Below are 237,013 nucleotides of genomic sequence, written 5' to 3'. Positions count from 1 at the left end.
ATAAAAATAAATAAATAAATAAAACAAAGGTATTGTGTCCATCTACAACAAGAAAGATATATGAAAGTCTTTATAATAAAGGTCAAGTTTCCCTGGAAACTCAGAGCTGAAGTCTTCTATTCTTATTATAGCAAGGATGTTAACCTTAGAATTAGCATATATGCTTTCTTTGTGTTTAGAATCCTAATTTGTCCTCTTTTGGTGGTATTTTACTAAATTATTATTTGTATCTTTTGTTGTAAGCTGCTTTTTGGAAATAGGAAACCTATAAATAAATTTAATAAATTTAATAATTAATTAAAATGTATATTTGAAATTTTGATCTTGTTTGTATTGAAAATGTGCACATTGTTTTAACAGATGAAAGATAAAAACTATTTCACGTCTTCTAGCACATGAGGTTGGAAATCATTGGAAAAATTCATGCAATGAGTGTGAATTCAGCTCTATCTTCAGATATCTCAGTTAACAAATCTGTTCCCTAGCTTTCAAAAGAAGGTAACTTCAGTTTGTACTATTTTTTTTCAGAATTTTGTAAAGAAAGAACTGACTTCTTTTTAAAAAAATAAATAAATAAACTTTAAAACCAGTTTAGTTTCACCGCAAAATTCGAGTGAAAAGTACACAGAGGTCCCATCCACCCTTGTACCTACTCATACACAACCTCCCACTATCAGCATGCTGCACTACTGTGGTACACTTGTTAAAATCAGTGAATCTACACTGACACATTATTATCACCTAAGGTCCATGGTTCACATTAGGGTTCACTCTTGATGTTGTAAATTCCATATTTTAAAACCAATGTATGATGACATGTATCCATTATTATAATGTCACACAAAATAGTTTCATGGCCCTAAAACTCCTCTTCTCCTACTCATTCCTCCCTTCCCTCTAATCCCTGGCAACCACTAATATTTTACTGTTTCCAAAAACTGACCTTTTAGATATAATAACATTACTGTGTTTATGTGTTGATTCTGCTTCTCTTGCCTCTAAAAGTTTTCTCCTACATAGCAATTGCATCAGAAAAGACAGATGAAGCAACATAGATTCGACGACACATATTTTATTTTTCACAGTGATCATAACAAGATTACCTGGAAGTGCTGTCATATGTGCTACCAGAGAAAACAGAATCGTTCTACCAGTCCTTATTATTTGTAATCCAAGACCATCTTATGAGTATATCGTTTGTCCATTGTATAAATACCTCCAAGACATCTCTGTTCTTTCTCTTTCTCAAACCAACTTAGGCTACCTGTTGTTCCACTCCTCTTTACTATTTACTTCATTTACTTGTGTTTTCCTTTTTATAATGCCACCAGTAATGGAAAGAGGAGCTCCATAGTTAGGATAGTCAGAAGGGATACAGACACCTTAATGGTTACCCACTTCATTCCATTTAGTCAAATCATGACAGAAGCAAGACAAGCTTTATATGTGCCCTGGAGAGGCTTTGTTTATCAACAAGATTTAAGATAGGTATGATAAGGAAAAAATACAGAGTGCATGAAGAAAGGATATAGAGTGAGAAGAGTTCCTAGAAGAAAACTCTAGGAAAACTAATATTTAGAAGACAAGCAGAAGGGGAGGCAACAAAAGTACAGTTTTGTGGCTGAACATGTAGCTCAGTGGTGGAAGGCTTGCCTAGCATATGCAAGATCCTGGGTTCACTACCCAGCACTACTAAAAAATAAAATAGATAACTTTTCCCATCAATTTCCCTTGAGGGCATGAGATACCTTTAGAAATTCCTAAGTAAACTTGGATATAATTTATTAGGAAAGGATTAATATTTCTACTTATTGACCTTTTTTCTGAGCTAAGCAGTGTGTTACGCATTTTATATTTATCTATAATCTTGCAGTAGACGTGTAAAGTGACGGGTGAAACCCCAATTTTAGGTGAGGAAACCAAGAATCAGAAAGATCACATTTAACAAAAAAGAAAGAACACAGAAGGGAATGAAAACTGGCACCTTACTGTGCTTTATTAAACATTTTTGTTATACTTCCACATAATGTAAAGCGTTCAAATAGCCTGGCAAGTTTCATTCCAAAAATAAATAAATAAATAATAGCAGTTCTTCACCCTTGATCTCTTACCCATTCCCTCCTCCTCAGAGGCAGCCAATTAAAACTTATCTCTAAATAATATACTTATATTGCTACTTCATGAATTTTCAGTTTTAGGCATATATGTTAATTTTCTACAAAGGAAAATAGGAATTTGGGTCTTTTTTCTTCCTTTCCTCTCTCTCAGAAACACTCTTCACCGCCCCCCCCATCTTCCTGATATAATTAGAAAATCACTTTGGAAAAATAAACTCTGTTCACATTATTTTAGCCATAGAGCAAGAAAGCTGTGATTCCTTCCTTTTCTTTTACAACATTTTATGTATATAACTTTATTTATTTATTTATTTATTTATTTATTTATTTATTTATTTATTTATTTTTATGTGGGTTCTAAGGATTGAACCCAGGGCCTTGTACGCGCGAGGCAAGCACTCTATCACTGAGCCGCAGCCCCAACCTCAACATTTTGTTTTTCTTAGAACAAATAATTTTTTGTTTTCTGTTTTGCTTAGTTGTTTTATATTCACATATATTTTCAGCTCCAAATGCCCACATTTAAAACACCAATTGGAATATTCGGGTATGTGACATATTTTGTCAATTTCATCTTCTTGGGGTAAATTCTCTTTCCACTGGATTTCTGATGTTTCATTTTGTACTGGTCACCTGCTATGTTTGATGCACAGTTTCTCTCTTCAGAGCAAACACAACCTTTGCCTCTCTCTCTTGGATCTCTTACTTCCTGTCTTCTGTGTCTTTCTATTGTTTACTCCTCGTTTTGGTGGCATACATTCTCTAGCAGTTTCACAAAAAAAAAAAAAAAGGACATACAGAAGATAATTTTTTATCTGTATTTCTGAAAATTTCTTTATTCCAGTCTCTTATTTGATTGACAGTTGGAATTCTAGGTTGGAAATGATTTCCACAGAATTTTTAGGACATTTTCCCATTATCTTCTTGCTTCTTGGGTTGGTGTTAATAAGTCTAAAGCCATTCTGGTTAGGGATTTAAAAAATTTTTTTTGGTTGTATATGGACACAATACTTTTATATTACTTATTTATTTTTATGTGGTGCTGAGGATCAAACCCAGTCCCTCAGACATGATAGGCAAGCGCCCTACCACTGAGCCACAACTACAGCCCCTGATTAGTGATTTTTAAATGTGATCTTTTCCCCACCTCCACTCCTGAAGCTCAAAGGGTCTCTTCCCCATCCCAAGCTTCCTGAAATTCAAAAGTAATGTGTTCTAAGGTAAATATGTTTTCATCCACTGGACTGTTTCAATCTAGAAATTTCCTTGGATTATGTTTGATGATTTTCTCCATTTCCTCCAATTATGCCTTCTCTATTTTAATTCTAATCTCCTATTTAGATATTGGATCTTCTTAACTAGTTCTCCAGTTCTTGTAATTTTTTTTCTGATTGTCCACCATCTTTTATATTTTTGTTTGGTTTTATTTATTAGAAAATAGCTTCAAATTTATCCTCCAACCTTCCCATTGATATCTAAAAGCACACTTAAATTCTCAGTATTTCCTTTATCATGGCATTCTGTTCTCATTTTATAGTTGCCTGTTTTGGTTATCTCTATATCCCTGCCATCTAGAACAATGCCTAACCCAAAATAGGTCTCAATAAATATTTGTTGAATGAATGTTCAGTGTTCTTATAATTGAATTCATTTTCTACTTTCAGGCAATTTCATATCTATTTGTACTAATTGATGACTTAGTAAGATGTTGCTTCACTCTTTTCATATGTGGTAACCTTGCCTCCTTACTTAGGGTGTAGCTATGTAATGCCCACTATTTGCTATGTATCTTTTCTTTGCACCTGGTTCAGTGCCCTGCCCAAAGGTGGTTACTGCCCAGCTGATTAGAGGCTACTCATGATCTCAAGTATGTACTAAAAAATGTTAATTTACCTTATAGTTGACCAGTAATTGAGAAGTAGCAAGCCAGATGCCCTTAGGATCTAGGCAGATCAGAGAACCAATAATTAATTATCAGATATGTAGGAAAATACTGTATTTTTTCTTGAAAAAAAAATGGCCCTTTCAAGCTATTTTTCCTTTTCCTACTTAAGACAGATAAGCACTGGGAAATAGCTTATTACCTATAACTGGAAAATACTATGAAACTAGCAGCTAATACAGTTTCAGTGCTTAGGATACAATAGAGAATGGTGGGGCTTGTAGTGAAGTGGAAATAAATGCCAGTCAAAATGGAGTGGCCTTGGGCTGAGGATGTGGCTCAAGCGGTAGCACGCTCGTCTGGCATGCGTGCGGCCTGGGTTCGATCCTCAGCACCACATACAAACAAAAGATGTTGTGTCCGCTGAAAACTAAAAAATAAATATTAAAATTTAAAAAAAAATGGGGTGGCCTTAATCTGTACCACATGCTTTTGGTTGCCATTAATTCAGGCTCAATACTATGAGATTTTATGATTTAGAAAAAAGACACTTAAAACTAGAATCTCACATGAAATCTCCCATTTCAATACAAGTTAATTTTTTTCAAAGTACTTTTATATCCAAAAAAAATCATGACTATGGGCCAAATAGTCCATAGGGCACTGACATGGGAGCTCTTCGAGAGATTTTCTATAGTTATTGCTTTTATAATTTTGTTTAATTGAAAGGTAAAACATTAATTATGATCTGGTAGCTAGGGTGATGAAAAATTTAATTAACAATAGGAATGACCAGAAACCCAAGTTAAGATTAACCTAATACTGCATTTTGTTGTTGTTGTTGTTTTAACTGAGGATAGAATCCAGTGGCACTGTACCACTGAACTACATCCCCAGACCTTTAAAAAAAATATATAATATATTTTATTTTGAGAAAGGGTCTTGTTTTGCTGAGGATCTTGCTAAATTTCTAGGGCTGGTTTCAAACTTGTGATCCTTCTGCCTCAGTCTCTAAATTGCTGGGATTATAGGCATGTGTCACCAATCAATCAGCTTTTGCTGAAGCTGACTTTGAACTCTCAATCCTCCTGCCTCAGCCTCTGAGCCACTGGGATTACAGGCATGTGCCACTGTGCCTGGCTCTACCTTTGGTTTTGGGGGATTGGTTTATTTCACTTAGTATGATAGTTTCCTGTTCCATCCATTTACGGGCAAATGCCATCATTTCATTCTTCTTTATGGCTGAGTAAATATTCCATTGTGTATATATACCACAATTTCTTTATCCATTCATCTGGTGAAAGGCACCTAGGTTGGCTCCATAGTTTAGCTATTTCGAATTGAGCCTCTATAAACATCGATGTGGCCATGTCATTACAGTATGCTGATTTTAAGTCCTTTGGGTATATGCCAAGGAATGGGATAAGGGGGTCAAATGGTGGTTCCATTCCAAATTTTTTGAAGAAGAAACAGGATTTATTTAGGTGCCTTTGCAGGAAATTTTCAGCAGTCCATCTGCCTTCTAGGCATAAAGGGCAGGTTATCTATAGGAGAAAAGTAATCACTGTCAGTAGTTTCTTCACCTGCAATGCTTGGATCTAAAAGATAACGAATCACACATATTAGGCAAGAGACACCATTCTTTAATACAAAGAAGAGAAGGGAGGAAGGGAGGAAGGAAGGATATTTAAGGATTGTCAGGAATTCATATAGGTCTGGGGATGTATGTCGAGATAAGAGTGCTTGCTTAGAATGCACAAGGAACCCTAGCACCCACAAGAAAAAACATAGTTTATCACTCAAGAACCCTATCCTAAGAAAATGTTTGAGAAAATACTTTAATTAGACTACAAAGAAATAACAAGAACCCCAATATAGGAAAATAAACATTAGTAGGCAACACACCTTGATCTTTGCTCTCGCCTATGTTTTCCCTTATCTCCCATTTTGTATGCACACCTGCACACACACACACACACACACACACACACACACACACACACATCTCAAGTGGATGTGGTAATAATGTGTGGGAATGAGTAAAAGTTAAGAAGTATCCATTCATCTATTGAAGGGCATCTAGGTTGGTTCCACAGTCTAGCTATTGTGAATTGTGTCGCTATAATCATTGATGCAGCCGTATCCCTATAGTGCGCTCTTTTAAGGTCCTCAGGGAATAGTCCGAGAAGGGCGATAGCTGGGTCAAATGGTGGATCCATTCCCAGCTTTCCCAGGAATCTCCATACTGCTTTCCAAATTGGCCTCACCATTTTGCAGTCCCACCAGCAGTGTACAAGTGTACCCTTTTCCCCACATCCCCGCCAACACTTATTGTTGTTTGACTTCATAGTGGCTGCCAATCTTACTGGAGTGAGATGGTATCTTAGGGTGGTTTTGATTTGCATTTCTCTGATTGCTAGAGATGGTGAGCAGTTTTTCATGTACTTGTTGATTGATTGTATGTCCTCCTCTGAGAAGTGTCTGTTCAGGTCCTTGGCCCATTTGTTGATTGGGTTATTTGCTATCTTATTGTTTAATATTTTGAGTTCTTTGTACATTCTGGATATTAGGGCTCTATCTGAGGTGTGAGGGGTAAAAATTTGTTCCCAGGATGTAGGCTCTCTATTTACCTCTTTTATTGTTTCCCTTGCTGAGAAAAAACTTTTTAGTTTAAGTAAGTCCCATTTGTTTATTCTTGTTATTAACTCTTGGGCTATGGGCGTCCTATTAAGGAATTTGGAGCCCGACCCCACTGTATGTAGATCGGAGCCAACTTTTTCTTCTATCAGACGCAGCGTCTCTGATTTGATATCTAGCTCCTTGATCCATTTTGAGTTAACTTTTTTGGGGGGTAAATTGTAATTTTTTTTATTGGAAAACAAATATACAACTTGGAATGGATTTGAGGCAAATTGTGCCATAAGCAGATTTTCTTTAAGTGGCTAAACAAAGTTTAAAAAGCAAGTAACAATAAAAGAAAATGTTTCTGGTACAAGACCAGCAGTACAAAAAAATAGTGTACGAGTACCTGGATAATACACCCGTTTTGCAATAGTGCAACTTTTAAGTACATATTGTTGACTGTCCATAGTCCACGCAGAGTTACAACTCCACACTTCAACAACAACATGCTGACAAGTCCTAAAGAAAACTCCTTTTAAAAAAGGCATAACCCAGATGTTCCCTCATTTGACCAACTCCATATAAAGTTTGGATGTGCAGAAGGGCTTAGATATATCCAGAGTAAGCCACATGCAACATGTTACTTGATCAATTTTCTAAAATAAGGTATCAGGACAATGACAGTAAGATAAGGGAAGAAAACATGGAGGAATGAAGTCCTAATTACTATACATGCATATTTTTTTGACAGTAGGGGGAAACCTTTTACAGATAAGTTACAAACAAAGAAAAGGCAAATAAACAATTTTGTACAAGAAATTTAACACATTCTGTACAATGTCTTCACTTTGCTGTCATCATTTGTACAAACTCTTCATAGTTTACTTGACCATCACCATCAATATCTGCTTCCCTGATCATTTCATCAACCTCTTCATCTGTTAACTTCTCTCCAAGGTTTGTCATCACATGGCGAAGTTCTGCTGCACTAATATAGCCATTGCCATCCTTATCAAACACACGGAATGCTTCTCTAATTTCTTCTTCGCTGTCTGTGTCTTTCATTTTTCTTGCCATCATTGTCAGAAATTCAGGGAAGTCAATTGTGCCATTACCATCAGCATCTACTTCATTAATCATGTCCTGTAACTCTGCTTCTGTGGGATTCTGCCCAAGACACCTCATTACAGTTCCCAATTCCTTTGTTGTTATAGTTCCATCACCATCCTTGTCAAATAGTGAAAAAGCTTCTTTGAATTCTGCAATCTGCTCTTCAGTCAGTTGGTCAGCCATGCTGCAAGCGCTACCGGTTTCCGAGACACGACCACACAACCACTCGGCTCACTCGCTCCACTCGGACTAATCTTGAGTTAACTTTTGTGGATGGCGAGAGAAAGGGATTCAATTTCATTTTGTTGCATATGGATTTCCAATTTTCCCAGCACCATTTGTTGAAGATGCTATCCTTCCTCCATTGCATGTTTTTAGCTCCTTTATCAAATATAAGATAGTTGTAACTTTGTGGATTAGTCTCTGTGTCTTCTATTCTGTACCATTGGTCCACCTGCCTGTTTTGGTACCAGTACCATGCTGTTTTTGTTGCTATTGCTTTGTAGTACAGTTTGAACTCTGGTATCGCTATACCTCCAGATTCACATTTCCTTCTTAGAATTGTTTTTGCTATTCTGGGTCTTTTGTTTTTCCATATGAATTTCATGATTGCTTTATCTATTTCTACAAGAAATGCCATTGGGATTTTGATTGGCATCGCATTAAACCTGTAGAGAACTTTGGGTAATATCGCCATTTTGATGATGTTAGTTCTGCCTATCCATGAACAGGGTACATTTTTCCATCTTCTGAGATCTTCTTCTATCTCTCTCTTTAGGGTTCTGTAGTTTTCATTGTATAAATCTTTCACCTCTTTTGTTAGGTTGATTCCCAAGTATCTTATTTTCTTTGAGGATATTGTGAATGGAGTGGTTTTCCTTATTTCCATTTCAGAGGTTTTGTTGCTGATATACAGGAATGCCTTTGATTTATGCGTGTTGATTTTATAACCTGCCACTTTGCTGAATTCATTTATTAACTCTAGCAGCTTCTTTGTAGACCCTTTTGGGTCTGTTAAGTATATTATCATGTCATCCGCAAATAGCGATAATTTAATTTCTTCTTTTCCTATTTTTATGCCTTTAATTTCTTTTGTCTGTCTAATTGCTCTGGCTAGTACTTCAAGAACTAAATTGAATAGAAGTGGTGATAGAGGGCATCCCTGTCTTGTTCCAGATTTTAGAGGGAATGCCTTCAGTTTTTCTCCGTTTAGGATGATGCTAGCCTGAGGTTTAGCATATATAGCTTTTACAATGTTGAGGTAAGTTCCTGTTATCCCTAGTTTTTCTAGTGTTTTGAACATAAAGGGATGCTGTACTTTGTCAAATGCTTTTTCTGCATCTATCGAGATGATCATATGGTTCTTGTCAAATGTGGCATCTATACACAATGGAGTATTATGCAGCACTAAGAAATGACAAAATCATAGAATTTGCAGGGAAATGGATGGCATTAGAGCAGATTATGCTAAGTGAAGCCAGCCAAGCCCTAAAAAACAAATGCCAAATGTCTTCTTTGATATAAAGAGAGCAACTAAGAACAGAACAGGAAGGAAGAGCATGAGGAAAAGACTAACAGTAAACAAAGACGAATGGGGGGAGAGAAAGGGAGAGAGAAGGGAAAGCATATGGAAATGGTAGGAGACCTTCAATGATACACAAAATTATAAGAGGTTATGAGGGGTAAGGGGAGGGGGGGAAAAAAGGGGAGAGAATTGAACAACAGCAGAGGAGGTAGAGAGGGAAGATGGAGGGGAGGGGAGGGGAGGGGGGATAGTAGGGGATAGGAAAGGTAGCAGAATACAACAGTCACTAATATGCCATTATGTAATAATGTGATTATGTAACAGTTGTGATTCTGCAATCTGTATTTGGGGTAAAAATGGGAGTTCAAAACCCAATTGAGTCTAATGTATGAAAGATGATATATCATGAGCTCTGTAATGTTTTGAACAATCAATAAAAAAAAGAATAAATTTGCATCCATCAAAAAAAAGGTAAAATTGCATTTTTATGAACCGTAATGAAAATTGGAACTCTCCATAAACTATCTGAACTTCTTTAAAATGCTTTCATATTAATTTTTAAACATACATGTGCAAACAGATGTAATAACCATAGTTATATATGGTAGTCACAGTAGCACGTCAAACATAAAAGCATAGCTTCTTTCCTACCTGGTGGTGCTGAGATAGGAGGAGGCCACTGTCATTTGAGGAACCCCATTGCATAATCAATCTGTGTTAGCTTTCCATTGCTGTAGCAAAATATCTTACATAACTTATAAGGAGGAAAGGTTTACTTTGGCTCACAGCTTCAGAAATGTCACCATGATTGCTTGGCCCTTTGGCCTTTGGGCTTGTGGCAGCACAGTACATCATGGCAGGAGTGCATGGTGGGAGGAACTACTCACTTTGCGATAGCTGGGAACCAAAGAAAAAGACAGGAAGGTGGGGGTCTAGGTCCAAATATATACTTCAAGGGCATGTCCCCAGTGACCTAACTCCCTTCCACTAGGCCCCACCACCACCCAATGGTCCTTTAACACATGGCCCTTTGGGGGGGCACTCCACATCCAAACTATAGCATCATCTCTTAAAAATCAAATTAATTACAGAACTCCTAAATTAAGTAAACATGACCTTACATTAAGGCAATTTTCCAGATTACCAAATGGCATATAACCAGTTAAATAATGAACTGTTGAACCCTAATGTCATGGATGATCTTTTTGCACAGATAAAAATAAAGATTATTTACTTAGCAATGACTCACTGAAGAGTGATAATGAGTTAATATCTATTGAATATCATGTGCCTCATTGAACAGTATTGAGTTTGATATGCATTATTTCCTTTAATCTTCAAAATAAAATGTTTTTGTTTTACAAATGAAAAAAAATGTAGAAATGTTCTTCAATTTACCTAATATCACACAGTTGAGAAAGCTGCAAAATCTGTATTTAAATTCACATTGACTAACTCTAAAACCTGTTTTTAACTTCTACATATTACTTTTTATTTTATTTATTCACCATAATCCCTTATGGTGAAAATCCAGGCTCCATATGATTCACACCAATCCTATATTTACACAACTTGAATTAAACATATTTAAAGATTGAAAACTAGATAATGTTTGAGGAAATAATTGTAAAGAGTGTGAAGAATCTGCAGATTTTAACACATGCCAGCTTGGTGGTACAGAGTAAAAATGAGGTCTTTGTTTTGTGTATAACTAATGTAGTCCATTTCAGGGTCAATAAATAAAGCTTTATTGGAATACAAAAAAAAGTTAAGAAGTAAAAAAGAAGGGGCCAGGTATGGTGGCACTCGCCTCTAATCACAGCAGCTAGGGAAGCTAAGCAGGAGGACCACAAGTTCAAAGCCAGCCTCTGCAACTTAACAAGGCCCTATCTCTAAATAAAATATTTTAAAAAGGGTTGGGGATGTGGCTCAGTGGTTAAGTGCCTCTGAGTTTAATCCCCAGTACCAAACATAAAATAAAATAAAATAAAAAGGGTGATATACCGTTAAGGGAAATTATAGTAAATAGCAACCTGTCTCCGCAATAGGAGGGCAGATTTGGGAGAGCAGCAGATGTGAAGGGGGGATTAAAGGCCTTCCAAAGGAGTGTCTGAGGGATGTGTGTTGGGAGGAGTAATAGGATCCTAAATTTCTTATCTTATTGGGGTAGGAAGATAATAAAGGGAAAACAATGTGTTGTAGAATAAACAGTGCATCCGGTTTGGGGAAATATTTGTTACATGTTGAGAATCCCTAATTGAAAATCTGCAGTGTTCCAAACTCTGAAACTTTGGAGACTTGAGCTTGACAACATGCTAATAATCTATGCAAATATCCCCAAATCTGAAAAACTCCCCCAATCTGAAGTATTCTGATTCCAAACACTTTCAATAAAGGATATTCAACCTATGTCTTAGTTTCAAATAATAATAAAACAATATGTATCTCATTATTGGACAGGAAACGGAAAGGGAACCACTAATGGAATGGAACAGATGAACTCTTAACAAAATTGGAAATAATAAAAAGATGGCCAAAATATTTTTTTTTTAACTTCTAGAATATAAAGGTACACAAAGTGTGATGGTATTTGGTGAGGAAAAGATCCATTCCCACACACAAATACACATTCAGTCCTTCGTTTCTACAGCAAAATTTATTGAAAGAATTCTCTCAAAAAAATTTACTTCTTTGGGTTTAAAAATAAACTAGATTTTATTGTGTTTTATCAAACACTGCTTTAGTTAAATGCAAACGTTAACCATCAATTTATTGTGTTTTGCATTTTCCCTTTACAATTATTAACTGACTTAATGCAACAGTTGTATGTTTGGAATATTTCCCTGACCAGTTCATATTTACAGTTAGGCAGCAGTTAATTCAAAGCAGAATGATGAGCCAAGATTGACTATTCCGAAAGAGATACTCTTTACTGGCATAGTTAAATATTATAATCAAGAGAGAGAGATTGCCTATTAATTTGATGAATATGTTGATATACATTTAGGAATTTTTCAACTTTTAGGTAAGAGAGGATGCTTTAACTGTAATTCTGCATAACAAAACATTTAAAAATATATAATCTGAAATAGAAAATGTGTATTATATGATAATTACATTTTAATGATTTTTCTTTTATGGTATCAAGGTACTTCCTGGAGTCTTTTTCTTTTCATTTCATTTTTATTGCCTGCCTTGTAACTGTACTAGCAAAAGCAACTAACATAGTGTAGGACATATCTAAGATACAATATCACAGAGATGTTATAAGAAACATGTATTTTTATTTAGGTAGTATATGAATTAAAGAACCGAAGTACCTAGAGATACTAATTTCTGATGTATGTATTTGGTGACCCTGTAGCAAAATAAAAGTTAAATGACATTATGTGACTTTTTAGCTATGTGTGTAGCCATATAATTTCATGTTGCATACACAATACTCTTTGATAATGCTAGGAGTGATTACACTGCATATTATATAATTTCCTGTGCATTTGAAATGTTTTATAATATAAAAATCTTTAAGTGAAAAAAATGTAAATCAGGGCTGGAGTTGTGGTTCAGTGGTAGAGCGCTTGCCTAGCACGCGTGAGGAGGCACTGGGTTCGTTCCCCAGCATCACATTAAAAAAACCTAAATAAACAAAATAAAGCTATTTAAAAAATGTGAATCAGGGACTGGAGTTGTAGCTCAGCGGTAGAGTGCTTGTCTTGTACACGTGAGGCACTGCGTTCAATTCCCAGCACCACATATAAATAAGCAAAATGAAATAAAGGAACATCAATCAACAACTAAGAAAATGTTTTTTTAAAAATGTGAATCAAATGTAGCACCATAGCATTTTTTTTTAATACTTGGGTTTGAACCCAGGGGCACTTTACCATTGAGCTACATCCCCAGCACTTTTTATTTTTAATTTTGAGACAGGATCTCACTAAATTTCTTTGGGTCTCACTAAATTTCTAAGGCTGGCCTTCAACTTGAGATCCTCGGGCCTCAAGCCTCCTAAATCACTAGCACCATAGCATTTTAATCTAGTATTAAGTACTCTGCTCTCCAATTTTTCTCCCATATTTTGTTGTCTTGTAACACACATAACAGAAAATGAGAAAAGAACAGAAGCAATACAATTCTAACATTGTTGTTGCCCAACATTCGAGAAGAATTACAATGGCTACCTACTTTATGGCTATTGCATCAGAATCTGATGCCTACAAGTTGTAAAAAAAAAAAAAAAAAGATGACAAAAGTTGCAATAACAGTTGTGGCTCAGTGGTAGAGCTCTTGCCTTGCATGTGTGAGGCACTGGGTTCAATCCTCAGCACCACATAAATAAATAAAGATATTGTTTTATGCACAACTAAAAAAAATTTTTTTAAATAAGCAATTTACTGAGTACTTATAATGTGCAAAATCTGAAGGAATACTGTCTCCCCACACTTGCTAAGAAGAAGGAAACTAACTTAAAACAGTTTCAGTATTTGCAAGTATAATGATTAATTTATTCAACCCATTTCTTGTGTGTTACTATATGCTCTTCTATATGCTGTTACTATACACTGTTCTAAGTGCTTAAAATATATCAGCAAACAAAACACAAAGATCCAAGACCTTGGGGAGCTTATATCTAAGAGGAGAAAGACAAACTAAGTTATATACAAATAAATCATCAAGTCATATAGTTTGGTAGAAGGTGAAAATACCATAGGAAATAAAGAGCAGGTTAAAGGGGTTTACGGAGAGGATAGGACAGGGATGGGCAGGTGTTTTCAGTATTAAACCTGATGGCCAAGTTTGGACTCACTTAGAGAAAGAAATCTGAGCAAAAACTGGAAGGGTAAAGAGAGCCAACCATGTGGTTGTGTTAGACCACGATGCAAGAAAAGACCACTGACTCCAATTAAAATCAAATTAAAGCAAGTTTATTATTTCGACCGGCCGGGCTGCCTTGTCCATCAAAATCGTGGGAGCCAAGGACAGCCCCGAGGCTTCTTTTTGGCCCAGTTTTATAGCCCAAAAAGTTACACAAAGGGGGGGTTACAGATAACAACACTCTGAGGAGCATAACACAAGTTTTGCTGGCCCTGGCATCAGAATTTATGGAGATCTTAGAGACTCAGAGAGGGTCGTTATCTGGCCAGGGAAGGCCAGAATTTATGAGGCGTCACTAAGGTTTAGGAAAGGGTTGTTATATGGTCAGGGAAAACCGGACATGGGTGAGTTCAGGGCACGGGCAGGCATTCCAATCAGCTTTACAACATCAACTAATGGCCAGGCCATACAGACATCCTGATATTTTTACAGAAAACAGAAATGAATCCTTCATAACTTGTGACAAGCTGGCTTCTGATCTAATGAGTTAACTAGGCTAGGTATATCAGTTGGGGAGAGAAGGAGTGTGTTTGGGCTGGGAGAATGGCTTCCAGAGGAGGGGCCATGGTGTCATGCACACCTTGGTGTTCAGAACAGCAACGAAATGGTGAATAGAGGGGAGAGATATAAGATGAGATGAGAGATGTGGTGATGGGTACACAGATCACAGTAAGGCCCTCACAGGCTAATGGAGGCTGGTTCTCTTTGGAATAAGACAGAAGATTATTGGAGAGTTTGAGCAAAGCAGTGGTAAGATTTTACTAACATTTATAAAGATAACTCTGGCTTTTGTGTTGAGAATAGATTATAGAGGAGCAAGGGCAAAAGTAAGAACACCTTTTAGGAGACTGAAATAATATGAGCAAGAGATGTGATGACTTTAAAAAGAGGGCATCAGTAGAGCCAGTAAAATATGGTTAGATTCTTTTTAAAAAATATTTATTTTTTAGTTGTAGTTGGACAGAACACCTTTATTTCACTTGTTTTTTATTTTATTTTATTTTTTTATGAGGTGCTGAGGATCGAACCCAGGGTCTTGCGAGGCGAGCGCTCTACCGCTGAGCCACAACCCCAGCCCCGGTTAGATTCTTAATATACTTTAAAACATTCTAGAAAAAAAATTTGCTTTTAGCCTCACTACTATTTTCAGTACCAGACAGTACTTTCAGTGGTGTTATTTCTCCTTAACATCTATAAAGAATTTCGGGATTTAGAGGGAGGGAGAAAGGAATAGCATGGGGAAGTACTTAGGAATTAAATCTACCAAATTATGCCATGTCCAGGTTCAAATATACTGCAATGAACCCTGTTTCTATGTAGAATTGCTCCTTCCATTTTTTTTTTTGCTTAAAAATTATAAAGAAATATACTCATTCAAATTATGTAGCAGTTCTGTCAAACAATAAATGAAGCTTTCATTACTTAAGTGAAAAAGGTAATCCTAAGTATGTAATAGAGTCTCCCATTAACCAAAATTTTCATATATAATTTACTTGCAGAGTGGGTCCCAGATTCCAATTAGGAATTTAGAAAGAACATTTCCTCTCCTTCTTCTTCTTTACCACTCTTATCCTTCTCTAAATGAATTTCCTTCTTTCCTTCATATGTAACAGAAGTTATAAAGCATTTTTTTCATTTTCCCACCTCCCACTCATGTTACAAGTAGTAATGTCATAAAAAACATATTAGTTAAAATTTTGTAGCAGACCACAAAGGGAGAAAAGGAACTTAACTTGGGCTGGAGGAGGAGGGGGTGTAGGATCCAGGAAGCAGGGAAAAGGGCTCTGATGACTGGTTTCCAGAGATAAGAGGCTGAGGTATTTCAGGGAGGCTGAATTAAGAGTATTTATATAGAGGTTCTCAAGCATGCTAAGCTTGTTTCTGTTATAGGGCTTTATCTGGGCTGTCTAGTGTCTGGAACATTGGTCTTCCAAATCTTCCTGGGCTTATTTCTTCACAGCTGTTCTGATCTCTGCTCAAAATATTACCCCTCAGAAAGATGGAAGCCCTATGGGCTGGGGTTGTGGCTCAGTGGTAGAGCACTTGCCCCTCATGCTTGAGGCATCAGGTTTGATCCTCAGCACCACATAAAAGTAAATAAAGATATTGTGTCCATCTACAACTAAAAAATGTACTAAAAAATGGAAGCCCTAATTATCTAAAAAAGTGGTCTGCCTCCTTTGCTTAGCCACATCTGGCCCAATATATTTTTTAAATTGTCATTCTGTCCATTGAGACTATAACTTTAAGAATTTGATCTACTTACTTGTCACCTGAAATAGCACCTAGCTCATAGCAATCACTCAGTTTTTTTTTTTTTTTTTTTGAGTGACATGATGAAATAATGGGGACAGCTTCATGACTAGAAAGTGGCCATTCAAGTAGCCACCTGGGAGCTATGATGAAGGGCTGTCTGTATATGAGCTTCAACCCTGGAAGAGATGGGGTATGCCCTCTGTAACAATATTAGCTGAGGGATTATTTTGCTAGATATGTGTTGTAGTCTGGGATTACCTTTGAGGAAACCAAAATTGGAAAAGAAGAATTAACTATTTTAAGAAAATGTTTAAATGTTCAGAGCCACTGTATATATATGGACCATGTAATTACAATGTAAGGTTATTTAGACAAGTGCTATTATGGAAGTACAAATCATTTTTATTATAGGCGAACAGTTCACTAATGATGATAACATTTCACTAAGCTAGTTTCAAATATAGCAAATACATGAACACAGTAAATTATATTTTAAGAATGCTAAAAAAATGTTCAAGTATTCATACCCTTTATAATTCAGAGGCCTTCTATCACCACCCCCTCTTCCCATCTGTAGTTTCCTCTTACTCTACCATTGGTTGAAAATAAAGATTTTTTTTTTCTATGTTGAATTCTTAGCTAGGGAAAAAATCACATTAAGTATTTGGGAATCCCCGTTTTTATGTAGACACCAGTTATTTCATTGGATCTGGTTGATAAGAAACTTCAGAAGCTTCCGCATGGAGAAGATTCAGATGCCATATCCAGGTATTGATTCAGACTTTTTCCTTCTTTATTATTAAGTATCTGTTGTTGGTAAGTATGTTGAAAAAGATGCCAAAAATGAATATGCAATAAATATATAATGTTATAAAAGTGGTGATATTAAGGTTATTTTTTAATATCCCCAGGGCAAGTTTTTCTCTAAGTAGTTGTTTTTGGAAGCCCTTTGATTACCTTTCTTGTAAGAAGGTGAAAACTTTATCATTGCTGCTCCTGATTCTTATCTCCCCTTCAGTTATCCTCCCATGCCTGCTTCTTTCTCCTGAACTGTTGTCTCTTTTTCCAACTCTGTGATTCTTTTTCTTTTTCTTTTTCTTTTTTTATTCTCTCAGCCCTGCCCCCTTCCTTTGTAGGGAAAGGATCAAATTTTATAGTGAAGGAGCCTAACCACCCCAGACCCAGTTAAGTAGACTCCATGATTCTTTTCAAAACACAAAGTCTTATGGGGAAACCAAAATTGGAAAAGAAGTATTAACTATTTTAAGAAAATGCTCTAATGTTTATAGCTACTGTATACATATGGACCACGTAATTACAATGTAAGGTTATTCTACTGATCTGGATCCTTAACTTAGAATTTTTAAAACTTTTCTCTCTCTCTCTCTCTCTCTCTCTCTCTCTCTCTCTCTCTATATATATATATATATATATATATATATATATATATATATATATATATATTCGTTTTATTTTTATGTGGATTTGAGGATTGAACCCAGTGCCTCACACATGCCAGGCAAGCACTCTATCACTGAGCCACAGCTCCAGCCCCCCAGATTTTTTTTTAATACCAATAAAACTTCAAAATATTTTTCAATACAAATTTCCCAAGATTTTCATGTGGGAGTCTAATAGCATAATAGATATATTGTGGACACTAAAGCCAAAGGGTCCAAACAAGCTATTTTAATAACCCCTTTGTGTCTGTTTTCTTACTTAAAAAATGGGAACAATACTATACTACTTTATATATACTGCATATATAAAAATACATATGTATATGTACTATTTCATAGTATAGTTGTTAAGTATTTAATATTTATATCATTAATACATTAAAACCAAGTAACATTTTTCCTAAAAATATAAGATTCAAAGGCATTATTAATTTTTAGAAAAAAAAACATTCTCACAGAGGAGGTCACAAATTCATTTGCTTTTATTACTTAGAATTTCTCAGCCAATGCCATTTTTTATCATTTCCTCCTTTGAACACAAGGCATATGGCAACAGGAATGTTGTCACATATATCCTATTTGATGCAATTAAACAGTGATGTTCAGGAAGTATTATGAAACTAACATCTGGAATGTTTTGGGGTTAATTTGATTTTTTTATTTGACTAATTTCCTAATAAATTTAAATTGCCATTCCTTCATCCAATTTTTACATTCATTTTTTCTTTTGAGGAAAATGGAAGAACTATAAGTATTTTAATATTTATTTCCATTCAATGGTATGCTTTTTAAAAGATGATAATGAATGTAAGTGCTTTGTGTAACAAGCACTGAGGAAGTGGAGAGTCGGCTGATTATATATTTCCCCTAAATAGCTTAACTGTTTCTCTCTCTCTCTCTCTCTCTCTCTCTCTCTCTCTCTCTCCCCCCCACCCCCGCCCCCAGGGATTGAACCCAGGAGCAATAACACTGAGCCACATCCAGCCCCTTTTTATTTTTTTATTTTTGATTTTGAGATAGGGTCTCACTGAGTTGCTGAGGCTGGCCTCCATCTTGCTATCCTTCCACTTCAGTCTCTGAGATTACAGGCATGTGTCACCATGCTGGCTGTTTTATCACTTTTTGATGTTTATCTCTTATTCAGTAAATCACATTATATCATTATAAAATGTTGTTGACTCTTTAAAATTTTAAATGATCTCTGTGCTGTATGTTGTATGCTCTTTTCCCCCATACTGAAACTTATTACTTAAAATGCTTGTGTTGATTCACAATGTTTCTGTTATCTAGGATTTACCCATTCATTCATTCATTCATTCATTCACTAAGCATTTTTAATATCTATATTTGTCAAACACCAAATATTTTTTAAAAAGGTAGGTCCTGCTTCCAATTTACTCACATTCTAATGTTCAGAGTGATTGCCACATAGATGTTCAATTAATGTTTGTCCAATAAATTCCGTGAAAAAATAAATGAGAGACAGCCATATAAAACAATCATAAAATACAATAGGAATAGGGTTGGGGATATAGCTCAACGGTAAAGCACTTGCCTAGCATGCTTAATACCCTGGGTTTGATCCCAGCACTGAAAAAATATGTATAGTGTATATGCTTTAGGGATATATTCAAGTCAGAGGAGGTTATGGAAGCCTGGAAGAGAATTATCTGATCTAATTTGAGGGATTTAGACTCTGGTTGTGGAAGAGATAATGCCTTAAAGAATTAGGAAGAGTTAGCTAAGCCAAAGAAGTGAAGAAGAGCATGTGCCAGACAGAAGGAATAATGTGAACAAAACTAGGTAAGCAGAAGGAACTACAGCTAAGGGCTGGCAGGAAGTGAAACTAGAAAGAGAGAGCTCATGAATGGGTCTCATTTGGCAACCAAGGAACCCATTAGGCAGTCAAAGAGGTATTGAAAGTTATTTTTAAGAAAGCGATATGACCAGATTATATTTAGATAGAGCATGCTAGCAGCCATGTGGAGAATGGGTTGACAGTGGGAGTGGAGGAAGTCTTAGGAGATCTCCTACTGCCAGTGAGAAGTGATGTGGGCCTGTTACTGTGGCAGAGGCAAGAGATGAAGAGGAGGGGACAGGTTTGAGAACTATTCAGGAGGTAAAATGGGGAGTACTTGATTCCATCTGGGGGTTAGGAGGAAAGCTGACTCACAAATTTTTGACTCTCAAAGGGCAAGGTCCATAGTTTTAGTACTTGAGAGGCTGAGGTGGGAGGATACTTGAGACTAGCCAGGGAAACAAAGCAAGGACTTTGTTTCAATAAACAAACAAACACTTAGGTTTTTAAGTCAGGTGACAATTCAGGGAGAAAAATAGAGAAAGAGAACATGTTTAGGGAGATGATTAAATGTGTTTGGGGCTTTTGATTTATATGTGTGGGACATTCTGGTTAAGATTTTCAGAAGAGCAACTAGATGTACAATTTTGAAGTTCAAGGGAGAGATATACGCTAAAAATAAATAACTGGAAGTCATGTACCTGTGGGTGGAAATTGAGGTCATCTATTGTCCATTAAGTAAAATAAGAGGTCCAAGGATAAAATTTTAAGGGACACCAATAGTCAAAGTGCGAGCAAAGAGAAACCTACGAATGCTAAGAGAATGAGAAGTTATGCCCATAAAGTCAAGGAAATGAAACATTTTAGGATGGAGGGTCCTATGTAGCTGGTGATCAGAACTGCCACTGACTATCTGGAGCCAATTAGTAAAAGCTGTTTTAGGAGCTGGAGAGGCAAAAGTCAGGTTGCAGTGAGGAATGAATGGACCATGAAGAGTAGGTATACGAGAAAGAGAAGAGAGGAACTGGGCAATAACTGAGGCAATGCTAGGGCAAGGGAGAGATTTTAAAATATTGTTCTGCTGGAGGAAGGAATCAGAAGAAAGGGGACATTGAAGGAAAAAAGAGATGGCTGATGGAGCCAGGTCCTGGAAGAGGCAGAAGGAAGTGAGTTCAAGGGCATGAGATCAAGTGTTTTCCTAGAACAGGAGGAGCGATATTGGAATAAAGGTGGTAGTGTATGTAGATGTAAATGAATAAGTATGTCCAGGGATAGGAAGTTGAGAGAGATCATTAAGTGCTGACTCCATCTTCTTTGAAGAAGTAGGAGGATACTATGTTGCCATATTCTATACAACATAGTCGCGATATAGTCTCCTGAGAGGATTGGAGGAAAGCATTGAATGATGACATGAGAAGGGGATGGTTAGAGGAAGGATTACATGGTTAGAGGAAGGATTGCATGGTTAGAGGAAGGATTGGAATAGATAGGAAAGGAATTGAGAAAAGACTAATACATGGATTGATGAGTAATTCTGAGTATCCGGATTAAGTAGGAGATTACAAATTTATTGGTGCCAATCAGACAGAAGATTTTTCTCTTTTTTTTTACATGACCAATTTTCAACTGTAAGTGTATATTTTGTAATTTAGATAAAAATGCAGCAATCTGAAAGTAAAAAAAAAAAAAAGATTTTTCTCAGCAGCAATTATTTACTTGAAAATGGAACCAGAATAGGTGGCTTAGCATATTGATCAGGAGATTCCGTTTTGCTTTGTCAGGTGTTGTTACAGAAGGATAAGAATACAAGAGAATTGAAGACACGTTAATGAGACAGTGTTTCAGACGTTGAGATATGTCTGAATTGAATGAGAAAGAAGAGATACAAAGAAAAGTGGCACATCAAGGTTTTATGTTCTGAGATTATAAGGCATTGACAGAACTAAAGACAGTAAAGCATCATATTAAAGACCGCAAGTCCTGCAAGGTGACAAACCTGGTTTCAGATCCCAGTTCAACAACTTGCTAGTCATGTGGTCTAAACTTTTCTTTACTGTAAGGTATAGATGATAACATCTACATATTTACATCTTAGAGTAATGAATATGTAATGAAAAAATTGATGAAATCTTGGCACATGATAAGCATTCACTGTCAGCTATTATTATTTTAAGGTGGTAGATTTTGAATAGAGTTGATTACAGGGGTTTAACTTTTCAGAGTATCGTCATTCCAAGGTATTACAATAGGTGTGTTTAGGTAAAGGCTGTTATGGTGAAAATAAATATGGTAAACAAAACAAAACAAAAAACTGGTATTAACAGGCTTTAGGATGCCTAGTTGAGAATTGCTTTGGTGTGTGAGGAGGCTGAGTTTTCTTTATCAGCATAGGGAGAGTGACTGTTGACCATGGGTCAACACAGCTCAGAAAGCAGTGCAAAAGAATTCGGATTCTTTGTGGTTTGAACATGCCTCTAGTTTATTAACCATGTCACTTTAATTCTTTATGTGTACCTCTTTCAATTAGAACTGTAGATTCTTCTCCCCTACTTGGGAGTTATTTTCAAGATGAAATTTTTAAAAAGTATATAAAGTAAGAAAGAGTATGTTTTGCTTAAGTATAGACCGTTTTGTAAAGAAACAGTACTATCATTCTGGAGCAAAGAAAGTATGAGCATAGGTATTATTACTACACTTTGAAAAAAAATTAAGTGCAGTCTAAGGCCAATTTGGATAAGTACATTTTAGTTGTCATTTTTTAAACCCGCTTCTCCAACTTTAACTTTTTTCTTAAGGTTTCACATTTCGTCAGCCCATGACAAACAAGGAGTTTGAAAAACTAAAGATAAGATCAATTCAATAGCTTCACCAGATGGCTCTTGAAGTTAATAGTAACTCCAGCATCTCTTTGAAACAAACAAACAAATTAATTAAAAACACCATCCAGGGCTGGGGTTGTAGCTCAGTGATAGACTGCTTGCCTCACAAGCATGAGGTACTGGGTTCAATCCTCAGCACCACATAAAATAAATAAATAAAATAAAGATATTTAAAAAAAAATACAAATAGCCAGCACGGTGGCTCACACCTGTAATCTTAGCAGCTCAGGAGGCTGGGACAAAAGGATCACAAGTTCAAAGCCAGCCTTGCAACTTAGGCCCTAAGCACCTTACCAAGACCCTGACTCAAAAATAAAAAAAATAAAAAGGGCTGGGGATGGGGCTGAAGTTATAGCTCAGTGGTAGAGCACTTGCCTAGCATGTGTGAGGCACTGGGTTTGACTCTCAGCACCACATGAAAATAAATAAATAAGATAAAATTATTGTGTCCATCTATAATGTGTATGTGTGTGTGTGTGTGTGTGTGTGTGTGTGTGTGTGTGTGTGTGTATGTTATAGGCTGGGGATGTGGCTCAATGGTAAAGTGCCTCTGGATTCAATCCCCAGTACCCACTCCCTGCAAAAAAAAAAAACACCATCCAGAAGCTTTAAATTAACATTTCTGGTTCAACAAAATACAAGTAATTTGTAAATATCAACAGTTCTCTGTTGGTTTTTTCAAATTGCCATACTTACATTGCAGACAAAGAATAGCTGTAAGTATTTAAACATGATTACATGTTTAAAATGTCAATAATTTTAACATTATAAAACATGTTATTAATGTTAATTTTTAACTTTTAAAAGGAATACAAGTTAGTCTTCATGTATGCTCTTTCACTTAATTATTATGTTGCTAAAATTGCTTGCTAAAGGTACTATCAGCAGTGTGCTGTGGCGCACACCTGTAATCTCAGTGATTCAGGAGGCTAAGGCAGGAGGACTGCAAGTTCAAGGCCAGTCTTGGTAACTTAGGGAGACCCTGTCTCTAAATAAAAGATAAAAAGGGAAGGTGAGGGCTGGGGTTGTGGCTCAGTGGTAGAACACTTTCCTAGCATACGTGAAGCACTGGGTTCAATCCTCAGCACCATATAAAAAAATAAACAAATAAAATAAAGGTATTGTGTCCATCTATAACTAAAAATATATATATTTTTTTTTTAAAAAAAAGGACTGGTAATGTGATGTAGCTCAGTGGTAGAGTGGCTCTGGATTTAATCCCAGTTTTTTTTAAGTACTATATCAGGGATTTAGTATAGTTAATTTCCTTAGAAATTTTTTCTCACAGGAGAACATTTCATACATGAGCCTTCTAAAGAAAACCTGCACTCGGGGGCTGGGGATGTGGCTCAAGCGGTAGCGCGCTCACCTGGCATGCGTGCGGCCCGGGTTCGATCCTCAGCACCACATACCAACAAAGATGTTGTGTCCGCCGAGAACTAAAAAATAAATATTAAAAATTCTCTCTCTCTCTTTAAAAAAAAACCCCTGCACTCTTAACTTTCATTAAGATATTATTTTTAAGCTACTGTGTTAGGCTGCTATATAACTCAAGTCACTTGAAGTCCAATAGAAATAGGGAAAAAATGTATAAAGAAGATTAAAGAGACTACAAATTTAAAACCCCAAAATACTTAAAATAGGTGGGTGTGTAGTTCAGTAGTAGAGCACTTGCTTAGTACCCAGTCTTTTCATTGTTAATTTTGAGACAGTGTTTTGCTAAGTTGCTTAGGGCCTTGCTAAATTACTGAGGCTGGCCTCAAATATTTGAGATCCTCCTGCCTCAGCTTCTGGAATCACTGGGATTAAAGATATAAGCCACCATGCCCAGCAATTTTCCAAACCTTATGGATAAACAATTAAGACATAATATTCAGATTTTTTTTTACACTGAGCTACACCCCCAACTTTTTATTTTGTATTTTGAGACAGGGTCTTACTAATTTGCTGAGGCTGGCTTTGAACTTGCAATCCTCCTGCCTCAGCCTCCTGTGCTACCGGGATTACAGGTGTATGCCACCCTGCCCAGCTTAAATATTTACATTTTAAAATAAGAGCATTAAGCCAGATTACTTCTGTTTCTTCCCATTTAAAAAAGAAATTTAAAAAAGCAGAACAATTCTATGACACTAGAAAAGAATTGCCCTTATCTGTGTAAGGTTATTTCTGGAGTTGGGGAGGATATTCATATATTTCCAGTGGAAGAACTGAGTGATTCAAGAGACAAGGAAAACACTGGAAACATGACTATCTTCAATAGAACAGTGAGAAGTCTCCTTATTAGGATAGTTGCCATCACCTTAATGTGCAGCATGAATCAAATGGGGAATTGTTAGGGAATCACTATGAACGATGGCCACGCTGACAAAAGCTTTAAGGATATTAACATGTCCTTGGATCTGCTGCTCAAAAGATTAAAATCTTAGGCAAATATCTATCCTTTGAGTCTGTTTTTTTAATTTCTAAAATAAAAATATACATGCATAGATTTGTATTTATAAGATTAGACCAGACAATATCAAAGAGGTCTTCCAATACCCTGTTGCATATTAGTCTATCTGTGAATGGTAGGCTAACTGAGGAAAGTATATGATGTTGTGATGAGAGTAACTGTTATAGACCTGGATCTACTAATTATTTGGGTTTAAAGGGAAATCATTATCAGGTGAGTGCTATAAATTATGGTAAAATAAAATCTAAAAACAGTATAATTACTACAAGTTTTTCAGCATGTGTTAATATTTTATTATTAAGTTGAATGACAATTCCTGCAACCCTCACTAATGGAGCTTATTTTGAAATAGATGTGTCTATATCTATAGATACATATAAAGATATGCTATTAAACTTGTTTACAAAGGATAATTGACTTTTATTTTTGAATACATATTTGCTTAAAATCAGTGAATTTCTAGGCCAGGTTCTGGTAACTAGAGGAAGTATATTGTCTAGATCCAAGGTATGTTGCAAACATAGTCTGAAATGGGAAATAACATCTTTCTGAAGAAAGGCTTAGAAATCCTAATCCAGTAAGTTTAGATGTTTTCCTTTCGGTGGTAGCTGGGCTGATTGATACCTGGCTGCTAGGTCACCACTGCTTACAGGCATAGCCATAAAAACAGAGTACAGACTTCTAAAAAAAAATGGAATCCACTCCATGTCATGCTACAGGTTTCACAATTCAAATCACTCAAAGGTGAACTTTCAAAATATTTGGAAGATGCATTCACTGTCAAAAATGGGAACACTGCCATTGATAAGCCAACAGCTATTTGGGCCTGTGTCATATGCAAGACGCCCCAAAAGACTGTTTTGGTATTAGGCCACAAAGAATAATGTGTGGATCCATGTTCAAGTAGATTCCTTTCTGCTTCTGGTTGTTGTTCATTTTTTTCTGGCTATGATATAAAAAAACTGAGTTTTCCTTGATAGTATAAGGCGGTTTGTGATTTTCCATCTTGACCCTGTTGCTCTCTTCCCAACAGCCAGTGCCCCTCTAGTTCTTCCTCTAACCCACCAGGGCTTAAGGTACAACCTTTACTCCGCTCATCCCACGCAGCCATCATTGGCTGACACATGACTCCGCTATAGAAAGGATAATTAACTTCTATTAAATGTTTTTGAAGATTCTCAGGCATTAATTTCTAAGGAGAAATTCCTAACCCAGCAACTACTTGCCACCTAGTGACAGCTCCATAAATTACAGTTATTAGACATAAAAAGAATTCAATTCCTAAGGATACTGGCCATTCAATTTTAGGTTAAACATTTTGGGGGGAACTTATACACAAAGCATTTTTTTCCCTTTCCAGTACAATTACTTGAACAGTTTACCTTTTATAGAACATTCAGTACATTTCCATGACAAGTCTGATTCATAATGCTTGAAACTTAAACATCTTTGATGCTTCAAAAGTTCAGGTATGACAGATTCTTTGCTTGACCAAACTTAAGTCAGGCTCCTAAACTTCTTCAGCCCACCTATGTACTTTCTTGTAAAATAGTTTTAACAAAGAATGCTAAGTCAGTTTAACAGGAGAATTTCTCACCCTCTGCATCTGATCAGGTTTCTCATCCTCCATCACCCCCCCCCCCCCCCGTAATGTCTCATCACCCTGGCTTGTCTTCAGCAAAAATCCTGTTAGTCTGTTAGCAGACTCTTTTACTTCTGAAGTTTCTTCACAGTAACTTTCCATCCACTGACCCTGTCTTAGTCTATTTTGTGCTATAACAGAATGCCTGAGACTGGGTAATTTATAAAGAATGGATTTATTTATTAGAGTTCTGGAGGCTAAGAGATTCAAGGTTGAGGGGCCCAAATCTGGTCAGGGCCTTCATGTTGCATCAACCAATGGCAGCAGGCAGACGGGCAAGAGAACCTGCATGTAGGGGCAAATTCCATTTTTTAATTTTTTTTAGTACTGGTAATTGAACCAGAGGCACTTTACCACTGAACTATATTCCTTTTTACTTTTTATTTTGAGACAGTCTCACTAAGTTTCTGAGGGCTTTGCTAAGTTTCTAAGGCTGGCTCTGAACTTGCAATCCTGTCTTAGCCTCCTAAGTCACTGGGCTAGAATTGATAATTTTAAAAGGTATTTGGGGGCTAACGTGTAGCTCAGTGGTACAGCACTTGACTAACATGCCCAAGGTCCTGAATTTGATCCCTGTTGCTTTAAAAAAAAAAAAAAAAGCTATTTTGATAAGGTTATTCCATATTCTCAGCAGAGTATAACAGGAGATGTTGGGCTGAGGTATATTTGGAGAATGTGACTTGAAGAATAACCCAGTTCTTCACAGGAAAAACATCTAAATTGGTAATGATAGTTTCTGCCTGTTCAGGATGAGATTGTGGGAAATCAAGAGAACTACTTTCAATGGGGGCTTACCTTTTTTTATCTCCAATCATATCACCTAGAAATTCTAGCAGTTATATTATTTGGTTGAAGAAAGTATTATGCTGCCAGCATCTTCTTGTTACATTATCTATAAATTATATGCTAATAACCAGCATCACACAAACATAATCACTTTGCAACTCTGTAATGATAACCAGACTCGGTCTAGGAATTACTGGGACCAGACCCTAACCCAATAGAATCCAAAATATGACTGGAGTAGACAGCTCTTTCACCCTACCCAACATCCATGTTTTCACCTCAATGATATTTCGGGAAAGAACTGTTTTTAAACATCTGAGTAGGGCTCTCCATCAAAGCCCCTCAAACCATAGGACTGACATATAATCCCAGGTAAGGGTAAACAGACTGCTAGGCATTTGACTCATGAGCACAATGGCATAATATTAAAAAAATAAAAGAGCTGAGATATTTTGATGGTAGGACTCTAGAAGGTCTGACTCTCAGCTTCTATAACCTAGATTCCTAAAGTTACCCTAGTTTTATCCTTCCTAAGGCTGTTGGCCCAGCTTTTGCTTAGATTTTACAAACTATCTTCTGTCCTGATAACTTTTGTCTTGCTGAAGTTAACCCAAGGAAGTTTCTTCTGCTTGTAGTCCAAAAAGCCTGTGTGATCCATTCACTACTGAGTCAGCTGTTTCCTTAAACTGGAAAGCTGTACTTTTACTCTGGTGGTGGTGAGCTCAAATGCAGGGCCTTAGGCATGCTGGGCAAGTGGTCTACTACTGAGCTACACTCCCAGTCCTAGAAAAGCTATAGCCTTAACATGTTAATGTTTACTGTGGATGATACTAAAGAAATTTTTAAAACAAAACACATTTCTTCCAGAATAATAGTGACCAAAAAACCTTCAGTAACTGGCTTTAGTCTCCACTTTTTCAAACATACTTTAAATAAAAAATGATTATACATACATATATTAGTCCTCTTTATTCTGTATAAATAAGATTACAACTTTTAAATAAAATGCTTAGTTCTAAGAAATAGAGAACTAAAATATGTAAACATTTTGGCTAATGCCAAGTCAAAGTCACACAAAACTACCTTCTATTGAAAACCGAGTGGGGAGACAGTTATGACTGTGTTTTCACCTATGAAGAACTCAACTGCATTCACTCTTTCATCTCCTAAGGATATTTTCAGAAACAGCATAAACATTGTTATGGCAGTCTAGCTCCGAAGTGAAAACATGGGCTGAGTTACAGCTTACTACAATGACCCACCTAAGACTCTTTGAAAATTAGCCACAGATTGAAATATTTACATAAGTTCAAGACTTTGTTCAACAATGAAACATTAACACAGGTCCTTAAGCGCCTTTAAAAATAACAAACTTTTCAGTTTCAACCAATCAAAGCTTTCATTCAGAAATGTTTCTTAAATATCAAATTTCTCTTCACAGACACTGTGTCCGTTTTCTTCATAATCTTCTCTTGTAACCACCATATCTTCAAAATCGTCATTTTCTGATATCAATTTTCCACCTTCCCAGGCATAAGTAATAGGGCTGAAAATAAAGGTTAAAAAAAAAGAACCCAGATGATTTTATAGAAATTAACTGATGATTTACGGACATGAACAACTGAAAGCTTCAGACACTAATTACCAACTAAAATATTTCAAGTTCTAGCCAAATGAACTTAAAAGGAAAATCACTCAAGGCGTAGAAATAAGCAAAAGTTTCACATCAGTTAATTCAAAAGGCAAGGAATCTTGGTTACAAACCACTGTAAAATAGTGAGGTTTCTGCCCCTCAGTGCTGTGGTACATGCCTGTAATCTCAGAAACCCAGGCAGCAGAGGCAAGAAGATCTCAAGTTCAAAAAACAAAACTAAAAATAAAATAAAAATTTAAAAGGGCTGGGAATGTGGCTCAGTAGTAAAGCGCCCCATGGTTCAATCCCCAGTAACACTACACACCCAGGGGGGATGGGCTGAGGTTATGGGTCAGTGGTAGAGCACTTGCTTTAGCCTGTGTAGGCACTGGGTTTGATTCTCAGCACCACATATGAATAAATTAATAAATAAAATAAAGTTCCATTGACAATTTAAAAAATATTTTTAAAAAAATGGGAGGGGGAGTTCTCCAATTCCCCTGATTTATCAACTCTCTACTTTGATAAAAATATAAGCTAAAAGATAACTAAAAGGAAAAATAATGTCATAATTGAGTCTAAGTTCTGCTTGTGACAAAGATATGTCACCTAATTAATTCTCATAGCAACTCATGAAAGCTATTATAACTCCACTTTATTTAAAAAGGTTAAATCTGGAATTAGGATTTAGCCTGGATCTAGGATTTAACTCAGAATTTTCACAGTCTGTTCTTTTGCTGCCATATTTTGTTGCAGCAATAATAAACACATTTTAAAACACTGCACGATAAACAATTACATGCTAGGACATACATAATAGGTCAAAATTAGAGCAGATATTTAGGTTTGACTTTGCTATCTGCAACAAAAGTTATACTCTGTGTTATGACTCAATACTATTTCTACTTTTCTTCTCTCCCAATTTAAGGAGTTTCAAATCTGAAAATGGTAAAGAAAAAAGCTAAGCAAAAAATGTTCTCTGTATTCTATTTATTATATTTCCTAACCTTTTATAAAAACAGATTTACATATATCTCTCTTTTATTTATATTTTTATGAAAGATATATATGTGTATACATATATAATAGATGCACAATCAAGATTTATTGAATGAAAGAATAAAAACCGGGGCTGGGGTTGTGGCTCTGTGGTAGAGCGCTCACCTAGTATGTATGAGGTGCTAGGTTCGAGCTTCAGCATAACATAAGTAAATAAAATAAAGGCATTGTGTCCAAATACAACTAAAAAAATATTTTAAAAAAAGAATAAAAGCTATTTCTGTGGATCCCCTGGCCTGTTATATGTTTATGTAGGATGAAAAAATAATATTCTATGGGGCATGGTGGCACATGCTTATAATATCAGCAATTTGGGAGGCTGAGCAGAACCAACCTTAGTAACTTAGTACGACTCTGTCTCAAAATACAAAAATGACTGGGGATGTAGCTCAGTGGTAAGTACCCCTGGGTTTAATCCCCAGTACCCCCCACCCACACACACAAATGCAATATGGTTCACATTCTAAAGAGTATACAAACATTATTATTGAAAAAAATCATTCCAGTATTTAACAACTGTTTATTCCTTTATTTATTATCTATAAAAGAAAATGATCTAATGACGGTCTTCTGTTAACTGCCATCAACTTTGAAAAGTTTTTCTTCAGATTTAAAACAAAATTCTAAAATCAACTAGAGTTAGGTATGTGGGGTTTTGTTTGCAACTCTGCTACTAACACTAACGGTGGATTTTTTAGACATATCTTTGGTAAGTAACTCCTAGTTACTGCTATTGTTGAATAAAAAGCCTTTGTTTATTTATAATATAAGAACAGTGAACAAGATAGCCTGTAAACCCACGCTATGGCTCTAAAATTCTACCTTAATTTTTTTTACTGCTAAAGTATCTCTCTTTCTCATAAACAGAGTAGGAGGTAATATAAAACAATTTTAAATTAAAAAAAGACTAATTCAAATATAAAAGTTCATTGAAAACATTTAGAATTTTTTAAAATTCTAAAATTTTTAAAAATTCCATATAACTTAATGGTTCAATTCTTATAATTTCTTTTTTGGGGGCAGTATACTGGAGATTGAACTCAGGGGCACTGAACCACTGAGCTACATCCTCAGCCCTTTTTTCTACTTTATTTAGAGACACGGTCTCACTGAGTTGCTTAGCACCTCGCCATTGCTGACGTTGGCTTTGAAACCATAATCCCCCTGCCTCAGCCTTCTGAGCCACTGGGATTACAGGCAAGTGCCACTGACAATTTCTATTCTTGATAGAAACTGTCAAGAAATGACATCTCGGGCTGGGGTTGTGGCTCAGTGGTAGAGTGGTCACCTGGCACAGACAAGGCCCTGGGTTCAATCCTCAGCACCACATAAAAATAAATAACTACAACTAAAAAATAAATTTAAAATTAATTAATTAATTAATTAATGATATTGTATCCAACTACAACTAAAAAATAAATATTTTTTTTAAAAAAAGGAAAAAAAAGAAATGACATCTCAGGTAATCCAATAAATGATAATTCAATTTCTTTGCCTATAAAAATCTCTTAGGAATAAGGACTGATTTACCATATGAATTGGTCTAATGTTAGTTATGTACAAACATGATGGCTGATATTTTATACTTCATTTCATTTTTTCATATTTACTTTTTAGTTGCAGTCGGACACAATAACTTTTATTTATCTATTTTATATGTGGTGCTGAGGCGAACGCTTTACTGCTGAGCCACAACCCCAGCCCTTCATTTCATTTAATTCACTAAAATGGTTTATCATTTTAATTTTTGAGATAAGAAAATGAAGATCCAACAAGTGAAATGCCAAGGTGGTAAAACCAGATTTTAAACTCAAGTCTCCTATATACCACCTTACCTACCAGATGACATCCGTGCTTTATTTCTATATAAACCAACACTTACTTTTCAGGCAGCACAACAGAAACATCATAATCTGTGGGAGTGAGACATCGAACTTCTGAATAAACTCGATCCCTAAATCCTGGGAAGAGGGAATTTCCTCCTGTCAAGACAATGTTCTTAAAAAAATGTGGCTGCATTTCTTTAAAGGAAAAAAGAAAGAAGGAAAAAATGCATTAGAAAATCTGTTCACTTAACTTTCTGGAAAGACATGGATGAGGGTTTAGGTAAGATGTGATTAAGGTTTAGAGTTATTAATTGAGAACTATACAATTTTTCAGTTTATACAAACAGTATAAACTCACAGATTTATAAAAGAAAAGGCTAAAGTTAGGAGGGTAACTACTGGCTACTAATTCACATGCAAGTTATACAAATGAGTATCATCCTACCACAGACATTTGATAATTATAATCCTTCCTCCACTGTAGAATGAAAAGGTCTTTCATGAAATTTTATTTATTTATTTTTTTTGGGGGGGTATCCCAGGGATTGAATTCGGGGGCACTCAACCACTGAGCCACATCCCCAGCCCTTTTCATGAAATTTTAAACTTGAAGCCCAAATTTCCAAAGTAAGATATATTTATTCTTCAACACTTTACTTTTGGAAAAAAAAAAAAAAACCATAATCTATGACAACATTTAAAGAAAGGATCTAAGTGTGAGTGCTCATTAGTTGTACCATGGCAAACATTAATTGCCATAAGGTTAGTCAGTATTAAAAGTCTACAAAAGCATCACTGGGAAATCCCATCCAATGTTTCTATTCACCAAAAAAAGGAGTTTCCTTATATTAACAAACAGAATTTCATGACATAACATTAAAGCAGTATAGAACAAAATGTTGTATATGGCATGATAGTATTTTTATACAAAATGTGAAATTAATAAAAAAAAACATGAAATAAATGCAAAGGTGATAGCTTTATGACCTTTCTTTCTTTTTAATGCAATGAAAGCGTACTACATGTGCTAAATTTTCTGTAATGCCTAGGTGGTTCCTTATGAAATAGAAAGATAAGATAGAAAAGTACTCAAACTCTGGAATATTATTTACTTAAATCATGCTTTAGGAGAACCCACAAATCACAGCAAAGTACAATAATCCATTCTCATTAAAATCAATCTTACATGTTAGTCCAAATATAACAGAATAAGTCAGTTCCATCAATAGCTGAAAACCACTAAATTGTGAAAATATAAATTTCTATTCTGTGTTGATTAGGGCTAAATTAAATAGACCATGACTTTACCAAAAAAAAAAATTTATAATCCAAAACAAATCAGTTAAGAATTATTTAAGCACATTATGGGATCTGGAAGTCTATATAAATAAAACAGATGCCATTTACTTAAAATTATTTAGAAAAAACAGTGATCATATAGCTTATTGTTTTGAAAACTATCATTATTCTTCAATATTTTATTGTAATTATTGATGTACCTTCAGGTAAGTTTTGAATTGAATAGACAATCGCTTCTGGAATTCCCATTTCTTGGATGCCTATATCAGAAGGATTAAAGAGTATTTCTGGAACAGCAAATCTCTCATTGGCCAGACGAAGAATTTGTTCTCCAGATTTATATTTTCCACTCAACACCATCTCTTCCCTTGGCTTAAAGAAAAGTAAGATAAAAAGTTTAAGTTATATTACCTAGTTCACATGACTAAAAATAATAATAGGTATATAAATATATTAACTGTGTTCTTGGAAGTTTCAGAATTCTCAAAAACTATAAAAATCTAGCCTTACGTCCTGTGGCCAAAACTATATAAATAAAACATTACTGACTCTAATATGCCTATTCCCCCAATGATAATCTAGCAGTTTTATTCCCTACATTCTAAAAAAGAAAGAAGAGCATAGAAGAAACTTCATAATCTACCTACACTGATCCAAATTTCTAGAGAAGAAGGAACATAAAGACTTTACTATGTCTTGTGTTCCTATTACCATCTACTTTTTTTTAAAATATATTTTTGTTTTAGTTGTAGATGGACACAATGCCTTTATTTTTTGTTTATTTTTATGTGGTGCCAGGGATCAAACCCAGTGCCTCACACTTGCTAGGCAAGCATTCTACCACTGAGCCACAACCCCATCCCACCATCTACTTTCATTACCCTACTTTAGATTTGATGTTTATTAGACATGTGGTTCCATTCTATTAGGATTTCTTCTTTTCCTTACACACACACACACACACACACACACACACACACACACAAAGACACCACCCTAAATCTTTACATTTTTTTACTATTTATTTGCTCTATCAAAAATCAGTTTCCAGGGCTGGGGTTGTGGCTCAGTGGTAGGGTGCTTGCCTGGTGCAGGTGAGGCATTGGGTTCGATCCTCAGTACCACATAAAAATAAATAAATAAAAATAAAGGCATTGTATCTACCTACAACTAAATAATTTTTTTAAAAAAATCAGTTTCCAACTGATTTAAGTAAATATAGTTTTTATCCTTGAAATTATAATGCCAACATTATATAAGGCCAGTTTTCCTTGCTGATTTCTGACTTGTATTTCGCCTCAATAATCTGGCCAAAAAATAAACACACACACACACACACACACACACACACACACACACACATATATACACAAAAGTTTCAGGTATGCTAAGTACTAATAATTACATAAAATCTAAGTATCTATCAACCAACCCAATGATAATAAGTTAATACTTTCCTTTTTTGAATTTTATCATTCACATACATAATCTTTTACTTCTTATTTATGTGTACCTAAACAACATAAATTATTATTCTGTATTGGCTAAGTACATACTGCTTTCTAAAACTTGTTTTCTATTAAACATCATGTTTCTGAGATTTGTCCATGCTGATCATGTAGCTCTACTTCATTTTCACTAATGCTTATTATTTTATAAAATATATAAAAAATTTATTCTCCTGTTAATAGATATTTAGGCTGATCCCAATTTTTCACTAAAATATGTTACATGCATATCATTATAAATGTCTCCTTTTTTTTCTTTTTAATTTTTTTTCCAGTACTGGGAATTAAAATCAAGGTCTCATGTATACTAAGTGAGCACTCAACCACTAAGCTAAAAAAATACGCAGACATTTCTCTTTCTTTCTTTTTTTTTTTTTTGCTGTTATCAGTTCCCATTTCTTTCCTAAGGATTTTTAACTTTCCAACAGTCCTTATCAAGCAAGCAACTAGAAGGGCAAACTTCACATTTAAATGAATACAGATCTGACATTACCTAAGTTGATCAAAGGTAAGGAAAAATTACTTCATTTTGACAGCTAAGGCAAACTGCTTCTCAAAACTTTGAAAGTGCATTGTATTTTGCCCTTTTCAATCTGATCCTATTGGATAAACATTAATAAAATTCAGCACTAGGTAAACTATGTCAATAATTTTTACAATAGGGGTTGAGGATGTGGCTCAGTGGTAGAGGGCTTGTCTAGCATGCACAAGGCCCAATATTCAATCCCCAGCATTACCAAATTAATTAATTAATTAATTAACTTTACAACATGAAAATTACCAGTTTCTAAGTAATTTAATTATTTTTAGAGGGTGTTGGTCTTTATTGGGGATTGAACCCTATGGCCTTACACATGCTAGGCAAGCACTCCTCCACTAAGACATATTCCCAGAGCCCACTTTTTTAAAATTGTTTTTATTTCAAAATAGGGTCTTGCTAAGTTGTCCAGGCTAGCCTCAAACTTGGAATCCTTCTTCTTTAGTCCCTGAGTAGCTGGGAATATAGGCATGTACCATAAATTAACTCTTCTTAAACAGAGAAAGATTAACCATAATATAGATAATGATCTACAGATTTGTCCCATATGCTATCATTTGGCTGATAGTTTTTTTTTTAATATTTATTTTTTAGTTGTAGTTGTACACAATACCATTATTTTATTTATTTATTTTTATGTGGTGCTGAGGATTGAACCCAGGGCCTCACGCATGCTAGGCGAGCATGCTACCGCTAAGCCACAACCCCAACCCCAGTTCTTTTTCTTATTTAGTGAGAAATTTACTAATCCAATCTTTATACTCATGCCTGGAGAAATGGCAACCAGAAAAGCTGTCATCAACAACTGTGTCAAGCTCTGTCAATCCCAGCTAGATGTGAAAGGCTTTTTAAACCTGACTGAAGTGGGTCACTTGAAGAAACAACACTGATAATTTTTTGGGGGTGGGGGGCAGTTTCTGGGGATTGACCTCAGGGTGCTTTACCACTGAGCTATATCCCCAACCCTTTTTAAGACAGGGCCTCGCTAAGTTGCTGAGGCTAGCCTAGAACTTGCAATCCTCCTGCCTCAGCTTCATGAGCTGCTGAGTTTACAGGTGTGTGCCACATGCCTGGCACAATTTTTTAAATTACCTTACAAAAGCCCTTCTTAATTGTACTGAAGTCAGGCAAAACATAGTCTATCATTACTGTATTTTCTTCTCCTTTCAACCTGTAAAAAGAAACAATTTGTGAAATATTTTAATTATATGTAACAACATCCAAAAACCAATTTTTCAATTCTTAGATTACTAGTATACATACTTTGGATGTATACATACTTTGCAATATCCATGTCTCTGTAAAAGTCCTGAGACACATAGCATACATCTTCTTTCACTTGATTAATCACGTGTGTTTCATCCATAACGTGTAGCTGCCTAACAGAAATATATTGTAAAATTTGAAATGGAGAAAATTTGAATATAACTTACAATTATCATTTAAAACTTTTTCCTGAAATTAAATTTGGGATCACTGATTTTTTTAAATATTAAACTCTTTAATGTGTAAAATATTTTAAATTTTATGGAATACTCTCATTTCCATATCCCATTTAATCTCTATATTATTCCTCTATGGACAGGTTTTTAATCCAGTTTGTAGATAAACAGCGGTGTTTAGTATTAAGGATTTCCCAACTAAAGAGCAAACTTTTCTCCCAACAATTCTGAATACAATATTGCCATTATGCCTTAACATTTTGCTTTTTTTTCCAATTGTAGAAGTTTTACCCACTAGCACACAGAATCTAGCATATAAAAGATGCTTAATATTTGATATGTGAACCTAAGAAGATATAAATTTAGTGTAGTAAATAAAAAACAATAAAAAGTGGAATGATAACCTTTGAATATTTTTCTGTGCACACAGATTTCATTATATAGTTTATTTTTTGTTATCAAAATCAGATGAATCTGTAATATGTACTTATCCCTAATATTGGAAGTTTAGATCAGAGAAGAAGATATTTATGTTCATTAACATGGATTTTGGAGTCAGAGACCTAGGTTTGAAATACAGCTGTAGCAGCCAAGTTACTTTACTTTTTTGGGATTAAATCCCATAAATGCTAAAAACTACTAAACAGAATTATAAGAAGTAAATGATTATGATAATACATATGAAGTGTTTAACATAGTCTGTGTACTTAATGAAAAATTTTCTTTTTGATTTTGTATATTAAACATCTTTCTATTCCACATTTCACCTTCTCTCATGTACCAATGAGAAGAAAAACTGCCAATTAAACTGTGTCAATTCTGAGGTATCGACTATTGGAAAATTCATCACTTCGAAGATTAAAATGTGGGGGGAAAACACAACTCAGAATCCATGAAATATAGGCATTTTTATCTATATATCTAATTACCTCATTACTTAGTCATATACTAGGACACAGAATATCAAATAATTTTAGTCTCTTAGCATATTTCAAAATTGTTTACCAGAAAGGTTATTTCAAGTTGTATTCTTATCAGTAATCAATAAATGTCCATATAAAAAGTCTGCAACATCATTTGAAAAAAAATTATGTTGTAAAAACAGCATTTTGTTATTTTTCTCTACTTTCTCTACTGAGAAGAGGAATTCTATTATTTGTTTTATCTAAGTATCCCAAGATCCTAAGTAATAATATTTGCTGAATTGCATCTGTGATATTATTATAGGAAATGTAACTTTTTTTTTAAATGGTACTGGGGATTGATTCATGTCAATTTACTTCTTAGACTTATGTTTACCTTAGTTTTGATTACAAAGGCTTTTTGACCATTTATAAGATTTAAAATTGTGATATAAGTTAAAACACAAAAGCTGTCAAAACCTATCCTGATAGTATGGTTCCCAGAGCCTGGGAAGGATAAGTGGGAGGTAGAGGAGAAGATAGAATGGTTCACAGGTACAGGGGTACAGCTGAAAAAGAGGAAAATTTCTATGTTCTATAGTAAAGTAAGACAATGATGGTTGACAACAGCTATTTAAATATTTCAAAATAGCTAGCAGAGGGGATTTTGAACATTCCCAATATAAACAAATAATAAATGTCTGAAGTGATACGTATGCCTCCTATACTGATCTGATATTACACACTGGTATATATGAGTACTGAAATCACACCATATACACTATAAGTATGTACAAGTACTATGTGTGAATTAAAACTAATATAAATATGTGTATGTTTGTGTGTGAGTATGTATGTATATTTGTACACACATAAATCTTATCCTGTTAGGAGCTGGTGGTTTTCCAGACCTGAGGAGGACACAGGGGAGTTTGGATGCAGTCATCTTCTGCTTGAATTGTGCTGTGGTTTTATGGGTATGTTCACTTTTTGAAAATTCAGTTGTAGACTCATGGTGTGCATCCTCTTCTGTACACATGACTTATTTCAATAAATTTTCAATAAAGTTGCATGGAAGAAAATATATCAGGTACTATTTCTTCCACTGTTTTTATGCTTACCACTCAGTTAATATTTTCTTGCTGTGCTTTTTGTTTATCTTTGCAGTGCTAGGGATTGAACTCAGAACTTTGCACATATTAGGCAAGAACTCCACCACTGAGCTACTTCTCCTGCCCTCTTTGTGTGTGTGTGCGTGTTTGTATATGTCTAAAAATCCTGATCTGCCTCAACATTGTCTCCCTTTCCAGCTTGTTGCCTCTAATGTGACTGGGGTGGGGAATTAAATATCCAAACTTACTGAAACTGAGCCCAATTATTTTTTGGTTTTGTATTGAATAACACTGACATAAACAACATGTAAATGTTATTCATGAGTTTTCTATTTTTTAGAATATTTAAATAAGGCAAGACAGAATGAACTATAAAAAGTAGCATATAAGGGCTGGCGTTGTGGCTCAGAGGCAGAGTGCTCATCTAGCATGTGTGAGGCCCTGGGTTGGATCCTCAGCACCACATAAAAATAAATAAATAAAATAAAGATATTGTGTCCAACTAAAATAAACAAATATTTTTTTAAAAGTAGCATATAACTGTTATAAACTCAATAATTAAGAAGGCCCAGCTACTCAGTAGACTGAGGTAGAATTAGAACTTTGAGGCCAGCTTGGGCAACTTAGTGAGACTCTATTTCAAAACAAAATATAAAGGGCTGGGAATATAGCTCAGTGTTAGAGCATGTGAGGCACTGGGTTCTATCCCCAGTATGGAGGTGGGGAGAACAGGAAATGGTATAGCATTATGCTTAATGAAAAGAATCAATCTCTAAAGGTTATTATATGATTCTGTAACATTCTTAAAATAATAAAAACATAGAGATGGAAAAGAGATGGGAATAGAGTGAGTGTTATGGTTTTTATATGAGGTGACACGCCCCTCTCCCGCCAAAGCTCATGTGTGAGACAATACAGTAAAGTTTCGAGGTGAAATAACTGGTTTGAGGGGCTTAACCTAATCAGTACATTGATCCACTTGAATGGAAACTGAGTAGTGACTGCTAACAGGTAGGGTATGGCTAGAGGAGGTAGGTCACTGAGGGCATGTCTTTGGGGTTTATATTTTGTCCCTGGCAAGTGGAGCTGTTTTCCTTTTCCATATCTTTCTACCATGATGTTCTGCCTCACCTTAGGCCCAGAGATATGGAGTTGGTGTCTATGGAATGAGATCATAGAAACTATAAGCCCCAACTAAACTTTCCCTGCTCTATGTTGTTCTTGTTAGATCTTTTGGTCCCAGCAATGCAAAAGTTAACTAAAACACTAGTGGAAAAAATATAAAGCGGTAATACAGGGCTGGGGTTGTGGCTCAATGACAGACTGCTGACCTAGCATGTGCGAGGCACCAGGTTTGATGCTCAGCATCGCATGAAAATAAATAAAATAAAGGTATTGTGTTTGACTGCAACTAAAAAAATATTTTTTTTAAAAAAGGAGGCAATACAAAAAGTTCCTTTGTGGTGATTATACAGCTTTACACATGGAATAACTGTGCATGCATTTATACAAATTAATGCATGTAAAAACTGGTAAAACCTGAATATGGTCTGTGGTCTAGTTAATAACATTGTATCAATGTCGATTTCATTGGGTTGATACTGTATTATAGTTTATTAAAGTAACACCAGTCTATCATTTTTACAACTTTCCAAGTGTGTGATTATTTCAAAATAAAAAGGAAAAAGTTTTAATGGACTAAGGTTAGGTGGGTGCAGTGACACATTCCTATAATTCCACTGACTCAGGAGGCTTAAGGCAGGAGGGTCACTAGTTCAAGGCCAGCCTCAGCAATTTAGTGAGACTCTGTCTCAAAATTAAAAGTTAAAAGAAAGAAAGAAACAGAAATATCAATAGTAATGCCTACAGAGATTAAAAACATAAAGACACAATTCAAATGTTATACTTTTGTGTGAAAGTGGGTCTGACCTGAGAGGCAAAGAGGGGAGATCTGGTTTCCTTTTTAGTTCCCTTTCCTTTGTATGCACTTGAAATTTGTTTTACCATGTTCACATACATTATAATTTTTAATACATAATCAATATGTTAAATTCCCTAGAATTCAGAAATGTATTTTTGGTAGGCACTATCATTATATATTCTCAAAAGCTTTCCAATTCAAACATCATTAGTATATATTTTTAAGCATGATTTGAATTGCTGCCTGAAACTACAACTAAAAGTAAGAAATAATTTTAGGGCTGGGGATGTGGCTCAAGCGGTAGCGCTCGCCTGGCATGCGTGCGGCCCGGGTTCAATCCTCAGCACCACATACCAACAAAGATGTTGTGTCCGCCGAGAACTAAAAAATAAATATTAAAAATTCTCTCTCTCTCTCACTCTCTCTCTCTCTCACTCTCTCTTTAAAAATAATAATAATAATAATAAACAAACAAAATAAAGTTAAAAAAAAAAGAAATAATTTTAAATTATTCTAGAAAGTTCATTCCCAGTACCTCATATCCTCTGAAAGAATCAAATCTAAGTATTACCTGTAAGATATGATTTCCTTTAGATGGTTGGTTAAAAGTTTTCCTCCCACATTTATCCTAAAAGAGAAGAATTCAACTTTGGTTCAGTTATCACATATTCCATCCTAAGAAATAATATGCAAATAAGATGAAATAACATGAAAACTAAATGCAACTCACCGAATAATTGCTTCTTTTTTCTTTTTACTTCTACAATAAGGAACTATATGTGTAAAGGAATATCCACTATCAACAATGATACAGCATAATTCAGAAGGATTATCTCGGAAATACCTATGTGCACTGAGAGCCCCAGCTATAAAGAAAAAAATGAATGTGTTAAATAAAAGTATACCATTAGTTTAAAGCAATAAAGAAAGATAGCAGACTAAAGCAAGCACAAAGATGAAAATTTCCCTTTAACTATAAGAAAAATGTTAATTTATAATAATATTCAAAACTTTCACAAGACGTTTGTAATGTTTAATTTTTTTAAAAAAAATCATACAAGGTAAATATAAAAAGAAATTTGTGATCAGTTTTCAAAAGTAAAGTTCACAGTTTATTAGCTGCAACAGCAGCCAATTTTTACTGAGGATTTATATGCCAGACTTTATTCTAAACTCATTATATAATGAGTGTGGGTTTTAATATACAAAAGAATCCCAACTTACAGATGAGGAACCTGAAATACAGGGATTTAAATAATTTTTCCTAGGGTATACAATTAGAAAGTAGCAGAACCAGCACTCAAACCTAGGTGATGTGCTTTACAGGATCTCTCAACCTCAGAACCACTGACATTCTGAGTCAGATAAGTCCTTCGTTGGGGACTTTCCTGTGCATCACAGGATGCACAGCAGCATTTGTGACATATACCCACTAGATGCCATGAGCATCCTCCTAGTTGCAACAACTAAAAGTGTCTCTGAATACTGCCAAATATTCCCTGGGAGACAAAAATCACCCATTGGTTGAGACTATTTCTAGAGATTATGCTCTTAACCATTAGAGCATACTGTTGCTCACACAGACTTAAAAGTTTAAATGCTTTCATGTACACAATTAGATGATATTACCATAACCTTTGATAAACTTGCTTTTAGGTCATTTTTCTTCATATTAAGTAACAGTGTAAGCTATATAATTTCAATAATATAAACAGCAAATATCAATGACAGAAAATGAACCCAATAATCTTTTGGAGACTAGAATATGTGGCTAATAATTTCATTAGGGAGAAATATCATATTAGCACAAATGTACTGAGAGGTGCAATTATATAAACTAAAGGTTCTAAAGAATGCCACCCAGTATTTTTAGAGTTTCTTTACCCTATTTCTATTTACTTTTTTTTTTTTTTGGTGGCATAGGGGATTGAACTCAGGGGAGCTCTCCTACGGAGCCACATGTACAGTCCTTTTTTAATTTTTGTTTTGAGACAGGGTCTTGCTAAATTGCCAAGGCTAGCTTCAAACTTGTGATCCTCCTGCCTCACCCTCCAGAGTAAGTAGGATTACAGGTGTGCACTATTGCACCAGGCTCACATAGTTCAATTTTAATGAAAACTCTTTAACTTACCATTTACTCTTAATACTGCTTGGAACTGATATTCTTCAAATAGAATTTCATTCATTGATTCTTGAATTGAAGTGAAGTTAAAATATGGTTCTGTGATAATAATATTAGTATCTAAAAAATCAACCTATGGGAGGAAAAAAAATCCCCAAAAGTTTTATAATTTGTAGTGACTATCATCAACATTTGTTTTAAATATGAAAACAAAATGATTTAATCACCACAATAAACCTAACTCATTATTTTTCCCACTTAATAGATGAGAAAACTGAAACAGTAAAGTTGAATAAGTTACCAAGCTTCATATAGCTACTTAGAGACAAAGCTAGGATTTAACCTCAGGGAGTCTGATTAGAGAATCTATGCACTTAACTATTGTACAATCCTACTTTTCTTAATGGTAGCATTAATAAAATGTTATCAAACTGTTAAAAATAATTATGAAATAATAATGAATGATAAAACTACAAGTAGCAGGGCCACTGCTATGTTGTTTTTAAAAGGAAAAAAGCAAGAAGCTTCAAGATGGGGCAGGGGTTGTGGCTCGGTGGTAGGGTGCTTGCCTAGGATGTGTGAGGCACTGAGTTCCATCCTCAGTACCACATAAAAATAAAGGTACTGTGTTGACCTACAACTAAAAAAAATTAGAAAAGAAGTTTCAAGGTATGAATTTAAAGATTACATAAATCTCCCTACAAGTTTGTTGTTGTTGTTTTTTGCAGAATTTTTATGTACAGAAAAATCAGGGAATCCCCATCTAAAAACACAGTGTATGTTTAACCCAATTTATAGTGGTCATTTCTTTAACTTTTTTCTTTTCCAACTGGACAATTCAAGCCACAGATTTTGGACCCAGAACACTGCCTCTCCAGTGATGGTGGATCTCATTATATCTGTCTTTGGTCTTGACAGCTTCAACTAGCTTATCTAGACCCCCTTTGTCTTCTGAGTTAACCTGTGTGAAGGTGAGGATGGTGCAGGTCTTCCTGTGAGCAAGATGTCCTAGTCTGATCTCCTTTCCCCTTTCTAATATAATGCAGCAGGGAATCCCCATCTAAAGACACAGATGGGCAGGAAGACATTCAGCTTGATCATATCTTGTGCAATCACCACCAGCTGAGCATTCTTGTTTTCTACCAAGGTGGTAACAATATTAACCCCTGCTCAAAAGATAGGTATTCTCTTAGTGGGAACATCCCCTATGCTGACAGCTTTCTTCTCAGCTCAGGCCAGTAGTCCTTCTTTTGTCTCTTGCTTTGCTTCTCGTGTGCACTTGTGCATCAGCTTAAACAGTCTAATATGTGTGTGGCAGTCCACAGCCTGTATGAACTGGTCAATCACAGGATGCACTTTCAGCCATCTATAGCTGGAAGGCCCTTTGCAGCTGCAGACAGATATAGTGAGGCCATTTAACAAGTGGAGGAAAGGCAGTATGTTTTATCCAATACCAAAATTATTAGGCCCTTTCTCATACAGGGGATCTACCATCTTGATCTCTTGCTTCTTCTTGACAGCAGGGCCAGGGCCACTTGCTTTCCCCTTGGTCTTCTTTCCTTTGGCATCTTGGGTGGCTGAAGGAAAGTGCTCTCCCGCCCATTCTTCAGAAGTAATAACATTTTATACATTGTTTCAATATATCTCTACTCAGACTACATTCTACTCATTTGCATTTTTTAAATACTTAGAAAATCAAAGCTAGACAAAGCTATCTTTAAAAGATTGAAATATATAACTGAAACATTCATAAATCTGTAAATCTTAAAGTGTAAGATTGAATTTTTCATTAGAATAAGACATGGAAATAGAATTTGAATACATACTCTTAATTTGTTACCTGATACATTTCTTTTCCAAAAAGGTAATCCCAAACTTGTCTTTGAACATCCCAATTCACCAAGTAGCCCTAAAAAATTTTTTAAAACATTTAATTAGCAAAAATATTTGAGCAATTTTTAAAAATCAGATTAATATATTCTAAATCATTGAGTTCTATCTCTTTATGGTTACCTTTTCAGTCTAATGCTGTATGAGTATCAAGCCAATTATATTGATATGTTGTGTTCTTTTTTAATTTTTAAAAAATATCTTTATTTATTTTTATGTGGTGCTGAGGATCAAACCCAGTGCCTTACATGTGCGAGGCAAGTGCTCTGCCACTGAGCCACAATCATCCCAGACCCCATTTTTCTCTTTTTTTAAAACAAAACAAAACAACTGCAGGCATGGTGGCACATGCTTGTAATCTCACCAACTTAAAAAGCTGAGGCAGAAGGATTGCCAGTTCGAGGCCAGCCTTGGAAATTTAATGAGACTCCAACTTGAAATAAAATATTAAAAAAAAGGGTTGGGGATGTCACTCAGTGGTAGATTGGTCTTAGGTTCAATCCCCGGTACCATGTACACACACGCAAAGTTTAAAAATTTGTAAATTAATGAAACCATAATGTCAAGGGTTCAGAGGACACACCAATATATAGGATGCTTTTCTATACTTTTTTCTTAAATTCATGTGTGCACATGAATTGAGATTTAATTTAAGTAAAATTCAGTATTCACAACCAATAACTAAATCATGGTCACTTATTTTAACTAAGACAATTTCAATTTTGGGTTTTAATTAAATGTCAGTTAAAATTTAGGTTAACTTTTCTCAGAGATGTAAAAATATTTTTAATTTTGTCCCTAGCATAGCACCACAAAAAAAAAAGTAAAACAACAAAATTTTGTATACATATGCACAACATAATATATACACCTTGGGTCAATATCACTAGAAACAATAATTAGACTACTTTTTAAAAAATATTTTATTTTCTAGTTATAGGTGGACATAATACCTTTCATTTTATTTTTATGTGGTGCTGAGGATCGAACCTGGTACCTCACACATGGTAGCGCTCTACCTCTGAGCCACAACCCCAGCCCCTAGATTACTTTTTTTTTTAATATTTATTTTTTAGTAGTAGTTGAACACAATACCTTTATTTTATTTATTTATTTTTATATGTGCTGAGGATCGAACCCAGGGCCTGGCACAAGCTAGGTGAGTGCTCTACCAATAAGCCACAAACCCAGCCCTGGATTACCTTTTGAAAAGGAAGGATATAGAAGAGTCCAGAAGGGTCTTTTATTTCATCTATCTGGTTAGCAGTAAAAGTTTTAAGACGTGCTGTTTTTGACCTGAACTGACAATTAGGAATAACCCTAGAAACAAAGAAACAAATGATATAATTATCCCCTAAATATTTAGTTCTTATTCCTACATATGTAATTTTTAAAATGCCTTTATTTAACCATCATCCTGAGGGTCAAAATACCCAAAGCAAGTGTTATTCATTCTGTCTTTAAATAATTTGAAAATGCTTTAAAAAAAAAATGATTGTAGTATGTACCACATTCTATACTGGACCCTTTATCTTTCTCAAATTATCTTCTAGAAACCATTATGGGTGGATATTAGTTCTGCCACTGCACGATAACAATCAGGGCTTTAGTAAAGGTCCTAGTCTTTCTGTCTTTAATGTGGAAACTCTTTAATACAATTCTGGTAAAAGATACAGAAGTTCAAAATTCTGGCCATAAAATTGTGTTTTCCTGAAACCAAAGATTTTTTAAAATTTATTTATTTATTTTAATTAGGTATATATGACAACAATTTGATTCATTGTACCCAACTGCAGCACAACTTTGTTTCTCTGTTTGTACAGGATGTAGCATCACACTGTAAGTGCAGTCAACGAAACCAAAGATTCTATTTTTAATCAATAAGATGCTATACGGTATAAGTAGGAACTACATTTAAATTGGTTGCTGCTCACCATAAGTTTACAATGTGGGTAGGAAAGCAAACAAGAGCCATTGTCAAACACATTTGTATGCATACACACACAGGCACAATGATGTTAGGATAATGCTGCAGTACCAGCTTATTTCAATTTCTGTACTGTCAGCACTTTCTCTACATGTTTAAATATGCTTGGAGGACATAATTTTAGCAGATTCGTTGTTCTTGATTTTTTTTTTTTTTTTGGTACCAGGGATGGAACCCAGAGTGCTTAACCACTGAGCCACATTTTAATTTTTTTCTTTTGAGACAGGGTCATATTAAGATATTAAGTCCCTTAGGGCCTTGCTAAGTTGTAGTGGCACCCCCTCCTCCACAAAAAAGTCTTAACTGGGCTTCTCCAGAAATCTTCACCATGGCTGATTTTAGGACTGTCAGCAAAAGAGTCTCTGCAAAAGAGTTCAATGTAGATAAACTACCTATTTTCATGCTTCCCTATTTTCTTGGCCACTAGCCTGGAAGAAATCGGAACTCCAGCTGCTGGACATCCCCTTACTAGTTTTTCACACACACTTATCCAGTATAGTAGTTTGTAGACATGTAAACAAGGCCGCTGGCCTTGAGCTGGAGCTTCACAGAGATGTCTACATTTCTAAGATAAGAGAAGTTACCAATTCGGCTCCATGGTAACAGCTGGCAGGGGGAGGAAGAAAGGGGAGAAGAAGCTCTCCCCTTCTCAGATGTTGTCCTTGAAGGGTTAACTTGTCCATAACAGTGAAAGAAAAAGCTGCTTTTCTGTAAACTTCTGCAGACTGAACTTCTGAGCCCCTCCCCTTACACCCTGGGTATAAAATTCTGAAACTACCTGAACTCGGGGTTCAGGGGATTAATTGTTTACAGCAAAAGCTGTGCCCTCTGAACCTGGCTGCAACCAAATAAAACTGTTTCCCTCTATCTTCGGTGCCTTGTCTCATCTGTCCCTACAACAAAGTCACTAAGTCACTGAGGCTGACTTTGAACTTTAGGATCCTGCTGCCTTAGCCTTTCAGGATTACAGGCATGCACCACTGTGCAAGGACTGTTCTTGATTATTTAGCATGCTTTGCTTTTTTCTTTTGTTTTCTAACTGTGCACAGTGTCTATAAATAACTTTAAAATTTTTCTGTAATTATGGAGAACCTCTAGTTAATTCTCTAAGTGATAATAGAATTGAGATCAAGGATATGAACAGTAAGCACACTGCCAAAATGTTTTCCAGAAAGAATGTAATAATGTACATTTCTACTCAGTCTGATTTCCCTCTTTATAAAGAAATAAGTCAGGCATGGTGGCAGGCATCTGTAGTCCCAGCTACTTGAGAGGCTAATGCAGGAGGATCACTCAAGTACAAGAGCTTCAGGCCAGGCTGAGGAACAAAGTGAGAACCTGTCTCAAAAGAAAAAACAAGCCAGACATGGCTGTGCACACCTGTGATCTCAGCAAATTAGGAGGCTGAGAAAGGAGGATTGCAAGTTTGAGGACAGCCTCAGCAAATTAGCAAGGCCTGCCTCAAAATAAAAAATAAATAAAAGGGGCTGGGGAAAAACTTTTTAAAAATAAAAAGGCAGCTCGGTAACAAAGTGCCCCTGGGTTCAATTCTCTCTACAAAAACAAAAACATAACAAAAAGGCAGGGGAAAAAAGACAATTAAAAGAAGTTAAAGTGCCAGGCACAGGGCACACCTGCAATCCTAGTGGCTCTGGAGGCTGAGGCAGGAGGATCATGATTTCAAAGCCAGCCTCAGCAAAAGCAAGGTGCTAAGCAACTCAGACCTTGTCTCTAAATAAAATACAAAATAGGACTGAGGACGTGGCTCAGTGGTTGAGTACCCCTAAGTTCAATCCCCAGTACCTTCTTTCTCTCCCGCCACACACACATAAAAGTTAAGTACAACACCGGGGATAGAATTCAGTGGTAGAGCGCTTGCCTCAAATGTGCATTTGCTGATTTCTGGATTTCTGGAGAAAGATTTCTGGAGAAGCCTAGTTAAGATTTTTTTTGTGGAGGAGGGGGTGCCACTACAACTTAGCAAGGCCCTAAGGGACTTAGTATGACCCTGTCTCAAAAGAAAAAAATTAAAATGTGGCTCAGTGGTTAAGCACCCCTGGGTTCCATCCCTGGTACCAAAAAAAAAAAATTAAGAACAGCAAATCAGCAGATTCAATAGATTCAATCCCCAGCACCAGTACAAAAAGAGAGGGAAAAATGATAAGAAAAAGAATCCTTCGTGAATTTGATCAGGTCTTTACATGTCGGCTTCAACACAAACACATTTTATGAATACACATCTTCTGAATGTCATTGTAGTATTACTGTATAAGTGACCGACCAGGTTAGCCAGTGGACTTCAAAGTCTTCAATATCTCTAGATCCTAGACGGTGATATTTTAACTTTTGGGGGGGTCATAAAACCCTTTGGGGATCTGATGAAACCTATAATCACATTTTCAGAAAATGCGGCTATACCAAAAACGTTGCCCACAATTTTTGAAGGTTCATGAATTTTGTAGACCTACCCCTCAGTCAGTAACTCATGTCTTGAAGCCTGTTAGGAAACGAAACAAACATCCCACTTCCGGAGCTGCGCATCCCAAAACTAAAACCAAAATCAATTCCAGTTCAAAGCATGACAACCTCCAACCCAGCTCCAACCAGCGCATCCCCAGTCTCAGGTTAGAGCCGCGCGAGGGCGTTTCACTGACGTTAGGCATTGAAGCTTAGCATGCGAAACTACTGAGCATAGTCTTGTCCCTCGGAGAAAGCCAATACTTACGAGACATTTTCATGGCTGTAACCGATTTTGGCATTGTAGGCTCCATTATCCAACACTAAAGTCGTCATTTTAGCAACTCTCTTCTTTCCTTTCTGACCCTTCTGCTCAGGCTTCTTCCGGCTCTCTATGGTTTGGTGGGCGGAGCGATAGACCTCACTTCCGGCTACCTTAGCAACGGAGGATGCCGGAAGTGAGCGAGACCGCTTGTTAGCATGCATCCATCGTTTCCAAGCCTAACCTGTTTAGGTGGTGGCGAGATTCTACAAGAGTAGAAAAATGCAAACTCCATTGAGTTGCGCCTGCAAGTGTCTTCTAACCCCTGTAGCGAACCGGGATTTCTTTAGTGTGTACCCGTCTTTGAACAGAATTGTTCAAACAATGACATTTCTTGGAGAACAAAGTGCAAAATCATATGTAGCATAGAATTGGATATGAGGTCTCTTCAGCCTCATTCCCACCCGATTGTAGGATCCAACCACGAATTACATATGCTTTGTTCAGTCAATCTACATTTTTTTTTTTTTTTTTTTTTTTGTACCGGGGATTGAATCCAGGGCGCTCTACCACTGAACTACATCCCCAGCCCTTTTTTAAAGTGTTTATTATGAGACAGGGTCTCACTCATTTGCTGAAGACCTCGCTAAATTGCTGATATTGACCTCGAATTTGCGATCCTCCTGCCTAAATCTCCTGAGTCGTTGGGAGAGGCACGATGGCGCCTGTCAACCGTCTTTCTTTTTAACTCACATACACAGCCCTCTCTTCTGCCTACTTGTTCCCTAGGACTTAGCTTATTGTGTCTTGTCTAAAAAACGCTTCCTGCGGGGTGCGGTGGCGCACCCCGCTAATTCCAGCGACTCCAGAGGCTGAGGCAGGATACCGAGTTCAAAGCCAGCCTTAGCAATTTACCGAGGCCCTAAGATACTCAGTGAAACCCTGTCTCTAAATAAAATACAAAAATGGGCTGGGGATGTGGCTCACTGGTTAAGCGCCTCTGGGTTCAATCCGCGGTACCAAACAAACAAAAAGCATTCCTGTCACACTCAGTTCTCATTCCTGGAATTAGGTTTCCCTCCTATGTGTTCCTGTAATACCCCAGGCCTATATTTCATAATCGTTAAGAGAATTTATTTTGGATTAGAATCCAGATTCTGCCACAAACTGACTCTGTAGCCTTGGGTGATGAAGATAATAAAGATCAAAACTTACACAACACTTACCGAGTGTATGCTGTTTCAACATCTTTTACCCCAGCCCTTTTATTTTTTACTTTAAAGTAGGGTCTCCCTAAGTTGCTTGGGGCCTGAATAAATTGATGAGGCTGGCTTTGAACTTTCAATCCTCCTGCCTCAGCCTCCTGAACTGCTGGGATTACAGACCTGTCCCACTGGGCAGTTTTTCCCAAATCTTTACATATGTTAAGTAATCTTTACAATTTTATGTTTAGGTATTATTATTATTATTATTATTATTATTATTATTATTATTACTATATTGAAACAAAAGAGCAGAAGGGGTTGAGAACACAGCCTCTAAATTTAAGCTGCTGAATCAAATCCTGGATCTGCCACTAGATGACCTAGACAAGTTACTAACCTCGCTATGTCTCAGTTACCTCATATAAAATGAAATAATATTAACATTCCCTTGAAGAATTGTTTCAGGAAGAGAACATTATAAAAGTCAAGTACCTAGAAATAGTTATTACTATTATCACTGCCTTTGACCATTGATCATCCTCTATTAACTTGCCTAAGTGGTAAATTCCTTGAAGTTGGGCACTCTATTCTATTGTTATCTATATGCCTTTATATTAAAAAGTTCATTGAAGGCTGGGGCTGTAACTCAGTTGCAGAGTCCTTGCCTAGCACGTGTGAGACACTGGGTTCGATTTTTAGCACCACATAAAATAAAAAAAACAAATAAAATAAAAACATTTTGTTAAAAAAGAGTTCATTGAATGCTCAATTACATTCAAATTTAGTTATTCTGTTTTCTCCAACTAAATATTAATGTAATAAGATCTCTTCAAACAAATGTACTTTATAAATCTTATAGAGCAGTCATTTCATTTGTTTTTTTTTCATCTCTTAAAATATACTCTTTCAATTCTGTCTCTCCTTTTCATCAGCACTTTTTTTTTTTTTTTTGGCTTTTCTCACCACTTACCTGCTTTTTAATCAAGATTATTCCTGTTTTTGGCTTTAGCTATTATCAAATACTACATGAAACTTAAAACAGAATTTCTACTCTTAAATATAACCTTATAAAGTTTCCACCCACAAATCCTGAGGAATCCTTAGAGACAACAAATTTGCACCACGTTTTCTCCAAAACTGCTTGTTCCACATATACCACTTATCTCAATTATTGGTGTTCCCCAAGATCCACTCATTGCTCCAAGCTAGAACCCTCAATTGCCTTGATTGCTTATCCTTAACTGGATCTCTGGAATCTGTCATTGACCTTCCTCCATCTCTACTTATACTGCCTTATTTCTCATATGAAATAATGCCACCACCTACTCAATGAACTTCCAATCTCTACTTCATCCTCTGTACTGAAAGAATAATTATCAGTAAATATTTTGCTAAATAAGAAATACAATTGTTTTCCCCAACTCACCCTCCCAGAAGTCTTCATGGCTTGCTACTGCCTATGAAATAATGTTCAGCTATCACATTTATGAAATCTCATCTCCCTCCAACCCATATTATATCGGTGTACTAGTAAAGTTTAACAACTAGATCTCTAGGAGAAAATAAGCCCTGGAATATAGTGTTCATTTGTTTCTATGCCATGAATACTATCATCATGATTGATTTCAAACTACTGTGAAGTCACCAAACACTGAACTCAGAGTACATAAGTGATGCACATGATTGGTTTTTATGAGCCAGTTGAACTAGCTCTGGCACAAACCATTCAGTAAAAGTTCTGACTCTCTTCACACCATGCACTCTCGCCTTGCAGATTTTGGCACAAAGAATCTCAAGCATGTAGATTCCACTCTTCAAATATATGTATATTTTGACAGTGTGTAATTTTAAGAGCATTAAAAAATGTAATTTCATATACATAATAATGAATATTGTTAACTGATTTACATGTATTAAGTCATCTTAATGCTTGGATCAGACTTATACCTTATCTTGTTGGCTCCTGCATTAATGGATTATTATATGTGTGTGTGTGTGTGTGTATTTTTTTTTTTTTTTGTACCAGGGATTGAACCCAGTGGCGCTTATACACTGAGCCATATCCTCAGCCCCTTTTTATATTTTATTTAGAGACAGGGTCTCACTGAATTGCTTAGGTCTAGCTAAATTACTGAGGCTGGCTCTGAACTTGTGATCCTCCTGCCTCAGCCTCCCTAGCTGCTGGGATTACGGGCATGCACCATGTACCCAGCCTGGTTAATAAATATTAATGTATAATCATTGCATAGTTTTATGATAGTTATTCTTTTATTTTTTCAAAATTATACTTTGATAATTGAGTAGGAATTAATAAATGTGTAAATTAATTTAGAAACATTGCTAATTTCATGCTGGTTTTTTGGTATTGTTTATTCTATCAATCCAGAGAGAATAAAAGTGAAATTATTACCATTTTTCACAATGAAAAGGCATTATGATTATTAACTTGTGAGATTCTTTGAAATTATTTTGAAAAGGAATCTGTATGTTGTTCTAATGACCTACCATGTATAGCGTTGAACTTTCACACTGTTGTCCTTTTTCATAATTGTATTCCATTTGCCAAAATACTCTCTTCTTCCTAATGAATGGATAACAATAGCTATCATTCTATTGTGGTATGCACTCTTCTAAGAAGTTTTGCTTTATTATCTTGGTTAATCCTCACAATCTCATGAAAGCATATTACATTACAGGGCTCAAAGAGGTTCCACACACTTCCTGTAATCACATAACTAAAAAAAATAGGCAGATGGAGTTTCAAATTCAGATCTTTTGGGGGCTGGAGTTGTGACTCAGTGGTAGCGTGCTTGTCTAGCACACATGGGGCACTGGGTTCTATCCTCAACACCAAATAAAAATAAAATAGACATGGTATCCACCTAAAACTAAAAAATAAATTTAAAAATATTTTTAAAAATTCAGCTCTTTGATTTCAGGGTAAATTATTTTTAACAAATTAAAGTCACTCATTCTTATCTTTGAAATACTACCTCCATTGTACATCTGTCTCTAAATGGTCATGCCCTTGCTTCTGATTTTAGTAATGATAATGAATAGTAATCTAGCATTTAATAAGTTTACTATATATGAGGCACTTTGTTAAATGATTGGATACTATTAATATTATCTCCACTAGATGAAATAACTGAGGTAGACAAAGAGTAAAGCACTTTTCTGGCACATGTGAGGCACTGAGTTTGATCCTTAGCACCACATAAAAATAAACAAATGATATAAAGGCATACTGTCCATCTACATCTACTAAAAGATAAATAAATAACTTTTAAAATAAATAAATAAATAAATTTTAAAAAAGAGAAGATTAGTTCCACCAATCTCTCTTCTTTATCTTTTAAAATATACAAGTGTTCACTGTGTGTGTGTAAACTAAAACACTTCTAATGTATACAGAGAGCTGCTATGGACCAGGTTATTGTGACAACTAAGAGCCTGGGGGCAGAGAGTGGTTTACAGGCAAGCAGAAAGCTCCTGTCCTGTGTTGATTGTCCATAAAACTGTAGGTAGACCAGTCTATCCAGTTATCACCTGGACCCTCAGGTCATTTTTACTTTATTGTGTTCTATTTTGTTTCACCATTTTGTAGGACAAAGTGAGAGGTTCGGCTAGTCTGAAAATGCTTACTGTACCCCATAAACTGAATCAAAAATATTTTGTTTATTCTTCTACAGATACAAGTGATCTCCATTAAAATTATTTTCAAGCTAAGAAACAGGAAGTTGACTGAAGCAACAGGTGAGGTCTGGGGCTAAAAAACAGCATCCGCACCTGAGCATAGGAACTGAGTTCCATGTGGCCTGGCCTGATATTCCCTAGGGCATGGCCAGCTTTAATGAGTCTTCTCTAGGAAGACTCCAACACCTGTGACATGGCTGCTATACAAGCTGAAAGGGGTTGTTCCCCATAATAGGGATTTTCAGCAATGAGTTGTTTTTGTGGATCAGAGCTTCCAAGTAGTTCAATTTTATTTTTGCAGTTTTTAAAGATTACTTTTTTTTTTTTTCAAAACCCAAATCTCTGGGATTGCTTTCATTCAAAAACAGTATATAATTGAAAGTGGCAAACTCTTTGGTAAACCACTGGTAAGATTTATGGGAAGGTTGTATATTTCATGCAACTCTGTTCTCATTAGTGGGGAAGGGGGGTTCCCCATCATACATGTAAGAGGCTACATTGTAACTGTTTTGCTAGGTTGCAAATTTTCTGAAAACTGCCTGCACAATAGGTGACCAGCAAAAGTTACCTAGATGCATGAACAGCACAATCCCCCCAGCTCCGCCATCTTTCAGTGAGGACACTAACCTATTTTTTTAAATCTCTTTATTTATTTTTTCAGCTCTATTATTATTATTATTGCATTACAATTCTTTTTTTTTTTAAAGAGAGAGTGAGAGAGGAGAGAGAGAGAGAGAGAGAGAGAGAGAGAGAGAGAGAGAGAGAGAGAGAGAATTTTTAATATTTATTTTTTAGTTCTCGGCGGACACAACATCTTTGTTGGTATGTGGTGCTGAGGATAGAACCCGGGCCGCATGCATGCCAGGCGAGCGCGCTACCGCTTGAGCCACATCCCCAGCCCTGCATTACAATTCTTAATGCATCTTTATACCACAATTTATCATATCTCTGACATGATTAAAGTGAGGACAAAACTAATTTTCTCCAGGTTAACACTAGTAGAAAATTCCAAAGTTGGGACTTGAATTTGGGGTTTCTCACCTCTGAGTCTATGTTGAAAACTTTTACTTCTCTTAGGACTGGCATATCCAGGGCAAATAATAAATTGCAGTATTTAGCTAAGGAAAGATCTTAGCAAAAGAGAAAAAAACAAAACAAAACAAAACAAAAACCACAGGAGGCATATGAACAAAGCCCAGTAGCTCAAAAGAAAAAAGCAAGTAGAGCAATTTGTGGGTCAATTTCTGAGGAGATGAAAACAGAAGTAGTATGTGGAAGGGTAACTCATTGATGGAGACAGGAACAGAGACCAGAGAGAGCAGAGGAAGGAGTAAAGTCTAAGTAGGTTATGGGATTGGAGTCTGAAGACCCTGTAAGATAAGGTTAGCCCAGAGTCCGCCGGCAGGTCCAGGTGGTGGGGCGTGGCCTGGGGCTTTCCCCTCCCACCATACGTCGCATTGGCCCCGCCCCGCGCCCGCCTAGCCCGCGCCTGCCGCGCCACCCCCACCCTCCCCCGGTCTCTTAGGTGATGCTGCAGCCAAGATGGCGCCGGCGGCGGCCGTGGGGGCCTGAGCGTCATGCTCGGGGTTCTCGGTGGCGGCAGCGGCGGCGGCTGTTGGCGTCAGCCGGGGCCTCGAATCTCCTGGGGTGAGCGCTCAAGCGCCTCTCCTCCGGCCGGGTTAGCCCGGGCAGAGAGGAGACGGCCACGGCGTGAGGGGGCTGTGAGGACCAGCGAGAGCGCGGCGCCTCCTGCCTGGGCACCATGGCTGGGATCATCAAGAAACAGATCTTGAAGCACCTCTCCAGGTCAGTGAGCGCCGCGGGCGTGGGCCAGTCTGCCTGCGCCCCATCCTGCACTCGAGGCAACCTTCTGCTTTGGGGGCCGTAGGGGCTCGCAGCTTGCGGGAGACGACCCTGGGGCTGTCCCGCTCCAGTCCGGGCAGAGGTCGCCGCGCCGGATTTCCAGTCGCCTGCGGAGCCCGGGACTGGCTTCGGAGTCCGCCATGGGTGGGTTCTTTCCCCTGCGAGCTCGTAGAGAAGCGCCGAGGGCGGCGGGGAGCGGCATCCTGCTGGGGTTGGGGGACGCCTGCGCCCTGGGTGGATTTGACCTAAGCGTCACCAGGTACCGAGTTGATGTGGTAGGTTCCAACTAGGGTTCGGTGCTTGCCCGTCTTGAGCAGAGCGGTTCCGTTAACCGAGGGCGTCTGGTGCTGTGTGGACTCTTGGGGCTGAGGCTGTCTTCCCAGTGAAACGTTAACCTTGTGATTGATTGTTCTCCATTCCCATTACCTGGCGTACCCGTTCTGGTGCATTACAGGGTGTGCCTGTTTGCACAGTTAGGATTTGTGTTAGGTCTGAACGCAGAGTTCCCAGATTTGGCAAGTTCTTTCCAAAGTCATTTTAGTCCCACTTCATTCTTACCTAAAGAGCGTTTTTGCTTTCTTTTGCATTTGAGACCCTTAAATTTAGGGCGTTAACAACTGTGATTAAACCCTAGACATGTCATTCTTTCCATTTCATAACACAGTTTTAGTCAGAAACATGACTCAGTAAACTGGCAGTTTGTTACTGCTCTGGTCTTCTCCATATTTGTCTCAAGACAAGCTAAATGTAGGATCTTGTTCCAAGTTGGTAACAAGGAAGTCACAGCACTTGGTTAGGATCCCTCTGTAATTTGTTAGCTAATGATTACTTGAAACTGATTTTAGGAGGAGACTCCGGTGTAACCATAGCTTTTTACAGTAAACATAATTCTTGATTTTCCAGATTATTTTATACCACAGGTGATATGTTGGGAAACAAAAACAGTACTTCTGTGATTCAGCAAATATTTTCCTGTCTTGTAACATTAAATATGATATAGTTGTTTTAATGTAGCAAATTAACAATGTTTTTGAATATGTATTTCTTAATATTTTCACTAACTGGAAAGTTTCTTTTAAAATTGCACATATATAGTAAAGTGTTGATCTCTCTTATTTTGGAAGAAGGTTTTCTTTTCTTTCATTATTTAGATACTTTTATCAGATGCCCCACCCCCCTTCTCCTACCTAGTTCCATAAGAAAATTCAGACCTGAGAAAATGATTTGAATGCCGTCTTGTTTTTCCACGGGTGATGGTATATAGCTAGTACCACTCTAGATGCCTAGACAAAAATTTATATCAATTAATAAGTGTCTTAGAGCATTAGCGTTTAATTCTCCTGTAGTCCATTTGAGAAGGACTCCTGAACCGAAGAGTAATGGCTTACTTCATAAAATACCTATGTATTTAGAATTAAGTCCTTACTTTATTATTATTATTTTTTAATTTGTTTTAATTAGTTACACATGAAAGTCCTTGCTTTATAACTTGTATAGCTTTGTGGTAGATAGTAAAGATGATTTTTTTTCCAGAAATGAGTTTTTTGAATACTTGCATTTTCAGTTATTTTATTTTATACTTCAGAACAGCCTTAGATGACTGAAGAATGTTGCATTCATACTTTTGGTTAACATTGTATTTAGTGGTATTGTAAACTTTCTAAGAAAAAAATAGTTATTGATTAATCTAAAGGCTATTTATAATAGACAAAAATATTGTGATAAATTATATTTATTCTAATAGGAATGAACTTTTGAAATTGTCTGCATCAAGTTTAATTGTATAGATTATCCATTGTCATGAAGATGTCACTATATTGATCGGTGATCTGGAATACAGTTTAACAGGAAATACTCAAAACAAATAACTTTCTAATAATAGACATCTAGTGTGGCCTGTGGGCACAACCCATGGCACTCTGTCAAAGGAGTCTTTTCCTGACCACACAGTTGAAAATTGTGGGCCCCATGCTTTATCTATCTGTTTTGCCTACTTTTATTTTTTCCTGTAGCACTCATCCTTATCCATCCTAATACATATTTATTTGCTATTTGGCACTACTTAAATGAATGTAAACTGCATGAAGGAAGAGATTTTTCTCTTGAGGTTAGCATAAACTAGACACTCAGTAACCATTTATGTTGAATGAATAGTGTGGTTGAGCTGACTTTCCCTCACATTGAGGCAAGACTATATGCTACCCATATTATCACAGATTTGAAGATGACCAGTTTTCTTGTTTTTTAAGAAGGAATGGGCAATTAAATCATTAATGAGTTTTGAGTCCTGGAAAATAAATTTAAAAATGACCTGGTTCTGTAGGATCTTATGTAGGGATTATTCATCCAGTAAGGAAGAACATTATTTAGAAAACAACAGGAGAGAAGAGAATGCTCACTCTGAGCCTTGATATTGAGGTATAGTAAAATTATGAGATTAAAACTAACATTGTTGATCAGATGTAGGGATTTGAGAAGCTGATTTATTGGAAAAATACGAAAGATAGTTGTACTTGAGAGATTGACAAATGCGCTGAGTAAATGCTGAACTAGTTGAGAAGTATAAATTTATATAATGCTGTTCCTTGCCTAATTGTTCTTTAGTATGTATTCCTAGCATCTTTTACATGAATCAAAAGTTTATGTGCTTGAATAATCTCATTGGAGGACAGGGAGTGTGTTTGAGGGAGAAGAAGGTTAGATAAGTTACATTTAAAAAATATTTTTAGTTATAGATGGACACAGTACCTTTATTGATTTATTTTTATGTGGGGCTGAAAGTTGAACCCAGTGCCTCACCTGTGCTAGGCAAGTGCTCTACCACTGAGTTACAACCCCAGCCTGAGAAATTACATTTTTAAGAGAAGTGGAACAGGAAAATACTTTGAAGGAGAAATTACCCAGATCCTTTATACTAGATCAGCAGAGGGTATGTGTTTGAGGTTTTCTTTATTTAAAAAAAAATTTTTTTTAGTTGTCAGTGGACCTTTATATTTTATTTATTTATTTATCTATTTATCTATCTATTTATTTATTTATTGCGCAGTTCTAAGAATCAAACCCAATGCCTCAACATGCTAGACAGGGGCTCTACTACTGAACTACAACCCCAGCCCTGTTGGAGGCTTTTCTAAGAGAATTTTTTTTTTTCCACAAAGGAGTAGAAAGTTTAAAAAAAAATAAAATAAAAAAGTTGGGGGGCTGGGGATGTGGCTCAAGCGGTAGCGCGCTCGCCTGACATGCGTGTGGCCCGGGTTCGATCCTCAGCACCACATACCAACAAAGATGTTGTGTCCGCCGAGAACTAAAAAATAAATATTAAAAATTCTCTCTCTCTCTCTCTCTCTCTCTCTCTCTCTCTCTCTCTCCCCTCCTCTCTCACTCTCTCTTTAAAAAAATAAATAAATAAAAAATAAACATTATCTTTAAAAAAAAAAAAAAGTTGGGGCTGGGGATGTGGCTCAAGTGGTAGCGCGCTCGCCTGGCATGCGTTCGGCCCGGGTTCGATCCTCAGCACCACATACAAACAAAGATGTTGTGTCTGCCAAAAACTGAAAAATAAGTATTAAAAAAAAATTCTCTCTCTCTCTCTCTCTCAAAAAGAAAAGTTATAGCAAATGTAAGAAAGGAAATAGGAGTGGGAGCGACATTTCAGGTCAAGATCTTCATATCTGTTACTTGGTGTGTGTTTATACATGTGTGTATAGGTATGTTTTCAGGTCATATGTTAAGCTGGAACGTGAAAGAGGTAGGGAAGATTCAGATACAAATCTTTTTCTCATTCCCTTGGCCTCAGGGCATTCTGTGCTATCTATACATAAGGTTTTCTGGGGACTGGGGATTGGCTGCTAGGACATAAATTCAAGTGCATGGATGGAATCTGTATAGTTTAAAGCAGTGATTGTCAACCATAGGCAGTTTTGCCCCTCAGGGGACATTTGTCAATGGTTTGGGGGGAGGTAATGGACCACTGAGCCACATTCCCAGCCCTATTTTATATTTTATTTAGAGACAGGGTCTCACTGAGTTGCTTTAGCATATTGCTTTTGCTGAGGCTGGCTTTGAACTTGTGTTCCTCCTGCCTCAGCTTCCTGAGCCATTGTGATTATAGACATGTGCCACCAGGCCCAGCTTGGAGACTTTTTTTGTTGTCATGACTTAGAGGGGTGGTACTATTGGCATCTACTATTAGTAGAGGCCAGTGATGCTGCTAAATATCCTATAATGCATAGCACAGTTCCCTACAATAACAAATTTTTGGCTCAAATGTCAGTATAATTTAGATGGTTGAAAAACTGGTTTAAAGTATACAGATGTGTATCAAATGATTGAGCTAGGACATTTTTCTAGTTAAGCTTATATTGTCTGCAAACAACAGAAACCTGAAATATTTAAAAAGTTATTGTGGTAGGTCACAGAATCAAAGGAAGATCTCATTGGCAAATCAAGAGAAGGGCAGGAACCATCCAACTCTTAAAAACTCATTGAAAGAATTCCTGAACCTTCCTCTTGGAGCAGGGTTTCTGAATCTCAGTATTATTGACATTTGGTCTAGATAATTCTTTGTTGTGGAGGGCTGTTCTGTCTCTTATAGGATGTTTAATGCTTCTAGACATTGCCAAACATCCACTAGAGGACAAAATTGCTCCTGATTGAGAACCACAATTGAGAGATGCTGACCCATCTCTCAAAATTCCTAGTCTCTGATCTCTCCTGTCAAATATATCAGATTCCTGGGACAGGAATTCTATGTGACCCAGTTCTGTCTATTCCTAGATCAATTAACAATGGCAAAGGGATGTACAACAAAGGTATGGTTATGGTCAGAATTATTTTGAGTCAAGGTTGCTGCTTTGCTTGTATCTGTAATAGTGAAGTAAATTAGATTTCCAGGATCCTCATTTGCTATGTTAAGGAAATTGAACTTACTCCCTGAATTGGAGAGTGACTGCTAATTAAAAGAATTCCAGATAAAAGAGTGATATGATCAGTATAGAAGTCTGGTTTTTGGAATATAGGGTTCAGGAGCAACAGCAGGTGAAAATATAGAGCCTTCAAGTAACTCAAGTAGAAAACTAATGTATTGGTAGATATTGATGTCTTTCAGAATTCATAGGAAAGTCGGAGAATGAGAGTTGGAAAGGATTGGATCCAGACCTGTTCCAAAGATGGTCTCCATATGACTTGTTCTGTAAACTAGGATGAAGGAACAAATAGAAAGAGCAGGTGGCTAAGAAGACCACTGAATGTTCAGAATATTCTTGTGGAGATAAGGAAGGGTTGTAGGATTTTGTGACTGAATGGCAGTGTGATAGAGTACCTCACAAGTATAGAGTACCTCACAAGGTGTTGGTAGGATGGGCCTCTAAAGGAAAGAGGAGAGAAGATACCATCTGGAGAAAAAAGGAAAGAACCTCAAAGAATTGCAAATGCTATCCAGGTAGAAGAGCAGTAGCGAAAAGAAATGAGAGTTTGCAGGGATTGGAGTTTTTGTCTAAAAGTGTCATCTTGAAGCTTTAAGATTTTAGAGGCCAAAATAAGCCTAGTTTGCTCAGACATGGCCATGGAAGTAAGTTGCTAAAGAGAAGTTTGGGTGCATGTAATCGGAAATGAATATTGCGAGGTCTATAAATATCGTTGTGACATAGAGTGGTCTGTTGCTTATACTGTCAAATAATAATTTCATGTCATTATTTAAAGGCTGATTATTCACATGCTTCACTTTTATGGTAAAACTTAATAAATAAATAATTTTTGAGAATGTATCTATTTCAGGTTTTTAAGCACTTGCATGTGCCAAATATTGGGAATTAGGGATACAAGGATGGGTAAGACCTGGTCTCAGCTCTTGGGAAATTTCAGTGATTCTATTTTGATTCTATTTGAGAGGCATGAGTAGGATCACTAACTATAGCTATTTCTAAACTGTCCTGCCATGTGAAATTTGTGAGATGGGTTTACTTAGAGTAGGCAACTGGGAAAAAAAATGAGTTAAGTATTGCTTTTTGGATTATAAGTAAATTGGTCATGGTTGTTTTGTTTTTTGGTTCCAAGAATTTAACCCAGAAGTTCTTAACCACTTAGCCACATCCCCAGCCCTTTTTTAAATTGTTTTTTATTGAGACAGGGTCTCTTTAGGTTGCTAAGTTGCTGAGGCTAGCTTTGAATTTGGGATCCTCCTGCCTCAGCCTCACTAGCTGCTATGATTACAGGTGAGTCCTACCATGTTGGGCAGTTTTGGGTTTCTTTAAATCGACAGTATTCATTTTCCAGAATTTCTAATAACATGAATTTTACACTAGATATATTAGTTGTTTAACACATAATTTACTCAGTTCCTGCTTTATGCAATACTGCTCCAGAGTGCTATGGATATAGCAGTTAACAAAATAGTCAAAAATCTCTACTCTAATAAGTGTTTACATTTTAATTAGAGGAGGAAGACAGTAAGTCAATAAATGAAATACATAATATATCAATTTGTGTTAAGTACTTTTGGAAAAAATAACAAAGGGAAAGGGGATAGGAAGTTCAGGAAGGTAGAAATGGAGTTTGTGGTGTTTTTTACATTTTTTATTGGTGCATTATAGTTTGTACATAATGGTGGGATTTGTTCTTATATAGAGTTTGCGGTTTTAAATTTGGTGATTGGGAATGCTGAATTGAGAAGGTATTATTTGGGAAGAGAACTGAAAGAGGTGGTGGGACAAATGCAAAGGGTCTTGAGGTGGGAGAGCCTATCATTTTTTAAGTATACCAAGCCTCTACTATAGGTGGAGTGAAGAGGGATAAAGAAGAGATCAAAGAGAATACGGAGGCCAGATAATGTGGGAATTCATAATGACTTTGACTTTGACTCTGAGTGAAATTGGAAGCTACTGGAAGCCTGTCAGCCTAAGATCACTGTGGCAGCAGTGTGGGAAATAGGACAAGGGCAAAAACAGTAGGCCAAAGATGAGATTATTAACTAATCAAGTTACTGGTACCAAGGTAGATGATACCAGTAACATGTTGAAATAGTTTTTAGAGGGGCTGGGGATGTGGCTCAAGCGGTAGCGCGGTTGACTGGCATGTGTGCGGCCCGGGTTCGATCTTCAGCACCACATACCAACAAAGATGTTGTGTCCGCCGAGAACTAAAAAATAAATATTAAAAAAAAAATTCTCTCTCTCTCTCTCTCTCTCTCTCTCCCTCCCTCCCTCCCTCCCTCCCTCCTCTCTCACTCTCTAAAAAAAAAAAAAAGAAATAGTTTTTAGATACACTTTGAAGATGGAGCCAGGATTGACCTACAGAGGTGAATTGAGAGAACAATAGTGAATGACTTAAAAGATTTTCACGTTAAGCAACTGACAAGATGAAATTGCAATTTACTAAACTAGAGAAGACTACAGAAGGACCAGGCTTATGGGAAAACTCGAGTTCAATTTTGGATACATTAATTTGGGTGAATATTAGGTTATCTAATATTCCTGTTTTATTTGTGATGTGATTTAGAATAAAGGTTTTAGTTTGACAACAACAATGGCAGTGTTTTTGTGTGGTCATCCCTGGCATTGTACAGTAAGTAATTACTACAGTGAATTGTGAGTTGAGGGATGCTCTGAAGAATAGTATATACAAATATCTGAAATAGAACAGGACTCTGTTTCTTTCACATTAATTTCCAACTAGAACCAGATTTTGATTCTTATAAAAGTTATTTTCATATTGATTTGAAAACTTCAAGCGAAATGAGAATTGAATACTTGCTCTAGTACATGTTGTAATATTACCTCTTAGAATCAGAAGGGATCTATTTCTCTATCAGTGAAGGAGATTATTAAAATGTTAAGATTTGTCTTTTACCTGAGGTCTGACAGATAATGCTGGGTGGTAAAGCTACCAGTCCACTATCATTTTAATTGATTTTTCTCTGCGCCGGTTTAGGTTATTGTATCCACCTAACAGTTTACTTTTCTTTTCTTTTTGGTACCGGGGATTGAACTCAGGGGCACTGAATCACTGAGCCATATCCCCAGCCCTATTTTGTATTTTGTTTAGAGACACAGTCTCACTGAGATGCTTAGTGCCTCACCATCGCTGAGGCAGGCTTTGAACTCATGATCCTCTTAAGCATCTGGGATTACTGGCGTGCGCCGCTGCACCCGGCTCAGTTTGCTTTTCTTGTACTGAATTTTCAGCACTGTCCTATTACTCCTGTATGGTGTTTTACCATCCTCCGCTGCATATCCTTTACAAGATGATTATAGTCCTTAAGCTCTGTAACCCTTTGAAGTTAGAGGACCATAATATTTTGACTCAGCAATTCCTTGAAGTTCAGAAACATAATTTCTTCATTTCTTTTTATTTAGATAATTTTATTTTTTGCAGTATTACACTTTGCCTTAGTACTGCAGTTTCCAGTCTAAGCTCTTATTTAATAAGTTAATCTTTTATCAATTATATAAGCTTACAGTTATGCATATTACATAGATTTAATATTATGCATTGGTATTTAGTAGTGGGTACTGGTAATTGAAGTTCAGTTTGCTGTAAATACAAGTAGAAGACTTTGTTTCTGTGAGTGAAAAATAAGGAGTTATATTGACACCAAGCTTTTGTTTTTCATTTTTTATTGGTGCATTTTACTTGTTCATAATGGTGGAATTTGTTACATATTCGTATATGCACACAATATAATAGTGTATTTTGGTCAGTATCATTTCCAAGTATTTTTCCTTTCCCTCCTCTCTTCCCTCCCTATGGTCCCTTTCTTGTACTCTACTGATGTCCTTTTGATTTTCATGAGATTCTCCTAACCTTTCTTTCCCTTTTTCTTCTCCAGCTTCCCAAAACATAATCCTTGACCTGCTGATTTTGGCTTAACATAATGCAATTTAATTTCATTGTTATTGTAACAAGAATAGTTATATATTAACACTGAAGATTTTGATAGAGGTTGACTTATTTTTCAAAAAAGAAAGAAAGGATCTCTGGCTTTTTCTTTTTTTTTTTTTTAGCATAGCCTTGGGTGTTGTTTTCCTCCACTCTTGTCTATTTGTAAACCCATTTTTTTTTGTTATTAAGAATTAATATTTAGGAGTAACTTAGTGATACCAGAAAATTTGGTGATTTTAAAATTTGATAAAACAATATGTTTAGATATTGAGTTTCTTTCTCAAACATTTACTTCTGCTGTGAAACAACTTTATATATAACTGAGATATACTATAAAAAGGGACAACCAAAAAATATGAGCTTTATCTTATCTTATTATCTCCATTGATAGGTTGTTCATTTATTTTTTTTTTCCTACCAGTACTTATGGAAGGTTCTATAGGATTACAAGAAAATTAAGGTATATGAATGCTTTATGGAAACATTTTGGTAGATGGGTCAATAAATAGAATTAAAGATAGAATATAAGTCTTATGAGAGGGTTAATTGTTTTATACCTTTATTTACTTATTTTATGTGGTGCTGAGGATCAAACCTAGTGCCACAAGCGTGCTAGGCAAGCATTCTACCGCTGAGTCAACCCCAGCCCACAATATTCAACTTTTAACAGGAGAGATCATGAGACAAAGGTGGTCTGTTAGATTAGCTTGTAAAGAAATAATGAAATAAAATCACATAAATGACTTGAGGATAGAAATAGTCATTAAATTTGTTTGACTAGGGCATGCATACAAAATAATTATGTAAGGCAAATATATAGAGAAGTTAAGGGAATTTTTTTTAAGTTTATTCAGTTTTCTAGAGATTTTATTTTCCAATACTGTACTTTTTTTCCCTTTTCCCCCCACCTGTATTTTATTGTCTTACTTTCTGTAGCCAGATTATCTGCATTCCTTCACGAAAGGCCATTGTGTCTCAGACTTCATTTTAGAAGTGCATTTTTCATGGGCAATTTTAATTAAGTTAGTCTTTGCTAATATCCTTCATTTTAAAACTCATTTAGGTTTTAAAATATATCTTTTTTTTTTTTAAATCAAAACAGATGCTTCATTTTTGTTAGTTCTGTTGATTGTCATCTCTTTAAGGGCAGAATCACCTTCATAAGCTTTAAATTACAAGGGCAGTGTCTGTGCTTCTTTGTTCACCACAGTTTCTTTAGCATCCATGTTATGTAGAAGTTGTTCAAAAACATTTGAACCGGCTGGAGAAATAAATTTGTTCTACTGCTTTGACTTCCATGGAATTCATAGGACATATATTGGTTGCCCTACATACATTTTTGGCACGTTTAAAAAGTTGACTTATATCCAAAAAATTTAATTTAAATGTTTTTTTTCCTAGAAAATACTATAGTTTTTAAATACATTTTTAAGTATATATAATATTTTATTGTATCTTTCTTTGGCTTATGGATTATTTTTCATAGGTAATTTTGTACCTCAGTTTTCTCAGAAATGAGAATTATAGTTTTAATTGAGGCTCTTGGCAGTTAAATTGATGTGCTAATTTGTATTTGTAGGTTGCTTGTTTTGAAGAGTGCCAATCTTAATTGATTTCATTTAGTGTTAAATTAGATACTTCATCCTTTACACAATTTGTATACAAAATAGCTATTTCATTTTCATTGATTAAAATTTTAATAAAAAATTCTTTTAAAAATATGAATGTAATACAGTAATAGTAATACCAGTGGTAGACAGAAAATCCTAAATGGTTAATTCATCTTAGCTATGTATGCAGTGTTTGCCTTTGGTTAATCCAGTATGAAATACAACTGTATTTTTTTAAAGTGCATCACAGCTAAATATTTTTATCATATCATTCCTTTCCTCTCCCTTCCCTTAAACTTGCTCCCTTCTGTGCCCCCTGTGTACCCACCCATTCCCTGCAGCGTTCCCTGCTGGCTGTGGTGGAGATTGATGTGCTGTGAATTGCATAATCACCTAAATGAGTACCAGAAGAGTCTAAGAAACCCTGGCAACTGACTACTTGCTTTCATCAGGAATAGGGACCTTTTGTCTGAATTTCCTGCCCTCAGGTAATACTTCTATTCCCCATTCTTCTTTTTTCTTTCTGTAAATGCAAGCACTTACAATGGGCGCCCCCCATCATAATGATACTTTTTTTTTAATATTTATTTTTTAGTTTTCCGCGGACCAACATCTTTGTTTGTATGTGGTGCTGAGTATCGAACCTACGCATGCCGCGCTACTGCTTGAGCCATATCCCCAGCCCCCCAGAATGATAGTTTGAAAATTATTCTGATTTCACTTTCTTTTTTTTTTTTTTTAAAGAGAGAGTGAGAGAGGAGAGAGGGAGAGAGAATTTTTTTTTTTAAATTTTTTTGGTAGTTGCAGATGGACAGAATGCATGTTTTTTTTAATTTTTAATTTAATTTTTTTTTTTAAAGAGAGAGTGAGAGAGGGGAGAGAGAGAGAATTTTTAATATTTATTTTTCAGTTCTCGGCGGACACAACATCTTTGTTGGTATGTGGTGCTGAGGATCGAACCCGGGTCGCACGCATGCCAGGCGAGCGCGCTACCGCTTGAGCCACATCCCCAGCCCTGAGAGAGAGAATTTATAATATTTATTTTTTAGTTCTCAGCGGACACAACATCTTTGTTGGTATGTGGTGCTGAGGATCGAACCCAGGCCGCACGCATGCGAGGCGAGTGCGCTACCGCTTGAGCCACATCCCCAGCCCCTGATTTCACTTTCTTTACTAGGTAGCTCTAAGCTCATGTAATCTTTTAGAAAAATGACTTCTCTAGGTTTGGTGAGCACTTAAAGTTGTAACCAGTTCTTTCTGATGTTGCAAGGGAGAATTTTATAATTTACAGCCAGTTATTTGGAAATAGTAATTAGTATTTGATCTACTATAATAGGTAAGGTTTCATGGTCTAATATAATTAGTGAGATCTGAAGGCTTTTTTGGTAATGAGGATGTTTTAAGCAATTCTCTCATTCATCATTGAAGGACTCAAGAGTTTATTTTGTGTGTTTAATATTAATTATAATCTTTATCATAGAGGTTGAAATAAGACAACAGTAGTGCAAATGGGATTCATTTTTGTGGAATGTAAGGATTTCCCATCCTTTTTTTCTTCTGCCCTTCCCTGACCCCTTTAAAAATTCATTTCCAGGGAAAGCAATTTTTATGTTATAAAACCAAACTCAGGAAAATAGTGCTGAATTTCTTTTAACATGGGATTCAAAGAAAAACTCAACTCATATCATTGAACACTTATACTCCTTAGGAAATTAATCTACATAAATACTTTGAACCTTTCTGAAAGTCTTGTAAAATAAATTGTTAATTAAAAACTAACTGTGGTGTAGCTCAGAGGCAGAGCACTTGTATAGCATATATGAGGCCCTAAGTTTGACCCCCAGCACTGTAAAATAAAAGTAATCATGAGTGAAATAATGCAACTCATTACATACTTATCCTAGGGGTAATGGAATGGTTGATAAACTTGTTGCCATATGCTAACTAGAAGTAGTACAATGACTTAAACATTGTTTTCCATTCTTGTGTGCCTTAATTCCATGCTATCATTTGGGAATCAGGATCTCAACCAAAATTGCCAAAGGAAAGATGCCAGGCAGATTCATTTTTCATTGATAATTAAAGTCTTGTTGCTTATAATGACACTGAGAGATAGTTCTTGTTTTGTATATATCTCCAGCAAATCCTCTAGGACAGTTGTTCATGAAGTATAGTAACAACTGTAATTCTTGGCTTTTTCTAGATAACACCTCCTTAACATATCTTTTTTGGCCATATTAGTACTGCATTTATTGAAAATGAGTTATGATTGTATTCCAAATTTAAGCTCTCACTGCAAGAGGGTCCCAAGAAGTTCTTGGAGAAGGGGGAACTCAACTCAGGACAAGTGGGGTCCTTAACATATGTGACAGAAAAGAATTTCAGTATGCATGAGTCATACACACAAATTTACGTAAGTAAAGAGATATAGATTAAAAGTAGAATGTGGACTGGGCACAGTGGCACATGCCTGTAATCCCAGTGGCTTGGGAGGCTGAGAAAGGAGGATTGCAAGTTCAAAGCCAGCCTCAGCAATTTAGCAAGGTCCTAAGCAATTTGGTGAGACCCTATCTCAGAACAAAAAATGAAAAGGACTGGGGAATGTGGCTCAGTAGTTAAGTGCCCCTGGATTCAATCCCTGGTACCAAAAATAAATAAATAAATAAAAGGAGAATGTGGGAATGATGATTTGAGGGTTCTCAGGCTTTTTAAAAGGAAACTTGATGAGTGGTATGGGAAAATATGTGAGGATGACTGTGGGAAGCCATTCTAACACGTGATTGGGTGACTCCTGTTAAGGGCCTGAGGCGCTTTGGCTCTGTCGAAGCTTTCCCAACCCTTTCCTGATGAGAGAGCCCATCCGTGTGGGGGTGTGCCTGACCACTGACCCGGGGACCCAATCACTGACCCTGACCTTGGAGTGCAGCCCCCCCTCAACCTTCATTGGGTGGAATTCTCCCCTGAATCTCTTGTTCCCCAATAAAGGGCTACTCCCAGGCGTGTTCGCTCTCTCTCTCTCCTGCTAGCCCTGAGTAATCCTTGCTGGCCTGCTGGGCGGTTAGAGGAGGGAACCAGAGAGGGGAGCCGTCTCGGACCTAGCAATATAAATAAGGTAACTGAGTTTGTGTGTTTTATTTCGATCTCTTCTAACTAACTTTATGCCTAGAACCTCATTAATGAAACCATTGCGCAGGCCGCGTGGTAGAGATGACATCAGTCTGATCTTTCTTAGGATTCTCAGACTGACGTGGTCTCCATTATTTTATTCAGTAGATCACATTGGAAAATCCCCTGAATTATAGATTTTTCAAATCTTGTATCTTTCTTAATCTACTTATTGGGGGGCGAATAGTGTACAAAGTAATTTTTAAAAACGGGAGTATTTATGGTAACTTTAAGATTTACAGATTTTCCAGAAATTTGAGAGTTCAGGCCTGGGAGAAAGACTGGCTTGGGAATGACAGACCTAGAAAAGTATGCAGAAACTCAGAGTAAAATTATATTTTCTTGTCTTTCTTTTATGTCTCCTTCCTACCTATTTTTTATTTCTTCTGTCCTACCCCAGAACCACAGCTATCTAGGTGTTTTTTCAAGTTGCCTACTAAATTTAACTTCTTTTTCTTTAGTTATGGTTTTAATTAGTCATGATTCTTTTTTATTTAAATAACTCCTTAATTTATGCTCTTATCTTGGATCTACTGTACCAGACTACTTGGCACATATTTGAATCTCACTTGTCACTACCCAGATTTAATTTATTATTTCTTTATCAGTTGTTGCAATTAAATGTTCTCATTTCCTTTTGGTCTCATACTTCCCTGTTCATATTTGTCACTCTTATCAGATAAATGTTCAAAAATGTGAATCTTATTTAATTTCTTGCTAAAAATCTTTTAATGACTCCTGTTTCAGCTTATCTTTAATTTTATTTGTAAAAGAATTTTTTTGTAGTTGTTGTTCCAGAGAATTCTAAAGATTGAACTTGAGTACATAAAATTTACAAAAATAGAGTTTTAGGGGCTGAGGTTGTGGCTCAGTGGTAGAGTGCTCGCCTAGCACGTGCCAGACCCTGGGTTTGATCCTCAGCACCACATAAAAATAAATAAATAAAATAAACGTGTTGTGTCCAACTACAACTAAAAAATAAATATTAAAAAAAATAGACTTCTAGTTGAACCAGTGTCAGGGGAGGTTATCTGGCTTATCCTTTCCTTTTTTATTTCTTTTCCCACCTGGGATGAACCATGAATCTCCTTAGGGGCATTGTGAGAGCAACATTGATACATAGGATTAAACCCGTATTCTTTGTTATGAAAAACAAGAGTCTTTCTTGTTCATTTCTCAAGGCATGTAGTTTCTTTCCAAACTATCCAGTTCCTTATATTATATCTGGGACCACTGTATGTTACTGTATAACCTTGAACATAGCTATTGCTTCTGTCTGAAATGCTCTTTTCTCTGCCTTATTCTTAAAAACAGCTCAAATGCTGCCTCCTCTATAAAGCCTTCGAAAAGCAGTCTTCTTTACTATTAACAGAATTGATCACCCATTCCTTGTGCCTCCATTTTGTCCTGTTCTCATTTTTATTGTAACATCAATCATATGGTTCCTGGCACAGAGTAAGATTGTAATAAACTGGGGCTGGGGATGTGGCTCAAGCGGTAGCGCGCTCGCCTGGCATGTGTGCGGCCCGGGTTCGATCCTCAGCACCACATACCAACAAAGATGTTGTGTCTGCCAAGAACTAAAAAAATAAATAAATATTAAAAAAAATTCTCTCTCTCTCTCTCTCTCTCCTCTCTCACTCTCTCTTTAAAAAAAAAAAAAAGATTGTAATAAACTGCAATGATTTGTTTATATACTTGTTTTTAAAAATAAACTGTGTGATCTTTGAAAAGCAGAAACTCTGTCTTAATGTTCTAAGTTTCTGAAGAGCGTAATGCTTTTTTTTTTGTCATGAAGGATATATGTTTAGTTTTGTCAGGTCTTCTAACATTTCAACAAAATCTATGTATCCATATTTTAATGTAGGTTTTACTCATTTATTTTTAGTGTTAGTAACAAATTAAGATGTTTTTTAAAACATACAGGCCAGGGGCTGGGGATGTGGCTCAAGTGGTAGCACGCTTGCCTAGCATGCGTCAGGCACTGAGTTCAATTCTCAGCACCACATAAATGTAAAATAAAGATATTGTGTCCACCTTAAAAAAAAAAAAACAACTAAAAAAATAAATATTAAAAAAAAAGAGGATGGGTTTGACTTAGACTTGACCTGTATCCATATCTGAGGCTGCTACTTTTTTAAAAAAACAAAAAAACAAAAACATGCAGGTCAGACAAAAATATATCTGCAGGCAGAACATAGCTCATAGTCTGCCAGTTTAAAGAACTTTTCTGTTCTTTAAATGTTTATGTTGAAAAACTGGTTATACAGTTGATTGATTTTCCTTACACGCTTTCACAAAAACAACTAAGCCGAACTCCATGTAAATTGAGAACACTAAAAAAAAAAAAACAATAAAAATAGGTAAATTTTAAGTTATTGTGATCCTTTATTCCATTAACATTGTAGGTTTTATTTATTTTTAATATAAAGCCATCTTGTATGTAATAAGATTCACATTCACATTGAGAACTCCTTGAGGGTAAGAATTTCCATATATTCCTACAATGCCTTTCTATATTTGTAGAACATTTCTACAAATGCTTTCACTAAATGTTGAATTGAAAATTTATCAATGTAATAATAGAGTGGTAATTGATTCTAAGATACCTTTTAAATTGAAATTATAGGTTTGGTTATAGTCTTGGATGTGCCTTTGGGTGACCTTGAGCAGTTCACTTAATCTCACTAGCCTTCACATTCTCTACAATAAAATGAGACAGTTGGATCAAAAGAATATTTCAAGTTCTAAAATTCTAAAATCATATGATATTCTTTGCTAATATGAAGGTTGCTTATGGTCCTATTCATTTTTTTTACTTAATTTATAATTGTTTTTAATGTATTTATTAGGTGGCAAAATCAGTGCAATATTTTCAAAAAGCCATAGTTCAGATACCTTACTTATTCCCTGGTATCTTATTAAAGTCCTTTCATTTATATTAAGAATGTATGTGTGTGTGTATATATATATATATATACACACACGTATATGTAATATATATCTGATTTAAATCGCTTTATTGAAATTTAACTTATATGTAATAAATTGCAGATGCCTAAAGTATACAATTTGATGAAAATTCAACATGTATGGATTTGTGACACCATCACCACATTAAGAAAATGAACATATTCACTCATCACCTGAAAAATTTCTTCGTGCCCCTTTGTAGTTCTCTTCCTTTGCTTTTGCCTTATCTCTGGCAACTCCTAGTCTATTATTCACTTATATCAGTTTGAATTTTGTAGTGTTAATTTGCATTTTAGGTAAAAGATTCATGTAGTGTATATTTTTTCTCTCAGCTTAATTATTTTGCAATGAACTTGTTTTGTTATGCGTACCTTCTTATTGCTGAGTAGTATTCAATTGTGTATATTCTATGTGTTTATCCATTTACCTATTAATTAGTACTTAGACTGTTTACCCATTTATCTGTTAATGAGTGTATAGATTGTTTCTAGTTGTTGCCTATTATGAATAAAACTGCTGTGAACATTCATAAATAAGTGTTTGTGAAGACATAGGCTTTCACTTCTTTTAAGTAGCTAGTGTATAAAAGTTCCACCTGTCCTTATCTTTGCCAGTACTCAATATGGTTAGACTTTAACATTTTGGCTCTTTTAGTAAGAAATGGTAACTTGTGTATTTTAATTTGCAGTTCCCTAAGATTGATTACATTGTTCATCTTTTCAAATACTTATCTGCCATCTGTGTATCTTTTAAAATTTGAGGGTCTGTTTAAACTTTTTGCCTGTTTTTATTAATAGGTATGTTTTTTTTAGTTGTAAGAGTTTTTTACATATTATATACACAAGTCTTTGGCTTATCTTTTAGTAACAGTGTATTTTGAAGGCCAGAGCTTTAAATGTTTTAAATATGGCTATACAATTGTTCCAATACCATTTGTTGAAAGTTTTTTTGGCCTGGGATCATAGTTCAGTGGTAGAGGGCTTGCCTAGTACATGTGAGGCCCTGGGTTTGATCCTCAGGATCATATAAAAATAAAGATATTGTGTCCATTTACAACTAAAAATATTTTAAAAAGAAAATATTATATTTTTCACATTGAATTGTTTTTGTTGTTTTGTTGGATATCACCTTTCTCTGTATGGCTCTATTTCTAGACTCATCATTTTTCTCCATTGATCATTTCTGTACTTACAAATAAAACTATCTTGATCATTGTAGCTTTGATAAATATTGAAATCGGTAGTCTTTTTCCAACTTATTTTTGGTCTTTTGCATTTCCATATAAGTTTTAGAATTGCATATAATTTCTACTAGAAAGCCTGCTGGAATTTTGCTTGGGATTGCCCTGAATCTGTAACTCTATTTGGGCAGAATTGGTTTCTCAAAAATATTAAGTCTTCAAATCTACTAATATGTTTTATTTCTTCATTTATTTAGGTCTTTAATTTTAGTAACATCTTGTCATTTTATTTTTTATACATGTTATATACCTTTTTTTTAAAGATTTATCCTTAAAAGTTTTTTTTGCATGAACAACACTTTAAAATTTTTAGCATCTGCTTGTGTTGCTAGCATATAGAAACTCAGTTGATAGTTTTATTACAATAACTTTATTGAATGAAATGTACATGATATAACTGGATAAAACTTCCATAAATAGCTCTGGGGACTCAGGTTGTAGCTCAGGTAGTAGAACCCTTGGCTCACATGTATAAGGCACTGGGTTTGATCCTCAGCATAATACAAAAATAAATTTTTTTAGATATGCATGACATTAACATATTGTACATACATGGATCCTCTAATTAGGATCCTAGTCTTCTTGTTGTACATGATGTAGAGTTTCACTGGTGGTGTATTCATGTATGAATATAAGAAAGCTTTGCCCAATTCGTTCTACTGTCTTTCCTAATTACATCCCCCTAACCTTCCCTTCATTCCCCTTTGTCTAATCCAGTGAACTTCTAGTCTTCTCTCCCCTCCCTCCTTTATTATGTGTTAATATCCACATATCAGAGAGAACATTTGACCTTTGGTTTTGGGGGATTGACTTATTTCACTTAGCATGATAAGTCTCCAGTTCCATTCATTTACTGACAAATGCCATCATTTCATTCTTCTTTATGGCTGAGTAACATTCCATTGTGTATAGGTACCACATTTTTCTTTATCCATTCAACTGTTGAAGGGCACCTAGGTTGGTTCCATAGCTTAGCTATTGTGATTTGAGCTCTTATGAATATTTATGTGGCTGCATTATTATAGTATGCTCATTTTAAGTCCTTTGGGTATACAACTGTGGAGTGGGATAATGAGGTCAAATGGTGGTTCCATTTCAAATTTTCTGAGAAATCTTCATACTTTTTACCAGAGTGGTTGCACCACTTTGCAGTCCCATCAGCAATGTATGAGTGTACCTTTTCCCCCACAACCTTGACAACATTTATTATTACTTGTATTCTTTTTTTTTTTTTAAAGAGAGAGGAGAGGGGGAGGGAGAGAGAGAGAGAGAGAGAGAATTTATTTATTATTTATTTTAGTTCTCGGCGGACACAACATCCTTGTTTGTATGTGGTGCTGAGGATCGAACCCGGGCCGAACGCATGCCAGGCAAGCGCGCTACTGCTTGAGCCACATCCCCAGCCCCTACTTGTATTCTTAATAATTGCTATTCTGACTGGAGTGAGATGAAATTTCAGTGTAGTTTTAATTTGTATTTCTCTAACTGCTAGACATGTTGAACACTTTTTCATAATATTGTCATCATATGAAGGGTACCTATTGCAACATGTCTTTTTTTTCATTGTTGATGTTGACCTTGATCATTTGGCTGATCATTTGTTAGGTCTGTATTATGAACTTACTCTTTTTCCCCACTTTCATAGAGTGTACTTTAAAAGGAAGTTCAATATGTAGCCCACAATACAGGAGTAAGATTTGGAACTTTTCAGCAATAGAAGATTTGTCTATTCCCTCCCAGTTATTTATTTATTTATTCAGTTATGTATTTCTATCATCATTAACCGATACATAACTTATTTTATAGTTTGGGTTATTATTAGTACTGTTGTATTTATTTTGTTCCTCAAATTATTCCATGTTTGGGAGCTCTTTCTTTTTTTAAAATATTTTTAAAGTTTTAGGTGGACACAATATCTTTATTTTACATTTATATGGTGCTGAGGATCGAACCCAGTGCCTCGTGCATGCTGTCGAGCGCTCTACCACTGAGCCACAACCCCAGACCTGTGAGCTCTTTTGTTTGACTCCTTTATACCTTCCACTTAATTTTCAACATATTGTCCTTAGATCCTGCAACCTTGCTAAAGTCATTTATTGGTTCTCATAATGTTTCTAAAAATTCTTTAGGATTTTCTATATAAATGATCATGTTGTCTGGGGAAAAAAGAGAGGTTTTACTTCTTTTCCAAACTGGATGCCTTTTACTTATTTTTCTTGCCTTATTTTGTTGACCAGAACATCCAATAAAAGTGATAAGAGCTTGCTTTGACCCTATCTTGCAGAAAAGTAATTTAGTCTCTTATTATTTAAGTATGATTTTAGCTGTAGGTATTTTTTATAGTTTAGGGTAAGTTTTCTTCTGTTTCTAGTTTATTTAGAGTTATTTTTCTATTTGACTTTTATCAATTGAAATAGAACATATCAGACTGTATTACACTATTATTTAGTGAAATTTTTGTTTTGCTTATGTGTATATTTATTAAATCTCATGACTCTTGCCCTAGGTTGTGTCAGTCTTTAATCTTAAAATCTTTTAACTAATTCACTTTTGAGTCTGTAGATAATGGGGCACTAACCCTGAGGGGGGAGTGCCAGATGAAAATATGTATAACTGGGATGAAAAGATGGTTTTGGGTAAAGGAGAAAATGAGGAAATGGTGGTTCGTGTAAAAAAGCCTTATCTGGTTTTAAGTTCTGATTGGTGGGATCTTTATGGCTGCATGATAAAGCCTGGATTGTGAAAAGATGTGATTAATTGCAGCTTAATAACTTAATGTTCCTAGCCAGAGAATTTGGCAGTCTATCCGAGTCTGAGAAGTCTTTCCAGAAACATTCTCTCTTGTACAATTTTTAAATGTTTTAAGGTTTTTTTCTCCTCCTACAAATATTTTTTGAACATAGTCAAGCAGAAGATATTAAAGTAATTTTGCTTACGTAAAGATATTGGTTCTTTTTTTTAAAACTTCTATATGTACTTATTTATTTTTATGTGGTGCTGAGGATCGAACCCAGGACCTTGCATGTGCTAGGCGAACGTTCTACCACTGAGCCACAATCCCAGCCTAAAGATATTGGTTCTTATAATATCTCTTAAAAAGTAATGAGAATTAATACTTGTTAGGGGCACAGAATCTTGAGATACTAGCCATTTTTCAATTATACCAGTTCACCGTAAGGGTTTGATTGGGTGTAGTTGTGAGAGAATGGAAAATGATACAGAAGAATCTTTTTGATACTTTTTTCAGTTTCTTCATTACCTTCTTTCTCAGTCATACTCCATTATTAATTTGTCCATTAGCTTCAAATTTGTTATTAGATTCACAAATCTCTTTCCCACCCTTTGTTAGGTAGCCAACTTCATTGTCTACTGGTTTATTTTTCATTTTCTTTTATAATGATAAGTAGATACTAAGTTTGTGAGGCTAACCTGGAACTTTCGAGCCTCCTGGCTCAGTATTACAGCTGTGTGCCAGTAGGCCTGACTATTTATCTACTTTTATTCGGTGCAAAAAAATTAAAAATTAATGTAAAACTTTCTGAAAAGGTATTTTTATACTAGAAATAAAGCAGCCTAGTCAGTTTTTTTTTTTTTTTTTTTTTGGTGGGGGGTGGGTTGGGGGGGGATATATGGTCTTGCTTTGTTGCCCAGGCCACCCTGTAACTCCTAGGCTCAAATATTCCTCCTGTTTTTCAGCTTCCTGATTAGCTGGGACTACAAGTGTGCACCACTGCTCACAGTTTAGTAAGGCAAATACAGCTGACGAAATAAAGCACATTTAAGTGTCAGAAAGCCCAAATGTCATTGATACATTTAATTTTTAGAGATTCATTTTTTTCTATTCTTTGTTCCTTCTCCTTTTTCCTTTCCTTTTTTTTTTTTAAAGAAATGTACAAATAAACAGGTTGGTAATTAACTGTAACACTGAAATAAATTTTTTGTTTCTAGTGCTGGGAATGAAACCCAGGGCCTCAAGCTTTCTAGGCATGTGCTCTACCACTGAGTTACATTCTGAGCCAATATAAATATAAAACAAACAAAAACTTTGAATATTGCCATGTAGGCATTAAATATTTTTTAAATTTAATTCTCTGTGACTATATTTACAGATCATATGGATGTTTCTAGTGATAAATTAGAAAAAGTTGTAGTTTTCTGAGAATAAGTGAATTATGGATAGTTTTTAACTAAAATTTAAATTCTTTAAATTTTATTTTAGTTCTTTGAAAATTTATGGTCCATGTGCCCTTCTTGGTCATCTTCAAGGAGTTAATTATAAAGACTGATTTTTGGATATAAATTCTAAACTGGATCTTACCAGTGAAGGATAGAAGGATGTAGTAAGGTGAATAGCTTCTAATAGAGGCATATTTGAAAAATTAAAGGGACTTCTTAAATCAAAGAGCACATTCGCCTGATTGACAAAAGAAGTGGTTAGAGTTGAAATATATCTAAATATGTATGCAAATCCATAGAAGTCCCCATATAGGAAATTTCTTTTAGTTCTCGGTATACTGTGGAGGTTGGTGATTATGAACTTGGAGACCTAAGTATATCTGAAATTAAACAATTAAGTTTCTGAGTTACAGATTGAGAATTTACTGTGTTCTAGAACTCTGCAAGATATTGTAGTACAAATGATAGAAAGTAGTAAAATATTTATTTCTTGGAAATACTTGCACTTGTACTCAGGGTATAAGGTGAAACATTTTGTTACCCAAAGTGACAAAACTGCTTCAAGTGGAAATGTTTCTCCCTTTCTGTTCTCTCTTCCTATTTCTAAAATGGAGAAACTCAAGAGACTTCCTATTAGCAGCTGCACTTAAAGAACTGACATTTCTTGGATTTAGCTTTCTAAACACAACCAGGAAAACTAATCTATAAAGACTTTATGCCCAGCCTTTGGACTCTTGGACTTGGAGATGGGGGACATTGTGTTCTACATAGACAGCCCTCATTCTTTATGGAGCACTTATGAGTTCTAAGCATGCTCTAGGTCTTTATTGTGTTACGTAATGAGCAAATGAACTATACAGACACATCTCAAAAAAAAAAAAAAATACAAACAGCAACAAATGTATGAAAAAATGTTCAACATTGACAATTAGGGAAATGTAAATGAAAAGTACACTGAAATTAGATTAGTCAGATTAGCATTCATCAAGAAATTCTGGAGAGTGTGTAGAGAAAAAAGGAACACTTTTACACTGTTGGTGGGATTATACATTAGTACAAGTGCTATGGAAATCAGTATGGAGGCTCCTCAAAAGAGTAGGCATGGAACCACCATATGACCCAAATATACCACTTCTTTGTATTTACCCTGAAGAATTAAGTATCTTATTATATATGCATACCCATTTTTTAATTTTTATTTTATTTATTTATGTACGGTGCTGAGAATTGAACCCAGTGCCTCAACATGCTAGGCAAGCACTCTACCAGTGAACCACCATCCTAGCCCCGTGTACCCATGTTTATAGCAACACAATTCACAATAAACTATGGAACCTGGGTGTCCATCAATGGATGAATGGATAAAGAAAATATGGTATATATATATACCATGATTGTGTTTTATTCAGCCATTAAAGAAGAATGAAATTATGTCATTTGCAGGAAAATGGATGAAACTAGAGACCATCATGTTAAGCAAAATAAGTCAAACTCAGAAGGTTAAGGGTTCTATATTTTCTCTCATATGCAGATGCTAGAGAGGAAAAGGAAAACAAAGTTGGGCTTGGATCTCCTAAAAATCAAGGGGAGTGCTGGGGTTGTGGCCCAGTGGTATGAAGCACTGGGTTCAATTCTCAGCGCCACATATAAATAAATAAAGCCATAGACAACTAAAAAAAAAAAAAAAGAAAAAAAATCAAGGGGAGATCAAGAAAAGGGACCCCCAAGGAATGGAAGGGAGTGAGGGGGGAGGGAATGCTGGAGAGTGTTATATCATGTGTATGTACAAATATGTAATAACAAATCCCATCAATATGTACAACTATAATGCACCAGTAAAAATATGGAAAAAAGTTTAATGGTATTGAGTCAGACATGATTAATGATTAATGGGAGGTAAAATACAATTTAGGATTATAATACAACCTTGTGTCATTGGTCAAATATTGGTTAAAAAATGAATTTTGTACTTCTCAGTTCACATTCTGTGAGAAAATATAAATCCAGATAGATGCTGCCTCAAGAAATTCTGGTTTGTTGTCAGTGGAAAAGCATGTGTGTATTGATTGATTGGTATTCTTGTTGACATATAAAGCTTGTAAATGGTATTCTTGTTGACATATAAAGCTTGTAAATGACTCAGGACATGTAGTTGCTTTAATATTTAACTTCAAAAAAATAATTAATTTTGTCATTGGTTTTACTTTCACAAAAGTAATTGCTGGGTAAAGTTAGCAATTTTTCACTTTTTTAGGGTTGTTTTGAAGATTAAGTAATGTATATCAAAATATCTCAAAATACCTTTGATGTTTATTATAAATAGTTGTGACAGTAGGCAAATAGATTCAAGTTTCTTGTTTTGGTTGTTCATTCAAAAGTGGAGATAAAATTAATATTGACCGGAGCTGGAGTTGTGGCTCAGTGGTAGAGCACTTGCCTTGCCCGCATGAGGCACTGGGTTCAATCCTCAGCACCACATAAAAATAAATAAATAAAGATGTTGTGTCCATCTACAACTAAAAAAAATTCTTTTAAAAAAATTAGAATATTGACCCTAAGGAGTTAGCATAGGAATTAAGTGCAATAGTCATGCATGCAGAGAATAAACCCATGGCACACAGTAAACCCTTAGAACATGTTCATTGTTATGTTAACTGTTATTGTTTCCCTTTTTTTTTTTTAAGCTAAAATATTTTTACTGGGCTAGAACATAGCTCAGTGATGGGATGCTTGCCTACTTTGCATGAGGCCCTGGGTTTGATCTCTGGCACTGGCATTGAAAAAAAAAAAATCAAGGCCTCCTTTGATATTTGCCACTTTTCCTTAGGCATTTTATCGTTCAGTTATCTTAACTCCTATAAAACGGATAATTGATGTTTGTACAGCTAATTCAAGATTTTAAATAATTTATATTATTTAAATAATTGGTATTTTAAAGTATCACACAGAAAACACCAAAATTGGTTTCTAAATAGAGTTGCATAATCTTCTTCTTCAGAGACTTTTAAAAACAATTTGTATGTTCCAGAATTTATTCTGAAATGATTAAGATCAGTTTCTAATACTAGGAATCACCAGATAATTCTAAAAGGAGTACTGTTGTCCTTTGACCATTATTCTTGTGATAATGAATGATATCTGTTGCTGCTGGCTGCTGCAACTGCTTCTTCTGCTAAAAGTTTCCCTCATTCCCTTACCTTCTTTGTAGCTTGGTTAGTAGACTAGGACTTTCTCTTTTTGTGATGTAGTCTGTAGTGAAATGTCATCCCCACTGTTTGCATAGTGCATGGAAAATAGTGATAGTTACTCACTAAATACTGAACAAATTTGAAGGAAAGTAAGAATTAGAGCTTGATTGTTTATGAGAATATGACATTCAAATGGGTGCCACCCAAACTGTAGGCTTTGTATAAAAGAGCTACAAATATGAGAAATCAAAACAACAACAAAACACATTGAACATGGATTAAGCAGAGCCTATTTCTGTGGTTGTGTGGTTCTTTAATGCTCCGTATATTTGCAAGAATGATGCTGGCATACAGTAATTGACACTGAAATAAATGTAACATATATTCTCTTTCAGATTTACCAAAAATTTATCTCCTGACAAGATAAATCTAAGTACTCTTAAAGGAGAAGGTGAACTGAAGAATTTGGAGTTGGATGAAGAAGTGCTCCAGAATATGTTGGATTTGCCCACATGGCTTGCTATCAACAAAGTTTTTTGTAACAAAGCATCCATTAGGGTAAGACTTTAATATCTGTGGAGGACATATTATATTATCATTTTTAAATTATCTCTGTCTTTTAAAATAAGTATTTTGTTTTAAATCATTATATAAAGAAGTCCTTTACTAAAAGAAAAACTCTTTGCAAGAAATATTTATGATATGTACTTAAAAATATAATTAAAGTCATATTAATATTAATATTCATAGATTTTAATTTTGTTTAAATATGATTTTATAAATATTTTAAGTAAAATCATTAATTTGTTAGTAATAAAATGATTGCTTCAGTTTGACCCATATTCAAAGACAGTTTTTTTTTTCATAATATTACCAAATGAAATTTTTTTTTTCTCTTCTTTCTTTTTGTGGTGCTAGGGATCAAACTTGGGACCTCATGCATGCTAAGCAAGCTTTCTACCATTGCGCTATATCCCCAGCCCTAAATGAGACTATTTAAATTTGTAGCAAGTAATATTAACTGAAACTGAAAACATGAGAACTGTTATTTCTTATTGTACATATTATGCTTTTATTTGGAATTTTGCCTGTTTGTCATTTGTTTCTTCTTCATTTTGAAAATTTTAAAGGTTTCTATTTACTGTTTTTACCATATTCCCTACTTACTCTTAAGTTGTTATTATCTTTGTTGATTTGTATCATTTCTTGCTCTTAATGATCAGTCTTAGTTTGAGAGTCTGCTTACTTGAAATACACTGCATGCTAATTTTTTTCACAAAATTAAAATTTGGGTTTCTAAGAAAAGATTGAAGAAATTTCCTATATCCTTTTATTGGTAATCTTTAATTTTGGTTCCATCCTCCATAAACCCAAATACCTATACAGACTTGACATTTTTAGTGCAGGGTATAGTTGAGCCTTAATTTTTTGTATTGTCTGCATTTTACATTAATGGCCTTAACTTTTTTTATTTGTTTGAATATCTATAAAAATATTGATCAGGATTCTGTTAAATGAACAGCAGTGTTTATGCTTTGCTGGGAACTCTTAATTTAAATCATGAAATTAAAATATGTTTTTAAAGACTGGGAAAAACATAAAAGAACTTGAAATTTTTATTTAGTCAACTAAGAAAATACAGTTAGTTGTATTTTCTTATAGGTACATCTGATTTTAAAAGTATGAATAAGCTGTGTAGTTCATTATTTTTCAATTTAAGAAAAAAATCATCCAATAGAATTTGGTGTCTGTCAGTATATAAAAATAGTAACTGTGTTGATTACTGTTTTATGTTATTTTTTTTGTACTTCATTTTAAAGAAAATTTTTTTTTTTTTCTGTAGATCCCCTGGACAAAACTGAAAACACATCCTATCTCTTTGGTGAGTTTTGATAATTGACTCTGTTAGTATTTTGGTTTGTGGGATTTTCCACCCACTAGCTTTCCTTTTATTTGATTTGACTTTTTTGAATCTTTATATGAGAAATTTGAATTTTAAAAGGAGAGCATAAATTTTTTCAGATCTAAAATATTATTGGTTTATTTAAAAAAATTTTAAGTGCTTTATGGTTATACATAATATTGGGGTTCATTTTTACTAAATTATATAAGCATGAAATATTATTTGCTCCAATTCAGTTCCTAGTACCTATCCTTTCCCTTCTTTTCTCCCTCCCCTGTTTTCTTTTTCCTACTTTATTGGGAATTTATCTCTATTTATTTATAGTTAAAAAATACATTATAGATATACATAAAGGTGAAATCCATTGTGGTATATTCACATGTATGTAGAGTCTACTGTGAACAGAGAGCATCTTTGATTTACATAGGATAGTTTGGATAGTTTCATTGGACTCTTCCTCCCTTTTCCCATCTTTCCTTTCTTCCTTAATCCCTTTCCTCTACTCCATTGATGTCCTATTTTCATGTGATTTCCCCACACTCCTACTTTTTAAATTTTTTTAAACTTATTTTGGTCTAGTGTATATGAGAGAAACTATTTGATCCTTGACTTTCTGGGTCTGGTTTATTTCACTTGGCACAATATTCTCCAGTTCCATTCATTTACTAGCCAGTCCCATAATTTCATTCTTCTTTATGGCTAAATCAAACTCCATTTGGAATATATGTCACATTTTCTTTATCCATTCATCTATCTATGGACATTTGGGCTGGTTCCATATGAGTTGGTATATTTTATAGCATCATTTAACTCTTTATTGACATACTGTGAAATTCTTTTAATAACATGTAATCCAGATCTTTATGTGTGTTTAGTTTTACTGATCTAGTAAATTAAGTAATTCATTCTTTAATATGTTTGTTTTTTGGAGAAAATTTTTTTATCACATATTAATTCATTCTGTAATTTTTTTCCAATGGTAGAGATTGAATCCAGAACCTTGAGCCTGCTAAGCTTGTACTACCAGTTAGTTATACCCACAGTTCCATAAATATTTTTGTTTGTTCTTATTAGTTATACATGACCGTTGAATGTATTTTGGCATATTATACATATATGTAGTATAACTTGTCATTCTTCTGGTTATACATCATGTAGAATTACATTGGTTGTATAATCATATCTGCACATAGGACAGTGATATCCAATTCATTCTACTGTCTTTCCCATTCTCATCCACCTTCTCTTCACTCCATTTCCCCCCTGTTCAATATGGTGACCCCACCACCACCACCACCCCTGCATTGTTAGTAAGCATCCGCATATCAGAGAGAACATTCAGCCTTTGGTTTTTTGGGATTGGCTTATTTCACTTACAATGATACTCTAGTTTCATTCATTTACTGGCAAATGCCATCATTTCATTCTTCTTTATGGCTGAGTAACATTCCATTGTGATTAGACACCACATTTTCTTTATCTATTCAACTGTTGAAGGGCACATAGGTTGGTTCCATAACTTAGCTATTATAAATTGAACTGCTGTGAACATTGATGTGGCTATGTCATTGTAATATGCTCATTTTAAGTCCTTTGGGTATACAACTGTGGAGTGGGATAACGGGGTCAAATGGTGGTTCCATTTCAGGTTTTCTGAGGAATCTTCATACTGTTTTCCAGAGTGGTTGCACCACTTCGCAATGTATAAGTGTACCTTTTTCAACATCCTCACTAATATTTATTGTTACTTTTATATTTTATATTTTATTTTTTTAAAGAGAGAGAGAGAATTAAAAAAAAAAAATTATTTATTTATTTTTTTAGTTTTCGGTGGACACAACATCTTTTGTTTGTATGTGGTGCTGAGGATTGAACCCGGGCCGCATGCATGCCAGGCGAGCGCGCTACCTCTTGAGCCACATCCCCAGCCCTCTTTTCACATTCTTGATTGCTTCCTTTGCTGTGAAGAAGATATTTAGTTTGATTCCATCCCATTTGTTGATTCTTGATTTTACTTCTTGTGCTTTCAGAGTAAAGTTTTTGTTTAGGAAGTCACTTCCTAAGTTGACATGATGTAGATTTGGGCCTGCGTTTTCTTTAATTAGATTCAGGGTTTCTAGTCTAATGCCTAGGTCTTTGATCCACTGTGAGTGTGCAGGGTGAGAGACACGGGTTTAATTTCATTTTGCTACATATGGATTTCCAGTTTTCCCAGCACTATTTGTTGAAGAGGCTATCTTTTCTCTATTGTATTTTTATGATGCCTTTCTTTAGTATGAGGTAATTGTATTTATATGGGTTTGTCTCTGTGTTTTCTATTCTGTACCATTGGTCTACATGTCTGTTTTGGTGTCAAAACCATGCATTTTTGTTCTTATAGCTCTGTAGTATAATTTAAGGTTTGGTATTGTGATGCCTCCTGTTTCACTTTTTTTTTGCTAAGGATTGCTTTGGTTATCATAAATATTTATTAAGCATCTGTTTTGTGCCCTGAGGGAACTTATATTTTAATAGAGGTGACCAACTGAATCAGTACACAATAAAATAAGATTTAAGTTCAGATAATGATAAATGTTGTATATAAAATAGAGAATGAAGAATGACCAAAGTGGTTAATGATGACTACTAACGATGTTTGCTCTTTATTCAAGGGGGTAGAAGAAAAAAACTCTGGGAAAGAACTTTTTTTATATGGGATTATTTATTTTTTCATATTTTTGACTTACTTCATACTTTGATTAGTTATGTCTCAGATTGGTATAAGCCCTTTATGGGTGGTTCAGTTCTAATCATTACTATGTAATTAATTTATCAACTAATAATATACCTGTGTTTTAAATATTATTAGTTGTAGATGAACACAATATCTTTATTTTGTTTATTTAGTTTTTTTATGTGGTGCTGGGGATCAAACCCATTGCCTCATGCATGCTAGGCAAGTGCTCTACCACTGAGCCACAACTCTAGCACATACATCTGGGTTTAGAGATTATGTGTTCATAAATTCTGATGTCTTCATCAGCTACTTCTGATTGTTTTTCTCCTGTACTCATAGAATATTCACAACTTTTCCACCAGATAAATGCACTGAGATAGGACTGAATACCTTGTTTTTCCTTTCTGATATTTGTTTTTTAGAATTTTAGAGATACTTAAGACTTTCTTCATTTACTGTTTAATTTGCTCTCAAAGAAATGAAAGAGAAAATAGTAAAATAATACTTTCATAAAACAAAGAAAATATCTAATATTTTGTTTACATTTTTAACATTTTTACCAAGTCTCTAGATAAAGTGATAATGGAAATGAGTACATGTGAAGAACCAAGAGCCCCTAATGGCCCATCACCAATAGCAACTGCTTCAGGACAAAGGTGAGCTATTTCCATTAATATTTGTGACTATCTAAGTGAGTTCTTTTCATTAGTTGGTTCTGTTATCTCTAGTATCAGAAGCTAAAATAAAATCTCTTAATCTCAAAAGCCCTACTGTAGTCACTTCTCCCATCAAATATCTTACAGATTTAGTTGTATACATTGCAAAAGTAGCAGCTGATTTTTAGCTTTTTCGACTCATCTTGATTTCCTTACTATTAAGTACTAGTGATTATCCAAGGCAGAACATCAGCAGAAAATGGAAGCAGAAGAGCTTAGGCATTCTTTTTTTTTTTTTTTTTTTTTAATATTTATTTATTTTTTTGTTTTCGGCGGACACAACATCTTTGTTTGTATGTGGTGCTGAGGATCGAACCTGGGCCGCACGCATGCCAGGCGAGCGCGCTACGGCTTGAGCCACATCCCCAGTCCCGAGCTTAGGCATTCTATAAATGACATAATTTCTTATTTTCTGAATACAGCAATTCTCTGTGGCTTTAGTTACCCATGGTTAACTATAGCCTGAAAATATTAAATGGAAATTTACAGAAACAAATAATTCATAAGTTTTAAATTCTACACCATTATGAGTAGCATGAAATCTTGATGCCTCCAATGGAAATGTGAGTTATTCTTTTGTCCAGTGTATCCCTGCTGCCCACCCATTTGTTACTTGGTAGCTGTCTTGAGTTATTAGATCCATGGTCAAGGTATCACAGTGCTGTGTTCAAATGAAGCAGGAGGATTGTAAGTTTGGGGGTAGCCTTAACAATTTAGTGAGGCCCTAAGCAACTGAGTGAGTCCTTGTCTGAAAATTTTTAAAAAATGTAGCTGAGTTGTTAAGCAACCCTGTATTCAATCCCCAATATCAAAAAAGAAAAAAGAAAAAAAGAAAAAGATGCGGGTTAAGAGGTTAAGTCACAATGCCCAAGTCATTCGCCTTATCTTATCTCATGCATTATATCATCTCACATTATCACAAAAAGGTAAGTACAATACAGTAAGGCATTTTGAGAGACATTTTTTTCTGTTTTGTTATTAGATATTTTATTATTATTATTAGATATTTTGTTATTTTGTTATTAGATATTTTGTTTTTTGTTATTAGATATTGTTGCTTAACTTAGAAATGAAACTTTATCTTAGGTATGGATGTATTGGAAAGACATAGTGTATAGGTTCAGTACTATTCATGATTTCAGGCATTCATTGTGGGGGAGTCCTGGAATATATTTCTTTCAGATAATGGGGTACTATAATTTCTCTGCATTATCATTTCTTATCAATGAAACTTTAAAAGATTAGTGGTATCTGAATAAATTACAGACCTTTTATATTTAATTCATTAAATATAAAATGTTCACACTTTCCACAGGTTGGATTTCGAAAGATGAAAGTTAGGTGCTAATGGCGTGGGAGTATGAGGACTGATTTGTAAAAAACCTTTTTGAAAAATTAAAATTGTTCTTCAAAAAATTACTTGTTTGTTTTTTTCCACTGAACACTTGGATCAGGCTGGGGATGTAACTCAGTAGTATAGTGCTTGTTTGGCATATACAAGGCTCTGGATTTGATCCTCAGCACTGGAAAATAAAAAATTAAAATAAATTTGGAACTTGTGCTTTACATCATTTCCAGGCAGGATTTCTGCATTATTTTTGGATTCACATGAAATGCCCACATGTATTTTAATGTAATCTGTTTCCTGAAGTTGTGTGACATGGCAACCCTGAACATCTAGTATTCTCAGTACTGTGTAAAGCTATTGATAAAATTCTTTAAATGAATGTGGTGCACGTAGACACCCTCACTCATTTCTATTTCATAAAGGTTGAACCACCTTTATATTAGTGCATTCTTTGAGAATATCTACAGTCCGATCAATATTTTTTCATATGGGAATCTAATGATGATTCTTCTGCTGCTAAGAGTTGACCGAAGGCCATACGGTATTTATCAAATGTATGGTTTTATGTTTGGACTACAGGTGACAGAGAAAAGAACTTTCACATTAACTTGTTTTTAATTTGTGCTTCATCCAGCAACTTGAGATTTTAAAGATTATATTATGATTTCAAGTTTAATAGAGTAATTGGTCTTCAGATTGGCTTGTCAGAATTGGAGAAAAAGTAGAAATGATTTAGTCACTGAAAGAAGAAAATTGAAAATTTATATTAAAGACTTATTTATTTTATTTTATTTATTTATTTTTTTAAAGAGAGAGTGAGAGAGGAGGGAGAGACAGAGAGAGAATTTTTAATATTTATTTTTTAGTTCTCGGCAGACACAACATCTTTGTTGGTATGTGGTGCTGAGGATCGAACCCGGGCTGCACGCATGCCAGGCGAGCGTGCTACCGCTTGAGCCACATCCCCAGCCCAAAGACTTATTTTAATTAAACATGGCAGAAGTGAATCATTTTGTTCTTGTGCACTTAGTGTAGTCCTTCCTAATTTATGGATTTATAATATCAATAAATTATTATTTTGGCTTTTTAATCATATGGTAATTATCCTTACATATATATTTTTTAATTAGTTGTTGATGGACCTTTGTTTTATTTATTTGTATGTGGTGCTGAGAATCGAACCCAGTGCCTCACTCATGCTAGGCAAGCGCACTACCACTGAGCCACAACCCCAACCCTATCCTTATATTTTGATATTAATACGAAGTCTGGCAGTATGGTTAATCTATTTTGGTGTCTTCCAGACTTGCCTGATTGTAACAACTGGTTGGGTGCATATTAAGTCTTTAGAGTCTTTAAAGCTCCTTCTCTTGAAATTTTGATCCATTAGGTCTGGAATGACTATCAAAAATGTTTGTTTGTTTGTTTGTTTTTTAAAACCCAGTGCGGTGTCACTGCCAGTAGTCTCAGCCATTCAAGATGTTGAGGCAGAAGGATTGCAAGTTCAAGGCTATTCTGGGCAACTTAGTGACACCTTGTGTCAAAATAAAAAAAAAAAAGGATCAGAGATATAACTCAGTGGTAGAATACCCTTGTGTTCCATCTACCATACCACCAAAAAATATAAATATTGAATATGTATTTTCAACAGTCCCTGTAGGCATGTAATGTAGGGCAACATTGATCCTTTTCTTTCTAGCTAAGAGATTAAAAAAAGAGAAACAGACTGGCCCTTCCCTATGTAGACTGATAATGTTACACAGAGTAATTTCTACAAAGTTTAATAAAAGTCTAGTAAATTTTTTAAAATAATTTTTTAAATATTTATTTTTTAGAAGTAGTTGGACACAATATCTTTATTTTGTTTATTTATTCTTATGTGGTGCTGAGGATCGAACCCAGGGCCTCGCACGTGATAGACAAGCGCTCTACCGCTGAGCCACATCCCAAGCCCCCCCAAAGTCTAGTAAACTTTTTAAGGTGAGAAATATTCAGACTGTGAAGAAACCTATTTGTAAGCTAGAATTCCATCTTTCAAATTTTATTGAATTTTAGCATAACCTAAAAAGTATAGACTTTAGTTGAGCACTGTGGCACACTATGTTAATTGGGAGGTTCAGGCAGGAGGATAGAAAGTTCAAGACTAGCTTCAGCAACTTAGTGAGGCCCTAAACAATTTAATGAGACCTTATCTCAAAATAAAAAAAGGTCTGGGGATTTGGCTCCTATAAGTGCCCCTGGGTTCAATCCCCTGTGTCTACTAAAATAAACTTTAGTCATTGATTCAGTCCTTTTGACAGTGGATTCTACAATATGGATTGTAACTTATTTATTTACTTATTTTTGGTGCTAGGGATTAAATCCAGGCGTTCATGCTTGCTAGGCATGTACTCTTCCACTGAGTTATATCACCATCCCCATGTGTTCTAATTCTGTGTACATTTAAAAATGTTATAGTTCAGGGCTGGGATTGTGGCTCATTTTGTAGAGCGCTCTTCTAGCATGGGCGGGACCCGAGTTCGATCCTCAGCACCACATAAAAATAAAGACATATTGTTGTGTCTATCTACACCTAAAAAAAAAAAAAAAAAAAAAAAAAGTCAGACTGGGATTATAGCTGGGTTGCAGAATACATGCCTTAATACCCTGGGTTCAATACCAGCATTAAAATATATATAGAACAGGTAAGGTTGGATTATTCCAAAAGGGTATTCCCACATAATTATTACAAAAATTTTTTTTTCTAACTCTTAAGAATATTTCTATCTTAAGTAACCAATATTTGTCCTTAGGATAAAAGCAGTTCTTAGATGCTGATGAGTTCTCATTGTTTATTTCTCAATTTTCTAAACTCAGTAGATGACCACTTTGTTTTATAACAAAATTACCTCAGACAAGCCAATGAGTGTGTAAATTACCATATTTGCATCATTTCACCTAAGGTAATAGCAATTTTTTGAGCAGGTATTGTTTTTATTTTACAGATGAAGAAATTGAGGCTCAGAGCCTCAATATTTATTAATGATAACCTACTACTATTATCAGTAATTCTGTGATAGTTCTATTTAAATTTTTTTTTTAGTTGTAGATAGACACACATCTTTATTTTTATTTATTTATTTTTATGTGGTGCTGAGGATTAAACCCAGTGCCTCACGCACGCTAGGCAAGTGCTCTGCTGCTGAGCTACACCCCCAGCCCCAAAAGTGTTACGTTATTTAAAAGATGTGTTATCTAACTGGGTATGGTGGTGTATGCCTGTAGTTCTAGCTACTTGGGAGACTGAGACAGGAGAATCACCTGTGTCCGAAAGTTTGAGACTAGGCTGGGCAACATAGCAAACACCTGTTTCAAAAATAAAAAGGAAAAGGAAAAAAAGTCCCCTGAGGCTTGAAAAGTAATCTACTTATTCATTAAGATAGCAAGTCAAGAAGAAGAGCAGTAGCAGATATGGGGAGGGTTTTGGATGATTGGCCCTCTTTTAGATATGTTGTGTTTGTAATGTGTGTGAGACAGCCAGGTGGAGAAGTTTGATGGACAATTTGAATTTTACTGAAGTCATAGTAAGAGATCTGGATAGAGATATAAAATTATAAATGATGGGCATATTGATGAAATAAGCTGCTAATTGGGCAAATTTCTACCACCCCTTCTGCCAAAATGCATTCATAGTCTGGGTCGCAGTTATGCTGTACTAATTACGTTCTTGAAATCTGAGCTTTACTGCCTTACTTCTCTGTGTCTTTGCTCATGCTTTTCTCTATTCTAAGATTTCCCTTCTGTCGCATTTCTTCCTATGGAAAAATGGTTCTTCTCCCTAGTTATGTAAGTAATCTCTCTCCCAACAAGTATTCTGATGATTACTTTTTAAAAACTCTTGATTGCAGACTATCAGAAACTAGTATATATGTTTTCTCCTCTCTATTAACTTGTGATCCCTGTAATGCTACAGCTGAATTTTGGTTTTCTTTATGTCTCAGGATCATTTACATGAGACAAATAAATATTTGTTGAATTGAACTAGAAAATACAAATTTTTTTTCTGATCATATTTCTGTTAAACTTAGTAGCCTTCATGTTAAGAATTTAGCTCTTACTTATAGATGCTAATTGACCAAAACTTTTTGAGATTAAATAGGTATGAATATTGATTATTAATAAAGTAATTTCGAGTACCTTTCAATTTTTAAAATATTTGACATTTTGAGAACATTTTTATAGCTTAACTGTAGCTAGTCTAGATTATTATTTTAACAAGTCAAATTTGTTTTTTTAAACAAAAAATGAATGATAGAATAATGTAAGTCATTTTTTTAAACTTTCTTTTTTATTTTTTAATATTTATTTTGTAGTTTTAGGTGGACATAGTATCTTTATTATATTTTTTTGTGGTGCTGAGGATTGAACCCAGTGCCTCATACATGCCAGGCGAGCACACTACCACTAGAGCCACATCCCCAGCCCCTTAAACTTTCTTTTTTATATTCATTTATTCATTTATTTTGGTAATGTGTGGGATTGAACCCAGGGCTTCAAGCATGCTAGACAAGCATCCTTCCACTGAGTTGTAATCCCCAACCCTCAGAAGTCTAGAATATTCCTTTCTAGGAAGACTGGCTTGTGGGAGGAAGGAAACCAGGAGGAAATGACTAAAGGGACAGAAAGAAAGGAAGAAAGAAAAATTGTGAATTTGCGTCACCCTAGTGACACAGTCTAACAAAATAAAAAAATAACACTTCTCTGCTCTGTGAGTCTTACCATGCACACATTATTGAGTATGCGCCAAAAGGCACGAGACATTCATAAAATATTCATTTGAAAAACAAAACAAAGAGCAAAATAAAACCAATACTGTAAGGACAGTTTAAGAAACAAGAGAATACATTTAAACATGTCTTGTGCTCTGCAGCCTCTAAGATACTTACCAGTGATTCCTTTTCCCAAGAGGGAACTGTCATGACCACGTGTAAATCTTTTCCCTTGAAAAACTTGCAATGACAAAGGAGAGTAGGAAATATTGAGGATATGACACTTTTGGGGGTAAGTTACTATCATAATGCTATTGAACTTTCTCAGTGCTCAATATATAAGCTTTTATGAAGCAACTCAGCCTCTATGGCAAGGAATTGAAGGGATTAATCTTTGACAACCACCAGTCATGGAGACTGGATGCCTATGAATCATAAATATTATTATCAATTAATATATGCTTAAAGAAACATGATAACTATTGAGGAATTGAACATCTTACTCCAGATTTATGACCACTATCAATGACAAGTGTGTTTATATTTCTCATCTCAAAAAAAATGCCTTTTCTTTTTGGAACATTGGACATTATGAAAGACTGTGGGTGCTAAAATGAAAAAAAAGAGAGACAACTGTAATGGACAATTTTCCAATTTGAGTCCATCAAGTACTGAATGACTTCAGCAAAATTGTAAAACAATACTTTTTGTGTAGCTTGGTTTTTGAGTATTTGATTTGGGGTTAATATGATTTATGAAAACCAGGTAATTCATCATGTCTTAAATTTTGGGTGTCATTGAAAAGAATCATACTTTTTTATTGATAAACATATCTGTCATAAAATAGTTATTTTAAATATGTACTTGTATGAGAATACTTTGTGTATGGCTTTAGTGCATTGTATTTTTTTTTTTTTTTTTTGCTTTGTTTTTCTAGTGAGTATGGTTTTGCTGAAAAAGTTGTTGAGGGAATTACTGTTTCTGTAAATTCTATTGTCATCCGAATTGGAGCAAAGGCCTTCAATGCATCATTTGAACTTTCTCAGCTAAGGATCTATAGTGTAAATGCAAACTGGGAGCATGGAGATTTGAGATTTACTCGTATTCAAGATCCACAGAGAGGAGAGGTGAATTTTTTTCTTTCTCTTTTATAAAAATGTTTTAGTGATAAATTTTAAATATATCTCATGTTTGCTCATGTTTGCCATATTTGCCTGGTATCAGGGTTTTCTCTTTTTGCCTTTTTAAGTATTTCTACTTTTTCTGTTATTCTTAATCCTTTAATTATAAACTATGGACATTTTAATATTTGACTACGATAAGTCACCTCACAGGATTAATGAGCCCTTTTAATGTCAAAATATACTCTACTGTCATGTATACCTAAAAGAGTAGATAACAGAAGAAAAAAGAACTAACAAGCCCTATATTAACTTTTCAGCTGCTTAATTGAATTTTAAATTTATAAAATTAAAATGTATTATTGGAATGCTTTTTGGTCACATGATTCAAGAGCTTTTTGTATTCTGTTAAGTTTCTTAGATTAAAAGTATTGACAGTTTTAAGGTGTGTTACTGAATTTTATGGACATGTACAATTAAAAAATAAAAACAGCATGATAAATATTTCTAGAATGTCATGAAAATTAGTTGAGAAGATAACATTTTATTTTTATAAATCTGCATTTTTCTCATTTTCTTTACATGAATATGCGAAGCTAATCTCTTTGTTCTCCTTAGGTTTTGACATTTAAAGAAATAAATTGGCAGATGATTCGAATAGAGGCAGATGCTACTCAAAGTTCACATCTTGAAATTATGTGTGCACCTGTTCGATTAATAACCAATCAATCAAAAATCAGAGTCACTCTTAAAAGAAGAGTAAGTCAACCAGATTACGTGTGTGTGTGTGTGTGTGTGTTGCTGAGGATCAAATCCGGAGCCTTGTTCATTTGTTAACTATTAATATTGACAGGAAATTTTAAATAACTTCTTAGGTAGATTATTGGCATACTATAAACAGCATATTAAGTCAATGCAAAATAAAAGGTGATATAATTTCTCAAGCAGTATTTGTGGAAAGTCGGTGTAATCATAACATTTCTCCATATTTTAGACTTAATATTTAAATTTTAAAGATTTTATTTTTGATAAATTGAATAAATTTCTTAGTTGCTGCATGTTTATTGAACATTTGCTGCCTTATAATTTCATTTCTTGGGCTGGAGGTTTACCTTGGTGGGTAAAGTACTTGCCAAGCATATATGCAAGTACCTGGGTTCAATCCCTAGCTCTGCAAAAATGAAAACATAAAAGAAAACAACCACACAATAAAAAAAGAAAAGAAAGTAATTTTACTTTTGTTTTTATTGAATCCTGCTCAGCAATAGATGCACAACAAAACCCTTATTAGTAGCCAAAACTTTTTAATTTTAACTGGTAATTTACTTAAATGGGGGCAGATAGTTACTTAAGGATATTAAAGTTGTGAATCCTCTCTGGTTTTTGGTGAAATTTAATGGGGAAGTAATGACGTTTTTTAATCGTGGCTCAGTAATTACAGACTCAACAATATAGGCTTTGGGTGAGTAGATACAAATAATTATATTAAATTGACAACATTTCTCAATGTATAGGGTTTAACATATATATTCAGAAATGTGAAATGTGGATAAACTAGCACTTTAGTTTTTAATTTATTTTAATGCTCCTTTCTCTACCAGAATTAGTTGATTTAATACAGGTAATTGGGTGATTTATTAATTATAAATGTGTTTATGTAAGTGCTATAGAACTTGTATTGTTAAGGTACAGGAATTTGTTAGTCTTTTGTTACCACTGTTAGCTCTGGCACTAGGAGATATTCCTTCTATATTATAGGAACTCAGTAAATATTTGTTAAATGAAAGAAGTATTCATATCTATATTTAATTCAATTAAAAAACTTAGCTTTTTAAAAAAACTGTAAGTGTATTGTACGTTTTATTCTTGGCTTAATTTTATAAATCTTTTTTTCTGACAGTTAAAGGACTGTAATGTCATAGCAACAAAGTTAGTTCTAATACTGGATGATTTATTATGGGTTTTGACGGATTCCCAGTTGAAGGCTATGGTACAATATGCAAAATCTCTAAGTGAAGCAATAGAAAAATCAACAGAACAAAGGAAGAGTATGGCTCCTGAACCTACCCAGGTATGCTATAAATTAACAAGAAAAGACTTACTTTACATATAAATAGTTTAAAATATCAGAATGATTAGTTGCTGTTTTCTTTATAGGAAATGGATTGTAAGCTTGAGACCAAGAATCTTCTTTATTCAGATATCTTACAATAATTTTATATACCTATCTATATGATAACAGTAAATATTACTATTCTGTATATTATGCTTATTTGTTTGGAGCTCTGTATTGAGCACTGGAGTTATTGATGACATAAAAGTGTTTGGTGTATATCACTTTTCAGGAAATTAAAATACAGTTTTAAAACTTCTAAAGTAACAGAAGATGATGGAATAAAACTTAGATAATTATAAACAAGAGAGGGTATGGGAGAATTGATTCCACAGAGAACTAACTATGGGGAATTGCTGAAGTTGAAAACAAACTTCTGTTAGAGGTTTCTAACAGCTGGGAGCAAAAAACTAGGAAATAAGCACACTCCTATAATCCCAGCTACTTGGGAGGCTGATGAGGCCTGCCTCAATAACTTAGAGAGCACCTGTTTCAAAATAAAAAAATAAAAAGGACTGGAGATGTAATTTAGTGTTAGAGTGTCCCTGAGTCCAGTTTCCAGTACTGCCAAAGCAAAACAAAATCCCCAACGATTTATTTAAATATCATTTTCTTAAAAATTATAAGTATTATTGGTTTGTGTAAAGAGAAAAATGTTTTCTAGACTTTCCTTGTATTAAATTTGTGCTAATACATGGAGATCTTTGTAGAAGGAAGGGACATGGAAAACTCCATTGGGTAGTGTCTTTGATAATTTTATTAAAAGCACAAATGAATTTTTATATCTACTCTTAGTAAAAATATGTAAAATATTATAAAATCATACATCTATGACACTACTTTTGGGAAACAGAGTGATAGATCTTAGTTATGTGACCTTTTGTTGACCTGGCTTGGTATAAGAGAATAGCATATAATTTAGGCTTTCGTGGACTATCAAATTGGTGTTGTTTGCTGCCTGCCTGGTATGTCATAAGGTACAGAGAGGTAAACATTGCAATGTGAAAGTAAATAGTGTCTGCCTCTGCTCTCAAAGACCTCAAAATATAATGAGGGAATGACATATAAACAAATATTGTAATTTAACATAAATGTCCAGGTGCAGAAATAAGGAGGGAAGGCATAGAAGAATAGAGAAAGTTTTAATTAACTGTTTGATTTTTGGAAAAGTTTTACAAAGAGATTAATGAGATTGCAACAGTAAAGAAAGGTATTTCAGAAGAGACTGTAGAATCTATAAAAGTATGGTATTATTAAAGAACATGGGATTTTCTGATCAGATGAGGAGTTTGTTATTGCCAGAGCAGTATTTTTGGAGTGAGGTATACATGCCTCTGAGGATATATTAACAACTTTCCAAGTTTTATGTTTTAAGGAAATTGAGTTTCATACTTTCCACGTAAGTATGTACTTTTAAAAATATTTGACCTGGCTGCGAAATACTTATTTTTACATGTCAAACTGATTCTCCCTTTCCATAATTGCTGTCATCCTACTTTACAAAGGAAAGGTATTCTTTCTACTCAGCCTCAGTCTAAGATGGATTATTCTAGGAAGGAAGGGGGAAAAAAAACCCTCTGGGAACAAGAAAGATAGGCATTTTGAAATGCTGCTTATGATTCTAATGACAGTGTAACAAATAAAGTGATTTGTGGTTTTTTTTTTGTTTGTTTGTTTGTTTTGAGCAATTGGAAGGAGGATCTAATAATTTTCAGCTATTAGACTATAGAAATAACTTTATGGGATAGCTCACATTTGGTACCTAACTCAAAATTGTTTATTTATTTTTTTTGAGAGAGAGAGAGAGAGAGAGAGAGAGAGAGAGAGAATATTTTAATATTTATTTTTTTTAGTTTTCGGCGGACACAACATCTTTGTTTGTATGTGGTGCTGAGGATCGAACCCGGGCCGCATGCATGCCAGGCGAGCACGCTACCGCTTGAGCCACATTCCCCAGCCCCTCAAAATTGTTTAAATACTCTAGTCACAATGCTAAAACAAAATTCCTTTCTTTTTTTTTTTCTTTTCAAATATATTTTAGTTGTACTTGGACATAGTATCTTTATTTATTTTTATGTGGTGCTGAGGATCGAGCCCAGTGCCTCACACATGCGAGGCGGGCACTCTACCAATGAGCTATAGACCCAGCACCCCAAATTCCTTTCATTCTAGTTTACCTACTTATGTGAGTTTATAGATATAAGAACATATAAGTAGATATAGAATTGATGCTGAACTTTATATCACCATACCAAATATATAATATATATCCAGTGGTTCACTTAGGAATTTTCCAGGTGAACCTGATTTTAAAAATTTGATGAACGGACCATTGGCCTGTAGCATAGAAAATTTTCCTACTATATATGTATGTTGAGGAATTTGAACATTTTCCTAGAGGCATCTAGGAGCCAAAGGAATTTTTTTTTTGAGAGAGAGAGAGAGAATGAATTTTAATATTTATTTTTTAGTTTTCGGCGGACACAACATCTTTGTTTGTATGTGGTACTGAGGATTGAACCCGGGCCGCACGCATGCCAGGCGAGCGTGCTACCACTTGAGCCACATCCCCTGCCCAAATTCACTTCTTTTAATAGTTACTATTTTCTAAAATGAGGGCCATAAATATCTAGCTATAATAATTCAAATATTTACTTAAATATTGGGTTCATTCTCAAATTGCGTATAGTTCTCCAGTGTTTAAATTTTTAGTTTTATATAATTCAGAAAATATTTTAGGAAAACTGAATTATGGATGCAAAAGAAAATATATTGTTATTTTTCATGTCTTCATTACTGAAAATACTTAGGTTTGATTATTTGTGCAAGTTCACATATGTTATTTGGTGATGATGTAGTTTTGAATCTTTTTTTTAGAGCTCTACAGTAACCCCATCTACCCAGCAAGTAAAGACACCACAGACATCAAATGTGCCTGATCTAAATGATGCAATTGTTAAACTGTTCAATGACTTTGATGTTAAAGAAACTTCCCATCATTTAGTGATTTCTCACCTAGATCTACACATATGTGATGATATTCATTCGAAAGAAAAAGGTAATAAAATCTGCTTATTTCAGATGGTTTTGACTTTTATAAAATTGTCTACAAAACTGATTTTTTAACAGAAATGCTGGACCTTCCTGTTTCACTATCAGATGCCCACTAGTGTTCAGGGAGTTCAGCAGGTGGGCTTACTTCAAGCACAGTGTTTCTCAGACTTTGGTGAACATTAGAATCAAGCTGAAGATCTTTTAAAAATACAGATATTTGACTCATGTGCCTCAGATCTGAATCAGAATCTATATCCAAGAAAACTATTGCTTTGGATGTTTTAAAGCTAAGAAAGTGAAAACCTTGGATACCTAACAGTAGTACTCTTTGTTCATCAGACAAGGCAGCCAGGAATTGGCTATCAGATAAAAGGATGGAGGGACAAAGCTAAAGTAAGATTTTCAGAGGGACTTGTCTTTTCCTTTTCTACTTTTGTAGCATTTGGCTTATAGGTAGTCATCTTCTGCTTTAGTGATTTGAAAGGAAAATCTAGAAGAGTTAAAGCAAACCAAAGTAACAAAATGAGGTAGTCAAAGTAAAGTACTAAGCATTTTTTTCTTAGAAAATATTTTCTTTCTTGGGCTGGGGCTGTGGCTCAGTGGCAGAACGCTTGCACTGGGTCCAATCCTCAGCACCATGTAAAAATAAGTAAACAAAATAAAGATATTGTGTTTATGCATAACTAGAATTTTTTTTTCAAAAAAGGTTTTCTTTCTTTTTCAGAAAATATTTTCTAAACACTTTTACATTCCTTACTCTTTATTATTCCCTCATAGCTGAATGATTTTATTTAGGGGGAAAACCCCACTGCAACGTATCTCTTGCACTGTACAAGTCTGTAGTCACTTCTGCTATTAGCTATTCAAAAGGTTCTGAAATGTGACAAAACCTGACCTAACCAACATGTTATTTTTTTATCTTAATTTTACCCATGTAGTGGAAATATTTAAAAGTTATGCTGTAGAATTACTATTTGTTATTGCTTAGTACTGCCTCAGAAACTACTGGGAGTATTATATGATACACTTTGTTTATTCTATATTATTTTCATAAAATCTAAAAATTTCTGAATTCTGAAACTTCTAGTTCCATAGATTTTAGGTGAGGGATTGTCAATCTACATTAAAAATTCTACTAATTGAGAGATTGGAGTTAACAGATTTTAAGAGTGTATAAATAGCTATATTTTAGCTTGTATTTTCTTTACTACTAGTTGATTTGCCCATGCTGTTTTAAAATTTGACTTTTTTTCCTTTGGTGCTGGGTATTGAACCCAGGGCCTCAAATGTTTGAGGCAAGATTTCTACCATCAAGCTGTAGCTCCAGCCTTTCTTATTTTTATTTTGAAATAGTATCTCCCCAAATTGCCCAGGCTGGTCTGGAATTTGAGATCCTTCTGCCTCAGCCCTCAAGTAGCTAGGATTACAGATGTGCACCACCATGTCTGGATCCAAATTTAATTTTTATTTTGGAATTATACCAATTAATGATCTACTTTTGATCATACTCTAGCTATGTTACTTTAGATAATTTACCTAATCTGATTGACTCAGTTTTCTCTTTGGTAATAGGTAAAATGGTGTGATGAAGTGATTAATATTTCCTGGGTTCAAATCCCAGCTCTTTCCTTAGCTAGTTTTGTAATCTTGGCCTATTATTGATATAGCCAATTAGAAGTCCTGCTTCCTCACATGTTGAAGTATAACATTAGAGAAGCACACTGAGGCAAAGCATAAAAGCAGGGTTTATTTTATTTTATTTTTGGGTATTGGGTATTGAATTCAGGGGCACTTGACCACTGAACCACATCCCAGTCCTATTTTGTATTTTATTTAGAGACAGGGTCTCACTGAGTTTCTCAGCGCGTTTGCTGAGGCTGGCTCTGAACTCTTCATCCTACTGCCTCAGCCTCCTGAGCTGCTGGGAATACAGGCGAGTTGCTGGGATTATAGGCATGTGCCACTGCCCCTGGCAGGGTTTATTTTAAAAAGGTAATATAGACTTCTCCTGGAAGGGAGAAGGGGCTCATAGCTGGTATCCTGGTGTCCCAAGAAGTGAGAGTATTCTGCCTCTTTTATACATTCTAGATTTGTTTTGTTTTCCTGCTCTCTTCCCCATTATCTCCCTCCTTTCTGTGTATGTGAATAGACCCAGGAGATGCTCTTGTGGGATGGCCAAAAGGTACAGATGGACGGGGGAAGGCAATCAAGGACATATTAATTAATAACTTTTATAACTCTAACTCCCTGTAGGGAGGGACAATTCCTGGGACAAGTTACCTTAGCAACAGGTTGGAACAAGGTCAGGTTATCTTGATAAGGGTGGAGGAAGGGCTCTGAAGGAATTAACATTTAAATCCCACAAGGGGTGGTTTTCAACTTACTGGGCCCAAACTGGACTCACAGTGGCCTCCATTTTCTGGATTTGACCCACCCTTGCCTATCTGCCTGTCTTTAATTCTGGCTTCATAATCCCCCTTGTTCTTTAGTTTCCTTATCTAGAAAATGAGCATAATAATGGTATCTCTCTCATGGGGTTGTTATGAAAATGAAATGAATAAGTATACCTAAAGAATTGAAAACAGTGCCTTGCATATGGTTAGGGAGTTCTGCTCCTAGTACCTATAAGCACTTAGGAGGTTTAGTTACTATTCTTTTATCCTTTTTAGGCCAGCACTTAGCAAATAGTAGGGATTCAGTGAACACTTAGTAGATTGGATTGCATTTTCTAAAATTTGTAATGTGTTAGCCATGGTAAAAGAGAAATGGATTTTACTTCATGAAATCTAATTATGATATAGATTTTATATGTTTAATTTTTTCCTTTATTTGATTAATATTTCTTTCTCTCAATTTTGTCTTTTTATTCTCACAGAGTCTAACAGACGTATTACTGGAGGTGCTATGCAACTCTCTTTTACCCAGCTAACCATAGATTATTATCCATATCATAAAGCAGGTGTGTATAATAATTTCTTTAAAATATGTAAATCTTGCTTTAAATATACATGGCTAATTAATTTAGAAAAATTTTTTTTGGGGGGTCTTAATTTCTTAAGGAGAAAAGAGATCAAGAGACCTTTACTATTTTTCTCCTAGCAGTATTTTACCAAAAAAAAATAGTTGTCATAGAATATATTCATATATTTTCTATTGAAGTTCATATAGATTATTGTAAAGTATAATTGTTAGAAATTGACAGTTTGTCAGAATACAGCAGATATGTATTTGTGTTACTTTATTAGTTGTAACAAAAGCAAGTAACTAATCAATATTTTGAATTTTTTCCCCCTTGCTAGGGATATAGTCCAAGACCTCATGCATGCTAAGGCAAGCACTTTACAACTGAGCTACATGCCTACCCCTTGAATTTTTAAAAACTATATTTATGTTATATGTAGGACTTTAGGTACTTGATTTTACTTTTCTATATTTTCTAAATTTCATCAATAAATGAGATTTAATAGGCTTCTTAATCAAATGTTGATAGGTTCTTTTCTCTCAAATAATATAAAATTAAAACCAGTATGGTTATTTATAATTTATAGCCAGATTAAGTAATATAACTTAGCACCTACTTCTGTCTTTTGATAGTATGTAGCTTTTTTGGCTTTATAATTTACATAAATAAAAAATTTATAATGAATTTTCCAGAATTTAAAAAATACAGTAAAATTTAATATTCATATTTCTACCTACCAGTGTTTATTATTTCTGTATCAGTTCCTGACAGAATTTAAATGTTCTGTTATTTGTTTTGATATTCTTTTGAAGGGCTTTGTCTTATATCCTATTCTAGTAAGTAAGTTACTTACTATCATCACCTAAAGTCTTTTAACTGTAGAAATTGTTCACATTTTGGAAGATAAAACTTTTAGCCAGAGTAGATTTTCTTACTCTTTATATGTGCATATTATTTTCTTACTTTCTGTATCACAACCCAATAGTCTTGGGTTTGTAATTTCCTTCCAAAAACATATATATCGTTATGACTGATGTCCATGGTGAGAAATTCTATTCATTTTTTAACATGAAATTCTGTTAATTTCTAAACAATCATTAGCTTATTGATTTTACTGATTATTGTTAGTCACTTAACAAATATTTAAAATTATTTATATTTAATTTAATTTTATTTTTTAGTACCAGGGATTGAACCTAGGGGCACTTAACCACTGAGCCATATCATCAGCCCTTTTTAAATTTTTTCTTTTTTTAAATTTTGAGGCAGGGTCTTACTAAGTTGTTTAGGACCTCTCTAAGTTGCTGAGGCTGGCTTTGAACTGTTATACTCCTGCCTCAGCCTCCTGAGCTGCTGGGGTTATAGGCATGTGCCACTGTGCCTGGCTGAAATTATTTTTCATAGCATTTTTCTGGGATTCTGCTCAGTGGAGATTTGCCAGAATATTGAGCATCTACTGAAAATTGACCAATCCTGTGACTTTGAATTGAAACTTTTTTGAGTGCTCTTCTACTAAGAATGGGTTCTAGATAGAAATCCCTCCAGATCATTTACTTTTAACACTCTTTCCCTCTATTCTAAATATCTTTCTTTTTAGAGAAGTAGCAGGTAAAGTCTGTAAATTTGGATGGAGAATAAAGATTCCCTTGAGAAAATGACTAAATTTCATTGGGAAGAGGCTGTTGTAGAATAAATGAAAATTATGCATTGTGAAATATTTGTTTTTCATTTTACAGGAGATAGTTGTAATCATTGGATGTATTTTAGTGATGCAACCAAAACAAAAACTGGATGGGCCAATGAGTTGTTACATGAATTTGAGTGCAACGTTGAAATGCTTATACAGGCTGTGAAAGATCATAATGTAGGTTCACCTCCTAAATCCCCAACACATGCCTCTCCCCAGCACACACAAACAGGTATTTTACCTATAACAACATTATAGCATCTCCCTAATTGTGTGTGTGTGTTTGTGTGTGTATGTGTGTGTTTGGGGAAATTAGTGTGTACATAATATTTTCTGTAAATAAGTATTATTTCTAATTAATATTTAAAAATTGTTCATCCTTCATTGAAATCAACATAGGCTTGTGAACCAAAGCACTTGTAAGAATAAGAAACGGATAATATAAAAATAAAAGTAATACCCAGATAGAATTTTTTAAACACTTAAATGCCTGGTAGATCTCTCATTTTTAATATTGTAGAAGAGTGACTTAAATGTAATATAAATATGATTCCTGTTTGAAAATGAATGTTTAACACAGAAACCTACATATCTTTGTTACTTCATGATTTGTAAAGTATTTCCACATATATTTTCTTGTTTGAGAAATTACTATTCACTTACACTTCTAGTAGCTGTCTTACTAATAGAAGAATACTGTTAAAAATAATTTATTAAATAATTTAAAAGGAGTTTTTGATTCTTACAGAGAAGGAGTCCACACTGAAAGGGACTTCTAGAACATCATCAGTATTATCTCAACACTCAAAAGCTAAACTTATGTCAAGTTCTGTTGTGGTAAGACTTGCAGATTTCAATATATACCAGGTATGTTTTACTTTTTAACTTAGGTCTTTTCATAGACACTTACAATATTCACATAATGAACTCTAATAACTAATGCCAGTATTTTATTTAAAAACATCTTGGGGGCTGGGGCTATGGCTCAGTGGGAGTGTACTTGCCTGGCAAGTGTGAGGCACTGGGTTCGATTCTCAGCACCACATATAAATAAAATAAAGGTCTATCAACAACTAAAAAAAAAATATTAAAAAAACATCTTGGCCAGTTTTGTGAAATGGCCAAATTAGATGGTATAGAAAATATCAATTTATTAATTTTAATTTATATAGTTATCTATAATTAGCCAAACTGTGAAGTTAAGTACTTGAAACTGCCAGTGCTGCTCAAGACTTTGATACCAAGTTTGGGCATTTCCTGAAACTACCCTCAGGTTCAACAATTGATTAAAAAGACTCAAAAAACCTCACTGTGATCTATTATGCTTATCATATAGAAAGAATATAAATTAAAACTAACCATAGGAAAAGATGCTTAGGGCAGCCTGGAAGACTTCTAAATTTGAAACGTGCTTGTCCTAAGAATGTATTAGCTTCCCAGTACAGTTGTGTAATAAAATACATGAAGTATTGCCCATGTAGTCAAACCCACTCATAAAATGGACTAATAGCAGATCACCCATAGCCGCCTCTCCTCTAAACACAAGTAATTGCTATCAAGTGTGGTCATCTTCTTTGCATGAACTGTTAGTTGCCCACCGGGAATAGGAAATTATATTTCTTGTTATATTTTAGGAGCAAGGACAAAGGCCAGACTCTCTTTGGAGGTCGAATTTCCTTGTTTTATTTTTTGCTTTTTTGTTTTTGGTACTAGGGATTGAACCCAGGGGTGTTCAACTTCTGAGTTCCTTTTTATGTTTTATTATGGGACAGGGTCTCACTAAGTTGCTTAGGGCCTCACTAAGTTGCTGAGGCTGTCTTTGAATTTGCAGTCCTCCTGCCTCAGCCTCCTAAATTGCTGGGATTACAGGTGTATACCACCATCCCCAGTTAGAGGTCAAATTTCTTAATACACAGTGATCTTTGTGGTAGAAATTAAAATGCCCTTTTCACTTTATTGGACTATTAAGTATTGGCCATAGTATGAAAATATTTGTTTTAGTTATAGGTGTACACAATAACCTTTATTTCATTTTTATGTGGTGCTGAGGATCAAACCCAGAGCCTCACATGTGCTAGGCTAGCAGTTTACTACTGAGCCACAATCCTGGCCCCTAAAAAATATTTTTAGTTGTAGATGGACAAATACCTTTATTTTATTTAGTTTTTTTTTTTAAATATTTATTTTTTTATGTGGTGCTGAGGATCGAATCCAGTGCCTCATGCATGCGAGACAAGTGCTCAACCACTGAGCTACAACCCCAACCCTAAAAAGAATTTTATAGCTAATAACCCTGTCACATTTATATTGACAAGTTTTATTCAGGTTATAATCACAGTTTGGTCTAATATCACAATCCTTGAAAACAACAAAGTAGAATATGTTTCCTATTTTTTAGAAACAGCTTGAGAGATTTTATATTTGTGCAATCATTTGTATTCTGGTTTATATTGAAGAGCCTATTGCTTTGTCTGAAAAGTTTTCATTTGTAAACTCATTGGTTCTCAATCTGAGCCAGTTTTTGTCCCCTAGGTCACTTCGGCAGTTTTTGAAGGTGCTTTTGATTGTCACAATTGTAAAGGAATGCTGCTGACATCTAGTGGTCGAAGACCAGTGGTGCTAAAATTGATCTGGCTCCAGTATGTCAGTAATGCCATTTGAGAAATCCTCATTAACAGTTATTTTCTCATTTTGCAATTTATGCTTTTTAAAAATATTCTTATTATATAATGCTGTTTATTAAAAGTAGACTTAAATTTTAAGATTTAAGTGAATCCATTGGAAAGTGAGGGAGAGGAACTACCCATAATCTCAAATGATTAAAAGAGAAGGAAACCCCAACACAAACATAGCCAAAACAAACCAAGTTAGTAGTAGAAAGTAAATAACTTTTAAACATTAGAGGAAAGAAGAATAAGCTATTCTTTATTAAAGTAAGTTGAGCTGGGTCTAGTAGCAAGCACATACCTATAATCTCAGTGACCTGAGAGGCTGAGATAAGAGGATTGTCAGTTCAAGGCCAGCCTGAGCAATTTAGCCAGATGCTGTCTGAAAATAAAATAAAAAGGGCTGGGGATGAGTTCAGTGTTAGATCACCCCTGTGTTCAATCCCTGGTACCACATGACCCAACCTCCCCAAAAAAAGTTGACACATAATCGAGAAGGATTTGTTTCTATTTATGCAGAGAAAGTCTTGAATTATAGAATTATTCATAAAGTATGTAAACAAAAGATTATTGCAAGCAGAAACATTATCCATGGAAAAAGTATTCCACTTCATATAAGGAATGTACACATTTGTTGAATGACAAGGTGCACCACTTTCTGTGCCAACAAAGCCCACATAAGTAAATAAATAAATCAGTAAAACTCTGTTGATTGAACTTTGGGGAAATTAACATATACATTTTCTGAGGATTGAACCCAGGGGTTACTCTAACACTGAGCTACACCCAGCCCATATTTTTACTTTTTAATTTTATGGCAGGCCTTGAATTTGCAACCTTCCTACCTTAGTTTCCTGAGGCCAATATTAAAGACATGTGCCACCACACCCATCTGCATTTTTTGATGTAATTAAAAATTAGCTCTTTGGGGAGAATGAAAAAAATGTAACCAGCACATTGAGAGATACAGATAGAGATAGACAAAACCATCAGCTGATGACCAAGTCTTTAACGCATAAGCCTTGGGAGCCCAAACTATAACAGTCCTTTAAGAACATAATTTAAGAGATCAAACTATTTGATAGAACTGTTTATAGTTGTATTATTTTAAATTAATTCTTTTGGTTAAAAAGGAACAAAATTTACCATTATATCTATTTTTAAATTTAAAATGAATCATCATTAAATAAATTCACATTGTTGTACAACTCCAGAATTTTTTCATGACCATAAACTGAAACTCTTTATATGGCTCTATTATTTTTCATAATAATGGAGAATTTATAGTGAAAAACTATTATAAAGAATACTGGGCTGGGCATGGTAGGATACATCTGTAATCCCATGGCTTAGGAGGCTGAGGCAGGAGGATTCAAAGCCAGCCTCAGCTAAGCAACTCAATGAGACCCTCTCTCTAAATAAAATACAAAACAGGGCTGGGGATGTGGCTCAGTGGTTGAGTGCCCCTGAGTTCAATCCCCAGTACCAGAAAAAAGAAAGAACGAACATAGTGCAGAAGCATTCTGACCTTGAGGTCTTGGATCTACATCCTGACTCTGCCATTTACGTATATTATCTAATTGTATATCATTATTATTATTTTCCTAGCTCCTATCTTAAGGCTCAAAGTAATAATTTTACAAGGAATTCCCTCCCACCCCTTGTTCTGGGGATTGAACTCAGGGGCATCCTTATCAATTTTGTAATTGATAAGGATGCCAAATGATTATAGAGTTTTCTTAATAATTGGTATTACTTAAAAATAATTTGCTGTGAAGTTAAATAAATAATACATTTTGCATTGGCATTTACCAATTGAAAAATTACTGGTGGTAGCTTTTAAAGTCTATGAAAGTGATGTTCAAGTTCCATAAATTCTTTGGAAATGACTTTATTTAATGTGATTTTAACAACAATTATTTTTTTCAGGTCTCTACAGCAGAACAATGTCGTTCTTCCCCCAAAAGTATGATTTCCTGCAATAAAAAATCTCTGTATCTTCCACAAGAAATGTCAGCTGTGTATATAGAATTCACAGAATATTACTATCCAGATGGAAAGGATTTTCCAAGTAAGTATTTCTTATTTTGTAATTATTTGAACATTATCTGGTAAGTTTTTTTGGCTAATTTTTTTTTTTTTATAAATGTGAAAAAAGTTAACTGCTTTTTACTCTTTTAATTTTCATTTGGAATATATAACATAACATTCATGTTATTATTATTTGTTTGTGTATACTTTACCCTCATTACTTTTGTGGCATCCTTGATTGCAAAAATCTTGTGGTATTCATGACTAATTTTTATCCCTGAAGTTTGACTCAGCTTAAGGGCTATTGGTTAATTGAAGAGTGAATGAATGTTAGGTTATTTTGTAGAATAAGGTCATTTTTTTTTCTTTTAGAAAACTCTTATTTGTATGTCAGCTATATAAAACTCCATTTTATTGAAAAATCAAAAATTGAAGTTGTCCTGTAGACAGTTATTTGGCTGTTTTAAAATGTCCAGATGCATACTTTGGGGTAACTTTTGGTACTTACATTTTATTAGAAACCTTGAATTATTGAATTTTGGTTGTAAGTTAGCTTGACTTCCTAAAGTTAAAATGATTACACATTTGTGTTCTTTGAATATTAAAATTCTATGCTGTTGTCTCATCCTTTTGAGTCCTTCAAACTGAAAGTTTACCTTTGTTTATGTTGTACTTTTTCCATTATTTTCAACTAAGAAAGTAATAGAGAAAACATGTTGAAAAAAGATTAAATAAGTTGTGTTATCAGAGAAAAACGGTTTTTGACTTTTCTTTCAAGGTGTAACTCCAAGCCAGGTGCAGTGGCACATGCCTATAATCCTAGCAGCTTAGGAGGCATCGGCAAGAGAATCACAAGTTCAAGGCCCTGTCTCAAAAAAAATTTGAAAAGAACTAGGGATATAGCTCAATGATAAAGTACCCCTGGCTTCAATCCCTGTAACACTACCCAAGAAAAAAAAAAAAGTAAAATACTTACTTTGTTAGGTTGTACCAAAGGAATTATAATTCCATTCTCTAATCTGTACATTGTTTTCTAAAACAAAAAAAATTACAAAATTCTTTTCTAGCATTTAAAATCCTAGCCCCTACATACTTTGTAGTAAAATTTCTAGGTTATGTTTAACTTTTTAAATTTAACGTGGAAATTTTCAAACATAGACGAAAATAAATATTGAACACCTGTATGTGGGAGTCAGTTTGCAATTCTCAAGTTACTTGATCTCTATTTTAAACAGTATTAAGCAATCTAACTTTTTAAAAAGAATATTATTTTTTACCATTGTGAAAGTAGAATAGACTCATTACATTTAAAAAGGAAAATGTCAAAAATAAAAAGATGTAAATAAGCCTATAATTAGAGACTTCTGCTAAAACCTAAATATATTCATATCTTTGTGTAATAAATACCATAGAGTATGTGGCTTACACAACAATTTCTCGTTCTGGATGATAGAAGTCAGAGAGATCAAGGGTAATTTTTTTCTGAGGATTCTCTTCTTGGCTTGTAGATATCTGTCTTCACATGGACTTCCCACAATGTGTGTCTGTCCTGATATCTTCTCTTACAAGGACATCAGTCATGTTGGACTAGGGTCTACCCATGTGAACTCATTTTGCCCTAATTCTCAGGTACTGGGGGTCAGGAACTTCAACATAGGAATTTGGGAGGGGGAATATAATTCAACCTATAAGTACAGTGTTCATTCTCTTTTTAATGTATGTGTTTCTTTTACATATTTAATTTATATCCTGCCCTTTTCCCTTAATAACATGAGCATATTCAAGGTTTCTACAAACTCATTTTATGCATCTCTACGGCTAGGGATGTACTCAGTGGTAAAACCCTTGCCTAGCATGTGTAAGACCCTGCATTTGATCTCTAGCACTGCAGAAGATTCCCCCAATCCAAAAAGATTTGTTTTCATCTACAAAGTGATCTGTTTTATAAAGACACCCCCCCCCCCCTTCCTGCTGTTCAGTGTAGTGGGTTCCTTCCTCAGCCTTGTGCATTGTTTCTTTGTTATAGCCTTGGGTATGAGTTCTCTAGTATTCTCTTTGGCTACTATCATCAATCACAAAATCTGAACATTGATATTTCCTATCCTTTCTTCCCTTCCAGAACGTGATACAATCTCTTCAGTACCCTACTTCCTTTCTCTGCTCCCAAAGACAAGCATTTCCATATCACATTGTACATCTTTGAAAGACTTGAATTATATCTTTTTTGGGTCTCATATCTGTCTCATGTAATAAATTGTATGTATGAGTGCTTTTTAAAAAATATTTTTTATTAGTTGTAGATGACACAATATCTTTATTTTTATTTATTTATTTATTTTTATGTGGTACTAAGGATTAAACCCAGGGCCTCATGGGTGCGAGGCAAGCACTGTACCACTGAGCTACAACTCCAGCCCATGAGTGGTTTTTTGAAGGAAACAAATCATGCTATATTCTTTTTGTATCCTATTTAGGGTAATGCACAGAAAGTAGTTGACATTCATTAATCTTTGGTAAAGGAAAGAGAATGAATAATGTAAGCAAAATAGTCATATGTAAGACATTGTTACAATATTCTTTGTCTTCGGGTTTCCCACACTGTGGATTTATTTTCCTTAAATAAATTTGATCTGAAAGTTTTAGATATGCATACTTTCAGCTTTGGTAGAAGCAAATATATTAGAATTTTTGGAATAAAAGATCTTCACTAGCTGGGGTTGTGGCTCAGTGGTGGAGCGCTTGCCTAGCATGTGTGAAGCACTGGGTTTGATTCTCAGTACCACATATAAATAAATGAATAAAATAAAAAAGGTCCATCAATATCTAATCAATCAATCTTCACCATGCTGTTTTGAAACACTAAATGAATAGCTTTGATGATAGAAATAGATGTAGATTTTAGAAAGTGATATATCTTTTAATTGTACATGTTAGTTTATTTTGGGAGACCTATGAAAAAGACTGTATTTATTTAAATACTCAAAAGATAACCTGAGTTTTACTTAACCTCAAGAATTTATTCTAAAACTTGATTAAAATGGGCAATAAAACCATGCATATTTCCAATTCTCAAGGAGTTCTGCCTAACCTGCCACTTTCATGGGAAATTGTTCATTAGATTGAAAGGGTGCGGATTAAGAGTCAGACAGTAAAGTCCTCCTAGAAATGTCATTGAAGACCACAGCTTTAATGTGATTCTACATCAAAATGGTAATATTTTTAGAAGTTTGCTTCTTTGTAAATATAACTTTAGAGAAAGAAATCTAAATAGCATTTCCTATTTGTACATTTAATTTTAGGATGCTCTAGTGGTTCAGTCAGTTAGTATTGGTATTTAAATGTTTTAGATTAAGTTATGTATTTTTTTCAGTTAGTAAAGCATATAAACATGTTTTTGTCTATGTTTGATTTCCTTTACATATTCCCCTAATTTTCTATATAACATCTCAATTTCTTTTTCTTTTTTGGTATCAGGGATTGAACCCAGGCTCGCGTAACCATTGAGCTACATTCCCATCATTTTTATTTTTTATTTTGAGACAGAATCTTCCTAAGTTGCTTAGGGCCTCACTAAGTTGCTGAGGCTGGCTTTGAACTTGTGATCTTCCTGCCTTAGCCTCCCCAGCTGCTAGTATTACAGGCATGCTCCTTTATGCCTTGCCTTATTTTAAGAGCAAATAAAGTGTGTTAAAATACCTTTTCTTTTATTAAGGAATGTTTAAACCTGTCTGCCTATTAATATGATCTAAGATATTATTATTTATTTCTTTTTTGCAGTTCCATCTCCCAACCTTTATAGCCAGCTGAATGCATTACAGTTTACTGTGGATGAAAGAAGCATTCTATGGTTAAATCAGTTTTTGTTGGATTTAAAACAGAGTCTTAATCAATTCATGGCAGTTTACAAGTTGAATGACAATTCAAAATCTGATGAACATGTTGATATTCGAGTTGATGGCTTAATGCTAAAGGTATTATATAAATAAGTGACTGTAAGAACAAAACCATTTTTATGGAAGAAAATTTGGCAGCTTTATAATTGCCAGGGTATAAGATGTATGTACAGATATAAACATTATGAAATTTCAGATTTAATTTTGATTCTCAGTCATAGAAGTTTTAAAGGACTGCTTTTTTTCCCCCCAAGTTAGTGTTATTTTTCAGGGATTTTAAAAATCTTTCTCTAATTTCCATCCATTTGAAAGTGAGTTATAGAAGTAAGATTATTTATTTATTTATTTTTTAGAAGTAAGATTTAGTCACTTTTTATCACCTCAGAGCTGATAAAATTTTTTTCTAAGAAATATAAATTATATAATGAAGCTTTTAAATTATGAGTTTTTATTTTTCACATTTATTTTGTTATTAATACCCAAAGATAGCCAAAAAAATAACATTTTTAAATAGCCAAGTAGCTGGAAATCTGAATTGTATAAATATTTATGTTTTAAAGGAAAGAGAGAAAAAAAATCCCAGCTATTATAGTTTAATAAATGGACTTATACATGATGAAATTATCAGTTTCTAGGTCTGTTACTAATAAACTAAATTTATATACCTTTAATCTCTGCTCTGTAAAATTATATAATACTTAACAATTGCACTGTAGAAAAGATTGTCTCAAAGATCTTATGTAATTTAACCAATAAGGGTATGTTTTATGACCTTTAAATTATTATTAATTTTTTCGGGGGGTACTGGGGATTGAACTTGGGCACTCAGCCACTGAGTCACATCCCCAACCCTATTTTGTATTTTATTTAGAGACAGGGTCTCACTGAGTTGCTTAGCAACTTTTGCTGAGGCTGGCTTTGAACTCCTGATCCTCCTGCCTCAGCCTCCTCAGCCGCTAGGATTACAGGCATGTGCCACTGTGCCCGGTTTTAATTTTTTATTTTTTAGACGGAATTATATAATGTCTTTACATTTTATGAGTATGAGTAGTACTGAAACAAGTCACTTTTACCTCTCTGATAGGTATATTTTGAAGACTGGATTTAGTTAACCCTTGAATTATTTTAATAAATAGTTTAACCTGTCCTCTTAAGTTTATTTTCTTAATAGTTTTCTTTCAAAAAATTGATTCTAATGATATCTATATAGTCATTTCATTCATTCTTCAGCCCTCTTCCAAAACATCTGTATTTGAAGTATCTTAGTAGAAAAATATACCCTTTTCACATTTGGTACTTTTTCTGTATACTCAGGACATGTAAACATTTTGTAATAATGATTTAATTCAATTGTATTTTTTTCATTTTTGTGGTTTATTTTGTGTGAAATATATGTTCTATATACATTATTAACTCATGTTTTATTTTTTTAAATTTATGTTTTAGTTATAGTTGGACACAACATCTTTGTTCTATTTATTTATCTATCTCTCTCTCTATTTATTTATTTATTTGTATGTGGTACTGAGGATCAAACCCAGTGCCTCACAACGCGCTAGCCAAGTGCTCTACCTCTGAGCCACAACCCCACAACAGTTTTTTTTCTTTTTAAAGAAAGTTGGTCTCTTCTCAGTGGCCAATCACATAAATACCTTTTAACTCAATTTATAAAGATACGTGAAAGGTAGTGAATTAGTGTTTAACATCTAGATAGGAAAGACCTTTTTTTGGGGTGGGAAAATGTCCAGAAAAAGAATTTGTAGTCCAAGTTGTGTTCTTAATTATTTTATTTTCAAAATATATGGATTTGTAAATTGAACTAGATTACTTTTTTTCCCTTCTAGTTTGTCATTCCTTCTGAAATGAAATCTGAATGTCATCAAGATCAACCACATGCGGTTTCTATTCAGAGTTCTGAAATGATCGCCACAAATACAAGGCACTGTCCAAACTGTCGACATTCTGATCTAGAAGCTTTGTTTCAAGACTTCAAAGATTGTGATTTTTTTAGTAAAACATATACTGGCTTCCCCAAATCTTGTGACAGTTTTAGTCTTCTACATCCAATTTTTCAGAGACACGCTCATGAACAGGATACTAAAATGCATGAAGTCTATAAAGGGAATATTATCCCCAAATTGAATAAATACACTCTTAAAACTTCCGCTGCCATGGATGTTTGGGCTGTTTACTTTTCTCAATTTTGGGTAGATTATGAAGGAATGAAAAGTGGAAAAGGACGACCAATAAGTTTTGTAGACTCTTTCCCTTTATCCATCTGGATTTGTCAACCAACAAAATATGCAGAGTCACAAAAAGAGCTGCAAGCTTGTAATCAAGTATCTCTAAATACATCACAAAGTGAATCTAGTGATCTGGCTGGCCGACTGAAGCGGAAAAAGCTCTTGAAGGAGTATTATAGTACAGAGTCTGAGCCCTTGACAAATGGTAGTCAGAAACCTCCTTCATCAGATACATTTTTAAGATGTTCTTCTTCATCATTGGATGCAGATATTCATGTCCTTGTTAACATTCACAAACATGTCAGCATGCAGATCAATCACTACCAGTATCTACTCCTGCTTTTCCTACATGATTCACTTATTCTGCTTTCGGATAATTTAAGGAAAGACGTTGAAGCTGTGACTGGCAGTCCTGCTAGTCAGACATCTATTTGCATTGGAATTTTACTTAGAAGTGCAGAATTGGCTCTTTTACTACATCCAGTGGATCGTGCAAATACTATGAAGTCTCCTGTTTCTGAAAGTGTGAGCCCAATTGTTCCAGATTATTTGCCTGCAGAAAATGGAGAATTTTTGTCTTCAAAAAGAAAACAAGTTAGTAGTGGTATAAATCAAAATAGAAGGATAACTGTTAATCATATGTCGGATAACAGATCTATGAGTGTCGACCTTAGCCATGTTCCTTTAAAGGATCCTTTGCTTTTTAAATCAGCTAGTGATACAAATCTGCAAAAAGGTACTTCTTTTCTGGACTATTTATCAGATAAACATTTAGGCAAAATAAGTGAAGATGAAAGCAGTGGACTTGTTCATAAGAGTTCAGGAGAAATTGAATCAGAAATAATTGAAAGAAAAGGTTTGTCTTGTGTAAGTTCAAGTAGTGTCTTAAACTCCAGAGAAGACTCAAATATGCTGTCATTTGATAACGATGGTAATCAAACTGTTCTTTCAAATTGCTTAAGTACTAAAGGAAATGATACCATAGAGTCAGTCTTTAAAGCTGAAGACTTGCTTTCAGAAGCAGTTTCATTCTCTGAGAACCTAGAAAAAGAAGAGGCACCCACAGTTAAGACACTTAAATCACAGTCATCTTTAAGGTAACAATGTTGGAATTTTGGGAGATTTTTGTTTTGCTGAGTGTATGTGTATGTGTGTATATTTTGTTTTGGGGCAGAAAATCTCTTGACAAAATGTAATATTGTTAGAGTTATCAGAAAATAGATTTTTCTAAAGATGAGAACCCTTTGAGCTTATTACACATTTAAATATAATTTAAAAACTTGTGGATACTATGCATATATTTTAATTTTGTTAGAAGTATTTTTAAGGTAGAATTCTTCACTCTTAGTGTGATACTTTTATTTTTCTCTATTATATACATGAAGTGCATTGGTTTTATTTGTGACTTACAAGTGGTTTTCATATATTTATAAAGTAATGTAACTATCATGTGTACTAATTTTCTATTAATTTTATTAACAGTGGAAAGCCTAAGGAACGTTTGCCATCCAACCTGGCTCCACTCTGTGTTTCTTATAAGAACATGAAAAGAAGTTCCTCACAAATCTCACTGGACACCATTTCACTTGATAGCATGATTTTGGAAGAACAGTTGTTAGAAAGTGATGGAAGTGACAGTCATTTATTTTTGGAAAAAGGTAAAACAACACATTTTAACAGTTCTTATGTATAAACAAATCTTAGAATCAAAATTATAGTCAAATATTTTCATTTACATGCAATAACTATTAATTATATCCTCCCCAAAAGAGTCATTTTATTTATACAGACATATGTAGAGTATGTATTTCTATTGGTTATATCTATGTTATGTTTTTCTATTGGTTATGTATTTCTGTTGGTTATTTCTATTGGTTATTCCATTTCTTCTTTTTTTTTTTTTTTAGTTCTAAATGGACGCAATACCTTTGTTTTATTAATTTATTGTTATGTGGTGCTAAGGACTGAACCCAGTACCTCAAACATGCTAAAACAAGCACTATACCATTGAGCTACAACCCCAGCCTTTCCATTTTTCTTTTAACCAGATATTTCTTTCTCTCTATAGCTGACATCTAGCAATTATTTGCATGCAATCATTTAGATCATAAAGTAGCCAATATGAAGGCTACCAACCTTTATTTCACAGACTCCTATATCTTGAAATTTGGTTAAGTGGGCCTAATATGCTTGACAGAAATATATGATTCCCCATTTCATTCAGAGGTATGCAGTACCCAGTAAAGGCCACTATAAGTGACTTAGGAAGTAAGAAATGTAGTCCCGTCAGGCATTGGTGTCTTTGTGAATAAAAGTAAAATTGTGGACCATAGTCAGAGAATTGTTGCCACAGACACAGAAACATGGGAAAACAGAGGCCAATTGAAATTATTTTCTATTTGAAGGGAAATAAGCCCCTTGGTGCAGCTGAAACAGCTTAGATAATTAATAATACAGTAATAAATAGGTAATAGCATAATAAGTATTACTAGATACTATCTCAGTTCATTTTGTGCTGCTATCACAAACTACCACAGGCTGGGTAATTTGTAAAAGAAGAGATTTATTTTTTTGTAGTTCTGCAGACTGGAAAGTTTAAGACCAAGGCCCTGGAGAATTTGGTTATCTGGTGAGGGTTATATCCTTAGGAGGAGGAATGTCAAGATCTCATGTGATAGAAGGCAAAAGGCACAAGACCCTAAGTGAACCTCTTTTAAAAAGCCCTTAATCCCATCCCCCGAGGGAGGGGGCCCTCAGGACCCCTAGGCCCTTGACAATACATGAATTTTGGAAAAGACATATTCAGATCACAGCAGGCATTTAAATAGTTTATTTCATTTAATTTGAACTGCATCCTTATAATAATAGTAGCTAACATTTATTTAACACATTTTGTCTGTTTTGACACTATTTTGTATGCTTTCTATTATACGGTATTACATTTATCCCTCAGAACAATCAATAATGTGCTGTTATCTTCAGAGAGGTTAAGAGACAAACCCAGGGCTGGGGATGTGGCTCAAGTGGTAGCGCGCTCGCCTGGCATGCGTGCGGCCCGGGTTTGATCCTCAGCACCACATACCAACAAAGATGTTGTGTCTGCCGAGAACTAAAAAATAAATATTAAAAATTCTCTCTCTCTCTCTCTCTTAAAAAAAAAAAGTTTAAAAAAATGGGAACAAAAAGAAAACAATTAAAAAAAAAAAAAAAGAGACAAACCCAAGATAACACAGCCAAGTAAGTTGTTTAAATCCAAGTATTCTGATACTGGAGCCTTTATACTAAATTTTCTCAAGCCTGTATGAGGTATAACCATTTATTTTCACCCTCATTTTACAGTTATGGAAACTGAGGATCCCAGATGTAAAGTCATTTGCCTATAGTCACATAGGTAGAGCTGGGATTGTCACTTTTTGCTTGTTCTAAGCTAATATTGAGTAGGTGCTTACTATACCATTTACCATTTTAAGCATTGTACATACTGTATTTAATCTTCAAATAAATTTGAGACAGGGACTATTATTATGTCCATTTTAAAGGTGAAGAAAACAAATTCTTAGGAGGCTAAACAGCTTATCCAAGGTCACATAATAAGGGGTAAAGTTAGTATTTGAACACAGACTCTTTTTAAGCTTGAGCTCTTCTATCTGACCAGAATAAGTCTTTTTTAAAAAACATTTTTATTAGTTATCGATGGACCTTTATTTATATATATGTGATGCTGAGAATTGAACCCAGTGCCTCACACATTCTAGGCAAGCGCTCTACCACTGAGCCACAACCCCAGCCCTAGAATAAGTCTTCTTAACCACATGTATCCTTTACATAAAACTCAGAATTAAAAAGCTGTCAGCTAGATCCCTGTTCACTATCACTTCATGAGAGATCATAGTTAGCCTGCCTTATATGATAGATGTCATTTAGTAGCAATATCAAACACTTATTAAACATCCTAATTACTCTGTCAACTGCTTTAAAATACAGTGTTCTATTTAATCCTCAAAACAACCATATAAGGGATTAATGTATTGAAGTTTACAGTAATTAGGTATCTAGTTCAAAATTAGATAGCCAGGAAGTAATAGAGGCAGATTCATCATCTAATCTGACTCAAGAGCCCAAACTTTTAATCATACCCAGACTTGGGGAATGATTACCATGTGTAAACAAAAATCCCTAATCAAACCCTACTGTAGGTAATTCATAGCAACCTCCTGTTCTGCACAAAGGTTGATGGGATACTCATGTGGGTCATACAAAACTGTCATAGATTTACAGACATCTGTAGTTGCCCTCTTCCCTTGATAGTGTAAAATCCTTCCTTAACAGGATTTCAGTAATTTAATACAAATATTCTTAAGAAACAAATGTTCCTATGGCAAATATCCCCACTTATTCTCAAAAACATAGTGCATAGTGATTTTTTTCTAATAATTAAAAAAATGACTACCATTCAGTGTTGAAAACTTGGAAAATACAACTGTATTTGTAAAATTACCCAAAAGACTCATATTCTGGAAATAGTCTATTCTGTGAATTAACGCGTGTACTTATATAAATATATGTGTGTGTATATATATGTATTTGTCAACTTATTACATATGATTATATAACCTATTTTTATTACTTGTATTTCCTAATATTGAAAATATTTTTTTAACATATATAAAATTGTAATAGAAACGTACCATTAACTTTTAGACATTTCCCTAATGTTGGATATTTAGATTGTTTATAATTTTTCACAGTTAAGAAGATGCTATCATGGGCTGGGGATGTGGCTCAAGCAGTAACACGCTCGCCTGGCATGCGCGGGGGGCACTGGGTTCGATCCTCAGCACCACATAAAAATTAAAAAAAAAATAAAATAAATAAAGATGTTGTGTCCACCAAAAACTGAAAAATAAATATTAAAAAAAATTTCTCTCTCTCTCTCTAAAAAAAGAAGATGCTATCATTAATGTCATTATTCATACATTTTTCCTACTTTTTTAGTTCCTATCTCAGATTCCAGCAGTATAATATTTTTGGGATCTTGAAAAATATTGATTTTTGTGTGTAACATTTAAATAATATACATTCTTAGTTCTCTTGAAGTCTTAATTATTCTGTTTATGTTAAGAGGAATTGATATTCACTAAGAGGAGACTCCTGTGGTTTTTAAAAAAAATTTTATAGGAAATGTATGAATAATCTTTTATAGATGAGGAAAAAATCAGATAATATGGAAATATCTACAGTAAAAATTGAAGATTCCAGTTTAACATCACCCTGAATACATCCTTGATATCATTCATTTACTCCAGATGTAACTACTATTAACTTTTGATATATATAGTTCCAGACCTTTACCTTTGTGTTTTTATATACATATGTGGGTGTCATACACATATACACATAGGTTAACAAACATGCCTATATATTTATGTGTATACATGTTTATGAATATGTATATAAATACTTATAAACACATAGCTGGACTCCAGCCTACCACAGTCTTAACTCCTAATTTGTCTTCTTACATCTGCTCATGACCATTTGTAGCACATTCTTCATTCCATGGGCAGAATGCACATTTCATTGTGTTTTTTTCCAGTTTAATCTTGATCATTTTACATTTCTCTAAGGCTATTAAGCTTAAAATCCTCAATCTTAAATGTTCCGTGTGATTTGACCCCTGGTTCTAGTGTTTTTACATGTGCTTTCTACACTTCAGCTATATTGTAGAATACTGCAGAATACTGCAGCCTTTGACTAAGTTTCTTATAAGACTCTCACCTTGGGATCTTGTACCTATGCCTGGAAAGCTCTTTTTTTTCCTATATACTTCAGCAAAACTACATAATCAAAGGTGCTTCTTACCAGGCCAGGGTTGTGGCTCAGTGGTAGAGCACTTACCTAGCATGTGTGAGGCTTTGATTCTCAGTACCACATTAAAAAATAAAGTAAAATAAAATAAAGATATATATAAAGAAGCTTCTTAAACCTCTGACTGTGAGGAAGGCCCTTTGAAATGCTTATGTTGTCTCCTCATATCTCAATTGTATTTACATTCATTTTATGTGGTTCATTCATCTAATAGATAACCTAGGTTAAAAGCCAGTTATATAGTAGTGGTGAATATAATAATAAATCGAGGCTTTTGTTTTATTTGTCTTTGGGTTTTCTAATCTATTTTTTGTAATAATTTATTTTATGGTCTTTTCAACTATTACTCTGTGATGTACATATAATTTTTTTAGAATTTTACTATAGATAAAGCTGGTATGGTGACTTATGCCTGTAATCCGAGCAACTCAGGCAGAAGCAGGATCACAAGATCAAGGCCAATCTGGGCAATTTAGCAAGATCCTGTCTCAAAATAAAAAGAACTAGGGATATAGCTCATTGATAGAGCACTCCAGGTTCTTTGATCAGTATTAAAAAAAGGTTTTTAAAATGCACAGCAAAACCCAAAAAAGCTCACTGGGAAATTTAGGCAGCTAGATAAGGGTGGAAAATCATCACATCAATAATTATGATAGTTCTGGAACTATTTACTGTGGATAGATAGGGGGACACAGATGAAGCTGACCAGGAACCGGCACTGTACCTAAAGTGGAAAAAACACACCCTTGTGTTCAGTAGTGAAAGACTCTTTTTTTCCATACTAAATTTAAGACTTTAATATCTTTAACATTTTATTATGGAAATTATTATTATTTGCTAGGTAATTATAATCTAATTTTCTTTGCTTATTTTTCAAACAAGGCTATGATTGAGAAGGAGTTGGTTAGATAAAAGCAATATTGTTGATTCATATGTAAAATTGATTTTAACTTATTATGTATTATTATTTTTAACTTTTCAGAAATTAAAAGGAACTCAACTACAAATTACCAGAGCCCAGCAGAGAGTCTGAATACCAGTGCAACTCTGCAGAATTATGGTGAAATTTCTCCAGATGCCATTAGTACAAATTCAGATGGTGCTCAAGAAAATCATGATGACCTGGTAATAATTTCAGAGGGATTCTATGAAAAGAAATGCTCCCAATTTTATTTTATATTTGAGATGTGCACATTTTAAGACATTAATATATAAAAGAATTCTTTGGTGGTAGATTTACTTTGTTCCTTCTACCTTTAAAAATGTTTCCTTCTTGCTTAATTAACTTTTTTTTCTGTGTTTTACTTTTCTAAATTTGTTTCTTATTGAGGAAGGCAAAGTATTTCTGTCTTTTATTTTTTGACCTATATATTTCCTCTTTTAAAATATACTTCAGAAAGTTTGATGACAAGGAAAGTAGTCTTTAAAATAAGGGGCTTTCTTTCTTTTTTTTTTTATTGGTTGTTCAAAACATTACAAAGCTCTTGACATATCATATTTCATACATTAGATTCAAGTGGGTTATGAACTCCCATTTTTACCCCAAATACAGATTGCAGAATTACATCGGTTACACATCCACATTTTTACATAATGCCCTATTAGTAACTGTTGTATTCTGCTACCTTTCCTATCCTCTACTATCCCCCCTCCCTTCCCCTCCCATCTTCTCTCTCTACCCCAGCTACTGTAATTCATTTCTCTCCTTGTTTATTTTCCCATTCCCCTCACAACCTCTTATATGTAATTTTGTATAACAATGAGGGTCTCCCTCCATTTCCATGCAATTTCCCTTTTCTCTCCCTTTCCCTGCCACCTCATGTCTCTGTTTAATGTTAATCTTTTCTTCCTGCTCTTCCTCCCTGCTCTGTTCTTAGTTGCTCTCATTATATCAAAGAAGACATTTGGTATTTGATTTTTAGGGATTGGCTAGCTTCACTAAGCATAATCTGCTCTAGTGCCATCCATTTCCCTGCAAATTCCATGATTTTGTCATTTTTTAGTGCTGCGTAATACTCCATGGTGTATAAATGCCACATTTTTTTTATCCATTCATCTATTGAAGGGCCTCTGGGTTGGTTCCACAGTCTAGCAATTGTGAATTGTGCTGCTATGAACATCGATGTAGCAGTATCCCTGTAGTATGCTCTTTTAAGGTTTTCAGGGAATAGGCCGAGAAGGGCAATAGCTGGGTCAAATGGTGGTTCCATTCCCAGCTTTCCCAGGAATCTCCATACTGCTTTCCAAATTGGCTGCACCAGTTTGCAGTCCCACCAGCAATGTACAAGAGTACCCTTTTCCCCACATCCTCGCCAGCACTTGTTGCTGTTTGACTTCATAATGGCTGCCAATCTTACTGGAGTGAGATGGTATCTTAGGGTGGTTTTGATTTGCATTTCTCTGACTGCTAGAGATGGTGAGCATTTTTTCATGTACTTGTTGATTGATTGTATGTCCTCCTCTGAGAAATGTCTGTTCAGGTCCTTGGCCCATTTGTTGATTGGGTTATTTGTTATCTTATTGTCTAATTTTTTGAGTTCTTTGTATACTCTGGATATTAGGGCTCTATCTGAAGTGTGAGGAGTAAAAATTTGTTCCCAGGATGTAGGCTCCCTATTTACCTCTCTTATTGTTTCTCTTGCTGAGAAAAAAACTTTTCAGTTTAAGTAAGTCCCATTTGTTTATTCTTGTTATTAACTCTTGTGCTATGGGTGTCCTATTAAGGAATTTTGAGCCCGACCCCACAATCTGTAGATCGGAGCCAACTTTTTCTTCTATCAGACGCAGAGTCTCTGATTTGATATCTAGCTCCTTGATCCACTTTGAGTTAACTTTTGTGCATGGCGAGAGAAAGGGATTCAATTTCATTTTGTTGCATATGGATTTCCAATTTTCCCAGCACCATTTGTTGAAGATGCTATCCTTCCTCCATTGCATGCTTTTAGCCCCTTTATCAAATATAAGATAGTTGTAGCTTTGTGGATTAGTCTCTGTGTCCTCTATTCTGTACCATTGGTCCACCCGTCTGTTTTGGTACCAGTACCATGCTGTTTTTGTCACTATTGCTCTGTAATATAGTTTGTAATAATATAGTCTGGTATATATTAATATAGTCTGGTATCGCTATACCGCCTGATTCACACTTCCTGCTTAGAATTGCTTTTGCTATTCTGGGTCTTTTATTTTTCCATATGAATTTCATGATTGCTTTATCTATTTCTATAAGAAATGCCGTTGGGATTTTGATTGGCATTGCATTAAACCTATAGAGAGCTTTTGGTAATATCGTCATTTTGGTGATGTTAGTTCTGCCTATCCATGAACCGGGTATATTTTTCCATCTTCTAAGATCTTCTACTTCTCTTTTTAGGGTTCTGTAGTTTTCATTGTATAGGTCTTTCACCTCTTTTGTTAGGTTGATTCCCAAGTATTTTATTTTTTTGGAGGATATTGTGAATGGAGTGTTTTTCCTCATTTCCGTTTCAGAAGTTTTGTCACTGATATACAGAAATGCCTTTGATTTATGCGTGTTGATTTTATATCCTGCCACTTTGCTGAATTCATTTATTAGTTCTAGTAGTTTCTTTGTAGACCCTTTTGGGTCTTCTAGGTATAGAATCATGTTGTCCGCAAATAGTGATAATTTAAGTTCTTCTTTTCCTATTTTTATGCCTTTAATTTCTTTCGTCTGTCTAATTGCTCTGGCCAGTGTTTCGAGAACTATAAAAAATAAGGGGATTTCTAAAAATGAAATGTTACTTGTTTGTTTTAAACCCTTCTGACCCAGTGAAAGATTTTATGAAAGACTTAAAACATATATTCTACCCTGCTTTTTTTAGTGAAAATTATTTTACGTAGAAATGTAGCATAATTAATCTTTTCCATTGAAGTGTTTTTTTTTTTTGACTGAAAAGAAGCTGAAGTTTCTCAGTACCTGTTAAGTATTCCTTATTTAAGAGGATTTTGGAATATTTTCATATATATATATATAAAATGAGATATCTTGGTGATGAGACCTGAGTATAAACACGAAATTCGTTTGTTTCATATATGTCTTATACACATCGGCTGAAGTTAATTTTTTACAGTATTTTTAATAATATTGTGCATGAAACAAAAGTTTCATCGTGTGGAATTTTCTACTTATGTCATCCAAAATGTTTTGGATTTCTGATCTTTTTAATTAGGGATGCTAAACTAGTATAATGTAACAACTGTGGTAGGTCATAAATATATTTTTGGTTTGATAAGTCATAATTGTATCTTTAGAGGTTAATGCTTATTTTCTTTATTTCTTAAGTTTTATTTTGAATTAGTTTATATGCTAATATTATTTATGCAATCATTAATAGATGTCAGTTGTGGTGTTTAAAATTACTGGAATTAATGGAGAAATTGACATCCGAGGAGAAGATACAGAAATTTGTCTTCAAGTGAATCAGGTGACAACAGATCAGTTAGGCAATGTCAGTCTTCAGCATTACCTTTGTAATCGTCCAGTTGGTAAGATTTTTTTTTTTAAATTATTTTTCATACCAAATATCTAATGATTTAAACTTTTTTTTTATATCTTATATATGGCTCATCAACAGTTCTTCATTTCATATAGTTGAAAACAAGGAAAATTGCACTTATGAAAAAATTTACTGTTATATTTGCCATGTGTGCAGAATTCTATATCTGATATAATACATTGAAAAAATACAGTTTTGTATAATATCAGACAAGTGTGCTATCCACCTCACATCCAGAGAATGCTGCAAAATGTGCCAATTATCCATAAGTCATTGCCATAAAACCCTTTGTTTTTCCTTTTCTTTTGGATTTGTTGTTGTTGCTAAGTCTTATAGTTTATAACGTGTCTGTTCTTCAATATTCAGGAATTTTATATTAGAAGTGTAAATCCTAATAACATGTAAAATTGGAGCTTGGGTTGTGGCTCAGTGGTAGAGTGCTGGCCTTGCATGTGCGAGACCCTGGGTTCAATCCTTAGCACCACATAAAAATAAATAAGTGAAATAAAGGTGTTGTGTCCAACTACAATTAAAAAAAATAAAAATAAAAACATGTAGAATTGAGGAAGTTAAGTTTTTATTTGAAAATATTTCATAGTTGGCAAAATATAAGAAAGAAGTGATTTGAAATAACAATTGAAAATCTAGATCTTAACTGTATACTCCACCCAGCACTTTTCAAATTGTACTCTTATTTCCAGTTCGTTTAATACCATGTCCTGTTTTGGAATGCCTTATATGTGTTGGTTATATAGTCAGTGCTAATACTTTATTTTGTCTCAACTTTCCCAGTTGGTTTTTTGAAGATAAGAAAGAAAAGAAAGGAAAAGGAGGAAATGGGACAGGAATAAAGGGCTAAAAAAAAACCAACAGAGAATTTAGTTTGAACATTTTATACAATAATAAGCAATACTAGCAATGATCATGTTTGATCAACAGTTTGTATACATTGTTGTGTATACACCTGAACACAATATTGTAAAATTTTTTTATGTATAATATGTGTATCTTAGATTTTTTTCATAGGAAAACATGGCACAGTAATCCCATGCATAAGGGTAGTAGAGAGGAGTGATTTGGTAAATATTTTGTTTTATCTCTACTCCAAAACATTTTTTTTTTCTTTTTTTGTGCTGCTAAGGATTGAACCCAGAGCTCACACATGCTAGGCATGTGTTCTACCTCTGAATTGTACCTCCAGCCCCACCAGAATATTCTTTTGTTTGAAATTAATTCTGGATTTCAAACAAATTCTGGAGTTGGTATATTTATGTTTGTATGAAGATATAGATGTAAATATCTGTGTAGATTAAAAAAAAGACAAAGTAAAATCACATTAACCAAGTAGTTTGTTGTGAATTTCTCTTATTACTAAATCAGCAAGTTAACGCTTATTCTTTTTTTTTTTTTTTGATATAGGAGAGAGCACTAATTATCAGTTTGTGGCTGTTTCTTTTACTTCTTTTAAAAAAATTAAAATATCTGAGTTTTAAATACTTAACAAATTTCAGAATTATATATGATATTATGTATTTATTTTGAATGTTAATAAATGTTACTACATTAATTAAGAATAATTCTGTTCCTTAAAGCTTTAAATACAACTTTCTACCTTGAGTTGTATATGAAGACCTGTCCTTGGTACATAAATATACATATCTTTAAATTCATGCCACCACTTCCTTACAAAAATGTATACATTTGTCCTCTATAAGACTGTTCATATTCATGCTGAGGGAAAATAAAGTCTTTCCATCATAGATTTAATTAGTTGAGTCTTCTTAAGATGACCCTTGGGATAATTAAATTTCATACCTCAAAAACAGAAATGACTTTGCCTTTCCAGAACAGCTGGTTTGTTTTTAGCTCATGAGTTTTTTTAATTATGAAATTGGTCATGTTTTTCTCTTTGTTTCTAATAAGTTCATTTTTCACACACATTTAGCACACAAATATAAATAATATATTTTGAGTTGTTAACCTTATCACCTATCTTCACCTTTTCGATCACTTTCTTACTTGTCTCCTTTATCTGATATACCATATTTATATTGCCTTCTATTTATTTTGGAACTGAGTAGCATAGAATAAAATAAGAAAAATGTTACTATGATTGTCAGTTTGCAAGTAAATTACTTCAGGGATTCCACTAATAATAGTTTTTTTTTTTTTAATTAGATATTCTGTAAGAGCTTTATTAAAATTTAAAATACTTTTGAACTTGAGTATTTATTATCTCTGTAAAGTATGTGAAATTATATATTTATATTTCTCTGTATGTATGTGTGTGTATTCTTTAATTTCAGTTTTAGTTTTGTGAGGTTTTCTCTATTTACTTTTCTATTATTGAAGGACCCAGTTTAATGAAAAGGTGTAAAACCTCAGGCTTTTGCTACTTCTTGAGAGATGGTTTGAGTCACTTTAAATGTCATGATTATTTCTTCATCACAGTTGTCATTATGTTGTTACAAATGCATAGGTAGATATACAAATACACTCTAAGTATCTGAGGTATGTGTCATATCAGTTATATTATGATATTTTTTTTCTTATTTCCAAAAAAAACAAAAATTCAGAAAAGTCAACATTTTTTAAATTTATTTTTTAGTTGTACACAGTACTTTTATTTAATTTATTTTTATGTGGTGCTGAGAATCGAACCCAGGGCCTTGCACATGCTAGGTGAGCGCTCTACCGCTGAGCCACAACCCCAGTCCCAGAAAAGTCAACATTTTTGTAGTAGAAAGGTTGACTAGAAAAATTGGAATTATGGTATGCGTGGTGTATTACTTAAATTAGGGGTACAATGTTAAACTATTTCATCTAGGATTGCTTTAATATACAAAGGGATTATAACCTCTTAATGACAAATAATAGTGGTATTTTTGAATAGCACCACAAAGTGATGATTTTTTTATGTTCATTTTCCTTAGGTTCTGTTCAGAAAGCTACAGTTCATTCCAAATCCTCTCCTGAGATTTCTCTGAGGTTTGAAAGTGGGCCTCGTGCTGTAATACATTCTCAGCTTGCAGAAAAAAATGGATTTCTGCAATGCCATATAGAAAACTTTAGTACTGAGTTTTTTACATCTTCTCTTATGAATATTCAACATTTTTTGGAAGACGAAACTGTTGCAACTGTAATGCCAATGAAGATAGAAGTTTCTAACACAAAAATAAATATAAAAGTATGTTAAAAGATAATTTTATATTTTCAAGTTACATATGTTCACATTGCCTACCTGGACTTTGACTCATGTCTAAGATTTTGCCTTATATATATAATACATACTCTATTTAAGAAAATGAATCTTTTGGTCTATATGGTGAATGATATTGAGATTCTTAGAAATTAGAGAATGGCATAGTAGAGCTGGTAGTTTTCTTATTTTTATCAAAGCATTTATAGATATATTTCTAACTCATTAAAATTTAGTAGACTAAAGTAATGTTTATATTAAATTATTATTTTAATTTCATTATTTACTTTAACTAGAACATGCCAGTATTATGTCTCTTTCCTGTAGGATGATAGTCCTCGGAGCTGCACAGTCTCTCTTGAACCAACTCCTGTAACTGTGCATATTGATCATCTTGTGGTGGAGAGAAATGATGATGGCTCTTTTCATATAAGAGGTATATATGAAAAAATAATTTAAAATAATTTAAGCTGTGTGTAGTGGCACATGCCCATAATCCCAGCAAGTTGGGAGGCCGAAGCAGGATTGCAAGTTTGAAGCCAGCCTCAGCAACATAGCACAACCTTGTCTCAATATAAAAAATAAAAAGGGGCTGGGGATGTAGCTTAGTGGTAGAATGCCCTAGGTTTATTTGCCAGTACCGCACACACAGACAAACACACTCAAAAAGAAAAATAATTCAAATGATCACCTCAGATTTTGGAGTTAAATTATTTATATGCTGATTGTTTCTTTTTGCTCATTATTTATTTTGAATATATGTATATATGTAGTAGTAGATGATTGAGGGACACTTTCAGTACATTATAATAAAATAGTGTATATAACTCCTTCATAGTTGGTTTAATACCTTTTCTATAAATGTGTTTTGAATGAATTTGAGAGGCTTTCATGATCTTACATGACTCTTGATATTCCTTGTTCTGTTTTGTTTTTAAACTCTTTCTTATCTCTGTTTTCCCCTGTTCTTTTCTGTATACTCCCCTAACCTGGTGCTGTGCTTGTAATGGGACTTGCCTTGCAATTTTACATCTCCATGTTCTTCTTCATTAGAATTACTCATCCCCTATGTAAATTAATCCATCATTCCAATGTTATTTCAAGCTTTCATTTTCAGTGATGCTTTCTTTATAATCTGACGAGAAATCTTATAATGCTTATAGTAATTTCTGTGCATTAGTTACTTTATAGTACATCGCTGGATATTTATTTCTCTGTTAATGCTTGTATCACCGCTCTAACAAGATTTTAATATATCTAATGTGAAGATCTTATAAGGTAGTGTGGAGTACTAGAAAGAGTGTGAGTTAGTAGTTACAGATGTTTTAGTTCTAGTTATCACTATTTTAGTTGCTTGTTGAAGATGTAACATGAGTGACTGATATATGTATCTATTTCATCTCCTATCAAAAACCTCATGAAAAGAAAATGGGAAAAGAATAATAAAGTCATTTTCAATATTGCAAAAGAAGAATAAGTATCACCAGGGGGTCATATATTTGTTAAAAAATTCAACAGAGAGCAAACCACAGAGGCAAAACTTGATTAATATGTGGCCATAAACTCATGAAAGATAGGACTATTACTGAAGTCAGAACATTTTGAAAGGTACATTTAACTTGACTCTCCCCTCTGGAATTTGGGCTTAACTGGAGACTTCTCAGATTGGAGTCAGGCCAGCAAAGAACAAGATGGCAGCTTCATTACTGATAAAATCTCACATGGGGAAGGTAACTTAGGTCTTTGAGAAGAAAGGCTTGATGCACAGCTATCTTCCAAATGTTTTAGCTTCCAAAACTGTTTCATAGAGAAAGCAGAACAAAATGCATTTTTTTATAGGCAAGTCATATGCCAAAGTAAGAAGAGACTGAACCGCACATATGTAGTTCTTTTTTTCTAAACTCATCAATCAGGTAAGTCATGCCTTCTTCCCTGGGAAGAGGTGAGAGTCCAAGAGAACTCTGCTAGGGAAGTTCCTCTTCAGAAACAGGAGAAATGTTCCCACCAGCATACTGACATTAGAATGGGATACTGAACAGTAGCATCTAGACATTGCTTTTTGAAATCTTTACCTGTATTTCTACTTAGTAGCAGACTCCAAAAGGGTGTGCGTATTGACTAAGGGTAAATTCTGCAGCTGTTAGGCTCCAGGAAAGAAATGACTCAAGTTGATTAACTTGGCTGTTTAATTCAGTGGCACAATCCCTCCTCTCTTACCCACACCACTGGGGTTCATCTACAGCAAATAGAATCAGCATCTATAGTCAAGAAAATGGGATAGATATACATCCAATAATTCTCAAACATTTGAAGAAGAGTACAATCAGCATTCATAACTGTAAATAAGGATAGAAAAGGAGATTATTAAAAATTTTTGGAATGGAGGCTGGGATTGTGGGTCAGTGGTAGAGCTGTTGCCTAGCATGTGTGAGGCACTAGGTTCAAGTCTTAGCACCACATAAAAATAAATAAATAAATAATAAAGGTCCATTGTCAATTAAAATATTTTTAAAAAATTATTGGAATGGGGGCTGAGGTTGTGGCTCAGTGGTAGAGTGCTTGTCTAGCATGTGTAAGGCACTGGGTTAGATTCTCAGGACCACATATAAATAAAGGTTCATCAACTAATAAAAAAAATTATTGGAATGGAATAGAATTGGGAATTCAGAAATAAAGTCTCCCACTTATGACTGATTTTTTTTTTTTTTTTTGACAAGGCTGCCAAGATAATTCAATGGGGTAAATGAGGCCTTTTCCTCAAATGATGGTGAAACTGCTAGAGGAGAATGAACCTCTTCCTTTTATCATACACAAAAATTTACTCTAAGTGGATCAGAAACTTAAATGGAAGAGCAAAAATATAAAATTCTTAAAAGAAAGCATAAAAGTATATCTTCTTTTTTTAAATTTTTATTTAACTTATTTATTTTTTGTGTGGTGTTGAGGATTGAACCGGGTGCCTCACATATATTAGGCAAGCACTCTACCACTGAGCCACAGCCCCAGCTGAAGATGTCTTCTTGATCTTGGGGTTAGGCAAAGCTTTCTCTGATACTGTACCAAAAGCACAAATGACAAGAAAAAAGAGGACAAGTTGGACTCCATCAAAATTTAAAACTTTAGGGCTGGGGTTGTGGCTCAGTGGTAGAGTGCTCGCCTAGCACGCGAGAGGCACTGGGTTCAATCTTCAGCACTGCATTAAAAAAAAAAAAAATGAAATAAAGGTATTGTGTGGCCACCTACAACTAAAAAATAAATATTAAAAAAAATTTAAAACTTTTAATGCCTTAAGTGATAACCATCAAGAAAGTGAAAAGACAACCCATAGGTTAGAAAACATTTGCAGCTTATTTATCTAATAAGAGATGAGTATTCAGAGTACATAACAAACTCTTATCAGTAAATGACATATTTTATCTTAACAGTAAAAAGGTAAAATAGCTCAGTTTTGAAATTGAAAAAGGAATTGAAAACATATCTCTAAAGAAAATGTATAAATGGCAGTAAGCACATGAAAAGATACTTGACTTTATTAGCCATTAGGGGAATTAAATCAGTGCAATAGTGAGCTACCACTTCATACCCACTAGGATAACTGTAATCAGAAAAAAGCTGGGTTCAGTGTAATCCTAGTGGTTCAGGAGGCTGAGAGAGGAGGTTTGCAAGTTTGAGGCCAGCTTCAGCAACTTAGTGAGACTCTGCCTCAAAAATTTTTTAAAAAAGGGCTGTTGCTGTACCATTGCAGCTCAGTGGTAAAGCACTTCTGGGTTAAATCCCTAGTACCAAAAAAAAAAAAAAAAGTTGGGGGGGGAATAATAATAATAAGTTTTGGCAAGGATGTAGAGAAGTTGTAACCCTGATATATTGTTGGGACTAACAAATAGTACAGATTCTTTGAAACCAGTTTGGCAGCTTCTCTTAAAATTATAAAGTTCCCTGTGACTTAGCAATTTTACTCATAGGTATCTGTGCCAGAAAAATCAAGACATGTCCATACAAAACTTGTCCATGATATTTACAGCAACAATATTAACAATTACCCAAGAGTAGAAATGACTGAAATGTCGTAGTGCAGTGAGTGGATAAACAGAATATGTTGTATCCACACAATGGATTATTTATTATTCAGCAACAATAAGAATGATGTAGTTATGCTCTCTACAACACAGATAACTTTGAAACTTTATGCCAAGTGAAAGAAGCCAGTCAGAAAAAGATCATTGATTGTATGACTCCATTTACATGAAATGTGCAGAACAGGCAAATCCACAGAAAGAAAGCAAATTAGTAGTCTGAAAGGCCTGGGGTTAGAAAGGAATAAAAAGAGACTGCTAATGGTTACGAGGGCTTTTGAGGTGGGTAGGCAGGTACCAGGGATTGAAGTCAGGAGCACTCACACCACTGAGCCACATCCCCAGCCCAGGGTCTCACTGAGTTGCTTAGCACCTCGCTGTTGTTAAAGTTGGTTTTGAACTTGAGATCCTCCTGCCTCAGTCTCCAAAGCTGTGCTGGGATTACAGGTGTGCACCACTGTGCCCAGCAGGAACAACAGATTTTTTTAACATAAAGAAGCAAGATTTGTTTTATATGGGAGGTCTCACGTATTATTCTATTCCTAAAAGTAATGCCATGAAGCAGACTATGATGTTATGTCATTTTTCTCATGATGCAGAAATTAATTAGGGTCTTTGCTGCATGAAGTATACAATAGAACACACAGCCTAGTGTTACATACATATAGCTTATATGTTAATGTATCAGAAATATGACTCAGTAATATGTCAGCTATGATAAATATTTAACAGTAACTTTTATTTGCTTTTAGAATTTAGAAGGGCATTTTAGGAATGATTTAAATAGCCTTCTCAAACAGTTCATTAAGAAATTTCAATCTGTGGTGTTTTTTCCCCTGTCTCAAAGAAACAATTTTTTTAGGAAACATGCACATTCAAAATAGTCTCATTAAAGTCCATTATTAGGGCTGGGGATGTGGCTCCAGCGGTAGCTCGCTCGCCTGGCATCCGTGCGGCCCGGGTTCGATCCTCAGCACCACATACCAACAAAGATGTTGTGTCCGCCAAATACTAAAAAAAAATAAATATTAAAATTCTCTCTCTCTCTCCTCTCTCACTCTCTCTTAAAAAAAAATATTTAAAAAAATAAATAAATAAATAAAAATAAACTCCACCCCTGCTCTTTTAAAAAAAAAAAAAAGTCCATTATTAAAGAATAGGTGGTTTTATGCCTACTTTTTGCTACTTATCACAGTACTTCACACTTCTTGGAAAGTCTTAAAAACACTTACCAATTTTTCAGTAAAGACTATTTAAGGAGAAACTTCAAATAACTTTTCACAAAACTACAAAGCAACATTCCACTTTCCTTCGTGCTCCAGTGTAAGTGTGTAACTTAAGAGGAAAAAACCAAAATGTTTGTGTGTTTACGCAGAGCCATGTATCGTTAATTACCTTTAACAGTAGTGCAGTGGCTCTAAACATATTTTCCATCCATGAAGTATACAATAGAACACACAGCCTAATATAACATACATATAGCTTATATGTTAATGTATCAGAAATATGACTCACTAATATGTCAGCTATGATAAATATTTAACAGTAACACACATATAAGCTATATGTATGTTACCTAGGATCTGGTGTATTCTCAACCTTCCAGAACTATGGCCCAATATGGCATTGATTCTCAACCAGAGAGGTAGTGAAGGAGAGGGGCAATGTATGTTTATACTGAAATATATTTATTACATATATTCTTTTCATCACTACACCTAAAGAAAAGTAAAGCCTATTAACTCAGTATGTGACTAGGGAGGAAAAATAAATAGAAATCTTCTGTTTGAATGAACAGAGAACTCTTTAAAGTCTATTGTGAAGTATTTGCCAAGCATCTACCATTCTTATAAGAAGAAATAATATTTGAATATTGATTTTTGGTTTATAAGGTTTTTCAGCTTATTGATTTCTTACCATAACTCTTTGAGATAGTTAATGCAAATATTCTTACCACTTTTTGACAATGAAGAAATTGAAGTTTAGGCAGATTGAGTCTGTTCTAGGGGGAAAAGTTTGCTGCTGTGAGGATTCTGCACATTTCATTCAGTGAGGGGCATTTATTTGTTTATCAAAATGTGTAATGCTAGAACTGATAATTGCCCCTAAAATTTGAAAGATTATTTTAAAGAAAAGGAAATTCATCTTTCTAGTAATAGACTCCAATCACTCCTGTCCTTATACTGATTCTGTTCTTTTTCATCTTTATTTTCTTCCTCCTGCCTCTACTTTCCCATGACATGCCCTTCTTACTTCCTCTTCCTCCCTTCTCCTTTTTTATTGTTTGACTATGTCTTCCTTCTTATGTCTTTTATCTTCCTTTACACACACTTTCTATTTTCCCTCCTCACATTGTCCTCCACTCTCCATCTTCCTCATCTACTTAGTCTACTCCATTCCTTCTTTTCCCTTCCACTTTGTTCTTCTTTCTCCATTCTGCTTCCCCTTTCTGTCTGCCTTTCAGTGGTGGAAGTAAATGAGTTTCTGAGTTGTGTAGCCAGTGGCTTTTTTTATTCATAGGAGCCCATGGTTAGGGAAACAGTAAGCCGAGAATAAGCCCTTGATCCTCCATTATCTTCACCATGGCCAGTGTAACCAGCTTTAATCTTTTGTTTATGTTGGCATTCCATGTCAGATTTCATTTAAAAGAAGAGTTTTGCTCTTAAAAGTTAGAAAAAGTGCATTTAAAAATATTGATCAATTAGTATTTTAGGAGTGTTAAAAGTCTTAAGGTTGGGCTGGGGATGTGGCTCAAGCGGTAGCGCGCTTGCCTGGCATGCATGCGGCCCAGGTTCGATCCTCAGCACCACATACAAACAAAGATGTTGTGTCCCCCGAAAACTAAAAAATAAATATTAAAAAGCTCGCTCGCGCTCTCTCTTTCTCTCTCTCTCTCTCTCAAAAAAAAAAAAAAAAGTCTTAAGGTAGAAACAGCAGAGAAGAATTTGGCTTTCCCATGACATAGTACTTGGGTTGCTCTTAAATACATTACCGAGCCGAAATGGTATTATGTTATTCTGAACCAGTATAATAGTTTTTGTTTCTTGTTATTTATTACATTACCATAAATCATAAGTGGTAGAAGACAATCTTATAATGGGTAGTTTCTGAGTTTGTACCACTATAATGAATCGAGCCATCCAAAACTCAGCTTATTAGCATTTATCCATTTAGATAGAACTATTCCATTTTTATACACAGAATGGGAGTGGAATTGATATAACTCTCATGGAGGGTTATTTGACAGTATGAACAAAAGCTTTAAAAGTGTTTGTATTCTTTGACTTAGTATTCTTTTCTGGAAACGTTTTTTATGGGGAGAATTATATTGCACAGAGTTTGTCTGTCTATTCATAGTTTGATTTGACAAACTGCCCTTCTTTCATTCCATGTGATTTTTTTTCTCCCTGTACTGGGTCATTCCATGTGATTTTTGAAAGACCTGACTGTTGTATGACCCTGTCATAAGAGTGGGAATAGGACCCAGTTTTGCCATAGAAAAGATTTCAGCTCATGATTAGTGATCCATGAGTTGACTGTGACTCAAGCATTCTGAGTCCATTTTGCATATTTATGAGGGAATCAAGAAAGGAAGGGTCACTGGTGGCTACAGTGGCTTTTTTTTTTCCATCATGACTAAACTGTTACAGAGGAAAAGGAAAGTGGACACGAAAAGCAGAGAGTGAGGTTTCCAACTTTTCAATTCTTTGTAACATTTGCTAGTTATCTTTCTTTTTTAAAAAATTGGTGGTTTTATTTTATGTAAATAATGCCTTAATAAGCAAGGAGGAAAACAAATAATTCATGTTCATTCTTTCAGGTTTTTGCCTACTACTAGTTATCTTTTTGATTATAGCCATCCTAGTAGATATGAAATGACATTATGGCTTTCATTTACTTTCCCTAATAGCCAGTGATGTTAAGTATCTTGCAAGTGTTTGTTGGCTATTGATGTATTTTCTTTGAAGAACTGACCATTCACATCCTTTGGCCTTTTTAAATAATTGGGCTGTAAAGTTTTTATTGAGTTATAAGAATTATTTTTGTAGATAATAAATTCCTTAACAAATATATGATCTGCAAATACTTCCTCCTTTTCTGAAGACTGTCCACTTGTTTTTTGTGGTACTAGAGATTGAACCTGGGGCCTTATGCATGCTACTCAGGCTCTCTACCTAGTGATACCCCTTTTTTTTTTTTTTTTTTAATGACACTAGGGATTGAATCTCTAGTCCTTTTTGTTTTTATTATGAAACAGTGTCCAGTTAAGTTGCCCAAACTGGCCTTGATTTGTGATTATCCTATTTTAGCTTCCCAGGTAGCTGGGATTACGGGCATGTGACACTGCAGCTGGCCCAGCTCTACTTTTTATATGGAGTTCTTTGAGGCACAAAGGTTTTCAATTTAATGAAGTTCACTTTATGTGTTTTTTCTTTTGTTACTTTATTTGATTGACTTGTCTTTTGTTAGACTAGATTGCCATATCTGAGATTATGAAGAGTTACCCTTTTTGCTTTTAAGAGTTTTAAAGATCTGGTTCTTAAATATACCTCAAGTCTGTTACTTTTGTGCGTGCACACACACACACACACATTCATACACATCCATCTCCTTTTGACAGTACCATATTGTCTTCATTGAGTACCAGCTTGCTTTGGAGTAAACTTTGAAACATGTGAGTCATTCAACATTACTGTACTTTTTCAAACTTTGACTCTTCTGGGTCATTTGCAATTCCATATGAATTTTAGAATCAGCTTGATAATTTTTACAAAAAGCCAGCTCGGATTCTGTTAGTGATAATGTTAAATCTGTAGATCATTTTAGAGAGCTTTGCCATCTTAATAATAGTAAGTCTTTTAATCCATGCACATGGAGAATTTTCCATCTATTTAAGTCACTTTAATCTTTTTCAATAGTTCAACCATGTTTTGTATTTTCAGAGTATAAGTTTTGTACTTTTGTTAAATTTATGCCTAAGTATTCCTCTTCCGCCCCCCCCCCCTTTTTGGCAGTGCTAGGCCTCATGCTTATTCTTTTTGAACAAATTTTAAATGAAATTATTTTATAATTTTACTTTAAGGTTCTTCGTTATAAAGTGTATAGAAATAGAATTTATTTTGTATATTGATTTTTGTATCTTGCTATCTTGCTGAACCTGTTAGTTCTAATAGTTTTTTAGTTGATTGCATAACTTTTTTTTAAATATAGAAAACCATAAATCACATCATCTGTGAATAAAGATAGTTTTACTTCTTCCTTTCCAACCTCGATGTCTTTTATTTCCCTTTCTTGCCCAGTTGCCTCTAGGACAGGGTTAAAATGATGAATGCATACATCCATCCTTGTCTTGTTTGTGTTTTTGGCAAAGAAAGTATCCAGTTTTTTCACCATTAAATATGATATTAATTATGGAGTATTTGTAGATGCCCTTTTTTTTTCAAATCAAACAACTTGTCTGTGCCCACTTTTTTGATTATTTTTATCAATGAAAAGTGTTGGATTTTTATCAGATGCTTCTTCTGTATCTATTATGTTCATGTGGCTTTTGTTTTTTATATAATAAATTGCATATATAAAGCATTACACTAATTGACTTTTGTTAGGTGAAACTTTTACTTCTAGGATCAAACAATCCCTTTTGGCCATGGTATATAATTATTTTTATATGTTGCTAGATTCAGCTCGCTAATGTTAAGGATTTTTTTTTTTTTTTTTTTTAAAGAGAGAGGGGGAGAGAGAATTTTTTAAAATGTTTATTTAGTTAGTTAGTTTTCGGGGGACACAACATCTTTGTTTGTATGTGGTGCTGAGGATCAAACCCGGGCCGCACGCACGCCAGGTGAGCGTGCTACCGCTTGAGCCATATCCCCAGCCCTAATGTTAAGGATTTTAATGGACATGTTCATAAGCACATTCATGTTAGTTTTTTTTTTTAAAGAAATTCTTTGGCTTTGGTATCAGGGTAAGACTGGCTTCATAGAAGGAGTTTGAAGTGTTCTCCTTCTGTTTTGGAAGAATTATGAAGGTTTGGTGCTATTTGTTTTTGTTTGTTTTCAGTACTAGAAATTGAAACCAGTTCCTTGTTTATGCTAGGTAAGCACTCTACAGCTGAGCTACATCTTCATCCCTTTTTAAATTTTATTTTGAGATGGTATCTCACTGGGTTTTCCAGACTGGTCTTGAATTTGTGATCCTCTGGCCTCAGCCTCCCTAGTTACTGAGATTACATGTGTGTGTGACCACAACCAGTCTTTAAATGTTTAAAAGAATTCACCAGTTAAGGTTAGGATTACTTTACTGGATTACCCCTGTAATCCCAGCCATTTGGAAGGCTGAGGCAGGAGGATTGCAAGTTCAAAGCCAGCCTCAGCAACTTAGCAAGGTCCTAAGCAACTTAGTGAGACCCTGTCTCAAAATAAAAAATAAAAAGGTCTGGGGATGTAGCTCAGCAGTAAAACTCTCCCTGAGTTCAATCCCTCATATCCTACCCAACCCCTGCAAAAAATGAATGAATGAAGGGAGGGAGCGAGGAAGGAAGGAAGGGAGGGAGGAAGGAAGGAAGGAAGGAAGGAAGGAAGGAAGGAAGGAAGGAAGGAGGGAATAATTCATCAGTAAAGCCATTTGGGTCTCAGTTTTTCTTTTGGGGTGGTTTTTAACTAGTTATTGAATATCTTTGCCAGCTGTATGTCTATTCACATTGCCTTCTTGAGTCCATTTGAGTAGTTTCTGTCTTCCTAGGAATTGATTTCATCTCAGTTATCTAATTTATTGGCATATAGTTATTCCTTTATTGTCATTTTTATTTCTGTAAGGTTGGTAGGAATATCCCTTTTATTTTCTTACTTTTTAAAAAAATTTTTTTTAGATGTTGATGGACCTTTATTTTATTCATTTATTTATATGTGGTGCTGAGAATTGAACCCTGTGCCTCACACATGCTAGGCAAGCGCTCTACCACTGAGCAGCCACAACCCCAGCCCCAACTTTTTTTACTTTTGATTCTGATTTTTTTTTTTTTAGTCATTCTTACTAAAAACTTATCCTTTAAAAAAAAATCTTTTTCAAAGCTTTTGGTTTTACTGTGGGTTTTTTTTTTTTTTTATTTCCCCCCATTTTCTGTCTCATAATACTGTCCTCACATGATAGGGATATAGACTCATATTAAAATTAGTTTCTCATAGTAGAAATTATAAATATTGATCAAGTATTTGGAAATTTTATCTGAGCATTTTGTTTGACTAGGTTCTCATATGCTTAACACTGGAAATGATTTGAAAGAAAATGTCAAAAGTGATTCAGTGTTGCTGACCAGTGGAAAGTATGATCTGAAGGAACAACACAGTGTCACCCAAGCTACTCAGACAAGCCCAGAGGCTCCTTGGCCAGTTAAATTTCCTGAATGCTCCTTTGACTTTACTAGAGAACAGGTAATAGAAACCCTATTTCAGATTCAATTTCAGCAATTAAAATAATTATTAATATACTAATAGGTAACACATTATTTGTTTACTTATTTAAGTGAAACATTATTTAACAGACATTTTACATCTGCTTCATTTTTATTTTAATGACTGAGTAATATGGATTGGATATATTATCATTTCTGAACTTTCCTTTTAACATTTGCTAACATTCAAGTTGCTTCTGATTTTTTTTCCATGGTAAGTAAACAAAATGCTCAGTAGGGTTTTAATTTATACATAATGAGTTTATTCATCTTTTCATCAAGGATTTATTAGATAATAACTCTGAGCAAGGAATGTAAAATTGAGCAGTTCCTGTCTGTTGAAGAACTCAAAATCTGGTGGGAAAGGCAAAAGTTTGTTAACAGTGGTTACAGCATACCGTCAGGTACCACAGATTGGGGGAAATATAGGGACACATCCTCATTTGATCTATCTACAAGGCAGAACTTTTTAAGCTAAGACTAAAAGAGGTCTGAGAACTCTTTGAAATTGAATGTGTATGTTTTCGTATATCTGTGTAAATGCAAAAAGCCCCTAGTTTTATTGTCTCCTCCTATCAGGGTTAGGAATGGCTCTTATGACAACAGAATACGTGACCTAAGTCAACAAAGGGGACAGAAGACTTATTGGCTATCTAGAGGAAAATGTCTAGTGGTACATTCAGATTGTGAATTGTGAGTTTGGAGCTCAGGAAACAGATTTATGCTAGATAAGGGTATCTGGTAGTTGAACTGTGGAAGTGAGACCATCCAAGAGAGTGACTCAGATGACAAAAGAGACCAACTATGAAATAAATAGAATATGGAAATTAAACACTCTCAAGAAAAAAAGGAAGAAGTTGGCATAGGTTGAGAGAGAAGCATGAAAAGAGCTGTGACATAAAAACCATAAAAGGAGAGATGTTTAGGAAAGGGGAAAGTTAGCAGTATCCAAAGCCATAGAGAGGTCCAATGATATTACAGTGAAACAAAATCACTATTAAATTTGGAAATGAGAAGTTAATTGTTTTGAACTATGGGGTCAAAACTTAAGGAAATTTTTAAAAATGTTTTTTAAATAACTATTTATTTTTATGTGGTACTGAGGATCAAACCCAGTGCTGCACACGTGCTAGGCAAGTGCTCTACCACTGAGCCACAGTGCAAGACCCATAAGGACATTTTTAATGGCATACGTGTTTCTGACTAGCTTCTCCAAGGAATTTTAAGTGGACCCACACTAGTATTGGATATTTTTACTATCCCAAGTGTCAGACCTTTGGATACTCTATAAAATAGTGTATTTAAATTTTCTGGAAATGATTGAATTCTCTTTTCAAATTTATCATTTCAGCTCATGGAAGAAAATGAATCTCTTAAACAGGAACTGGCTAAAGCTAAAATGGCTCTTGCAGAGGCTCACTTGGAAAAAGATGCACTTCTTCATCATATAAAGAAGATGACAGTTGAATAACAGAAGTGGCTGTCAAAAGTTAAATGACAGCTCTGGAGTAGGATGGTTATATAAATAATGTCAATGTTATGTTACCAATTAGTGGAAGACTTTCCTTTTCATGAAAATAAAATGAAATGGAATGTGAAGTAGTGACTATTCCAAAGCCAGTTTAGAAAATATTAGGTACGAGCATTACAATCTTTTGATTGTTCTATGTTTTGGGGTTTAAACCTCATTTAAACTGGTATGATCTAGGAAAGTCAGTACATACTGTAAAATAATTACATGCCTAATGAAAAGAAGATGTCATTTCCTAATTGTTATATCTCATTATAAACTTTTTAAAAGAGGAAAATGAAAACCTTTCATGTTCACTCAGATTGAATTTATTTCTCACTATTTGTTAATAATTTACTATTATTTACAAAGAACAGATGCTTTTAGGGCTAATGTTAAATAAAAGGAGCTTACATTTTAAATGTTATTAAAATTATGTACTGAAGTGTATAATTATTTAATTACTGTAAAATATCTAAACAAATTAATAAATTATATAATTAATGAGTTTAAGAACTCTGAAAAATCTTCACCCTCTTGAACTTACAGAGTAACTTGAAGATGTGACAAATGATGGGTAAATTATGTAAGTAGAAGCTATAATTTTCAAAAAAAGGTGGTACAAATGTAAAAATAAAAAGCACAAATATTAGAATATATGGCCATGTGATTTAAAAGCATTACTTGTACATTCCTTGAAACATTTATCCTTAGTAGTAATTTAACTATTCTTAGTTTAGCAACATTTGTAACTGTAAAATTTTTAATTAATACTATTTATATTATTTCTTTACCTGTATCTTTCCTCTTTGAGGAGAATATTTTCAGAGAATTTGCTTTTCATGAACAAACAATTTCATACCATTGTTGTAGTATCAGATGGGTGTTTACACATATTGAATTTATAAAGCTAGTTTTGATTAAAGCTTATGTGATATATATATATATATATACATATATAGTCTATAAAGTCATTAGTAAGTTTTGAATTCTATTTTCTAAGGATTAAGGTTGAAAACACAAGAGAGAATCTCAATCATGCATTATGAAATAAAAATACATGAGTATTTAAGAAGCAGGCTTTTGAAGATTTAAAATATATTTCTGATAGAATTAAAGTAAATGGTGTCTATTTTAAAATTCACGTTCTTAAATATATAAAAGAACATGAAACAACTGGACTACTCTTTAACTTGAAAATTCTAAAACCATGTTGCAACATTTTATGGTGCTTTGCTCTTTTGGTATATATAGCCATACTTCTATCTGAGTGCTTGAGAGAAAATACGTATTTCATCTACGTTAGTATTGAATGAAGTGATAGGTTTTATTAAAAACAGTACACTAGAGGGTTTTTTTCCCTATATTATTCATTTTCATTGACAGTACTTCAAAATACAGGCATTGTTTGTAGGGGCTAAAGATCTAGCCAAGAACAAATTAAATTGTTAATACCTCAAAATATCTTAAAAAATTATGTTAAACTATGTTAATCTAAAACTGTATCATAGCCTTAGATTAAATGCAAAGATCTAAAGATTTAAAATGCATAGTGTATGCCCTTATAAGCTTAAACATAGCTTATGAACTTTTGATTTATCTGTACGTATTCAGCAAAAGCAGTCTCTGTTGTGGAAAAGAAGGATCAATGGGACATTAACTTCTTCTGTGATGACAGTGTTTCTCAGGATGGACCTATTCTTACAAATTTTAAGTTTTTCTATGGTATATTACAATTGCTTAATGTTACATAAGCTGAATGTTTTTCTTCTTCCTTTTAAATGTATATGTAGCCTTCCAAGATAATCATATAAACAACAGAGACAATAATACTCTGAGCCTTCTTTCTATATGCTTTGTTGGATTTTTTTTTAAATTTATGAAAAATACTATTGAGGTTTAAAATTCATGAGACAAGTTCATACAGATTGTAATTCCCACAATAAACCCTGAGAGGTAGGTATTATTCAGTTGTTGTAATGTCTGGGGGAGATACCCTAATCCTCAGAAAAGATGAATGAGTTGATTAATCACTGTTAGTAACCCGGCCTTTTGACTTAAAGCCCAGGTAAATACGTTTACTTGAGCTTAGTTATTAATTTGCAGTGGGGATGATAAGGAGAGGGATTGCTGTCTTACCTGTTTTCCAGAAACAGGTAGTATTTTGAATAGTGTGCATACGTTGATAGATGTGTTACTGTGTGTGTATATGTTATTCAAACTACTTAAAAGATAGTGGGACAATTTTTGTTTCATTAATCTAATCCCAAATGACATAGCACTGTGAGAAATAACCGTAATAAACCTATTATAAACTTACAAGGGATTTTTTTTAAATGACTCTAAATTGGTAATAAACTTGTCATAACTTGAATTTTCCTTGGTTAAATCTCTAGCAGGCATATATTTGTGATTGGGGAATAGAAATGGTAATTGTGTTTTGCTTTTTATTTGCACTCATTTTTGTTGGAAACTTTTTAAAAAATATTTACTTTTTAGTTGTAGTTGGACACAATACCTTTACTTCACTTATTTATTTTTATGTGGTGCTGAGGATCGAACCCAGGGTCTCGCACGTGCGAGGCAAGCGCTCTGCTGCTGAGCCACAATCCCAGCGTTGGAAACTTTTTTAATGAATAAGTAAAAAATGTATATATTTATGTTGTCCAACATGATGTGCTGATGTATATGTACATCATGGAATAGTTAAATCAAGCATTTTAACCTTCGTATCACTTCACATACTTTTTGTGTGTGGTAAAAATACTTAAAATCTACTCTCTTAGTAGTTTTCTTCCTGACCCAGTAGAGGATTGAACTTAAGGGCACTGTACCACTGAGCTATATATCCCCAGCCCTTTTCATTTTTTATTGAGAAATGGTCTCATTAAGTTGCCTAGTCTGGCGTGGAGCTTGTGATCATCCTGTCTCAGCCTTCCCAGTAGCTGGGATTACAGGTAAGCATCCAGCAGCAAGTTTCCAATATACAGCATGTTGTTATTAACTCTAGTCACCATGGAGTATCAATGGTCTCCTGAACTATTCCTCTTAACTGAAAGTTTGTTTTGTTTGACAAACATCTGTTTACCCACTGCCTTCTTTCCTGCAGCCTTTGATAACCATTGGTTTACTCTGTTCCTGTGAGTTCAACTTTTTTTGCACTGTACATATAATGAGATGTTGCAGTATTTGACTCTGTGCTTGGCTTATTTCCCCAAGCATAATGTTCTCCAGGTTCATTCATGTTGTCACAAATGATGATTTCCTCCCTTTATAAGGCCAAATAGTATTCTTTTATATATATTTTTTCTCCATATTTTCTTTATCCATTCCTTAGTGGACACTTTGGTGTTTCCAAATCTTGGCTACTGTGAATATTGTAGAGCTGAGATTGCAGATACCTCTTCAACACTCTGTTTTTATGTTCTTTGAGTATATGTTAAGTGGTAATATTGCTTGCTGGATCATGTAGTAGTTCTACTTTTTGTTTTTTTGAAGAACTTTTTTTCATAATGGCTGTACTTATTTACATTTCTACACAAGGATTGCCTTTTTCCACATTCTTACCAACACTTATTTTTGGTCTTTAATAACCATTCTAGCAGGTGTGAGGTGATATCTCGAGTTTTCATTGGCTTTCCCCTCATGATTTAGTGAAACTGAGTGTTTTTCATCCTTGTTGACATTGCATATCTCTTTTAAGAACTGTCAGTTCAGGGGCTGGGTGTGTAGCTCTGTGACAGAGTGCTCACCTGGCACATGTGAGGCACTGGGTTCGATCCTCAGCACCACATAAAAATAAATAAATAAAGATATTGTTCATCTACAACTAAAAAACTTTTTTTAAAAAAGAACCATCAATTCAGGTCATCTGCACATTTTTTTAATTGGGTTATCTGTTTTTTGGGGTTTTTTTTGTACTAAATTGTTTGAATTCCTTACATATTTTGGATAGTAACCCCTATTCAATATATGGTTTGAAAATATATTCTCCTGTAGATTATCTCCTCACTCTCTTCATTTGTTAATTTTTGCTCTTATTACTTGTGCTCTTGAGGTTATATCCCCAAAAAACCTTTGCATGGACTAATGTTTTAGGACTTGGGCTTTCCCTGTTTTCTTTCTAGTATTTTTACAGTTTCTGATCTTTTTATTGTTGTTGTTCTGAGAATTGAACCCAGGGTGCTTTATCACTGAGCTGTATACCCAGCACTTTTTAGTTTTTGAGACAGGACTTTCTAAGTTGCTGAGAGTCTCCCTAAGTTGCTGAGGCTGGCCTTGAACTTGTGATCATCCTTCCTTAGCCTCCCAAGGAGCTGGGATTATAGCTATGTGCCACTGTGCCTGACTCATCCATTTTGAGTTGATTTTTGTATAGTATGAGATGAGGACCCAATTTCATTTTTCTGCATGTGGATGTCTAGTTTTCCCCGCACCATTTATTGAAGAGACTATCTTTTCCCCATTGTAAGTACTTGGCATCTTTGGAGAAGATAGGTTGATTATAAATGCATGGATTTATTTCTGGGCTATTTTATTTCATTGGTCTATGTGTCTGTTTTTATGCAGATACACTAACCCTCCTAGGATTCACTCTGTACTACAAGCAGAATTTCTGTTCTGTTCAAAGTACAATTTTAATGAAAGCAATTAACCCACACACACCCCGCAATCCCTAGCTTAAACATTTTAATGCCTTCATTGCTTTTATAATGAAAAAATATTTTGTATGAGCTATTGGGTCACATATATTAAGACCACTCTTTGTACTGTGGTTCTGAGTATTAAATAAGTTAATGTTTGAAAAGATAGAACTGTGGACACATCACCTAAAAACACTATTATTATTATCATTTAGCCTCATTTTGTACCATGTTTTACTTTGTTCTACCTCCATTGTCCTGGAGTGAGAATTCATTCCTGGAGTGAGCGCTTCATTCATCACAAACTTTTTTTTTTCAGTACTGGGAATTGAATTGATCATGGGATTTTTGTTAATGCTGTTCCTTTGGCTTAAAGTACAGATCCTCCTCATTGCCTAGTTAATTCTATTTGTCTGGTTTCTAACATGGAGTAAGACCAACTGTTAGATATTCTCACATGACCATGCACCTCTAGCATTTAATGCCTTTGTAATTTTGTATGTATTTGTTTGATTAGTGTCAGACCTAGTTTGTAAACTCCATGAGAGCAAGAATTTTGTTTTTGTCATTGTTAAACTTTGTTCCTGGGCTGGGGATGTGGCTCAGGCGGTAGCGCGCTCGCCTGGCATGCGTGCGGCCCGGGTTCGAACCTCAGCACCACATACCAACAAAGATGTTGTGTCCGCCGAGAACTAAGAAATAAATGTTAAAAATTCTCTCTCTCTCTCTCTCTCTCTCTCTCTCTCTCTCTCTCTCTCTCTCTCTCTCTCTCTCTCCCCTCCTCTCTCACTCTCAAAAAAAAAAAAAAAACTTTGTTCCTGGCACATAGTAGCTGTTCAGTGAACTTATTGAAAGAATACAATGGTTGGGTGCAGTGGTGTATGCATGTAATCTCAGAGGCTTGGAAGCTGAGACAGGAGGATCATAAGTTCAAAGCCAGCCTCAGCAACTTAGCGAGACCCTGTCTCAAAGGATGTAGGGTAAGGATGTGGCTTAGTATTTAAGTATCCCCTTGGTTCAATCTCTTGTAACACAACAACAACAAAGAAGAAGAAGAAGAAGAAAATGAGTGCATGAGATAAAAAGGATATTTTCCAGGTATTGAATATTTCCTATCATTTTGTTTGAAGAAAGAAAGAACATAGGCAGAAAGGTAGTTGCTCTAGTTATTAAAAGGGAAAAAATACTTTGTGTCTAAGAGAGAAAAAAAAAAGAGAAATAGAATGGGACTATTTGCCATACTGTGTTCAGGGTAGGGAATATCTGAACCTCTAGTTGATTTGTCATAAATAGAAAATAAGCTCATCACTTTGTGGTACTGCTACAGTGCCAGAATGTCATCTGGCTTTTATTGTAACATATGGTGTTGTGGCTGTTGAGATCTGCCAGTCCCATTTGCTAAATGGAATGGAAACAAAGCCAAAAGAGTAGTGTTTGAAATAGCTTATCTTTGGGAAACAAATTGATACTGAGACTTAATTTCAATTATACCTAATTCCTTCAAATGTAAAGAATTTGATTTTAGCTTGCACATTGAGTAATATGGAAAATAAATTTTGAACTATGTTCTAATTTTCCTTTTCAAATACATTAATTACCAAAAGTTAGGCTTATTTAGAATATAGAAACATTAAAGCAGTGATTTTTTTATTTAACATGTATTTATTTTTTATTTTGTTTTTTAGTTGTAGTTTGGACACCATATCTTTATCTTTATTTTATTTTATTTTTATGTGGTGCTAAGGATCGAACCCAATGCCTCGCACGTGCTAGGCAAGCACTCTACCTCTGAGCTACGGCCCCAGCCCAAAGCAGTAATGTTTTAAAAAGACTATTTCATGGGCTGGGGATGTGGCTCAAGCGGTAGCGCGTTCGACTGGCATGCGTGCGGCCCGGGTTCGATCCTCAGCACCACATACAAACAAAAGATGTTGTGTCTGCCGAGAACTAAAAAAAAATAAATATTAAAAAAAAAAATTCAAAAAAAAAAAAAAAAGACTATTTCATGAAATTATAATACTTGATCCATTTTTGTTTTGGTTCTTGGGATGGTCTTTTTTGAAAGGCACAAAAATGAACGTGAAAATGTAAGCATGATGGTTTCTTACAAATCATTAGATATAATCCATCTTAAAGTGAAGGGAAATTCATGTTAATGTTGAAATACTGAAACTGAACATATATGTTGTAGACACTATTGTGTAGCCTTAGCAGATTTTGAGAATTTAAATCTTTTTAGAGAAATTGAGAAATATGAAATCAAATTAATGTCTTTTTTCTGCTTAGTATATAATATAAAACATGCAATTTTGGTTTTAGGGAGAATAATCACCAGGAATAATAATCTGTGTTTTTAAAATTCTGAAACTATATAAACAAAGAGGCAATACTGTATAAGTTAGTTTTTATTTTCAATGTTCTTTGTGTCATCAATCAAAAGTCAATTTGTTATTTACAATTTATACTAAACTCTGGCAAGTGAGATTTCTTGTATTATATTCACTGACTATGTTTAGAAAACTTAAGCATTACGGAAGCTAGGAGAATAGAGTGGTGATTAAATCTGACATAATTCAGCAAAGCATTTTTATTGTTATGACAAAAAACTTAAATGCTGAATCACACATCATCAAGAATAAATAAGATTTTATGGGCTAGGGATATAGCTCAGTTGGTAGAGTGCTTGCCTTGCATGTACATGGCCCTGGGTTCAATTCCCAGCATCATAAAAATAAAAAATAAAAATAAATAAGATTTTTAAAAAATGAACACAAAGAGAAAGATCAGAAGTATCCTTAAAAGATATGGGTAAAATAAATTCATTGGAGTATGATGAAAAGTTCATGCTTTACAATATTTAAAATCACTCCAACTATAATAGATAAGTAGTATAGTCAGAGAAGGAACATTTAAAAGTAATCATGGGCTGGGCACAGTGGAGTAGGCTTGCAATCCCAGCAACTCAGAAGACTGAGGCAAGAGGATCACAAATTCAAGGCCATCCTGGTCAATTTAGTGAGATCCTGTCTGGGGATGTAGCTCAGTAACAAAGTGCCCCTGGGTTTAGTCCCCAGTACTAAGGGAGAAAAAAAGTAACCATAGTGAACAAATATAAGGAAATATGTTGAACAAAATTTTAATAATTAAGCACATGAGAAAGATCTGCAACAATTCATTTGGCAGATATCATTTAGATTAAAACCTAAATGATAATAAAAGCACATATAGAAGTTCTTAAGTTTATTATGAAAAAGGTCAGATGTAATTTTTTAATAAATGGTCTTCCCACAGTGTTAATATATTGGAATCTGTTATGATTCCAATTTGCACATAAAAAGTGAGCGGGATCACTTGCTGCTATTGGAGTCATTTTATATGACTGTAATATTGGGGCAATTTAATGTGTTGTTTGAATTCAATATATATGCTTTATAATTCTTATTGACATAATTAAAATAGGAATTTTAAGCATATTTCTTTATTCACTCTGTTTCTTGCAGTTAAATAAGAGATTTCAATATAAAGCATTGGAATTATGAAGGCAAAAGTATTCCAAAGAGAACTGAATTATACTGTTATAAACATTGATGTGGCTATATCATTATAGTATGCTGTTTTTACTTTTTTGGATAAATCCTGAGAAATGGGATAGCTGGATCATATGGCCATTCTATTCATAGTTTTTTGAGGAATCTCTGTACTGCTTTCCAGAGTGATTGTACTGATTTGCCGTCCCACCAACATTATATGTCTGTACTTTTCCCCCACATCCTCATTTATTATTATTTGCATTCTTGGTAATTTCCATTCTAACAAGTGAGATGATATCTCAATGTAGTTTTGGTATGCATTTCTCTGATTGGTAATTGAACATTTTTTTCATATGCTTGTTGGCCATTTGTATTTCTTATTTTGAGAAGTGTCTGTTTAGTTCTTTTGTCCATTTATTGATTGGGTTATTTGTTTTTTTTTTTTTTGGTGTTAAGCTTTTTGAGTCTATATATTCTATATATTAATCCCCTGTCAGATAAGTAACTGGGAAATATTTTTCTCCCGTTCTATAGGCTTTCTCTTCATGCTTTTAATTGTTTCCTCTTCTGTACAGAAGCTTTTTAATTTGCTGCTGTCCCACTTGTTGATTCTTGGTTTTATTTTATTTTTTTTTAAATTTTTTTTTAGTTGTAGTTGGACACAATACCTTTATTTTATTTATTTATTTTTATTTGGTGCTGAGGATCGAACCCAGCACCCCATGCGTGCTAGGTGAGCACTCCACCGCTGAGTCACAACCCCAGCCTCCTTGGTTTTATTACTTGATCTTAGGGGTCTTGTTAAGGAAGTCGGTGCCTATACCACTATGTTGGAATGTCAACCCTATGTTTTCTCTGAGCACTTGCAAAGTTTCTGGTCTAATTCTGTAGTCTTTGACATACTTTGATTTGACTTTTGTACAGAGTAAGAGGTAGGAATCTAGCTAAATTCTTCTCCATATGGATGTCTTGTTTTCCCAGCACCATTTGTTAAAAAAGTTATCTTGTCTCCAATGTGTGTTTTTGGCATTTTAGTCACATATCAGATGACTATATCTGTGTGGATTTGTCTCCGTCTTTTATTTTATTCCACTAGTCTTCATGTCTGTTTTTTAATGCCAGTACCATACTGTTTTTGTTACTATAGCTCTGTAGTATAATTTGAGATCAGGTATTGTGATGCCTCCAGCATCACAAGATTACTTTGGCTATTCTGGGTCTTCTAAAGGAATTTTAGGACTGTTTTTTCTAATTTTGTAAAGAATGTCATTGGTATTTCGATGGGGATTGCATTGAATCTGTATATAACTTTTGGTAATATGGTCATTTTGACAATGCTAATTCTGCCTGTCCAAGAACATGGGAAGACTTCTAAGGTCTTCAGTGTTTTTTCATTGTTCTATAATTTTTACTGTAAAGGTCTTTTATCTCCTTAGTTGGCTGTGGGTTTGTCATATGTAATTGTTATAAGATTTAGATAAGTTCCTTCTATTACTAGTTTCTCCAGCATTTTTAACAAGAATAGGTGCCGGATTTTATCAAAGGCCTTTCTGCATCTATTGAAATGATCATATGATTCTTGTCCTTAATTCTATTTATGTGGTGAGTTATATTTATTGATTTATGTATACTGAACCAACCTTGTATCCCTGGGACAAAATCCACTTGATCATAGTATACTGTCTTCTTGATGTGCTTTTGAATGTGTTTTGCTAATATTTTATCAAGGATTTTTATGTGTATGTTCATTAGGCGAAGGAAATGGGGATTCCCTCAGTGGAATGGGCCGCCTTGAGAAATAAAAGCTAGGAAAAATAGAATGGCAAAAAAACCCACAGGACACAGAAAATATTTTCAAAAAGCATTAGTATCAATCATATGGATTGATACTAATGCAAAATGGAGCCTTTGCCTGCTTTATTTATATCTGGGGACTTCAAAGGCCTTCCATAGAAAGTTCTTCTCCAAAAAAGGTTATAGGTGGGCTGTTCAGTTCACAATGGGTTATGCCTATCTCCAGAGGGATTATGAGAGATCTTCCTAGCAGAGCATAGATAAAGGTCAGGTACCTTGGGCAATCTGTTGCGTGGGAGAACCATGGATAGTTCCCTAGGTTAAATCTAAAATCTCCCTGGCTACATGCTGAGAGAAGATCCTCATGTGTTGTTCATGGATGGCTCCCCACAATTAGGGATATTGGTTTTTAGTTTTCTTGCTGTGACGTGTCTTTGTCTGGTTTTGGTATCAGAGTTATACTAGCTTCATAGAATGTATTTAGGAGTGTTCCCTCCCTTTCAATTTCATGTAATAATTTGAATACTGGTATTAGTTTTTCTTTTCTTAAAGGTCTGATAGAACTTAGCTGAGAATCCATCTGGTTCTGAACTTTGTTGGAAGGCATTTAATGGCTATTTCAATTTTACTACTTGATATGGTCTGTGTAAGTTTTTTTTTTTTTTTTTTTTGCATCTTCCTGGTTCAATTTGGGCAAGTCATATGTGTCTAGAAATTTGTTAGTGTCTTCTAGTTTTTCTAGTTGATTAGAGTATAAATTTTCAAAATAGTTTTTAATGATCTCTGGATTTCATGTATGTAGTGTTATTTTTCTTTCTGTTTTGGTAGTTTGGCTAAGGGTTTATTAATCTTGTTGGTCTTTTCAAAGAACCAATTCTTTGTTGCTTTGATCCTGTGTGGTTTTATTAATTCTCAATTTCACTAATTTTGGCTCTGATCTTAATTATTTCCTGGTTTCTATTGATTTTGGCTTTAGTTTGTTCTTTTTCTAAGACCTTGAGGTGTTTCATTAGATTATTTATTTGGGATCTCTCAATCTCTCTCTCAATCTCTCTCTCTCTCTCTCTCTCTCTCTCTCTCTCACACACACACACACACACACATACACACACACTTTTTTTTAGTTGTAGATGGATTCAATATCTCTATTTTTATGTGGTGCTGGGGATCGAACCCAGCTCCCCACATGTGCAAGGCAAGAGCTCCATCACTGAGCTAGAGCCCCAGCCCCTATCTTTTTTAAAAAAATGTATCATTCAATGCCATAAACTTTCTCTTAGAACTGACTTTATACTGTCCCAGATATTTAGATAGGTTATATTCCTATTTACATTTGTTTCTAAGAATTTCTTGTTTTCTTATTTCTTCTATGATCTACTCCTCATTTAGAAAAGTACTATTCAATCACCATGTATTTATGTGGTTTCTGTTATTTTTCTTGCTGTTCATTTCTTGTGTCATTCCATTGTGATCTGATAGGGTGCATGGGATTGTATCAGTTTTTTAGTATTTGCTAAGACTTACATTGTAACCTAGAATATTTTGGAAAAAGTTGTATGAACTACTGAGAAGAAAGTGAATTTAGCTGTTTTGGGGTGAAATATTCTGTAGGTGTCTGTTAGGTCATTTATTTATTTATTTTTAACGGGTTTTTAAAAATTATTTATTTATTTTTTATTAGTTGCTCATGACAATACAATGATCTTGACATATCATACATTTGATTCAAATGGGGTATGAATTCTGATTTTTCCACGTGTACAGATTGTAGGATCACATTGGTTATACAGCCACGTATATACATACAGCAATGCTAGTGTCTATTGTATTCTGCTGTCCTACCTATCCCCCCTCCCCTTCCCTCCCCTCCCATCACCTCTCTCTACTCAATCTACTGTGATACATTTCTCTCTTTTTTTCTTCCCCCTTCACACCATCATATATGTATTTTGTATAACAATGAGGGTCTCCTTCCATTGTTAGGTTATTTAGATTTAGAGTAGTATTTTGGTCAGAAATATCTATTGATTATAGTTTTGGGTTTTCTGTCTATTAGTGATAGGGGTGCATTGAAATCACTTCATGTCATTGCATTAGTGTCTATCTGGGATTTAATGTCAAGAATTTTTTTTTAATGTAATTAGGTGCACTGATGTTTGAGGTGTAGATATTTACTGTCATTCTATCTTCTTGCCTTGTTCCATTTGCCATAATGCAATGCTCTTCTACATCACTTCTGGTTTATTTTTGCTTGAAGTCTGCTCTGTGAGATATGAGAATATCCATTCCTGTTTGTTTTTGGACTCCATTTGCATGGAATATTTTTTTCATCCTTTTACTTAAAGCCTATGAGCATCGTTGCCTCTGAAATGAATCTTGCAAACAGTTGGATATTGTTTTTTTAATCTATTTTGCAAATCTATGTCTTTTAACTGGGGAATTGAGACCATTAGCCTTTAGTGTTGTTATGGATAGATGTTTGTTATTTCCTGTCACCCAAAACCCATTTTAGTGTGACAAATTTTAGAGTTGGAAGCATGAAAAATATGAAAATATACAATGGTGATTTTATTTTTACTTTTTCTTCCTGCTGTACAATTATTACTTCAGTACATATTATAATGTCCTAAACAATAAAATCATTGTATTTTAAAAATTGAAAGTAACTTAAGATCTCTTCTCTAGGACAAGCCTTTCTGTAAAGCAAGTTCAGAATGCTTCCAATTAAAAATTAATTTTTTTCTTTTAATATTTATTTTTTAGGTGTAGATGGACACAACACAATGCCTTTATTTTTATGTGGTGCTGAGGATCGAACCCAGGTCCCGCCCATGCTAGGGGAGTGCTCTACCCCTGAGCCACAATCTCAGCCTCTTAAAAATGAAATTCTTAATGAGATAAAAATGCTAACCCTTGTTAGCTGCAGGACTGGCTGAATAAATATTAGCTGCAAGGCAGGCTGAATAAATATTAGTTACAGGGTGGGCTAAACACTCGACCCCACCCATCTGGTTCCTTTTTGCTTGTTTTCCCCAAGGCTGAACACCTAGCCCGGACCTGTCTAGTGCAAGGGAAACCCATATCTTGGCTCCTGTCGGGTCTGCCTGAAGGCAGAAGATGACACCCTTAGCAACTACTGTGTGATCCAATCATTGTACGCCAACAAGGCAGCTTGAAGACCCAGAGACCCCATTAGATTTTGGCTATAAAAACTCTCCTGCCGGGCTTCATATTATTACATTAGTGTCTATCTGGGATTTAATTTCTCCCCACTCCCCCACTCTTTGCTCTCTCCTTCTCCTCCCTCCCTCCCTCCCCCCCCTCTCTCCCGCCCCCTTCCCTGTCAATCAGACACCACCACAATAAAGAAAGATCTCTTGGTTGCTCGAGTGTTGTGGTCACTTTCCTTTCAACCCTAGTTTTCTGTTTTGTATCTCCTGTCAAGTCCTTTTTTTCCCTCTAAGGCCTAAATATCCTTAATATTTTATTTCTCTAAAGGCAGGGTTTCCAGAGCCTTCATCATTGTCATTTAGATTTACCCAATTTGCCACTGACCCACTTAAAATATATGTGGTCATTACATAAATTAGCATGTCTACAGGTAAAGAAAAGCCCAACTAAAAGTATTACCCTAAAATTGGTTTAAATATAAGTAGTTTGTTGTAACAAACCATGTATTTGGAAACAGATGGTTCCACAGGCTTACTGATGTTATCAAGGACAGAGTCTTCCAGTCTTCTCTACCATCCTCAACACAGAGGATTTAATCCTCATACTTGGTCTCATGGTTGCAAGCAAAACTTCCTGAAACATAGCCACATCCAAAGGTAAGAAAATAAAAAGTATTTTCCTTTGTGTATTTCTTTTAATTCAAACTCCCAGAAATTCCTCAGCATGCTTCCTAGTTACATCTTTCTGTATTTAAATGCATCACATTCCTGCTTATACCATCATTGGTTAGGATGAACCATCCCCAGGGCTAGACTACTGATTGTACCCTGAACACATGGCCACATGGGACAGAACCTAGTTAAAACTGGGACTTGACCTACCAGAAGGGCAGGGAAGGGAATGGATCTGAGTAGGGACTCAACAGTCTGCTAATTACCCAAACTGAATACTTACATCAGGAAAGTCTGATTGATGAGGAATTTAATGGGAATGTGGCATTCACTCATCAGCTGACTCATGTTTTTCTAAAAAAAATAATGTAGCAGGTAGTAGGCCCAATGGAATACCAGCTACCTCCCTGCCTATGTAGATTTACTCTAGTTGGAGAGAGAGACAAGGAGACAATTTCAATGTGTTATGTAAAATGTTGTACTAAGTATATGTAACCTAGTCTTGGGGAGTTAAAGGAGATGACATTTAATCTAAAGTTTAAAGTAAGTGACAACCACAAGTTAGCAGGTGCTAAGCAGAAGAGAGAAGGATATACAGGATCATGGTCAATTCCATGTGGACTGCAATTACTGGTCTAGATATTATTATTTTCAGGGTTAGGATTATGTTTACTTATTTTTTAAGCTGTTTATCTTTTTGTATATAATTTGTACTGATTTATATTTATCCATCAGGACTGTTTTTTTTCTCTTTTATCTTGGTACCAGGGATTAAACCCAGGAGTGCTTAACCACTGAGCCACATACCCAGTACTTATTTTCTGAGACAGTGTCTCACTAAATTGCTTAGGGCCTTGCTAAACGTCTGAAGCTAACTTTGAACTTAATACTGCTTCACTTCAGCCTTCCAAATTGGTGGGATTATGGGCATGTGCCACCACACCTGGCTTCATCAGGACTTTTTCATTCAAGCACGTTCCTGCTGAGTCACGTCTCTCCTGTATATTTATAACTGATTTTTTTTCACCTTATAAGCCTCATTTACTTCACTTTGTTTAGGCTTAGTATTAGGGCAGGAATCAGCAAATTTTTTTTTCTGCAAAGGGTCAGATTAAGTATTTTATGGTCTTGATTAACAACTCTGCCATTATCAAGTAAAATTAGCTACAGATGGTACATAAATGAATGGACATAGCCATGTTCCATAAAATTATTAATAAAAAAATGGTAGTAGGCCATTATCTTACCAGCCTTTGATGTAACCTACATTGCCTTTATTCTGGTCCCAGGGTAACTTACACCCTGCACCAGGAAAATGAGTTTCCATCTCATCGCAGCCCATCCTATATAAAGACAGTGACCTGACAAAGAAGCAACATGATGTAGATCTGTAATTAAATGATTTTATTAATCATATTGACAACCAGACACCAGATGAAGCTATATTTCCAAATACCTAAGCCACAGGTTGGTTCAACCTTTATATTGTGATCATCTGGTTAGCTTTTTTGCCTGAGAAAAAGGAGTAGAGATTTATTTTGGCTCAGTTTCAGAGGTTTCAGTCCATGGTTGGCTGGCTCCACTGCTTTAGGCCTGAGCTCATGAGAGGCAGAACATCATGACAGAATGGCTGCTCATCTAGCAGCAGGAAGCAGCAAGATAGACTATTTCAGGGTATCCTCCCTACCCTCAAAAGACCTTCCTCTAAGACTCACCTATGGTTTCCACCATTTTACAATAATGCCATGAAATTATTAATCTAATAAATTAATGCATGTTTAAAATCAGGGCCTTCATGATCTAATCACTTCCCAGAAGCCCCACTTATGAAAATTGGGGTTGAAGCCTTCAACACATGTGCCTTTGCGGTACATTCTAGATCCAAACCACAATACTACCCATTCCTTTTTACATCTCTTAATTCCACCCAGATTCCCAAGAAGACCTCAGATGGGCAAACTTTTCCCCCCCTTGATTAACATACCATTATATTACATTGTGGTTTGATGTCCTTGACAACGTTATTTTGTCTGATTAAAAATATGTGAAAGCTGTATATTCCTTTCCTCTTAGGGTACACTGCAAGCATTTGTTAAACTAACCTACATTTCATCCTTTTTATTAGTTTTCTATGGCTGCCATAATAAATTACCACAAATTTATTTTATGGTATAGTAGGTTAGACAGCATGGCTCTGCTGGATCCATTACTAGTCAAAGGTTGAAATCAAGGTGTCAGTAGGACTGACTTTCTTTCTGGAGGCTCTGGGGGTGGATCTGCTTCCAAGCTTTAGGTTGTTTGTCCTGTTTGCTGACTGCGGAAGCCTGTAGAGACCGCCTATGTTCCTTAGCTCCCCACTTCCTTCCTCAAAGCAACAACAGTACTAGTTCCTATACTTAAAATCCTTGTAACCTCATGTCTTCTACTCCACATGGAGAAAGTCCTGTACTTTTAAGGACTCCTTGATTAGATTGGGGCCAGTTGGATAATCAAGATAATGACCCTATCATAAGATCTCTAGCCTCCACTACTTCTGCAAAATCCTTTTTGCTATGTGACAGAATATACACATTTTGGGAAGGAAAGTAAACATTTGGGGTTCATTATTCTGCCCAACATCTTTTGGTTCTATTCTTTGTTCTATTTTTGTAACACAACTGCTTAAATTTTATACTTAGTTCTAATATGTTTTTTTAGCATATTAAGTATTTTTATTTGTTATTTCTCATTATTAGCTAAGTAGACAAGTCACATTTATACAACCACAGAATGCTTTTCCTCTTACAACACATCATGAACATTTCCCTCTGTGATTATGAGTTCTTTTTTTTTTTAAATTTCAACTTTCTTTTTCTTTTTTTTTTTTTTTGAATTTTAATATTTATTTATTTTTAGTTATCGGCGGGCACAACATCTTTGTTTGCATGTGGTGCTGAGGATCGAACCCGGGCCGCACGCATGCCAGGCGAGCGCGCTACCACTTGAGCCACATCCCCAGCCCCAATTATGAGTTATTTATAAACATTAATCGCGTAATAACTCATGGAGTAGGTATAGTAAGATTTATCAATTACTCTATTATTCATCATGTGGGATTTTCCCAGTGTTTCACTATTGTACAGAACTCTGTAATGCATATCTTTGTACCAAGAGAATTGTGTATACATTGGATTAATTTCTTAGGATTGATTCTCAAAAGTATAATAACTGCATCAAAACACATTAATTTCCTTAGAGTTTGTTTTCCAAAAGTTTGACAAAGTTTATAGTCTCAGAAGTACTCTCACCTCGTAGTGAATATCATCATTAAAAACAAAACAAACACATTTTTGTAAAATTTATAGGTAAGTCTACATCTTGTTCTTTTGTTTTTCATAATTACTGGTGAGGATAAAGATTAAGTGACAAAAATTTTGTTATTTTTTGTTTTTACTTTTAGGATGTAAGCATTTATCTCAAAGTTGTATAATTGCTATAGATACTGACATTGCTATAGTTACTGACTATCACATTTACAAAAAATATAGCCTAATTCATTTGACTGCACACACATTTAACACTTCTAAACTTCATTGAAGAAAAAGCAAAAGGGAAACCTGTCAAATAATCTGAGACCAAAATATTTGTTAGTCTTTAGTTTTATCATCTCCTTTCACCATTATTCAATTTTGGTTTTAAAGTAAATTTGTTATATTATTAGTACATAATAAGTACAGTGTTCCTGTAGAAAATGTGAAAATCATTGTACTTATTTCCCAGTATTTTCTACTCTTCTTTCATAATAATAGAATTCCCAGTTTTCAGGTGGTTGCCTAGAATAAATAAATATAGATAGATATTATAGATTGATATTTCTAAGCCTCTTAGGCAGCTAAGGTAGTCACTGATCAAACTTACGTACTACTCAAATTTCCTTAAAGGGAGGGGCCTGTCCTTACTTCTTTCTTTTTTCCTTCCCACCAACTGGAACACAAATATTTCCTCCCAAGTGATGGGGATAGAGATCAGGTGTGTGTGGTAGCACTGAAAGCCAAGTGAAAAATGAATAAAAAGCTAGTGATTAGTTCTTTTAAATGCTGCTAAATGGTAAAAAAGATGAGGAATGATAGTTGACAATTAGATTTAACAACATGGATTATGGCCAATGATCTGAAAATAACAGTTTCAATGGAGTAGAGACCTATTTGCAGTGGGGCTGGAGAGAATAAAAGGTGAGAAATTGGACAGAATGAGCTCTTCAAGTGGTTTTACATTGAAAGAGAAGCTAAGCACATAGGTCACAGTCTAAACTGAAACACATTTGAAAAGGGCACCATTAATAATTAAGCCAAGAGTTATTAATTAAGTATAAACTGCAACTGTCATGCAACTGGAATAAATCTGTTTTGTAAAGGAAAACAGAGGCTGTGACTGGAAGAGAATTGGTATAGATTGTTGGATTCTTTCTTTTTTTTTTTTAAATAAGGGAAAAAATAGTGGGAATGACCTAGTAGAGACGAAAATTTTTGTGATTGAGGAAAGAAAGGACATTTTTTGAGCAATGTCCTTGAGTAGGAGAGGGGAATGATATATAATGCACAACAGGAAGGGTTGATTTTAGCAGAAGCACATAGAAGACAATAGACAAATGCAGGTGGGTGGGCTGATATGGTCATAGGAGCTTATGGAGATTTAAAAAAAATTTTTTTTAGTTATACATGGATAGCATACCTTTATTTTATTATGTGGTGCTAAGGATCTAACCCAGTGCTTTACACAGGCTAGGCAAGCGCTCTGCCACTAGCTACAGCCCCAGCCCTTGTGGAATTTTTAAATGAAGTTTTATATTTTCTCACTGAAATAGGTAGTTAAGAGTGAGGGTTAGGGAAGAAGTAGAGGGTTTCAGAGAAGATATGAAATAGTTTTTATGGAAGAAAGGAAGAATAAATGGAATAGAAAATACACTGGTTGCCAAGCAGCAATTAGGGTCCAATGGCAGTTACTAATCATGTGTTTTAAGTGAGACCAATCAACAGGGTTATGTATTATTCTCCAGTCAGGTTTCATTGTGCAGGTATAGTTATGGAAAGGGCTGAAAATTGAATATAATGAGATTTTATTGTTATTGCAAATACAATAAAGAGGCAAGAGTATTCAGAGAGTATGCAATAATTTAATAATTTTTATCATTTTATAATTTGGCCATGTATAATTTAAACTAGTAAATTAGTTTCACAGGGTTGGTATAACTAAGTACCACAACTGGGTGGCTTAAAACAACAGAAATTTCTTGTCTCACAGTTCTAGAGGCTAGAAGTCTAAAAATCAAGGTTGTTGGCAGGTCAAACTCCTTAGGCTCAAGCAATCGTCCTGCCTTAGCCTGCTGAGCAGCTGGGACTATAAGTGTGTGACATCAAGTCTAGCACATCTCATTCCCCCCACCCCCCCATGTTTTTTATTGGTGCATTATAGTTGTACATAATGGTGGAATTCATTATTGCACATTCATATATGTACACAATATAACAATATAATGTGGCCAATATTATTCCCTTTCCCTCCCCTTGTCCCTTTCCTCTACTGATCTCCCTTTGATTTCCATGAGACTGCCCCCCTCACAACTTTTTTCCTCTCTAGCTTTCAAATATGAGAGAAAACATGCTCCTTGACTTTCTGAATTTGGCTCTAAGTTATATCTGTTTTCCTGCAAATGACAATTTCATTCTTCTTTATGGTTGAATAAAACTCAATTGTATATATATTCCACATTTTTTTTTTAAAGAGAGAGTGAGAGAGGAGAGAGAGAGAGAGAATTTTTTTAATATTTATTTTTTAGTTCTCGGCGGACACAACATCTTTGTTGGTATGTGGTGCTGAGGATCGAACCCGGGCCGCACGCATGCCAGGCGAGCGCGCTACCGCTTGAGCCACATCCCCAGCCCCTATTCCACATTTTTTAATCCATTCATCCATTGACAGACATCTGAGCTGGTTCCAGTTTGGTTGTTGTTAATTTTGGGTACGTATGTCTCACTGTAGTATATGACTTTAATGCTTTAGGATAAATACTGAGGACTGGTATATATGGGTACATGCCTAGACTTTTTGAGGAGATTCCATACTGATTTCCATAGTGGTTGTACTAATTTACAATCCCACCAACAGTGTAAAAGTGTTCCTTTTTCTTTATATCCTCTCCAGCGTTTATTATTGTTTATATTCTTTTTTTTATTGGTTGTTCACAACATTACAAAGCTCTTGACATATCTTATTTCATACATTAGAATCAAGTGGGTTATGAACTCCCATTTTTACCCCAAATACAGATTGCAGAATCACATCGGTTACACATCACATTTTTACATACTGCCATATTAGTGACTGTTGTATTCTGCTACCTTTCCTATCCTCTACTATCCCCCTTCCCCTCCCCTCCCATCTTCTCTCTCTACCCCATCTACTGTAATTCATTTCCCTCCATGTTTGTTATCCCATTCCCCTCATAACCTCTTATATGTAATTTTGTATAACAATAAGGGTCTCCCTCCATTTCCATGTGATTTCCCTTTTTTTCTCCCTTTCCCTCCCACCTCATGTCTCTGTTTAATGTTAATCTTTTCTTCCTGCTCTTCCTCCCTGTTCTGTTCTTAGTTGCTCTCATTATATCAAAGAAGACATTTGGTATTTGTTTTTTAGGGATTGGCTAGCTTCACTAAGCATAATCTGCTCTAGTGCCATCCATTTCCCTGCAAATTCCGTGATTTTGTCATTTTTTAGTGCTGCATAATACTCCATGGTGTATAAATGCCACATTTTTTAATCCATTCATCTATTGAAGGGCATCTGGGTTGATTCCACAGTCTAGCAATTGTGAATTGTGCTGCTATGAACATCAATGTGGCAGTATCCCTGTAGTGTGCTCTTTTAAGGTCTTCAGGAAATAGTCCGAGAAGGGCAATAGCTGGGTCAAATGGTGGTTCCATTCCCAGCTTTCCCAGGAATCTCCATACTGCTTTCCAAATTGGCCGCACCCGTTTGCAGTCCCACCAGCAGTGTACAAGAGTACCCTTTTCCCCACATCCTGAAGTTGTTTGACTTCATCATGGCTGCCAATCTTACTGGGGTGAGGTGGTATCTTAGGGTGTTTTGATTTGCATTTCCTTGACTGCTAGAGATGGTGAGCATTTTTTCATGTACTTGTTGATTGATTGTATGTCCTCCTCTGTGAAGTGTTTGTTCATGTCCTTGGCCCATTTGTTGATTAGGTTATTTGTTTTCTTATTGTCTAATTTTTTGAGTTCTTTGTATACTCTGGATATTAGGGCTCTATCTGAAGTGTGAGGAGTAAAAATTTGTTCCCAGGATGTAGGCTCCCTATTTACCTCTCTTATTGTTTCTCTTGCTGAGAAAAAACTTTTCAGTTTAAGAAAGTCCCATTTGTTGATTCTTGTTATTAACTCTTGTGCTATGGGTGTCCTATTAAGGAATTTGGAGCCCGACCCCACAATCTGTAGATCGGAGCCAACTTTTTCTTCTATCAGACGCAGAGTCTCTGATTTGATATCTAGCTCCTTGATTCACTTTGAGTTGACTTTTGTTCATGGCGAGAGGAGGGGATTCAGTTTCATTTTGTTGCATATGGATTTCCAGTTTTCCCAACACCATTTGTTGAAGATGTTATCCTTTCTCCATTGCATGCTTGTAGCCCCTTTATCAAATATAAGATAGTTGTAACTTTGTGGATTAGTCTCTGTGTCCTCTATTTTATACCATTGGTCCACCCGACTGTTTTGGTACCAGTACCATGCTGTTTTTGTCACTATTGTTCTGTAATATAGTTTGAAATCTGGTATCGCTATACCGCCTGATTCACACTTTCTGCTTAGAATTGCTTTTGCTATTGTGGGTCTTTTATTTTTCCATATGAATTTCATGATTGCTTTATCTATTTCTACAAGAAATGCCGTTGGGATTTTGATTGGCATTGCATTAAACCTATAGAGAACTTTTGGTAATATCGCCATTTTGATGATGTTAGTTCTGCCTATCCATGAACAGGGTATATTTTTCCATCTTCTAAGATCCTCTTCTATTTCTCTCTTTAGGGTTCTGTAGTTTTCATTGTGTAGGTCTTTCACGTCTTTTGTTAGGTTGATTCCCAAGTATTTTATTTTTTTTTGAGGATATTGTGAATGGAGTGTTTTTCCTCTTTTCTGTTTCAGAAGTTTTGTCGCTGATATACAGAAATGCCTTTGATTTATGTGTGTTGATTTTATATCCTGCCACTTTGCTGAATTCATTTATTAGTTCTAGTAGTTTCTTTGTAGACCCTTTTGGGTCTTCTAGGTATAGAATCATGTCATCTGCAAATAGTGATAATTTAAGTTCTTCTTTTCCAATTTTTATGCCTTTAATTTCTTTCGTCTGTCTAATTGCTCTGGCCAGTGTTTCGAGAACTATATTGAATAGAAATGGGGATAGAGGGCATCCCTGTCTTGTTCCGCATTTTAGAGGGAATGCCTTCAACTTTTGTCCATTCAGAATGATGCTAGCCTGAGGTTTAGCATAGATAGCTTTTACAATGTCAAGGTAAGTTCCTGTTATCCCTAGTTTTTCTAATGTTTTGAACATAAAGGGATGCTGTACTTTGTCAAATGCTTTTTCTGCGTCTATCGAGATGATCATATGGTTCTTATCTTTAAGTCTATTGATGTGGTGAATAACATTTATTGATTTCCGTATATTGAACCATCCTTGCATCCCAGGGATGAATCTTACTTGATCATGGTGCACAATTTTTTTGATGTGCCTTTGTATCCGATTCGCCAGAATTTTATTGAGGATTTTTGCATCTAGGTTCATCAGAGATATTGTGTTTATATTCTTTATGGCTGCCATTTGGACTGAAAAGTGAGATGAAGCCTCAGTGTAGTTTTGGTTTGTGTTTTCCTAATTGCTAACAATGTTTTCCATTTTTTAAAATTTATTTATTAGTCATTTGTATTTTTTATTTTGAGAAGTGTCTATTTAATTCATTTGTCCATTTATTAATTGGGTTATTTGGGTTTGGTATTAAGTTTTTGGAGTTCTTAATTTATTCTGAATACTAATTCTCTGTCAGAAGAGTAACTACAAAGGTTTTCTCCCTTTCTACAAGTTCTCTCTACATTCTTAATTGTTTCTTTCCTGTGCAGAAGATTTTTAATTTGATGCTATCCCATTTATTAACGCTTTGGGATTATTTTCTGAGCTTTAGGAGTTCTACTAAGGAAGTTGTTGCCTGAACCTATATGTTGGAGTATTTACCCTACATTTTCTTCTAGGAATAGCATTGTTCCTAGTCTAATTCCTAGGTCTTTGATACATTTTGAGTTGACTTTCTAGAGCATCTAATTCTTGAAATGTTGAAAATAGAGCTCTTGGTTCTCTTTTTTCCATCTTCCCTCTCCACTTGTAACCTATTAATTTTTTGGTCCTTACTATTTTAATAAATAACACTATCACCACTGCACAGCCAAAAGTCTGGATCCCTGATTCTACAGTGTCCCTTAACTCATCCTCATACACATGCAATCCTAAACTTGTCCTATTGAGTCTCTCTACATATTTCCAATTTATCAACTTCTCTCAATTTTCACATTTTTTTCCAGTCCAAGAGACAATTTCTTCAGTAACCTTCTAACTCTACCTCCTCTCCCTCATCTGACTTTTAAAAGAGGAACCAGTATGATCTTCCTAAAATAAAATACAGGGCTGGTTTGTGGCTCAGAGGTAGGACTGCCTAGCACACATGAGGTACTGGGCTCGATCCTCAGCACCACATAAAAACATAAACAAAATTATAAAAATATAAAATATAGATGTCACCCCTCTGCTTAAAACACATTGGGAATCTTTAATACACTTAAAACTTCGTCTCTAACATGGAACACCAAGGCTCATAGGATCTGACTCTGCCTAAAATACTTTGTGCTTGCATGTCTGCACTCCAGCCTTAAGGAAATGCCCACATGTCATTCCTTCTGTCTGGAATGCTCTTCTTTCGACTCTAAATTATTCTTGGTTTTCAAGTCCCAGCTTAAATGTCATTTGTTTTTGTTTTTAATTTTTTTTTAGTTGTAGTTGGACGCAATACCTTTATTTTATTTATTTATTTTTATGTGGTGCTGAGGATCGAACCCAGCGCCTTGCACGTGCTAGGCAAGCACTCTACCGCTGAGCCACAATCCCAGCCCCATCATTTGTTTTTAATGTAATTTGAATATATATTTATTAAAAAATAATTAATTAGATGTAACAGTTTTATTGGATTCATTGATCACTGCCACTTCTTTCATAACTTGACCTGCCCTTTTTGGGTTATTTTGATTTGTCTTAGTTATCTTTAATATTTTCAACCAAAAATTTCAGGAAGGGCAAATAGGTATTTTTATGGAGAGTGTGCCCTCAATTAAAAAAATAGTGTATATTGATTTTTTTTTTAGATTTTTCAGGTTATAATATTTTTTTCTCTCATAAAGGAGGTATTGTTGATTTCCCACTCAACAGCCATTTCTCCTTATTCATATTAGCAAAAGACTGGTTTTATTTGTGCAATCCACTCTTCCTTACCTAGCCATGCTCTTTAATGAGCCAATTGCATTCTCCTTAAAAGTGTTTAGCTTAGGAATGAGTGTGGAACACAACTCTAGCTGTTGCAATTGTTTATCTTGTTCTGCTTGATTATTGTTATTTCTACATGTAATGCCTGGAACTAGAGGACCATCTCATGAATGAGAGGATGAATAACTCGAGAGCACTGATTCCCTGGACTTGGTAAAGCAAAAAAATGGAAAGAATGGTCCTTGATCCACTAAATTAGACATTTTTGGGAATAAGTTAGAAATCCTAATATGAGATAATAAATCTGCTTTACTGTTTATACCAGCTGTACTGGATTTTCTATTTCTTGTGGTTAAAGATCTTTTAATACCCAACTTCTAATTTTATATGTTGTTCTGTTGCTTCTTCAGGGAAATATGAACATGGCATGATGTTTGCTCCTGTACATATAACTGGTTTTCATTGACTGATTACTAACAATATTTTTAAAAAATATTTGACATTTTAAAAATAGTAATGTCTAGTTATTGGCCTCTGTTTTCTTCTTTGCATTTGCTCCTTAACAGATTCAAGTCTCTGTAATACTAAAAGTTTTAATTATTTCACTAATCTTTGCCTTTTCTCCTGCTAATCTTTCTTTAAATTTATGACCACGAACAATGACTACTAAATAAGTCATCAGGGCTGCCTAGTAATCCTTCTATACCCACTTTTTAACACAAAAACACAAAAAGGACTAGGGATGTGACTTCTAGTCAACTATTTAATGCTTTTTCCCCTTCCTAAAGACCCCTCCAGCATTCCTCCCATGTCTCATTCCAGTTCATGACTTTGCTTATAGTTTCACTGTGAAGATGGAGTAATCAAAAGATGATTTTGGCATCTTCCTACCTTGTGTCAGACATGAATATATCCCCACTTGTATCTCTCTTAAGAACAGCATAGCTGTCCATTTGCAAGGAAGCAGGGCTGACAGCTCCCAGCCACTAATGCCTTCAGAGTTCAAACCGAGGCCATAGGTTTCTCGAGTATCCCCCAGCCAACGACAGAGCAAGAAAAGTGTGCAAGAGCTTGTCCATTTCCACCATGGTGGGACTCCTCTAATGGACAGTCTTGCCTTTGGAGCTCTGCTGACAGAGCTGGTTAGGACAGCATCACCGAAGTCTACATTGTTGTCTATGTGCCTGACACATATTTCTTCTTTTTACAGGAGTCATTCATTCTCTTGTAAACATTTTAGTTTCCTCATTATGTCTAAATTTCTTCTTCCTGGAAAACAACTTGCAACACCTCTTAAATGTCTTCGTCTAAAAATGTCTGTGCACTATGTGGGCTGCCATATTAGGCCAAGTCCTCCACTTCTGCATGTCTATAAATCATTCATGGATTTTTCTCCTGAAAGTATTCCCTCTCCCTCCTAGGTCATCAGTTTTTCTCTTCCTATAGTATGTTTTCCCCCCTATAAAATCTCTCATAAAACAAATGAAGAAAAAACTCTTTTGTCCCATCCCATTTTTATCTGTTTTTATTTTTATTTTTGGTTCTGGGGATTGAACCCAGAAGTACTTAACTACTGAGTCACATCCCTAGTCCTTTTTGTGTTTTGAAACAGCATCTTACTAAGTTGCTTAGGACCTTGCTAAGTTTCTGAGGCTGGTTTTGAACTTAGCCTCCTGAGCCACTGGGATTACAGACATGCACCACCATGCCCAACATCACTTCTACCTTGAACCAGCTCATTTGGCTTTTGTCCCTAATTGAAACTGCTCTTGTCCAGTTCCAACTTTGCTTCAGTTTTCGGTCCTCATTTTACCTGATTTCTCAGCACCATTCCATCCAGTTGATCATTCTCTCCTTTTGTGGGAGGGGGGCATTGACAGATAACCAGGGATTGAATCCAGGGGTGCTTAACCACTGAGCTACATCCCCAGCACTTTTTTATTTTGAGGCAGGGTCTTGCTAAGTTGCTTAGGGCCTCACTAAGTTGCTAAGGCTGGCCTTGCTCAAACTTGCAATCCTGCTGCCTCAGTCTCCCCAGCTCCTGGGATTACAGGTATGTACCATCAGGCCTGGTTCATTCTTTCCTTTTGAAACTCTTCCTTCATTTGGCTTTCAAGCCCCAGTCTCTCCCATGTCTTTCTCCCTCTTCTCACTGGCTGCCCCCTTCAATCTCTTTTACTGAATCTTCTATATATTTCTGAATATTTTACAACTCAGTCCTTGGACTTTTCTTGCCCATATTCACTTCCTAGGTGATCTCCTCTGGTCTCCTGAATATAAATACCACGAGTGCATTGACTGTTCCCAAATTTATATTTCCAATCTTGACTTCTTCCCTGGATTCTACACTCATATATTTAGCTTCTATTTGGGTATTTCCTTCTTTCTACTTTGGGTCATTAGCCATACCACACAGAGAGGAGGGGGCATTGATTTTGATAATTTGAAATGAGTCCATTTATCAAGATTTTCTATTTCCTTAAGTTGTAGAATTATGAATAATATTAAATAATTTTATTTTGAGAAAATAAACTACTGTTGATAACTACTGCATTGCCTATATTCACCAAGAAAAATAACTTTAAAATTAATAATATTAATGATATTATTTTAATATTAAAATTAAATAATATTATTTTATCTAGTTTTCTCTGTTTCTGACTTCATATCCCCTTGTTTCTTTTTGTTATGTGATTTTTTCCAGAGACAGGTTTGAGGTTGGTTTGTTTTTTATAAAGATATATTTACTGGATACTTAAAGTAATTCAGGATATATGTTAGTTATTTTCAGATATGTAATTTGAGTAATTTAGTGTAGTGAAAAAAAATTTCACTTCTTCTACTGATGACTCAAAAAGATGTTGATAAACTATATGCTTCATCTGCATTATAATTTTGCCGGCTTTCAATATCATAGTTATTAGCATTTAGTTTCTGGAATCTATGCTTTTATGTTTTGAAAATGAAAACATCTGTGCATCTTTAGTCTTCTGGCAATTCCTGTGTTCTTCTCCATTTCTCAAAATTACTGACAGTGGTTCCATGGTTACATCACCTAGTATTGTGTTTTATGCCCATGGATGTGATTCATTGCCAGCTGAAGATTTGAACCAGTTTAGAGGAACTAGATGCATTCTTGGTAAGCTTCAATTACCTTATATTAATGCTGATTTTAATGCTTTTAAGTTTTAAAGTTATTTTTCTTGGTGAATATAGCAATGCAAATGCTGTTATCAACAGCGGTTTATTTCCTCAAACAACAGAACTTTCCATTCTAATTTTTTCTGGCTCCAGTAAAAAATCCAAAATGATTTATTGATTTTTTTTTGTTGTTTTAAAATGTGTGGTAAGAATATGTTTTAAGAGCTTTGTAATGTTTTTTTTTTTAAGAGAGAGTGAGAGAGAGAGAGAGAGAGAGAGAGAATTTTTAATATTTATTTTTTAGTTCTCGGCGGACACAACATCTTTGTTGGTATGTGGTGCTGAGGATTGAACCCGGGCCGCACGCATGCCAGGCGAGCGCGCTACCGCTTGAGCCACATCCCCAGCCCGAGCTTTGTAATGTTTTGAGCAACCAATAAAAAAAAAGAAAGATCAATTTTCCTTGTTTGCCTATTTTAATATTTAAATTTTGATAAATTGTATGCATCAATGGATGGTATTGAACATGCTTAATTTTCTCTAAATATCATCCTGCTCTGGAGAATTAAGAATGAATGGATTCATAAAGATAGATATATAAATCCATGGAATGGAATTGAGAATCCAGAAATAATTCACATTATGTGGTCAATTGATTTTCAGTAAAGGTGCTAAAGAAAATCAATGGGAAAAGAATGGTATTTTCAAAAAATAGGGGTTTTTTTGTATGAAAGAAAGCATTTATTTTCTATATACCTCCCTCATATTTTTTTTATTGATTATTTAAAGCATTACATAGCTCATGATATATCATCTTTCATACATTTGACTCAAATTGTGTTTTGAACTCCCATTCTCACCCCAAATACAGATTGCAGAATCACATCTGTTACATATTCACATTTTTACATAATACCATATTAGTGACTGTTGTATTCTGCTACCTTTCCTATCCCCTACTATCCCCCCTCCCCTCCCAACCTCCCCTGCTGTTCTTCAATTCTCTCCCTTTTTTCCCCTCCCCCTTGCCCCTCATGACCTCTTATAATTTTATGTATCATTGAAGGTTTCCTACCATTTCCATATGCTTTCCCTTCTCTCTCCGTTTCTCTCCCCCCATTCGTCTTTGTTTACTGTAGTCTTTTCCTCATGCTCTTCCTACCTGTTCTGTTCTTAGTTGCTCTCTTTCTATCAAAGCAGACATTTGACATTTGTTTTTTAGGGCTTGGCTAGCTTCACTTAGCATAATCTGCTCTAATGCCATCCATTTCCCTGCAAATTCTATGATTTTGTCATTTCTTAGTGCTGCATAATACTCCATTGTGTATAGATGCCACATTTTTTTAATCCATTCATCTATTGAGGGGCATCTAGGTTGGTTCCACAGTCTAGCTATTGTGAATTGTGCCACTATAATCATTGATGCAGCCGTATCCCTATAGTGCGCTCTTTTAAGGTCCTCAGGGAATAGTCCGAGAAGTGCGATAGCTGGGTCAAATGGTGGATCCATTCCCAGCTTTCCCAGGAATCTCCATACTGCTTTCCAAATTGGCCTCACCATTTTGCAGCCCCACCAGCAGTGTACAAGTGTACCCTTTTCCCCACATCCCCGCCAACACTTATTGTTGTTTGACTTCATAATGGCTGCCAATCTTACTGGAGTGAGATGGTATCTTAGGGTGGTTTTGATTTGCATTTCTCTGATTGCTAGAGATGGTGAGCATTTTTTCATGTACTTGTTGATTGATTGTATGTCCTCCTCTGAGAAGTGTCTGTTCAGGTCCTTGGCCCATTTGTTGATTGGGTTATTTGCTATCTTATTGTTTAATATTTTGAGTTCTTTGTACATTCTGGATATTAGGGCTCTATCTGAGGTGTGAGGGGTAAAAATTTGTTCCCAGGATGTAGGCTCTCTATTTACCTCTTTTATTGTTTCTCTTGCTGAGAAAAAACTTTTTAGTTTAAGTAAGTCCCATTTGTTTATTCTTGTTGTTAACTCTTGTGCTATGGGTGTCCTATTAAGGAATTTGAAGCCCGACCCCTCAATATGTAGATCGTAGCCAACTTTTCCTTCTATCAGACGCAGTGTCTCTGATTTGATATCTAGCTCCCTGATCCATTTTGAGTTAATTTTTGTGGATGGCGAGAGAAAGGGATTCAATTTCATTTTGTTGCATATGGATTTCCAATTTTCCCAGCACCATTTGTTGAAGATGCTATCCTTCCTCCATTGCATGCTTTTAGCCCCTTTATCAAATATAAGATAGTTGTAACTTTGTGGATTAGTCTCTGTGTCCTCTATTCTGTACCATTGGTCCACCTGCCTGTTTTGGTACCAGTACCATGCTGTTTTTGTTACTATTGCTTTGTAGTACAGTTTGACCTCTGATATCGCTATACCTCCAGATTCACACTTCCTGCTTAGAATTGCTTTTGCTATTCTGGGTCTTTTGTTTTTCCATATGAATTTCATGATTGCTTTGTCTATTTCTACAAGAAATGCCATTGGGATTTTGATTGGCATCGCATTAAACCTGTAGAGAACTTTGGGTAATATCGCCATTTTGGTGATGTTAGTTCTGCCTATCCATGAACAGGGTACATCTTTTTATCTTCTTAGATCTTCTTCTATCTCTCTCTTTAGGGTTATGTAGTTTTCATTGTATAAATCTTTCACCTCTTTTGTTAGGTTGATTCCCAAGGATCTTATTTTCTTTGAGGATATTGTGAATGAAGTGGTTTTCCTTATTTCCATTTCAGAGGTTTTGTTGCTGATATACAGGAATGCCTTTGATTTATGCGTGTTGATTTTATAACCTGCCACTTTGCTGAATTCATTTATTAACTTTAGCAGCTTCTTTGTAGACTCTTTTGGGTCTGTTAAGTACATTATCATGTCATCCGCAAATAGCGATAGTTTAATTTCTTCTTTTCCTATTTTTATGCCTTTAATTTCTTTCGTCTGTCTAATTGCTCTGGCTAGTACTTCGAGAACTAAATTGAATAGAAGTGGTGATAGAGGGCATCCCTGTCTTGTTCCAGATTTTAGAGGGAATGCCTTCAGTTTTTCTCCGTTTAGGATGATGCTAGCCTGAGGTTTAGCATATATAGCTTTTACAATGTTGAGGTAAGTTCCTGTTATCCCTAGTTTTTCTAGTGTTTTGAACATAAAGGGATGCTGTACTTTGTCAAATGCTTTTTCTGCATCCATCGAGATGATCCTATGGTTCTTGTCTTTAAGTCTGTTGATGTGGTGAATAGCATTTATTGATTTCCGTATATTGAACCATCCTTGCATCCCAGGAATGAATCCTACTTGATCATGGTGCACAAGTTTTCTGATATGTTTTTGTATTCGATTCGCCAGAATTTTATTGAGAATTTTTGCATCCAAGTTCATTAGAGATATTGGTCTGTAGTTTTCTTTCTTTGAAGTATCTTTGTCTGGTTTTGGGATCAAAGTGATGTTGGCCTCATAGAATGAATTTGGAAGAGCTCCTTCTTTTTCTATTTCTTGAAATAGCTTGAAAAGTATTGGTATTAATTCTTCTTTGAAGGTTTTGTAGAACTCCGCTGTATATCCATCCGGTCCAGGGCTTTTCTTGGTTGGTAGTCTTTTGATGGCTTCTTCTATTTCTTCCTTTGTTATTGGTCTGTTTAAATTGTGTGTGTCTTCCTGTCTCAATCTGGGCAAATCATATGCCTTAAGAAATTTATCGATATCTTCACTATCTTCTATTTTATTGGAATATAGAGTTTCAAAATACTTTCTAATTATCTTCTGTATTTCTGTAGTGTCTGTTGTGATATTGCCTTTTTCATCCCGTATGTTAGTAATTTGAGTTCTCTCTCTTCTTCTTTTCATTAGCATGGCTAAGGGCTTGTCTATCTTATTTATTTTTTCAAAGAACCAACTTTTAGTTTTATCAATTCTTTCAATGGTTTCTTTTGTTTCAATTTCGTTGATTTCTGCTCTAATTTTAATTATTTCTTGTCTTCTACTACATTTGCTGTTGTTTTGCTCTTCCTTTTCTAGGTTTTTGAGGTGTTGCGTGAGTTCATTTATTTGTTGGTTTTTGCTTTTTTTGAGGTAAGAACTCCAAGAAATGAATTTCCCTCTTAAAACTGCTTTCATTGTGTCCCATAGATTCCGGTATGTTGTGTCTGTATTATCATTTGTCTCTAAGAATTTTTTCATCTCCTCCTTTATGTCTTCTGTAACCCATTGATCATTCAGTAACATATTGTTCATTTTCCATGTGATGTAGGATTTTTCCTTCCTTCTTTTATCATTGATTTCCAATTTCATTCCATTATGATCAGATATGGTGCATGGTATTATCTCCACGCCTTTATATTTACTAAGAGTTGCCTTATGGCATAATAAATGGTCTATCTTTGAGTAGGATCCATGTGCTGCTGAGAAGAACGTGTATCCACTTGATGATGGTTGATATATTCTATATATGTCGGTTAAGTCTAGGTTATTGATTGTGCTGTTGAGTTCTATAGTTTCTTTATTCAGTTTTTGTCTAGAGGATCTGTCTAATGGTGAGAGCGGTGTGTTGAAGTCATGCATAATTATTGTGTTGTGGTCTATTTGACTCTTGAACTTGAGGAGAGTTTGTTTTATGAACGTTGCAGCTCCATTGTTTGGTGCGTAAATATTGATAATTGTTATGTCTTGTTGGTGGATGGTTCCTTTTAACAGTATATAGTGTCCTTCTTTATCCTTCTTGATTAACTTAGGTTTGAAGTTGATTTTATTCGATATGAGTATGGCCACTCCTGCTTGCTTCCGAGGGCCATGTGAGTGGTATGATTTTTTCCAACCTTTTACCTTCAGCCTGTGTATGTCTTTTCCTATCATATGAGTCTCCTGAGGCAGCATATTGTTGGATTTATTTTTTCGATCCAGGTTACTAGCCTATGTCTCTTGATTGGTGAGTTTAGGCCATTAACATTTAAGGTTACAATTGAGATATGATTTGTACTTCCAGTCATGCTTCTTTATTTATTTATTTTAGTTTGGCTAGTTTTACTTTTTGGTTACTTTCCTCCCCCTTTACTGAGATACCTCCTGCTGTTAGTTTTGGGCACTATTTTTCAATTCCTCTTCTTGTAGTGTTTTGTTCAAAATGCTTTGCAGAGCTGGTTTTCTGGCTGTGAATTCTTTAGCTCTTGTTTATCGTGAAAGATTTTAATTTCATTGTCAAATTTGAAGCTCAATTTTGCTGGATACAGTATTCTTGGTTGGAATCTATTATTTTTCAGCGTTTGAAATACATTGTTCCAGGATCTTCTCGCTTTCAAAGTCGGTGATGAGAAATCGGTCGTTAACCTAATTGGTTTACCCCTGAATGTAATCTGCCTCTTTTCTCTCGTAGCTTTTCTTATTCTCTCCTTGTTCTGTATGTTGGCTATCTTCATAATTATATGTCTTGGAGTTGGTCTATTATGGTTTTGAATGTTTGGGGTCCTGTAGGCTTCCAGGATTTGGCAATCCATTCCATCTTTCATCTCTGGGAAGTTTTCTAGAATTATTTCATTTAATATGCTGTCCATTCCTTTGGTTTGAATCTCTGTGCCTTCTTCTATCCCTATGACTCTCAAATTTGGTTTTTTTATGACATCCCATATCTCTTGAATAGATTGCTTGTGGGATGTAAGCATCTTTTCTGTGTTGACTATATTCTTTTCAAGTTGATAAACCTTGTCTTCATTATCTGATGTTCTGACTTCTACTTGATCAAGTCTATTTGTAATATTGTCGTTTGAGTTTTTAATTTGGTTTATACTTTCCTGCAATTCTAGGATTATTGTTTGATTTTTTTTAAGATCTCTATCTCCTGGTAGAGCTCGTTCTTTACCATTTGAATTTGTTTGCTTAATTCATTTTCAAAATATACTTTTATTTCTTGGACTTGCTGTCTCATGTCTTCTCTAATATTCCTTTCCATTCGAGTTAGGTATGCCTTGAGTTCTTTCCCTATCCCTGTTTCTGATGTTTCTATGTCTTCCTGTAGAATTGAGTTGTCTTGCATTGTTTGTAATACTTTTTTCCCTTGTTTTCTCATGTTGTCCACGTTACTTTCCAGCTCTATTTGATTGTCGTGTTTCTGCTCTCTTCTATAGATTTGTTTTGTTTCTGTATTACTCTAATGTCTCTCCTTTGTGTTGTTAAACTATGTCAAAAAATAGTTTTTAAGAGCTCAGGTTGTAGCTCAGTGGTAGACCACTTGCCCAGCACATGTGTGAGGCACTAGGTTTGGTGCACATGGGAAAAAAATGAATTTTTATTTTTTCTTCTTGTCACATGCCAAAATTAACTGAAAATGGATCATATATGGGGCTATGATTGTGACTGAGTAGTAGAACACTTGCCTAGCATATATGAAGCACTGGGTTTGATCCTCAGCACCACATGAAAAATAAACAAATAAAATAAAGGTATCCAACTATAACTAAAAATTTAAAAATGGATCATATATCTACATTTAAGGACAAAACACATGTATTCTAGGACAGAGCACAGAAGAATAATCTTTTAAAATTTTATTTATATTTTCATTAAATAATTTATTTATTTTACAATAGAATGCATTTTGATAGAAGAACAATATTCATAACCTAGGGATAAGACATAAAAGGCACAAATCGTAAATGAAAATATTGTTAAACATTTCAAAAAATTAAAATTTTTGTGTTTGTTGAAACTTTTAAGTAAATGAAAAGGCATACTAAAGCTTTAGAGAAAATATTTGCAAAATGTTCATTTGACAAAACATTTGTATCCAGATCTATTTAAGAATTTTTTTTTAAATTATTGGTTGTTCACAACATTACAAAGCTCTTGACATATCATATTTCATACATTCAATTGAAGTGGGTTATGAACCCCCAATTTTACCCCAAATGCAGATTGCAGAATCACGTCGGTTACACATCCACAATTTTACATAATGCCCTATTAGTAATTGTTGTATTCTGCTACCTTTCCTGTCCCCTACTATCCCCCCTCCCCTCCCCTCCCAACTTCTCTCTCTACCCCATCTATTGTAATGCATTTCTCTCCTTGTTTATTTTCCCATTCCCCTCACAACCTCTTATATGTAATTTTGTATAGCAATGAGGGTCTCCCTTCATTTCCATGCAATTTCCCTTTTCTCTCCCTTTCCCTCCCATCTCATGTCTCTGTTTAATGTTAATCTTTTCTTCCTGCTCTTCCTCCCTGTTCTGTTCTTAGTTGCTCTCATTATATCAAAGAAGACATTTGGTATTTGTTTTTTAGGGATTGGCTAGCTTCACTAAGCATAATCTGCTCTAGTGCCATCGATTTCCCTGAAAATTCTATGATTTTGTCATTTTTTATTGCTGCATAGTACTCCATTGTGTATAGATGCCACATTTTTTTAATCCATTCATCTATTGAAGGGCTTCTGGGTTGGTTCCACAGTCTAGCTATTGTGAATTGTGCTGCTATGAACATCGATGTGGCAGTATCCTTGTAGCATGCTCTTTTAAGGTCTTCAGGGAATAGTCCGAGACGGGCAATAGCAGGGTCAAATGGTGGTTCCATTCCCAGCTTTCCCAGGAATCTCCAAACTGCTTTCCAAATTGGCCGTACCAATTTGCAGTCCCACCAGCAATGTACAAGTGTACCCTTTTCTCCACATCCTCGCCAGCACTTGTTGTTGTTTGACTTCATAGTGGCTGCCAATCTTACTGGAGTGAGATGGTATCTTAGGGTGGTTTTGATTTGCATTTCTCTGACTGCTAGAGATGGAGAGCATTTTTTCATGTACTTGTTGATTGATTGTATATCCTCCTCTGAGAAGTGTCTGTTCAGGTCCTTGGCCCATTTGTTGATTGGGTTATTTGTTATCTTATTGTCTAATTTTTTGAGTTCTTTGTATACTCTGGATATTAGGGCTCTATCTGAAGTGTGAGGAGTAAAAATTTGTTCCCAGGATGTAGGCTCCCTATTTACCTCTCTTATTGTTTCTTTTGCTGAGAAAAAAACTTTTAAGTTTAATTAAGTCCCGTTTGTTGATTCTAGTTGTTAACTCTTGTGCTATGGGTGTCCTATTAAGGAATTTGGAGCCTGACCCCACAATCTGTAGATCGGAGCCAACTTTTTCTTCTATCAGACGCAGAGTCTCTGATTTGATATCAAGCTCCTTGATCCATTTTGAGTTAACTTTTGTGCATGGCGAGAGAAAGGGATTCAGTTTCATTTTGTTGCATATGGATTTCCAGTTTTCCCAGCACCATTTGTTGAAGATGCTATCCTTCCTCCATTGCATGCTTGTAGCCCCTTTATCAAATATAAGATAGTTGTAACTTTGTGGATTAGTCTCTGTGTCCTCTATTTTATACCATTGGTCCACCCGACTGTTTTGGTACCAGTACCATGCTGTTTTTGTCACTATTGTTCTGTAATATAGTTTGAAATCTGGTATCGCTATACCGCCTGATTCACACTTTCTGCTTAGAATTGCTTTTGCTATTGTGGGTCTTTTATTTTTCCATATGAATTTCATGATTGCTTTATCTATTTCTACAAGAAATGCCGTTGGGATTTTGATTGGCATTGCATTAAACCTATAGAGAACTTTTGGTAATATCGCCATTTTGATGATGTTAGTTCTGCCTATCCATGAACAGGGTATATTTTTCCATCTTCTAAGATCCTCTTCTATTTCTCTCTTTAGGGTTCTGTAGTTTTCATTGTGTAGGTCTTTCACGTCTTTTGTTAGGTTGATTCCCAAGTATTTTATTTTTTTTTGAGGATATTGTGAATGGAGTGTTTTTCCTCTTTTCTGTTTCAGAAGTTTTGTCGCTGATATACAGAAATGCCTTTGATTTATGTGTGTTGATTTTATATCCTGCCACTTTGCTGAATTCATTTATTAGTTCTAGTAGTTTCTTTGTAGACCCTTTTGGGTCTTCTAGGTATAGAATCATGTCATCTGCAAATAGTGATAATTTAAGTTCTTCTTTTCCAATTTTTATGCCTTTAATTTCTTTCGTCTGTCTAATTGCTCTGGCCAGTGTTTCGAGAACTATATTGAATAGAAATGGGGATAGAGGGCATCCCTGTCTTGTTCCGCATTTTAGAGGGAATGCCTTCAACTTTTGTCCATTCAGAATGATGCTAGCCTGAGGTTTAGCATAGATAGCTTTTACAATGTCAAGGTAAGTTCCTGTTATCCCTAGTTTTTCTAATGTTTTGAACATAAAGAGATGCTGTACTTTGTCGAATGCTTTCTCTGCATCTATCGAGATGATCATATGGTTCTTATCTTTAAGTCTATTGATGTGGTGAATAACATTTATTGATTTCCGTATGTTGAACCATCCTTGCATCCCAGGGATGAATCCTACTTGATCATGGTGCATTATTTTTTTTGATGTGTTTTTGTATTCGATTCGCCAGAATTTTATTGAGGATTTTTGCATCTAGGTTCATTAGAGATATTGGTCTGTAGTTTTCTTTTTTGAGGTGTCTTTGTCTGGTTTCGGAATCAGGGTGATGTTGGCCTCATAGAATGAATTTGGAAGAGCTCCCTCTTTTTCTATTTCCTGAAATAACTTGAAAAGTATTGGTATTAATTCTTCTTTAAAGGTTTTGTAAAACTCCGCTGTATACCCATCCAGTCCTGGGCTTTTCTTGGTTGGTAGTCTTTTGATGGCTTCTTCAATTTCATCCATTGATATTGGTCTGTTCAGATTGTGTGTATCCTCCTGACTCAGTCTGGGCAAATCATATGACTTAAGAAATTTATCGATGTCTTCACTATCCTCTATTTTATTGGAATATAGGTTTTCAAAATGATTTCTAATTGTCTTCTGTATTTCTGTAGCATCTGTTGTGATATTGCCTTTTTTATCCCATATGTTAGTAATTTGAGTTCTCTCTCTTCTTCTCTTCGTTAGCATGGCTAAAGGTCTGTCAATCTTATTTATTTTTTCGAAGAACTGACTTTTAGTTTTGTTAATTTTTTCAGTAGTTTCTTTTGTTTCAATTTCATTGATTTCTGCTTTGATTTTAATTATTTCTTGCCTTCTGCTACATTTGCTGTTGTTTTGCTCTTCCTTTTCTAGGGCTTTGAGTTGGAGTGTGAGCTCATTTATTTGTTGGTTTTTTCTTTTTTTGAAGAATGACCACCAGGTGATGAATTTTCCTCTTAAAACTGCTTTCATTGTGTCCCATAGATTCCGACATATTGTGTCTGTATTTTCGTTTATCTCTAAGAATTATTTGATTTCCTCCTTTATGTCTTCTGTAACCCCTTGATCATTCAGTAATATATTGTTCATTTTCCATGTGATGTAGGATTTTTCCTTCCTTCTTTTATCATTGATTTCCATTTTCATTCCATTATGATCAGATAAAATGCATGGTATTATCTCCACCCCTTTATATTTACTGAGGGTTGCCCTATGGCATAATATATGGTCTATTTTTGAGAAGGATCCATGTGCTGCTGAGAAAAAAGTATAGCCATTTGATGATGGTTGATATATTCCTTATAAGTCAGTTAAGTCTAGGTTATTGATTGTGGTATTGAGTTCTATAGTTTCTTTATTCAACTTTTGTTTGGAGGATCTGTCCAATGGTGAGAGAGGTGTGTTGAAGTCTCCCATAATTATTGTGTTGTAGTCTATTTGATTCTTGAAGTTGAGGAGAATTTGTTTTATGAATGTCGCAGCACCATTATTTGGTGCGTAAATATTGATAATTGTTATGTCTTGTTGGTGAATGGTTCCTTTTAACAGTATATAATGACCTTCTTTATCCCTTTTGATTAACTTAGTCTTGAAGTCGATTTTATTCGATATGAGGATGGCCACCCCTGCTTGCTTGCGAGGACCGTGTGCGTGGTGTATTTTTTGCCATCCTTTCACCTTCGGCCTGTGTATGTCTTTTCCAATCAGATGTGTCTCCTGGAGGCAGCATATTGTTGGATTTGTTTTTTTAATCCATGATACCAGCCTATGTCGCTTTATTGGAGAGTTTAAGCCATTAACATTCAGAGTTACTATTGATATATGGTTTGAACTTCCATCCATGTTTGATTGTTTATCTTTTTTTTTTAAAAAAATTTTAGTTTGTTTCTCCATGATTGTCTTTCTCCTCGCCCTCTATCTTTACTGAGGCACTTCCCACTGATGGTTTTGGTTATTGTTTTTCATTTCTTCTTCGTGTAGTGTTTTGCTCAAAATGCTTTGCAATGCTGGTTTTCTGGCTGCAAATTCTTTTAACTTTTGTCTATCATGAAAGATTTTTATTTCGTTGTCATACCTGAAGCTTAATTTTGCTGGATACAGAATTCTTGGTTGGCATCCATTGTCTTTCAGTGTTTGAAATACATTGTTCCATGACCTTCTTGCTTTCAGTGTCTGTGATGAAAAATCCGTTGTTAACCGTGTTGGTTTACCCCTAAATGTAATCTGTCTCCTTTCTCTTGTAGCTTTTAATATTTTCTCTTTGTTCTGTATATTGGATATCTTCATAACAATGTGTCTTGGCGTTGGTCTACTATGATTTTGTGTGCTCGGTGTCCTGTATGCATCTTCAATTTGTATATCTGTTTCCTTTTTTATTTCTGGAAAGTTTTCTGTAATTATTTCATTCAGCAGGTTTCTCATTCCCTTGGTTTGAATCTCTGTACCTTCTTCTATCCCGATGACTCGTAAGTTTGGTTTCTTAATGTTATCCCATAACTCTTGGATGTTTTTCTCGTGATTTTTTACCAGCGTTTCTGAGTTGGCTAGACTCTTTTCAAGATGATATATTTTGTCTTCATTATCTGACGTTCTGGTTGCTACTTGCTCCACTCTGTTAGTGATACTCTCAATTGAGTTTTTAATTTGGTTTATCGTTTCCTTCATTTCTAGAATTATTGTTTGATTATTTTTTATAATCTCTATCTCCTGATAAAGATGCTTAACTTCTTCTTTTATCTGTTTATGAAATTCATTCTCAATGTGTTCTTTCGCTGCTTGAATTTGCTGTCTTCTATCCTCTTTAAGGTTCCATTCCATCTGTCTAAGGTGTTCCTTGAGTTCTTCATATGACCATTTTTCTGATGACTCTAGGTCCTCCTGAATATTTAGGCTGTCCTGCATTGTTTGTATTCCTTTTCTTCCTTATTTTTTGAAGCTGCTCATGTTACTTCTTGTTCTGTTTGTCTGCTGAGTTACTGTTTACTCCTATAAATTAATTTCATGCTTGGGAGGAAAGGTATTCGAAGGGAAGGGAAGAAGTCACTAAAGAGAATGAGAGTAGGCAGGTAGAATTCAAGGAAAGGGGGGATAAGAAAAATGAAAAGACTAAAGAAGAAAAAAATAGGAACTAAAAAAGAAAAAAATTAAATAATAATAATAATAATAATTTTAAAAAGTTCAAATTAAAATTAGTAGAAAAAAAATTAAAAAAAATATTTTGTAAAAAAATTAATAAAACAACAAGAAAGAAAAATGAAAATGAAAGAAAAACCCAAATCAAAAAAAAGAGAAAAGAAAAAGAAAAAAAAGAAAAGAAAAAAAAAACCCTAATAAATGCCATCTTAGAGTTTGATTAACTTCTCTTCCAGTAGATGGCGCTGTGCCCACCAGGTCAAGTTTCTCCTGTCAATACGTGGGAACCAATCACTGTGCAGCAGCTCCTCCCAGACTGGGCGAGTCTCCAATCCTGAGTGTCTAGGGCCTCCTCTTGTGTCTAGTCACTTCCCACTTTTTCTCTAGCCAGGCCCCTCTCACCACAATACTGGCTACACACCAGGTCTGCTGCTCCCGGGAGCCCTGTTTTCATGAACGACTGGGCACACTCTTCCAGTTTGCCATTCCCTCAGACCCTAAGTTTGTAGAGCCTGGGGCTGAGAATCCTCAGCGGATTTTACTTGCCCTCCGGTATGCACTTCCCCGTAGCTGGTGCAAGAGACCTCAGCAGTCAGCCCTGGTGGGAGCGGTAGTTCCGCGCCGCGGGTCCCGCACTACCTCTGATTCCCTCGGGCTGGCTGTAGCACTCACGGGAGAGCTGGGAGGGGCCCTTACGGGAGAGCTGGGAGGGGCCCTTAAGGTTTCCCAGATGTGTGGAGAGGGAAGGCTAGGGGATCACACACCTGTAGCTGCCGGTTTCAACGAAGTTATCTCCTCCGCAGCAGTCTGATGACGTCGTTTCCCTTTGCCAGGCGACCAATGCAACGGGTAGGTCCTTCTCTCCCAACCCCCGTTTCAAACCTGTGGCCACTACTTATGAAGGCTTGGTAGGCATTTACCTTCGTATGATGAGAAGGGCTGACCAGTTGTTTCAGCCGGATGGATTAATGCCAAGTCATAGCTGTTTGTCTGCGGGAAGCAGGTGACCGGGAGATTGAATTCAGCCGATCAGGGCTCAGTGCGTGTTCTCGGATCACTTGGATTTTAAATTGTCACTCATCTTATCATCTGTTTCATTTAATTCGGCAGCTCATTCGCGCGGTAAAGAGTCTGCTCTATGGTGCTCCGCGGGAGGTGGTGGCGGCAGCGGCGGCGGCAGCGGCCTTCGGGAACCCCGGGGAGGGGGTGCGGGTTGGGGGAGGGGAGGCGGTGCCTCGGGGCCGCACAGGCCGGGTACCGGACACGCGGGAGAGCGGGCAGGGTGGGGGAAAGAAATTGAGATCTAGATTTAGAGACTGAGCTTGGGAGGAGAGACAGCTGGGGAGAAGCAAGGCGGAGAGGCGGAGAGGAGAAGGAGATGGGGCCGATAGAGCCGTGCAGCTGGGGCTGCAGCCTTACTGCTCGCGCTGATGTCGTGATGGACTCCCTCCACCTTGGCTGGATTCGTGGCGGATTCACTCCACCTAGGCCCCTTTCTTGACACGGTGCTGGGTTTTTGTCGACACATCTCCTTTAATGATTTTTACCTCATCTTTTCAGACGCGGCGGCGCGGAGCACGGAGCGGCTTACTCATTTCCCGCCGCCATCTTTCGCATATATCCTATTTAAGAATTTTTAAAAAATATTTTAAAAATTGTAGATGGATACAATATATTTATTTATTTATTTTTATGTGGTGCTGAGGATCAAAGCCAGTACCTCATACGTGCGAGGTAAGTGCTCTACCACTGAGCTACAATCCCACCCCTTATTAAGAATTTTGCAACTTAATAATTAGATGTACAGTAACTAAAAAACAAACACACACCCCACACACAAGTAAAAGATTTAAACAGATGACTAACAAAAAGATGCTCAATTTCATTGACTATTAGATAAATGCAAGCTAAAATGACAAGAAGATTCTACTGTTTACAAATTTGAGTATCTTAAAAAGACTGAAATGTCTTATAAAGATGTGCAGTTGGGACTCCCCTGTGTTGCTGGTAGAAATACTAAGTAATATAGCCACTGAAAAACAGTATGGTAGTGTCTTAAAAATGAAACTATACTTACCACATGACCTAGCAATTCTCCTCCTAGATGTTCACCTAAGAACATGAAAATATATGTTCATAGCAACATTGTTCATAATAACCACACAATGGAAACAAATAGCTGTCAACTGGTGCCTATGATCAAAATATGTCATGTGAATTCAACAGAATATAACTCAGCAAATAGTATACTGACATTCAGAACATAGAGGAATCTCAAAGACATCATGGTAAGTTGGTAAATAAGAGAAATCAGATACAAAAACACATGAAATATGAATATGAAATTCTGGAAAAGGCAAAGGAATGTCATATATTAGGTCAGTGCCTGCCTTGTAGCTGTGGGGAGAAGGAGAAGAGATGGCTGGACTAAGGAGGGACATAGGGGTTTGGAGAGGCTGATTAAAGTGTACTAACATTTGATTTTGGTAGGGACTGCACAATTCTATACATTAAACAACTTTATATTTAAAATGGGTGAACTTTGATATGTAAATTATTTTTCAGTAGTGGCTTTAGAGGTATATATGTTATACTTCAAGGTGGTATCTTTTAAAGAAAGAAGTTGTTCCTGATAAACTTCTGTTTAAATGTCTAGCAGTCCATTTTCTAGGAAGCATAATTGTCTTTGCTCAATACAGCAATAATATTTAAAAATACAGTCATATTATAAATAATTTATAGACTATCATGATTTGAGTAATAGGCTATGGATTTTGAGATTATTAATTTAATAGTAAGGTTTCTAGCAAACTCCAGTATTTGATATTTAATTATCCCTTACTCTCTTGTGTCTGTTATAAATTCAGGAATGTAAAAGTAATCCAAAATATATTTGGATAGCTTACTTGAGATTACAATGTCTGTACATTAAAATTATAAGCATATCTGTAATGCAAGTGCTGGTCAATTCACTGTGAATAATATAGTATATTATTTGCCAGAATGAAAGGTTTACACAGGGGATAATAATGTATAGTTAAATAAATTTACACCAAGATATATATAACTTTTCATCATTTTTGCCACCACTATCATCATCACCATCTACTTTTAGAAGAGTAAATTTTTTATTTCTGATTCTGGATTAAATTTTTAGGAGCAATCCAAGAGAATAAATGGTCATTTTTGTTAACAAAGAAATGAGCATATTGCCAACAATCAATAATGCATTTCACAAATTGTTTTCTGGAATAATAGATTATTCCAATAACAGTCATTTGAGAAGAAATGCAAGTCACTTACAATTTAAAATAATTTCCAGGGATGAATATAAAAATGCTTCTCTTTTTAACCAAATATAACATAGATTATAGTTTAAAACTTACCCCCCCAAATGCCGTTTATTCTATGAATATTATTTTGAATGAAGTCATTTGCCTCTTAGATTCAAATGTAAAGTAAGCTAACAGAATTAGGGAAAATGAAATAAATCTCTTTGGTTCTATAAAATGGTACCTCTTCTAGGTCTTTATCCTATAATATTAGTGCTACAAATGGAATTGAGTCCTCCCCAAAATTTGTATGTTAAAGACCTAGCTCCCACAAAATTGCATTTAGAGACAGAGCATAAAAGCTAAATGAGGTAATAGTCCTGATCCAATAGGATTAGTATCCTTATAAGAGATACCAGACTCTCTTCCTACAAATACTCAGAGGAAAGGCTGTGTGATGACATAATAAGATAGCCTTCTGCAAGCCAGGAAGATAGAGAAAGAGAGAGACCTCACTAGAAACCACATTTGTTAGCACCTGGATGATGGACTTCCAGCCTCTAGAATGGTGAAAAAATAAATTTCTACTATTTCAGATATCAGTCTATGGTATTTTGTTATTGTAGCCTGAGCTAATACTGAATAGCACTTGATGTACTAAAGCAAACTATAAATTTATTCCTGGGGCTGGGGATGTGGCTCAAGTGGTAGTGTGCTCGCCTGGCATGTGTGCGGCCCAGGTTTGATCCTCAGCACCACATACAAACAAAGATGTTGTGTCCACCAAAAACTAAAAAAATAAAATAAAATAAATATTAAAATTCTCTAAAAAAATTTATTCCTAAGGAATATATATGCCCTAACCTGGGTGTGGTAGTGTGAACTTATAGTCTCAGCTACTTGGGAAGCTGAGGACTTCAAGGCCAAACTGGGCAATGTAGCAAGAACCCATCTCACAACAAAACAAAACAAACACCCAAACAACAACAATTGGAATATATATCCCTGATTTTGTTTTGGATCAATAAACTTTCTTCCTTATAAACCCTCTCCTCTTTGAAAGCTATGATAGTTAATGGTTCAAAATTTCTGGTCCCAAAGAGTATGCAGTTAAGCAAGTGACTGTTAAATCACTAACATTTATTCTAACATGGTACTTATGGCCTTAGTTGATAGAACAGCAGCATTCTAGAAACTTTATCTGATAAATACAATTTCTGTGACATTAAGGTGCAAATGTATATCTCAGGACAAGTATTGATGTGAAAAATACAACTTTCTTATGTGTTTCTGGCATTCATCTTAATTTGGGATTTCATTCTGCCTGGGAGGTAGAAATCTATCTCAATCTATCTCACTTGTAGAAATCTATCTCAATCTATCTCACTTAACAGACGTGCACCTTGCTCAGTTTGTGGTGAAATTCTGGGAAACTTACACAGGGGAGCCCTCTGACCCCTAATATACCATCACCCCTTCTGGTCTTTGGTTGATTAAGGAGAGGTTGCTATTTGAATTCCCATTCTCACTTCTGCCATACTCAGGTGCAAGAGTGTTCTGTGGCATCTACTTCGCTATGATATGTGAGGAGATAATTTTTGTGAGGAGTCTAAGACCCTATTTACTTTATCTTGAACAAATGGTAACAATCATTTCTTTTCTAGGGTCATGCTCTCATCCTGGACAAAGCTGTAGGTCTGCTCTTCTCCTGGGGGTTCACAAACCTATTTGAGGACTTTGTTGCTATTTATCGTTAGCTTGGTTTGGGTTTCAGAGCATAGGATATCCCTTTCTGATACATATCTTTGATAGAAGTACCTTTTAAAATATGGCACTTGTTAAATTAACACATAGTAATCATACATATTCATGGGATAGTGTGACAGTTGAGTATGTGTGTATTGTGATCAGATCAAGATAACTGCATATCCATAATCTCAGACATTTATCATTTTTTTTGTGTGTGTGTTTGGAGCATTAAAAATTTCTGTTTACTAGTTTTTTGTTTGTTTGTTTTTGGGTTTGGTACCAGAGATTAAACCCAGGGGCACTTAACCACTGAGCCACATCCCCAGCCCTTTTAATTTTTTTATTTTGAGATAAGATCTTGTTAAATTGTGTAGGGTATTGCTGAGGCTGGATTTGAACTTGTGATCCTCCTGCCTCAGTCTCCAGAGTAACTGGGAATATAGGCAAGCACCATGGCACCTGGCTCTACTCATCATTTTGAAATATTCAATTAATTGTTGTCAACCATAGTTATTGTACTGCTCTATAGACTATTAGAAGTCTACAGGATTTTGGAAGCCAAAATTCAGAGACCTTCAGGCAAGTTCCCAAGTACCTCCTTTGAGCCTGTCTTTTGGGGGAAGGTGGGTGCTGATGGTAAAGGTGAAGGGAACATGAGAGAAGGATTTCTTTAAAAGTTTTCTCTGTCCTCATTTTAAAAAATGAGTCTTTTAAAAATCTTTTAATTGGTGCATTGCAATTATATATTATGGTGGGATTCATTGTGACTTATTTGTATATACACATAACTTAATTTTGTCATTTTCTTTTTTTTTCTTTCTTTCTTTCTTTTTTTTTTTTTTTTGGTACTGGGTATTGATCCCAGGGGCACTTAACCACTAAGCCACATCCCAGCCCTTTTTTATATTTTATTTAGAGACAGAGTCTCACTATGTTGCTTAGGGCCTCGCCAAATTGCTGAGCCTGGCTTTGAATTTGTGATCTAACTGCCTCAGCCTCCTGAGCCACTGGGATTACAGGCGTGCACCACTGCACCTGGCAGTTTGGTCATTTTCATTCCCCAGTACCTCCCCTTAGAATGAGTCTTGAATGTTATGGAAGTTGTTTTTAATGTTCTTGTCTATTTCATAGTCTTTGAAGAAAAGCAGTTCATTTAGTCCCTACCTACTTTAGCAGTTTGAATGTTTCAGTAGTTTCTTTCTTCATCTTTCCTCATTGCCAAGACCCCGGAATTTTTTCTATGCTGCCTCCCTAATTATAAATACTGTGACATAACCTGCCTCCCTTTTCTAGACTCCAGATGTTTACAGTCTCTTTTTATTGAGATAGGCTGCAACAATCTACTCTGTGTGTAAATTTTTTAACCTAAAACAACCTAATCTAACCCCAAAACAAGCAAGCAATATATATAACTTAATTCTTCAACTCCTTCATTCAAAATCTTAGATCAAACTTAAAAAGGTCAAATGATACCTATGTTTCTCATTTGTAAATGTCATGCTGGTCATTAAATAGATACTTAATAGCTACTGAATATTATCATAACACTGGGCTGATAGTTTTTAAGAAAAGTAATTCCATGATTAAGAATATTCAGGAGGTCTTTTCCTTTTTTATTTTCATGCTAGATTTGCTCCCTGCAAAAATTCTGAAAAATTCACCCATTTTTATGTTTGAATTGCATTAATCATGTATTTATTAATATTTTTTTATACAACCACAGTATTTTTGCTGATTTTACAATTTTACTTTATGCATGGGAAACACATAGATGCACATTTCCACAGTTTAAATTCCTGAGTGAAGCAATGAACTTAAAAGTTTGATCCAGAATAAAACTTTGAGCAGAGTCAGCTCCAATTACTGAAATTTTAAAAATACTCAGAATTCTCCAGATGAGGAAATTTTCATAAGCCTAGTGAACAATACAATCATGTGGATATTGAAGGGAAGTTACTTCTCCTTGATTATTGCTGAATCTCAAAAGCAGTAAGAAATTAGCTCAAGCATTTTAAGATTGGAGCTGTGTATCCCTATAGGAAATGGATTTCTTAAAGTTTACCTTTAGTGCTAAATTACCCATCTTTCTGAAATAAAGATATGAATAATATTAACAACCATAAGTACTTTAAAAATTATTGCTTGTAGCCTTGCATGGTGGCACATCTCAGTGATTTGGGAGGTCAAGGCAGGAGGATCACAAGTTCAAGCCCAGGCTCAGCAACTTAGCAAGACCCAGTTTCAAAATTTAAAGGGCTGGGTATGCAAGTTAGTGGTAGATCCTCTTGCTCCCAGTGGATTTAATCCACATTACTGCAAAAATAACTAAAAGTAAGTGAATAAGAAATGACTTGTTTGTTTATTTTGCAGTACTAGGGATTGAACCCAAGGGTGCTCTACTATTAAGCTATACCACCAGCCTTTTTTATTTGTAGTTTTAGAGTCTTGCTAAATTAGTGAGGCTGGCCTCAAACTTTGAAACCTCCTGTCTCAGCCTTCCATATTGTGGGATGATTACAGGAATGTACTACTGTACCAGGAAGTAAAAACTTGTTTAGATTTAACTCATATTTAATAAACATCTACTAAAGCTAGGTGCCTCCATTCTTTTTAGTTTCATTTAATCTAATCCTCAAAACAGTCACCCTTATTCTGTGCTGAATTGTGTACTTCCAAATTCATATGTTCAAATCCCAACCCATATTACCTCAGAATGTGACTTATTTGGAAATAGTCTTTGCATTGTATTTATTTATTTATTTATTTTTCTTTCCACATTTTTTATTGTTGCATTATAGTTGTCCCTATCGATGGGATTTGTTGTTACATATTTGTACATGCATGTAATATAACAATATAATTTGGCCAATATCACTTCCTAGCTTTTCTCCATTCCTTCCTATCTTCTTCCCCTCTCTGGTCCCTTTCCTTTACTAATCTCCTTTTGATTTTCATGAAATCCTTACCCTACCTTTCTTTTCCTTTTTCCTCTGTAGCTTCCAAATATAAGAGAAAGCATATGGCACTTCACTTTCTGAATTTGGCTTATTTCACTTACCATAAGAGTGCCCTTCATTTTGTTGCAAGTGACATCATTTTGCTTTTCTTCATGGCTGAATAAAACTCAACTTGTGTATATATACCACATTTTCTTTATCCATTCATCCATTGATGGACACCTAGGCTGTTTCCAGAGTTTGGTGGTTGTGAATTGTGCTGATAAACATGGGTATGCATGTATCACTATAGTGATATCACTTTAATTCTTTAGGATAAATGCTGAGGAGGAGTATAGCGAGTGGGTCATGTGGTGGTTCCATGCCTAGTCTTTTGAGAAATCTCCATAATGGTTGTACTAATTTGCAATCCCTCCACATCCTCTCTAGCATTATTGTTTGTATTCTTTTTTTTATTGTTTGTATTCTTGATAATTGCCATTCTTACTGTGTGAGGTGAAATCTCAGTGTAGTTTTGATTTGCATTTCCCTAATTGCTAACAATGTTGAAAATTTTTCATGTATTTTTTGGCCATTCATATTGCTTCTTTTGAGAAAGTTTAGTTCATTTGCCCATTTATTAATTGGGTCAATTGTTTTTCTTTTGGTGTTAAGTTTTTTGAGTTTTTAAATATATTCTGGATATTAATCCTCTGTCAGAAGAGTAGCTATCAAAGATTTTCTCCCATTCTATGAGTTCTTAATTGTTCCTTTGCTATGCAGAAACATTTTAATTTGATGGTGTGCCATTTATTAACTCTTGGCATTACTTCCTGAGTTTTAGGGTCCTATTGAGAAAGACTTTGCCTGTGCCCATTTGCTGGAGTGTTGACCCTATGTTTTCTTCTAGAAATTGCATAATTTCTGGTCCAATTCCAAGCTCTTTGATCCATTTTGAGTTGATTTTTGTGCAGGGTGAGAGATATGGTCTATTTTCATTCTTCTATATATGGATAACCAGTTTTCCCCATGGAGACAGGAGGTAACCTAGTTAAAATAAATCATTAGTATGGGCTCTAATCCAATATGACTGGTATCCTTGTAAGAAAATCAGCACAAAACCACACATGGAGGGAAAACAGAGGACATAGGGAAAAGACAAGCCAACCCCGCCAAGCCTTGATCTTGTACATCTAGCCTCCAGAACTGTGGGGGAAATACATTTCTATTATAACCAGTTTTCCCCATGGAGATATTTCTGTCTCCATGGGGAAAACTGGTTATCCACAGAATGGTACTTAGTACTTTGCCAACTCTGTGGTACTTAGTTATGGCAAACCTAGCAAATTATTATGCCTGTCAAGGTGTATTATTATATTCCTCCTGTAGGCACTACAGGTTCTACAAGTTTTCAAACAGAAGAAGCTCCACCAGACTTGAAACCCAGATATTCTGATTCAAACCCAGGTCTTCTGACCACAATGCTAGTGCTTTTTCTATTATAAAACTGTAATTTGCAGCATAATGGAAAGAGTGCTTTGGAGAAAATTTAGGTACCAATGTAGAAGACACATATATTTAGTTAGATGTGAGCTACCGAGTCCACAAAAATCTCACAATGACTCCCCTTCCGTTTTTGGCTGCAAAGTGAGTCCAGCTTGGTCCCCATATTGGCAGGCTTGGACCTCAGCTGGGAAACAGGAAGAAGCCAACCCATGAATATGGTAGGTGGGAGGACTTTGGATTGTGACAAATAAATAGAGAATTAGTTGCACATGTTTCTTTGTTAGTGCAAGAGAACTAAAAAGCATATGTATGCAGGACAATTATAGTTAGAATTATCTATTCTTTTTTTATATTTAGCTTACTTTCTTTTCAGACAAATTGTTGAAACTATTTCCGTTCACATTCACTGATCCTATATATACATTTTCTAAAGTGTAAGTTATGGTTTACTTTGGTTTTCTTCAAATGAAGAATGAGGGAAGCTTCTTTGAAGCAGGCAAATATTATCATTTATTTAGAAGGGAATCAGAATCACATGCAAATGAAAAATCAACTTTATATTTAGAAAAAGCATTTTTATAATACCTTATATGATTTTGAAATTAACTTTCAGTAACAACAATAAACTTAAATTCAATGAGTAAAACAAACATGATTGGGAGATGTGAATAAGCAAAAATAAGGTAGAACATAGATAAAACAAGGTAAGAGCATAGTTATAGAAAGGAGGGTAGGGCTGGGGTTTTGACTTAGTGGTTAGAGTGCTTGCCTAGCACGTGTAAGGCACTGGGTTCAATCCTCAGCACCACATAAATAAATAAATAAAGGTATCCATTTACAACTAAAAATACCTTTTAAAAAAAGAAGGTTACATGAGAGTAGAATTCCCAACTACTCTCTGCAGAGTGAGGGAGGTACAGATTTTCCAAAGGACTGTGTGTGTGTGTGGCATTCTTTCTGTCTCTCCTGCCTCCTTTTACCCACTCATCTCTCAGGTCCCAGTTCAAATCTCTCACCTGGGGACAAGACTTCCACTTAGCTCTCAGCCTTGCTTGTAGGTCTGTGCTATTTGTGCCCATAGATCTGGTGGCACCTTCTGTATAACACTCGTCATATTGGTTAGTACTTGTTCCATGTCTCTTCCTGACAGAATGTGTGTTCTATGAAGGTTGTGATCTCATTTTCCTTGTTCACTGCTGAATCTCCAGCACCTGGCAAACTTCCTGGTACATAGCAGGGACTCAATAACTATTGCATGATGACAAAATTGAGAAATTGTGCTTTCTTTATATCATGCAGACAAAAGTAAGGTTGTGTCTTGAAGTATTTGTTGAAAGAGAAACTAAGCACTAAGATATTCCTCATTTCTGCTTTCAGAAAAATTAGGGAAAAGATAGAGAATGGGCTACTTTTTCTGAACTTATGACATTTTAATAATTTCTGATTGGAACTCTGTGAGGGCAGGGACAATATTTGTTTTTATTTTTCATTCCATTATTTAGAGGAGTACTTGGCAGATAACAAATGTAATAATAACATATCTCTGCTAATAAAAATATGCCAAGTAAAATACTGCTAAACAGCAATAAAACTCAGACAATATGTAAGGAGTAAAGACTAGGATGAGGAAAAAAGTCACAAATATGTCTAACCTTAAATTTGTTTCCTGAGAGCTAGTGTGAAAATAGGAATTGATAATTAGTTAATTATTATTCTTACCAAAAAAGAAAATTAAAGCCGATGCAGTGGCACACACCTGTAATCCCAGTGGTTGAGGAGGCTGAGGCAGGAGGATCATGAGTTCAAAGCCAGCCTCAGCAAAAGTGAGGTGCTAAGCAACTCAGTGAGACCCTGCCTCTAATTAAAATACAAAATAGGGCTGGGGATGTGGCTCAGTTTGGAGGCTGCTGGGTTCAATCCCTAGTATACACCCCCCTCCAAAAAAAAAAAAAAGAAAGAAAAATGAATGCTTTAGAGGTAACAAAACTTTCCTGGTACAGTTTAATTTCTTTGAAAATGTGGGGCTTCATTTAGAATTCACTATAAAGAAGAGTGGACAAAGTTTCCAAGAACATTCCCACACCCTATATGATAACAGATGTTGATAACAGCAAAGGACATGGCATTACAGTGCAATTAAATGAAAGTTATTCTGCAGGGGGTTCAATTAGTCAAATGTGTAGCCTACTGGTTGCCCAAGGATAAAATACCTAATGCAATATTCCTAAAGTTCACTCCTGGTAGAATCTCTGTGGGGTGGCAGTAGCGGGGCGCTTTCAATTTTAGATATCAGTTTTAGATGCACATAACTCAAGAACTCATGAGAACTAAATGAAATAATTCATGTTAAATATATGCCACATACAAAGCTTACAAATACATTTTGGCTGTTATTTCCTATTGAATGATCACCTAAAGAGTTTCTGTTGCCAAAACGTTTACCATCATTATGTTGTTCTTGAAACCCAGAAACAATTTCACAATCTGCCTTTCTGCTTCTATATTTGGGTCTCGGAAAAGAATGATACTACAAGTTCATATTCTTCAAAACTTCCTGGAATCTTAACATCCTTCGACTATTTACCTTCTTTCTTATGATTTGCTTCTGCCATGAATATCAAAAGCTTCATTATTCTCCCCCAACTCCTTCACCTTATTCACTTTCTTTTTCTTTTTTTTTTTTTTGAGAGAGAGATTTTTTTTAATATTTATTTTTTAGTTTTCGGTGGACACAACATCTTTATTTGTACGTGGTGCTGAGGATCAAACCCAGGGCCACGCATATGCCAGGCGAGCACGCTATCGCTTGAGCCACATCCCCAACCCACCTTATTTACTTTCAACAGACAATTTTGCGTATATGGAGAAAATGTAAGCCATATTAAATGGAACTAAATACTAGATATTAATTAACTAAAGTATCAGTAACAAGAGAGGCAAGCTCCAATATACCAGTCTTCTTAAAATCTCTCTCCCTTTTGCTTTTGCTAATAATCCATTTGCTAAAGGAAATCATGTGACCACGCCTAAGATTCGAAGTATAGAGAAGTGGGGACTGGATCTGGAATGTTCCCTGAAGTCTCATGCTTTAAGACTTTGGTCCCCAGTGCAGCAAAGTTCAGAGGTGAGGCTTTTAGGAAGTGTTTGGATCATAAGGCCCCTAACCTCATCAGTGGGTTAATCCATTTGATGAGTTAATAATTTGAATGAACTAGGGAGGTGGTAAACTGTAGGCAGGTGAGGTATGGTTGGGGAAAGTAGGTCAATGGGGATATGCCCTTGGGGACTATACCTTGTTCCTGCCCCTTTCTTTTTGCATTTCTTCTTCCTGGATGCCATGAGCTGAGTAGCTTTACCATGCCATGCCCTTCCATCATGATGCTTGGCCTCACGTTAAGCCCAAAGTGATGGAGCCAGCTAATCAGAGACTGAAAACCTCTGAAACCATGAGCCAAAATAAAACATTTCCTCCTTTACATTGTTTATGCAAGGTATTTTGGTCACAGTAACACAGAACTGACTGACACAGGGGAGAAGTAGTAAACAAAGGTAGGTGCATATAAAGATGGGAAGACCTTGCAGTCACATGGCAATCTACCATGCTTTTCCAGTTGAAAGAATAAATTACATGTCTTTTTTAAATGTAATGAAGAACAGGCACAAGATTAAGAAATACATGAAATCTTATAATAGCATGAAATGTAGAACTCTAGGGGAACAGGAGTGCCAAAGCAACTTTCCCTCTGTAAAGCCTGGATACCTGGACATTTCACTACCTGTTCAGTAGAATAGATAAAGCCATATACTTTCTTTTTTTTTTTTTTTTTTTTTAAAGAGAGAGTGAGAGAGGAGAGAGGAGAGAGAGAGATAGAGAGAGAATTTTTAATATTTATTTTTTAGTTCTCGGCGGACACAACATCTTTGTTGGTATGTGGTGCTGAGGATCAAACCTGGGCCGCACGCATGCCAGGCGAGCGCGCTACCGCTTGAGCCACATCCCCAGCCCGCCGTATACTTTCTTAAGAGGTGAGATTGCATTAAACGTGCCTGTATTTTAACTGAACCCCAATGTGCTATATCTATAGTTAAGTGTGAACAGAAAAATTAAAAGAAAACAACTTTTTATATTTCATAAAAAGTCAACAAGGCAATTTGTTTTTATCCTGCTTCCCATTTAGGGGAATGTTGTTTTGAAATGAAGATCTGGGAGTTAGATGTATGCCAATAAAAAACTACATAAAAGGGGCATATAATGGGGTTGGGGCTCAGCGGTAGAGCACTTGCCTAGCACATGTGAGGCCCTGGGTTCAATCCTCAGCACCACATAAAAATAAATAAATAAATAAATAAAATAAAGGTATTAAAAATGTAAGCATAATATATTAAAAGGGGGGCATATAACTAGAAAAATACAACTTAAGTTGAAGTTATGACATATAAAGAGTTTAGAAATCATCATTCCCATCCTACAACAAGGAAAAAGTTGAATAAATTGATAATCAATAGGTTTTTTTGGACTTACCAGAACATTGAGGTTGTAGGGTAAACTGCCCCTCCTAAATTGAGAGAGACAGATGAAGACAGAGGAAAAAAAACCAAGGTCATCTTACCTGGAGAAGAGGCCACTGGGCTATAAACTGGTAGGAGTAATTAATGGTAGATTTGAAAAGTGGCTGAAGCTGAATGTGGACTAGTATGTAATTGGAAACCCAGGAGAATAAAAAAGAGAGAATGGTGGTCACCTCAACAAGATGGTGGACCAGGAAGCTCCAGGGGTATGTTCCCCAATGGAAACATTAAACAACTAGAAACTGCCAATGCAACTTTATGGGTGCTGTGGCAATCAGTCAAGATTTACAGTAACAAAGTAAATGCCTAGTCAAGAAAAAAAAATTAGCTGAATGTGGTAGTGTATTCCTTTAAACCCAGTAACTCAGGAGGCTGAGGCATGAGGAGGCTAGTTCAAGGCTAGCCTGGGCAACTTAGTGAGACCCTGTCTCAAAATTTTAAAAATAAAATAAGAAGGGCTGGGGATGTAGCTCAGCTGTAAAACACCCCTGGTTTCAATCCCTAGTACCAGGAAAAAAAGAAAAAAGTTGTATTCAAATTGTAGGAAATTTCATGGACTTTCCTTCACCTTTGTCCTACTTCCTCCTTGGCAATGGCATGGCCCAGTACAGTTTGAGGAAAACCTCCCTGGAGTTCAGTTCCCTTCTGCAAAGTGGAGATAACAGAGTGGAATGTATTTTTGGTGTTCTAACTTGTCTAAGGGCTGCCTGCTTGGTCTGTATGTTGCCTAATTTAGAACTCAGCTGACCAAGAGTGGTACTGCTTGGATGTCAGTCTAGGAGTACCCTAGCACAAGAAGCAACGAAAATGGTTCATGAAAAGTGCAAGGGACTACAGATCCACAGGCAGTTAGAGCAAGGGTTTACTACTGATGGAGGAATATAATAGGGCAGCTAAGGCCTCAAGAAAAAGCAAAGGTAAGTCTCTTAGGGAAATTCAGACATTTAAAATCATTATGTGTATTGGGGAATGAAAGACACAGCACATGAATATGTGCACGTGCACACACACACAAAAAGCATACTCACAAAAGGCCTGAGGAAACATGAAACTTTTCTGATGGGCTGATTAGTGAAGGTCTTCCCCTATTCTGAACCAGTTTTCAAAGATTGGAAGAGATGGCTGTTTTTTCTAATGTTTAATTTTTTACAAAATATCAGAAGACTTAAAAAGAAACAGGAAAACAATACATTCAGTGAAACAAATCTCAAAAAACAAAGAACAAGGGCTCAAAGAAACATAGGCATAAAACTTACTAGATAAAGACTTTAAAATGCTGTCTTTTAAAAAAGTTTTTTAGTTATATTTGGACACAATATCTTTATTTTGTTCATTTATTTTTATGTGGTGCTGAGGATGGAACCCAGGGCCTCACACCTAAGGGACAGGCGCTCCATCACTGAGCTATAACCCCAGCCCCTAAAATGCTGTCTTAAATATACTCAAAGAGCTAAAGAAAGGGCTATGGTTGTGGCTCAGTGATAGAGTGCTTGCCTAATATATATGAGGCACTGGGTTTGTCCTCAGCACCACATAAAAAACAAATGAAAAAAATAAAGTTATTGGATCCATCTACCAAAAAACCTGAAGAAAAATATTCACCAAGAACTAAAGAAAATCAGAATATCCAAAGAAAATGAAGAGTATCAACAAAGAGAATTTATTATGAAAGAAACAGGAAATCTGGTACTGAAAAGCCCAATAGCTGAACTGAAAAATACTCAAAGCATTTAGTAACAGACTCGGGAAGAAGACGGAATCGGAGACCTTGAAGATAGTTTGTGTGAAATTATCAATCTGATGAGCAAAAAGAAACAATAATGAAGAAATGTGAGCAGAGTTTAAGGGTCTTACCTATGGCCCAATATTAAGCAGAGACACACCCCCTGGCCACAGGCAAATGTTACAACAGTCTCAGAAGAAGAAAGGAAAAAGAAGATTTGAAGTTATAATGGCCCCAGATTTCTCAATTTTGAGGGAAGACATGAATACACAAATTTAAGAGCTGAACAAACTCCAAGTAGGATAAGTCTTAGACAGATTATAATCAAAACGTTGAAAGACAACGAGACAAAGAGAATAGTCAAAGACAAGTTGCAAAAAAATGTGATGTGTCGAATACAAGGGATTTTCAATAAGATAACCACTGGTTATCTCATCAGAAATCTTGTAAGCCAAAAGGCAGTGGGATGATATAATAAAAAACTGTCAGCCACGAATTCTATATGTGGCAAAACCATTCTTCAAAAATGAGGGAGAAATTGATACATTCACAGGTAAACAAAAGCTGAAAGACTTCATTACCACTAGACCATCCTTTCAAAGAATGTTAAAGGGAATCATCAAGTTGAAATGAAAAGATGTCAGTTAGTACCTTGAAGCCATAGGAAAATACAGTTACCTAGTAAAGGTAAATACATGGACAAATACAAATGAAACAAAAGACAGCAAAACAGTATTGTAATTTAGGTTTTGTACTTTCACTCTTTATTATTTTATATGGCTTGAAAAGGCATAAAATGATAAATCTATGTTAACAGGTACACAATATATATAAAGATGAAATTTGTGGCATCAATAATCTAAAGTGGGGTTGGGAGTGGAGCTATTCATTCATGTATCCTAGTTGATAACATGGTTTCTCACAGGGGTTCAGGTTAATGGTTCTGATACTAATATATATGTATATTGGAACTGAACAATTAAGTAAATAGATGGCTAGTTATGGAAGCCAGATTTCTCATAGTTGGAGTCGTAATTTATAAATAAGTGAGGGAATGTGGCAAAAATGATCTCCTTAATAATGGATTAGAGACAATAGCATAAATTTATGTTTAGCTTATTATAGGTGAAAATGGTTACATATGAAAATATTTAGAGGTATTTATATGTATGTACATAGTTAGTACACACAAATATATTTCTTTGCTCTGTCAGCTCAGAGAGTCTAACAGAAATGACATCTGAGAGAAATGAATATACCTAGTACTCAGATTTTGCTTTCTACTATCATTTTCCAATAAAAGGAACCAAAGATCCTTGAAGAAGTAGCTATTCTAAGGGCTGGTGCAGAAAATATACAAGATAAGCCTGGTGTACCTTTTAGAACAGGAAGTAAGCAAGCACTAAAAGGAAAATTTCCAAACAAAACCTTATATTAATGGGGGTAGGTAGAAGGGACATGGGAACCAAATGAAAAACTCACAATGGCCAAAATTTGAGGAATACAATAAATAAAATACTGTTGGATTATGGCCCAAAGTATAAAGTAAATATCCATGAGTTCATACTTGCATAAATTATTGAATAAAAACGGAAGAAGATATAAATCTGTGCAGAATTCCAAATAATTTGTATATATTCTCCATCCTCAAGGGAGGGAAGCATTAATCTTCACTTCTTTTTTAAAAATATTTTTTAGTTGTGGTTGGACACAATACCTTTATTTTATTTATTTTTACGTGGTGCTGAGGATTGAACCCAGGGCCTCGCAAGTGCTAGCCAAGTGTTCTACCGCTGAGCCATTATCCCAGCCCCAAATCTTCATTTCTTAAAAGTAGGATGCATTTTGTTTATGCTGTGACAGTATGACTGTTTATAGTGTGGAAAGAAGGGAGAAGGGTAAGTTTACAGAGAGAATATTTGATGCTGTCTTCTGAATGTTTATGTCCCCCAAATCCATATGTTGACATCCTATACCAAAGGTGGTGGTATTAGGAGGAGGCCCTTTGGGATGTGATTAGTCATGAGGGCAAAGCTGTCATGGTTATGATTAATGCCTAAATAAAGGAAACCCCTGAGAGTTTGCTAGGCCCTTTCTCCATGTGAGGACACAGCTAGAAGTCTCCAGCTATTATTCAGAAAGCAGGTTCTCATCAGATACTGAATCTACTGATGCATTGATCTTGGACTTCCTAGCCTCCAGCAGTGTGAGAATTAATTAATGTTGTTTATAAGCTACTCAGTTTATGGTATTTTGTTATAGCATCCCAAATGGAGTAAGACCCCTGACAGACACTATCTCAGCCAGAAGTAATTTCATACTGTTTTAGATAATAGAATGAAGAATTAAAAACAAACATCAGGGTTAATATCAGTAGTGATAAATTGTGTTCATTTCTGTATCCTCAATACGATGTGATAAAAATGGCACTTCATGTCATGTATAACTAATTAGAATAAATTAAAACAATTTTAAAATGGCACTTCACCTCTGTGGTCTTTTCCTCTAAACCTCATAATGCCAATCTAATCAAGAGAAGGGAAAAATCAGACAAATCCCAAAAGATGGGAAAGCTACAAAACACCTGGCTAGCACTCCTCAAAAGTGTCAAGGAGACATGACAACTATTAATGTGGTATCCTGGGACAGAAAAGGCACATTAGGTAAAAAGTAAGGACATAAGCCAGGCAAGGTACCTGTAATACCAGTGGCTCAGGAAGCTGAGGCAGGAGGATCGTGTGTTCAAAGCCAGCCTCAGTGAAGGCAAGGCATTAAGCAACTCAGTGAGACCCTGGCCCTAAATAAAATACAAAAAAAGCGCTGGGGATGTGGCTCAGTGGTTGAGTGCCCCTGAGTTCAATCCCCAGTATCAAAAAAAAAAAAGGTCATCTAAATAATCTATTAACATACTTGTATTGTGTTATATTAATGAATTTGTTCATCATTTGTAACAAATGTGCCATACTAATGTTTATAATAGGGGGAATTATATGTAGATGATATTCTCTTCTCTGTAAATCTAAACCTGTTATAAAAAATAAAATCTACTTAATAAGAAACAGAAAAAAATAGTTTGGGTTTTTTTTTTTTTTTTTTTTTGGCTTTTGACATGGAGTCTTATATTTTGCCTAGACTGGTCTCAAACTCCTGGGCATAAGTGATCTTCCTGCCTCTGTCTCTCCAGTAGCTGGGACTACAGGTAAGCACCATTATGCTCAGAGGAAAATAACTTCATGATAATTTATTTATTTATTTATTTATTAGAGAGAGTGAGAGAGGAGAGAGAGAGAGAGAGAACTTTTAATATTTATTTTTTAGTTCTCGGCGGACACAACATCTTTGTTGGTATGTGGTGCTGAGGATCGAACCCGGGCCGCACGCATGCCAGGGGAGCGTGCTACTGCTTGAGCCACATCCCCAGCCCACTTCATGATAATTTAATGAAACAGACTCTTACCACTTAAAAAATTCTTTAGTCCTCTAATGATCCATGGACTTCCAATCTTATACAAACTCTACCAGTGAATTGAAAAAGAAGGAACATGCCCAAATCATTTTATAGTGAAATAAAGACATACAGGAAAGGAAAATTACAAGTTAGTCTAATTTATAAATACAGAATGCAAATATCATAAATGATATTTTAGCTAACCTAATTCCATCAATGAATAGAAAAAAGATACCAACCATTGTTGGGGTTTTTACTCCTCGTTCCCTCCCAACCTGCAGGAGAGATAGAGAGAACACTCCCCGGCCAGGACTAGCCAAGAAAGGAGAGGGCCGACTGACCACCCTCCCTCGCTGGAGGACAATCAGACGCCTCAGGGAGACCAGACAAGGCTGGAGCTCCTTTATTGAGGAAGCACACACAGCTAATATAGTGTACAGGAGCCAACCAGGATAAAGGTCAGCAGGGTGGTGAGAGTTCACGTGTACACCCATTCTACAGGCCGTAATGGGTGACACGAGCTGTCCACGAGGGCAGAAGGGTTCTGAGCCTATCCTAGAGGTAGTCTGATTTTTTATCACAACCCACTGTAATGCCTTCTGGCTGATCACCAGGCGCCATCTTAGCCATGTGCGGGCCCCAAGACCAGGAAGTGAGCATCAGTCTGCAAGTTAGGTTTCCTTTTCTCCATCATAGGTCTCTATTTCTCTGACGTGACGTGCCCTACACACCATGATTGAGGAAGCTGGTAATAAAGCCTTTACAAGGCTGCTGCTTCCTTGTCTGATGGTGGGCCTGATGTTGCTATAGGTTGACAGGGCTGTCAGTCAAGAAGAAAATGGGCCAAAAAGTGGAAGAGAACAAGGCAAACTGAAAACGATAAAGACAAGCTGGAAGTTGCCGTCTTTCTCCCTGTTCTAACTCTGATAGTACGGGTGAACTGAAGAAAGGACTAGTTGTTTAAGTCACGGAACTGCACGTGTTTTTGGAAGAAACTCAAAGAGAAGATAATACCAGAGAAGGAGGATGTGCAGGCCTGGATGCTGCCCTATACCAATAAAGTGAGTCACCAGATCAGTAACCATGTGCATGATCAGCAACAACACAATATCCTCCAACTGCTTTCTGATGACAATGGTTGTAGCTTCATTGTCAGCTTTCTAAATCTTATGCAAATGTTTATTGATATTTACATAGAATCATATAAAGAAGGAAATTTTGGGAAACAACATCTTCTAACTTGGCTAACTTAACACTATACACAGTCACCAAAGTCTGTCCTTTGTCAAATTGGCATCCCCAAACACCTCTTCTAGTCATATTTAATTTCAAGTAAGACAGTCATAAAATAATGCTTCCACTTAAGATGATCAATGATTACTTGGTCTTAACTGAAAAGATATGGATTGCCTAGTGGGAAAAGTAAAATTAAAATTCCAGCTATGATCACATGACCCAGTTGTAGAAACAAGGACTATAATGTTTTTTCGATATTTTATTCTACATCCAATTTTACTCCAAATGGAAGGCATTATTTTTTTTAAATGGTTTATAAGACAATGAAAAGATTTGAGGTGATTATAGAAATACCAACTCAACCATTTTATGTAGTAATTTTTTTTAATTTAAAAAATTCCCAGGGCTGGGGTTGCGGCTCAGTGGCAGAGTGCTTTCCTAGCACGTGGAGGCATCGGTTCAAGCTTCAGCACTACATAACAAATAAAATAAAGGCATTCTGTCCATATACAACTATAAAAATTAAAAAAAAAAAATCCCAGAGCATAGTCCCAATACAAACCTCCTTCATTAGTTAGAATTATTTATTCAAACTTAACTGGTGAAAGGTTTAATGTTTAATTTTAAAAACCTAATAAATTTTTAGCATTTTATGAAATAATATTTAGTATTTAATAAGAATCAATGTGTATTACTTAATTTCTTAACACATTCTGAGCATTCTATAATTCATTAACTTAATTTTTTTATTCTATTCCCATGATTTTCCATATCACTGATTCTTTCAGTGTACGCAGCAGAATGACAATTGGAAGTAACTGTGATTTGATATTTCTAAGAGATCAACTAGTGAAAACAGATCAACATCTCACAACATCCATCCATTTCCTCCTTTTTACACACATGTACACATACAAAGAAGAGTTGCGAGAAATAGTGCAGTAAAGTTAAAATTTATTTAAGGACTATTAGAAATTAAGGAATGTTAAATCTATTGCTTTTGTCCTGGCCTCTCTTGTCATTTGCCTTCTGATTTCAATTTCCAGATGTGGGGAGCCATTCTGACACGTGATTGGGTGACTCCCGTTAAGGGCCTGAGGTGCTCTGGCTGTGTCGGAGCTTTCCCGACCCTTTCCTGATGAGAGAGCCCATCCGTGTGGGGGTGTGCGTGACCACTGACCCTGGAGACCCAATCACTGACCCTGACCTTGGAGTGCAGCCCCCCCTCAACCTTCATTGGATGGAATTCTCCCCTAAATCTCTTGTCCCCCAAATAAAAGGCTGCTCCCAGGCGTGTTCGCTCTCTCTCTCTCCTGCTAGCCCAGAGTAATCCTCGCTGCCCTGCTGGGCAGCTGGAGGCGGGAACCAGGGAGGCGAGCCGTCTGGGACCTAGCAATGTAAAATAAGGTACTGGTTTGTGTGTTTTATTTTGATCTCTTCTAACTAACTTAATGCCTAGAACCTCATTAATGAAACCACTGCGCAGGCCGCGTGGTAGATCCAGAGGTATTATCCTCATATCAAAAAAAAAAAAAAAGAGAAAATTGTGATCTGACTTTAAAAAAGCATCTGATGAAATTATAATTCTTTTGATTTTGTGGGAAAGTGTAAAATACATATAAACAACACTCAATTTTAACAATATATCTATGTTCTGCATATTTCATTTACCAGCAATCAGTAACTAACACAAATGAAATTTTGGAATGGTTTCCACTTGTACTATTTCTAGAAGTTTTTTTTTTTCTTCCCTCTCCACCCCCGTTTTTATTGTGGTACTGGAGTTTGAATTCTTTGATTGATTATCCCTTACCCTAATCTAATTTTTGTCAAAAGTTCTTACATGAACATTGTGTAGTTAATTTCATTTACTATCCATTCTACATCCATATTAATACTATTAACAACTCTTTTTCTGAAGTTTCAAGGATATGCCTATTAATTTATTGTTGTGGATATAATTAAATAGTGAAAATTTTATCTATCAAAATCCAGGGAGGATATTCCCCATGGAAAAAGAGTTGGAACGTGTTGGGCTACAACTGGACCACAAATCTTAAGGGTCCCTGTTTGTAGGGAGAGTCAAGTTCTGAGCTAAGGAGGCTTTGGAGTAACAGAGTGTGATGAAGACAGCACTGAAGAGATTCATAAAAGACGAATCAGGCATTTGGTGAAATTTAGTGTGTCACTCTTCAAATTTCTTGAAAATAATTGGATTTTTAAATTTTTTTTAGTTGATAAACCTTTGTTTATTTATACACAGCACTGAGGATCAAACCCAGTGCCTCACGCATGCTAGGTAAGTGTGCTACTGTTGAGCCCCAGCCACAGCCCCAGCCCCATGATTGGATTTTATCTACTAGACCAGAGCAGGAAGCAGAATCTAAAAGTTCCATGGATTTTAGGAGTAGAGGCTTAAGATCAAGAGTCTTAAGAATGGGGATAGGAAATCAGGAATACTCAGAAAGTGTGAATCATTGTGAAATTAGGGATGAAGGTGTGAAGAGTTAAAACTAACTTCATTACCAGGGAGCAGCTATTGCCATTATTATTATTATTATATCGACATATTCTGTGAAATGTGTAGTTAGGCAATTTTGTTGTGTGAACAATATAGAGTGTGACTACACAAACTATGACAACTATATCAGAAATATAATTTCTGCTTACAGCTGAGACCACTGTTGTGGATGTGGCTGAAGACCAAAACATTGTTATTTTGTCATGTGTCTGTACTTAACTTTTGTGATGTTCTACAAGTCATCATTACCACTTTGCCACCTGGTTCTATTAGGATCCACCAGTAGAGGGTGCTAGAGGGAGAGTACACTTCCCTCAGATGCACTTCAATCTGGCGGTAGTTATTCCTGAGAGTCAGTTGAGAATCCAGTTTGCAGTTTTTCTTGTATGCAGATCCAGGCATTGCTTTCCCTCAGAGACATCAGCACCAACCAGGTGGTGCCCACTCTCAAGAGAAAAGAGACTTGGTCCTATGGAGCCCCCTATCTTAGGTCAAAAATACAGCATCGCCTCTTTTATAGGTTGAGTTTCAGCTCAGTGAAGCCCCTTCTTCAAGATGTTTGCTGTAACTGTGGCGAAGAAAGGTACACTTGTGCAATAAAACCCAAATAACACAGTATAGTGACAATGATAGAGATTCCAAGAAAGTTTATTTGAGATACCAGGGAATTAGAGAGGTTTTGATGATGGGGAGAGTTCCTGTTGACCCACACTGTGGTGGGAGAGATGGTTTAGAGGTAACATTTTGGTTCTGTCTGTATGTACACCCTATGTCTAAATCAAGCGTATCAAAGAAGCAGTATTCCCCAAAGAGGCTTTAGAATAAGTCACTGGTAAATTATAGATTTTGGGTCAATCCCACAAGCAACCCTATGGCCAGAGAAGTACAAATGGTTTTTGCATTTTTAAGTGGTTGAAAAGTCAAAAGGTTATTTTGTCACACATAAAAATGACAATATTCAAACTTCAGTATGCATAAATAAAGTTTTTACTTGTTCAGAGCCACACTCAATTGTTTAAATATTGTGTAGGGTCACTTTTGTGCTATAGAAGTAGAGTTGAACAGTGTGGTAGGGGCTGTATAGCCCACAAAGTTGAAAATATTTACTGTCTGGACTTTACAGAAAGTTTGCAGACCCTTCCTTAGCAGAAGGACAGAAGTATAGAATGGTTAAGAAGAGGGTAGATTGGGATTAATCATTGATCCGTCTTTGGCATCTTGAGTTAAGATGATAAAATTAGATAATGAACTTTTGGGTCATCTTATCAGAACTTCTGAATGTATAAAGGTTTGTCAGAATACTAGGTGTTTTCCTCCTCTCAAAGAGATGGTGTAAATGTATTGAATTTTTAGGGAGCTTCTCCTAGTGAGAAAGTAGTTTGGAGGTAAGACTACATTTTTCAGTGTGCTGTTTGTGGGGTCACCCTGGGGCACACAGGCTTTCAGTAGAACATTAGCAGGTTGGTCCTGAGAGAGGAGGGAGGTAATGACAAAATCAGCAGGATGGTGATGGAATGTTGTGTGGTGTGAGATCCTGGGGGAAAACTATTCCCCGTCTCTAACTTTCCCTAGAGGAGAGGAAACGTTCCAAAAGAATAGTGAACACTTCTGGTGTCTTTCCCTAATCATTTCCACTGGGACCACTTTACCAGTGGGTGGGAATTCCTTGCTTTCAAAACAAGATTCAGGCTCAACTCTAGCTTTTTTTCCCCTCTTGCCTCACCTGTCTCCTGAATCCATAAAAAAGGCAATGGGCTTTTTTCTGCTTCCTACTACATTCTTGGATCAAGACATTTTCAGTCTGCTTTTCAAAATGGCTCAGACTCCATTTATTTTTTATTTTTTTATTTGTTCTTTTTAGATATACATGACAGTGGAGTGTATTTTGATATATTACAACATACATTGAGTATAACTTATTCTAATTAGGATCCCATTCTTGTGGTTGTATATGTTGTGGAGTTTCTTTGGTCATGTCAGACCCCATTTATAAGACAGCCTTTAGTCTGACTAGGTATGTAAAGTCAGATTTGCAGATATAACTTTCTCCAAAGGTAGGTCCCAAGGTATTTGTAAGGCAGAAAGGGTGTGCAAGATCAGAAACCATGGAACAAGAATGGGTTACCCAAAGAAGGTTTATTGGAGGGCGCTCCAAGGCGAGGTTCACTGGTCCATGAAAGGGTGAGGGGCTGGTTGGTCAGGGCTGATGTGAGTTGATGGGGCGTCTGCTTCAGCTGGTGGGAACCAGTGGTAGTTGGGTGTTGAGAGCCACAGCCAAGGGACCCCAGCAAACTTCCAGCTGATTGGCTCCTCTGCGGTGATGCTCACTGGGCTGTTTCCCGGCCCTTTCAGACCACGGAACTGCTCATTGGGGGACTCTTTTGGTTCTGCCCACATGACCCAGCCAATCGGCCTCAAAAGCAGGAGGAGTGGGGGGTTGAGAGGCTTGCAGGAAGCCGGTGGTGACAGTTGGGCTCTGAGGGAATTCCTGAAGAGCTCATGTGGTGAGGCAGCATGTGTTCTAAAAATAAAGTTTGTTTCTGCTTGACAAGTGGCTAGTGAATTGTGCCCAGCCAGACTGCGGCAGTTGGGGTCCCTTGCCTGGTCAGCTTCTGATTGGCCATTTCCAGTCTCCTCAGCCAGGTGGAAAGTCCTCGCCCACAGCCACCATGAAAGGGGAGGGGGAAGGGAAGCCTGCTGACTTAACAGTATATATTTATAGGGAGGTTGGTCCTAGTCTTCTTCTTGGTCTAGTTTTAGTAGTGATTGATGCACTTTGTGGGATATTAAACACTTATCCTGACTTGATAATAAAGATGGTACATGAATGAGATACTCATTTGGTTTCTTACATTTGTTCTCAGTTGGTTAGAAGTTGAAGAGGATAGGAGATTGGCATCTCATGGTCCTCAACACTGTGACCCTTAAGTATTCAGAAAAACTGTAAACATTGTGATATGTTTGGTGTTTGGGTTTCCTTAAGAAGATGATAAGGGATAGATTTTGAGCCACGTGACCATGAGGGGAAGAACAGAAATGCATGCGATCAACACAGGAGGCAACAACCTGGTCTCCTATCTAGGTGTCTAGTATATTCATGTTCAATAACCAGGAATTTTTCACTTCCATCACAGCCTATGAGCCCCAGTGACTTCAGGGCCTTAGAGGTGGAAAGTAGGTATTTTCTAACTCCATTGAAATTGCAGGGCTATTCTATCTTAGCTTAGTTAATAACTTCACATTACAAGACATCATCTTTTCCTTTTCCTTACTGCAAACAGACCTTGGTATATAGTTCTGAAACTGATTTGGATTCATGTTCCTTAAATGACTTTTATGTTTCTAAATGTCTTATTTATTTATTTATTTTGCAAATACTTCCATGCTTGCTTTGTCTTTGCCTTACTTCTCATTTCTAGTGAGAAGAAAAAAAAAACAGTCTTTTCTTTTATTAATCAATCCCACCTTGAGTTACTTGCAATATATATATATATATATATATATATATATATATGAGCAACAATTCTCAACTTGTGAAAACATACTGAGAATTATTTTTGTGTATATTAGAATTTAAAATAAGTGATAAAAATACAACTAAAATAAGGAATTAAGTTTCTGCAAAAATTATATCTACCTTAAGCCCTATTGTCAGAATTCAATGAGACAAAGTGAGGAATCTACACATTACACACTTACATATTACACAAATATTACATATTTCTTTATAGGCACAGAATATTGGGACTGGCAATACCAGTGGAGATCAGATATAAAACCTAATTTATCTTTTGTGCAGAATGATATCTAGATTGTCTAATTAGTTCTCAAGGTTTTCTGACTCTTTCTGCCATTCACAGATTCAAAACATCTTGTGGAAATATGGACATTTAAAAAATCTGGATATTTGTTGATCCTCTTCGAATTTTTGGAAGAATGCTTTCACTTTCAATTTGCTTGTTAATTCCCATGCAGCCAAAACCTTTGTTCTTTTCATAAAGAAGCTAAAAGGTAACTAAAAACACCTACAACAAAAAAGTGTAGAGTTGAAAAATTGCCTTTGAGCATCATACGTCAGAGAGTGCCTAGAATCCTTTGAGTAAATCATTACTAAGGTTCTCTCCTCAGAGGTTGCATGATTTTGATAATGATGACTCAGGAGCCTCCAATCACTAATTCATCCATGATTAAATGTTGCTTGTGAAAAATGTTGGTGATTTTTTTCCCCCTTTGCTCTGCTCAATTGAATACTAACAGTATATTCCAGGAAAGTTATGTTCTGCTTAGGTGGCAACATTAGGAAAGGCGAAGAAGGATTTCCCTATGCCATGTTCAAAATGAATCTGATGGATCCTTACGGTTTGTTTATTTAACTGTTTTGCTAGTCCCATTATGCCAGGGATCATATATCACCTTATCATCAAAACAGATTCTAAAACAAGAAACCAAAGTAAAACCACACACTAGCTCAAAAATTTACATCCTTCAGAAAGCCTCCAATGAGTTGTCATGATTTAACTAATATTTCTGATCATTCAAATGAAATCTCAGAACACTAAATTCCATAAAAACATTTTAAATAATTTTTGTTATTTATCTTTTAATATCTTTTGAGTTTGCCTGTTAGTTACTTAAGATCTTGGCCTATAGCAGGCAGACCTGGATTTGAGTCTTGGCTGTGTTACTTTCCAACTGCATGATCTTGGGTTCATCTGTTTCATTTAAGGGATAAAATGGTACCCATCTCTTGGGATTTTTATGAAGGTTGAGATAAAAATATGGAAAGCACATAGCACAGTGTCTTGTACGTAGTAGCTGCTTTTCAAATGTTTGCAGTAATTATTATCTGCCTATTTTACTTTTCCATTGGGGCAGGAAGGTGTATTGGGAAGAGTGGGGGGTGAATGATTCTGGAGTGAGTCAGTTCTGGGGTTCAGTTCTGAATTAGCCAATTACTCTGTGTGGCTTCTTAAGAATTTCAATTAACTCATTGAGCCACTACTTCTTTATTTCTAAAATGAATATACAGTAATTATATGCAGATCACCGGGTTGGTGGAAGCAAAGTGCCTATTATGCTCCCTTCCTATCAACTGATTATCAACAAGTTCACATTTATGAAGTCTATTCCAAGGACAATGGGCAGCAAAGGTGTCACAAGAAGTTTCAAAAGAAAATAAACGCGTTCTCCACCACTGGCAGGGAGAGCAACTAATGAAATCAAGCCAACCACGCACAGTGAATTGCTGATGATACATGCTAATTAAAGTGGCTCTCTCATCCATGCCCATTTATATTTTTCCCACTGTGGATGTGGAGGAATTTTCAATGAGAGCCTCTTTTCTGGTATTTTTACAAGTCAGCAGATCTCCAAAGCCCAACTAAAATATAAGCTGATGAACGACCCCAGAAAAACTGGAACAGTCACAACTGCTCAGTGGCCAGTGCCACAGAAACTAGGATAAAACAACCTCTTCCTTCTAAACAAGGGCAGATATCTGGGACTCCCTGGGAGAAGTGAGGCGGGAGGGCGAAATGCGGGTCAGAAGCGGTTGCTGAAGGGCCCCTTCCCAGCACCAAAGCGGCCTGACTATCACCGTCTTGGTCCGGGGCCATGGGGCCAAGGAGGCATCGCGGCCACCAAGAGGACGCCAGTCTTCACAGAGTTAAACCTCTCCCAAGGAGACTGGAGGAGGAGGCTCCCCGCCCACCAAGGGGGAGCGAGCCTCCCGCCGGCGCCCCGCCCCCGCCCCCGCCCCCTCGGGCCGCGCCGCGGGCCGCACCTGCCCGCGCGCACACGCCCCTCGCGCGCAGGCCTGGGAGGCACCGCCGCCGCCCTCGGCACGCGCCCGCCGCGGCTCGCCCGCACCGCCCTGCCTCGGCGCGGGCCAGGGCCGCGCGAGCCGCCGCCGCCGCGCTCCGCTCCTCCCCGCTGCGGGCCGCGGACGCCGCCGCCGCGTAACGGCCGAGGCGGCCGGCGCGGAAGCTGAGGAGAACCCGGGCCGGCGCGAGGGCTCGCGGGCCGCCGTGGTCATTCGCTGTGCTCCGCTTCCAGCGAGGACAGTCTCCTCCTGCTGCTCCGACCGCCTCAGTCCTCATCTTCCTCCTCAGTCCTACCACCCCCTCCAGCTCCTCAAAAGCACCCCCGACCCCCTAGCCCTTCACGCCCCACCCGCGGGAACCAGGCCTTGGAAATTCGGGGGAGTGGCTGTAGGGGCGCGTCGCGGCTCCCAGCTCCGCCTGCCCCTCTTCCAGGACACGGTCTGGTCCCCATTGTAAAAGCTGCGCCCCGAAGAGGAGAGCGTTGTGTCCTCGGCGTGGGCTGCAGGGATATCTCCGGGCTGAAGCGCTTGCATTATTTTAGGGTGGGGCGGGAGAGGATTTCGGGGAGTGGGGGTGGGCGGGGAGGAGGACCCGAGGAGGGAAAGGACTCTGGGTGAGGGACTATGGGGAAGGACCAGGAGCTGCTGGAAGCTGCTCGCACTGGAAATGTGGCTCTGGTGGAGAAACTCCTGTCTGGCAGGAAAGGAGGGATCCTGGGCGGTGGATCCGGACCCCTGCCCCTGTCTAATCTGCTAAGGTAAGGATGGGCACCAGCTCTGGGGATGGCACCCCTCGTTATGCATTGTGATGGATACATCCTCCTCCTCACGGTTTTTGCACCTGGTGGCTGCCAGCGTTTCATTCTTAAATTAGGTAGGAAAACAGACTGTGTGTATGGAGAGGAGGCATGAGACTCCCAGATTGATGCCTTAGATTCTTTGAGTAATTTTAAAATAGCCTTCCATCAATGCGTCAGCCAGCTACTTTTTTTCTGAGCTGTGTTGCAGAACTTGTGTATGTACCAGTGTGGTTTGAAGAAAATCGGATTTCCATCACTGTTTTTTTTTTTTTAAATATATTTGCAGCTTCAAGCTAGCCCCCCTCTTTTTTTTTTTTTTGGTTTATTTAAATGAAACTGACAGAGAAGCTATTGCGTGCATGCAATTATCCTGCCAAAGCCACAGCCTGGGGTTGCTGCTACCTTCTCTTGCAGAAGGCATTTGCTGTGCTCCGGGGTTGTGACCCCCACAAAATGAAGAAAGTGAACCTGAGGAGATGTCATCAACTCTGGGAGTGTGTAAAACTTGATGAGGCAGATTATGCAGCCCCAGCAATACTTTTAATCACCTCCACATAAACTTGATTATTATCTCGGGATGCAAGATGCTTGGTCTGGATTGGGATAGTATGTGTAGAATATACTAGAGGCCTTTTAATGTGAAGGTGTTGTAGGTGAGACGAATCTTGCTTGGAGAATCTTTTTAAGACGACATTTAAAAAAATGTCAAGGTCTTTATTCAGCAGGCAGTACCTTAGAGATAGCAGAGTTGATTTGCATATTTGAGAAACTATTAAAAGTTGAATTGATGGACAAATGAACTCAGCTGGGAGGGAGGACTCTTGAATAGCATTTACTCCATAAAATTCAAGGAAAGTTATTTTATTTCTCAAATCATGGCTGTTCAGTTTGTCCTGAGTATTTTTTGAGACATCAGTTATCATATCCTCACCTCACAACATCTCTTAAGCAATCCAACTATACTTGTAAAATTTTTAAAAATCCCAAGTGATTTTCTTGGTTTTTAAAAACTTCCTTTTTACTCTTGGCAGGGCTTCATACAAACTTTTGAGTGATGACATTGTGTTCTTTGCATGGGTTCTCGAAGGTTGTAGTGGTCAGTGCAATTAATTACGATACTGCTAATAGTGAAAATGAAAAGTTCATATTACAGTGAATTAAATTTAGTTGGAAAATAGTTTGATGAGAGTTTTAAAAGCCCCGTATGTTATCATACGTACTCATTGACAATGATATTTTATTGGAATGATAGTTACCTCAGAATAATGAATATACCATATATTTTTCAATAAGTCTTAGAAATGATGACTTGTGTGTAAGCTCTTTTTAAATAATTTTTTGCTTTCAAAAACAAGTAGCCCATGTATGCATATTTCAGACTACAGTTCTCATAACTGCCTTTAGTCACTGGTAATTTATTGAAAAAGTTTATCTAGTTACAATTTTAAGTTATAAGTGATGTAAATCTCAGGGGTTACATTAGTTATAAAAATCATTATGGCTAGACTTTAATGCTGAAAGAAGTTTCTCAAAACAGTTTGTTTGAAAACAACTAAAGAATTCTTTGAGAACAGTGAGAACTTCGGTTAATTTCATCCAGGCAAATGGTATTTTAAAAAAGACTGTGACAGAATTCAAAGGCAGACATCTTTCAAATGCTCCTTTCCCAGTTGGGTCATTTTTTAAAAAAGAATAGATGTCAAAATTTAGGAGTAAAATACCAACTGTTAAATGATGGTAAACAGCAAATAAAGTGCCAAAATTGTGAATAACAGTATACATCTCAAATAGTAGGTTTTCTCTTTTGCTAGTTTTGTCAGAGGTAGAGCAGTAGCTTTATAACAGGAATGCACATGGAAAACAAACTAAAAGAAAAGTTCATTAAGTAATTTGAATGAAGTTGTAAAATTCGAAACTAATAACATTTAAATTTGCATTTATCTGTTTCACCCTGAGTAAACAACTAAAATAGCATCTTCAAAGAAAATCAGAATTGAAATTGTAATTCTTTGGGTGATCCTTTGAATAAAATAAAATTTCTCACAAGACACTTTTTACTTAGCTATCACTTTATTTTACGATGATTGTCATTAGAAATATATAGGATATTGGACTGGGGTTGTGGTGAAGTGCTTGCTTAGCACGCAGTAGGCACTAGCAGCACCACATAAAAATAAAATATTAAAAAAAGATATCTATAGAATAATGGAAAATGTGACTCCCCCCTCCTCAGCTAGCCTAATGACACTTAGAAATATTTTAATATTTTGAAATGAATTGTGGAATAGGTTTGGCACTTTTTTCTACCTGCTTTATTACTTGTGTAGTAGTAGTGTCAGACCCTATGCTAAATACTTCCATGTATCATCTTATTCATTTCTTATGTCAACCATAAGAAATTGATTCTAATTTTGTAGATGGAGGACTAAAGAGATAGGAAGATTAATAACTTGCCCAAGATCATTTAATTAGTAATGCCAAGGATTTGAAATTTAGTGATTCATATTTGCTTTACCAGATATATTTAGTTGCTGATAGATCTCTATTTTTTTAATACATGGTGCTGAGAATCGAACCCAGTGCCTCACACATACTAGGCATGTGCGGCTACCACTGAGCCCCAGCCCCAGCCCCTTTAACAGATCTTAAATCTTATTCAGGATTTATTTTTATTCACAAAAATTTAAGGTAGATGGACAATTTAGATAGTCCAGTCTGAACATTTTTTTTGCTACTAATAGTTAAATTTAAAAATCATCAATTCTTTTCTAATTAAGAAAATATTGACTGCCCTATGAGGGTTTACCAGCTAAGAACTTTGCTGAAGATGCTTTCAATTACTTATTATGTACTAACCGAGCCGTAACTGTATGATGGATAATCAGGTATGCTTGGGTGACCCCGTCATTTTCAGCAAAAGTAACAATGCTTTTAAGTAAACATAAAAACCTCTCTAATCCTCACTATCCTTTTCTACAGAGGAGATAATAATAGTACCTGTCACATAGGGTTATTGTAAGGATTAAATGTGGTATAAAGTAATAAATGAAAAATGTTAAGCACATAGGTGTTCATCATTAGTGTTATTCTCATGTATCTTTAAAGCACATGAGACTATTTTTTTCCTCTACTTTTTATTTTTTATTGGTGCATTATAGTTGTATATAATGGTGGCGTTTATTGTTTGATTCTATTTCCTAAAGCCTGAATTACTAAAGATTTGCTTTATATTAGACTGGAAGTAAATTTCCAAGTCAATTTTTCATTGGAATCATAGAATCTTCAAATAGAAATGGCCCTTTAATCCAACTTCTCACTCAGTGCAGAAATTTCCTGTATAACATCACTTTCTGATTAGTTATTCTAACCCTGTTTTTTTTTTTTTTTTTTTTAAAGAGAGAGTGAAGGGGGGGGGGAGAGAGAGAGAGAGAGAGAGAGAGAGAGAGAGAGAGAGAGAGAATTTTTTAATATTTATTTATTTTTAGTTGTCGGCGGACACAACATCTTTGTTGGTATGTGGTGCTGAGGATCGAATCCGGGCCGCACGCATGCCAGGCGAGCGCGCTACCGCTTGAGCCACATCCCCAGCCCCTCTAACCCTGTTAAATCTCCCAGTTGTTGGCAGCTGGAAGCTGCCGGCTGATGCCCAGTGACTAGATCTATTCCATTTCTTTCCCATAGCTCTTATTATTTAAAAAATTCATTTACTTTCCTGTAGCTTCCAGTAGTCGGCACCTGTATTGGGTCAATATGAAGTAGTCTAATTCATTTGTCAGGACAGTTCTTTGGGTGCATGTATTTAGTTAATTTGTGGAAGAATTCTCATTTTCCTTGCATGTTATGTGACAATATATCCTAGGTGTTAAGACCTTAAGTATTCATTTTTTCCACTACTCTTGGCCTTCTTTGCATATTCTTTTTTTTTAAAAAAATTTTTTAGTTGTTAATAGACCTTTATTATTTATTTATTTATACGTGGTGCTGAGAATCGAATTCAGTGCCTTACATGTGCTAAGCAAGTGCTGTACCACTGAGCTACAACCCCAGCTCCTTCTTTGCATATTCTTAAATTTGGGAATTACCTTCTTAAAATATAGTGGCAGGAAATGAACAATATTCCCTGGATGCCATTTGACCAGTATAGAAAAGGGTGGGGCTGGACGTACTGTTGAATTTAAAAAAAAGAAAAAAGGATTAAGAGCATTCATAGTATAATATTATTTTTTTAAAAAATATATTTTTAGTTGTAATTGGATACAATAACTTTATTTTATTTATTTATATGTGGTGCTGAGGATCGAACCCAGGGTGTTGCATGTGCTGGGCAAGCCCCCACCACTGAGCCACAACCCCAGCCTAGTATGATCCTATTTTTATAAGAAAAAAATGTATGTGAACATTTATGATGTGTGTAAAGTAGTCTGGGATGATAAAACACCAGAATGGAGCTAATATTCATCTTTGGTGGGATTGTGGGTAATCTTTAATTTCTTTTTCTTATCTGCATTTCAGATGTTCTACAATGAATATGTATTATGCAGTTAAAATGGCAGCTACTATAACATGATACAATGAAATTATTACCTCCTTATTGATTTAAGACCTACCTACAAGTCAAGATTTTCTAAGCCATGAAATGGTGTGGGTTTACACTGATCATGTAGTCAATTAAAACTTCCAGGTATTTTTTTTCCCCCTCAATGACCTGTGAAGACATATTCTCCCTCCTGGTGTTTGTAAAAGTATTGGTTGAACTTAATTTTTTTTTTTTTTTTGAGAGAGAGAGAGAGAGAGAGAGAGAGAGAGAGAGAGAGAGAATTTTTAATATTTATTTTTTTTTTAGTTCTCGGCGGACACAACATCTTTGTTGGTATGTGGTGCTGAGGATTGAACCCGGGTCGCACGCATGCCAGGCGAGCACGCTACCGCTTGAGCCACATCCCCTGCCCTTGAACTTAAATTATTCGTATTACATTTCATCTTATTTGTTTTAGCCTGTTTTGTAATATATCTAAATCTTTAAACTAATAAGTCTATCAGCATATTAACTTGTTTCCTCTGCCTCATCTGTAGATTTAATGTTTTCTATAAGTGGTATACAACACACCATAATATATCCCCAATGAATCTCTCTTCATCTTAGTTTAAATTTAAAAGTATCAATCTTTATGCATAGTATTTCTCCCTACATTTGTGCCACTTAATAGAACTGTCAGCTACTTCTCTGCATTATACTTGTGAGAATATAGTGAGGTAGTTTGTTCATTGCCTTTCTTAAATTCATGCCATGTTCTGTTTATGGCAATACTTTGATCTATTGCTTTAATAGTATAAGTTCCACCAAAATCAGGATGTTTATTATAACTTGTTTCTGGTAGTGAGCCATTGATAATTCCTAGCTTTTATGAATATTCTTTTTAGCTTCTTGCATCTAATTCTTCTGGGTCTAGATCTTTAACACACATTTAAAGCAGCTAAGTGTCTCTTATGATCTCTCTGTTTGGAGCTTTAATAATCTCCTTATTTGTTTATCCTTTGTAGTTTGAAAATAATTCTCAATAGGGAAGACAAAAGCCAAATAAAAGTTGGGAAGAATCAGATTGTTGACACTGTTAGATATAAGAGAATATTCTTCTGTGGTCTAAAACCATCCACAGTTTATATTGTTGGAGCTTAAGGTTATGTTATGAACTATCATACATCCCTGTTTTTCAAACTTAGTTGAAATAGACTTTAGCATTTTTCCTGGGAAAGTATTTATTTCTCTTTTGTGTTTGTTTTCAGTTATATCCCTTACCACTATGATGCTTAAAGAAATATGAGCTCATCAGAACTCATCTGGGTACTTACTTAGATTGAGTTGCCTCCCTGTTTTTCATCCTCTAGATTATACACAAAATTTCATTTTGTTTAACTTGTATCTTTTATGAGACAGCTGCAAAATTATTATTTCCCCTCCTCCTTCTCCCCCCCCACCCCCCCCCGCAGTTTGCCACTGAATTACATTGCCAGTCCTTTTTATTTTAAGACAGGGTCTCACTAAATTGCTGAGGCTGTCCTTGAACTTGTGATCCTCCTGCTTCCATCTTCCCAGTCACTATCTTATAGGTGTGTGGCACTGCTCTTTGTCATAGCTACCTTTTAGTCTAAGCAAAAAATAATTCTCATTTAAATAGTACATTTTTTAACTGACTGTAGTATTAAGAATTATTTGTATTTTAATAAAGCAATAAAGGTTTGTTAATACCTTATAGTTACTTGCTTTTTTAATGCTCCAGAGTTGAATAATACATAATGTATATTTAGTAAATTCTTGTTCAACATAAATGATCCAGTTCTTAAGATACACGAGTGAAAAAGTTAGATCAATAAGAAGAATGTGTGTGTGGGGGGGATCCTCTCGTCACCAAAGGCAGATAGACCAGAGAGCTTATACATGTTTCAGATTTAGGATTCCACTCGTGAAGTTTTTGGTGCTGGGTACAAGGAGCTAAGAAGCAACCAGGAAGCATAGTAATGTTCATAATTTGGCCAGTTGTGGTTATTGGTACTCTAACATAAGAAATTTACTTTTAGGGAAGCTGCATTGGTTAAACAGAATAAGTCACAAATAGAGCAGTCAAGCCTCATGAAAATGTTATGTCTATAAAAATAGTCAAGTTGCAAGTGGGTTATCTATTTTAGATAGTAATGATGTTTGAGGCGGCGATTGCACTATTATGTTCAGGGAGCTGTGTCTGCCAGAGTGAACAGTGCCAGCTGCATCATGGGAAATAAGGAGCCATGAGAGGGAATTCTGGTGTTGACCTCTTTCTCTACTAAGCAGGATTTTCAAACTCCCTCTTCAAAACCCTGAGAGCGATGGATGTCGCAGTGAATTAGGACAGCTAGGCAGTGGACTAGTACTCATCCTGTTCATCTTTATATTGCACAGTTGTTAATGTGTGTGTCTCAGTGATTTCTTATCATGGATGGAATGGTGGAGCAAGTCCTCTCTGACATTAAGGCAGAAGTGTACGATATTCGGCAGTGTTGTTGTTGCCTTTAGCAAATTGTTTACCTCACAGGTGACAGTAAACAATTTGATTACTTCCATTGTATACTGAATAATTTATTATGTATTTGAGGTAATTTTGGAAAACTTTCTCCAAAAACCTATTATAGAACATTCTTTCTGGGTATTTAACTAGAAATGGAAGCTGACTGTAATGTAAATCAAGGGTTAGAAAAAAACTAATTTAAACCTATGGAACCTGAAGTTATTTCACATTTAATATATTTTAGTGTGTCTTTGGTTTCTGGTTTGAACATATTGCAGAATGGTATTAGTTAATTAAAATACTGTGAGTTTTGATTACTCATGTTGATAAGAGAATATTTTATATTTGCAAAAGCAAGAATTTATACAGAATACTCATCTGTTTTCTAGTTCTTTCTTGTGTGTGTGATGAAAATGTCTGATAAATCTAATAGGAGACCAGAGGCATGATGCCAGTTGAAAACCCAATGAATTTTAAATCTGAGTGAGGCTTGAAATTGGTTTTTGAGGGTGGATCAAAAAGTATGGTCTACCCAAATCTTCACCATGTTGGCTTAGGATCTGACTTTCTTAACAAGACTTCTAAAGCATAAGAAGTAAAATCAAGAATCAGTAAATGAGATGCATTCAACTAAAAAGCTTTTTAGCAAAGGAAACAATCAGTAACGTGAAGGGAGAGCCTATGGAATGGGAGAAAATCTTTATGCACTTCAGAACACTAACCTCTAGGATATATAAAGAACTCAAAGCACATAATACAAAAAAACAAAACAAAACAAAACCCAATCAATAAATGGGCTAATGAACCAAACACTTCACAGAAGAAATACAGTCGATTAACTAATATATGAAAACGTGTTTAACATCTATGCCAATTAGAGAAATGCAAATCAGAACTACACTAAGATTTCATCTCACTCCAGTCAGAGTGCCAGTTATCAAGAATACAAATAACAATGATGGTGAGGATGTGGGGGAAAAAGGTACACTCATACATTGCTAGTGGGATTGCAAATTGATGCAACCAATATGGAAAGTGGTATGAAGATTCCTCAGAAAACTTGGAATGGAAACACCATTTGGCCCAGCTATCCAACTCCTCAGGTTATACAAAGGACTTAAAATCAGTGTCCTACAGTGACACAACCACATCAATGTTTATAGTAGCTCAGATCACAATAGTTAAATTATGGAACCAACCTAGGTGCCCTTTAACAGATGAGATAAAGAAAATGTGATATATATACACAATGGAATATTATTCAGACTTAAAAGAAGAACAAAATGATGGCATTTGCTGGTAAATGGATGGAGCTGGAGAATGGAGAATATTATGCTAAGTGAAATAAGTCAATCCCAAAAAACCAAAGGCCAAATGTTTTCTCTGATATTTGGATGCTAATTCACAATAAAACAGGTGGGGCTAGGGAATAATAGAGTAACTTTGGATTAGACAGGAGTGAAGGGAGGAGGAAGGGTATGGGAATAGGAAGGAAAGTAGAATGAATCAGACATTATTACCCTATGTGCATATATGACTACATGACCGGTATGATTCTACATCATGTATAACTAGAAGAATGATAAGTTATACTCCATTTATGTATGATGCGCAAAGTGCATTCTACTGTCATATATAACTAATTAGAACAAATTAAAAAAAAGATGGTTAAAAGATAAATTTTTATTTTTTCAGTTTCTTTTATAGTGTCCAGAGAGTGTTGACTTCTGAATCTGTTACTTATTGATAGTGCTTGCTTATTAAATGTCATGTATTCATGGATCTAACTTTAATATAGAACTTTGATTCATTTGTGCTATAGAGTTATTTAGATAGAATCCAAATTGTATTGTGAGAGTAACTTTATTTAACATAGTTAATTACTTCTAGTTAAGTGATATGAAACAGTCTTCTTAGATTGGTTACCATTTTTTTTTTTTTTTATCATTGTGGGTCAAGTCTTGTCTGATGGTTGTGGGCCTAGACAATCAACCTCATTTCCTGTTACCTGCTTGATGTTTTTGTTCTCATACTGCATTTCCTCTAACTTTCCCATCCAAATCACTTTTCTAGAAAAAAGTCTTTTCTAATTACTACATGTTCACTTTGGCTGTGGTTTTGGAGACAGCTCTTTCCTAAAGGAAGCAAAATTTGTTAGAGCTGGAAGGGATTGTATAGTGAAAAGTATATCAAGAAAAGCAAATATTGGGCCTTGAAAGTTGAGAGGTCTACAGAGTTAGCTTTCAACATCTCTAGTTTCATGTTTACCTCAATATTTATTTCTCCCCAACCTGATGGAACCAGGCCTGTCTCTTTCCTGTCTTTACTCCAAAAACTACTTATGGCAGATGTCAGTTAATTCATAGAGAAGTGCAACTGCTAAAGCTTTTAGGAAGATGTTCTTTTAATATTTTAACTTAAAGAGGTAACAAAATCTTATGCCAAACAAAATAGTACATTTATGAAGCTTGGTAGTAGAGCATTCTAATGGAGTTGTTTTTATCTGGTTTACAAGAGGGAGTGAGCATTTATCCTTCCTTTTATAAGGCTGTAGAGGAAAGGATTGATAGGGACATAGCACTGATAATATTGATAATTGAGAGGCTTTTTAAAATGCTACTTATTTAATTCCTATAACTTCTTAATTTTTTTTTGAGAGAGAGAGAGAGAGAGAGAGAGAGAGAGAGAGAGAGAGAGAGAATGAGAATCTTTTTTGTAGATGGACACAAACAATGCCTTTATTTTTATGTAATGCTGATATCGAACCCGGGTCCTGCCCGTGCTAGGCGAGTGCTCTACTGCTGAGCCACAATCCCAGCCCAAATTGCTATAGCTTTTTATCAGATCTATATGTACTCATTTTATATATCAACATATGCTTATTTCCAGAAGTTATTCCTTAGATTTGTTATATTTATTATATAATCACAAGTGACAAGCTATGAAATAAAATTATGTAAGAGCTTTCATCCCAGATGTTTGAGATTTGAATTATTTTAAACCTATTTCTTTTTATTAAAAAAATTCATGTTGCAAGTTGACTTTAGTATCTAGGTTATGAACTAACTTTTCAACTTTTTGGTTCTGGGATTGAACCCAGGGGCAATTTAACGCTGAGCTACCTTCTCATTTCTTTTTATTTTTTATTACAAGACAGGGTTTTGCTTTGTTGCGGAGGCTGGCCTTGAACTTGCAATCCTGTTGCCTCAGCTTCCTGGTATTACATGTGTGTGTTTCCATATAAAATAAATTTGTTTTACTATACCGAGAAGGCATATGAAGTTCTAACCCCTGGATCCCATTTAGCATTCTTCTGCATTAATTTTAGTTTTCTTTCTGCTTAAATTATTCTTAGCTACTTGAGGTTCTTGTTTGATACCTCTAGTTACTAATCTGCATTTGAAATGGCTTATGTATCATACAGATATGATAAATATAGTATTAAGTGTTTTGAATATACTAAAAAACTAGTATATTTACTTACAGAATTATCTCTGCTTTGTGTAGATTTTTACTGCTAGTGTGGAGACACTGGAGTGAGTGGGAGTGTGTTTGGGCGAGCAAGAGGAATTATGCAGGGATGTTCTTTGGCTTAGTAAGCTCCAGTAGTGAGTAGCCTAGCACAGAGTTGTTTTCTGTTGGTTTGCTTTGGTTATTCATCAGAGTGGTCTGTCATTCTGAAGACTGATAGAAACTGACTGTGAAGACATCATCAAGGGTGTGGGAAAGCAAAGATTACAGTGATTAACTATTTCTTAACCCCTCCCTGCCATGTGTGTGTGTGTGTGTGTGTGTGTGTTTGTGTGTATTTTTTCCTGCAGCATACCAGGGTATACTTAGATGAAACTTATCAGCCAACCAAATACATCCAACTAATCAACAAATCAATCAGAATTTTATAGGAAACTGACAACAATGACAATGGGACAGTCATATAAACAAAGAGTTAAAATACAGTGTAATATATGCTGCAGTGGAAGTAAGTTATAGGAGCACTAGGGCACCTCTAATTCTACCTGGTAGAAGTACTCAGGGGAAACTTTAGAGAACTTTTAGGATGAGTAGGTGTTTGCTAGGCTGACGAGTATGAGAGAAGAATATTTTAGGCAGAAGGAGCAGTATATACAATAATAATATATAGAAATATAGAATATGATTTGGAGTATTTACTGGTGTATGTGCGTCCCAGATACACTAACTTCTTTATATCCAATCTTCACAATAATCCTCAAGGTCTTTATTACCAAGACCATTTTTAAATGTGGTTAAAGATCAGAAAAATTGAATAACTTGCCCAAGTTATGGAGCCAGTAAATAATATATTCAAGATTTAAATTTAGGTATTTCTGATCCCAGGTATCTTTTTTTATGTGCTATTTTACTGCCTGGTTACACAAGGATCAGTGTATATCCTGGATTAAGGTATGAAAATACCAATACATTTTCAGTATATAATTAAATTACTTTTTCCTGCAAAAATTTTTTGATTTTTTTAAATAATAAATCAAATACCTCCATTTTATTTATTTATTTTTATGTGGTGCTGAGGATTGCTCCCATTACTCTGCACTTGCTAGGCAAGCACCCTTCTGCTGTCACATAATTTTATAGTGACATATTTCAGTTGCAAACTAGTTCTCAATTTTGTTTATGCTTATCATATAGTTTTCTTAGTAAGGGCACTATTTTACTTTAAGCTTGTTTATGATAGCACATTTTAAATGTGGTTAAAGATCAGATATTGTTTTGGAGGATAGAAAAACAGACTCTTTTCTAGGCCCTTATAAAAATTACCTAATAAAATAAATAACTAGTAGTTAATTTTGCTAGGGCACAAAAATTCACAAGTTTGACTTTGTTTTTTTTTTTTTTTATCAGTCTGGTGTCAACATTGGGCTTCCACCTACTTCTATACATCAGTGCATGCTCTAACTCTGACTGCAAATCAAGTTTTTTTTTTTTTTAAAGAGAGAGAGTGAGAGAGAATTTTAATATTTATTTTTTTGTTATCGGCAGACACAACATCTTTGTTTGTATGTGGTGCTGAGAATCGAACCCGGGCCCCACACATGCCAGGCGAGCACGCTACCGCTTGAGCCACATCCCCAGCCCTGCAAATCAAGTTTAAGTAATTCCTTAAATAGGTGGAGGGAGAAGTATGTACCATCAATTTTTTTAATTTAACATTTTTTAATTTTGAAATTATCACATATAATGGCAAAACTGGAAGTACAGTTCAAAGAACTCACCCCTCTGTGAACCATTTGAGAGTAAGTTGCTTAACCTGATTACCCCAGATATTCTGGCTATATATCCTATAAATAAGGACATTCTCTTATATCTTTTTCAATCCTGGCTTCTGATGTTTTTGTATATATGCTTATTTGACAAAATCCCACTGTATGTATCCAGTTCTTTCTCCACTGCCATCCCTTCCTCAATCTGTTAATGTCTACCTTCTCCCCTCTTCAGGTTCTACCTCTCCATGCTAGGTTGTTTTTTTTTTTTTTTTTTTTTTTGGTACTTGGGATTGAACTCAGGGATACTTGATGCTAAGTCATATCCCCAGCCTATATTGTATTTTATTTAGAGACAGGGTCTCATTGAGTTGGTGAGTACCTCAGTGTTGTTGAGGCTGGCTTTGAACTTGTGATCCTCCTGTCTCAGCCTCCTAAGCAGCTAAGATGACTGGTGTGCGCCACCACGTCCAGCTAGGTTGTTATGTAAATATTTCTCTTTATGCTTCTCAGGCTCTGACTTCCTGTGCTGGCCTATATCTGCAGGGTGTACCCTTTTCATCCTGCTTGGTCTCCAACCCTCTGCACTGGATCACTGACTCTTGCATGAGGATATCCTCTCACCCTCTTTGAATTTTGATACTTGTGTCAGGATGGTCCCTTCTGCTGCCACCACACAGACACCCTATTTAAGCCCTCTCATATCCTACCAGCCCTCCATGGAGATGCCTTCTCATTTAAGTAGGCTCTGCCATCCCATACTAGGCTGCCCTAGTATGGACATCCTCCTATTCTGGCTTGGTCTCTGTCATTTCATTGTGAGCCGCTGTGATTTCCCTCTTTTTGCTGGTGTGGATACTACCTTTCTCTGTCCAACTTGATGACTTTAGGGATTGAATTGTTCATGAAGAAAAGGGAAATGAGGAAAGTAAAAAGGAAGAATGGAAAAAGAAATGAGAAGGAAAGTAACATAGTATTATCATTATTATTATTTTTTGTGATGATGATGTTGATGTTCTTTCCAAGTCAGTGATGTACATACCTTATATTGGAAGAAAATAAACCCATGGGAGTTAAGAATTTTAGGTAACATGGAGATTATGACCAAAGTGTGTGTACTGTGTGGCAGTTCTTCTGACACTATTTCTTTTGCAGTTAGAAGAGAGATAATGATAATTTGACAGGCTGGTCAGCTCTTTGCATTTTTTTAAAAAGAAATGGTTTATTTCAACTCAATATTTTTTTCTAATTAGTTATGCATGACAGCAAAATGTATTTCACTTCATTGTACACAAATGGAGTACAATTTTTCATTTCTCTGGTTGTACATGATGCAGAGTTGTTTTTTTGTGATTGGCTTACTTTGCTTAGCATGATATTCTCCAACTCCATCCATTTACCTGCAAATGCCATGATTTTATTCTCTTTTAATGCTGAGTAATATTCCATTTTGTATATATACCACAGGTTTTTAATCCATTCATCTATTGAAGGGCATCTAGGTTACTTCCACAGTTTAACTATTGTGAATTGAGCTGCTATAAATGTTGATATGCTGTGTTACTGTAGTATGCTGATTTTAAGTCCTTTGGGTATGGACCCTTTGCATTTTTTGAGCTTTTGTTGTGGACATGTAGTAAGCTTCCTGCTTGCCTAAGAGGCAGAAAATCTTTATATAGTTTTTGCTTTATTTTTAACTATTTTAGTTTCTATTTAATTGTCAGTGAAGTGCACTCTAAAGAATTTCAGTAAGATGATGATAATGCAAAAAAAGTTATAAAAGCTTTGAGATAGTAACTGTAATTCACTGAAGAAGTTGAATTTGCAGAATTTGATAGAGATAAGGACTTCATCAAGTAAGATATTTTTATTATATGATATTCCCACTATGATTTTAAAAATGTCACATAAACATTGTCAGGCAGTTGACCAAATATGTTTTAAAAATGGCAAATCTGTTTAGGTCTTATAAAATGATTATTTCTGTAAATGAACCAGGATAGTAAGTAATTCATACTGGGGATTTCCCAGACTTTAAATTATTGCCAGGAATCTATAATTCCTAGAAACAAAACTGAGCATAAATCTTCCAGGAAGCTTTTTAGTAAATATTTACTATAGCTGAAAAATACTATCATTATTTGCAAAAAGTGGGAAAAATTAGTTGAGAACATTTCAGAAATAATTCATTACAATTACCTTTTGTACTTTTAAAGGCCATTCAGCTTTTCATGCCAAATTCCAGAAAAGGTAAACAGCAGGCAGTAGTATTAGTTGGTACTCTCCTTCTCTAGGTTTTGGAAAACGTACTCTGTGGAAAGATGATCAGAATTTTAATTGTACTACTTAAGAATGGAACTAAACAGGTATGGATTTAAAAATGATGTACTTAATGTAGAAAATAACTTATAAGATCTAAAAAGATCATGATTCCTACTTTTACATTCCTGTTTTCTTATCAATAATATGACCTTTTCATAGTATTGCATAGTATTTTTCCTTTTTTTTGATATTATCCTTGGGATTGCATAGGAATATTTCTTAAGTGTCAAGTTTGTAAAATTTAATTAGCAGAACAAAGGTCTATGCAGAGTGCCTACATTATCTGTTCCCCATTACCCATCAAAATGTCTTCCTAACTCTTGGTTTTGGGGATTGACAGATACTTATTTGCTTAGCAGTCTAATCCATATTATTATCACTTCTGTGATAGAAAGGATCCATGTCCAAAATGACCTTCTTTGGAAGAATTGCTTGCTTGTTCTTTAAAGAAAAATGTGAATTTATAAGACTGTAGAAGTGTCTTATAGAATTAAAACAAAACAAAACCCTGAACTGCCAGGCTGTTGGAAAGACTGGGAATTAAAGCAACAAAGATCCTTGGGACAGATCTTTAAATGTAAACTAGAGGCTGCTGTGTCTCTCTGAACTCAGTCTCATGTGTGGGGAAAGAAGAGTACAAAATCTCAGACAAGGGGCATGTGGGAAAAAAATGTTTATTACAACTGTTTTGTGAATTTCTTGAGAGAATACACCCTACTCAGAAATTTTTGTTCATTCAGAATTTCCCACTTCCTCTGTTATACTTCCTTTTTTTTTTTTTTTTTGGTACTGGGGATTGAACTGAGGGGCACTTGGCCACTGAGCCACATCTCTAGCCCTTTTTTGTGTTTTACTTAGAGACAGGGTCTCACTGAGTTAGTGCCTCGCTTTTGCTGAGGCTGGGTTTTGAACTTGTGATCCTTATACCTCAGTCTCTGAGTAGCTGGTTTTACAGGTGTGCGCCGCAGTGCCCGACTTTCCTTCTTTAAAGAACCAAAATACTGTGTGACTATGGGTTTGTTTTTCAATGTGGTAGTGGTGTTAGGAACAATGTTTTAAGTGTCAAGGAGTTTCTAGTAGTAAAGTCACTCAAAAAAAAAAAAAAAGCCTGACCCTTCTGATTTCCTTAGTTCTATGCTATGAAAATTATCTAGCCCCTACCATTGTTATTTTGTAATATTTATTTTAGATCAGTGAGAAGCCCTTTTAAAAAACCCTGTAGACCCCTAGTCAAGTATGGGCCTCAGCCTTAACTAAGAAAAATTAATCTAAACTTAAAAATTTATGCAGATTCAGACATAGTCCAGGCTTTTCCTTTTAGTTAATATATTTAGGTTTCTTGCCTTTTTTTTTTCCTGTTTGATCTGCTTCCTTAATAGTTCAGCTGTTTTTCAGCTACAGCTAAGCTGTATCAGCTTTTGCTAGTAAACCTGTGGAAAGGAAACTAAAACATGCTCTTTGAAGGAAACAAAGGAGTTAGAAATAGAAAGAAAGGGAGGTTAAGAGAAAGAGTCATGGTTGGCCATAGTTTTCTCAAGGTAATTTATTTGGCTAGTTCAGTTAAATACTCAAGAGGCCAGATTATCTGTCTTGGAAGTGTATAAGGAAACCTTACCCTGGATAGATGGTTACAGCCTAGAAGAAAAGGGCAAAGCGTATCCACAGGGATTCAAGGATTTCTACCTTTAACTTTTAGAGCTTATTACATGGGTAAAGATATGCTTTTAATCTGTCTTTGAACCATTATTTCTAAGCATCCATAAATGTGAATCTTTAAAAGAATTCTCTACATTCCACATTTATACACCACACATTTTGCTCATATTTCGTCTCCTGTTCTTTTTGCAAACAAAGTGCTCATTTTGGCTGTTTTCCAGATATGACAGTTGGTGGACATGCTTCAGTAGAGAAAAGGAAATTTCCCCTGCTTATCTATTCTCTCCCGTCTGCCCAAGATAGTGTGGCTGTCAATTGTGACCTGATTTTGAAATAATTTATTAAATAGAGGGATGCATGATGTTATTTAAAATTTTGGGATGACATTGACTTTTAGTCCTTTATAATCAGCTCTTGACTAGATTTTCTGGGTATATTGCTGTTGGGATTTTAGAAATTGCCTAACTCCTTCAGTGAATTCAGATTCTGTTCAGTGTCAAGTATGACTTAATGTTTACTCAGGAAATAAATAAAAATACACTATTAAGAAGTCAAAGCAGATATCTATCTATATATGTGTATATATATACATATATATAAAATTTTTTTTTTTGCCATGAAAACCATTATTTTGGGTATATATTCATTTTATAGGTAAGGATAATGTTCTTATTAGCTAGTAGGCTGCTTAAGAAAATAGTCAAATGAATATAAAATACTTATTTTTGGTAGGAGTTTATTGATTTCATTAAATAGGTTGACATCTTTCCATTTTTATGTTAAAATTTAATGTATGTGCAATTGGTAATAATTTAAGGTTTTTCACTTATAATCTTTTCATCTGAATTTGGGAGAGAAGTCTAAATGAATTACATTTCTCTTAAAAATCATGTTTTTTGGTTTTAAAAATTATTACTTTCAAAAATTTATGCTAACCTTATATCTCCAATTCATTCCTCTTCTTGTACTCTACACATAATATTCCCAATGTGCTATTGAACATGTCCCCTTCATTGTAGGTACAAAACTCAAAAAACATTCATTATTTTTACCCATAGTTCTGCTCTGCTCCCTGTATGACTCTTTTTTTGAAATATTTTTTTAGTTGTAGATGGACACAATATCTTTATTTTATTTATTTATTTTTATGTGGTACTGAGGATCAAACCCAGTACCTCACGCATGTGAGGCAAGCACTCTACCACTGAGCCACAACCCCAGCCCCTTTGTATGACTCTTGTGTTAGGAAACTACAGCGTACCATTTATCTAAGGTAGAAACCCTAGAGCCATGCTTGACCATTTCTCTCACAGCTTACTTGTGTCCATTCACTATCACTGATTCCAATATTAGGTCTTCCAATCCAGTCCCTCTTTGCTATAATAGGAGTAGTTCTAAAATGGTTACTTTTTGACTTAGAAATACATCAGTAGCTCTTCATTACATGAGTGAAGACCAAACTCTTTAGCATATTACTTGAGGCCTCTTGTGATTTGATTTTTCTTAACTGCCTTCTTTTTCACCTGTCCTTCTTTATAATGGCATCCTGCAACTATACCCGATTTCTGTAGTTGACAATGTCAGCAGGAATTCTTAGTTTACTGCTATTGTTTCCTCTGGAATACCCATCTTTCCTTGTGTGCTTAGTGAAGCCCTTTCATCCTTATAGTCTCTACTCCAGTATAATCATCTCTTCTGGGAAGCTTTTCCTGATCTCTATCTTTGGTGCTTCCCTGACACTTTGTATATGTAGTTCTATTTTTAGTATTTCAAATGCTGCATTGTGATTTTTTGTTTACATGTTTGAGTTTCCACTACATCAAGAACTCCCTCAGGCTTGAGATCTTTTAAAATGCTGTACAAATGTTATTATTTAATGCCTAAAAACTAAGACATTCAGTAAATTATTTGTTGAAAAAATAAATGAGAGAATAAGTGTGCAACAGGGTACATGCTAATGGCACATGATTTGAATTATTTCCTTTGAGATTAATTGTTTACCAAAAAGAACACAGCTTTTGTTAGTAGTCTTGGAGAACAATTAAGTATAATTTGATGGAACACCTATTATGTGCTAGGCACTGTACTCATTAAGGACAGTGAGGCCTAGAGACATTTGATAATTGAGCCAGGCAAATAACTTGACTAAGAGACAGAACTGGATTTGGAATCCAGGATTTCCTTACTCAAAGGCCAGTGTTCTTTCCTCAGTGTGGAAAATAATCAAAGATGAAGGGGATAAAACTTAATTAAAAATAAAGGCAAGCAGTGTTTTCAAAGTAAAGGTAAATGTGAAATCATAACTTGTGTTTTTCACTATGGATTCTAGAGATGTTTGGGAGAAGTTTTTTTGGGAGGCACTGGTAATTTCATGCTCTTAATATCTTTGTATAAATGAAAGAATGAAGATTTGATAAACTAGAGGGAACTAAGGAAAATTAACCAGAAAGAAGAAAGAATTGTAATTTTGCTTGGTAACTTTGTATCAGATTTGAGTAAAAGGGAAAGCTATATTCATTGAATTCTTGGCATATTGCTATTCTCTATAGATATACTATTTCCTTATCTATTCTCAAAGCAATCTTCTCAGGTAAATATTTACCACAATTGCATTTAGTCCAGGTTCTATATACATTTTAGCCTTAAAAGAGGTTAAAACATCTTTCCTGAGGTCACACATCTATACCTGATGGATCTTTGGTTTCAAACCTGCGGTTGTACAATTCTATTTTAAGGAAGTAGTGTACTACTGATATTTGGTGCAATTGTAATGTAACTTTTCATGATGGATTAACAAGGTGTTAAGAGGCAAAGCCAGTTCTATCTGACAAATACTTTGTATGGTACACTTGGTAATTGATAATCTACCTTCCTTTCTTCCTTTTCTCCTTCCTTCCTTCCTACTGGGGATTGAACCCAAGGCCTTACATATGGTAGGCAAACACTCTACCACTGAGCTAAATCCCCAATCCCTTTTATTTTAGACACAGTCTTGCTGAATGGATGAGGATGGCCTCAAACTTGTGATCCTCCTGCCTCAGCATCCCAAGTAGCTGGGATTATAGATGTGTGCCACTATACCTGTTGATAATTTGTATTTTTGTACTTTTAAAGAATGAATGTAATATAGTTATCTCTTTTCTTGGAAACCCTACCCGCTACTCTAAAATTGTGCTAAAGGTGACATTAAGAAGGGACACTCCACTAAGGCAACCAGCGGCCACCATCTTGGAGAGCTGAAGTATCCACCACCACTCTCAGACAGATTGCAACAACAAAACAGGTGTGTGTCACTCAGTTCAGCCCCCATACATAGGGGGATTTCGCATAAAATCTCTCCTAGACTTTCAGGGGAAGGGAGTATCACAGTGAACTTGCATAAAGACTAAAGGAGAACTAGAGGCACCTGACCTTCAAATCCCCCTCCCATCAGCAGCCAAAAGAAAACCTGTCTAGCCAGCGCTGGGGGAGGGGAAAGCAGAAAAAATCAAAACCACAGAGTGTCAGGGATCCCAAAAGCCAACAGTGTGACCCTGGAGATCCAGGCTGTCTGATTCGCGCGGCCTGCCCCGCGGCTACAGAAGGCGTGGCGCCGCAGAGAAGGGATTAGCTGGTAAGCAAGAGATAAGTGGCTGCGACACGGTGGTATCCCAACAGCAAAGCCCGCACTGACCCCCGGGCTGAGTTCGGGATTGGAGACGGGGAAGGAAGCGGTACAGCCCCATCCCCCACAAGGGACACTCCACTAAGGCAACCAGCGGCCACCATCTTGGAGAGCTGAAGTATCCACCGCCACTCTCCGACAGATTGCAACAACAAAACAGGAGAAACCAAGACTAGCAGGAGAAACCAGGAGACTAGAGGCAAGGCCCTCGCGACTGGGCAGCTGTAAACTGCAGGCCCACCGGCGATAGTTCACCCACTGCCCGCGTAACTGGGCGGTAGGAGAACGCCCACCCGCTGGCGACTGATCACCTGCCCGCGGCCTGTGATACTGGGTGGCTGGAGACTGCCTGCCTGCCGCGACCGGGAGCTGAAACCAAACAGAGACAGTCCAGTCACACCCCCCCATTAGGGCACCCTGGCAAGGAGACTGGGGCCCGTCATAGCAGAGTAGTGTCGTCACTGGAGCTCGGACGTCGGAATTCCTTCCCAGCGGAATCCACGTTAGCAGGCATAGTTTAACAACACAAAGGAGAGACATCAGAGTAATACAGAAACAAAACAAATCTATAGAAGAGAGCAGAAACACGACAATCAAAAAGAGCTGGAAAGTAACGTGGACAACATTAGAAAACAAGGGAAAAAAGGGTTACAAACAATGCAAGACAACTCAATTCTACAGGAGGACATAGAAACATCAGAAACAGGGATAGGGAAAGAACTCAAGGCATACCTAACTCGAATGGAAAGGAATATTAGAGAAGACATGAAACAGCAAGTCCAAGAAATAAAAGTATATTTTGAAAATGAATTAAACAAACAAATTCAAATGGCAAAGAATGAGCTCTACCAGGAGATAGAGATCTTAAAAAAAAATCAAACAATAATCCTAGAATTGCAGGAAACTATAAACCAAATTAAAAACTCAAACGAGAATATTACAAATAGACTTGATCAAGTAGAAGTCAGAACATCAGATAATGAAGACAAGGTTTATCAACTTGAAAAGAATATAGTCAACACAGAAAAGATGCTTAAATCCCACGAGCAATCTATTCAAGAGATATGGGATGTCATAAAAAAACCAAATCTGAGAGTCATAGGGATAGAAGAAGGCACAGAGATTCAAAGCAAAGGAATGGACAGCATATTAAATGAAATAATTCTAGAAAACTTCCCAGAGATGAAAGATGGAATGGATTGCCAAATCCTGGAAGCCTACAGGACCCCAAACATTCAAAACCATAATAGACCAACTCCAAGACATATAATTATGAAGATAGCCAACGTACAGAACAAGGAGAGAATACTAAAAGCTACGAGAGAAAAGAGGCAGATTACATTCAGGGGTAAACCAATTAGGTTAACGACCGATTTCTCATCACAAACTTTGAAAGCGAGAAGATCCTGGAACAATGTATTTCAAACGCTGAAAAATAATGGATTCCAACCAAGAATACTATATCCAGCAAAATTGAGCTTCAAATTTGACAATGAAATTAAAATCTTTCACGATAAACAAAAGCTAAAAGAATTTGCAGCAAGAAAACCAGCTCTGCAAAGCATTTTGAACAAAACACTACAAGAAGAGGAATTGAAAAATAGTGCCCAAAACTAACAGCAGGAGGTATCTCAGTAAAGGGGGAGGAAAATAACCAAAAAGCAAAACTAGCCAAACTAAAATAAATAAATAAAGAAGCATGACTGGAAGTACAAATCATATCTCAATTGTAACCTTAAATGTCAATGGCCTAAACTCACCAATCAAGAGACATAGGCTAGTAACCTGGATCAAAAAAACAAATCCAACAATATGCTGCCTTCAGGAGACTCATATGATAGGAAAAGACATACACAGGCTGAAGGTAAAAGGTTGGGAAAAATCATACCACTCACATGGCCCTCGGAAGCAAGCAGGAGTGGCCATACTCATATCGAATAAAATCAACTTCAAACCTAAGTTAATCAAGAAGGATAAAGAAGGTCACTATATACTGTTAAAAGGAACCATCCACCAACAAGACATAACAATCATCAATTTGTATGCACCAAACAATGGAGCTGCAACGTTCATAAAACAAACTCTCCTCAAGTTCAAGAGTCAAATAGACCACAACACAATAATTATGGGTGACTTCAACACAACGCTCTCGCCATTAGACAGATCCTCTAGACAAAAGCTGAATAAAGAAACTATAAAACTCAACAGCACAATCAATAACCTAGACTTAACCGACATATATAGAATATATCAACCATCATCAAGTGGATACACGTTCTTCTCAGCAGCACATGGATCCTACTCAAAGATAGACCATATATTATGCCATAAGGCAACTCTTAGTAAATATAAAGGCGTGGAGATAATACCATGCACCATATCTGATCATAATGGAATGAAATTGGAAATCAATGATAAAAGAAGGAAGAAAAAATCCTACATCACATGGAAAATGAACAATATGTTATTGAATGATCAATGGGTTATAGAAGACATAAAGGAGGAGATGAAAAAATTCTTAGAGACAAACGATAATACAGACACAACATACCGGAATCTATGGGACACAATGAAAGCAGTTTTAAGAGGGAAATTCATTTCTTGGAGTTCTTACCTCAAAAAAAGAAAAAACCAACAAATAAATGAACTCACGCAACACCTCAAAAACCTAGAAAAGGAAGAGCAAAACAACAGCAAATGTAGTAGAAGACAAGAAATAATTAAAACTAGAGCAGAAATCAACGAAATTGAAACAAAAGAAACCATTGAAAAAATTGATAAAACTAAAAGTTGGTTCTTTGAAAAAATAAATAAGATAGACAAGCCCTTAGCCATGCTAACGAAAAGAAGAAGAGAGAGAACTCAAATTACTAACATACGGGATGAAAAAGGCAATATCACAACAGACACTACAGAAATACAGAAGATAATTAGAAAGTATTTTGAAACCCTATATTCCAATAAAATAGAAGATAATGAAGATATCGATAAATTTCTTAAGGCATATGATTTGCCCAGATTGAGACAGGAAGACACACACAATTTAAACAGACCAATAACAAAGGAAGAAATAGAAGAAGCCATCAAAAGACTACCAACCAAGAAAAGCCCTGGACCGGATGGGTATACAGTGGAGTTCTACAAAACCTTCAAAGTAGAATTAATACCAATACTTTTCAAGCTATTTCAAGAAATAGAAAAAGAAGGAGCTCTTCCAAATTCATTCTATGAGGCCAACATCACTTTGATCCCAAAACCAGACAAAGATACTTCAAAGAAAGAAAACTACAGACTAATATCTCTAATGAACTTGGATGCAAAAATTCTCAATAAAATTCTGTCGAATCGAATACAAAAACATATCAGAAAACTTGTGCACCATGATCAAGTAGGATTCATTCCTGGGATGCAAGGATGGTTCAATATACGGAAATCAATAAATGCTATTCACCACATCAACAGACTTAAAGACAAGAACCACATGATCATCTCGATGTATGCAGAAAAAGCATTTGACAAAGTACAGCATCCCTTTATGTTCAAAACACTAGAAAAACTAGGGATAACAGGAACTTACCTCAACATTGTAAAAGCTATATATGCTAAACCTCAGGCTAGCATCATCCTAAACGGAGAAAAACTGAAGGCACTTCCTCTAAAATCTGGAACAAGACAGGGATGCCCTCTATCACCACTTCTATTCAATTTAGTTCTCGAAGTACTAGCCAGAGCAATTAGACAGACAAAAGAAATTAAAGGCATAAAAATAGGAAAAGAAGAAATTAAACTATCACTATTTGCGGATGACATGATAATATACTTAACAGACCCAAAAGAGTCTACAAAGAAGCTGCTAGAGTTAATAAATGAACTCAGCAAAGTGGCAGGTTATAAAATCAACACGCATAAATCAAAGGCATTCCTGTATATCAGCAACAAAACCTCTGAAATGGAAATAAGGAAAACCACTCCATTCACAATATCCTCAAAGAAAATAAGATCCTTGGGAATCAACCTAACAAAAGAGGTGAAAGATTTATACAATGAAAACTACAGAACCCTAAAGAGAGAGATAGAAGAAGATCTCAGAAGATGGAAAAATGTACCCTGTTCATGGATAGGCAGAACTAACATCATCAAAATGGCGATATTACCCAAAGTTCTCTACAGGTTTAATGCGATGCCAATCAAAATCCCAATGGCATTTCTTGTAGAAATAGATAAAGCAATCATGAAATTCATATGGAAAAACAAAAGACCCAGAATAGCAAAAGCAATTCTAAGCAGGAAGTGTGAATCTGGAGGTATAGCGATATCAGAGGTCAAACTGTACTACAAAGCAATAGTAACAAAAACAGCATGGTACTGGTACCAAAACAGGCAGGTGGACCAATAGTACAGAATAGAAGACACAGAGACTAATCCACAAAGTTACAACTATCTTATATTTGATAAAGGGGCTAAAAGCATGCAATGGAGGAAGGATAGCATCTTCAACAAATGGTGCTGGGAAAATTGGAAATCCATATGCAACAAAATGAAACTGAATCCCTTTCTCTCGCCATGCACAAAAGTTAACTCCAAATGGATCAGGGAGCTAGATATCAAATCAGAGACACTGCGTCTGATAGAAGAAAAAGTTGGCTACGATCTACATATTGTGGGGTCGGGCTCCAAATTCCTTAATAGGACACCCATAGCACAAGAGTTAACAACAAGAATAAACAAATGGGACTTACTTAAACTAAAAAGTTTTTTCTCAGCAAGAGAAACAATAAAAGAGGTAAATAGAGAGCCTACATCCTGGGAACAAATTTTTACCCCCCACACCTCTGATAGAGCCCTAATATCCAGAATGTACAAAGAACTCAAAAAATTAAACAATAAGATAACAAATAACCCAATCAACAAATGGGCCAAGGACCTGAACAGACACTTCTCAGAGGAGGACATACAATCAATCAACAAGTACATGAAAAAATGCTCACCATCTCTAGCAATCAGAGAAATGCAAATCAAAACCACCCTAAGATACCATCTCACTTCAGTAAGATTGGCAGCCATTATGAAGTCAAACAACAATAAGTGTTGGCGGGGATGTGGGGAAAAGGGTACACTTGTACACTGCTGGTGGGGCTGCAAAATGGTGAGGCCAATTTGGAAAGCAGTATGGAGATTCCTGGGAAAGCTGGGAATGGATCCACCATTTGACCCAGCTATCGCACTTCTCGGATTATTCCCTGAGGACCTTAAAAGAGTGCACTATAGGGATATGGCTGCATCAATGATTGTAGCGGCACAATTCACAATAGCTAGACTGTGGAACCAACCTAGATGCCCCTCAATAGATGAATGGATAAAAAAAATGTGGCATCTATACACAATGGAGTATTATGCAGCACTAAGAAATGACAAAATCATAGAATTTGCAGGGAAATGGATGGCATTAGAGCAGATTATGCTAAGCGAAGCTAGCCAAGCCCTAAAAAACAAATGCCAAATGTCTGCTTTGATATAAAGAGAGCAACTAAGAACAGAACAGGTAGGAAGAGCATGAGGAAAAGACTACAGTAAACAAAGACGAATGGGGGGAGAGAAACGGAGAGAGAAGGGAAAGCATATGGAAATGGTAGGAGACGTTCAATGATACATAAGATTATAAGAGGTCATGAGGGGCAAGGGGGAGGGAAAAAAAAGGGAGAGAATTGAAGAACAGCAGGGGAGGTTGGGAGGGGAGGGGAGGGGAGGGGGGATAGTAGGGGATAGGAAAGGTAGCAGAATACAACAGTCACTAATATGGCATTATGTAAAAATGTGAATATGTAACAGATGTGATTCTGCAATCTGTATTTGGGGTGAAAATGGGAGTTCAAAACACAATTTGAGTCAAATGTATGAAAGATGATATATCATGAGCTATGTAATGCTTTAAATAATCAATAAAAAATAAAAAGTTATCACAAAAAAAAAGGTGACATTAAAACTGTTGCTTTCTGTCACTGCAACAATTACCTGAGATAATCAATAAGAAAAATTTTCTTTGACTCAGTTTTGAAGATTCCAGTCTGTGGTCATGTGTGGCTATGTTGATTTGAAACTGTGTCAAGGCAGCATATTATGGTGGAGAATGTGTGGTGGAGTATACCGCCCACATTGTAACCAGCAGGAAACAGAGAGGAAAAGACTAGTGTCTGAAATCTCCTTCATGGGCACATCCCCAATGATCTAACTTCCTTCTCTTGCACCTCACCCCTTAAAGGATCTAGACCTTTAAGGACTTAAGATGCTTATTTTGCTAAAAATGTTGACTTTTCACTTGGGCCTGAAAATGCCTAGTGGGTAATTAAAAACAGTATAAAAAGATTGGCATTTTATATTTGTTCTCTTTATTGTCTTAAAACTTTGGGTCAGATTCCTGCTCAGGTCTGCATGTAGGCATCTTAATT

General features: G+C 35.5%; 4 protein-coding genes across 17 annotated transcripts in view; 2 read left to right on the top strand and 2 right to left on the bottom strand.

Annotated features, from left to right (window-relative positions):
- Positions 1–7,354: 7,354 nt before the first annotated feature.
- On the bottom strand, positions 7,355–7,979 carry LOC308657671 (calmodulin-1-like). Its single transcript, XM_081309588.1, has one exon. The coding sequence runs from the start codon at positions 7,912–7,914 to the stop codon at positions 7,465–7,467; it is 450 nt and encodes a 149-aa protein (XP_081165714.1). The 5' UTR covers positions 7,915–7,979; the 3' UTR covers positions 7,355–7,464.
- Positions 7,980–27,740: 19,761 nt separating this feature from the next.
- ACTR6 (actin related protein 6) lies at positions 27,741–49,482 on the bottom strand. 4 transcript variants are annotated; one of them, XM_081310469.1, is made up of 11 exons: positions 49,369–49,482; positions 45,859–45,976; positions 44,607–44,675; positions 42,776–42,899; positions 41,375–41,510; positions 41,216–41,272; positions 36,548–36,646; positions 36,360–36,438; positions 33,422–33,593; positions 31,979–32,117; positions 27,741–28,950 (listed from the first exon to the last, which is right to left on the bottom strand). In XM_081310469.1, the coding sequence occupies exons 1-11, from the start codon at positions 49,434–49,436 to the stop codon at positions 28,821–28,823; spliced, it is 1,191 nt and encodes a 396-aa protein (XP_081166595.1). In that variant the 5' UTR covers positions 49,437–49,482; the 3' UTR covers positions 27,741–28,820. The 4 variants fall into 4 exon arrangements, with proteins under 4 accessions (XP_081166595.1, XP_081166596.1, XP_081166597.1 ...); XM_081310470.1 differs by lacking the exon at positions 45,859–45,976 and having other exon boundaries at positions 44,593–44,675; positions 49,369–49,443; XM_081310471.1 differs by lacking the exon at positions 45,859–45,976 and having other exon boundaries at positions 49,369–49,443.
- A 5,626-nt stretch (positions 49,483–55,108) lies between these two features.
- Positions 55,109–146,556, top strand: BLTP3B (bridge-like lipid transfer protein family member 3B). Of its 3 annotated transcripts, XM_081311077.1 has the most exons (22): positions 55,109–56,069; positions 66,955–67,101; positions 81,751–81,913; positions 83,199–83,237; positions 86,539–86,630; positions 93,724–93,913; positions 94,526–94,666; positions 95,808–95,978; positions 98,898–99,078; positions 101,950–102,033; positions 103,773–103,955; positions 104,472–104,590; positions 108,319–108,460; positions 112,198–112,391; positions 114,158–115,653; positions 116,039–116,214; positions 121,407–121,549; positions 124,777–124,927; positions 127,872–128,125; positions 128,465–128,573; positions 139,456–139,640; positions 141,012–146,556. In XM_081311077.1, the coding sequence occupies exons 3-22, from the start codon at positions 81,851–81,853 to the stop codon at positions 141,129–141,131; spliced, it is 4,233 nt and encodes a 1,410-aa protein (XP_081167203.1). In that variant the 5' UTR covers positions 55,109–56,069; positions 66,955–67,101; positions 81,751–81,850; the 3' UTR covers positions 141,132–146,556. The 3 variants fall into 3 exon arrangements, with proteins under 3 accessions (XP_081167203.1, XP_081167202.1, XP_081167204.1); XM_081311076.1 differs by lacking the exon at positions 66,955–67,101 and having other exon boundaries at positions 55,112–56,069; XM_081311078.1 differs by lacking the exons at positions 66,955–67,101; positions 114,158–115,653; positions 116,039–116,214; ... (4 more) ...; positions 139,456–139,640; positions 141,012–146,556 and adding an exon at positions 109,929–110,049 and having other exon boundaries at positions 55,120–56,069; positions 112,198–112,323.
- Positions 146,557–210,028: 63,472 nt separating this feature from the next.
- The window catches only part of ANKS1B (ankyrin repeat and sterile alpha motif domain containing 1B), a gene marked incomplete at its 5' end in the record, with an annotated part of 1,127,620 nt that continues 1,100,635 nt past the window's right edge, over positions 210,029–237,013 (top strand). For all 9 annotated transcript variants that reach the window (XM_081311098.1, XM_081311097.1, XM_081311094.1 and 6 more), the window contains one exon: positions 210,029–210,606. In XM_081311098.1, coding sequence (XP_081167224.1) covers positions 210,473–210,606 — 134 coding nt within the window. The remainder of the gene's footprint in view (positions 210,607–237,013) is intronic.

This window comes from Spermophilus citellus, assembly GCF_964194105.1.
Source record: "Spermophilus citellus genome assembly, chromosome: 10".
Classification (NCBI taxonomy): Eukaryota; Metazoa; Chordata; class Mammalia; order Rodentia; family Sciuridae; genus Spermophilus; species Spermophilus citellus.
The sequence above is the reverse complement of the archived record's forward strand: the minus strand, read 5'-3'. Positions and strand labels throughout refer to the sequence as shown.

Coding starts and splice junctions, on each gene's coding strand:
- ACTR6 (XM_081310469.1), bottom strand. CDS start 49,436: ATGACGACTTTAGTGTTGGATAATGGAGCCTACAATGCCAAAATCGGT. Junction 44,676..45,858: donor ATATCCTTCCTTTTCAAAAG/GTAATCCAGGGC, acceptor AAAATTTTTTAG/GGCTACTTGGTGAATTGGGA. Junction 33,594..36,359: donor TTAAGAAGGGCTTTTGTAAG/GTAATTTAAAAA, acceptor CTTTTCTTTAAG/CCAAGGGAAGAGATGGTGTT.
- BLTP3B (XM_081311076.1), top strand. CDS start 56,026: ATGGCTGGGATCATCAAGAAACAGATCTTGAAGCACCTCTCCAG. Junction 95,979..98,897: donor TGGCTCCTGAACCTACCCAG/GTATGCTATAAA, acceptor TCTTTTTTTTAG/AGCTCTACAGTAACCCCATC. Junction 108,461..112,197: donor AGATGGAAAGGATTTTCCAA/GTAAGTATTTCT, acceptor TCTTTTTTGCAG/TTCCATCTCCCAACCTTTAT.
- LOC308657671 (XM_081309588.1), bottom strand. CDS start 7,914: ATGGCTGACCAACTGACTGAAGAGCAGATTGCAGAATTCAAAGAAGCT.